This window comes from Symphodus melops (genome assembly GCF_947650265.1).
Source record: "Symphodus melops genome assembly, chromosome: 8".
NCBI lineage: Eukaryota > Metazoa > Chordata > Actinopteri > Labriformes > Labridae > Symphodus > Symphodus melops.
This window is the reverse complement of record NC_136698.1, coordinates 26,654,971-26,911,344: the sequence shown is the minus strand read 5'-3', so window position 1 is coordinate 26,911,344 and position 256,374 is coordinate 26,654,971. Positions and strand designations below refer to the sequence as shown.

Below are 256,374 nucleotides of genomic sequence, written 5' to 3'. Positions count from 1 at the left end.
CTTTTCTTCTCCCGTTTGTTTAATGTGATTTAAAGACAACCGACTGTTTCTGCTGTTGTTGTAACGTTGGCCATTAATATGATCTACTATGTTATATGAGTATTAGAGCCGTTTGTAATTAGATGAGCATGTGAGGTTTGAGCTGAATGTTTCACAGTCTAAGAGGTGAGTAGTTCTCCCCCCCCTCCCTCTGTGAACCCCAACCCTGACTCAAACAGGAAGTGCTTATTCACTCAGAAGGTGTACATTTACAGAAACCCCCCTCTTGCACCCCAAGTGGAGATTTTTGCACAACACTCAGGCCGAGTCTTCACAGAGAGCTTTCACAATAGCAGCAACAACAGGAACAGAGATCCTGTAGGAGTCATACATGACATATTTCTGTTTTTATACCACACAGCATTAGATGATTTATTCACCACTCAAAAAGCATTTCATTTGAGTCCTTTGGCAACAAACAAAGAAAAGATGGATGACTGCAGATGATGAAACACGACAAACAAATCAGCAGAAAATGAAAATAAATTCCACTTTAAGATGGAGACGTTAGGCAGGACATTATCTGTGACAGACACTGGAACACCTGAGGGAGGGCAGCACCCGGTTAATGTGTGAATATCAAGACAACGACAAAGAAGTAAACATAAAACACATAACTGAGGTGAAGAATAGAAAGTAGAGAAACTCTGGATAAAGCAGGGACGTGTTGGAGGGCTCAGTGCATGTGTGAAAGGGCCTTAATGTAGAGGACGACAACACAGCTGCAGTTACAGCTTATCACCACCAGGAGCACCAAAGAGAATAACGCTGAGACCTTCACGATTATTCTGTTAAAACTGACCGGAAAAATCGACTGAAATCGACAACAACGCAAAAAGAGCATCAGGAAGAAGGATTACTGCTTTTTTGATTTAGTAACTGCTGCTTGTCTCTGCAGCAAAACTATTATTTACATTTATTTAATTATAAGCATTTAGAACCAAAAACAACAACACGACTTACTCATTTACCTCACAGAGTTCAGAAAAGATCAGATATACTGTTTGTCCACAGGGGGCGCCAAAATCCACACAGACTGGTCGCTCCCAGCAGGAGGTTTCATTTATTTTTTGTAATAATTCCAATGTGTTGATTGATTAATAAAATGTTTGTTTTTAATGTAGTACCACATTAATTCACTGTGTCCACTTGTCTGTTACAAGGTCGACGGGCACTTAGCATGAGACATTTTAAATATAGTAACTGTAACATGTTTATTAAGTCTATGCGCGAGAATTATTTAAAAAAAAAAATTTATTTATTTTTATTATGGTGATCAATTATGATCATTGGACCAGACAGAGGAATACATTTAATTTAAATCTTTATGGGTATTATTAGCGCTCTGCTAAGTCTTGACATGGTTAGCAGCCCTGATGTTCTCGATGCAGAGAAGGTTCTTTATGAATCTGTCAGTCTTCGGAGGAGGAAATGATGTTCTGCCTTGAGTTGGCCCCCCTCGCTCCACGCTTCATTAAAGTTAACCCCGGCAGTGAGGCTGGCCTGCAGCCACGCCGCTCCTCCAGCTCCTCATCAGCACCGAGCCGCCGGTTTAACACACCCAGCAGCACACACACACACACTGAGGGACACACACTGAGAGACACACACTGAGAGACGCACACTCAGAGACACACACTCAGAGACACACACTCAGAGACACACACTGAGAGACACACACTCAGAGACACACACTGAGAGACACACACACTGAGAGACACACACTGAGAGACACACACTCAGAGACACACACTGAGAGACACACACTCAGAGACACACACTGAGAGACACACACTCAGAGACACACACTGAGAGACACACACTGAGAGACACACACTCAGAGACACACACTGAGAGACACACACTCAGAGACACACACTCAGAGATACATACAGAGACAGACACACTGAGAGACACACACTCAGAGACACACACTCAGAGACACACACAGATACACACACTGAGATACACACACTGAGAGACACACACTCAGAGACACACACTCAGAGACACACACTGAGAGACACACACTGAGATACACACACTCAGAGACACACACTCAGAGACACACACTGAGAGACACACACTGAGAGACACACACTGAGAGACACACACTGAGAGACACACACTGAGAGACACACACTGAGATACACACACTCAGAGACACACACTGAGATACACACACTCAGAGACACACACTGAGAGACACACACTGAGAGACACACACTGAGATACACTCAGATACACACTCAGACACACTCAGGGCTGCCGTGCACATGATCACGTGTGTGTGTGTGTGTGTGTGTGTGTGTGTGTGTGTGTGTGTGTGTGTGTGTGTGTGTGTGTGTGTGTGTGTGTGTGTGTGTGTGTGTGTGTGTGTGTGTGTGTGTGTGTGTGTGTGTGTGCGTGCGTGTGAGCGTGTGATTGGAAGCTGTCTCCCCTCACTGATCTGACTCACACCTGTTGTGACTGTAATGGCTTTGGAAGCGCCGCCATCATCGTAGTGTTTCATAAATCAAACAGCGTGCGTCTCTTTGAGTCAGGACGCTCCGAGTGAGCCGACACACTTTCACCTCCGCTGACGGACTTCACAAAGCTCTCACAGCTGTGTCTGCTCATGATACCACAACCTTTACAATCAGACATATTGGGAAGAATTCAAAGTCCATAGCACCCAATACTGGATCAATAGTTTTTGTAGTCATCAATCATTTCAGACAAACTCCTGCACACTGTTTAAATTATTGCTTCTACTTCCTGTATTCTTTGTGTGCAGAGGTTTGCATGTCATTGTTGACGCTGTGTCTCCTTGTTGTCGAGTTTGAAGTTTGAAAGCAGCTTCACACAAAATGTCTAAAATGATCAAATAAAGCAGATTTGAAATGTTTGTCCGTGATCGTCTTCACTGTGACATCATCACTTCCTGGTAAACAACAAAACAGTCCTCGTGAGCGTGACTTCACTGAAGCTGCTGGAGGGAATATCTCCAGATTCAGCACGCAGCCCGTGGACTCAAAATGAAATGAATACATTTTACAGTTTGCTTTAACCTCGTTCAGGTAAACAGGAAGTGTAAGAAACGCCTGCAGGGAGATTTAGTCTCTGCTGCAGAGTGAATGGTGAATAATCTCCCTCAGTGTGCATGTTGAATCACCACCTGTTGGCTCCACGAAGGGGCTGCTTTATTTGCATGTACACGTTGAACTTGTGCACCTGAATGTCCACAGATATATATCGATGCCCCCCGGGGACAAATAAAGTTTTTTGAATTGAATTGAATGTATTGCCATTCAACGAAAAATAAAATCAAGATATGAGTGTTGGTCCGTATCGCCGTCGCTCCGCTCACGGGAGAAGCAGAGGTAGTTCCACTCACACAGATAGAATTTAAATAGTTCAATTCAACTAAACAAATGTGGCCGATTCGTCGTATCAAGAAGACGTCTTTACTCCAGTTCGTCCCTGAACATGCCCACGCTCCTTCTCGCCTGTGAGTCCTTTTTTTTTTTGTTGAAAACAAAGTTTGTTTCTGCAACAAACCAGCAGCTCCTCCGGCTCCACCATATGTTGCACAAAAAGTGGGTTATTGCAGCAACGTTTTAATTACGTCTCCTGACAGTACAAGTGTGATTAAACAGTAGCGGAGCGTTGTGCGGGATGTGGAGGATTCTATTAAGCTGTTTGCAAACATGGAACAGGCTTAACGTTTGAGAGATGTGCTCTGAGTGTGTGTGTGTGTGTGTGTGTGTGTGTGCACAGACAGTGCAAACAGGTGCAGAGAGAGAGAGCGTTATGATACATGCAGCGCTCTTACCTAACGTGCTCTGTGTGTATCCTGAAGGCCTGGCAAACCTCTGAATACATCAACATGCCCGTGAAACACATGCAGAGCACACTCTTCATATTTAATATGTGGATGCACGGCAGGCTTGTTGACAAGCAGCAATATTTTTCACTCCAATGTGGAAAATCTTTTTTGTTTAAACTTGATGAATCGTGACCTCTTAATGGAAGCAAACTATAAAACGTGTACTGAGTGGAAACATTTGGATTCACATTTTGAATCAGTGTTTGGCTTTGATCCTTCGTCTTGGGTTTCCTTTTACTTCTCTCTCTCTCTCCGAGGTTTGGCTCCAGCTGTTTATCCTCAGTGTTTCTCTTTCATACCAGCCTGAGTCCAGTTTGATCGTCCATTAGAGCTGTGTGTGTGTGTGTGTGTGTGTGTTTTTTTGTAACGCCAGGCGAGCCTTCATTTTAAACCTTCATTGCTGGTCTGCAGGTCAAAGTTTCTGCTGAGGCGCTGCACCTCCCAGATGTGGTTTGTGAAAAAAAAAAAAAAAGAAAAAAGAAAGATGTTCTTGGACAGATCTGAACGTTACACCCAAGAGTTTGAGCCGTCCCTGGAGACTTAGTTTCATGGAGAATGGGTCGGGTTCAGGCTCAGGTTGCTTTATTTGTTGCTGTGGGTAGATGAGCGTTGCAGTGACATCCATTACCACACACAGATGATGAAACAGATGTTTCAAGACAACACATTAAAGAGAAGGAGAGCTATTTAAAACATGCTAATGTGTCGACTTTAACGTGTCAGTTATGATTAATTAATAACAAAAAAAAGTTACATTTTAATCACAGCGCTGAACTGTTTGTCATTGCTAGCTTATCGCTAGCTTCATGCTAGCTTTTTGCTAGCTTCGCACTAGCTTATCGCTAGCTTAGCGTTAGCGCTAGCTTTGTGCTAGCTTCGCGCTAGCTTCTCCACAAATAGAAACAAGAATTGTTTACAGCCTAAACTCGACTAAATGACTGTCTTCAGGACCAAAATGAGTAATTCATCGTCTGATAAACTTATAAATTCACTCTCTAAATTGATCGCTCTGGACTGTAGACCCCTATTAGTGGTAGAAGATAAGGGGTTAGAAAATGTGCTACAGATAGCAACGTGTGATCCAACTTTCCAGCAGCTGTGCAGAAAAACTATTTCAAACAAGATCCAACAGCTTTATGAAACTGAGAAGCAAATAACACTGCATGCATGTATTCATTAATCCACCAAAATCCATTTAGACTGAGAAGTGTTGCTGTTTAGGGCAAATATTGTGATGCACTTAAAATGCAATTAATTTCAATTAATTAATCAGAAAGCCCTGAGTTAATTCGTTAAACATTTTTAATGAAGTCCCAGCCCTAGTTTCAAACATTTACTGTATGAAAGTTTCTGTCCCATAACGATGCAGACAGAATCTAAAAATCACGACTTGAGTCTCTTTTTCTGTCATTAGTTGCAGCTGAAGGATTTTGTGTTTTCAGGCTCTTTCTCTGTGTTACACAGGAAGGCGTTACTGATTGATAAAACGATTATGATATAATACACATTACACTTCCACTGGGACAGAACTAGAAAAAAAAACACTCCAATGAAGTCATCTATTGGCGAAGTTTGCTGTTGTTCTCTGACATCAGATGTGCTTGATGAAAAACAACATCTTGTAAATGACATTAAACTCAACTTATATGTCAGCGTCTCAGTTTCAGTTTGACCTCGAGCTTTTGTTTCACATAATAATGTTGTGTGTTTGTTTCAGTTTGTGATTGTTAGTTTATTTAAAGTTTACTCAATGTGGACATAAGAATTACACTGGTTATGTCCACATTCCTACTAACTACATTAGTTTATCCATTCGGAGGGGAATAATGTCCAAAGCTGTGTCCTGTGTTGAGACACACCATGGCTCAGTCCTTCACTGAAGTCATGTGACCGTGCTCGACTTTTTAAAACTGCTAAACTTGGATTTTAAGATCTATTGTTGAGGTTTCTGCGATTCGTAAATTTAGTTTGAAAAGGAGAATAACACAAAGCACACTGAGGAGTGTGTGTGTGTGTGTGTGTGTGTGTGTGTGTGTGTGTGCGCACTTTCAGCAGGTTGGAGTTTGTGCCTCACATCTGGGACACAAACTCTCCTCTTTGTCCGCGATGGAGAAGTTGGACAGAAAAACAAAAAGTGACGCTGATCTCCCTCAGGAGACCGAGAGAAAACAGCTCAGTCGTGGCACTGTGTGTGTGTGTGTGTGTGTGTGTGTGTGTGTGTGTGTATTTGGGTGTGTGTGTTTAGGGTTCAGTGAGCAGTGTTAGAGTGCACCCTAGTGACCATGGGAGGAACTGCATCATAGAAATGGAGTCAAACTGAACAGACAGCAGATGGATCCTCGTCTTCTCTAAACACATTTACTGACACTTGATGAAGTGAATCATTATCACACAGCTTTTATAACCCCTTATTAAACCAAAAAGAAAAAAGCCTGAAACATTCTTGTTTTTATTAAAAGAGGAAGCCTGTGACAAAAACCAGATGTTCTTGCCAAGAGAAATATGTTAGCGCTTACACAATATTTTCTCAAGAATTGTTTTTGAGCCTCGGATTCTTTGTCGCAATATTCAGTAATACTACAAAAACTGCGTCCACTGCCAGAAAGCAATCAAGTTGTCCATCCAGCTCATGTGTGTATGGACTCCACACACACATACACACACACACACACACACACACACACACACACACACACACACAGCTGAGAGTGCCCACCAGCGTCAGGCGACATTCCTCAGGCTGTTTTTGAAGTGTTGTGGCGTTTCCCACGTCGCCTGAACATAACATGAAGAAGCAGAGATACAGAACATCATCTCCAGGTGTGTGTGTGTGTGTGTGTGTGTGTGTGTGTCTATGTTTTCCTCCTCAGTGTGTGTTTGGTGCATCTTTATGTGTCTGGCTGTGCACATGTGTTTATGTGCTCTGCTTGTAACTCGAACCCAGCGTGTCGCTCCGAGGAACGACACAGATGTTCAGATGTTTCTCCGTGGAAAAAAAAAATAAAAACAAACACAACAGAGGCCGTTTTCTCCAGGAGAAGGCTGAAGGACTTTTCAAAATAAGAGCTGGAGCCCTTTCTCTGTGTCTTGTTCAGATCCCTGCAGGTTCTGTTCAGCAGGATGTTTTGTACCTGTGTTCGTATTTATCGGTGTCCGTGAGAGCCTCGACCTCGTTCTTGTTTTTATGTGTGTTTGTTCTCGTGTCTGGGGCATCCATTAGCCGGGTGGAGCTTAGGCGAGGGGCTTTTATGATGATGACTCCTTTAGACTGGGAGAGATCTGAAGACCTGAAAAAAGGGAGGGAGGGAAAGGAGGGAACGTGGTGGAAGCAGGACGCTCCCCGCCGCCACACAGGAACACATGAAAGATTTACCTCAGCGTATGTTAAAGGCCGAGAATTTGTCTTTTAGCTTAACACTGTAAAGACGATAAGGTCTGTTATTGAACCCGAATCAGGCGTCAGTTGTGTCCGGGGCTGATGGCGGGAGATGGATGTGACCGATCGGAGCAGAGGGGAAGCAAAAAGGCGGTTTAGAGCTGTGAAATTGAAGAGGATCAAAGTGTCAGCGGGTAGAGGGGAAGCAAAAAGGCGGTTTAGAGCTGTGAAATTGAAGAGGATCAAAGTGTCAGCGGGTCATAAATAAATCCTGATCCCTCTCTGTGGATGCACAGAGTGTATGTTTAATAACTTCCACCGGTCAGAACGGCTCGCTCCGACCTCAGGAGGTGAGGTGATGAGTAAAAAGACTCGGAGGAAATCGACGATGATGGACGAAGAGTCAGACAATTCATGACGGGTTTTTTTTCCCCCCTTTATGTCAATAATTGGACGTATAAAAAGTTGAACTCAATGAGTGGGAAAAAAAATCCTCGAGTATGAAGCAGCATCGATGATTGTTTCCTGCTGCACTCACACATCCTGTCTACCTGTCTGAGCTCCTCCTCTGACACACCCACCCTCACAAACCTTCCTCTCATTACTCATCACTTGTTTGGCTCAAGGGTCATGTGTACTCGGAGCATTATGAGGATGTCAGTTGATGTTTGTATCGTGGCCTCGATGAACTCAGAGCCGAACCATCAGACGCATCGTTGTGTTCGTGTAACGTCTTAAATCTCTTGAACCAACAAAAATCAGGAGAAGGACTTTCCGTGTCTTTTCCATCTCAGGAACAAAACACTGATTGTAACATGAAAACACTGGCGGGGGTTATTCATGATAACCTGGGAGCTGCTTCATTGAACCTCTATTGGCCGGCACATTCCCAGAGATCTCTGTGTGTGTGTGTGTGTGTGTGTTTGCTGCAGTGTTGGAGAGCAGCAGGTCTATGAGCATGTTTCCTCTGGGCCACATGTGCTGTAATGAGAAGTCCAGGTGCAGATTTTCACCCTGAGGGAGGAAGTCCTTGTTTACTCAGAGTGAAGCTTGTTTCTGACTCCGCCTCCTCTTCAGGCTGTCTGACCCCGGCACACTGCGGCCGCTCAAGTTGCAACCTTTGAAAGCATTCGACCACGTTACCACCATGTTATTGAGATGTGATGTTCACACTGACACAGAAACGCAGGACACGAGTGAGATTTGTCTTCACATGAATCATTTTCAATTTACAAAACTTTGAATATTTCACAACAAGAGTCATAAAAAAAAATCTATTCTGTCACAAATCTTTAGTCAGACAACCTGCAGCATCTTTATTCAACACACTGTTTAAACACTTCTGAGTCTTTTTATCTTTTTTTTTTTTTTTTTAAATATTTGTCTCAGCCAGAATCTGTCATTTTCTGCATTTCATGACCAGTGAGGTGACAGATATTTTAATTGATGGCTTCAGTTTGAATCTGCTCATGTGACTTCTTCTTCACACCTCAGACATGTGAGAGCCTTTTAGCTTATAATATCTGAACCACACAGGTGGATGAATTACATCAAAATAGACCAATGATGAAACCTTTTGAATTTGAAGTTAAACACTGATGTGGTTGTGTCAGCATTTCAAACAGTTTGGCTAACTAACACGAACAGTTTTATTTGTTTTTTAATCAAAAAGGTTCTGATGAAATATTGTTAAAAAATGGTGCAAAAAAAGAAAACGGATAAAAAATAAAATGAAATTCTGCATCCGGGAATCGGAGGGTCGCCGGTTCAAGTCCAGATGCGGACCAAAATATGGAATTTGGTCTGGTAGCTGGAGAGGTGCGAGACCACTTCACGAGCACTGCCGAAGTGCCCTTGAGCAAGGCAGTGGGGCCAGCTGCCGCACTCTGACATCTCTCCATTAATGCATGTCCACACAGGTCCTGCTTGTGCACGAGTGTGATTCAGGCCTGTGTGTGTCTCTACAGTAACAGAGTGAGAACCAGAGAAAGAAGCCAAACACATGAAGTGAGACCAAGAGCACCAAAGATGTGTGATGACATCATAAAGACACCCAAGAAAGAAAAAGCAGTAACATTACTTAAAGGTCAAAACAAGAAAGCAGTTGAGAGCAATAAAACAGGTCGATATTCATGTTAATAATATGATAATAATTACTAATAAAGTGACCATAATGTGTATTAAATCATTGACATTCAACACACACACACACACACACACACACACACACACACACACACACACACACACACTCATGTAGTTGAGTCATAATAAGATGGAGCTTTGTGCTGATCTGACCAGCAGAGGGCGCTCTGTTTGTTCCTCTTACAGCGAGTTTACTGAAGGTGCACTTTCACAGCTGTCCTATAGGGGGCAGAATAACACTACTTTAGCCTACAGTGAGACCATACTTATTTAAGTGGATCAGTCCAAGCAGAAAACGTTTTCAATGATACACACACAAGCACAAACAATAACTAATAATAATAATAATAATAACTGGACACAATAGTCATTAATTTGACTTTATTTGACTTTTAATCAAAATATATCTGAGATCATTCAGTGAGATCTGAGGTGATCTTTTGGAGATTCTTTCTTCTGGGAATGTAAAACAATCTCCACTAAAGCTTAAACATAGTGTGTGGATGTTATAAAAACATTATAAATAGATAAACAGATGTTTAACATTTTCCCCAAAATAAATCTGAGAATCAATAAAGGATTTTTGTCTGAGTGTGAGCTCTGCTCATGATTATCTCACTGTGTGCAGCGGCTGACACCAGGTCTAAGGAATGAATCTATTGAGGAGTGATGAAAACTGTCCCCCGACACACACACACACACACACACACACACACACACACACACACACACACACACATTCACACTGCTTAATCATGCACATGCACACAACCGCAGCGTATCGTACCTAATTGAAAAACACTCTCTGTCCTGCCAGGGCTTGGCACACACACACACACACACACACACACACTCAGTCATCGCAGTGTTTATGACATTCTTCACATGCATGCAGCTATGATGAGGTAGAAAGACTGTGCAGGGTCAGCTGGGTTCACTCAGTGACCGACTGATGAAATGTGTTTCTGCTCGTTTGGATCGGTGGAGTTATCTTTGAACGTTTAATGAAGCCGTATTATTTTAATAAATATGAAACATTACAACGCCTGTGAAGAATTACAATATATGAAAGACCTAATATTGAATTTACGACCTCATGAGCTGCTATTCATGTTATCACAGGGATTAGAATTACCACACTTGTGGTTGCCGGTTCTATTCCCCAACAGGGTTTTTGCGTGTTACAGGAGGAAGACATCTTTTTACCAGTTTATCTTAAAGGGGCGGAGCTCCATCTGATAGGAGGAGCATCTGGAAGACTTTCTCTGACAGAGTTGTCTTTGTAATACGTCCCAGTATATCTCTAAATGATTATTGATTTGCTTTGCAGCTGTGTGTCTGTTGCCTGCTTGTTTGTGAGCTGTTTGATGTCGGTATCATCTTTTTTTTAAATCATCGACTCATATCTTGGGCATTTATCTTAAAATCGTTTTTCAGAATCAGCCTTTTTTTTCAGAGATAATCAGCATTGATCACCACTTGATCGTTAACTTGCATTAAGCTACGATTGGCTGAGAATATGATCCATTTAAAAAATCAAAATCAAAACAAGATGTCAACGGTCACACATAGTGTCAATGTCCACAAACCAGTTCATGTTGTTTATGCACGTCGTGTTTACAGTCTACGTACGGGATGATATTTTGGATCATCTATAAATACATCTGCGGGGGGGCGGTCCTTGGACGTCCCTCTCTCTCTTCAATGTGGCCTTGTGGCTCGAAAGGTTTTAGTAAAAAAAAAAAAAACAGGTAACATTTTATGTCTGAAACGTCTCGAATATAAAATCTGACTGTTTGCAGACGTGACGTCACTGGATAGTTTCAGACTTACATAAGAGTTTATGAATAAAGAGGCGTAAGGGTTTTTTTTTTTCTTCTTCTTCATTGCATAACATATTCATGGCCAGCTGCCTGATAAAATACTCTCGGCCTTTTTAAATGCTAATAAAGTTAACTTCAAATTAAAGATCTCTTATTCCATGTACGAGGACGCCACATCCACTGACATGTTTCAATGCACATAGAAACAAAGAACGGCCCTGAGACTTTATGAGCTGCTCTGTGCTTACTCAGTGCAGCCCATTCAGAGTTTGAGAAGGTATCTTGTTGCCATGCCAACCACGTTCTTACCCACGGAAACATAAATCCTACAGACTGGTCAGATAAGCACCTTGTGACCCGCCGTATGAACTCAGTCACCCAAAAAACACACCAGAGCAAGTGTGTGTTTCTGAGCTGTGGAGTTTAAAGGTCGTTTTAGCTGCTAATGTAAAATATTTGTGTTTTTTTTTTTTTTTTTTCAATTATAAAAAACTTTCTTTACGATTGTTGTAAAGCAGATTTAATTGACTGTTTGAAATAAAATGGTCGACATGACAGCCCCCCACTCCAAACATTCGGAGCCTCTCTCACTGACTGGCTGCTTGGCAGCTCATAAGCTCCGCCTCCTCCATGTTAAGATAAGATAATCCTTTATTCATCATATAAACGGAGAAATTCAAAGTGTTACAGCAGCAGAGCAGAAGAAAAATCACACGGATAAAAAATATTAAAATATGCATCAAAAATATTTTTTAAAAAGAGCCAGTAACTGTCTGTATAAACACTAGCATGCACACAGTGCATATAAGGATGGACAGGACGTCTTTTATTTTGAAATAATGCATTAACTGAGCCACAGGAAGCAGAACTTATGTATTGAAAAAGTGGGAAAAAAAGGGAACAGTAATAAAAGTAAAATGTTATTTTTTGCACACAGAGTTTGAACTTTTGTTTTAGCTAACGTTAGCGTGATAACACTGAACTGACCACGTGGTCATTTCAGAATAAAGGTTCTGTGCCACACTGAACGAACAGGGAAGGTGTCTCTGTTGTTGTGATTTTAGTTGGATGGACGCTCGGACAGCTGCAGGCTCTTCTGTACTTACATCATCACACAGAGAGATTCTGGGAAGAGTCACTTTATTAACCAAAGAGTCTCCATGGTAACGACATTCAGACCATCAGTTTGTTTAAGATGAAGAGACAGTGTGTGATTGAGCCATCAGCATGCATGAGTTTTGTATTTAACCAATCAATCAGCTGCAGAGTGTTTTCAGCAGATGTGTGGATAAACACCTGGCGCTCCACTGGGACCACTTATGTAACTACTGGGATATTAATGAGCCAAGAAGAGCTGAGACGCTGTATACACAGTCAGCCAGACAGATAATACACACTGCTACACACACACACACACACACACACACACGTCCCCCCCTGCCCTCCCATGTGAGGGGGGGCTCATGTTGCTTTGCGTGCAGAGTCATAATTTAGTCTCTGTGGCTTTCTCTTTGACACCATTGAAACTATAGTACACACACACACACACACACACACACACACACACACAGAGGAACAACGTGGAATTCAGAGAGTTTGATGGTCCAGCTCTTAGAGCCGACCATGAATCATCTGAAGTCCTTTTTCAAAGTAAAAAAGATAAAAAAATGAAATTGGACTCCTGTGCAAGAAATAACTCGGATAAACGTCATGTTTTCACTTTTCAAAAAGTCTGTGAAAGCCACAGTAAAGGTCAAGGTTAGTTTGTCTCAACTTTATTTTGAAACCCTCTGCTACCTGCATAGGTGTCAGGTGTGTGTGTGTGTGTGTCAACAGAAACAGGGCTTAAGAGACCTCACAGAGGAGACTCCATAGAGCGCAGTGTTTCAGCCTGTCGTCCTTCTTCACAGCGTTGTGCGTCTGACTTTAGAAACACACCACTCGCCATCAAACGTAATCACAGATACAGAACTTTTAAAACAACAGTTTTATCCCGTCTGTAACTTAGATAAGCACGAAGTTTACACGCGCTGCAAATAGCCTCAGAAAAGACGAGTTCACGACGGCACAGGAACTGTTATGGGCAGTTTAGATCCAGACTGCTTTAACGTGTTTGTTTGAACAGATTCATTTTAAAATGTCCTAACTTCAATTTTTTTCCTTCAACATCAAGCAGTAAAGACGTTGAAGCCACGTTTACATCCTGCAATGACACTACAGCACACAACACAACACCAACGGTATCAACCTGACATGCAGCCATTACATTTATCAACGTGTTTTCATCCATCATCTTTGTGCCGCCAGTTAAAGGGATACTTCACCCATTTGCATGAAGCTGTGTATCATTAGAAACATGGTAGCAGTGTTGAATGGTCGTGAGTCCAGCCCTCATTTTGCCCTGAGACGAGAAAAATATTTTTCTTTGCCTGGAAGTTTTCTTCATGTGATGCAATATGACGCTTTTTGCATCACATGAAGAAAAGTATCCCTTTAATAACAGGACTGACGTATACAGACAATCAGTCACACTCGCATTCACACCTACAGGCCACTTAAAGTCACCAGTTAACCTACAGAGGATGTGTCATTGTGTCATGTAAACAGAGGCGATGTCACTGCAGCACCGTGCAGCACGTTGGGTCACACTCAACAGAGTGTTCAGAGGATTGTGTAAGAGAGAAGGTGATCTTCTAAAATCTTCCTTTTTTTAAATCAAGCTTTTTTCCATTCTGTCTCTTCTGGGTTTTTTTTTTTTTCCCACATGTGAAACAGCCAATAGACAATTAAGCTGGACTTTATATCTGCCTGTAACTTTGTCAAACTTGGTGTGAAGTCGAGGTTAACGGATTTAACTGCTGCATACTTTACCACTCATCTTTCAAAACTATGAGTACTTCCAACACGCCGAGCGTTTAAAAAAAAAAAGGAGCAAATGTTGTGATTATAACGTTGAAGATTTCAGAGCATCCCGTCTTAAAAAGTTTCCCAAGTGTTGTTTGAAAGCAGCTTTGTGAAACATTCACATTTAGTTGAATTAAAGGTCCCATATTATGAACTTTTTGGTGTTCATATATCTGATTTATGTGTCTACTGAAGAAAGATCACTAATGTTGTCATGTCCTGTCGCTCCATGCACGCTCACCAGGGTCCCCACATGTGCCAAGTCTGATCTGATTGGTCAGCTGATCTGCTCTCCCGTAATTGGTCAGCTTTTGTTCTCATATTTGTCCCGACCCTTTTTACCATATTAGGAATGCTACAGTCAGTCCGAGGGGAGCTTGTGTTTGCTGCAACGAGCCAATGAGCTCGGATCAGTGACATCATGGGTTTTGTGATGTCACAAACCCATTTTCAACGAGGGAGGGGCCAGGGAAGCGTTACATGCAGCTAGTGCTAACAGGAGGACGTAAGAGAAGACTTTGAATTTGTGCACATAGATGTGTCTAAACATGCACAAGACACCTGGAAAACACACGAAGAAAATAAAACCAGGAAAAGAAGAATATGGGACCTTTAAAACACCCAAACTACTTTGTTAGGTTTAGTTCAAAGGTCACGATGTGTGTACTTTATTCGGTGTCCTCTACAGTCCTTTAGTTTTCCCTGTGACTGTCACAGAGCATTTTACAAAATCACTCTCATCAGGCTGTCGTGTTATCAAGGAGTCTCGAAGTCAGACGAGGAAATTACGAAATGCCAGTCTCTAATTGAGCAGATCATTACTCTGTGATTTAAGGCTCTGTCACCACCTTCTTATCTTTGCCCACACACACACACACAGTCTGCTCCAGGAGCCACATATAGAAACACACATGTGTGTTCTCTCATTCTTGTTAGTCATTCATTAGAGCTGCACCCTCACAGGCAGAAACTCCCTTTGGCTGCATGGAGGTGTTTCCCCGTCTGTGGGTGAGTCCCACACGCCTGCTGTTTGATCTGCTCGCACACCGAACAACATCTGAGGGTCTTTATGTCACGCCACCGTGCAGCCCACATGATCATCAGCTAACACAACCAGCATGCAGAAGTGAGACCACTCAGGAGACACTGTTTCACATGCATAACCTTCTGTCCTGCTCTGATGCACCCCCTGTGGTCTGTGTGACCATGAAATGCCCCCCCAGTGTGCGATTAATCACATCCAGGGCGGCACACTCCTTTACAGTTTTTCATGTCTTTTAGTCTCTGATGAAGCATTTATTTGGGGCGGCAGTAGCTCAGTCTGTAGGGACTTGGGTTGGGAACCGGAGGGTCGCCGGTTCAAGTCCCGGCACGGACCAAGTCCGGAAACTGGTCTGGTAACTGGAGAGGTGCCAGTCCATTTCCTGAGCACTGCCGAGGTGCCCCTGAGCAAGGCACCGAACCCCAAAACTGCTCTGGAGCGCTCGCTGTGGGCAGCCCCCTCACTCTGAGACCTCTCCATTAATGCATGTCACTAGAACCCTGTTTGTGCATGAGTGTGTATCTCGGCCTATGTGTGTGTTAGACAGAGTGTAAAAAAACTGAATTTCCCCTCGTGGGATTAATAAAGTGTAAATTATTATTATTATTATTATTTAGCCCCACGTTGTCTTATAGAGCTGGGTGACACAGCCTAATATTAAATCTCAGGTATTAGCAGAGGTTATTAGGCTCCTGTTGCTTTGTGCATTTGTAATGCCTGATCTGTGTTGCTGCCTTTTGTTTTCTCAGTGTTTAGATGGAGAGATACTTCATTGATCCTGAGGGAAATTCAAGGCAGCAGTACACAAGACATGCATGACACGAAACATTTGTTGCAATAAAACGACCAACCATGCGCATCAACCCAAAACCAAAATCCGGTTTTTACAGCAGACAGCGGGTTGGTTTGCAGACGCTACAGAATCACTGCAGACCATGCATGTTGCTATGCTTTTCATTTTAAAGTCGGTGAAGTGCGAGCTAGTTGAAGCATGAAGTGAAGAGAACACAGAAAAAGTCTAAAATGGAGAACAATGACAAGGCTAAACACGGGAGCACAGTGTCAGGGTGGAAAAGTCATGAAACAGAGCTGCTGCAGCCACTACCAGTGGGCGGGACCCAAAAGTGGGCGGGACCCAAAAGTGGGTGGGACCCAAAATGTTTGTTTGCTTTCGTTTCTTTGATCCAGTAAAATGTTTGTGCCCTCAAAAGGCCAGAATGCCCAACATTTCATTGATAAATGTGATTGAAATTTTGGTCGCAATTTATGTAGTATGTGGAGGGGTCCTGAGATGAGACCAGTCCAGAACCGCTGGTTTCGACCTGTTGGATTTGACCAGCATGAGATATTAAGATATTGCGTTATTGATCCCCTGATAAAAATCTGAGTTATTATTTCTATACGACTGAGGAGCCTGTTCAGAAACATAATATTCCCCTTCTTTTAGTGATACATAGCACACTCCACTTTGTTATAATTCACGTTTTTTTTTTTTTTTTTTTTCGTGAAAGTCTTGCATTACTTTAAACATTTAAAGCTGGTAAAGTGATACGTTAAAAATCTAAAACCTTCTGTCTTCTAAACCATGAATTCATAAAACTGATAAATCACCAGAGCAAATCAGGTCTGTCTGAAGAATACTAAGAAGGCCTGAGGTGTGTGTGTGTGTGTGTGTGTGTGTGTGTGTGTGTGTGTACATGAGTATAGAGAGCATTGTTCTGCACTTCCTAAAGCATCTTTGAAGCAGGCCAGATTAACAGGTCATGTGTTTTCTCTCAATCCGGTCACTCCAGAGAGGATTAAGGTTGAACAGCACAACTCAGGCGACTGTAGTCACAACTTTTCCTGTTCGGCATTTTCTCAGCGAAACCTGTCATTTGTCCTCAGTGAGGTCACAGTTGCTTCCAGTACCTTTGGCACCAGTTGGCCTGTCTTGTTGTGCACTTTAGTCCAGAGTTAACATCATGAAAGTGTTTCATGAGAAGAATTAAAGAGGCTTTCGTTCAGGCGAGAGAGCCAGCGATTCCTCTCATTTAGTGCCAGCTCTCATAAGAAAGAGATCAAAAATAAAATGTTGTACTCGTTGGTTAAACACTTTGCCAACTCATTCATCATGTCACTCCTTTAAACTGTAATATTCACTTAAGGAAAAGTCTTCACACATGTTCAGCTGTGAACAGCTTGTCATGATGAGAATCAGTCCAGTGGAGTGTTTTGTTGTCGTTGGCTCGAGGTGTCCTCCCCCAGGTGTGCAGAAGCTTCTCTCTCCACTCAGTAAATGAGTCAATAATACGTCATTAGTTGATTAGCATGTGAAAAAAGGGGATTTTAAAAGCACTTGAGTGTGCGCGTTTCTTCTTGCTCCTGTGAATCACTTCCTCCTCGTGCATCCAGGAACACAAACTGAGAGCATGAGGTGAGAAATATTAATGAGGCCAAAAATGTGTGCATGCTTGAGCACGATACAAACATTTCAAAACGTGACGCGCTATTAATAATATCCACACCTGTTCTGATACCATGGTTACAAAGAAAAGAAGTCCGACCAGTTGGTTCCTAAAAAGTGTCGACAAGCTTCACGACCTGAGGCGAGCGTCACAGTTGAGGACTTTAGGTTCACGTCATACGTTATTTGTTGCACAATGACCAAACCCTCCCACAGTTTCACCCCCTGTCCCCCTTTTTTCATATTTTCCTATCGCTTGTGTTTCTCTTTTTTTTATTGTTCTCATATGTTTCAATCTCCTCCGCTGATGTGAACCCGTCTTACATCCTCTGTCCTCTTGGTCTCAGTCCTGGGTTCCTTTGTTGCACGAGTCATTGTTTGATGTTCAGGTTCTGATGTTGGTCGGGTTTTTGTTTTGGGTTCTTTCACTGTTGGGGTCTTGTTGTTGTTGTTGTTGTTGTTGTTGTTGTTGTTGTTGTTGTTGTTGTTGGTTGGGTGTGTCATCAATGGTTGCCTTCGTGTCGTAGTTTTTTGTTGTGGTTTGGGTTATTCTGCTTTGTTTTTATGTTTGCCTTTAAATATTTAAAAACACTTTAACCTTTTTTTTTAAAGTGCTACACAAATAATGTTATAATTATTAATAATCATAATTATAATAATAACATTAACAAAGAGTAGAGACTTACTCTTTGTCTGCAGGTTAATAATAATAATAATAGTTTAATTATTTGTAATGCTTTAATTTATGTTAACAGTCTATAGTTGCACACATTTTATAAAATGTTTAAATCATTACAAAATTATTTAAAGATGTTAAAGATATCATAATATTATAAAACATCTACAAACAAAAAATCATGAAATAGAAATTGCTTTCACAGCTTTTATTGTCCTTTGTTTCTTGTAATGTTTAGAAAATGTTCTGAAGTAATCTTAGGATGCACTGGAAGATTGAATTCGATGAAATGTAATTTTATTTTATTTTATTTTTTTATTTTTTGCTTGCATTTAATGACAGACAGAAGACATAAGTCGGGGCAGAGGGGAAAGGTGGGGGGAACTCTAACAGGAAGGGAGCAGAAAATAAAATAAGGTCAACAGGTCAGGGTTGGTAAGGAAGGGGAAAGGTTTGGCCACTTTGGCTCTTTTTAACCCTGACTCAAAAAGACAAAGGTAAGAGGTTGAGGTTTGGGGAGGTTAGGAGGTAGAATGAAGGAGGTTTGGGGGGGGGGGACAGGTGTGGGAGGAGGGCTGAAGAGTCTCGCTACAGGCGGCCTGAGGTTGGAGAGGTGGTTTCTTTGTCTCTTTTAAAAAGACCTAGAAACTTTTTCTTCAGAGACTTCTTCTTCTTTTTCTGAACCTCCTTCACCTGACATTCAAGGTTCTGTAGTTTTTCCATCAGGCCATCTGCTGACTTGCAATTCTCTTCATCCTCCTCCTCGAGCGTCTGCTTAAAGATGTTGACAGACTCCAGGAGACAGGCTTTCTCTTTCTGCCAATGCAGCTGCTGACTTTTTAGCTCGTCTTGTGCCTGGTTCAAGGATGCTTTTATCTCCAGGGATTCTTCAACAAGCTGTGACCTGGAATCCTCCCACTGATAATTCTCCTCTTCCAGGTTCTTTGTGGCCTTTGTTAGGGCCTCATGTATCCTATTGATTTCTTGTCTGTGTCCATCCAGTAGTTCAGACCTTTCCTTCTCCCAGTCTTGTTTCTGCCCTTTTTGGCACTCTTGGGCTTGGATCAGATCAGTCTTCATTCTGAGAGTTTCCTCCTCATGTTCAGCTAGGAGACGGGACTTGTCCTCCTCCCACTGGTGTTTGAGGTTCTCAGTGTTCTCTTGAGACATTTCCAGTTTAGTCTGATTCTTACGACGTTCATCCCTCTGAGCAACAAGGAGCTGAAACTTTTCTTTCTCAAATGAACACTTGTCGTTCATCAGGTTCTTTTGGGCCTCTTTCAGTTTCTCCTCCATCCTGCAGGTTTTCTGTTTTTGTTCGTCTACAAGACGGGATCTTTCCTTGTCCCACTGCAGTTTCTGCTGCTTCAGGTCCTCTTGGGCCTGGATCAGAGCAGCCTTTATGCTGCAGGTTTCCTCCTGTTGCACCAACAGAAGACAGGACCGTTCCTTCTCCCATTGGTTCCTCTTTTTCTCCAGGTCTTCATGGGCCTCTTTGAGTGCGGCCTTTAGGGTGCAGGTTTCATTTGTTACCTCAGTCAAGGGACGGGACGTTTCATCCTCCAACTGGCTGGTTTTCTTCTCCAGGTCTTCATGGGCCTGGTTGGGTGCAGAGTTGATGGAAGAGGACCAGTGGTCGTTTGCCCACTTTTGCGCCTTGCATAATTCACCATGCAATCTGTGGAGTTCTCCCAGGAGATTGTTCCTTTCCTGTCCCCACAGGCTAGCAGCCTGGGACACACCAACCTTCAGTCTGGAGTTCTCCTCGATTTGCTGGGCGAGACACTCTTCTGTCTTTAAACGCTTCTCCCTTTCAGTTTCAAGAGCGTTCTTCAGCTTCCCTACTTCCATGACTGCTTCTCTTGCTGTGGCCTGCTTGACTGAAACCTCAGCAAGCAGTAGAGCCATGTTAGAGGTCAACTTGGCTTCCTGATCTTCATGCATTTGTTTTAACTGCTCTGCAGGGATCTGAATTGGGGCTTGGTCAGTCACATTAGTGATAATCTCAAGCATATTTAAAGTTGTCACATCATTGGACTGCTGTGACTCGTCTGCTGCACCTACAGACTGTGGCTCTTTAGGGGTCTCTGCAGGCTGTGGATCAGACTTGTCTTCAGTCAGGATCATGTGTGTCTCTACAGGTTCTGGTTGAAGAGTCTCTGCAGGTTGTGGATCATGCTTGTCTTCAGTCAGGATGATGTGTGTCTCTTTGGGTTCTGGTTGAGGAGTCTCTGCAGGTTGTGGATCAGACTTGTCTTCAGTCAGGATCATGTGTGTCTCTACGGGTTCTGGTTGAAGAGTCTCTGCAGGTTGTGGATCATGCTTGTCTTCAGTCTGGATCATGTGTGTCTCTACAGGTTCTGATTGAAGAGACACTGCAGGCTGTGGTGTTTGAGTCACTGCAGTGTCATCATTCCCACCCAGGACATTTCCCTCCTTCTGTTGAGTTGTCCCTTTTGATGGCTCCCTCTGCAAAGAAGGAAACTCTGATATGTTCATTGTGTTAGCCTTCTTTTGAAGAGGCTTCACGAGTAGTGAAAGAGACTGTTCATCATCTGACAAGTCCTCGTCAATAAATCCGTAGAACTTCTTTTCTTCCTGGTTGCTGAGGACTGGGCCCTCTTGATTCCAGGAGCAGAAGACGACGTTCTTCTTCACCTTGTTTTTGCCTTTTTTGGCGTTCTTCTTCACAATTCTCTCCATTTATAAATACTTGTGTAATGCTAAGCTCACTGTTTGTGTGTCTGATTGTCTGGCTCTCCTGGCTGGACTGAAAGAATAGTTCTGATTCTGAGGTTATATACCTTCTTCTTCAAAGACGTCTGATGACATCATATGACATCATACATCAAAGACATCAAAGACATCAAAGGCGATGGAATCAATCAATGATTCCACCAGTATGATGCTGAGTATGATGCTGTGTTTTTATTTGAATTCTGAAGTTGAAAATTCCAAGTCCCCGGTCCGATACATCATCAGAAACGCTTCCTAAAGTCAGAATTCCATCTCGGAAACTCTTTAAGCTCTAGACTGGGCGTCTCTGCTGAGGCTGGTTCCCCTGCGACCCAGCCCGGGGTAAGTGGTAGAAAATGGATGAAACTGTATAAAATATCCTGATGGAGGACATTTATATATATATATATATATATATATATATATATATATATATATATATATATATATTTATGTATCTTATTTTGCAAACATATAGAACATTTATTGACAACCTTCATCACGCACACTGCTACTTAGGGGCTGTTAGCCTGATGAAGGTCTGGTATGAAAACATTGCTAATAAACGTTTATTTGTAAGTTAAACTGAGAAGTCTCTGTCTCTGCACTCGTCCTATTGAACCTTCTTTTAATAAAAACAAAGTCCTTAAAGTGAAGCATTAAATCAACAGTTACCAGATTATTTGTCCAAAAGATTCACTATTGGGCTTCAATAAAAGCCAAGATACCAAACAATATTATTAAATATTGATAAATATCCTGACCATGAGCCCAAACCAGGACATGTACCTGTGTCTAAATGCATTTTTAAATACCGACAAACTATGTTTTTGGCTCTGGCCCATGGACTAAATGAAGCTGTAAATTTTGTTATTCCCAAACCCATAGGCTAGCCTAAATTCTTTCAATTTTTAATCTCTAAACTATAAGACCAGGACCCAGATACATACAAAAACCAGGACCCAGATACATACAAAGACCAGGACCCAGATACACAAAGACCAGGACCCAGATACAAACAAAGACCAGGACCCAGATACACAAAGACCAGGACCCAGCTACATACAAAGACCAGGACCCAGATACACACAAAGACCAGGACCCAGCTACATACAAAGACCAGGACCCAGATACACACAAAGACCAGGACCCAGCTACATACAAAGACCAGGACCCAGCTACATACAAAGACCAGGACCCAGCTACACACAAAGACCAGGACCCAGCTACATACAAAGACCAGGACCCAGCCTTTACCAAACACTTAATAAACAGTTACAGAGCTAAATTGTAAATACATGTATTGGTAGATCATTTTGACTTGGTCATGTTAGAACTAGCTCCACGCCGTGTTCGCATTCCTGCTGTAAAATCTTCCAAGTGACCTTCAGAGTCCAGAAAATGAAGGAACATTTACGTTTAGAGTAGATTTCCTATCTTTGCTGATCTCGTGTTTAAGAACCTGGTCTACAGATAATTCATCTTGTTCAGGAGAGTCTCCTCGTGCTACATGTTCACTCAACTGTTCTTGTTGCAGAAATATAAAATAAATATTTGCACATTATGAAATGTGAATCTATGGCAGAAATATCAAATATAAATAATGCACAGTATAAATTAAACTATAGCAGAAATATTAAAGGGATTTTATCCCTGCTAGTTGTTCGAGGTCGTCGTCATCCTTCGTGTCATTTCCTGTATAAACTTAACATGTGCACCTTCCACTGCACATGTCCACTCTCAGCAGAACAGCACAATGACATCGTCAGAGAGAGGTTGTCAGGTCTGAAGCTATACTGCGGTGTTTTTTACAAGTGGTCAAACAGACACAGCAGTGAAAACTTCTAGAAACATGTTCTTCAATAAGATCAAATGACACAGAAAAAATAATGGAAATAAGAATGTGGATATCTGCTGTTTTGGATTTGTTGGTGAATCGAGAGCAGATTCTTTTGTATTCGTCGAGAAGTCAAAACAAAACGTCGGCTTGCATGTCCCTTTATGTGCGTATTTCATTAGCACAGGTGTGCCTCTCTTATGTCAGCTTCATCCTAGATCCACGTGGAAATTACTTCTCCACCCCCCCCCCCCCTGACCTACAAATGACATGGTTGCCGTGGAGACGGCTAGCATCATGTAAGGAGAAAGCATGACAGACGTTCTGGCTCGGGCTCTCATCTTTCATCCTGAGACAGAGAAACATTCCTCACAGGATAAAAACTCTGTTTGTCTCTCGGCTGCTGAAAATCCTGTTCTCTCGTTCTCTCTCAGACCAGAATAGACTCCTTTTTTTTTTTTTTTTTTTTTTTTTAAGTTTTAAAATAAACCTGGATATTTTTAAGCAGTCTCCTTGTCTACATTCCTCTGATAAGTACACAGCGATTAGTTGTGATGGTGTTTTTTTTTCGGGCAGATGTTGAGGGGTTTGTTGCAGTGTTTGGAGGGTTGTTGAGGAAACGGACTTATTTTTATTTCTGAGTTTATTCGGGGTTTATTTCCTGTTAAGACAACCGTGTGGCGTTGGTAACGGATACACATGTTGTCCGTCTTTTACATTTCTTTGCTTTGCCTAAGATATGTTTAAATCGTTTATTCAAATTTGTCAAAACAATAAATCCTCAACATTCATTAAAATAAATGATTCCAATAAATTATAATATTATTCAACAGGTGGATCGGGACCAGTACCGGTCCGTCGTGGTGAAGAAGGAGCTGAGCCTTAAGGCAGCAGCGACTTCATGTACAAGAAATTTGTCTTGGGTGTGAAAGATAGAAAAACAAGGGTAAAATCTACCATCATGCATTGCGGTTTTTTGAGGGGGAGAGTGGCGTTTGACTCAGCTGCTCTCAGACGGAGGAGACGAGTGACCGGCGAGAACTCAGAAACACAATAAAGCTCATTTTTTTCTTTTGAATAAAATCTTTGATCAGTTTGGATGAAGAGTAAATATTAACGTCAGTGACGGCAGTTTGTCCTGACGATGACGATGACAGACACGAGATGAAACGAGAGTCTGTGAGCGTGAAGAAATGAAATAATATGACATTCAATATTTGATATTTCTTTATTATATGTTAATGTTTTTCGTGAACATAAACTCAGTATTATAGAAGTTTTCACTGAAATTCATGCCGTTATTTTCCGTTGTTATTGATCACGTTTCAGTGACGTCACTGTCTAAATAATCCATTAAACATCAAACTCACTATACAGTGAGAAGGGAATTTAATGTAGGGACTTTAATTGTCCTTCAATTATGTAAATATGACAAGTATTGATACACTTCATGAGACTTTATTAACTACATGAAACTGTAGCTTGTTAGCATCACAGGATTTTATGACGACAGAACCGTTGTTAGCTTCTGCAGTCCTTTGCATGCTTTATATGTAATCTCTGGTTTTATCCTCGGCGCCACATTCCTCCAAGCCTCTCTTTGTTTGTATTTTCCACCTTCCGAGCGTCGCGGGTTACACTCGCACCCTCTCAGAAAACTATTGCTCACCTCCGGCTCTGTGAGATTCAATTAAGAAAACTCTCAATCAGCTCTTTGCTTCCTGTTCTCGCCGGTCTCTTTATCAGGACTTAAGCTCCACTTTGTCTGCCTCATGTCTCTCTGAGCGGCGCACCGATGACTCAGTCTCGAGCATGATGGAGAATAACCGAGGATGGCATTTAGGCTGCGCTGAGTCATCGTTTCCCATCAGTTCGACAAAAGCTGTAATTATTTAAAACTGGAAGACATCTCGGTGAATATTAGATAACTTTTACTGTGGAGATTATTTTTAAGCACCGGAATTCATCTGGCATACTTGCGTGAGAGTCATAGCGTGTGGTGGGTGGGATGGTGGTGGCGTTAAATGATTTGAATTCAGACGCAGGTGTTCAGCCTCACAGCCAGGCTGGATGCTCCGGGATCAGCACCTGGTCCCTCTCCTCCTCCAGGATCTGCAGTCGAGCCTAGATCAACATCCAAACCACAGACTGCCTAAACGCGGGGGGGGGGGGGCAGCAGTGCTCTGTATGCTTTGGCAACAAGTCAACCTGCTCTCACGACACACATGCAAGGACTCCGAACAGATTTACGCGTCCCCTCTACCTGCAGTCCTGCAAAAGTAGCACAAAGGAAATTACATATGCATATTTGGAAAACATCCACATTTTTTAGCAGCATTTTTTGGACGTCATATTTGAGCATTTTCTTGTGTTGTTGAGAGACAAATGCTTCGACAAACATCAGTTATTTGTTTTGCAGGGTGCCTTTCTCCTGTGCGGGTTGTCTGCAGAGATAAGACCCACATCTCTTCAAGTCTTCACGCTCAAATCCGTTAAAAATACCTTCCTCTTTTCTTTTTTTTTTCCACCTCTCAACCAGAGCAGCTCAGGGGGGACCAGAGCCTTTACATTCCTCCAGACAGAAACTCAAAACAAAGACTCACCGCAGATAAATTTGATATCGTCCATACGAGGACAAAAAGGACCAACCAGAGAACAAATAACAGAGATTAAGTCAAGCTGCTCGCTGTTGGTTATCTAACTTGTCTGACATTGGTTGATTCCTTTACATTTAAATGTGCCAAATAAAACAAACTCCGAGTGTTTATGCAGGTCACATTGCAGCGCAGTCAATGTGTATCTTTCTCTACAGTCAGAAAAGGAGGGTTAAGAATCACATATCTTCTGCTATATCCAATCAATTCTCAGTATTTCACAGTCTGTGTATCCGTGTGCATGGAGGCAGATTTGTACCACATGCCGTGCGAGTGTTAGATCTTATCTCCAGCGCTTACATATAACTCATATACATGTGTCGGCCTCGGCTTTCCTTCTGAAGCTCCCCTGGATAACAAGTGAGCTCATTCGCTCTTATATAAGAGCATTAATTGAGTTTCCGGGTCTTGGCGGTGACCCCAGGGTGGCAGAAGTCATGCAGAACCCTTTGAGTTGAGCCTAATTACTCAAATCAAAGCTGGAGTGCCTGAAAATCGAGCCAGCTGTTACTGAGAGGGATTAGAAGTGTAGTCTGAGTGAGGTCTGGGGAGGAGAGTTCTTTTAAAGTCTTATGAAGACCTCTGTGTTCAGAAGGACGATTTCCTGTCGATATTCGAAACATGTCAGTCTCTCCCCACATCCTTCTCAGCTCAACCTTTAATTGTTGCATCAGTTATTGTTAGTTTTGTTTGTTTTTTTAAATTTGGTATGTTTGGTATCATGGGTTTTTATAATAATAATAATAATAATAATAATAATAATAATAATACATTTTATTTGTAGGCGCTTTTACAAGAGCTCAAAGGCACTTTACATGTAAAACTCACAATGTACAGTTAAAAACAGAAAAAAAACTGTATAAGACAGAAAAACAGAAAGAAAAGAAGGGAAAGAAGAAGTTTATGTATTAAAAGCTAATTTAAAAAATGAATGATGAATTCATAATCTTATTTATTTCATAATCCAGTCAGTGCAGTTATTGAACACAGATTTAGCATGACACATGATCAAATGTTGACAGCCACAGGTGAGGCGTCATCATGTCTATGTACAGATTTTACATACATACTTTAAATGTTTCACTCTTTGTTTCATTGCAGCCATTTTCTAAAATCCAAAAAGTTTATTTTATTTCTCATGAATGTGCACTCAGCAGCCCGTCTTGACAGAAAAATAACAGAAATGTAGAATTTTTTGCAAATTTCTTTGAAAAAAAAGAAAAACAGAAATATCACATGGTCACAAGTATTCTGCTGTTTTTTTAAGAAGGATTTTAACGTCAAGATGGATCTGTACAGATTCAGGGTCAGATCAGTTCGCAGGTCCAGAGAGACTCGTGAGAGACTCTGATGCTGAATATTGGACACACTTTGAAAAAAAAAAAAAAATTAATGTCTCTTTAAAACTAATATAAAGTCATATAGTAAAAATAAAATGTTTGTTCTGTATAATGGCAGCTTTTTGTGGGATCAGTGTTTTATGAGTTAAGATGAGCAGAGTGTGAATAAACTTATAGGCTATATAACACACAATGAAAAGGTTTTAATCCAAGTTGAATCATATTGGATTTCCTGGAATCCATCCTGTATCCATCCTTCAGAGGGAATCGGGATAATCCAGATATTTTGGATCAAAGGTTTCCAAAGCCTGCTCAACGTTTGACCAAAAGTTTCTGAAGGTTTTGATCAGGATCAAAGTAGAAAACTGGGTTATGAGATCTAATCGGATATCAGAGCGCTTTGGATTCTTCTGAGCAACTCGTTTTTAAGATTTGATCAAATGTGATTGAGGAAATCAAACCAGTTACTTCTGAACATCTGAGACTTTCCTTCAGCTCAGCCGGGTCAGACATGAAAACTCTCCAACCTTCTCAACTCTTACAGCCTTATCAGAGAAACATGTTTTAGCTGCTCCATAATGTGGTGGATGGATGGATGGATGGATGGATGGATGGACGGACGGATGGATGGATGGATGGATTAATGGATGATTGATTGATGGATGGATGGATGGACGGACGGACGGACGGATGGATGGATGGATTAATGGATGATTGATTGATGGATGGATGGATGGACGGATTGATGGATGGATGGACGGACGGACGGACGGATGGATGGATGGATTAATGGATGATTGATTGATGGATGGATGGATGGACGGATTGATGGATGGACGGACGGACGGACGGACGGATTGATGGATGGATGGATGGATGGATGGATGGATGGACGGATGGATGGATGGATGGATGGATGGATGGATGGATGGACGGACGGACGGACGGATGGATGGATGGATTAATGGATGATTGATTGATGGATGGATGGATGGACGGATTGATGGATGGATGGACGGACGGACGGACGGATGGATGGATGGATTAATGGATGATTGATTGATGGATGGACGGATGGACGGATTGATGGATGGACGGACGGACGGACGGACGGATTGATGGATGGATGGATGGATGGATGGATGGATGGACGGATGGATGGATGGATGGATTGATGGATGGATGGATGGATGGATTGATGGATGGATGATGGATGGATGGATGGATGGATTGATGGATGGATGATGGATGGATGGATGGATGGACGGATGGATGGATGGACGGATGGATGGATGGATGGATTGATGGATGGATGGATGGATGGATTGATGGATGGATGATGGATGGATGGATGGATTGATGGATTGATGGACGGACGGATGGATGATTGATTGATGGATGGATGGACGGATTGATGGATTGATGGATGGATGGATGGATGGATGGATGGATTAATGGATGATTGATTGATGGATGGATGGATGGACGGATGGATGGATTGATTGATTGATGGATGGATGGATTCATGGATGATTGATTGATGGATGGATGGATTAATTGATGGATGGACAGATTGATGGATGGATGGATGGATTGATTGATTGATTGATGGATGAATGGATGGACGGACGGACGGATGGATGGATTGATGGATGGATGGATTGATTGATTGATTGATGGATGAATGGATGGATGGATGGACGGATTGATGGATTAATGGATGATTGATTGATGGATAGATGGATGGATGTATGTATGGACAAAAAGTTCTTAAGTTTCAGGACATTCACAGCGTCACATTGGTGTCCCTCATATATTACACTCCCTCATTCATATATTTCATATATAAAATCATTTGGGAAAGACACATTTGTTTGTTGGCCTCTCTCCATGAGCCCACAGAGCCCTTCGATCAAGAGTTCTGATTGGTCAGTGGCCAGAACAGGATGCTGTGTTCAGAATAAGTTACCATGATGGACGCCCTGGGTTAACCAAGAAGGGACACCTCTGCTTTAGTTGAGAGAAGGAACAACGTTGGTCATATAAAGCAATGAATCTGAGAAATCCACAGATTGTTTCTCTGTGTTAACACTCTGACATCACGACAATCCTTTCCAGCATCCTAACAAGCTCATCTGAGAAGATGAGTGTTGTCAAACTGAAGACATTGTGAGCCTGTTAGCAAGTTGTAATTAGCCTTTAGCATAAAACACTGCTGCTCCTGAGCAGGGCATCAAAAGGCTGCTGGCATGGTGGCAGGATCACAGTCTTTATTATCACAGCTGGCCTTTGTTGGATTCATAAATATTCATTCACGGTTTCTACACAGTGCTGGATGTTTTGGTGTGACTCATATGTGCTGTGCATGACCTTTATCATGTTTATATTGCTGCAGATCTTTTTCCTAACTATGAGATTATGTTGCCAAACATCCACCGGGACATTAATGTTCAATAATGTGCATTGTCCCTAACAAATTCAAAAATACAGCTCAGTGTAAAAAAGGCTTTAAAACCCTGTTATATCACAGGCTTATCTGGCTGCAGTAGCTTAATCTTCTTATCTCAGCAGCACCCAGTTCGAAACCTCAAAAAGAAGAAAGAGTATAAAATAAGAATATACGTTAAACAGCTGTGATTGGTTGAGTTCTTGTCGTCAGTTAAAGGCCTTTTCCCAGAGGTGACTCGAGTGCACACATTCGATACTCAGGAGGAAGTACAGAAACTTTAGTCTGGGAACAAGAGAAGTACTGATTCATCTTCTGTGTTTAACAGAATAACCAGAGAGTTAAATTAATTATTATTAATATCCTGACCTGTGATGTTGGTAAAACGTAAAGCTGAAGCTGTCTGGTGTCCGTTGACTTGCTGTAGCTCCGGTTAACAGACCTCCTCTTCAATTAACTAATTAGTATCGACATTTTATTTTTAACTCGACTGTTTTTATCTCAACTTGTATCAGTTTCTTCAAATGTGTCTATTGTTTTTATTATTTTCTTGTGAAATGTCGAAACGTACCGTACCTCAGTAAAGTAGCACACAGTTAGTGGATCGCATCTCGTCGGATCAGCAGGATGTGGATCTTTAAAATGGAGATAAAGTTGTATGTTTACTGTTTCAGGTTAAACTTGTAGGTGCAGGGCACGGACATTAAAGATGTCAAAAAGTGACTCTATAGATAAATTAAGTGTTTTCTTTGATTTCATTTTCTTTAATATAGTCAGAATTTAAATGTGTTTACCTGGCGGGGTAATTAGTTGACTGGTTACATCCCTTAAATGAATGAATAAACATTCACTGTCCAGTGAGCTCTCGCTTGAGTCTCGTCAACACACAACAGAAGGAAGGGAATGAAGATGAGTCTTCAGATGTGTTTTTAGATAAAAGTGGTCGAGAGAATCGGTCGGTTTATTCCTGACGAACTGCAAACTGAAGATTTGGTAAGTGATGTCTGTCAGCGCTGGGCTTCAGCAACATGAGCTTCTTAGAGTCGTTCTCCGCACACAGAACTGGTCCTGCTCAGTGATGCAGTCAGTCTACCTGAAGAACATGAGAAAAAAATCTGTCACCAATCTTTTGATCGAAGTTCCCCGAGAAATCTGAATGTCTAGATAGATAGATAGATGCCCCTATGTGACTAAGAGTAAATATAATTACAAGTTAAACCTGTGCAGTTAGCATTAGCATTAGACTAAATGCTAAATGTGAACCAAAGTTTTCCACTGTTGAACGTTTAAACATCGACGGCTGGAAAGTGCTCAGCAACCTGCTGCTCCTCGCACGTCTGAGTATGGCGTTTGACTTTCCTCCACAATATATTTACACCGGACTTTTGCCATAATAATAATAATCATATCATGCTTTTGATGTTGTGTATTTGAAAATTAAAACTCCAAATAAAGTGAAACCCTTTGACGGCTTTGAACAGTGAAGTATTTTTACTTCACAGCGCCGCCTCGAAGAAGAAGCTTTGTTCAAACGTTTTCCGTCTTTTCTCCTCCGTCAGCGTCTTGTTAGCAGAAGGCAGATACATTCCTGAGGGGTGTGTGTGTGTGTGTGTGTGGGGGGGGGGGGGGGGGGTTCAGGTGACATTCAGCCTTCTTTGCCTGCTGCTCTGTAAACTGTCAGCCTCTGGCTTTATCCACTTTCTCTCTGTTTACTCCACTTTCAGATTCTTATGCAACCTCCCACTCTGCCTCTCTTTTATCTCCCTCTCTGTCGTCCTGAGTTCATTGCACAGAGAGTCTCTGCTGCCCAGTGCACATCTTCTAAACAGACTTCACATTCGCTTTTCATTAGACAGCAGGTTTTCTGCTGAAATAAAGGCGCTCTTGTCCTCTCGCTGCCAAGCGTTCACCTTCATAATTGCTTTCAGTGCACACCCAGCTGAGACAATTACCTCCTTTCTGCAGATACACAGCTTTTTGTGCACGTTAAGCTTTCTCTACAGTCTGTTTTAAATAACTGCGGCGCTCTTAAAATGCTAATGTGATTCCAGTGTACTCACATTTTCACCTGTGTGCACAAGTGTTCAAAGCTTGACGTTCTCTTATGTTGTGTGTTTGTGTGTTTTCAGGATGTGCCAACCCTGAGGAGCTGACCATAGAGCGAGCCCACTCCACCATGGAGAGGATGTTTGAGACCCTCAGAGGCCTGAGTCACACCAGAGACCACCTGAAGCAGCTGCGCTCCATCTACACGGCCAGCGACGGAGTTCACCAGGTGTGAGACACAAAAAACATCACAGCGCCATTTTTTCAGTTTTCAAAACTGGATTAGAAATACTGTGCATGTTGAATGCATGTGATGCACGAGGGTTGCATATAGTGTTCTTGCCATCCTTTTTTTCTTTTTGTGGTCAAGACGTGTTTCGCTTTCTTATTAACAGGCCGTACACACCTCGGATCACTTTTTTAACACAGCTGAAGATTCAACAAAACCTTTTTGACAGGTTTTAAAGACACGTGTCGGTCAATCAGCCCAAGGGGCCTCTGGAGTCCTGCAGGGGAACTTCAGAGCTTTTAATAAAAGTATACAAAACTCCTCAAATACAATTTAAAAAAAAAAAAAAAAAAAAAAGTTTGATAAACCATTTTAGAGTCTAATTAACCACATTGCAGAAAAACTATTTCAAACAAGATCCAACAGCTTCATGAAACTGAGACGCATTGTATGTAAACATTTTTAATCAAGTCCCACCTGTCACGTTCGGAAGTACGAAAACAGGGGAGGAGGACCCAAGTGCAGAAATATTTATTAAACAAAAAGGCAAAAACAAAACTTACTCAAAAAACGTCTCGAAACACGAGTGACAAAAAACACAAGAAAAACCAAAAACCACGATGAGAAACACGGAGCAGGGAGATGAACCACATACCAGGACAACGACAACGAACTGACAGAGGACTGAGGAAAAACACAGAGACCTAATAGACACGGGGTAATCAGACACAGGTGAGACTAACGAGACAGGTGAGGAACATCAGGGTCATCAGACAGGAGGGAAACACAAGGAACAAAGAACACAAGAACACTGAGGACCAGTACAAAGTAAAACCTGACACTGACTTCACCTAAAACCAGATCTACAAAATAAAACAGGAAACACTAAAGACTTAAAACACAACACAGGAAATAAACTAACAGGTAACAGAGGAGGACACACTGAAGACTAAAATAAACAACCAACACAGGAGGGAAACCAGAGAGGCAGGAAAACACAGTGACACGGAAAAACACGAGGGAATAAATAAAACCGAACTCAAAACTCTGAAATACAACCTACTGTACTCACACCTCTGGCATGAGCTCAAAGACCTCTGTACATGCACATGTAACTAGTTTCCAGAAGGTCAGCCCTTATTTTCTAAGGCTCTCTAACTGTCTACAGGTCTCCTTTAAACATCACACATGTTTTTCTCTCCTCACAGGTTAGGTACATTATGCTATATAAGTTTTAAGTCTAATGCTAATGCTAACTGCACAGGTTTAACCTGTAATTATGTTTACTCTTAGTCACATAGGGGCTGCTAAATCTTGTCTGGGGGATTATTGTATACAGAGGGGAGGGGGGACAGCAGGTGTGTCCTGCCTGTCTGTATACTGCTACTGGATGCCCTGAATTTCCCTCGGGATCAATAAAGTATCCATCCATCCATCCATCCATCCATCCATCCATCCATCCATCCATCCATCCATCCATCCATCCATCCATCCATCCATCCATCCATCCATCCATCCATCCATCCATCCATCCATCCATCCATCCATCCATCCATCCATCCATCCATCCATCCATCCATCCATCCATCCATCCATCCATCCATCCATCCATCCATCCATCCATCCATCCATCCATCCATCCATCCATCCATCCATCCATCCATCCATCCATCCATCCATCCATCCATCCCAATCCATGACACCACCCCTGGTTCAAACTCGTCTAAGTCTGACGTGACACATGTCTGTTTTAACCCACAGCTGAAGACTGTCACTTCCTTTATAACATTCATGATGCAAATCCTTTTTTTATTTTTTTTGTCGTTGCCGTGTTCCCCAAGTCCATCGTTTCTACTTTGACCTTAAACTTGGTCTCACACACAAAAGAGGCAGAATATTAGATGAACATTTTCCCTCACTTACTCTCTGCTTCTGTCAGGTTTTATTCACTGGTTTTCTACATCGTAGCTTTGATGGGAACTCTGGCTCTGATTTAGCGGGGACACCTTTGGCCCTTACTTCTTTTGTCCCCGCTGAGTTTTGCGTCACGGCGGCAGACAGGACGAGTTCACTGTGAAAGCCAATTCACAAACAGTTTCTTGGAGCTTATGTAACTCAGGAGAGCCTCTGTGTGTATCTGCGAGCTTTGTCCCCATCAAAAGGCTCTTACCTTTTCTCATAGGCAGCCTCACCGCAGATGTCCTTCGCTCTGATTGGGCGGCTCTTTCAGAGAGTTATTGGTCAGGAGCGTAAAAGGTTACTCGATAGGTTTGAGGCGCCGTTTGCCCTTTACTTTACTTTGGAGGTTGTTTTTATTTTCTCCAACAAATACAGAAACATTATGAAAGAAAGTGGGGGGAAAAAAAGAGAGAAAGAAATATTCTTGTAATGAGCTTCAACAAAAGCTTCCTCGCCGCCGTCTCTGATGTCTCTGTCTGTCTCTTGTGTTGACGGCTGCTTTTGTGTTTCTCAGCCTCGGCGAAGTCTTTCATCAAATCACAAAGCTGCGAACATCCAGAGAGCCGAGGCTGCACTCATAGAACAATTCAAATGAATAAAAGTGTCAATTAAATGGAATTCTGATTGGTTGCTGATCATAATCCATAATCCATAATCCAGGTTTAGGAGCAGCATGAATCACATGTTTAATCCTGGCAGTGTAGATGCATGCATGGTCAGCTGCTCTGTGACTCACTCACATCAACACCACTGATGACAGTCAAAGACAACGTTTGCTGCTGTTTTTATTCACCTTGTAGCGCTGTGAGCATCTGTTGTTGTGACCGCTCACGTCTCCGTCTCAGCCCGCTCGTATCTGCACTCACTTAATGTTGTCTCACTAACTACAGTTCATCTTCATCCACTCCGAGCGTCTGCACCTTCAGCTGAGCTGTGAATAAAAACACAGGATCAGTTCATCAAAGTGAGAAAGAAGGAATCTCCGAAATGATGCTTTTTATTCTTCTGCTGATTTGACACTGAACCACAAGTTGGCACTTTGGACTCAGAGTGAACAAAAGTCCAGATAACGTGCTAATCTGGATCTTTAGAGGAGGCTGCAGTTCTACTTCCTGTTTGAAAACAGAACATGAACACACACACACGTGCTGATTAAACATTCGGCCGTTCGTTGGCTCATTAAAGAGACTTAAATGAGTCTGACTTCATTTTAACTCAGGTGAAATTATTTCTGAAGACATTCCAGTCCGTTCTGTGCTCTGCTCCGTGTGTGTGTGTGTGTGTGTGTGTGTGTGTGTGTGCATGTGTGTGTGCGTGTGTGTGTGTGTGTGTGTGTGTGCGCGTGTGTGTGTGTGTGTGTGTGTGTGTGCGTGTGTGTGTGTGTGTGTGTGCGTGCGTGCGTGCGTGTGTGCGTGTGCGTGTGCGTGTGTGTGTGTGTGTGTGCGCGTGTGTGTGTGTGTGTGTGTGTGTGTGCGTGTGTGTGTGTGTGTGTGTGCGTGCGTGCGTGCGTGTGTGCGTGTGCGTGTGCGTGTGCGTGTGTGTGTGTGTGTGTGTGTGTGTGCGTGTGTGTTTGATGCTAAAGTGAGCGAGTTGTTTTTGGAAAATAAATTAGTGCAGCCAAAAAAAAAAAAAAAAAAAAAATTCAGTGTGAAAAGTGATATCCTGCTCACATGTTTGGATGTGTGTGTGTGTGTGTGTGTGTGTGTGCGTGTGTGTGCAGGTGGATTTCTTCGCTGTGGCATTATCGTGTGACTGATTATGTTGTTTTCATCCCGTGGGTGTTTGTTGTGCTGAATAAATCTGTTAGCTTTTTTTTTTTTTTTGTATTTAGCAGATGAGATTGGTGTGTGTGTCACTGTTGTGTTTACACCTGCGATGCGTGTGGGTGGGTGTGTGTGTGTGTGTGTGTGTGTGTGTGTGTGTGTGTGTGTGTGTGTGTGTGCGGGAGTGCAGCCAGAGGTGAATCACTAATGTGTTTACTCCAGGCCTGGTTTGTGCAGGCTGACCCACGCAGCAGAGTGGAGTTGATTTAGGTAAATGTTAGCTTATATAATTCAGGATTTACACAACCATGGACGGCAGGATTTCCCCCGGTGTGTTTCCTCTGCTGCTCCGGGATCAGAGGAGCTTAATGAAACATACAGTGAGCGGATACCTGCAGGCACAAACACCTGGATGCATTAGCATTGAGAATCGATCGCGTGTATTTAACGCTGATAAAAACAGATAAAAGGTTACGTCCCTTACTCGCTCGCGTCCTGCTCGACAGCCTCCATGTTTCATGTCAAATGTTGAGGAGGGAACGTTTCCAGTGTTCCTGCAGCTGGACTATTTTAAGACTTTGGCTATTCCGAGCACTCGGATACAGCTGAGGCCGCTCTCCAGGTCCAGGTCTTTATTGTTCTATGAGACGGCCCAGAAAGAATCAAGTGTGTTTGGGGTTGCTGATCTGGAGCTTTGAGGTTTATAACGGGTACATTATGTTCCGCTTATCTGGGCAGGAACGAGTGAGGATGAGGAGCTGGTTCTTCTTTCATAAATCACATTGAAAGGTGTTTATTACGTTTTAGTGCCTTACCAAGGACGGCGTCTTCTCATTGAGCGCTATTATTCCTTAACTAGCAAAAAGGAGAAGACTTGTTGGGGCTGTGAAAGGCAGACACCTGATGACTAATGTGCAGGGAGCCGGCTGTTGTTGACTGTTCTGCAGAAGCAGGTTATGTCACTTTGGGGGCGGCAGCAGCTCGGTCCGTTGGGACTCGGATTGGGAACCGGAGGGTCAGATTTGTTCATGTCTCTAAATGAACAAAGAGAGAACCACCGTTTTCCCCCCTCGGGGATTAATAAAGTATGAAAAACAAAAACAATAACATGAGGTGAAAACTGGAGGAAGATGATGGTTTTGCATCATCACACTTCACAATCAGCTTTTCAAAAATAAGCTCAAGAGTGGCTGAGCTTCTGATATTTACATACAGCTGTATCAAACATCAGCAGCGTCCTGTATTGCAAAGTTTTGTTGTGGATGGTCCAATAGACTCGCTCCATTGTGTCCAATCATTTCTTTAAATCCTCTCTTCTTTACAAATGATCACCGTTCTGGATATCCCGTCCACTGAACCGCTCCGACCAAACTCTGTGATTCAATCCTGAAAATGTTGGCTGGACTCTCCCAGACTGTGTGTGTCTGCTGTGAGGGTTCGACATGTTGTTGACTGTAATAACTCCGCCTGAAGAACGACTGACGTGGTCGTCTCCTCTTCGGGGTTTCTGTCCCCGAATCCAGCAGCTACACGTCCGATGTGTCCTTGGGAAAGATACTTAACCTGAATTTGTAGGCAGCGTATTAAGCCCTAAACGCCTGAATGTGTTTCAGAAAAAAACAAAATTTACACGTGTTCCTGCTTTCAAGTAGATACGAACGTAAGCTGAGAAAGTTTATTTTAAAACAGCACATAAATACATATTACATAAAAATAGCACATCTAACAGATGTTGCTCCTATGACAAATTAAAGCTTGTTAAAGGTTCCTCGTAATGTATTGAAAGTGCATCAATCAACCTGCAGTGGAGGAAAACGTGGATCGACTCGGAGCGGAAACGCTTTGATGCAAATTCGCGACATCAGGCATCAAGGGGTTAAAGAGTTTCTTCTGATGATCCTCGACCATCAGGGTGTGAATGTGAGGTGTAAAAGCACTTCAGACTAGAACCGTGCGATACAAGCTCAAGTCCATTTAGCATCGTGTTGAATCGCCGTCCGTGGAGACGTTTTTACCTGCATGGCTAAAAAAAACTGTCTGAATGATCCGCAGACTTCAAGCAAAAACAACAGTGCTGTTTTTAGTAACAATCAGCACTTCTGTTCAAACTCCTCTGAGCGAAGTGACTCATGAGTCCGAGGCCCTTTTGGTCAAAGTGAGCTGTTTATAACGCACGCCTTCATCCATTCACACAAACAAGCAGAGACTAAAACAAGAGCTCTCCAACACCTCTTTGTTCATATTAATACTCCGAGTTCAACAGCTGTCACTTTATAAAATTAAGTGTGGTTATTTTGTTGCCTGTGACTTCCTGTGGAGTTTAACCGTGTGTGTGTGTGTGTGTGTGTGTGTTTTTCTTAAGGCCACCTATCGTCCATTCCTGCGGCAAATCTTAGAAGAAGTCTTCCATCCAGACAGACACGAGTGTCCGGACATCGAGCACATGTCCGGCGGCCTCACAGACCTGCTAAAGACCGGCTTCAGTATGTTCATGAAGGTCAGGCACTGCCCACACACACACACACACACACACACACTCAGAATCAAACACGTTTGTGTGGAATGAGGTCAACACTGTCACTTCCTCCACACGCGCTCTATATCCACGACCTGCTGTGGATGATAAAGAGCCTCCATGCCTTAACTGACTGCTTAAACTTGACCCGGTTTGAACGTTTGATGTAAACAAACGAAGTCACTCGTAGATCGAAGAACCTCTCGTCTGTTTTTAGTTCATCGTTAAAAAGACGATTTTAAAGGTTCTGCTATAAAACAAAAAGCTCTGATCTGTTATAGAAACATTGTTGATGTGTTATCAGACAAACAGTCTCCACATGATGTTTCCACGCCAACTGGTTCTTTTCATTTCACATTTAGTAGGCACAGTTTGCTTCACTTCATGCCCCCGTGTAGTATGTGTGTGTTACCAGAGAGGCTCATTTACCGCATGTTTGTTGGGATTGGATTTGTAGGATCCAAACTAAAGCCCTGTTTCCACCCAGCAGTCCGGTACGGATCGGTACAGTTTGGTACGATTAAGCCTGATCCCTTTTGCGTTTCCACCTGTGCCCTATTTGGTAGGCGGCGTGTAAGCCGGATGACGATAGCCGCTACGTAATAGCATCACATGATAGCAGCTACTCGCTAACAGCTAACCGCTAACCGCTAACTAATAAATTCAAAACAAAGGAAAAAAACGCTACACAAACAAAACCAACAAAGAAGACATCCAGCAGTTCATCTCCTCTGTCACTGTCATGTGACTCTTTATTACAAGAACTCAACCCAGCTGTGTTTCAGAGAAGGCTGTGAGCGGCGAGGACAAATACACACGTAAACAATCAGCTGTGTTACAGTCAATGGTTTAAACACGGCGGAGTTTTGTTTGCCACACAGGAAGTGACGTTTCTTTCGACCAATCAGCGGACTGCAGTGTTTAGCTCCACCTTTTCGGGTCGGCTCGACATTCTTGGCACCCCGACGGAAGGCTCCCAAAAAGTGGGACGGTACGGATCGGTTATTTGGGAATCTTTCCCGGGATCAGTCTATGGAAACGCCGCAAAATGTGCGCCGTACCGAGACGAACCGAGCCGGACCGCTCGGTGGAAACGAGGCTTTATAAAGCTTACTCGAAGATCGATAAGGACAGAGATTTACACTCGCTCTTATCTGTATGCTAAATCTATGCTAGCTATCTGTCCTAGCATTGGGACTTTCCCATTAGGCAAGGCAGGTTTAATTCTAGTGTCCATCTCAGCGAGAATGGCGTTTCAAAGCGCTTCGCCATGTGACCAATCATCAGGCCTCCTTGATGGCCGACAGTGTGACTGGTTTGAAACTGTCTCCCAGCAACAAAAGCCAGTTCAGCGCTGGGCCTCGGCAGCTCAGTGTTTCTGGAAGCTCTCACGCTCCTGTAAAAGTCTGTCAGATATTTCCTCTCTACACACTGACCCGGGAGGGAACGCTCCCAAAGACACACAGCGCTGAGAGACATGGCGTCCTCCTGAGAGTCATCGTACTCTCAGATGGATCTTTGAAACAACACATTGAAGCCTTAAATGTTGCATCAGAAATCTGCTTTAAAGAGTCTCGTTTAGTCCTCAGATATCCACCAACAAGAAACACATCGATTCATATTATTTAAAATCATATTTCAATGCAGTTTAAATGCAGTTGGAAGTCGAGGAAATAAAAGAAGTTGGCACTTATTACACCCTCTGTATAGTTACTGGTCTGCTCGATGGACAGTTGAGTCAGTCGATCATCAGTTTGGCTCTTCTTGTTGTCTTCTGAAGTTCAAGTTTTTGTGCGTCACAGGGAGACACAAAGACATGGATTTGAGGCTTTTATTAATATTTTGAGCCGAGTGGTTTTCCTGTGCAGTCTCTGCGGGCAACATATATCCACCGCAGAGCAGATCACTATCCTCGCTCTGATTCTCCCACATCTGGACCTGCTTAAACTCATGATTACCCGAGGGAACGAGCTGCACTCGTTGTGTAACCGTGGCCTGGTTTTTCACAAATTAAGATTTATTTTTTTGCCCCGAAAGCACAAAGTCAGACAGACTGTAAACCTGGATGTGTAGCGCTCTATAGGAGCGGAGTTGTAAACCCTTTATGCTATAAAACTGAGCAGTAAAAGTCCTATTTTTAAGCACACAGCTCCTTGTGTGCTGTTTCATTAAACTCTCTGGACCTGCTTTGGACTTCAACAGTCTGTGACCAGGCTGAGTGTGTTTGTGTCTCCTGTCCCATATTCAGTCTCTGTTTCCACTGAGCCACACGTATTCAGGACGTCTGACTTCTGCACCGACAGAATCGTTTAAACCAAGACAAGTTGAGGCCAAGTATTAAACAGTTTGCAGGTCTCGAATTCTTACCGAGTACATTCTTTAAGTGCGAACAAACAAAATACCTTGCATGGTTCGTTAAAAACAAATAAATTCAGTCTAGGTTCATTTTATAGTTTTTGTCTGCCAATTGAAGTTTTGTAATGCAGCTGAATCAGCTCAATCGTGAGCCGCCACATATATTAAATAATCACCAACAGAACAAACTGCAGATTTGAGTTGTGATTACTTGTTGTTCATAGATGGATGGATGGATGGATGGATGGATGGATGGATGGATGATGGATGGATGATGGATGGATGGATGGATGGATGATGGATGGATGGATGGATGATGGATAGATAGATGGATGGATGATGGATGGATGGATGGATAGATGGATGGATGGATGGATGATGGATGGATGGATGGATGGATGGATGGATGGATGGATGGATGGATGGATGGATGGATGATGGATGGATGGATGGATAGATGGATGGATGGATGGATGGATGATGGATGGATGGATGGATGATGGATAGATAGATGGATGGATGATGGATGGATGGATGGATAGATGGATGGATGGATGGATGGATGGATGGATGGATGGATGGATGGATGGATGGATGGATGGATGGATGGATGGATGGATGGATGGATAGATAGATAGATAGATAGATAGATAGATAGATAGATAGATAGATAGATAGATAGATAGATAGATAGATAGATAGATAGATAGACTGAAAAGACACAAGATCACTGAGGGCAATCAAAAGGGGGAGGGAATAACAGAAAGGGGCAAGAACTACAAAACAGGAAACACTAAAGACCAAACTTGGAGATAAAAAAACAACATGCAGCGCAGAGAAAAGGTAGAAGGAGATATGAAATCCAAACTCTGAAATAAACAAGAACAAATCGTGACATGGTGGTTAAATGTGAAGAATCTGCGTGAAGGTTAATGAAGGTCAACAGGAAGTGTGAGGTCACAAAGTGAGATTAATGTAGAAGAAAAAGGACTGATCATGAGGTGATACAAAAAAAATGTAATTTATAAAATGATATAAACATTCAGTGTGTGATGAAGCAGCTCTAACGTCTGCTCCAGTTATAAACCTCCGCTGTGAACGACCTCCAACCAAAGACAAAGGAAGCGCACTGATTCTCTGACCTCGACGTTTTTTTTGTTTTTTTTTATCGAGTGTTAGAAACCCGGAGAAATGTTTTATCATCAAGTCGAGTCATGATGTTTTGATTCGTCTCGCTTACACTCCGCAGCACATTTCTCCCCTCATGTCTACACGCCTCCTTCAGCCCGTCCTCCTCGCCTGTCCCATGGTCGAACACATGGCGTGTAGTGTGCGTCTGGGTCTCTCACACACGCAGCAGGTGCCGCTCCAGCTCGCACATGGAGCCCGCTTGAGTCTGTGATGAAGAGCCGGAGGAATCCGTCTGCAGATAATAAATAAAACATGAGTGGAGTAAAGCAAAAATAAAAATATTGTTCTCACTTTTTTTTTTTTTTTTTTTGTGTGTGTGTCTTTATATGACTAAACACATGTTGAATCATCCTTGACATGCTTCCTCACAGCCTGCCGGGTCTTCACGTGTACTGCCACCCTCGCCTTAGGTCCGCCCCCCTGCAGCTCTGATTGCTGGGTTCACATTCAAAGGCTGAATACAAGCCTTGAAAGTCCCTCGCCGAACCAATAGCAGACATCCATTGTTCCCCAGCAGCCAATCCCACGTTTCCCTGCTGTTCAAAATTCACACCTTCGCAGGTTTTCGCCGTGCTGATGTCGGAGTCTGAGGAAGAGCGTGTGCGTGTCCACGTGTCGGCTGTCATATGATAAGACCCCAACATTAACCTTTGATTGTGTGAGCAGGGAGCTAACCGCACTCCCATCAGCATCAGCACAACGGACAAGCCGAGCAGTGACTCAGCACCCACACACACACACACACACACACACACACACACACACAGAGAGAGAGGCACAGATAATAATATGGAGAGGAAATGATTAAGTGTTCCCTGCACCAAGTCGATGGAGAGGGTTGTTTATCAAAGTCTGAGCTATAATAAGAGACACCTCAGATTGGCCTAAAAATACTCTGACCAATCACAATCTCCTGTCCTGACTCCAGGTGAGCCGTCCTCATCCCAGCGATAACCCGCTGCTCTTCCTCTTCCTGGTGGGCGGAGTCACGCCCTCTGAGCTTCGACTCATCAGAGAAGTCGTAACCACGCACAAACCAGGGACTCAGGTGGGTAAAGATGTTTTTTAACTGGGTTACTTGTAGAGTTCGACTCCTTTCAGATCATTTCTTCAGTTATTTTAGTTTTGATTGGCTCCATATTAAAGAGGAGACAAACAGCGCCCCCTGTGCTCTAAATGAACCATCTGTGCTTTGATTAGAATATAACATGAATCCAGCAGCAGAGGACGTTTGTGACCCTGTAGAAACCAGCTCTCTCTGAACGCTCTGTTTTGGTGTTACTGTCTCTTTAAATGCAATAAGCCCCGCCCCACATGTCACAAGTTGAGAAAAACATTAAAGAGAGGATATTTTCTCCGTGTGGTAAGAGCTCAAACAGAGGACTGGATGGAGTTATTTCACATGTTTTGTCCCTTTTGAAGAAAGATCCCTGAATGCACTGGTTGCTGGTTTGACCATTAAACCTCTGAAAAAAAAGTTGTGTAAAAGAAATGGGAGGTTTTCATAATTAAGACTAAAGCTGAGCCTGTACTAATGAGAGAAAAAGACAGCGTCTCTCTCTCTCTCTCTCTCTCTCTCTCTCTCTCTCTCTCTCTCTCTCTCTCTCTCTCTCTCTCTCTCTCTCTCTCTCTCTCTCTCTCTCTCTCTCTCTCTCTCTCTGCTTACTCAAACTAAAACAAAAGGATGGCACATTGAATTCAGTATTTATGAGAGATGCAACACGCCAGTAAAAACACAACTCCACCTCTGCATGACAGTAAAATCTAAGATGTGTTAAAGTCTGTTAATAAAACTTTGACATTGTTATGATATAAGCAGGAGCTGAAATCAGTCTGGAGCCATGAGTCAGCATGAAGGCAGGGTTAGACCTGCTCCTTCTCTTCTCACTCTTTAGGCTCAGTTCTATGTGAAAACATTTGTCCACATTTATATGTGATGGCGACTGAACGTGAATTGTTAAATAACATATAAAAAAGTAGATCCGTAGTGTATTGATACGTTAACCGAGAGCAGAGCGAACAGCCCAATCTAACTGTGTGACCATTTTGAACTGGGTGGTGATAAGTGTTCCTAGCTGCAGGGAGGTGAAGCGATACAGATGAGGAGTGCTTCTGGCACATTTAGGTGACCCTGAGGGGGGGGGGGGTCGGGGGGTTTGAACAGCCCCCCCCGTCAGACACATTTCACACTGGGTGAATGGACTGACCTACATTTACAGGTGGTTCAGATCACCATCTGATCATCACATGAATTAACAGGCACCATGAGGTGTATTATCTGTTTGTGTGAGTACTTGTTACACACACAGTCTGCACATGCAGATGAGTGTGTGTGTGTGTGGGGGGGGGGGGGGGGGGGGTTGTCTTAATAAAAGGCTTTGAGGCAATGAAAGGCCAGGATAAAAGTCTTCCATCTGTAATCAGGAGAACTGCATAGAGTGAAGCTTATACAATAACACGCTGGCCCACACACACACACACACACACTGACCTCAGCTCACACTGTCTAACGTCCACACACACACACACACACACACACAGATCACACACACACAGATCACACTGTAGAAAAGGCATGACAGTCGCCGTCTGTGGAAACTCTGCTCTGCTTTCGGGGGGTAAAATCCTCCTGCAGCCTTTCCCGACGCCGCCGCCACCAAAAACAAAACCTTCTGCCAAGTTTAGATGCCGACCCGAAGTTAAGGCAACACTCTGCAGAAAACAGAGCTGCCTTGTTATACAACATAAGAGGACTGAGGGGGGGTTTCATTTTAGCTGGAGAGCTAACTCGAAAAGAGCGAGCATCTGCAGCTACATTTTCATGGAGAGAAAATCCTGCAGGATTTTCTGCACGTGTCAGAAAGTGAAGCAGGAAATCCTGCAGAGTGAATCAAATACTCAAACTCATCAGGATGTCTTTGGTTTTTGGTTCACACACACGAGCCTTGTTGATTCCGGCGTGCTCATTCCTCACCCTGATGCTACGTCTGCTTCATTTACAGGTGTGAGGTTACACACCGCCCGCCTGTTTTAACCTCACTGACTCTGTGTTGTGCTCCGCTCCAGGTGCTGGTTTTATCCACCAGATTACTGCGGCCGACCGATATCGCCGAGCTGCTCTTCGCCTCGCCAAAAAGCCACGCTTGATATCGGCGTCTGAACGGCGGCCAACACGTGGAAGCGCACGCGCAGGCTCACGTGGAAGCACACGCATACCACAAAAAACCGTTTTCTGTGCGCCTCAGCAGGTGTGAATGTCAAATCAGTAATGAGATTCAGCGCACAAAGGAGGGAAACATTCCTGTCGTGTTTATGTGAGTTTGATTAAATTCTGAAGTGTTAAAATGTAAAAGTGGGTTTATTTTTAGGCGAGTGGAGAGAAATTGTAGAGACAGACGGAATCCTTCGACTTCTGCCAAACAGAAATCTGTGAGAAGAATACGAGTTTTGTTTGCATCAAATGTCAATACAATAAAATCAATTATTCCTCAGAGAGTGTTTTTAAGTTGTTGGGTTTTTTTTAACAACTTTACTTATAATTTTTCCAAAGCAAAATGAACAGAACAACGACATTTGTTAGATATTTCTTACAAAAGTTGTGCCCCCTCCCACTCCAGGTGGCATCCCCACAGACACGTCCACTTAAGCACTCACATAGCCGACAGGCAAACAATACATCAAAAGAAGGGAAACACACACCTAAACGAAAACTAAAAAACAATAAAAATTAAATAAATGCACAACATAAGACTCAAAATATATACAAAGAATCAAACTAAATATAATGGGCATAACACCAACATTTCTGACACAGAAAATAATAGAATTTCCAACAGTCAGCATTTTGGTATTGAGAGCAATAGGACTGCAGTCATAGTGAGGGAGAGAAATAAAAATGAATCAATAAGCAAACACAGGCAGACTCTTGATATAAGTTATGAACTGTGACCAGGCTCTCATATTTATCCTTAAATCCTTGTATTGCATACCTAATTTTTTTCCAGGGCCAGTCCCAACATTACTTCTCTAATCCAATGAACAAAGGCAGGAGGGTTCTTCCCCTTCCAGTTCAGTAGTATCAGACGACGGGCGTGCAACGATGCAAAGGCAATTGCATTTTTTGTGGAGGCGAGATAGTTTTAGCTCATCCCTAACTACACCGAAGATGGCTATCAAAGGGTCAGGCTGCAGTGTTTTGCCAGGTATGGCTGAGAGCGATTGGAAGACTGAGGTCCAGAAACCACACAGAGAGGGACACGACCAAAACATGTGCCCCAAAGAAACAGGGGAATATTGACATCTAGGACAGTTCGGTGTGACATTGGAATAAAGTTTTGACAGTCTGTCATTAGAGTAATGCAACCTGTGGACAACCTTAAACTGGATCAGACCATGTCTAATACAGAGAGAAGATGTGTGTATACGCTGTATGGTGTTTTCCCAAACGTCTTCTGGTATTATATCTCCAATGTCCCCCTCCCACGCTACCTTGATTTTAGGGATGGTGCAAAAAGATGATTAAACGGAGAGAAGCTACATATATTTGTCAAATTAAAATGTTTTCTGAACTGACCCCAGATCTTAATAGAGTTTTGGACCACTAAATTACAGATCCGATCAGGTGTTTTAAAGTTTTATTTGTCACATCACATCAAAGGCTGCATCTCATCATACAAATCAGTCAAATCAAACGATCTCCATCCAGACGAGAACTACACTTCCCCAGTTCTTCCTGTTTTCACAGTAAGGTCTCTGATTGGTGGAGCCCGGCGTTACCATGGCGACGTTAACCACGTCAGGAAGTTCCGCTGCTTGCTGCTACCGCTGACGTTTTATGAAAGTTGAACAAACTACAGCGTGTGATAACTACACTACACAACTACATAACAATTTTATTAACAATATAAAATCTATAAAGCAGATTAAAAGATGAAGCGTGGTAAAAAAAAAAAAACATGGACGCTCGCAGCAATGGGGTTTTTTTTTCCGTAGCTGATGTTTAATTATCAGAAGCGAGTTGCACAAAGCTCCTTTGTACTTCATGTTGTAATAAGCCAATAACAGCTGCACACATCTGGAGTGATATTACATCAGTGATGCATTTCACTGAGTCAGGCCTGTGTAATTAATGATGTTTATTATTTGTATAATTATTAAAAATAAATGAAAAATATCTCCTAAGTTTAAAAACCGTTTGTTATCATGACTGACTGTTTTTGTGCCCTGTTGTTAGTTTAGACACATTTTAACAGATCTGCACGTTTCTTCATGAACCCATGTTTATGTTTCAGCCAGCTCGCAGCCTCGCTCAGTTCAGAACCAGAACATTTCTGAATCAACATCAACCTGCTTTCATGATTCTGTTCTGAACCTCCGCAGACTCTCGTGTCATATTACTGAGGTTGCATTGTGGACTTTTCCTTATTGGGAGACTTCTCCTCTCACTTTGATCACACAGCTTTACGCTTGCAAGCAAACTAATGTCACTACATTGTGAGAAAAAAAAAAACACGGCCGCCTGCCCTCTTGCTTGTTAGTCGGTTCCACCCGGCTGTGTTAAAAGCCCGGCGTGTGTGTGTGTGTGTGTGTGTGTGTGTGTGTGTGTGTGTGTGTGTGTGTGTGTGTGTGAACTCATTAAAAGAGAAAGTGTGCTCTGCAGACGGCGGCGTGCTGTTGTGCTGCGGATAATACGTGCACTCTGTTAGAGAGCATTCACACCTCCACACGTCGTATGGACAGAGGAGCAGAATAATTAACACCCGGATTCACACCGTCTGCCTGGGCCGACAATCTGCTCACACCTAACACACACACACACACACACACACACACACACACACACACACAAACTCTCAAACTCTCAAACTCTCAAGCTCTAAAGAGCTCAGTCATTTCTCCACCTGCACACACCTGAGTCCACAGAGAATAACTCCAACATGGAGAGACTGAAAGCATTTCACTGAGTTCTCTGTTTTGTCCTCCGTCGTCTTTGTCCTTCTTCGTCTTTGTCCTTCTTCCAGTGACGCAGAAAAAACAACCCAAGAGCCTTTAAATGAACCTTTAGGAAGGCAAGGAGGCTTTTTGGATCTGTGAGGGAGGGTGCAAAGAGGAATCCTTGAAAGAGAGATTATTAAAAAAGCAGTTCAGTAAAAGAGGAGTGACACACAAAAAGAAAATATATATTCAACATCAACATCTCGGCTTTAAAGATGTGACTTCTTTCATGAAGGAGAACGATGACTTAAACACGGTGTAACTTTGGCAGTAAGCCGTCTTTTTCTGGTTTGACTTTTTTTTTGGTCATCATTGTAATGAATCGAACTGGAAACTGTCCAAACAGATTACAGAACATACGGTTTGAAAAGGTTCAGTATTTTCTCACCACTCCCTAAATTTCTTTATGATCCGAGGGGGATGACAAACTCTAACTCTGTTCTTCTATATACTATATAAGTTTTAAGTCTAATGCTAATGCTAACTGCACAGGTTTAACCTGTAATTATGTTTACTCTTAGTCACATAGGGGCTCCTAAATCTTGTTTGGGGGATTATTGTATACAGAGGGGAGGGGGGGGCAGCGGGTGTGTATTGTAACTAATGTCTTGTGTCCTGCCTGTCTGTATACTGATACAGGATGCCTTGAATTTCCCTCGGGATCAATAAAGTATCTATCTATCTTCTGCTGTGATAAATGTTGAAGAGCTGATCTCTCCTGACACCGACACAGGATATTCAGCTTTCACTGATTAGGCTCCGGGTTGTCAATAAACACAGGCCTCTGCAAGCTTTATTAGAAAAGTGCTTAATGTGATTTTCTCTGAATGTTCTTGGAGCTTCCAATTCTCTGAAGAATTCCTATTAAAAAAATAATAATAATAAAAAAAAGAGTCGACTGGCTTTTTTTGTTTGTTTTTGTTTTATAGGTTTTCTGGGGTCAGAGACTGTGCGACTGTGCTGCAGAGTCATGCTTCTGTTTCCAATCTGATTCATGCCGTTCTGTTATCGAAGCTTTCGTTATGACACATGATGGATTAAAGGGTCAGACCGCCTTTTTATCTGACTCATCAGCCGAGACTTCACATGGACGTTTTATCAGAATGTCACTGAAATGATCGACCACAGACGACACGTTTACATTCATCATCATTTTATTGTGAACAAAAATAAATAAGAATATGACCTTTGGATTAAATCCTCTTTAAAGTGCATCAGTGATCAACTGCCACATGCTACAGACTGCGTGTTCTCCCCTTATTCTGGATGGAACACGCAGACTCAGTACCTCCATTCAACTGACTGACGCACTGAGTAACGCCAGTGTTGAGTGGCGCCGTGCATGCTGAATAAAGAACGACACAATGGCAGCTAAAAATACGCAGCAAAGTCCTCGTGCGCTGCGGTTGCTGGGAGAGTGACAGTTTGTGATTTTAAGCTCACACAGGCCGAGCTTCAGCACCTCCACAGGTGTCGTTTCTCCGTCTGACCCTCCTCTCTCTCGCGAGTCGACCTGCAGGTTAGACGGCACGTAGGTCATCGGCCTCCACTTTCACACTCGTCCTCCTCAGACAGATCGCTGCAGGACGTCAGTGGAGAAAGTCTCCTCTGTCGTTTTTCCTTCACTGCTTCCAGCCTCTCTGGACCACGTTCAGATTCTCCTCCTCCTCACACGGAGGTGACAGTCCGGACCTTGGCCGACAGCGCCTGCTTGAACCGCCTCTTCAGGTCCTGCATGTTTGGAGACTTGGGTCGAGGGATGAGAGGGGAGCGTCGCTTCTCTGTGGCGGCAGAGTTTGCGTTCGAGGAGGAGGCGGGAGGGGGAGGCTGCTTGGCGAGCGTGCAGCACAGTCGGTGGAAAGCGTGGTGCACCTGGCTGTAGTCCTCGCTGGCAGACACTTCGTAGAAAGAGCAGCCGAGCGTCCCCGCCAGCAGGGGGCCTTGCTCCGAGTCAACCCGCCTCAGGTGCAGCAAGTCAGACTTGTTGGCGAGCAGGATGACGGGGGGCATGTTGGCGCCGCCCGCACGGACCACCAGCTGATGCAACTGTTCGATCAGATCGAAGCTGCCTCTGTCGGTCACGGAGTAAACCAGCACCACGGCGTCCGCCCACTGGATCGAGCAGGTGACATGATCAGGGAGGCTGACGCAGTTATCCGTCATCTGAGGAGAGAGAGAGAGAGAGAGACTGATTAAAACCAAACAAATCAAATAAGGTGGAGATGAATCCATGAGTCATTTAGTCACTGGACTTGGTGAGTTTGCCAAAATGTTTCCACACGTTTTAACTCTATAATCTGTTATTTAAATAGAGTAAATAAACATCATCATATTTTAACTAAAAGCTTCTGCACAAATATCCAAGAAATGACCCGACATGAACAACGTGAAGAATTGTTGGTACTTTATCAAAACAGATATGGACATTGTCTGAATGTGGAGGAGTGTCCATATAAACTTTTTCTGCCTGAGACTAAACATTTCACCAGGATCCAGACCCGATTAAACGCTCCCTGAGTCTGTGTGTGTGTGTGTGTGTGTGTGTGTGCGCTCTTCAGTGCTGACTGATGCAGACTGCAGCTCTCAGGTTTCTCCTCCTGAAAGCTGAGGTGTGGGTGACAGAGGAGTCTGGACCAGGACTCTGGTCTCAGACATCCATTAGTCTAAACGGGAGATTAGACAGCCAGACTGAAGGGCTGAGTTCAGGAGCGCGCGCGCACACACACACACACACACACACACGTCAGTGGGTTTGAACTCTGTCCAAGTCAGGAGAGGCTCAAACAGCCTGACTGTGAACTGTGTTGGATTATCCTTGATGTATAAGCTAATTTTAAGGTGTAACTCTGGGAATATAAAACTATATGATGGTTGAAAAACAATCTTACCTCGACACCAGGAGTATCCTGGACCTGAATGGTCACCTGCTCCGAGTCCACCTGGACCTCTCTGGAGTACAGATTACCTTCACACACAGAAGACAAACAATACTTTTAATACCAAGTCGTAGATATATTTTTCTCTCTTTCATTTAAAAAGGCTTAATTTAGTCGATCTGCTCCATTTACTCACCAGCGTTTCTCTCATAATCTCCGATGAATCGCCTCGTCAGGAATCTCACCACGAGCGCTAAAAAAAAGACAAAGGATGACATTTAGACCTTGTTGAGACAGGATGAAACAACCATTAAATCCATCTAACACCACCTAGATGATTTTACAATCACAGGGGCTTTCTTACCTGTTTTGCCCACTCCGCTGCCTCCAATCACAGCCATTTTAATGACCCGGTTGAGCGCAGAATATTCCGGTGTCGGGCACTCCGCGATGGTCGTCATGTTCTGGATGAGACGCATTTTGTTTCCTTCCAATAAGATGCAGAAAAGAGAAAAAAAGTCTTCAAAGTAATAATCCTATCACAGCCCCGGAGATGTCTGTGTAGAGAGCAGATAGACGGGGAAGTCCAGGTGAGGAGACCAGAAGCTGCAGCTCACTGACTGAATGCTGCAGGAGAGGCGCGCACAGCGGCTTTTATAGCGAGCGAGCGACGGACACCTCTGATTGGACGCTGAGAATCCCCCCTTCCTCGTGCGCCCCCGCCTACACGTGGATGTGAAGGCAATACACACACACACACACACACACACACACACAGAGGAAAAGCTGCTGCAACAGGTGGGACTTCCAACTGGGCGTCCTGAAAACACACAGTCTCTGTCAGAGCCTGTGTGGAAGAAAACGGGAAGATTTGATGAGTTAAAGAATTAATTCTAATGTTCAGGTTATCTTATGTAGATACAGATATCATTCAGCAGCTACTTTATTATAATCATGATCATTTGTAAAAAAAAAAAAAAAAAAAAAGTAAAATAAATAATAATCATAATAATTTGTAAAAAAAAAAAAAAAATAAGAATCATAATAATCATAATCATTTGTAAAAAAAAAAAAAAAAAAGTCATAACAAATGATGAATTCTTACATTTATGATTTATGTGTTCTTGCATCTTGGCACTAACACCGAGGGTCCAACTTGACTCTGACTAATGGTATAAAAACATGTAAAAACTATGGAAGCCTTAAGCACATATAACACACCCCCACATTTATTTTTTATTTAGTTTCCCCCGTGACAAGATAGAAAATTAAACCCACTTATTTTTTACTATTCAATATTTCTCTAAAATCCCCCAAAAACTACAAATCGTGCTGCTTCTTCTTCTTCTTCTTCTTTCTTTCTCAACACTTTTCTGTTCTGATGGGACGATGTTGATCCTGCAGCCAGTAACCTGTTCAGGCATGCCTCTACATCTGTGAAGTGTCCACACAGGGGGTTAATGACTGCTGATGTTCAAATGCACACCCCCCCCCCCCCACACACACACACACACACAAACAGTATTCATTCTCTCAGTGAGCTCTTTCTCCACCATGACACAAATTTTTACAATAGAATCGCAACAGAGCAGGTTTCTATTTTCAACTGCTTCACAAAAACACGATTGTTCTGTTTCACGTGCCAAACACTTTAACACCTGCCTTGTCTCTTTGTCCCATTTTTGCTCCCTCTCTCTCTCTATCTCTCTCTCTCTTTTCTCTCTCTCTCTCTCCCTCTCTCGTCTGTCACTGGTGCTCATGTGCTCGGAGGTATTTTGGCGTGGAGTCTCTCTGTGATTACCCTCTGGTATGTATCTTTGATAAGAGGGTTGATGACAGGCAGCTGAGCTGAAATATGAAATTAGTGCTCAGGATTCGTGAGCTTGGTTTTAAGGTGTGCACACACACACACACACACACAAGTCACCACACCACAGGGTGTACCCCAGATGCATTATGGGAGTAAATACTGTTCAGTCTGTCATGATTTACTTTTGATTTCCTGTCTTATTTTCCCCCCCCTAGTGTTTCTATGTGGTAATGTTTCTTAGTGTTGATTGTTTCATGTTATTTTAGTGTTTCCTGTTTTATTTTGTAGTATCTTCTCCTTGTACCTTTCTGTGCCTTCTGTCTTATTTTGTAGTTTTCAGTGTTGTCTGGTTTCCTGCCTCTCCGTGTTTCCCTCCTGTCTCGATGACCCTGATTGTCCTCACCTGTCTCATTAGTCTCACCTGTGTCTGATCACCTCATGTCTATTTAGTCTCTGTGTCAGTTCACTGTTATCTGTCAGTAATCTGTAGTTTGTCTCCCTCTGCTCCTGGATTGACCGTCGTTTCCTCCGCACGACTTTCTGGACGTTTTGGATTCATTTGAGTAAGTTTTGTTTTTGCCTTTTATTTTAATAAGCTTTGTTTTCTTTGTTTTACCTCCATAGATAGATACTTTATTGATCCCGAGGGAAATTCAAGATTTGCGTCCATTTGCGTCCTCCTTCCCTGTTTTCAATCCGTGTCCGTGACACAGTCTTGAATTTCACAACATGCAAACTGGTTCCCTCAGATTCTTCTGTAGACTCTGTGTTTTTAAATGTGGACATGCTGTGCGTCCTTTATGTCTCAACGTAACGACAACGTTTCTGTTGTTTTCTTGAGATTTTCAACCATTTCATCTGAGGACACCAACGCTGGGTTTTTCTTTGGTGAATTCAACAGTTTAAAATCTTTTAATTGTACCACAAACCATTTTTGATATTTTAAACTAAATGCATTCACATCAAAGATAAGTTAACTTTGACATCTTCACAGGATCAGATAAACGAGTGGTGAAGAAGAGTGTGAAAGGGCCTTATGTATGAAGATCGTTTCGCAGTCATGTGGCGTAAACATCGGCATCCCTACGTACTCGCTTGGGGTGAATTTTCCAGAATATTTCCAGCTGTGTTCACACCTCAGGTCACTCCGTCGTTATCCTGAGAATTTACCATCGAACTGATGACAATAAAACTGATAAATGCGGGGTAAAAGAAATGTATCAGGCAGCTCACGCGTGACATTTTGTGGATATTTTCAGGAGTCTTGTCTATATTAGAAAACACTATCAGACTTCATAAGAAAGCTGATAATACATTTAATTTATAATGCATCTTTTATGGTGCTACAGAAGCATTAAAAACAAGAGCAAAGTGTCAGACACTTAAAACCAGGCAGGGTTAAAAACAGAAAACACTTTCTCACTTTGCAGAGGTTGTGAATTCTATCCAAGGACATCTCAGGCCATCGAAGTATTTTAACTTTCGTCAGCCTCTGTAGCTATAAGAGGACGCTCAATGTGCTGCAGAAAGAATAAAAATTACAGCGACACTAAACCAAAAAAAGGAGCAAGAAAAAGGACGATCTTGCAAGATTTAAAAGCCATAAAACTGTAAAAAAAAAAAAAAAAAGGGCGGAAACCAATGTATAAAAATCAGTTCAAGCTTTGTAACAGATATTTAGAAACTCCCTCCAGAGATCAAAAGGAGATCTAAATGAAAAGCTACTCGTGGTTATGAAAGGGAGACGAACAACTGCTCTTTCATTTTCTTTTATTTCAGCCTTTTGACCTACATACGGACTCCCTCACCTTTATCTTCTTGTTTTTAGTCTGATTTCATTTTGCAGTCCTTTGTCCCCTGATATTTTCACTTACCTTCAAGTGCGTTCAACATGCGTCCTTGTTCATTTGAAGTACACACGTATATTTTTCTTGCTAATTATTTTTTGCTTGTGTCCTCGTTTTAGAGAGCAGAGCGCTGCGAATGAGGCGTGACCGTTTTGTATCCTCACAAACAAAAACCGCTGCGGCATATTTGTGTCACAGAAAGATGAAAAGCATCAAGTTTGATCCTCCCTTAGCAACAAGGGGAAGAAGGCTAATGATGGCAGCTAATGGGAGGGTGATGTGTAGGTGTGCTGCAACGACAACAAAACACCAGGATTCACTTGTTTTTAAGCACAAGACGCTGCTGAAACGTCACGGCATGAATCACAGCGTGGACACGGCAACCTCAGTCGGTTAGAGAGGAAGAAATGTATCATAAAACATTTAATAATAATCCTCTGTGTTACGCCTGCAGGTTGGCACTTTCCCTCAGGGAATCTTCTGCAGGTGGATTAAAATACCTTTTGAGTCAAGGAGGGCAATTACAGCCACGACAGGGCAGAACAAGGCCTGACTTTAGGATCAGAGTGTCGCTCGCACTCAGGCGACAATAGAGGGTCAAACAGGGGGGTGGGGGGGGGGAGGGGGGGTAATCTCTGAGCCGGGGTGTTGGGTGGGGGCAATTATCTGGGAGAATTTGGGGTATTCAGTGGAAGCAGAGGAATGTGGTGGTAATTGGGATGAGGGGGCAGGTGGAGGTGTTTTCAGAAGGATGTCCTTGTTGACACATAAGCGAGGGCTGATTTCCCGAGCGGGCCTCGCCTGCTACACAGCAGCGTCACTAAAACCCCCCCCCGGGGGCCTGATCCCGCCAAAAAAGGACCGACCGCTCGTTTAGGATATCAGAGAAACTGGGACCATTTGAGAGCTGCCCTCGAGTCACGGTCGCGTGTTTCTCATTACTGATGCTTATCACTGTCATCGCTTTAGTCGCGATCTGCAGGAAAGGTGATCAGTGGGTTTAATCTGGAAGCTGCAGAAACACATGCACCGTGCACTCTCTTCAGCTGACGGCATCACTTCACACATCTTTAGCCAGATCTCTTTTATTACATGCATGTGTTTACATCTGCAGCTGCATTTACATTCCCACTCACTGGAGAGGGTTTTGGCCTGCCAGCACGAGCAACTCGAAGCCCACACAAAGGAAGGTAGGCTTTTTTTTCCTTATTGAAATGTAAACCTGCATTTACATACCTTTACATTAAGCCAACAGTAGTATGAGGGGGGGGGGGGCTGAGGTGGTGCTCTGAATGACAATAGTCCTGACTTTACCTCCTCCCGAGGAATGCCAGCTCTATATTTGTACTCATTTACAAAATGCTGTAAAATGTTTAACTCTTGACCCGCCGTGGTTCACGCCAGTCGCTCTGCTTCCTGTTTACGTTCCTCGGCCGATCTCAGACGTGACATCGGAGGAACGGTCTCATTTCTGTGACTCGACATGCGTGATGACATGTCAGAGTGCACGCAGCAGAACACAGACGTGCATTACGTGTTGGAGTAAAAACACAGAATGAGGGTGTTTACGTCTGTGTGACCGTGTGACCATCGACGTGTGTTTAAAGGTAAGACTTTAAACTCCCAGATTATCCTGTTTTTTACTCAGTGAGAAGTTGTTGTTTTTTTTAGTCTCACGTGCAAAACCTGTGAGAGAGAGAGAGAGAGAGGGAAATGTGCACGTCTGTTTGAGGTCATGCTCATGTTTTCAAGTCATGATGGAGAAAAACACTGAAGATATTCAAAACATTTTACAAGTCGGTGATAATTGCAGCATTTCTCTTGTACAGTTTTTGTTTTTCTGTCCTTCTAAAGCTCTCTACATTTATAATGGTCATAATTGCTTATAATTATGGTAATCATAATGTTTCACTCTGATCAGGAAACACACGACAGGTTCAGTTAAAGAGGAGGTAATTAACCCAAACAGCTGTCTGGACGACACAACATAATCAGAGACGGTAAATAACAGTGTTATTAGCACACATTAGCACACATTAGTAAGGCAAAACATTTATGAACCCGTCATTGACCTTTGACCCCTTCCACACACAAAACAAGCAGATTGGAAAACACAGGTTAGTGTGACGGAGTATGAAAACAACGCGTCGTGGTGTCTCACATGGGAAATAAAGCCAGAACAGCAAGGGCTTAAATTAAATTGAATATAAGGAGCAATTACAAATCCATTAAAAAAAAAAATAATAATTAAAAAAATGTAAGGAATAATAAATAAAACAAAATGTATGAAAGGTGCAATGACAGCCAGGTAGAAAACAAAACTGAGAATGTGAGATAAACATCATAATGTGATTTAGAAAAAATTTTATGTAAAAAAAAAAAGAAGCTATTTTAGAAGAATAATGTCGTGTTGACGTGTCTGTTATAATCCAAGCGTTAAAAATATTAATCACCAATCAAAAGCATTGAAATCAAATGCCTGATATGTCATGTGACTGTTTTTAAGATTGGTTTAAGATACGATGTGTCTTTATTGATCCCCGATTGGGGAAAGTCGGGCGTTACAGCAGCATAATTTAAAAAAATCAAAAAACAGGGAATTATTTTCATTTCTTTGGGAAAAACACAAAAATCCAATTTGAAATATACTCAACAAAAATATAAACGCAACACTTTTGTTTTTGCTCCCATTTGTCATGAGATGGACTCAAAGATCTAAAATTCATTCCAGATACACAATATTACCATTTCTCTCAAACATTGTTCATAAATCTGTCTAAATGTGTGATAGTGAGCACTTTTGCTTTGCTGAGACAATCCATCCCACCTCACAGGTGTGCCACATCAAGATGCTCATCAGACACCATGATTAGTGCATAGGTGTACCTTAGACTGTCCACAATAAAAGGCCACTCTGAAATGTGCAGTTTTGTCTCACAGCAAAATGCCACAGATGGCGCAAGCATTGAGGGAGCGTGCAATTGGCATGCTGACAGCAGGAATGTCAACCAGATCTGTTGCTCGGGCATTGAATGTTCATTTCTCCACCATAAGCCGTCTCCAAAGGCGTTTCAGAGAATATGGCAGTACATCCAACCGGCCTCACAACCGCAGACCACGTGTAACCACACCAGCCCAGGACCTCCACATCCAGCAGGTTCACCTCCAAGATCGTCTGAGACCAGCTACTCAGACAGCTGCTGAAACAATTGGTTTGCATAACCAAAGAATTTCTGCACAAACTGTCAGAAACCGTCTCAGGGAAGCTCAACTGCATGCTCGTCGTCCTCATCGGGGTCTTAACCTGACTCCAGATCGTCGCCGTAACAGACTTGAGTGGGCAAATGCTCACATTCGATGGCGTCTGGCACGTTGGAGAGGTGTTCTCTTCACGGATGAATCTCGGTTTACATTGTTCAGGGCAGATGGCAGACAGCGTGTGTGGCGTCGTGTGGGTGAGCGCTTTGCTGATGTCAATGTTGTGGATCGAGTGGCCCATGGTGGTGGTGGGGTTATGGTATGGGCAGGCATCTGTTATGGACGAAGAACACAGGTGCATTTTATTGATGGCATTTTGAATGCACAGAGATACCGTGATGAGATCCTGAGGCCCATTGTTGTGCCATACATCCATGAACATCACCTCATGTTTCAGCAAGATAATGCACGGCCCCATGTTGCAAGGATCTGTACACAATTCTTGGAAGCTGAAAATGTCCCAGTTCTTGCATGGCCAGCATACTCACCGGACATGTCACCCATTGAGCATGTTTGGGATGTGCTTGACCGGCGTATACGACAGCGCGTACCAGTTCCCACTAATATCCAGCAACTTCGCACAGCCATTGAAGAGGAGTGGACCAACATTCCACAGGCCACAATTGACAATCTGATAAACTCTATGCGAAGAAGATGTGTTGCACTGCATGAGGCAAATGGTGGTCACACCAGATACTGACTGGTTCTGAGTCCCCAGACCCTCAATAAAGCAAAAACTGCACATTTCAGGGTGGCCTTTTATTGTGGACAGTCTAAGGTACACCTATGCACTAATCATGGTGTCTGATGAGCATCTTGATGTGGCACACCTGTGAGGTGGGATGGATTGTCTCAGCAAAGCAAAAGTGCTCACTATCACACATTTAGACAGATTTATGAACAATGTTTGAGAGAAATGGTAATATTGTGTATCTGGAATGAATTTTAGATCTTTGAGTCCATCTCATGACAAATGGGAGCAAAAACAAAAGTGTTGCGTTTATATTTTTGTTGAGTGTATATAAATCAAAATGAGTTGTTGGGATTTGAAGTTAACCTCGCTTGGATGCATTTACAACTATTTTTCACTTTTATGGTTTAAAATATAAAGTTTGAAGGCTGCTGTTGTTTTGGATTTTCAGAAGAAATAAATCAAGAGAAAAGAAAGATATTTAGCAGCCTCTTGTCTTCAGCCTCATGATTTGTGATTGGTCTTTGTTCTGGTATCCATGGTAACAAAACCACACACATTGCTGTGTGCTGACTTTGGTCGTCGGGTTGTGATGCTCCACGGCGGTCATCATGTGTGTGATAAGGCTCTCAGGGACTCTGCTGAAGACGCTGGACTCTCTGCTTCAGATTTATGGTTTTGGGCTCTTGAATCAGACTTCCCCTCCTGGGCACAATCCGTCTCGTCTCGTCTGGTTTACGGCCCACGCCGAGCGAGCGGAGCTGGAGCTCAGGCTTCGGGCTTCAGGCTTAGACTGTGATGGTTTAGGATTGACAGACAGAAAGCTCCAGGGCTGATTCAGGAGCTCTGATCTGTGTTTGTGACGGAGCGGCTGAAACAAAGCTGAAATTTACCCGTTCACACACATACAGGACGTAGAGTGTTGTGGTTACAATAACAGTATTAACATTTAAAATAAACGTCTGATTTTCTTCAGTCTGTAGAGAACGCGTCGCCTCAGTGATAAAGACAGATTTTGTTTTTGAACCAGTTAAACATGTTTATTTCTGCTCTTCAAACAAACACTTTAATGATGATGTTTCTGGGACTTTGGAGCTGCTGCCCCCAGTGGACACTCGAGGAACTGCAGTTTTTTTTTTTTTTTTTTTGCACTACCACATCGTTTCAGCAGCTGGAGTTGCTTCTTGGTTATCACAAGCAAATTGTTGACTTTGACAACAACCCCAAAAGACAGGGAAACGTATCTACAGAATGATGAAGGGTCAGAGGTCAAATCAGGAAATTAAAATGTCTTAGTATGGTATGAAGGTAGAGACAGAAAACAAATCTGTCTCTGGCTTTAGATTACAGAAATACTGAAGGCTTTTTTAAATTATTTATTTGTATTTTATTGTTGGGGGTGGAAAAAATGCTTAAAAGAAAATTGTAACTGTAAAATCGAGGACCAGTACCGTGGTATTTATCTTGAATGATTTTTCTTTTTTCTTTTGAGAAATGTTTTTTTTTTTTTTTTTTATAAATAAATAAATACTGAAGCTTTTTTTTTTTAAATTCATTTGTATTTTATTGTTGGGGGTGGAAAAAATGCTTAAAAGAAAATGGTAACTTGTACCTCGGTATGTTATTTTGAGTGATTTTTCTTTTGAGAAATAATAATTAAAAAAAAATGTAATCTACAATTTAAAGGTAGAAAAGAACGTGTTGCATGTGCACAACAATGATCAGAGATGTAAGCCCTGTTGTTTGTCGCGAGGTGAAACAAAACGTGTTTCAGGTTGACTTCTGTCTCTTACTTTCACCCCGCTCAGCTCTGACTGTTACAGCTCGTCTGTTGTCTCTCTCTGCAGTCCTCAGCGGGACACAGTGACCTGCTCACATGTAACAAGAGCCCAGTGATGAATAGGGAAAAATCTGCTACTGAACACGTGCAGCAGCTCAGTGGGAGAGAGCTGAAAGTAAACACAGAGGAGTGGGGAATCAACGTACAAATATTTACTCTGATTTATGTTTTCAGTCAGACGTCCATCAGCGTCCTGATCCATAATCGGAGCTTGTTTTAGGCACAGATCTGTCAGTCTGCTGTCTTTAAGGCTAAATCGAGTTTTGTGTTCTGACTGACAGACGGGTTCAGTCCTGTCTCTGCCTCTCACAGGTAGATTCAAGCTGAAAGCAGGTGGATTAGACACCTGTGACAACAAACCGACAGAATTGGGAAAAAAAAGCATTAGAGAATTAGCTGTTTTAATCCGTGACCTGGATGACTTTCCCTCAGCAGACTGTGGACAGACCGATGAATGATTTAAATACGACACAGATCCTGTGATTTGATGTCAATTTTTTATTTTATTAAAAAGACTTCTGTTGTGCGGTCCAAACAAACCAACAAAAGAGGCTCTTCCACCTGTGCAGAAGCCTGTTGGGAGGTGTTAATATCTGTTTGTGTTTTTCCTTCTTTGAAAGGTGTTTTTATGAGATTAAGCCTCTTAAAGCTCTTTAATCCACTGATGAATAACTTGGCGTCTGCTTCCCTCGGCTGAGCGCTCTGACTCAGAGGAGCTTTAAGAAGTCGCACATGTGCCCTCGATGATGACACTGAGACACTTCAAATTGTTCCTGTCTTATTTTATCATGCTAAATCTTTAATCAATGAATTAATTAACCTCTTTATTATTTAGTTTGACAAAAAAAACATTCATATATGACACGCGTGTTTTTTCGTGGGTGCAAATCCCTGCAGAGTGTGTTTATCTTTTAACTGATTGTTGTGTTTTTCTTCTATGCAGATAATAATGCAATCATTTATGCATTGTGTTTTTTTTAGCTGCTGTTTTATTGCTGTTTGTTTTTTTTTATTAATACTGCAGTGAAGGCAGCTGAATGTGTGCAGCACTCAGAATCCAAGACAAGGAGACAGTGGAGGAGCATCCTGGGTGCTATGAGCATCTTTATGTTGACTTTTCCATTAAAGACCAGATAAGATATGGACATACTTGATTTATCCCCAGAAATTTAGATTTAGATTCAGGCCTTGTCCGCACGTAGCTGGGTTTTTCTAAACAACGAATATCCTGCAGAAGTTTTTAAGCACATCCATTCTGTTTCTGAATGTAAACGCAGGTCGCATAATGTGACGTAAGAACATATTTTGTCGCAGGCAGTGACGTGTCAAAACGCCAAACCCCACGGGGAGTGACGCATAAACGGAGAATTTGCAAATCTTCGCTTTGGTCGGAGGTTTTTAAAAGCTTCGTTTTCGATGCGGTAAATCTGCGTTTCCGTGTGAACGAAGAGGCCGAAAAATATCTTCGTTCAGAGGGAATGTGTGGAAATGAAAACATCGGCCTGTCTGTTGCAAATGTCTCTCAGGGTTAGTTTGGATATGCTCTCAATGAGAGACATGATGATTTGATCTTTACCCATTATTCTCTACTTCATGAGGACCGCTGCAGTGTGGACTGTTGTAAAAGAAGCAAAAAGTACTGGATTTAAAAATCCAGGGTTCGAGTGTGTGATAGTTCTTTTCTTCTTTCTCTCAGTTCGAACCAGGAAAGTCCTCCAACCCCCCCGTCAGCCTCCGCACATGCACAGAACAGAGGACGGTTTCACAGACGTCCTCATTCACATTCATTACGACAGTCTACTCTCGTGACCAAGTTACACACATTCATTCATTCATTCATACACACCCCCACACACACACACACACACACACACACACACAGTCGCTCTGCTGCGGCGTATTCTAATTAATCATGAGGCACGCTCACACACGTTTCACAGAGCAGATGAGGATTTGAGTACGTGTGAGTCAGACGCCGACTGCAGATGAAACACTTTCTGGATTCTCGAGGTCAGCTCCCCTCACGGCGCCCGTCTTTTGTGAGGGGAAGCAACAGGAAGTGACAGTGACGGAAAGCAGAGGCTGTGTGCGTTAACAGAAGTGCAAAGTGAGAACCCTGTTTGAACAGACTGTAAACAAAAAGGCAGTCATGATGAAATGTTGAGCAGACGAACGTTTTTTTTTTAATGAAATCATTTGTCATCTTGCAGCAGCGTCATGTCCGACCTCTGCAGACAGGCGAGTTTATGTTCTACAGAAGACGCCGGCAGCACGTGTTACCTTGAACGGAGCAGATAGTCCCAGAAGAGAAGTCACAAATAAAACACAGAGCGTCCTTTTATTTTCACAATAAAACACCCTGTATGTCAGTATCTTATCACATTATCAAAGTGATTTCAAAACAGGCACAAAATAAACCAAATCAGCCTCACAGAAGGAAAATAAAACATGTTGTTTGTATGTTGTTGTCTTTCTTGTATGAGCATGATCCAGCTGCTTTAGCTAGCGCCGCTTCAGAAACCGAACCGAGAGGCCAAACGACGTGAGACGGAGCAGAACCACGTTGCAGATCGAATGCGCCGCACGTGGATGCAGCAGGTTTCTTAACTTTTTAAATGCTCATTAAAGTGCGAAGAAAAAGACCTAAAACAAGCTTTTGAGACAGCAAATTTCTATTTCACTCAAAAGGAAACTTAATTGAGAATGAACAATTATTTCTTCACAATGAAAAGATTGAAAGTGTTTTCGGGGGGACTAGACTCCATCGTGACTCGTGGCGGCTTTTGTTTGTATCTGTGACTCGATCCAATAAAAAAAAGTCCAAAAGTCCAGAAATTTTTGTAGATTAATAAAAAAAATAAAAAATAGAAAAACTGTATTTCTAAACAAAAGGTCCAAAGATTAATGAGCAAGGTGACGATGACGGTCAGCATAAAATATTTCAAACACGCTTCAAGTATTCAGAGGGGTAACAAGGCCGACGCAGGATAAGATGCCCCCCTATGGAGTCCAGACACCGGAGCTGGTGGGGGGGGGGGGAATAGAGGCCGGGATGAGGAGTGGGTTTTTCTGATCCTGAATCTGGACTCTGCTGAGCTGGTTGGAGGGGACCGGAGCGGAGGTTGCACTGAAACGACAGGATGGCTGTTTTTAGCATTTAGCAGCAGCAGCAGGGTGATTGGTTGAGAGAGGCAGAGACTGGTTGGTTAATTACTTATGTGATACACGCCCGTAGTATCATTTAAATGATAATGTTGTAGCTAAATTTAAGGATGCTATTTCAGCTGCCTTTGTTTCTGTTCCATCCCCTAACCTAGTTGAAAACTCCTATAATCACTTTAGTCCCTCTCAGCTAGATCAGTTTGTAGATAGTGCGGTGGATTCACTTAGAGTTACTCTGGATTCAATCGCTCCCCTAAAACAGAAGCCAATCAAACGACAGAGATCAGCTCCATGGTACAATTTAGAAACCCGTACTCTAAAACTAACGTCACGTAAATGTGAAAGAATTTGGCGCTCCACCAAAACGATAGAATCTCGTTTAATTTGGCAAGATAGTCATAATCGATATATGAAAGCTCTACGGCAGGCCCGCACTGCCTATTACTCGTCTCTTATTGAAGAAAATAAAAACAACCCTAGATACCTCTTCAGCACTGTAGCCAGGCTGACAGAGAGTCATAGTTCATTTGAGCCATCTATTCCTTTAGCCCTTAGCAGTAATGATTTCATGAGCTTTTTTAATGATAAAATTCTAAACATTAGAGACAAAATTAGCAACTTACTACCTTTACTTAGTGCAGATTCCTCCTATATTTTCGATTTGGCAGAAACGGCTCCAAATTCTGATACTAACCTCGATTGTTTTTTTCCAATTAACCTTGCAGAACTAAATTCGATTATTTCTGCATCTAAACCGTCAACTTGTCTTTTAGATCCAATCCCAACCAAGTTGTTTAAGGAAGTCTTTCCTCTAGTTAGCAGCTCCATACTAGATATGATCAATATATCTTTAGCAGCAGGTTATGTACCCCAGTCATTTAAAGTAGCTGTAATTAAACCGCTCCTTAAAAAGCCTACTCTTGATTCAGGAACTCTAGCTAACTATAGACCTATATCTAACCTTCCTTTTATCTCCAAGATCTTAGAGAAAGTGGTAGCTAATCAGTTGTGTGATTTTCTCCACAACAACAGCTTGTTTGAGGAGTTCCAGTCGGGATTTAGAGCTTACCATAGCACTGAGACTGCACTTGTTAGAGTAACAAATGATCTTCTGTTAGCCTCAGACAGGGGACTTCTATCTGTGCTTGTCCTGTTAGATCTTAGTGCTGCTTTTGATACAATTGACCATCAGATTCTGTTACAGAGACTAGAACAATTGCTTGGAGTTACAGGGACTGCTCTAAGTTGGTTTAGATCCTATTTATCAGACAGATCTCAGTTTGTGCATGTTCATGATGAGTCCTCTTTGTACACCAAAGTTAGCCATGGAGTGCCTCAAGGATCAGTGCTTGGTCCGATTTTATTTACATTATATATGCTTCCTCTAGGTAGCATTATGAGAAAACACTCCATGAACTTTCATTGCTATGCAGACGATACTCAGCTCTACATAGCAATGAAGCCAGAAGACGCCAACCAGCTTCGTAAACTAGAAGCCTGCGTCAAGGACATCAGGACCTGGATGACCAGAAACTTCTTACTGCTCAACTCAGACAAGACTGAAGTTATAGTGATTGGTCCTAAGAACCTTAGAGAGACTTTCTCTGCCGATATGACGGCCCTTAGTAGTATTAGTGTAGCCTCTAGTACCACTGTTAGGAACCTAGGAGTTCTGTTTGATCAGGATATGTCCTTTGATTCCTACATTAAACAAATTTCAAGGACAGCTTATTTTCACCTTCGTAATATCTCTAAGATCAGGCAGATCCTGTCACAACATGATGCTGAAAAATTAGTTCATGCATTTGTTACCTCCAGGTTGGATTACTGTAATTCTATTTTAGCAGGGTGCTATGGTAAATCTCTAAAGACCCTCCAACTCGTCCAAAACGCTGCAGCTCGTGTTCTTACTAGAACTAGGAAAAGGGACCACATGACTCCTGTATTGGCTTCTCTCCATTGGCTCCCTATAAAATCTAGAATAGAATTTAAAATCCTTCTGCTCACCTACAAAGCTCTAAACGGTCAGGCACCATCGTATCTTAAAGAGTTAATTGTACCGTACTATCCATCAAGAACATTACGTTCCCAGAATGCAGTTCTGCTCGTGGTGCCTATAGTCTCTAAAAGTACTATGGGAGGTAGAGCCTTTAGTTATCAGGCTCCTTTGGAATCGTCTACCAGTCGGGGTCCGGGAGGCAGACACACTAGGTACTTTTAAGAATAGACTTCAAACTTTTCTTTTTGATAAATCTTATAGTTAGGGCTGGCTTAGGACCAGCTCATAGTTATGCTGCTATAGGCCTAGACTACCGGGGGAACTGGCACCAGGATCTCTTATCTCTCTCTCCCTCTTTCTCTCCCAGCTTTCTCACCTTATAGTAATAAGATATAATCTTTGTATTCTAACCTCTCCTTTTGAGCTCTCTTAGGTTCCTTGAGCTCTCTTAGGTTCCTTGAGCTCTCTTAGGTTCCTTGGGACTGTTGGTGAGGATGGCCTGCCCAAACAACCCCCCCCCCCCCCCTCCCCCTGAGGATGGCCTGCTTTACCTGCTTTTTGTAAACATAACAATGAGCATGGTCTTGTTACCTGCCCTTTTGTTAATGTTAACAGACAAACAGTAAGGTCCTTTACCTGCTTTTGTAAAGTGTCTTGAGATAACGCCTGTTATGAATTGACGCTATATAAATAAAGATTGATTGATTGATAGTCAGCTGATCACCCGAGCAGGCGAAAGAGGAAGTGGTAGATGAAGGAGCACCAGTCTTCCTGCTTGAACTTACACTCAGCTCCATTAGTAAAATGTTGCTGCCAAGGTAATTAATCTGATAAGAAGAAGAAGAAGAAGAAGATCTATCGAATCACTTTCTGTTTCATCCGCTGGACTCGCCCCCTGCTGGTCATTTGAAAAGCTGCAGGTTTAAGGCACTCTGCACTTAAGGCTTCACCTTTCACATTTGGATACAAAAAGTATAAATGTCTTTTTTTTTTTTTTTTAACTTCCCTGTGTGCAGGATATTGCAGAGTCAAGAAACAATAAATAAACACAAAGCAAAGTATAATGACTGATTACACATCGTCCCCACGTTGAACTGAAGTTCTCTGAAGAAGATGGATGCACGGTTAACACACCGACACACACTCTCTCCTCCTCCTCCACCCCGGGCTCTGAGGAACACATTACCTCGTCTGCAGCCAGGAGTTGTGGTGAATCTCTGCCATTAGGTTGCCACAGAGCGAGAAGAACAGCCGGGCCAAACTGCCCCGGGCGATAATAAAGGAAACATGTCGATGTACTTGAAGGGAACACACTGTACAGGGGCGGCAAAAATTGTCACCAAGCACAATGACAAAAAAAGAAGAAGTGCGTCAAACATCCTGAAGGAGACAGAACCACCGCAGCATCTTGTGCCCCCCCCCCCCACCCCCCATTACCTCCTAATGTCCACACTTCACAGACAGGAGGACATAATGTGACTGAGAATCACACTTCAAGTCCTTTCATTGGAGAGGGAGGAGGAGGATCATTTTGGGGTTACTGTGACATTTGTGTGACTGATGAGAAACATGAAACTCTTAAAATCGTTGCACTCTTTTCTAGCTCTTGGATCACATGTCCTCTTTTTTCTTCTTAATAATAATAATAATAATAATATGTTTATTTGAAAACAGGAACAGTGCACATTAATAGCATTTCTGTAAATGCGCCAGAATTAGCCAAAGGGCTCATTTTCATCTGTAGTCCCCGGACAGATGTTAAAGTCATCCTAAAAACAGGAAAAACAGACATTAAAGGCTGTATAGACATTAAGTACACATTTTTTTTATAATACACCAAAGGAGATTCATCTTTAATCTCGGATGCATCGGCTGTAAAATGATATTCAAATATCCTCCTGGAACAACTTTTCAGTGACACCTGTGCAGCCAGCGGATACCCGTGAACGACCATCAGCTGAGACGAGCGTCACTGTTTACAGTCCAGAAAGCAACTGTGTGCTCGGATCACCGTGTTCACGAGTAAATGTGGCGCCCGTCAACGGGTCTTCTGTTTGCTGAAAGAACGAAATCATGATGAAGAAATCTGACTTTCTCAGGAACGTCCTCAAGAGGAAACCAAAGCTACTGTTGTGACTCAGAATAAGTGGAACCAAACGCACGACTCAGAGACAGAATCAAAACGAAATAATTTATTAGAACAAAGAGTGACACGGTGAATAAATGTACTACATGAAATATGAGTGACACTAATGTGTAGCATAAATCTAATGTGACAGTAATGTGTACAAGAAAACTAAGGTGACTCTAAATGTGCAACAAGAATATAATGTGACTCGAAGGTGATCCAAAAGCACGCGTGAGGAAGCCAGATGAAGACGAACGAGACGACGAGGAACACGAGGTGCAGGACGGGCAGGACTGGGAACTAGCGAGAAGGAGAAAAAACACGAAGGGTCAAAAACACGACAGGGAATCAGGAATCAAGTAAATCACAGAGTACTAAATTTGCAAAGACACAGAGCGAGTACGAACCACTGAGGAAGAATAATAATCTGGCGCCGGCAGTGTGGAAGCAGCCGGTTTAAATAGTGAGTTGATTGGATTGACCACACCTGTGAAGCTCACCTGAAAACAATAATGATTAGGGATGAAGGGAGAACACAGAGGGAGTGACAGACAGGGGAAAACAAAACAAACACACGTGGGAAGACACACATGACAGCTACTCCTTAAACGGTTGTTGGAGTTTAGACTGATGGTGCGTTCAAGTACCGATTGACTCTTCCAGCACAGTATCAAGCAGATTTTAGCTCATGACATCAGATTATTGCAGATTATCTGCCTGCTCTTCATACAGGCTGTATTTCCTGCCTGATTTGTCAATATGACTTTAACTACAAACATGCCACAAACAGAAACCAGAACATTTCATTTACTTGTCGGGGATTCAGTGCCTTGGCTCAAGGGCACCTCGGCGGTACTACCAGACAAACTTCCTCCGGTTTCCAACATTTAATCAAAACTTTCCTTCAGATTTGACATTTTAATTAATTTTGGAAAACTAGCATGATTTTGAAAGCAGCGTCCTCTCTGTGCTCCCTCTGAAGCCACGCCCCCTCACTTACGTGCTCCCTCTGAAGCCACGCCCCCTCACTTACATGCTCTAGCGCCATTGGTCCAGAAGCGGATCTCAGCTCATGCTTTGAGTGTGGGCTCGTGCGTGCATGGAGTAGAGAGGCGTGTGATTGGTTTATAAAACGTGGTCAAGTGGCGACATTAGTTGATGTTTTTACGTGTTTACAAACTGCTACAGAAGTTTTGTTTTTTTTCCGTTTCTTTTTCAGAGAACCTGAGTTATTAATCTGTCAGGACCTAAAGACAATTTCAACCAAAATCTTAAAAAGTGGCTCTGGAGAAAATCACCTCCCCTGCCTTTAAGTAAAGAGGAAGAAGAATCCTGACAACAAATCCATTGATTGATTCAATGTTCATCTGAGACATAAAGAACGAACACCTCAATAAATTCACAACACATCACAGGTTTTATAATCAGAAGAAGATTATTATCCTCCTCTCCTCCTCTGTGGCAGATTCATCCGTCTGACGCAATGAAACTCAAGGTGAGCGGGCTGATTCTTCTCTCAGGAATGCTTCTTTTTTTTTTTATGAGATTTTTTTTTTTTTTTTTGATGCAGCTGCGTCAGAGAGAAGCTTAACACTCTTCACAGTAAAGAAGGAATTTAGAAAAGCCCAGCCACAGGCCTGCAATGCTTACTGTTACATGCAGGTACTGCCAGCACTGATCCACAGTTAGGAGAATTACCTTTTCACACTCGAGAAGATTTGGCGTGAGCGATGCAAACAGTTTGTACAAACGTTTTTTTTTTCACCTTTTCATCTTAATCATTTTCACTTAATCAGATGTTCTCCCTCCTGAAAGTCAGAGTCAGGCGACATGAGGAGGCAGCAGGAGAATTCACCTGGAGCGAGCGGGAGGGGGTGGTGACGTTTATTCACTATGATCTGTTCACGACCGTAGACTGTCTACGGACACGACACTTGCTTATATTTGAATTTGTTTAATTGCTTTAGTGTGCTATATTTACAATTTGCATGCAATGGACATTCATGTAAAACGTGTTTCTTTTGCATTTGTTCACAGTCAGTCGATACCAACAGACTGATTTATCCACCTCAGCTAAACATGATTTTTTCTTTTCTCCAGAAAACATGAACAGATGAAAACTTTAATTTTCCAGTGCGGACTCTGTTGCATTGAAATTGAGGATTTACTTCCCCACATGTCTATTCAAAAGAAACTCTAAACACCTGTATTTTTCTGCTCAGATGCAACCATGCAGCCGACTCCAGTCAAGTTCTTTAAAGTAAAGCGGTAAAAAAAAAAAAAAAAAAAAGCATCTGACACGCTTCATGTCGATGCTTTAAGAGGGCAGATATCAGCTTCTGTGAATTCCCTCAGCCGAGCTCTCGTGTCCTGAGCACCTGGCGGAGTGAATTAACGCGGTTCACGGGACTGGAAAGTGGGTCAGGCTCCGATGCGTTTGTGCAGCCATCTCAGCTCACATGCACAGAGAGACAATCAGATCTATTGTGATCGTCCGTGATTAGGACAAGATGTTCCTGGGCTTCCAGAAGAGAAGAAGGCCGCTCAGGAATCTGAAGCTGCTATAGAGACAAGGAAAATGTGCAGGGGTTAGGGTATATGTGCTTGTTTTGTGTGTGTGTGTGTGTGTGTGTGTGTGTGTGTGTGTGTGTGTGTGTGTGTGTGTGGTAGAGGGTTGCATGCAATTTCCCATTTTAGACCATTTAGAAGGACAGTATATATCTGCAGCACATGATCGGGTTTCATTAAATGAGCTGTAAGGAGAGTCTCTTCGTCTTTTCATTATCCAAACATATCATTATTTCTTATCGAAGTCACTGTGTGAGAAGTTCATAAAAAAAAAAAAAAAAGTAGGCCAGTGCTTTAAATAGCGTGACACTATTATCCACTAACCCTCTGACTTTCTCATCACTCTGACGATGTGACTGAACGGCTGAGTGGATGTTAGGTAAACATCATTTCAGCTGCAGCGCATCCATTTGCATTATGACTCACACAAAGGATGATGTGCTTTTGCCTAATTACACACATACATATAGAAGGACACACAGATGCAGCTTGTCTTGTGAGGGTCACTGTGTTTCACAACAACACTGCTGTTGGCGCTGATAGACTCGCAAAGGGCATCACCTGAATAGTTATTTATGCACACCTGATTTATTAAATAGTTTCCTGATACTTTTGCATAAAAAACAGAAATGGCTACGAGTACTCGACCTCGTTATTTGAGTAATGTTCCCCGACTCGCTTACCTGCACACGTGCTATTTTAAGGCTACAATTAGTTCTACTTAATTAGCCTTACATGCACAGTGTCAGCTATGAGCAGGAAAGTATAAAAGTATAAAAACCTTCACACATTAGAGTATGATAAATTGCACACGGCTTAAAGCAGCAGAGACATCACATCCTTTGCTGGCCCACTTACTGGAGTTGTGATAAAACCAAAACAGAGAAGATTGAGAAGAAAAGGTTGACTGGAGATATGTTGAGTGTTTGTACAAGTCACCATCACAGAGGACAGCAGCTACCAGAGTGTAAAGCATGTATGAGGCATGTAAGGGTTGATTTACAACAGTCTGTCACTACAACCCTCACCATGGAGTCATATGTTATCATCACTGGGGATGGACGGCTGAGCTGATGTATGGCTGACGTAAGCAGTAATCCACCTGTCACTCAAAGTGATCTGGCACCTAATTATTCACAAGTTTAGTTTTGATATAAGTTAAAATAAAAACAGAGTGTATCATCCCTGTATAGTTTAATTTGTTTAGCACACATTAAAAAAAAATAAAAAAAAATGGTGCAAGGTGAAAACGAAGCCCGACGTATAAGAGTTGAACCCCTTTCATTATTAATGACAAAGAGTTTCTGTTTACAATGCTAACAAATAAACGTTTAAAAAGGAAGGAGATAGAGTACGAACGTAATCAATGATACATGGAGAAGACCGAAAGACACACATCAAGAAAACAAGGCCAAAGCTGTTTGAGCATGTAAACATTTTCTTCAGGCTTTTCAACACCTGCCCTCTAAATTCAGAGTTTCTAAAGACATCTGCTGAGTGTGTTTTCATAAGGCATCGAGTTAGTGTGCAGACTACTTTTAAGTGGTCCAGTACATCCAAGATGTGTATGACCCCCTCTCCGTGCAAATACAGTGATGATGAGAGATCTGATCGGTGGACGCAGACGCTGTTTTTTATTTTGTGTCACAATCTGACAGCAATGGATGAATCTGCTTGTGTTGCATGGAATCACAAACACGCTCCACGTGCATCCTGCAACACGGAGAACAAACGTCCACCGTGCTGCCAATGTGTCAACAGAGGTGAGTCTGTTTAACATCCACAGAGTTCTACAGGAGACATTACCCAGCATGCCCCTGTGTTTACAGACTGAGAGGTAATGTAAATGCAAAGCACACTCCTCGTGTTTGTCTGTTTGAACAGTGTGTACCAAAAGCTAACAAGTCCCAAAGCTGCTTTCTGTTACTAATAGTTCTTCTTGCTTCCCTTCCTCGTACTGTGTGTCCTCCTCACCTCCATTAATTCAACACAGGAAGTGTTTATCCAGTCAAGTTTAATGTTCTCGGAGCGCCACAATGAAAGTTCGAGGACTGACCTAGACAACGAGGTCACGTCTGATTTGACACGTTAGAGGGGAATCCAGGACTTGTGTTCAACCTGAGTAATTAAACAATCTTTAGGTCAAATTAACTAAAGGCATTTTTCTGAAAACTTTCAGGCAAAATGCCCCTGAGATTTTATTTTAGTTTAGTCTATTAGTTTATTTGAATAAGGGACATTGTACAAAAATAAACATCAGCCTCAGAAGAGAAGAGATGCTTTGCTAGTTAGTCACACACACACACACACATTTCATAAGAGAGAAGAAGGTCATAGAACAGCGTACAGACATTATAACATCATGTGACCGTTTGTGGAGATGGCACATGAATGCTGACTGAAAATCCATTTTTAACTTTCACGGGTGTGAAGTGCAAAGGTGAGTTTAGTTGTTCACTGCTTGCTTAGGCCCCATGTCCAACAAGTATTGCCTCCCGCTGTGAGGTGCATGTGTGAATAACCAGATGCAATTGTCAAAATGGCTCCACTACACATAAGCACACAGATGGAGCGAGGAGAAGAAGAAATGGAGTCTGGTGGATGTAAAGAAAGCAACGTTTTTTAAAAATACTTTCTGTAAAGCTCTTCACTAATTTGCTTTGAGTAACCTCCTTTATGTGTTTTAATAAAATGTAATTCCACTCACAGTGTGTTTACACTTGTTCCACTACACATAGCTGATAGTTCATCTTACATAATACATGTTGTTAGCTAACGATGAACCTTTTTGTCCCCTGAAGATCTTCTTAATAATAAATGAGCCAAAAAGGCTTCGACATGCTATTGACTCAAAACAATCCAAAGATCAAGCACAAATAACCACCAGCTGTCTCTACACCCTGCAGGGGAAACAGCCACAGACCTACTTTAATGTTGTAAATGCAACCTGTGAGCTCAGGGAGATCAGCCATCTGCATAACAGTAAACACAAAGGAAGCCTTTGTCACTTCAAATGAACCACTGGGACCATTAAAACCATCAGCAGCAGCTATCACTGTACACCTGCCTTTCAAGTTTTCAATGATGTCAGGAAGAAAAGAGGAACTTTAACTATTAGTTCTGATGTTTGTTTGTTTTTTTAATAAAAAAATTATTATAAAATATACATTTATACGTTTTAATCAGTTGTGACTACAAAGATGCCTCAATATGACCTAAACATAAAGCAAACCAGGCCGACAGGAAGAAGATTCTATTTAGGTATAATTTACGCTCTCCTAATTTCTCTTCTTTTTTGTTTTTGGAGTAGTGGAAATCAGACTTGTTCAAATGCTGTAGTCATTTTTCTCTTGTTCCTCCAAGTGACACAATTTTTCGTTTTTCTGCACGTTTTATTTTGTACGGAGGCCCGAGAAGGACACACATCCATACATTTATAATAACTCTTTTCCTACGATAATGAGAACATTTTAGTCGTTTTCATGACATCTTAAGTCTGAAAAAATAACAAGTTAAAAAGTTCATTTCAGTCTTTTACTCAAAATACAGGAAAATCCCCCATTAGCAGATGAAACCTGGCGTTATTATCTTAAGATTGCAGGATTAATAGGTTGAGAACTCGAGGAACAACAACACCAGACAGAGAGAAAATGAATGGATGTATAAGGGCATGTGAGTCTTTTTTGTATGTATGCATCGGTAGATTCTTGCAAGTGACATGGAAAAAATATATAGAAACTTCTTACTGATGGTGATATTTCATAAAACTGTGAGAAATGTCAGGAAGCTGAGTTGAATAACAGATTGTAAAATGGAGGGTTGTTTTCTTTCTTTTTTTCCAGGAAACGATGCATAATTCATGTCCCTTTCTTTGCAGCAGCCTGAACCACAGGAAAGTCATCAGGGCTTTTAGTGATGCAGCCAGCCTGGTTTACAGGAAAACATAGTCTGTAGTTTATTCCCTCCATATTTGAATCTCAACATTTCCACCCACTTCTGATCTCAGTGACCGTAAAGAACGCCCTCTGAGGTTTACGCTAAAGACTTGTCTGCTCCATCCAAACATTGGAGAGAAACATCTCAGACTAAAATGAGACAGATTTTGACAGTTAACAAAAGGCATGAAAAAGCATTGTGTGTGCAGAACTGGAGCTTTTTTTAAAAATAATGTTAGTGTATGAATTTTTTTGTGCACATTATTTTCATGCACATTTCCGTCCTCAAAAGCAGTAGTAACGACAAAAAAAAAATAAATAAAATAAAATAAAAGAACAGCTGCTTCCACGGTTCCTTTCACTGTAATACAGACCGGACTAAAATAGGAAAGAAGTCTGGGAACGCTCTGTGTCGAGGGCCCACAAGCTATGACATCATGTTATTGTTCCCGCGTCAGTCAAAAGCATTTATCAAAAAATATCAGAGAAGACAGTAAACAACACATTTCTTATGGAGCATGCAAACATCTCCCATCCTCCTCAGCTTAAACTGTCATCCTCTTGTCTGTTTTTATTCATCAAAGACTTTTAATTCTCTCTCTTGTCCCGCTCCTTTTTGAAGTTCAGGTGAATTATAATTATTTGTTGTTTTCTTTTCCCTTTGACTGCATGTAAATGCTGAGGAGATAATTGCTTGAGGATTGTTGTGAAAGCACAAACAAAGCCAGGGGTGAATGAGAGCGTCCTGAGGGCCTGACTCCTGCAGAGCTCTGCAGAGAGGACGCTCACCTTTACTCCCTGGTCAAATACCTGGTGCTTATAAGTGCGAGAAAACTGCAAATGATTTAGTTTTTGAACCAATTACTTACTCTGGGAAGTTTTAGAAAATTCAAAAAGGAAGCAAATCCCACATGATGACATCTGGTTGGTATCATCAGCGTATCAACAGTTTGTGCCCAAAGGTTATTTCTCATGGAAATCTTGCATGACGACATGGACAGTCTATTTAAAGACAACTCAAAGTTGCATTGTGGGAAGGGTTTTTGATGCTTGGACCATGAGAGGGACTAAAATCTGCATATTTTCTTTTTTTTTTTTTTACAATGTTAATAAAATTTACATTCATCAATTGCAACATCACTGATTACCTGTGATAAACATAATAATATAATAATAATAATAATAATAATATATAGCATAATAATACAAACTAAATCTGGATAATATCTGCATCTGTTGCACTGATCCTATTTCTTTTTTTTTTAATTTAAAATGTGAATCTACTTTTTAAACATGCTGAGTCGCCCTTTTATTTAGATTTAATTAATGTGTTTTTTTCATGGCCAGTTAAGTTAATCAAATAAAGGGTGGTTTCACTGTATATTTGTGGTTTAAAAATGACATAAGAGAAACACTTTAAAGCATTTGAATAGAGCTTAAAAATAACAAACTATTCCTAATATTTATGAGGCAGTCAAGATGTTTGTTTGGGGATGATTTATTGTTGTTTTTGTGTGTATTGTCAATCTTTAAATAATTATCACTGAGTATTGTCTATTTTTAAATAATTATCAGGGATTTTTTTTATGTATCAGTTTATTCATTGATTAATTTCATTCATTTAATAATACAAACCTTTAGCCGACAAATCGCTATCATTGTTTGCACTACATCTCCCATGTGCCATTTCGTCAAACACTTGCAGTTGATTGGCTGCAGCTCAACTCAGCTTCACCGTTCACCTCTGTGATTGGCCATGTCATCCTGTCAATCAAACAAAGTACTTCTTTAACCAATCATGTTAGTAGTTCGCTAGAAGTGGGCGGGGGTTAATATTCTTCCTCACACATCAGTCTCGTTTCCTGGTCGTTGCTAACAACCTGCTGCCTGTAACTTCACCTGCCCGCCGTCCCCTCATGCATTGACGGCCTCCAGCGGCGGTGTTTCGGGGGGTGTGTGTGCGGGGATGCGGCCGTGTCGACGCTGCTGAGGGGCGGCCGGACTCTCAGCTCCGCGCTGGCTGCATGCTACTCCGGTTCTCTCTGCCTGCTGTCTGACGCTGGAGGGGGGGTTGCAGTGTGGCCTCCAGCCGCCGCTGCTGCTGCGATTGAACTTCATTTCTCAGCGTCGCTTTCCCCCTGAAATCATGTTTATTTATTAAAGATGGCGGCGAGAGGGACACTGTGAACTAAATGACTGTCAGAAACATCGCCTCCATTTGTAATATGGTGAGTATGAAGCCGGCTGTGTGTGTGTGTGTGTGTGTGTGTGTGCGCGCGCGCGCGCGTGCATGTGCGTGTGCGTTGCTATCGATCTGCCTGCAGCCTCCGTGTGTGTTGGAGCTGGTGTATGGGGATGTTCATGGGTGAGTCGCCTCCCCCCTGCACCCTCACACACTGTGCAAAGGGGGGGGGGGGGGGGGGGTCGGCTCTTTATTAAAAGGATGGACTATGAGCTACAAACATGGGCCTCCATCTCAAACATAGGCTGCTGCAGGATCTGGCTTCCTGTCTGTCATCTTTGACTTTATGTGTTACTGCCTGAGACTCGACACAGCGTCCACTTTGTAGAGCTGTCACCGATGATTGACAGGTGAATGAAGCCTCGCGCTGCCCGTGACAGCTTGTTGTGATTGCATAATCTGCTGCTGCAGAGAGCCACTAACAGCACAGAGACCGCGGCTTGTCCTGCATGTAGACCGGATCTAATGTCGATCAGCCTGCACACTGTGTCACCTCTGGGTGCTGCTGGGTGCATTATTGACACTGTGCATTGTATCAGATATTGAACAAGTGGTGTGTGTGTGTGTGTGTTGTGGAAATAGAGCTTTGATAAGTCAAGTTTGGATGCACGCAGTCTGAGAGGACAGTTCATTAACATCACAAACAGGTTTGACGTCCTGCTGAGACACTCAGATTATTTGAGTATAAATCAGGGCTGGGTGATTGGTCATTGTATTTCACATTAAACAAAAGGAAATAAGGCATGTATTGCCAAAGATTTTTTTTCTTAATTGATTTTAATGTAAATCATTTAAGTCTATTATTTAATCATGCCACAGTGTTATGATAATATTCATTTCAAACTGCAGGGAATGTTTGCTGCTTTTTGTCTCGTCCCTGCAGAAGATTAAAAACTGCTGCACAAAAACAACTAAAGTAATTTAGTTTGTTCAGAAAGAAGCACGCTAAACTAATCTTTCATTTGGATCTCGTTTGAACAGCAATGGATTGTGGGATGCGTAGTTCTTTCACTCCAAAACATTTTGCGGTAACTCGTCAGTTTATGGTTCCAACTTTGGGATTATCTGAGGAGTCATCGGAGGATTAGAGCGGGAACATTTAGAACCGGAGCCCCCTGAAGGAGTGCGTTGTCCCCGTCCCCGTCACCGTGTCCTTTTTGCCTGGAGATTAATTTCATGTTCTCAAAGTGAATCGATCCTTATTCGAACCACCAGCCAAAATAATTCAGTTCACTAACTTCAGGTAACAAAACTTTAAAACACCAAATATGAGCTGGCTTTGGTTCGTCATATTTTAATCTTCTGAGCAAAAGTTATCAAACTGGATTAGTCTTTGGTCTATTAATGCATCGACGTTTGATGCTCTCCCTCCTCGTTCTTTCGTTGTGTAATCGAGGTCATGCACATTATCAAGGTAAAGATGGAAATGAATTCCTTCCTGACATTAAAGTGCTAATTTACAGTTTTTGTCCTTGAAGGTGAATAATACCCTCAGTGTAAACATGACACACTTCTTCAGTCTTTAGTGAACGATCCAGATAGTTGAGTCATATGTTGGTCAAGGATGGATCTTTATTTAACTGTTTTTATTTCACCCAACAACAAAAAAACAACTTTTTTAATAGAAGTTGAGGAAGCTGAAAAAGTTTTCAACTGTCGCAAAAACAGATTCAAGTAAAAAGGAGTTAAACGTCTTTGTCTCATTTTAAATAAAAGATGCAACAAGCCGGCGTTTAAACGAGGAGCTCAGCGGTCAGAGCGTGGTGTCAGGTGTCTGCAGGCCCTCACACATGGTTTACAAAGATTTCTCTTTTATTTATTTACATTTTATATTTCTGCACAAACACACTTTTATCTGCAGTGTTTCTGTGCTGGACCTTCAGAGCATTATACAACATTATACAAAACACAGAGAGACGACAGGGAGGAGTATTTTAATAAAGAATATTGTATTTGCATGTATTAACAGCTCTGGCATTATAAACTGAATGTTTTGGTTTACTTATAGGATCTCTAAGAACTTTAAATTTATGAGTTTTAAGTCGTAGGATCCTTAAGTTTATACATCTGCTGAATCTCGACAAAAAACCTGGTTCATGATCCAAAACTAACGCGTATCGTGATACCTGTCGTATCGTGAGGCTGTGGGAAATACCCAGGCCTATAAACTATTTATTTTTCCTTTATTTAATCTTTATCTTATCATTGTTTTTCCTTCAGTTTTAAATAAAGAGTCGGAGGAAAGGGTCACTTGTTTGTCGCTCTCGTGCTGCACACGTCTCCGACTGACACAAAGTCGTGTTCCTTGACTGACAGAAATGAGGCTGAAAGTCAAAGCCTTCCTCTGAACAAAGCCGCGGTTCAGTCGTGAGAGCTTTGAGACCCTGACCGGAGATAAGTGCTCGCTCTCAGCAATCAGACGCAAAATACTCCTGACTTCTGACATGAAGCGGAACGATTAAGACCATATCATTTTTCTACTTTTACGGGGTTTTTTTCTGGCTGGAAGTTAACTTCCAGACAGAAACTGATACTTTGAAATTTGGCTTCAAGGACAATTTGCTCAATTAAAGTGTCACAAAGAGATGCCTTTAATTTTGATTTATCTCTGAGCTCCGGCTTCAATCAAAGCCTTGGCTTCTTTTTCACATTTTTTGTGGGGGGATCTTGCTTTTCGCTAGCTTCGTGCTAGCTCTAGCTTAGCGTTAGCACTAGCTTAGCGCTAGCTTTGTGCTAGCTTCTCTACAAATACAAACAAGAAGCGTTTGCAGCCTAAACTCGACTAAATGACTGTCTTCAGGGCCAAAATTAGTAATTCAACGTCTGATAAACTTATAAATTCACTCTCTAAATTGATCGCTCTGGACTGTAGACCCCTATTAGTGGTAGAAGATAAGGGGTTAGAAAATGTGCTACAGATAGCAACGTGTGATCCAACTTTCCAGCTGCTGTGCAGAAAAACTATTTCAAACAAGATCCAACAGCTTTATGAAACTGAGAAGCAAATAACACTGCATGCATTGTATTCATTCATCCACCAAAATCCATCTAGATTGAGAAGTGTTGCTGTTTAGGGCAAATATTGTGACAATTGTCTTCAATTAGTTAAACATTTTGAGTCAAGTCCAGCCCCTATTAAAGACACATCTGATGAGTTTACAGTGAGGATACTTTCTGTTTTCTGTTTTCGTCACGTTCAGCTGAAAGTCACCAGTTAACTGGGTCACTATTTAAATGGATGTCACATGACTTTCATTTACGCCAGCAGACGACTCCATGGACAACAAAACTGTATTTTTACCTGGCAGAACAAAGGAGTGTCTCGTCTACGTTAGACCTTTTATCAGATGGTTTCTTTGTGTTGTTCGTGTGACTTTACTGTACAGTGGATGGTTTGGATCCATTTGTGTGCACAATCAAACTAACTGATTGAGGTGGCAGCTTCAGAATAAGTCCTGTTGTCAGATAAATGAGATATTTATGTAAATGGAGTCTGGTGCCATTGAGGAGTGATTTCAGGCCTATCTAAAAATAAACGTGCTGCTCTTAGTTTGAGTCGGCTTGTTTTCCAAAAGGTGGACCTGACCGCCATTTTAACCTGCTTCATGACTTCCTGGATGAATCAATCTACTAAAGCAGTGACAAAAATATGTGTACATATTAAAGGAGATGGATTTATTCAGATCCACGACACTTTAATTGTCCTTTTAGACTTAAAGCTTTTGGTCTCCATATTTATCAGCATAAGATCAACAAGTGGACATCCTGCAGCAGCTCTCTTGTCTCCTCTGTATGCTGTTCCCCCTTAGATGTAAAGATAAAGGTTGACTTCACACACACACACACACACACACACACACAGGCTGAAATATACTCGTGCACAAACAGGATCCTACGGACGTGCACTAATGGAGAGATGGCAGAGTGACGGAGCTTCCTCTAGTAGGAGCTGGTGTCGGGGTGAGGGATTTGGTGCCTTGCTCAACCCAAGTCCCTACGAACTGTGTGTGTGTGTGTGTGTGTGTGTGTGTGTGTGTGTGTGTGTGTGTGTGTGTGTGTGTGTGTGTGTGTGTGTGTGTGTGTGTGTGTGTGTGTGTGTGTGTGTGTGTGTGTGTGTGTGTGTGTGTGTGTGTGTGTGTGTGTGTGTGTGTGTGTGTGTGTGTGTGTGTGTGTCAGAGTGTGAACACCTCAGGGGGTTAATACAGCACAATAAGGAAACATAAAAAGAACGGTCACTGTGTTCTGCAGCTGCTTGCTGCCAGTGTCATCCTGCACTCTCTTAGCTTTTGCTGAGTCATGCTCACCTGCTGTCATGATGAGTCAGGTGTCAATATTTTGACTTGGATATCTGTGAAGGTGAGGCCCAGCTGTAAAACGACTGGATCTCCCTTTAAAGCTTCAGCAGCCGGTTAAGGCTCAGTGGCTCGACATAGTTTGCATCATGATTTGGTTACATATCCAAAAATAATCAAATGAGGCTTTTGCACACACACACACACACACACACACACTAAATATAATGCATGTGTGTTACAAGGGATGACGTCTTTAGTTTCTGGTTTTCATGACCTTTGCTGTGTTTCTGGTCTCTCAGGGCACCAATGCCTCTGCTCTGGAGAAAGACATCGGCCCGGAGCAGTTCCCAATCAATGAACACTACTTCGGATTGGTCAATGTGAGTATCTGTTAAAACGTTCACACAATAACCCCCAAAAAAACAAACACACACACACACACTGGTTTCATCTTTCAAAACAAATCACGGCGGCGCTCGATGAGTCATGTCCTCTTCTAGAAAGTGAACGTGACAGTGATGACCGTAACAGGGATGTTCTGTTTCCCCTTAAATGGCACTTACACGAACACCTTAATGACAACACATGTGCTTATTTACCAGACGATCTGAAAGTGAATCTCTGTCCTCCTCTGCCTCGTCTTTTCCCCCCCCCTCAGTTTGGAAACACGTGTTACTGTAACTCGGTGCTCCAGGCGCTGTACTTCTGCCGGCCGTTCCGGGAGAACGTTCTGGCGTATAAAGCCCAGCAGAAGAAGAAGGAGAACCTGCTCACATGCCTGGCCGACCTCTTCCACTCCATCGCCACACAGAAGAAGAAAGTGGGCGTCATCCCACCCAAGAAGTTCATCTCACGACTCCGGAAAGAGAACGGTGAGAGTCCGAACCAGAGCTCAAGACGTTCTTAAAAACGTCAACATTTATTTTACCTTTTTAACACCTTGAATTAAGGGGGCGGGGGATGGTGGCGCAGTGGTTAGCGTGTGCGTCCCCATATATGGAGGCCATAGTCCTCAACGCAGGCGGCCCCGTGTTCGACTCCAGCCTGTGACTCCCCTCTCGCACGCCCACTCTCTCTCCCTGATTTCCATCTCCGTTGAAGGGAAGTCGATGCACATGCACCTTTTTAAAATCGAACCGCCTGTTAAAATGACGCAACCGCAAGCACTGTGATTGGTCCCCGGGGTAGCAGCGTGTTTCCAGGCACGTCCAACATTTCTGGCATCGGTTGTTCAGAAAAAAAAAAAACACGCCGGTATAATCAGCTGCTGCTCGCTGTTTATTAGCCCAGACGCCGACATGGTCTTCCCTCTTTGTCTTCTTCTTCTTATTATTTACTTATTTAATTTATTGTTTTTTATTTCACTACAATATGCCAGTGTTGTTGTACTTGTTTACATTTATAAACAATAAAAAGTTGTTGACAAAAAAAATTATCAAGATGAAAAATTGCTGAATTGACCAACAAAAAAAAACAAGGACAAATACATCCATAAAAAAGGAAAAGGATATTTTTTCAAAAACAAAACAAACGTGCGTTTCATTTCTTAATCAATAAGACGAGTAAATTATTGCAATAAATGCAGCATTTCCTGTTTTTGATAAACATAAAAATGCAGGCAAACTTCTTACAAATTGGTCCGAACTGCACTCTCCATCTTTTGCTTGAGGCAGCTTTTGGTTAAGTGTTTTTTTAGGCTTCAGTACTTCATGATGACATGAATCATACAAATAACTGAACGTTTGTCAATTCAAATCACAAGAGAAATTATTTTCTAAAAATATTTTCTAAATTAAAAAATAGTTGTAGCTTCAATGGAAGACTTTTTCAGCTTGGTATTCCTGCTCTTGTCAGAGTCGGTGGACACTGGTACACACACACACACACGTACACACACACACACGTCCATGAACAGTCCGAGGGTTCAGAGTGTGTGTCTGCAGCAGGGTTATGTGCAGTGAAGGGCAGGTGCATGTTGGTGGTAAGGTCGTTCAGACACAGAGGCTGCCTGTTCTCTGCTGTCCAGGAAGCTCTTTATGTGGATGAACAATGAGATCTCTGTTCAGACCAGGTTTGGTCAGCTTCCCCCCCCTTCCCCCCCTCCTCCTCCTCGATTCTGCACATCTCATCTTTCACAGACAAACCTGTTCTCAGAAGCAGGACAGTGAAGGTTTACAGTAATGATGATCCAAACAGACGGATGGTTGGGCCCAGTTATTGTTTGAGACTTACAAATCAAAGGTCCGGTTCACTGCTCTTCAGCTCGTCGGCCCCGTGCTAAGAACGATCCTTCCTCCAGTCCTCGTCATCTGTGACGTCAAATACCACCTCAAAAACAAGAGCAGCACTGGAGGGAATCATGTCAGATCACGTATATACCGTCTTGTTTATTATGTTATAAACTCTGCACATGCATGTTAGCAGTCAAGGGGCAGTCAAGGGGCACCGAGGCTGCAGTACCCAGTCCCTCCACCGCTCTGTGGAAAAACACGGGGAGAAGCACAGCTTTCATTTACAGGTGCACTCTGGCTGTGTAGGATGCAATCAGATTAGATGTAAATACATTTTCATAAAGGTGTCCGGATCACTGCAGTGATGAAAGTGAACAGGCAGGTTGTGATAAGGTGTGATCATATGACGCTCGCGTCCTGTAAGCTTCATTAACTGAAAAAAAAAACCAAACAAATGTAATTTCAATCTGTAATTTCTGAGTAAGTTTAGCTCGCTGTTTAAACATCAATAACTGACTAAACTAAAGGCATTTGTTTGGACTTTTTAAGTCTGTGGTAACCATGACAACCGCCGGTCCATTCGACTGAAATCGCCAGTTAACATGGCCGCTCTTTAAAGCGTAACACCGCCTGTCCTTCCCCAGTCACTAATCAGTCATCTTCATTCTTTTCTTTTTCTTTTTTTCATGCTCCCTTCAGATCTGTTCGATAACTACATGCAGCAAGACGCCCACGAGTTCCTCAACTACCTGCTGAACACGGTGGCCGACATCCTGCAGGAGGAGAAGAAGCAGGAGAAGCAGAACGGACGCCTGAAGAACAACGGCACCGCCATCGCCACGGAGACGGAGCCGGAGAACAAGACGGAGCCCACGTGGGTCCACGACATCTTCCAGGGCACGCTGACCAACGAGACGCGCTGCCTCAACTGCGAGACGGTGAGTGTCATAGGGATTTCTGTTAAAGGGCGGCGTGGAGTGTCACGCTGAGTCACCGAGCTCTCCTGAATGAAAGTCTGAAAAGAGTTCGCTGAGATGCAGATTGAGCTCCGGCCGCCCACTGGACATCAGGGCTGGCCTTTTGTCCTCACACTCAGAGGGCGAGGAGTGGGACGGTTGCCCTGAACAACCTCTGCAAACACCAACGATGCTCTGTGCCCAGACAAAAGCTCGGTTTAATAAGCGCTTTAAACAACGACTGGTAAAGTGTGTGTGTGTGACACTTTAGTGACCTGGATGTGTGTGTCTCTCCCCCGACAGGTGAGCAGCAAAGATGAGGATTTTCTGGATCTTTCTGTGGACGTGGAGCAGAACACATCGATCACACACTGTCTCAGGTAGGGCGGGTTGATTACACCTCACAGGCCAACCACATGACCACGTTCTTAAATAACCGGGCCTCCTGTGGCGTGCTCTACCCTGCAGGGACTTCAGCAACACGGAGACTCTGTGCAGTGAATACAAATACTACTGTGAGACGTGCTGCAGCAAGCAGGAGGCGCAGAAACGGTCAGTGAAGCTTGTTTTTATTTATGTCCTTAGATGCAAAATAACGACATCACGAAGGAGGAAAAGATTCAGCTGATCCGAAGTGACGCTGATATCATCAAACAAAATGTCGAGCGTTCGTTCCTGCTGGGTCTGATCACTGATTCCAGGATTTAAAGAATCAGCTCGAGTGCTTTAAACACAGTCATCTCTGTGATTGGCTCTTTCACATCTGTTTCCCGGTGTGAGGAGATTAGATTATTATATGCTGCATCCATCATGATTGTGTGCGATATGTGTACCGTAAATTCCGTACTATTGAGCGCACCTGGATATAAGCCGCACCGGCTAAAAATAAGTAAATAAATGTATTTGTACATATATAAGCCGCACTTGATTATAAGCCGCAGGTGTCCACGCTATAACAAGAGCTATTTACACAGACGTAGGCTACCGGTAACATCCGCAAATACTGTAGCGTCCGTACGGACGTTAAAGGACGACGAGAGCGTTCAAATAATAACTTTTAATAACCCGATCACTGTCGGCCGTGACCACGCCGTTTACAGCAGAGAGCAACACATAACTTGCCGTAACAATCCAACTCTCTCCCCCAGCGTTCTCTCATACAGCCACTCAAAGCGTTCTCGCTGGTGCATTCACTGACTCTCCACATAATCGGAATTATGAACACATTATCAACTACTGACTTTACAACATGAACCGTTACAATACGAAGCCTAGCCGACGGTGTCTGTAACACGGCTGATGAAAAAGATGACCATAATATATTTCACAAGAAAAAGTCCATCCATTCACTGCCTCAGAATGACTTCATTACTCACTTCCTCAGTCTCTGTTGTCGCTGTCAGAGTCATCTTAACGTGCAGCAGCTCTGTTAGCTTCTTTGACAGCCAGGTCAATCGCCTTTAACTTGAAAGCTACATCATATGTATTTCTCCGTGTGTTTTCCATCATGAGGGTGCGTGCATGAAGCGCAAAATGACTGATATTAAGATCCGACGTGACGAAGTCAAATGTTTTTGCGGCACAAGCTCATTGTCCCCCATAAAAAATCCATGCATTAGCCGCACCGGAGTAGAAGCCGCAGTGCTCGAAGTGTGAGAAAAAAGTAGCGGCTTATAGTCCGGAATTTACGGTAGTTCATCAGTTGGTAATATACACACACTTTTGTGTTGTCTGTTTTCCTGCTCACCTCACGTCGACACTAGACTTATGACCTAAACCGTGGAGTGAAGAGTCTGAACGCATTTCTTCTTCTTCTTCTTCTTCTACTCCTCCTCCTCGTAAAATAAAAAGCAGTTTGCACTCGCAGCTTAGGCTGAACGATTTTTGGGAAAATTGAATTGTGATTTTTCTAGCAGAAATTGCAGAAATTTCGATTTTTGTCACGATTTTCTTCAAATCAAGCTTGTGCAATGTTCTCAATGTACAGTAACGTTTACAAACATGACAGGAAATTACATCATACCAGTTAAAACTTTAAATGCCAGTTAACTCTAAATTAATAAACTGAAAACTAAAGTTAAGAATTGATTTCAGATTTATTTATTAAGAAGAAACACACAGACGGTGTGATGTTCTTGGCTTTAGTGTCAGTTTGACAGAAATCTGGTCGTAAGTTGATATATTTTGGGCCTTTGGGGTTGCCAGGTGACTTAGTTCACAGAAGTTATGCAACAAGAGAAGCCAACAATGTCTCTATATTTTCTTCTAGCCATACGGCCGAAACATTTGTCTGTGAGTGTCATTTCATGTTCAGGTCTTGCATTGTATCTCTTGAGTATGTTTAATAAGTTTACAAAGTGAGATAACAACAATTGACACATTCGCGATGCTAGCTGCTAGCATTCCTATTCAAATTCTCATAGACGTTAGCATCAAGCTAGCGGATTTTTCGGTTGTTTAGCATATTATGAGATGAATAACTTATGCTTTGATATCTGTTTAGTTTTTACAGTGCTTCCTTTATTAAAGACTGGAAAAAGAAACTTCAGCTTCTTTATTGGAGGAAAACTGTGAGCTATCTGTCGAGTTGTGTGTCAGGCTAAAGAAGTCACGCGCGCACGCAGCATAGACTGTAACGGCTCCTGGGTCAGTCGGCAAAACCGTTGGCGATCACGTGATCGTGTTTTCTGAAATCAATTGTTCAGCCTTACTCGCAGCTATTTAAGGAAAAAGTTTTTTGTTTTGTTTTTAAATCGTAAATTGTTCTTGTATCAACGACTCACCTGCATGGTGAGTCATCGTTACACCTGGACAGCAGGCGGTTTACAGGACGTGGCGTGGGACGGCCTCAGCTTCCGGGTTGCTCTGAGCGTGTTTTCCCTCTCTCGGCAGGATGCGCGTGAAGAAGCTGCCCATGATCCTGGCTCTCCACCTGAAGAGGTTCAAGTACATGGAGCAGCTGCATCGCTACACCAAGCTGTCCTATCGAGTGGTTTTCCCCCTCGAGCTGCGACTGTTCAACACGTCGGGAGACGCCGTCAACTTAGATCGCATGTATGATCTAGTGGCTGTGGTGGTGCACTGTGGCAGGTATTTTTATTTATTTATTTATTTAAAGTGTGTTTGATCTGTGCATAGCATGCACATTGGACAAACTAGATTAGCACATGTGCAGGCGGCTTGAAAGAAAAAAAATAAAACACAACAAATAAAATAAGAAATAAATGCATAATAAAGAGCAAACAGCAACATGATCAAGCAATTATCCATTTAAGAGCGATTCATGTGAGCACTGTTGTTTTCTCATTTTAGATTGGCAGGAACAGTAGGGTTAGGCTGTCTGTCTGTCCCAATGCATGTAAATATAAACGTATAAATACATATAAACAAGAGTTCAAGATACTAAAACACAAGCAGCAGATTTAGTGAAAGATTTGTGGAACAGCAACAAACAACATCCGCTATGTGACACTCCCCCTCCGTGACTCCGTCAGCAGTCACACTCGCAGCTCCATCCAGGCGTAGGGTAGAAATACAGCAGCAGGCTTTGGGACAAACTTCACTATCTCAGGCGGAAACAGGAAGTGTGTGTTACCATGGTTACCGGCATCCTGGGGGAACGGCTTATTATTAATGTACGTAATACATTCTGTAAAAATCTTTATGCAGATTATTTTTCTCTAGTAAATTTACATTAACTTGGACTTATAGCAAAGCGATCAGATGGAGCCCACATTCTTTATTGTAATTTATAATTTAATTAATAATGTTTAATTAGTTTATTATAATATCAAAGAACAGGTTGTCGTCAATGAAAGCAGACAAGGAGACTATAAATGAACATCACAGCTGCAAAACGTTTACTTTTTTGTTGTAGCCGAAATCAAGTTTTACAAAGAAATCAAAAGTAGAACAATGATAAATAAATAAATTAATAAGAGTGAGAAGTTGTCTGCACCTTATTTTAATATTCTTTAGTTTTGTAACAGTCCCTTTAAATATGAAACACAATGAAATAAATAGGTGAACAGAAGGAAGAAAAGAAGAGGAGGCTTTTATTTGATCCTTTAAAACAATAAACATGTGAAGTTGTTAACGTCTGTATGATCATATTAAATGTCCATCTTAGTTGGAGCAGTGTTTTGGTTTGTACGAAGACTAACACACGAAACTTACTTTTGTATAGGTCACTCCTTACGTGACTAGCGGACGCAATAGGCGTTACACGTGATCATCGCTGGCGGAGGGTTTTATGGTCCACTACCACTCCCCGCTAAGTGGTTTGAGACGGACTTAATATGGCGAGCCCTCCGCGTGGACGCGCAGACGGAGGGGTTGTGGGTCGGGCTAGGGTTTGAAAAAGACCCATAGAATGGAGTTAAATAATCTTCTGTTTCAGGGGGGGTTAATCAAATGAAGAGTAACTGATCTCAGCCGTGGAACTGGAACTCTCTGTACTCACACTTTTAGAATCACCTATTCGTTGTCACCTGATGTATCTTTACATCAATATTTATTGCAGATTGTTTTTTACCCGTGCCCTGATGTTCTTCTGTAGGATTATGTAACATCTGCACCACAAAGACTGACTGTCTGTGTCTCCTCAGTGGTCCAAACAGAGGTCATTACATCACCATTGTGAAGAGTCACGGCTTCTGGCTGCTGTTTGATGACGACATCGTGGAGGTGCGTCACATGTGATTGTGTCGTCGTCTTCGTCTGTGTTGGCAGCGTCTCCTCACACAGCCTCTCTCTCTCTCTCTCTCTCTCTCTCTCTCTCTCTCTCCTGTTCTGTGCAGAAAATTGACGCCCAGGCCATCGAGGAGTTTTACGGGCTTACCTCAGACATCTCCAAGAACTCCGAGTCAGGATACATCCTCTTTTACCAGTCCAGGGAGTGAGCGAGCGAGCGAGCCGTAACAGAGACACAGGAGAAGACTGAAATGTTTTTGTTTTTTTTTAAACCTTCAGCCTAACCGACTCCTGCCATTTTTCATCTCATCCTGAAGTATGTGCCAACCCTCTGACTCTGGATCCCTCTGAGTTTACCTCTCTCTGTCTCTCTCTCTCTCTCTCTCTCTCTCTCTCTCTCTGTGTAATTTGCTTCTTGCCTTTCAGTCACCTGCATCTGGACTGCACTTTAAAAACAAAAGCAAAAATGCTCAACAGCATGACAGAAACACAAAGAAGTCTTCACTGGCTTTGTGCATACGTGTGTGTGTGTGTGTGTGTGTGTGTGTGTGAATCCTGCAGACGAGTCTGGTGCACATGCAGACTTTTGTACGATATCATTCAGATGTATATACTGTCTCCTCCCCTCTTATATCTCCTCTCAGTAGGGCTATCTCCCCGTCACCATCCCCTCTCCTTTGTTGTGCTCCTGGTCCTGAAGGACGCGTGGGAGGTGAATGAGGTTGGAGACAAACACTGTAAAAAAACAAACAAACTCAGAGTTAGATTTTAATGTCGTTTTGGAGCAATATGTGAGCACTGATGGAGGAGAAGCAACACGCTGAGCTTCAGTTCATCAGCTGTGACCACAAGAAATCCAACTTTATACAACGCTCAAACACTACTGTCAAAGGATCCTTTAAATCAGCTTCAATCTGAATCCTACAAACTATTTATTCTATGTATTTATTACTCTTATTTCTCATTCTGATAATGAAGTCTTGTGTGTGTTGTTCGGCTCGTTTGAGAGCGTTATATGTTGAAGGTTGAAGGTGTCGACTTGTTTGGATACTGTTTCGATACCACGTGTTTTATAATGTTGATATTTTTATCTCTATCAGCAGTGAAAGAATCCACTGTTGGAGTTTATCCAACTTTTTTTTTTTTTTTTTTAATTAAAAAAAGAAGAAATTAATTGGTTGTCTAGGACTTCCAGTTTTGTTGAAGCGGTAACAGAGCAGATTTTTTTTTGTACTCCAGTTATATTGAAGTTTAAAGTTCCTGTGTTGTGACACCTGGGGATGTAATGATGAATCGTGAGGCAGTTAAAAAATCGATTCAGACGTGTCAAAGGTGCAGAAAACGCTACTCTGAAAAAAATCATATAATTTAATATGGTCAGCGTCAGGCGGTTTTGTTGTAACGGGCAGGCGTTACCGTGGCAACCGCAAAGCCAAACCACACCGTCAAGCAGGGTTGCAGCCCACGCTCGCCCCAAACGAGTTTAAGAACCAAAGCGATGACGAAGTGCTTTGAATTCTAACTCATCGTAACTTCTCTTCAGTCTCATTTTGTGGAATAAATCGTGAACGTATCGTATCGGCTGTTGAGGGAATCGTTACGTCCCTTGTGACAACCCTAGTTTTGACCTAAAATGTGATTTTTTTTTTTAATTATTTATTGGTCAGATTGAATCTAAAACCACATTAAAGATAGGAGACATTGTTATAAATCACTGTTTGTGTAACTTTAGTCGGATTAAAATACTCAAACTATGGCTCTAAAGCTATTTCCTCTTTATGAAGGATGTTTATTTAAGTTTTGGTATTTTTTTTTATCATGATCATTAAAATAAATGAGATAATGTTGTTTTAAAACACGTGGTATCCAAAGGTGTTAAAAAACGACAGCGACAGCTTTACCGTAGAGGGCATGGTGTATGAAATACACAGTCTGATGAAAAACGGCTGATAAAATAAGTCTGGAATTATTTTTCAGTTTGCATGTTTCCTAAAAAAAAAAAAAGAAAGAGTTGAGCCGGGTGAAGTGAGACGCAGCTCAGACCTCCCTGATCTTCTGATCCACATTTAAAGAAAAACTGTGCAATAAGAGGTGACGTGATCCAACGTGGATTTCCCAGTGAAACTAATAAGATATAATATAAAAAAATAACGTGTTTCTTTCCCAGTGACGAGTGTTGTGAATTGTATTCTCCTGATTTTTAAAATCCTCCCCTTTAAAACCAACGACAACAATTTAAAACCACTTTTTTCCTTTTTTTTTTTTTTTTACATTTCTGTGTTGAACTTTCTTTCATTTGAATTCATCTCAGACTTTGATGATGTATACATTGTGTCATACGGTTTGTACCCCACCTTAAGCTTCTGTGTTCATTCATGCAGCATCCTTTTGTCCTGTAGGAGTTTGGAGTCTTGAGCTCGCGTCCTTTTAGAGTAGTCGTTCTCGTGACAGACATTCCTGTTTTGCTGCGGCATCTGATTATTTACTGTATAGTTTAGAGATGGGGTGAATCCATTAACTCAGAGTGTGTGTGTGTGTGTGTGTGTCTGTTCAGGAGGGGCAGAATTTTCTTTTTTTTTGTTTAGTTTGTTACTGGGTGAAGTCACGAGGAAAATGTGCCAAACTGGAGTCCTCACTGACCTTTGCAGCGGTCTTTAACAGAACATTATTTTCTTTATAAAGATACAACTGTACATATATATTATGTAGAAGAAGAAAAAAAACACACTACTGGAAATAGGAGCATATTTTTTTAAAGCAAAGATCTTAACATGTAAAAACACTCAAAGATTTTAGCGGATCGTTAATGAAAGCCTTTTCAGAAACACGTGTATCTGTCGTCTTGTTTATCGATCTGGGTTTCACTGAGCCCGGTTCGAACGGTAGCAGGATTAGTCATTTGAGACCTTTAGGCGGGGGAACAGGAAGGAGACTTTTAAGCTGATCTTCCATTAACACTTATGCACTCTCTCCCTCACTGACGCGCTCAGCTGTTGCACTTGGTCTCATTTATCGAGCGGCGATCGATTTCTACCTGAGAGCTCAGGTGTGAGAGTCCTGCAGGAGGTGAGATCTGATCGAGCCTGCGGGGAGGGGGGGAAAAACAAAAACTGAAAGTGCACTTTATTAGTGATGAGCTTCGACGCTTTAAAAATGAAGAACCACATTTTAACACACTCATTTTGAGTTTTTGTCTTCTGTTCAATAAAATGACTATCGACTGCATGACTGGAGTGAGTGTCTTTGTTCTCATCGTTGCTTCCTGTAATTTAGACTGAAGATGAACCCAAGACGTGAATGTTTGACACGATGGCGATACTTCCTGACTCCTGGCCAATGGGTGACTTGTCAGTCGGCCTGTGTAATACATCAGTGCATCTCAACAATCTGATGTATTTTAGTTTTTTACACATTCTAGTAGTCAAGTGAGTCCTTCCTACTTTAGAGATCTCTGATTTCCAAAACTGAACATCAACAGATTGCTATAAATAAAGTCAATTCATATGCAGACAGAGATTTACACCAGATTCTCATTATCTTGGGATAAAAAAAAAACCGTTGGATTTCCAGCGATTAACTTCTTTCAGCTGAGATCTTGTTTTATGTTTCATATTTCAGAATAATAAAAATCTGCTTTTCTTACTGAAAACGGGTAAAATAAACTTTTCCAAAGATGACAAACCTCGTGTTGTCACGTGAACAGGATCATTTTCTAGCATCTATAGAAAGAAAAAAAAAATCTTTGAAAGGTCAGGTGACCAAATGTCAGTGCAGTTATCACATCACTTGTAATATTTAAATTTGTCATCAAGCAACCACCAAATGATTTTAAATTCCTGCTAAGCTAATGACGTATCATCAGCCTCAGTTGTTTTTGTTTACGTTAGCTAATTAGCAACAATTAGCAATGAAACTTATTCAAGGTGGTACATGTTGTAAACCTCTTTGCATTTGCACGTTAGCTTGCAGTCTTGATTATTTCTAATATTTTCTAAATCTTAAAGCGAAATTAGAGAAAAGCCTTTCTTTAAAAAATATTTTGGTTTTCACAAAAAAAAAAAAATCGACACGACTTTACAGGTGAGCAGCTTTTTGTCCTCTCAGTGACCTTGACAGCTCATCTAATCCAGAAAATATTACAAAAAATATCAATTAAATTACAAAAGGATGTCAGTAGTATCATGAGTGTTAGTGGGTGGGTGTGTGTGTGTGTGTGTGTGTGGGCCACAGGGTCACAACCTTCATCCTCCTCCTCCTCCTCCTCCTCCTCCTCCTCTCCAGCTCTCCGTGAGGCAGAATAACTAAACAAACTTAAAAAAGTCTTAGTCACAGAAACAATCCTGCTGTTGTCTCACGTCAGCCGCTCCACCCTGCAGAGCTTTGACGGACACCCTGGAATCACAAATTATTTTAATTAATCTGTAATTATAATAATCATCTGAACAATCAGCTCTGACACATCAGCTAAACAACAGCACTAGACTGTTATTATTGCATGTAAGATACAGTAACAGTATTTGAACTACATCACATTTCTTAAAGATATGTGGGAGTCAATAATTAGCCTTGGTCATCTTTAATTATAGTTTATAATATTTTAGATATTTTATTCTAAATGTATAACACCTCTCTGAACAGAAGCTGTAATTATAACCAGGAATCTGAATAGCTAAATTATCCATTAGTTAAAGCAAAATATTTCAACTGGAAAATTAGTTTTAATGAAGATTTGTTCCATGTTGTTTTTAAGGGTTTAATAACCACAATAACATTATTCATGACTTTTATTTTTTAATGACTAGCTGAGCGAAGCATTAAGTATTTCCTGTGTTGTTCTGATGGCTGTAAAGGCCGGTTCAGGAAGCACAAGCCTGCTCCATTCAGCATACCTCCGTTTTTATTTACTCAGATTTCAGATAATTTATGAAAAATACTTTAAATGACAAATAGAAAAAGGAAAAAGACGGAGCAGAAGTGGTGTGAGTGGGAATTGGTGGATCTGAAGGTTTCCTAGTGTGAACCTGTTGACTGGTACGATCAGAAGCACAACACAAGTGGAAGGGAGGGTGAAGTATTTTTTTCCTTAATTCCCTTAAAGATTATGAAATGAAGCCACAGTGAAACCCATCAGGGGGTCTCTGACATGATTTTACCTCTCATTCTGTTTCTATGAAAAGATCCTGCGCTCTTCTCAGAATCACTTTGTCTCCCGTGGAGACCGGGTGTGTACACCACAAACTCACACACACACACACACACACACACACACACACACACACACACACACACACACACACACACACACACACACACAGTCATTGTTGTGATCCAGCGAAACAAAGTGTCACGGATATCGTCACATTTTGAAGGACGCTCAACTTCTTCCCGGAAACTTTCGATGTGAAATGTGTCAGCGATGTGAGGTAACAGTGAACAAAAAATGAGATGATGTGAATCAGTGTTATTTCTGCCCCACTTCTAGGAAACAACAAAACCAGCAGACGTTCAAATCTGATCTATATATCATCTAAAGAAAATACATTTTGAAGAAGATGTTTCTAGAATATCATTTCGACCGTTTAACATAAATGGTTTTTAAAGAACGAACGTCTTGAACCTTCTCTCAAGACACAAACAGGAAGATTTTCCAGTCAGGGTCACCTAAGTTAGATTCCTGTAGAGATTGTTTCCCATCATGCTTCTGGGAATTACAAACAATTGGACAGAAACTTTTGTGTTTTTGGAGTTAACAGTATCAGCAGTGGTTGAAGATACCTGAACACCCTAAACACACCCGACCTTCTGCTTTCACACTAAAATGATCACAATGTATTTTTTCTGTTTTTCATTAAATATTTTTTAATCACATAAGTATGGTAGCAGGTTGACGGCTTCAGCCACAGTAATCAGCAATTAAGCGAGTTAAGTGAGTGACTTCTGGGTCTTGACATTTGTCATCAGAATTGATTTCTTTATTATTGGCTGCATGTAGTAAATTCTAATCGTCATGACGATTGTTGCAACCAATCAGTTTCGTCCTCTCAAGCTCTGAAGAGGAGTCGACGAAGTTGTAAGTTGTGCAGACAGAGACGGTGAAGGTCCAGCGTTAATCCATGAATCACAAACTGTTCTAGAGATGGCAGAAATGAAGATGAAGTTTTTGCAGTTTATGTAAAGATAAAGGAAGATCAAATGCTGTTGCCACGGTAACGGGACTAGCACGTTTGAAGCTTCTTTTTCTACCTGTGTTTGTGAGGACATGGATTAGTTGTTGACATCGCCTCCTTTTATATAAAACAAGACAACAACAAAAAATAGGTAGGATTGATTTGATTTTTATTTTTTTTTTTTCTAAATGTCAGAAAGACTAATTCATTCATAAAGTTTAATGAATTATTCACAATCACACCCCAAAAATATGTTCAAAAAACAGGAAGCAAACAAAGAAAAAGCAAGAAAAGCAAATAGACATTTTGAAATTCTTAATGACAATAAAACCACTTAAAGTTCTGAAGTGTATACTTTATATTTCATGTTGTCTTTTGAATCTAATTATTCTATTTATTGTTTTCACTCTTTCGGGTTTTTAGGCTGAGAATCTAAAATAGGACCAGATTAATAATCAAGTACAGGAAGTGTTTGTAGTTCAGACAGCAGACTGACGTATCAACTCTCAGCACCTAAAACTGCAACATATCCTGTGGACTATTTTCATCCTGTTCTGCTTTAAAAAAAAAACCCAAAAATATCAGACACATTCCCATCTCATTATTTGCAGGTAATGTCGCCTCAGCCACAGATAACCCTCTCTAATTATAGTGCGTGCTCTAAAAATAGAAGTGTGATGTAAATTTCTCAGCAGAGTCTCAGAGAGAGAGACGATGTGACTTCCAGATACTGGACTTACATGTGCCAAGAAGACAACCCACCACGAGCCCTGTTTGGTCCACACAGTTCAGCCGAAATATCTCAAAAGACACTTTGTTACATAAGTTCCCACATTGAACTCGCAATAATATGTCAGAGCCGAGCAGATGGAAGCAAGGGAAGGAGCTGACCTTTAGTTTTCAGACTAACACAGCAGAACAAATGTCACAGTTCCAGTTAATGTTTACGACGAAAAGTAGTTTATAGTTGTTGTTGTTGTTGTAAACTGCAGATGTATGACTTCATCCAGTAGAAACTGGGTCAGTTAAGTAAGTCAAGGAGGAGCACCTGATGCCCCCCTTACACAGTTTGAGTCACTTTCAAGTAAACACTTTTCTCTTCTGTCGTCCATTGATCCAGTTTTCTGACACGTCTCTGACTGTGTGCTGACATAAATGTGTCAGCAGGAGATTATACCGCTGTACTGCGATCCACCCCCAGATACAAATTAAACAATGAACATTACCTTGAATCTACCGGGTGAGTTAGTTTGAATCCTTGACGAATGTTATTGTCATGTTTTCCTGTAAGGCAACGAACGTGTCAGCTTGAATCTACCTGGAGAAAAACTCCACTAACATCATCACACAGTTTCATGAGTTCAGTCTGAAAGTCTTGTAAACTGGCTGCTGTAAACATGCGAGGACTTCCAGATAACTTTGCTCTCTCAGAGTGGCGCTCCAATGAGTCACACTCTCAGGAGCAATCAAATTCAGAGAGGGACACAAATAGCTCCTACTCAATCCAAAAAACACCGAGTGGGTCTTTTGGGAAATCTGCTCTTACAGTAACTCGAAGAAGCACAACGGAAAAGCTCCCCACTTCAATTAACGTTTGTTGTTTCGTTTATTTGGCTGTTACCAAGGCATCAAACATATTTCACCGACACATATGAACTAAATTAAAAAGCCTTAACCATTTTTTATATACTGTATATATGTATATATACTGTGAGTGTGACTAATATATTATTTTTTTTGATAACCGCCAGTGTTTACTTTCAGTTTTCTTTTATTGACAGTGATTCATTAAAATCCTGTAAACAGCAGGGTGTTCCTCAGGGTTCGATTCTGGGACCACTTCTTCTTCTTTTTTTTTTTTTTTTTTTTGGACAGTGTTCGTCTTCTTTGCCACTTTTTGACACGTTTCCTTGCAACACATCTTCTAAGACAGAAGTCTTGTGATATCCAATTTATACAGCAATTCTAGAGCGACGCTTGAAACACAGATGTTTTATTTGGACATTTTCAGACTTCAAACCTGCAGTGGTCATATTTATGATGTTTGCACTTACAATAAAGAGACGAGATGTATTTTTAGATTTTTTGCTAAACTGTAGAGAATCTTCTTCCTTCTTTGCAGCTTTAGTAATTAGTAATATTAGTAATACATTTAAAAATCATGCATCCGTTGTACTGATATTTCTGTGGGACAAACAAGTAGAGAGAAGACGATGGAAGATTTTTTTTTTCTCAGACGGAAAATGTCTCCAGTGAATAAAAATAAAATGTATTAAAAAAAAAATTACAAAGAATCCGTGTTGTGCTAAAAATAACTGCATTGGGAGAGAGAGAGAGAGAGAGAGAGAGAGAGAGAGAGAGAGAGTTGTCCTTGAGTCGGCCATGACTTTACACTTGTTCACCTCCTGCTTTGAAGGATGCCCAGAATGAGACTGCTGATAACAGAGTTATTTTCAATGAGCTTTTTGTTACCTTGTATGAAAATGTGTTTTATGCATAAAAATACTCCAGTAAAATGCAACATGTCAGCAATGTGCAGAATTGTGAAGATAGACTCAGCTCTGCTTATTATTTATGTCAACATATTTGTATCAAACAAGACAGGCTGGGTTTGCAGATAAACTGACTTCTCTTACTTCTGTGATTCTTGGACATAAAGTCAGTATCTCTTTCAATAAGCCATTTAATTCTTTCTTTTTAAGTCACATTTGAGTTACTGCACATGAGTTACCTTCAAGCACCAAATTGTCTCCTGATCCATTTCCTTTATTTCAACCCACAGTTTTGACTCTGACTTACTGATGTGATCACCGTCGCTTTGATGTGTTACATCAGTTATTTTTTGTGCCTCTTCTTTGGGGAGTTGACTGTTAGGTAACACAGAAGAGACAGCGAGTGCCCCACACAGAGGCCTCTGTTAGTTCAGGGCCCCGGGGGTGAACACATGTTCATATATCACAGGAGATCAGCTGGAGAATGTTTTGTCCAACCGGGACAGTTATAAAGTTCTCGGTAACTGGGACCTTCAAGACCTCCTCCTCATAAATAAAAGTTCTCCTCAAAAAAAAAATATCTTGTTTTGACACTAATCCTGACCTTTACTGTTGGAGCTAAATGCCAACATTTAACAGAATACATGTCACTTTAAAACAATAGTTTCAAAGTCTCTCTGATAGTACAATAAACAGGGAGAATATAGCATGTTTGACTCTATGTCCACAGACTGCTCATACCATGATGAGAGATTCTCTTTCCACATGTGAAGCTTAGCGGAGGGGCAGAAGAGGATGCTGCCAGAGAAGAACAGAGAGAGAGAAAGAAGCTTGTGACAGATTGTGATGTAGGAGGCTATTATCAGGCTGTATCGTTAGTGGTGTCATGTCTCATGTTAAGTTACCCAAGTTATGTCTCACGTTTGCATGCAAATCAATCAATCAATAAATCCGTCTTACACCAAAAAGTTGTCTCTCCAACAGGCTGAAGACATAGTAAAGGTAATTCTGCACAGTGTGACTGAGCCTGGTCCGTCGGTCTTTGGTTTCTACACCAGCGCCCTCTGCTGGTCAACAGATGCACTTTGTCTGTGAGGGGGGGGGACTCAGCAGCATTATGGTTTACAACAGTGCAGTTACACTCAAAGATATGAGGTAGGCGCCAAATTGAATGACACTTTAAAAGTCCTTTCTTGATCAACATCTTAAGAAAATTAATAATTTGTGACAGAAAGATCTGGACTCCAGTGTTTAATACTTTAAATATCCCGTCTGTTTTTTTTTATGCATTCTTATATTTTTTATCTGTTTACTTTTGTTAGTTTTATTAAATTTTCTTACATGCATATCTACAATTGCCACCATGATAAATTCATTTGTAAAATTCACCTCTATTTTTCTCAGCACTTTGACACTAGATTATTCAGTTGTCCTGTACTACACTGTTTTTGATGAGTGCTACTTGGATAAAGGTTTATCATAATTTATGGAGTGATACTAAATGTAAGTCGTGCATTTGTTGAACGTTTATTTATTAAGGCTATAATGTCAGATTTTTATCTTCTATATTTCTGCCACATTACACTTAAATATTGTAAATACTATAGATTGTAAAGTACTCCATTAATCTTTTGTAGAGTGAAAACATCTTTATCTGTAGCATGCAAGGCTGCAACTGCTCATTCAGTCATTTATCATCTCTGTTGATTCAGTGAAAACATTTTAATGCTTCTTCAGATTCTGGATGAACCCGAGTTAACTACAGTGTTTGGCTGCCATCTAGTGGTGAATTTAGAGTATCAATTCACCACATGGGTGTTTATTGGGATTTCTGCATACAGGTTGTGACTTAAAATAAAATTATAATCAATATGATAATATAACAGAATTTTTACTCTACAAAAAAATGAACTAAAAAAAGTCAAAATATTACTGGTTGATAAATGGGTCGTGTTACTGGTATCATGTTGTTTTAATTGTCCTGTTCCACCTTAATTTAATTATTTATATATATATAATAATTTTATTGTAATTTTATAAGTATATTAAATTACTTTTGTCAGTGAAAGCATGATTTGCGTTGGTTTTCCTTCATCTGGACTGAGATACAAAAGTAAAAAAAAAAAAAAAAAAAGTCTCATGCATGTAGTACATTGTGGTATTTCCAGTTTAACTGTGCGACTGTAAAGATTGCTGCAACAACAGAGGCAACACCACAGCGACAAAGTTTCCATGTATTCAATAGATGTTCATGTTATTCCAACTGAGGTACTTTCTCTGTTTCTTTTTTTTTCTTTAATTCTCATGTTTTTCCTCCCTCCCAGTTCAGGGGTGGGAGTGGGATTTATTGAGAATCGAGACTATAGTTGTACATGAGATTGGACGCCAGGTTTGATCGCCTGTTTCCGTGAGAGAATCAAATCTGCACTGAGTGAAATGAGCCCCGGTGGAGCAGTAACCCTCCAAGCTCACACCTGCAGCCCCGGCACTCTGCCCTGCTGCTGCTCTGTGATGTAAATGGAGGACTGTTTTACACATTAATCACTTCATCCAGATGTGTTTTTATAAGGAGCATTCCAGCGACCCCCCCCCCCCCCCCCCCCTACCCTCGTTTGAGGACAGGTTCAGTTCAGCACAGCACAGGGCCCCGCCTGACAAAGTAAAGCATGTACTTACAGCACAGACATCTCCACCAGCAGGCAGCTCCAAATGCGTCTGACACGCAGGTGATCTCGACAAAAAGAAAATGTCACGATGTCCTCTGAGGCTTTAAACGAAGTGTTAAAAAACGACTTTCAGGGAAAATCACCTCACAACGTGTTCTGCTGTTTGAAGCTTATGAAAGTCAGGACACATAATTACCAGGCCAGGATCTGGATCTGCTCTTCACTGACCACTTCCTTTGATTTTATGAGGGAAAATGTTTGTGATTGGACACACCTGCAGGTTTTATCTGCACCTTAACTGATCCCTGAGACATGAATCCCTTTGGCCCCCTTTCAAACCCAGGATACAAGAAGTGCTTGCAATATCACCCACTGGTTGTTGGCTTTTTTTAAAACCCTAATTTATTTATATAGAGACAAACAACACAAATAAGAAGGCAGACTTAGCATGGAAATAATCAAAGTCCCCTGCTGTTTCTGCGACTGGTCCAGTTCTCTTCCTGCTTTAGCAAAGGCTGCTCATCCTCCGAGTCTTTTCTGTGTCAAAGAATCATTAAGTCTGAACTTTTTTGTCTGAGGTTTGGTGGTTCAGGTTTAAATCATTCTCTTGTAATTGCTTGGACTCGTTTTTTTTAAAGCCTTGAGTTTACATTTCAGCTTTTGTCATCTTGGATTTTCAGAACTAGAAATGACCCGCGGTGTGAGCATGGTGAAAAAACACAAATTCACCACCTTTTGTAAGAACCCGAAGAAGTAAATCATTTGTCTTATAAATATTATTAATCTTGCGTTGATGGTCCAGATGTGCAGAGAGCAGGAAACAGTCTGCACAAATGTCTGCACTGGGAACAACGGCGTCCAAACTCTGAGTCGTATTTCATCATTTGAAACGAGATTCGTCACGCAGAGAGGAAAGAAGGGAAGTATCAGAGTGCGCTATCTCTGGCACACGATTCGGTCACTTGATGTGTGATCTCACTGGAGCTGAGATCAGCAGTCACGCCTGTTTGTTCCTCAGTCAGCAGCCTGCAGCCAGCCCGGGATGTGACCTCAGCGCTCGTTACTGTGCCAAGGAAATCACCCATGGGTGCTCAAAGAGGGTGGGGTTGGGTTTGTGCATGTGGTGTGCTTACAGTTATTCACACACAACATTGTGCTGGTGTGCGCAGCCACATTCATTCATTCATGTCTTTCTTCTCTGTCTCCGTTTGTCCCTCCTGTCATAAATTGCGAGTTCCTCCTGCGAAAAAACCTGCATCCTGCTCCTCGGCTCCAGATGTGTTTAACGGCCTCTCTGAGCCACAGAGAGCATCTCTTTTCGACCTGCACTGACTTGTTATTGACCCCACTGTTGAAGGGTAATTCAATCAAAGACAAGACCCAAAAATCACTGCAGAGATTGGACGCTAACTGAGGCTGAACTAAACGCAGAATTCTGTCGAGTCTAATCAGATTTGGATCATCTTTTTTTTTTAAATTTCTAAATTTATAGTTTTCACCAGGTACAATCACCGTGTCAGTTTATGTTTATTTGAAAAGTACACTTCCCAGGCAGATTAAACACCTCGTGAACAATAAGCTTCAAAGGACCCTTCCTTAAAACAAGAAAATCCAGCAGCTCGGTGCACAGCCCCCCTCCTGACATCATTTTCCTTTTGTTACGTTGCTTCTATTACGATCTTAATCACAACTGTTTCTTTGTTTTTCTTTGTTTGTTTGTTGTTTTTATGCTGATATTTGACTGTCAGGCTGACAAAGTGCAGGACAACCCAGGTCACCTCGTTATCACTCTCATTACCCACATTTCCAGGACAGCACTTCTTATCTTTTGAGTCTCATTTCAGTTTTCCTATCTTGTGTCACGCGTTTCCATACTTGACTCTATTTTAATATTGTGTTTGATTTATGCCACCCTCTCCACCCTGCTCACCCGTAACTATGTCGTCATGTGCGGTGATATACAGCCCCATTATTACTCCCCCTCTGGTCTGACTGTGGGATCAGGGCGGGTCGAATCAGGCTCAAGCTCCAGGAACTCGACTCCTGCCAGCTTTTAGCACGTTAAGAAACATCCAGAGGAAACATCAACACGGTCCAGAGGCTTCGGCTCAGGCTTTGTCAACCACACTGGGAAAAAAAAAAAAAAAAAACTTGAGTTTACTTTGCAGCTCTGAGTTTGTTTAGGGTGAACTCCAGCTACTACTGTCACTCTGCTGACATCTTGTTGTTCTGCAGAAGAGTCATCATTTTGAAACCCAAAGCTAGGATGGATGCAGGTCTCCTCACTTGTTGCATGCATTGACCATTAATATTGACCTCTTTTTTCAGACCTCTTAAACATGCATTGAATAAGTTAAATCACTTCTGTGACTCAGTCAAACCTGCAAAATCCACCATAAAAAAGAAGAACACTATATTGTATTGAGTTTGTTTTATTTTCAACTCAACGTTGCTTTTGCAGGACACAAATTACAACGGTTGCAAATAGATAACAAATAGACATTTATAAAAATAAATACAAAAACTAAAAAGCATTCAAAAATGAAAAGAAGACAAAGCAGTAAAAATAAAAATATAAGGAGAGAGGAGAGTCAGGGTCAAAATCATTTTAAAGACCAGATTTAAAAACAGGCAGCCTATAAAGTGAAGTAAAGCATCACCTCCCATCATATCGTATTACAATGTAAAGCAAATTAATGGTCTTTAAATCAGTATCTCAGAACAAAAATGGCTCCTTTTCCAGTTATTGACTCTGAGTATTTATTAAAAGACTAAATAAGAAAATAGTGTTTACAATTTTTTTTTATTATTACCTTTATTATTGTATCTCCTCTGCTATGGTCTGAGCTCGACGTCACTGCAAATGAAAAAAAAAAAAAAAATGAAAAAAAATTATTAATAATAATAAAAAAATATTTTGTGTGTGTAACATAATATTTATATATATATAAATGATATATATATATTATATATAAATATAAATTATATATATATATATATATATATATATACACTCATTTTTATTTTTTATTTTTTTAACACATATATGTGCAAATAAAACTTCCAGATTTGGAAATTTAGAGTTTTCGTTTTTTGAGGAGAGAAAATATTCCATAGAGAAATGTGAACATTTTTGTAAAGCAATGATTCATTGAGTTGCTCCCTGAATGATTTTCTTTTTTTTTTGCAGACTGTGGGAAGAGTTTTGATCATGTGACTTCAGTTATTGAGAGATGCAGCATGTTAGTTATCAGGGGAGAAAAAGAGGTATGTTATGTTTGTATTTGGAGAGTGTGAGTGCAATGACAGGAAGAATTATTACATTTCTGCCCACAGCAGAGATATAAACAACCTTTTCCTCTCTCATCTCCATCCCTCCGAGGTCTGCGGTCAACCACAGCGCACCTAAGCAAACAACCGCTCCACCCCAGACTCAAAGACTCACAGAGCTGCAAATGAGCTGAGTCGGCATCTAGAGACCCCCCTCCTGGTTGTAACACGGTAGCAGGAGCTGGTCTGTGTCTCGGGAGGGGAGCCAGAACAGCGCCAGACCAGACAAGAAGCCCATTGTGTGAAAATGTGATGAGGAGGCATGGAGGAAATTTCCAAGATGAGAAATTTTGCATGTCCTTCACATTTTTCCAGACTCACAGCCAGAGAAAAGAGTTTACAAAGGATGTTTGTCAGGATGCACATGTTTCCCTCTCTTTAGGTAAAAGCATGACATGACGATGTGTCTTGAATTTGGTGCGATTCTTCTTCAGCATCGAGGATATTTGGTATTTAAAGCAGCATCATGTATGTGGGACGTTAATCACTGCAGCTGTAAAACATGCTTAAAACATGCTTCAAAGACACAGTCTACCATGAAACTGATTCTATACTGACTTTGATTGGCGTTGGACATCTAGATGTCCTCTCTTTCTATCTGTCATTTTGGGTGTCTAGTATGAAAAGCTAAATAAGGGATCAGATTTGAGAGAAACAGCAGCGTCACATGTACAGGAGAACATGAGCACAGAGACACGAGGTACTTCTTTGTCAACAGGGGGGGGGGGGTCGCCAAGTTAAATCCTCACAGGAGCTTTAACACAGAGAGCCGTATCTCATTGTCAGAGTGCAGAGGCTGTCAGAGAGTGAACTCAGAGAGGTCACTTCGGCCTGTTAGAGTTGAGTGCTAGCTCTGCACATCCCGCCTGACTTCAGACATTAGACACGGTTTAAACGGCCTGCAGTGGCGATGTGTTTGCTTGGCGGTGCAGACGGGTGCAGGAGCGAGACGAGCCTGGAGAAAAATAAGAGAGCTCATTAGAGAGCTGATGATCCTGAGACAAGTCAGTGAAGCATCATTGAGCTGCAGGCCTCTCCTCAAGGATCGCATCAACATGTAAACATGCTGCTGCACGTCACACAGTCACGTGTAGAGTTAATACACACTTCTTTAAGTCTCTCTTGTTTCTGTACTTCATACATGCAGTTGCATTTTACTGACAGAAGCACATTTTGCATTTTATAAATAGAAAAGTTCATCGTATTCAAATGTTGATGTTTTGGTTTGTCTGATCTTTCACGTATAGTTGCATCTTGTGAAGTGTTTGAAATGTTTTAACAAAGTCTCAGTTTCCTTTAACTCTTTGGTTCTTTCAAAAATGATGGAGTAACAGCGCCATCTAGTGTTACTACACATGTAGCTAAAATTTAAATTCAGGGGAATTATTTAGTCAGGCCTTTGGTGAAAAACAAAAATAAACAAAAAAAAAAATTACAATTTATAAACCCTGATCGGACCCTGAGTCTTTCAATAAAGAATTATTATTATTATTTTTTAATTATTATTATTTTTTTTATTATTATTGTTATTATTATTATTATTATTATTATTATTATCATTATGAAACATGTTTATATAAATTAGTATCTGCATGTTATTTGTCTGACTACATAAAGTAGGTATTTTATATTTGGATAAACTTTACACACACTTTATCCAAATATGATTTTTTATTTTATTTTTTGGCAAAGAAAATCAGCCATGACAGGTTTCACTGCAGTGTCGAGAAGTTTACAAAATTAAAATACACACAAAATTCAAACAGTTTGGTGATGAAGAAACTCATTTATTCTTAAAAATAACAAACATGAAAAAACACAGTGAGTCTGCTCATCACACAAAATCAAAACCATTTATCGAAGTTTAATCAATACAAGCCAATAAAGTAAAGAAGTGAAGAATATAATCGTGTTAGTGCTGAAATACATAAAAAATAACCAAACTGAATAAATACATCATCTACTGGTTCTAATCTATTAAAACATTACTAAAAAAACTGATAAGAACAGATAATGTCCTAAAAAAACAAAAAACAAACAAACAAAAAAATAGCATCCACTCAGCCAGAAAATGGACCAGCCTAAAAAAAAGACTGAACATTAATGATGGACTATAATTCATGACAATTAAATGTTTTACAATTGAATTAAAAAAAAAACAGACAACAAACGTTTAAATTTTAAATCTGTTAAATGTAATAAAACCTCAGAATATGTTTTCTCGAAGCACATTTCAGAATATAAAACAGCACCAATCAATCAATCAAAAAAAAAAACAACAAACCTCATACTTCAAATAATCATGATTGATAAAACACAAAATAACCAGTTAGCACCATACGGCCCGAAGGACTCAGATACTTCATGATAGAAACAAGAAGAGCCAGTGTGAAACATGTTTTCTCATCTATCAGACTAACAAAGTGCTACTGTGCAGGTTCGACTTTCAATTTGTTTATTCTTTAAAGATTCTGAGGGATCAGAAACGGATGGATGTTTTATCTTTGAAAAAAAAAAAAAAGAAAGATAAGTATATAGAGTAAAGTAAGTCAAGTGTTCAAAGAGCTGCCAGTCTAAACACAACAGGAACCATGAGAGGAACTCAGTCTGTTTAAATGACACTAAGCTCCACTGAACTAGTGTCTACCTGTTTACGTGTAAAAAGACCCGAGAGGGCTCAACTCATCGATATGCTCTGGATTAAATTACAATAAAGTTAACTGGCACATTTGCTAGCTTAATTTCAGGAGTACCAAAGACAGGACACTTAACACTAAAACAAAAAAAAATTCCTTTAATTTTTTTTTAAATTCCTTTGAAAGAATTTGATGTTTGTGGTTTCTTAACTGTCGTGTGTTATGTTAAAAATGTCATTCTGTTTTCCTCATGTTTCATGTTTCACGTCTTATGTTTGAGTTTTTATTTGTGTATTTACTCTGCGTCTCGTTTCAGGCTCCTCCCCCCAGCACCTGATGTGTCTCACCTGTGTCCTGTTGTCTCCACCTCCCTTCAGTGTCCCTCTGTGCCAGTTCATCTTGTAGCATTTCTAGTAGCCTTTTCTGATAGCCTCCTTATCTGACCTGTTTCATATTATAATAAACAAACTGCAAAACTGCCTTTTTGTCTCGTGAGTCATGCTTAACACACTGATGACCTGCAGTTTGTTTACTTATAACTTCATTTTAAAAAAGGTTTCTAACATCATACCAACGTGAAGCATCACAACAGGGATTCTCTAAAGGCTGTTATTCACATGTCAACATGCTACATGGATGATGAGTGTTAGAATCAAACATGTGACATGTGATACGTCTTCGTTGAATGTGAAAACAGCACCTTCAATACTGTGGGAGAAAATGTGACGGATAATAAAGTGACGTGACGATCATCAGACCGCCCTCCTGCAGTGTAAACTCAGTGTTTGAGGATGTTATTGCATTATTTGGTTGAAACATTTCATGTAAGCGAAACTTTAAATAGCACAGACTTTATTTCTCCGGCGTGAGGCGCAGCTGATTATTCTGATCCTGGTGGCTGAGTTCAGAGGAAGCTGGCTCGCAGGCGCTCAGGAGACAGACTTCGTTTGCTGTTAAATGCCTAAAAAAGAGGAAATGATGTTGGTTGTTTTACAGAAGGAAATAAACACACACACACACACACACACACACACACACACACACACACACACACAATTCAAGCTTGCATTTTTAAAAGTACATACCCTCAGGGTCATGGATGTGCATGCAAGTGGACAGAGAGAGACATCCAATTTGGAAATGACTCTAAACGTTATTCATAATTAAGTGATTTAAGAGAAAAATGTGTGTGTGTGTGTGTGTGTGTGTGTGTGTGTTTGGTTGCTCTGTCAGACATTAAAAGGACTTACAAGACTGCGAGTCGGGCTGAGAGAGCGAGAGCGCACGGGACTGATGCTCCTGCTCCGACTTCGGCTCCACTGGGGAGAAAAAAAAAAAAAAAAAATATCTCCAATGAGCACCGGAGCTTTTCTTTTCATTCATATCTACTGTCTCACACAGGCCGAGATGCATTCACGGCTTTTCATCGTGTGTGTCTGTGGGTCGCTTTAGCACGAGGTCCATGTGTTCTCCTCTCTCTGTATCTGTTACACAATCAGCCCATTAAAAGCCTTGTTACGATTTCAGGAGCTAATGACGAGTTTAGAATCAGGATTGTTGGTTTGACCAAGTTGACCTTTTTGAACTGTTGTGACTGAAGGAGAAACAATAAAATATTAATTATTACTATCATTATTATGTGAGGTTTCCTTCTCCTCCTTTGTACAGTCCATCTCTTATAGACTTTATGTACACATGTAAAAACATGACCCATGACAGTAATTAATGCAGGATGTCAGGAAGTGTTTATATGTGCAAATCTTTCTTTACATGGAAGTGTGCTCTAACATGTATGTTGTTGTTAAATCCCTGTCACATTGTCATCATGCTTTCAAAGTGTGCACCGAGCTCCAACACATCTTCCCCTTGGAGAAAAAAAAAAAAAAAAAAAAAAAAAATGTAAAGAGGAAGTACCAGAGCTCCTCTCCTGGTCACAGCCTCGCCCTTCACCAGCACAACATCTCCCTCCATCAGAGCCGGCCACACGTGGTACATGACCAGAGGAGCCGTGAACTCAGAGTCATAAGTGCGACGATACCTGACAGACACAGGAGGAGGAGGAGGGGGGGGGGGGGACACACCACAGTGTGATGAGGGGGCCATCTACTGGGAGAGGCTGCAAATAACCTCAAATATTCAATCACATGGTCCTTATGTTCAAAATATCTCCAAAAATCTTCACATAAAAAATAAATAAATAAGCGTTTGGAGGACTGAACCTGTTTTCGTTATAAAGTTCTCCATCACTTGCAAAAGCCAAGTCGAGGGGCGGGTCCAGCGTCTGCATGGCAAAGGCCACCTTGCACGTCTCTCTGATCAGAGCGCTGATGAGGACAAAGTCCACATCAGGGGGGAAAGAGATCCGAGGGTTCACGTTCATGGCATCGATCACATCCTGAGGTGGAGAGAAAAAAACCCCCCATAAAGTCCGAGCAGGTACGTCACCCTGCCTGCAGGACTGAAGCGTCGACTTACATTGACGCTGGTCTGCACGTGGTACAGGTCCAGGTTTCTGACCGTGTAGTCCACGGCTGCGTCGTCCAGAGTCTCCACGCCGAAGTGGGTCGATGACAACGTCTTCCTCGCACGCAGCTTGAACTGACGGTAAGCCAGTTTGGCTGTTTTAAAGGATTCCTGAGACATGATATCAAAGAGGTGTTTGATCAGTTACTCAACATAAAACGTAAACAACCCTGAGTCCATGAACACATCATGTGACTAGAACCTATATATATATATATAACCTATATACCTATATAAACCTTTACGAGGATATTCAACATCATTTGAAATGTTGTGGACTGTCGTCTGCTCAGCTGTGACGCTCTTCCCATTTGAGTGTGCGTCTTCCCAATTTTTTTTTTTTATTAATTGTCATGTTTATTAAGCCCAGTGCTTTTTTGTTGTTTTTTAATTCACTGCAGGTTTGCACTGTGGGTTGAAATTTCATCTGTGCTGTGTGTTACCATGGAGCATATTTGAGAAATAAAGCCTACCTAGCCTAGCCTACACCTGTATGTTGGCGGGCTCTAACCCAGCAAAAAGTCGATTCATCAAGTTTATTTTATTTATAGTCAAAAGATATCTAACAGTTAATGCACTTTTTTGAGCCACATTCAGTCGGTCTCGTTCCACTGGGCCGCTGGTAGTCTAATGTGGGTGGCCCAGGTCTCCCTGATCTCTGACTCTATCCACTGTGCCGTCTCTTTAAATAAAAGCAGAAAAGGCTCCAAAATAAACTAAAAAACAAACAGCTAATTTCAAGGAATGAAAGATTCAGTGTCTTGAAAAACTAAAATACTCAAATTTATTTTTTCCTTTTAAAATCTGGAAATAAGATTTTTATTCAGACTTGTTATGTGACCTGAGCTTGAAGAAGTGTGATTTGATATTTTTTACTATTAACAGGATGAATATGTCATCTGATTTCTTTCCAAACATGGCAGGGTTTTTTTTCTCAAATCTTCAGTAGTCACATCTGTTGTTTTATTTGCCACATCTTTGTGAGAAAGAAGAGTATTTTGTAGAAGATCAGTTGGTGTTGGGCCTTTTTTTTATGCACTACATGGAAATGAAAAATGTTGACGGCACATTTAGTTTGATCAGTCGTCACAGGCTTTCACAATAAATGTGTCATCCTACCACGACAGCGATGAAGATGATTTTCTGGACCATCTCTAAATCTGCGACGTATCGTCTCAACAGATTCTGGGCTTCGAGTCGCTCCACGGCGTACAGGTCACTGAGGCGAGAGACGAGGCGAGCGCGTCGGGACGAGTGAGTCAGCTGAGCTCTGGTGGGCGACTCGCTCCTCACCGGGCTGGAAGAACGGCTGAGCCGAGGCAGCGGGCTCGGAGAGCGGCTCCTCGCCAACCTGAGGGAGACGGAGGGAAATCTCAAACCACACCAAACGCCCTCGTCCTGCAGAGTGACGTGTGCGTGAAGCGTCTCCATGTGTGCGTCGGGTCTCACGTGTACCTGTTCTGCATCATGGCCTTCTCCGTGTTCAGGTAAGACACCTCGTCTCTCAGTAAGCGAATCTGCCGCTCGTAGTCATCGAGAGCCTCCAGCTTCCTCCTGTGACTCTCCTGCTGCTCGTGAGCTGAGCGCAAACTGAGACACAGACACACGTCACATCAGAGAGGACGAAACGAGCCCTGCATTGTGTTTAATGAACAGCGTGCACACAGTCACCCACTCTGCCTTCAGTTGTAATATTTCCTCCTCGGTGGCCAGCAGAGTCGTCACTGATTTGTTCTTCGTCTCATCCAGTTCATTCTGAGCGTCGATCAACCTGTTAAAAACCAGACACCTGTAAATGTCTCCGTTTGTTTCACGGATCTCCTTTTTGTTTAGACCGCGAGGCGAAAGGTTGCAGTTGCACACAAAAGATGCACAAAGGTCATTTATCTTAAACTACACTTTCAACATGAGCCGTGCAGGTACAGGTCGACGTCACCTGTCAAAACCACACGACGAGAAGCAACAAGAACTGTTAAAAGAAATATCATTTCATTATTAAATGATTATTAAATAGGTACGATAAATCTGAACACATTTTCTGACACACTGAAATATTGATCAGTCCTCAGATTCATCGAATGCTATTGCATTTGTGTTTCTTTGCTCTGCAGGAACACGTGATTGCTTTTCTGTTCTGTCAGACTGGAAATTAAACTCTTTGGATCTTGATTTGTGTTGAGATGAAACAGGATGAGATGATTGATGTGTTTTGACAGTTTTTGTATTTGTCAGTGTTGATCATTAGTCTGATTCTAAGCAATAAGCAGAAACTCCTAACAGCTGCACATGCATCCATTGTTTATTATTCATCATATTTTTAACTGTTTCATTCAGGGACACAGGAGTGCAGATCTTTGATTCTTGACTGGATAAAATGGTTTCTGTTGAGCCGACGGTTCAACACTCTGCATGTGCAATGTCTCTACAGTTCATCAACACGCTTCTTTGTACATATTGATTTATATCTTCTACTATTTATGCGGATTTGCTGATGAAATACATCCTACTGTCTGGGCGTTTTTGTACTTAGCTCATTTCTTAATACTCAACGCTAACAGTCTGTACTTTTCATACTCATCCCTCTTATTTCTCATCTATGTTTTTGTGTTTTCATTTTTTATTTACCTTCATATATTTTGCAGAATGTTAAAATATGTCAAAGACAGTCGGATTAAGAGAAAATGCCGAAACATCAAAGCTGCCTGCTGAGGAGAAATCGAAGGTGGGATTAAAGACGGGCACATGAGATACAGTGGAACTCACTCTGATCTGACCGAGTCCAGCTGCAGGCGAGTGGAGCACAGCTGAGTCTCCAACTTCTGAACATCACTGTCATGAGAGGCAGAGAGCTCCCTGATCCTCCGGTCCTTCTCCACAGACTCCTGATGACAACAAATCGATTTTAGAGGAAAATCAATGTAGTCGGTTAAATATGTGTAAGTCTATTGTCTCTCTGATGTAGCAGAAATACATTTTAACGGCTTTATAAATGAGACGTGGTGTGTCATGAGGCCTTCGAGCTCCTATCTTCACCTGGATGAGCTGTAAGCTGGTGTCATCAGACACCGAAGGCCTCGCCATCGAGAAACATGTGCCGAGCCATGGCAGCAGGCGTGTTTTAAGCGTGTCCACTCCAGCGTAGTGTCCACCTGAAAGGAACAATCATAAAACTGTTTCTTTGTTGAAGGTGGCTTATCTATATTTCCAGATTGTCATGAGCCTCTACCTGACCTTTGAATATTTCAACGTTTTCAGTACTGTGTGTGTTAGCTCGGTCAATACTTTAACATCAACCACATACAGTCAGGAAAGTTTGAACATTTATATTTCCAAAGTGGTTTACATGATGCGTGCTCTTAGAACTAATTCAAAATACCCATCTCACAGTCCTTACCAAGTCATTACAATTGTTTTGGTTTTACCTTCAGCAGCTGCGAGGTTGAGGATGGCGAACAGCTGGCCTTGAATCTTGGCTGTGAGTTCAATCAGCTCACAACATCTGTTTAGATTCTGGTCACAGGAAATCACCTGGTGAACCAAACGCAAAATCACGCTAAGACCAAACAGATCTGACTGCAACCTCTAAAGTCTGAGGTCTGCTGGAAATGACAAACAGTGATTGGTCATAGGCCTGCTAAGATTCAAGACTTGTGTTTGTATCATGGACTTGAAGGATTATTTTTGTTTTTTGTTTTTTTACACATTAGTATAGAAAAACTTAAAGAACATTTAAGACATGGGGGGCCTTTCTATTCATAAAAAAATATTCAATACACAAATGGAGACATTTTAGCTACAGATGTCTGATGTATTTTTTAAAAACTAAATAAAGCTTTTTAAAATGAATGACCTCCTTAAAAGTTTTTTTTTTTTTTTAAATATGAAAGCTATATCTTCTTGTGTTTTGCCATCGTAAAACATAATAATAAACAAAGAGGTATAAAATAACTACTACAGCGTACTGCAACAACAAAGAGAGCTAAATAGAACAAATTGACCAAAATAAATAAAACGTTTTCATACATTTGTAAAAGATAAGAAACAAGAACAGGCTATAACACTCAGGAACCCATAAACAATCTAAGTTGTGTTAACTTTAAAAGAAAGAAAAAAAAACGTTCGGCCACTGCAACCGGATGTTTCCGGTGAAGCCGGAAGTAACAGGACGTGAACCATCTCTTCGGCGAAATAAAAGAAAAAAAAAGAAAGTCCAACCGTTGCCATGACGACCGGCGTCCATAGCAACCAAACTCTACAAGGGGGGAATCAAATGGTTGCTAAATTGAAAGCGCATTCCTTCGCTGTCATGTTTTAAATTCTTACAAACACCAAACAAAAAAAAAAGTTTAAAACGGTCTCATGTTTGATCAAAAATAAAAGTGTTGAGGAAAAATGTCAAACATTTACGGGAAAGGAGGCCTATAGGCCAAAGAAAACAATTCATCATTTGTGTTCTTTTTTTGTACAATATGTGCAACACTTGAACTTAGCATGCACGTGCTGCCTACTTATTAACAAGATCACCTACTTACCTGGGGCAGGTAGGTAGAGAGAGAGTGTCTAAGGCTGCAGAGATGAAGTGCTCTGGTCAGATTTAGGTCTCTCATTACTTATTAATGAACTTACATGATAGTCTTTGTGCCAGCTCTCCAGCTTGTCCTGCAACACGCTGAATGAAGACGTGTTGGCCAATCTCCTCAGAGTTTCCGCCATGTCTAACACGATTGCTATGATAACCTGTTGAGTTTAAAGAAGAGCAGGAGGAGCACAGCCAGCTTCCTGTGAGGAGGAGGAGGAGGGGGCTGCTGCAGTAAAAATACTCTCCTCTCTTACGACGGAGATGCAAAAGCAGCAGTTGCAGTTAGTTGTAGCAACCAAGTGAGGAGACGAGCAACCGACCCTGAAGGTGTTTCACAGGAATGAATAAACACGAGCTGCCGCAGTCAGACCTCTGCAGGTTCGGCTCTCCGGTCATGTAAACAAGACAGTAATGTCATCCTGTCAAACGACACCAAAGGTCTGCAGAGTACAAACCTGAGGCTCAGTAACAGATGCTGATATTTCTGCTGAACTGGCTGTTTTGGACCAAATGCAATTAATACAACAGACATTGATACGATTAATTAAGCATAAAGTGTACAATCATATTTCATACGAATAGTTTAACGTATGTAAGATAGAGCAAGAAGATTAATCAATAAATAAAGCCAGCATGATTTTTTATAGCGATTGAAACATTTTGGAATAAAAAATGTGAATAAACAAATCAAATCAAATTTAAAAAAAAAACAAGGCTTCAAAAATGGATTATAATTTAATCATTATATTGTAAGTGGAGACTAACGTTTCAATAGAAAATGAAGGATAATTAAAACTACAACAGGTAAAGAGTGCAGGTGTAGAAAGGGTTAAAGCATTCAAAACAACACAAAAAGTTAAAAAAAAATAAAGGATATAAGTAAAGAAATAAATAAAGATCAAGTGTGAAAGAGAAAAACAATTAAAAAAACCCCATTAAAATCAAAAGGCTAACAGAAAACATCACCATAACAAAATTGTAAAAATAATAAATTATAAAAGGTAAAATGCAAACAACAAGTAAAGTGTCCACTAGTACTAATTATTAAGCATAACAAAATAATTATTATTGCCTAATTATTAGTAGTAGGCTAGTAGAAGAAGAAGCAGTAGAAGGTTAGTGTCGAACATATAAATGACAATGTAAAGTTAATATTGCTAATTCCTTAGTTTGCTGTTCAATCAGGTGTATTCATGCAGTCAGTGAGTTATTATGTGGCGATGAATATTATATAATGACTGTAATTTTACTTTTTATTTTTTTCAAGACATAAACCTCTTTATTTTAAGTGTTTGGTTGTGGTCAGCTTGGCAGTTTCTCTCTGGAAAATATGAATGGACATGTTTTTCTATTTTGGGTTTCTTCTGTCATTGGCTGGTTGAACTTGGACTATACCATAATTCATTACCATAGAAACGTTTTCACTTTGAGGAAGCTTTATAAGCATATACATCGATATATATTTACCGTATTAAGTTAATTGTTGTCGCTTTATTTTCAATATGTTTGGTATTTATGAACAAGTGTCGTACTGTAGTATCGCTAACGTCAGGACACAGAGGACACCCCTCCCATGAGTGAAAGTGGTACAGTCCAGTCGCTCTGCTTGCAGGAGAGGGAGGGTCAACATGGCGTCTGAACAGGTCCGTTATCTCCAATATTTGTTGTTTTTCTTGTGTTTGACTCCGGTTTTTCCACTCAGATGTTTGCTAAGAGAGTATTAAAATGTGTCCTGAATAATATGATGTGATGTATGTTTGTTGTTGTTGTTGTTGTTGTTGTCGTCGTCAGTGCAATAAACACTGGCCTCTTCTTCTGCGTTATTCTAGGAGCATTATGTGGAGGTTAAAAATGCATTTAATGTAGACTATCTGATGTTTGACAGCAACATTACTTTGCTCCATTAAGAGCATGTGAGTTTTCAGACAGCAAGAGAAACGAGTTTAAAGCTGTTTTTTTCTGCCAAAATGTGTGCAGTTTATTTTTAGTTCTGGCCACAGACAGGCAGTCTCAGGGTGTTTAACTGAGATGCATACCAACACACAGAGCTGCAGGGACCCTGAACGCATCATACCAACACATAGAGCTGCAGGGACCCTGAACGTATCATACCAACACAGAGAGCTGCAGGGACCCTGAACGCATCATACCAACACACAGAGCTGCATGGACCCTGAACGCATCATACCAACACACAGAGCTGCATGGACCCTGAACGCATCATACCAACACAGAGAGCTGCATGGACCCTGAACGCATCATACCAACACACAGAGCTGCATGGACCCTGAACGCATCATACCAACACACAGAGCTGCAGGGACCCTGAACGTATCATACCAACACAGAGAGCTGCAGGGACCCTGAACATATCACTTCATCATCATTACTGGACAATGTAAATATAGGTCAGATTGAATAGAAAAAACAGTTTTACAGCCAGTACAGAATAGTACAGAATATATGTTCATATACATAGAATGACGTCAGGGTTTTTAGAAATGTAAAGATGTCTTAAAGGGGACATATTATCCCTCTTTTTTCACCTTTTTAAACATTCCTCCTGTGCTCTAAATGAAACATCTGTGTGTCTGAGCTTTGGTCCAAATATAACATGAATCAAGCAGCAGAGGAGGTTTGTGACTCTGTAGAAACCAGCGCTCTATGAATGCTCTGTTTTGGTGTGTGTGTCTCTTTAAATGCCATGAGCCCCGCCCCCTGAGTATTCCCAGTAGACATTACTCCTCTGTAGAGAGAATAAAAATGGCAGACCTGATCAAAAGTTTTACTCTATGCTGCAGGTGGAGTCCATGGGTGGAGATACCAGGGGAGGGGAGGGGGTTTTCTTACCAGAATCCAACTTGTGATGTCACAAATAGAGAACATTTTAAACAGAGCATTTTTATCTGTGTTGTAAGAGTCATGCAGACCACAAACAAATGACTGGGTAGATGTATTTCAAATTCTGTTAGTCAATGGACACTCAGGTTACCCACACAATGATCCAAAATTCTGTAAAAGTGGATTTTTCATAATATGTCCCCTTTAAAAAAAAAGATACATGGAGCTAGATGGATAAAAAAACCCCAGAAGGATCCTCAAAGAAATAGAAATCACAAGAAACCCTGTCCTAATGAACCCTTTAACATTTTAGAAATCCTAAAGTAGGGTTGCACAATAAATAAAAGCAGTTATCACAGTGTGAGCCTTTGTAATGTTTGTTTAAAAACAAGAAACGACCCGACACTGGGGAACCCAGGACTTCGACTTTTTGTTGCTGTGATATTGAACCAAAACATTATTTGATTTATACTAGTTTCACATCAAAGTTTCAAATTCAGGTAATATGACAACGCTACTCATTTAAAAAAAAAAAAAAGAAGAAGTGATGTAGTGTCGATTTTATTCTCAGTGTTTGCTTTGCCTTCCAGGAGAGTTCAAATGGGCCGGTGAAGAAGTCCATGCGAGAGAAGGCGATAGAAAGACGCAGTATCAACAAGGAACATAACAGTAACTTCCGAGCAGGTTATATACCCATAGAAGAAGAACGTCTCCACAAGACAGGGCTCAGAGGACGCAAGGGGAACATGGCTGTCTTCATCGTCGTCCTCCTCTTCCTCCTGGCTTTAATTAATCTCATTGTGAGTTGAGACCTAAATGGATCCTCTTAATGACTTTAAAGTACCGCTAAGCACTCACGCATGTTGTTGATCCTTCTGTTGCTCAGATAACGTTGGTGATCTGGACGGTGATACGGATCGGTCCAAATGGCTGCGACAGCATGGAGTTCTTTGACAACGGTCTGCTGCGATTCAAGCAGAAGGCAGACATGGGCATCGTTCACCCGCTGCACAAGAGCACAGTGGGAGGACGGAAAGACCAGGACCTGGTCATTGTGGGCAACAACAATCCAGTGAGAAACATTTCCACTGAAAGCAAACGTGTATGAAATGATCGAATGTGTGCAAAACAAAAAAAACACCTTCTGTCCTTTCAGGTCGTGTTCCAACAGGGCTCCACTAAGCTGAGCGTCGAGAAGGACAAGACGTCCGTGGTCAGCGATGTGGGCATATCCTTCACAGACCCTCGCACACAGAACACCTTCTTCAGCACAGACTTTGAAAACCACGAGTTCAACCTGCCCAAAGGAGTCAAAGTTCTCAGCGTGAAGAAGGCGTCCACAGAGCGGGTGTGTATGACGCTTAAATCAGCAGCCACGATTCAGAGGGAGCTGCAGCAGGATCCAATCAGGAGAATTCACCGCAGTCAGCGGGAGAAGGGGGGACAGTGTTTAAAGGGATACTTCACCCATTTACATGAAGCTGTGTATCATTAGAAACATGGTAGTAGTGTTGAATGGTCGTGAGTCCAGCCCTCATTTTGCCCTGAGATGAGAAACATGTGTTTTTCTTTTCTTGAAAGTTTTCTTCATGTGATGCAAAAAGCGTCATATTGCATCACATGAAGAAAACTTTCAGGCATGACCATGTTTCTAATAACACAGCTTCATGCAAATGGTTGAAGTATCCCTTTAAGCTTCAACAGGCTTGTTGTGTTTACTGTCGTGTATGAGTCCTAATTGTGTTGTTTTGTTTTAGTTATTTGAAATCTTTTTGATCTGTATTTTCTCTGTACAGCACTTTGACCTGAAAGCGCTTCACAAATGAATTTATTATTTTGCGATTTCAGCAGATGTAATAAATCTGCTGCTTTCTGATTTTTATACTTTTTTGTTGACTCTGTCAAACTACACAAAGCATTAATACTGTATAACAACAAATATGCTAATTAGCGTCATGCAGCGGACTCTGTTGCAAAGTCCACCACTTCCAAATCATTCATTATATGTATCCTTTAGTAAATATGAAATTCTATCTTATGACATCTTGCTGATCTGGATGCTAAAATTTCACACGTAGCAAATTTCGGTTGTTGTGTTTGGTGTCAATTTTGATGATTAAAACTCTAGGGACCAAATCATCCATCTTAACGTCAGAAAAAAAGTGTCTGTTTACTGATGAGTGACCCGACTGCAGAACAGATTGAAAGTGTTTGTACCTGTTTTTTCTGAATTCCCTGCGCATGCTATGAATGTTAATAACAATGTGATTGTGCTCCTGATGTTAGATCACGAGCAGTGCAGCTTCTGACCTGAACATTAAAGGAGACGGGAAGGCCATCATTCGTGGAAATGAGGGCGTCAACATCATGGGCCGGACTGTGGAGTTCAAAATGGGAGGAGGCATCGAGCTCAGGGCTGTGAGTACGGATAAAGCAAAACAAACCAGAGCCAGATAATGTAGAGAATCTGAAAGTGCAGGCTCACAGAGGTCAGAGGTTAATGCACAGTGCAGGTCTGTACACGGGCTAATAGTTAAAATCAGGAAATGGTCAGACATGAGAGAAAGCTGGAACTCAAGCGAACACACAACAAACTGACAACATGAGGGACAACACACAGGGATTAGGACGGGGAAGCACGAGGCTGGAAAAAACCAAGAAGACAGAGACAAGAGTGAGTACAAAATAAAACAAGACAACAAACAAAGACATAGCTTTAAGTAAGTCGACGGACCCTGTCATGCACGTGTGCTGCAGACTGGTACAACGTGCACCAAGCGTTGTCCTCTTCAAGGCTTCTCCAATATTTCCATAAATACAGCCTGAAGGAAGCTGAGAGATGAATTCAGAGTTTAACAACATGTTTTGACTTTCTCTTAAACTGCTCGTCATTTCACTGACCAGTCCGAGCTCATGAAAAGTTCACTTGTCTTTTTCCAGAACAAAAAGGTATTTAGGTTAAAGACTTGAAACCTGAAATCGGCAAACGATTAAATCTGTGTTGCAGCTCTAGATGGATGAATTCTGGATTTTTCCTCTTCTCCTCAGGAAAACAGCATCGTCCTCAACGGCTCCGTCATGTTCAACGCCACTCGTATCCCCAACTCTGCAGGAGACGTGTATTTCGATGAAGGCATGGAGAGGTACAAACTGTGCATGTGTGCAGACGGGACTCTGTTCCGTGTGCAGGTGAAATATCCCAACATGGGCTGCCAGACTTCAGACAACCCGTGCAGGAAAACTGTGTAAGGAGCGCTCTGCTGTCACACGTCTTCACGAGGTCGGATTCAACTTTCAACTCATTTAGAATCTTCATCATGACTTGCACATGATCATAATAATATTAATACCTCTGTAGCTCACCTGACTGGATTTTCTGTTACAGATTATTATTACCACTTGGCCAAAGACATTAGATACTTGTGAGTGCCGAAATATTTTTATTTTATTGTTGCCAACTTTATCCAAAACGCCATCTCACTGTAAAACACTCCTTTATTTAAGACTATACTGTGGTTCAGACCAGAGGCCGGGTTTTATTTCTCTCTCTTCTCCTGATGCACCACGATGCACCAGACTTCAAATTCAGTGCTTTAAACATGTTCACATTCACTGGACGAATATTACAACTGACTTACATTTTAAATGATTACCGGTAATTACTCATTTTTAAACACATCAAGCTGGGGGGTTCTCAACTGGTGGGTCAGGATCCTGAAAGTGGGCCCTGGGAGGCGTTTTAAATGTGCCTGAAGAGAAAAAAAAGAAAAGTCTAAAAATCCCGTTTGTTTTTTTTATTTCTTTGTTCTGTGATATATATTTTTTTTTATACCAAAACTGCTCAGTTTATTTCATAAAACAAATCTCAATGGGGATTTCTTATTAAGGAGTTGTTGTTGGGTCCTGAGGCGACACCAGTTTAGAACCACTGAATATTCAACAGCGTGTAAACATGAGAACTTTTTTATTTTTTGTTTATTTCCAGCTGAAACGTTCTCCACACGAGACGATCTCAGATCTGATGTTTGGTGTTTAAAGAGAAGGGATCGATAGTTCGCCTTACCGTCCAGTATTATTAACTTGAAACACGACTTGCAGCAGGTCGTATGAAGACTTGTATTTTCTGTTCGTTGATCAGGCAGCTGTTTGAGATTTTCTTTATTACAGTCACTGACGAGCTCACGCCCCGATATGATGATGTTTTATGGAAGCTGTAAAATATGATGAGGTACATTTGAAGCTCATGTCAAAGTAAAGACGGTCTGGTTCTCATGCACGTGCCGACAGATTTAAAGGGATGATGAAGAATATAATATATATGAATATTCTAATTTTGTTGCCAAAACTTCTTTTTTTTTTGTAAGCAAATATTGTAAAAGAAGAGTGTGTGCACTACAGATGAATGCAAATCTCTGTCATTGTTTGTTTAATGGATATCAGGAACGTTTTCAACGTAGCTTTGTTTGAAATATTTGACTGGTTTGACTTGTGTGCAATATATTATAAAAGATTTGATTTTCATTCTGCCTCCGGTTGTCTCGTCTTGTTTATTATTAAGTGCTGATGTTGAGAAAGTATTGGTTCTCTTTGTTGCTGATAATCAGGGACCGGTTCCAGGAGAAGAAGATGAGAAGTTTCTGAATTTTGAGAATGAAGTTCAAAACTGAAGTTTTAAACGCCAATTAAATCTGATTTCTTTTCCATTCTCCAATAATGCAAATACATGTAACATTTAATGATCTATAATCTGTTTTACATCACGTTTATGATTAACTAAATGAACTTTAAAAATAAAAAAACTGTAAAATGGAGCCAACCTGTTATTGCTGTGAAACTTGTTATCGTTGGTTTCAGAGACTCCAGCGTAGATTTAAAACCATAAAAGAATCAGTTCCTCATCACACTCGGGTTTATGATGGAAGGGAATGTGCAGGCGGGGTCGGGGGGGGGGGGGGGGCAGGATCGAAGTTATCTATCACACATTATGAGGAAACAATGACTGTAAGACATTAACCGGACATGTAAATGATTGAATGTGTGGCAGTACGGCGTCTTTGGGACGGTGCATGTAAAGCTCGACGCTGCAGAAACGCACCTCAGACTTTGATCAGAAGAAACAGAGAGACAGTCCTGAGAGCTCGCTGAGTGTGAGCTAATATTCACAAGTCACAAGACAAACAGGTGAGTTTGATCATTTCACCTTGCATACTGCTCATTAGGGATTTATTTAATTTGGTTGATGTGATTAGGACGGGGAAATGTTTTTTTAATAGCTGCCAACAGGTGCAAAGTGTATTTACTGCAGTGCTTCAACTTCAAAACAATTATGAGTCAAATGAATCTGAGCTAAAATTTAATACTTGACATTTATTTATTAGCAACGCTGCACTTTCAGGTAATTAATACAAAACATAAAACAACTTAGAATTGTAAATAGACTATGATAGATGAAGCTGCTGGACAGCTAAGAAGTGTAAAGTTGTGAAAGATATCAAGATTTACAGTACATGCTTTGAACTGGAGTCTGAGGACATGTTTTATTACTCATTGTCTTTTATAATTTTAATTTCTGTTAATTGTCTGTATGTTGTGAGTCTGACTGTGTAATGTTTGCTGCCTCTTGGCCAGGACTCCCTTGAAAAAGAGGTTTTTAATCTCAATGGGATTTTTTCCTGGATAAATAAAGGTTAAATAAAAAGGACTGAAAAATAAAATAAAATAAATATATGTATATATATATATATATATATATATATATATATATATATATATATATACAGTCAATATTGAAGTCTTGACATTGTGTGGGTAGGAGTTTTCGTGTTGGAATATCTCTTTCATTCAGATCTATATTTTTGGTATTCAGGTGTTTTGATTGAATTTGAAGCCTCCTGGAAACACTTTGGTGTTTTCAGTGTTACAGGTCCAAACAAAAACATTTTCAAAATGTGATACAGATTGTTTTCAAAGGGATCATGTGTGACGAAGTTCATCATATTAATATCTGGGTGGGGAACATCCGTGTCATACTGGTCTAAATGTCTCCACCTGTTTCCATAACAGAACAACACAAATACAAGTTCAAGTTAATTATTTATTTTTAATCATTAAAAGTTGCAGGCAGCCTCCTGCACAACATTTCATTTGCACAATGGCAATGTTTCATGTTTAGCAAAATGTTGACACATAGGTGTTTGCTTCCTTTTATTGACTGATTGTTCTTTGCACCTGTCTTATGCAGTTGTTTTTTAAAGCTTTTAGGTATTTTTAGATATCGTCATCTTTAGAATAATGGAAATGTACTGTTTTTAAAACAAGTGGTATAAACTCAAAAGGATGTGCAGCTTTCATAAGTCATGTCTTAAAGGGATATTTCAACCATTTACATGAAGCTGTGTATCATTAGAAACATGGTAGTAGTGTTGAATGGTCGGGAGTCCAGCCCTCATTTTGCCCTGAGACGAGAAAAATGTGTTTTTCTTTGCTTGAAAGTTTTCTTCATGTGATGCAAAAATCGTCATACTGCAATAATGACGTCTCCTGCTGTGTTTCCCCTCAGCTGAGCTTGTGATGGCAGTGGCACAGGTGCTGCTTTTGGCTGCTGTGCTGCTCCATCGCTCCGCAGCCGTACCTGCCTGTCCCGAGTCCTGCACCTGTCAGAACCCTGCTCTGCTCAACTGCTCCTCCTCCGGACTCACTGTGGTGCCGCAGCACATCCCAGACTCTGTCACCGAGCTGGACCTGTCCGAGAACCTCCTCGACTCTGTCAGGATGGGCCGGCGACAGAGCCGCCTGAGGAATGTTTGGCTGGGGAACAGTCGGATCACACACCTGTCTCTCTGCCTTGAGAGGAGCCCGGGAGGCCGTTATGTCACAGGTAGAAAGCGGAGGTGTGTGCCCTGGGCCCCCACCCTGCAGCTGTTATCTGTGGAGAGGAATCAGCTTGAGCAACTCCCACATGGTGAGTCACTGTGATATGGTCACACACACACACACACACACACATATAAAACACTGCTGTAGCACACCAACAGAGCCATAAACATTCCTGACGGTGACCTCAGCACAAAGACATCGCAACCATCATAATTAAACAAACCAGACATACAGTCTCTAACCTCAAATATCACATCGATAGATAATCATCTATCAGTACATGAAATACAGCTGACTCATAATCATCAGACATAATCAATAAATCAAACGTTTCAAACATTCAGATCATTTATTTCCGTGAAAGAGCAGAACGAACGATGAAACATGACTTCATACAAACTCGACCCTCACTCTGTTTTTTTTAAAACATGGATTTACATGTAGACTCTTTACTGTGCTGGTCAGGACTCTTAAAAGTCTTATTTTATCAGTCGACTGTCTTTTATATAAACGTATGGAATGAACATTCTTGGTCTCTGCTGATTTTTAAAAGCTCTCCATGCTGACGTTTGCACTTATTAATCATTAATAAAAAGCCCTCTGTTCTCAGGTGTTTTCATGTTGTTGCTGATAAGACCTGCTCAGTTAGGAGTTGTGCAAAGTTGCACTAACATTAACTTGTTGTCAGCGTGTGTTTAAAGGATGACTGAATGGGTACACCTCGAGGACACTGACCACCAATTCACATCTTTGTGTCATGAATCCAAATATTAAAAATCACTCCTGAATTTTAAAATGACACTCGAGTGACGCTGAAGAAGTTTTATCTTCAAACTTCAACTAAAGAGTCTGAAATCCTGGAGCCTTCATGCTCTTCAAACATGATATAAACACCGTGTTGCTTCTTCCACTGCTGTGACTCCATTGTTATGTTATTGGATGATTTTTGTTCATGCATACAGGAGTGTCAGGGTGGAGTTATTTTACTTACTGCTTTGATACCAATATGTTGGGCAAGACATGGAGTTTATGGATCTATCAATACAGACACAGGGTATGATTATATTATTTATAAATTAAGTTGCATATACGTTTCTCCTCTCACTGTTCGAGTGTATTTTCATTGAATATATGTTTTTATTTCCCAAATGACTCGTTCAGTTTTGTCATTTTTTGACATCGTTCATCAGGCTGTTCATAAAAGTGCCTGTTTGACCTTTGACCCCTGCAGATTTTCACTTTTCATAGACTGATTTTGTTATTTCTTACCTGGAAAGAATTTCATCACGTACGTTGTGTGTGTATTTCCATCCAGCTAAAGAGATATAGAGATATGGCATTAGGTCCATATCGCCCAGTTGGAATATGTGTCTGACACATCCGTGCACGTTACTGCTCTCCTCTGTTGGTAAAATCTTAGTCTAGAGCAGGGGTGTCCAAAGTTTTTCTCTTGCGGGCCAAAATCGTCGCGTTAGAATCGCTCACGGGCCACAGAGGTTTATTTTTGTTTGGTTTTTTTAAATATTGGAAGGAACTTTTTGTATTTTGACCACTTCAAAAAATAATGTAAATACACTAACTAATTGCAGTGGGAAACTGTTGTGTTCTAATTTTTTGGAAAGAATAGTCAGGCTTTTATAGGTCTCCCTCGCTAACATGAAAAAGAAAAAAAAAGAATGAAATATGCCATCTGATGAGGCCTGGGGCCTAAATCTTCTGATTCTTCGATTTGAAGTCAAGGGCCACAAAAAATCCACTCAAGGGCCACAAATGGCCCCCGGGCCGCACTTTGGACACCACTGGGTCTAGAGAGTAAGTCGTTGATATGGCTGCCTCAAAGATTTGCTTGAATTATGTGCTGAGTGACTTTCAATCACGTCCTGTGTGACGAGCCGTAGAATTTCAAACTCCTAAAAAAATATAATCACATCGACTAATTCTACAGATTATAACAATGTTCAATCAATACAGTGTGCACACTATGACTGGGTGTCTTATAATGAGTGACAGAGCACGCCCTGTGAGTTCTAAGGCCACACGGTTATATAAAGGTGCAACGTCTGGGTGTGGACTTTATGGAAGCGGGCCGCGCCCATAGTTGCAATTTTTCAATGATATCTGAAGTTCATCATGTTGTTATCTGGACTTAAAACTGCACGTGTTCTTGCATTTCATCTTCTAATCTCGCTCTTTCAAACTTCTCATCTGTTTCGCTTTTTTTTCTCAACCCTCCTTCATTGTTGTTTTCTTTTTCCTCTCCTGATTGTAAATTTTAAAGTTGAGCGCAAAGTCACACACATCGCTTCACATCGCTTCTTCTTTTAAGTAGCTGCTGCTTTACAACTTTTCCCTTTTGTTAAACACAAGAGCAAAGCAAGATAACAAATGTCATTTTGTTGTGGTAATGTGCCGTTTGCCCACATTATCTCAAGGAAACTGATAACTCGAGATAAGTGAAGACAATCCCAAGAACTTGACTTTCTTTTCTCCAGACCTCTTTAAATCGGAGGACTTGACGGTGACTTTCTTATCTGAGTAATCAGAAGATTTCAGTTTCAGGACCACTCTCATGACTGTGTGGGAAGGAATAAATGAACAGCCTGTCGTAGACCTTTATTGAATCAGTCTGGTATGTCGATCGACAACAAGTATTCTTTGAAATTTAACTTTCAGGTTGAACGTTGGTTGTGTGATTCTTAAACAAAATGTGATCATATAATTCACCGTGGTCTGCAAGCTGAGCAATATGAACAATATTAAGAACAAATTTACATCAATCAATGTCAATAAATCATCAGTGAAGAGTGAATTTTAAATGTTTCTGCTGTTCAGAGGGTTTTACACACTCGCCTGAAAGTTTGGAAACTATCTGTCTAAACGATGATGACCCTGTTCACCCTCCAGCTAGTCACTGCTTTTATTGATATTTCAGAGGTTTAAGGACAGGGTCAAACATACAGCACAACTTTTAAAGCTATCGTCCTGCTTCGTGTTATCTCTTAAGAATTCACTCGGCTTCGTCAAACTTCTGCGTGTTTTGAAGAAAGGCTCCACACTGTGGTTCTTTTAAAAAGGCATGTGTGGACAGAACCCCTTTACTTAGTGAGAGCTGTGTTGACAGTCATACACTTCTCTCCTGTTTGGTATTCTGCTCACAGAAACCTCAGAGCCTCTCTAATGAAGCGCAGACTCACAGTGCCTCACTCCAGCCCAGAAGACTCGGGGAGATTGTCTCAGGCGAGTGGAAAAAGGGAGCAGGGGAGACGGAGAACCACAGAACAATTCTTAGCCCTTAATTAGTCATATTGGGGGGATTACTGACAGTGAATATAACCTGGAAGAATTTGGATTCATAAACTAGGGGAGGGTTTATTGATTTGAGCATTTTACACAATCTTGAAGTCTATAGAGACAGAAAAAGTGTTTGCATTACTGGATTTGAACTTAACACTGTAAGCCTTGCAGTGCTGCGAATAAATTCCTTCACAGCTAAACAAAAACAAGTTTTCAGCTTGTAAATCTGAGTAAGGAGGGTAAATAAGACTGACCGCTTTTATTGTCTATAAAAGCCTGTGACATAAAAATTTCTTGCTCTTGTTAGAAGCTACTCCATTATGGCTGCGACTGAGAGCTCATTATGTTTTTCTTTCTTTCTTTCTTTCAGGGCTGCAGAGCTGTGAATCCTTACAGGTTCTGCAGCTCTCCTTCAACAGAATCTCAACCCTGCGACCGCAAGACTTCGACAACCTTCGAAAGCTGAAAGAGCTCGACCTAAAACATAACCTCATCACAAGTCTCCATCCACAGACGTTCAAGGGTTTAGCCCAGCTCCAGGTAACACCGATTGTTCAAGCAAAGAGTTATCAGACCATGCACTCATTGATGCCACATGTTGTTCATTTTCATACAAGTATCCCTAAATTAAACTTTAATGCAATGGGTAATATTACTTTAAAAAAAGTAACATGCAACTCTGCAGCCTAATAAAAGGAAAAGCAGATGTGCTAACCTTTACATTTTTTTATTATGCTACCTATCTGACAGGGAACTAAGCAAAGGGCATATAGAATGAGGACCGGATTAGTCATTGAGAACAATATAACACAAGCTTGTGAACTTACATTTCACCATTAAGTTGCTCTTGTCCCTTTGTGCAGAAATTCAACACACTGGGAATATTTAAACAAAAAAAGAAAAGGCTGTCCTCTCTGCAATCTCGCTATTTTGAATTAGCTGGCTACAAATGCACATCGACACAACTGTGCCGATAGTTTCACCTTCTGCAGGTAGACAGCTACCTGCCCAGACGTTAGACAGAAACAGAGACGGTGTGGGATTTTCTGTTTGCTACGAAAAATAGTTATAAAGGATAACAAATGCGTGATAACTAACTAACTAACAAAAAGTAACCCAAGTAACCGGACGGACATTACTGGAGAATATTCGGATCAATGGTTTATCAATTCTTTTACATATCTAAAATCCGTTTTATGTGCATATTCTGTCCCCCTCAAAGGTCCTTGATCTGAGCTTCAACATGTTGACTAGCCTTCATCCGTCAATGTACCTTTCTCTGCACAACATTGGTGCAAATGTAAAACTGGCTGGGAACAGCTGGAAGTGTGATTGCAGTATGCGCAGTTTAAGAAGGCAGATGGGCTATGATGGCAGCAGAGGCCCGCATGCTTGGAGCGTCGTGTGCGCTTCCCCCTCCAAACTCTCAGGAAAGGATCTGCTACATTTGGAGGAAGATGACCTAAACTGTTTCGCAGCTGAGAACAGTCCAGAGCGCCATCAATCTGTGACAGTCTTCAGTGGTTCTGAGATATTACTCTCTTGCTCCGCACAAGGTAACAGTAAACGAGCTATAAATATTTAGTATGTACTGCATACAACAACTCATGCATTATTGTATCACTCTAAATGCATATTAATGGTTTCATAACTGCAGATTTGATGGGACGGACGCCCAGTGGTCAAGCATCCGTGAACCAACCTGAGGCGGGTCTTCTCATCAAGGACATCACAGAAAGGGATACAGGACTATATGTGTGTGTTTCTGAAGAACAGGAAGATGTGGCTGTTTTCAACCTCCAAATCAGCAAAGTAGGAGGTGCACAAAGAAAAGCTCGAAGTCTACCTGGAAACAGTGGTCAAGCAATCTCACAAGGCATCTCAAATAGAATAGGCAACGAAAGGAATCAGAGAGCGACCTCCTCTCAATTGGCTCTTGCTGTGTGTTTGTCTATTTTATTCACATTTCTGGTTGCCTTTATCCTTGGGGTCCTGGCAAGACCATGTATAGATGTTCTTTTAAAAAGGATCTGCAAAAAGAAAAGCTCCACAGCCACAAACACTGTCTCAACTGTAGAACAAAGCCAATATGACAATGAGGCCTACAGCGAAATAGAGGAAAGAGAGGTGAGCGGTACTCACAGGGAAAGGAGAGTCACATTCAGCAATGTAGAAGACGGGAATGTGCAGTATTATGATACTGTAGCTAAAGGTGACCAAGAGAGCATTAATGATGATGTGTTTGCATGTGGAACAATTGAAGGAATGAAAAATAGAGCTCGAGATTCAGGAAGTGAAAACAGCTCTCAACAGAGTCCAGAAGATAACCAGGGAGACAGAAGAAATCTGTCAGACACTACCGGAGTAATCATGGAGAGGAGGCACTCGTCTTCCTCAGATTCTTCACTATCTGACAGAGAATATAATCAAAACCAAATAACCCAGCAAAACCAAACCAGACCCAAGTCTCCACAGCTGGTACAGGACTCTGTCCAGCAGAGTGCCAATATATCGACAGCTGGAGAGGCTAAAGTGTCACACATTTCCATTGAGAGCATGCGTGAAGAAACTGGATTTTTCTCTGAGCCTTTTGAAAGTTGGTCACCACACCCAGATCACACAAACAGAACAGACCCTGATAACTGGCAGGAAAATGAAGAACAATTTGAGTTCAGCGATTCTGCTCGAAGCACCCCTTCAAGGTCCAACGTTATACAGAAGAGGAATGATACATCAAGCTCCAGCTCATACTTAAGTGAGAATGAGACGACACATTACACTGTTAACTCAGACCAAGACGAGCATATCCATGTAATAGATGTAAACAGGCCCTCGGTGGGAATCAATCATGGTCAGCCTGGATTAGGAAAAGCACACTCCTTTTCCTCTTCTTCGAGTGAAAGTGAAGGTGAGGACTACAAAACAATACAAGGGACGCATAAAGGAGTGGGGAAGGTGGAGTCTGTTGCTTTATCTGAAAATCGAAGTAGCAGTGCGGTTACAGGAGAATTGGTAAAAGTTAAACCCATTCCGCATACAAGGCAAGTGCCCAGTGTAGGTGTAGCACTATCACCAGCTGCAGCTTATTCCTCCTCCTCAAGCAGTGAGAGTGAAGAAGAAAACAAGGACCTACAAGTGAAACATAAGCATGGGGAGAGCCAAATGACAAAGCTTCGGTTTCAAGAATCTCAAATGGAAGGCAATGCTCTGGAAAAACAGAGGCCTCTCTGTGAGGACATAGAGTCACGTTGGCCTGTCCTTAATCTTGAGGATACATCAAGTACCAGGACTGGTCTAGATTTCAAAGTAAAATCTGCTGACTCTGATTCTTCATCTAGTAGTGATAATGAGGATACACCTGGAAAAGTGGTCATTTCTGACCTTGCAATTCAGAAACCTCAAACAGATAGTCGTGTTCCAGACGCAAGCTGGCCAACCCTAGATCTCAGGCATGTCCCTAAAGTCAAGAGGCGTCTAGATATCAAAGTACCAACACCAGCCTCTTCCAGTAGCAACAGTGAAGATGAAACAAGCAACCACATCAAAAAACAATGGCAACAACAGGCAGAGACCGCAATGGTTCCAATAACTACATCTCAAAATGAAAGTCATGGCCAAGGAACACAGTGGTCCATCAAAAAGCCATCACCAGCATCTGATTCTTCATCGAGCAGTGACAGTGAGGATGACACAACAAAATACATTGAGAGGCCTGGGAAAGTCTTGCTTCCAGAACTTGCAATTCAGAAACCTCAAACAGATAGTCGTGTTCCAGACGCAAGCTGGCCAACCCTGGATCTCAGGCATATCCCTAAAGTCAAGAGGCGTCTAGATATCAAAGTACCAACACCAGCCTCTGATTCTTCATCTAGCAGTGACAGTGAGGATGAATCAACAAGCTACACCAAGAAAAAAGTGCAACAACAGACAGAGATGGCCAATTATCCTGTAACAACAACTCAAACTGTGATTCTTGGCCAAGGAACACAGTGGCCTGTCAAAGCACCATCACCAGCTTCTCATTCTTCTTCTACAAGTAGTGACAGTGAGGATGAAAAAGCCATCCATAGAGAGAGGCCTGGGAAAGTAGTGCTTCCAGAACTTGCAATTCAGAAACCTCAAACAGATAGTCGTGTTCCAGATGCAAGCTGGCCAATCCTAGATCTCAGGCATATCCCTAAAGTCAAGAGGCGTCTAGATATCAGAGCACCAACACCAGCCTCTGATTCTTCATCTAGCAGTGACAATGAATCAACAAACTACATCAAGAAAAAATTGCAACAACAGACAGAGATGGAAATAACAAATTCTCAAAATGTAAGTCAGGACCAAGGAACACGGTGGCCTGTCAAAGCAACATCACCAGCTTCTGATTCTTCATCTAGTAGTGACAGTGAGGATGAAAAAGCCATCCATAGAGAGAGGCCTGGGGAAGTGGTAATTTCTGCAATTCAGAAACCTCAAACAGATAGTCGTGTTCCAGATGCAAGCTGGCCAACCCTGGATCTCAGGCATATCCCTAAAGTCAAGAGGCGTCTAGATATCAAGGCAAAAACACCGGCCTCTGATTCTTCATCTAGCAGTGAGAGTGAAAATGAATCAACAAACCGAACCAAGAAAAAAGTACAGCAACAGACAGAGATGGCCGAGTATCCTATAACAATAACTCAAACTGTGATTCATGGCCAAGGAACACAGTGGCCTGTCAAATCACCATCACCAGCTTCTGATTCTTCTTCGAGCAGTGAGAGCGAGGATGAATCTACCAAAAACATAAAGAAACAGGAGCAGCAAACCAACATGGCAAAGCTTCCAATTAAAGAATCTCAAACTGCTCTTCTTGACCCAGAAACACAGTGGCCTCTCCTCGATCTTGAGTATACTACACACACCAAGAGGCGTCTCGATTTCAAAGCAAAATTACCTGCCTTTGATACTTCTTTCAGTAGTGACAGTGAGGATGACACAACAAAATACATTGAGAGGCCTGGGAAAGTCTTGCTTCCAGAACTTGCAATTCAGAAACCTCAAACAGATAGTCGTGTTCCAGATGCAAGCTGGCCTACCCTAGATCTCATGCATATTCCTAAAGTCAAGAGGCGTCTAGATATCAAAGCAAAAACACCAGCCTCTGATTCTTCATCTAGCAGTGACAGTGAAAATGAATCAACAAACCAAATCAAGAAAAAATTGCAACAACAGACAGAGATGGAAATAACAAATTCTCAAAATGTAAGTCAGGACCAAGGAACACGGTGGCCTATCAAAGCAACATCGCCAGCTTCTGATTCTTCTTCTAGTAGTGACAGTGAGGATGAAAAAGCCATCCATAGAGAGAGGCCTGGGGAAGTGGTCATTTCTGCAATTCAGAAACCTCAAACAGGTGTTCCAGATGCAAGCTGGCCTACCCTGGATCTCAGGCATATCCCTAAAGTCAAGAGGCGTCTAGATATCAAAGCTCCAACACCAGCTTCTGATTCTTCATCTAGCAGTGAGAGCGAGGATGAATCTACCAAACACATAAAGAAACAGGAGCAGCAAACCAACATGGCAAAGCTTCCAATTAAAGAATCTCAAACTGCTCTTCTTGACCCAGAAACACAGTGGCCTCTCCTCGATCTTGAGCGTACTACACACATCAAGAGGCGTCTCGACTTCAAAGCAAAATCAACTGCCTTTGATACTTCTTCTAGTAGTGACAGTGAAGATGACACAACAAAATACATTGAGAGGCCTGGGAAAGTCTTGCTTCCAGAACTTGCAATTCAGAAACCTCAAACAGATAGTCGTGTTCCAGATGCAAGCTGGCCTACCCTTGATCTAATGCATATTCCTAAAGTCAAGAGGCGTCTAGATATCAAAGCACCAAGACCAGCTTCTGATTCGTCCTCCAATAGTGACAGTGATTATGAATCAACAAGCTACATCAAGAAAAAATTGCAACAACAGACAGAGATGGAAATAACAAATTCTCAAAATGTAAGTCAGGACCAAGGAACACGGTGGCCTGTCAAAGCAACATCACCAGCTTCTGATTCTTCATCTAGTAGTGACAGTGAGGATGAAAAAGCCATCCATAGAGAGAGGCCTGGGGAAGTGGTCATTTCTGCAATTCAGAAACCTCAAGCAGATAGTCGTGTTCCAGACGCAAGCTGGCCAACCCTAGATCTCAGGCATATCCCTAAAGTCAAGAGGCGTCTAGATATCAAAGCTCCAATACCAGCTTCTGATTTGTCCTCCAATAGTGACAGTGAATATGAATCACCAAGCTACATCAAGAAAAAAGTGCAACAACAGACAGAGATGGAAATAACAAATTCTCAAAATGTAAGTCAGGACCAAGGAACACGGTGGCCTGTCAAAGCAACATCACCAGCTTCTGATTCTTCATCTAGTAGTGACAGTGAGGATGAAAAAGCCATCCATAGAGAGAGGCCTGGGGAAGTGGTCATTTCTGCAATTCAGAAACCTCAAGCAGATAGTCGTGTTCCAGACGCAAGCTGGCCAACCCTAGATCTCAGGCATATCCCTAAAGTCAAGAGGCGTCTAGATATCAAAGCTCCAACACCAGCTTCTGATTCTTCATCTAGCAGTGACAATGAATATGAATCAACAACCCAAATCAAGAAAAAAGTGCAACAACAGACAGAGATGGAAAGGGTTCAAATAACATTATCTCAAAATGTAAGTCAGGACCAAGGAACACAGTGGCCTGTCAAAGCGACACCACCAGCTTCTCATTCTTCGACTAGCAGTGAGAGTGAGGATGAATCTACTAAACATATAAAGAAACAGAAACAGCAAACAAACATGGCAAAGCTTCCAATTAAAGAATCTCAAACTGCTCTTCTTGAACCAGAAACACAGTGGCCTCTAATTGATCTTGAGTATACTACACACACCAAGAAGCGTCTTGATTTCAAGGCAAAATCACCTGCCTTTGACATTTCTTATAGTAGTGACAGTGAGGATGACACAACAAAATTCATTGAGAGGCCTGGGAAAATCTTGCTTCCAGAACTTGCAATTCAGAAACCTCAAACTGATAGTCGTGTTCCAGATGCAAGCTGGCCTACCCTAGATCTCATGCATATTCCTAAAGTCAAGAGGCGTCTAGATATCAAAGCAAAAACACCAGGCCATGATTCTTCATCTAGCAGTGACAGTGAATATGAATCAACAAACCAAATCAAGAAAAAAGTACAGCAACAGACAGAAATGGAAATAACAAATTCTCAAAATGTAAGTCAGGACCAAGGAACACGGTGGCCTGTCAAAGCAACATCACCAGCTTCTGATTCTTCATCTAGTAGTGACAGTGAGGATGAAAAAGCCATCCATAGAGAGAGGCCTGGGGAAGTGGTAATTTCTGCAATTCAGAAACCTCAAACAGATAGTCGTGTTCCAGATGCAAGCTGGCCAACCCTAGATCTCATGCATATTCCTAAAGTCAAGAGGCGTCTAGATATCAAAGCAACATCACCAGCTTCTGATTCTTCATCTAGCAGTGACAGTGAAGTTGAAAAAGCCATTCATAGAGAGAGGCCTGGGGAAGTGGTAATTTCTGACCTTGCAATTCAGAAACCTCACACAGATAGTCCTGTGCCAGATGCAAGCTGGCCAACCCTAGATCTCATGCATATTCCTAAAGTCAAGAGGCGTCTAGATATCAACGCTCCAACACCAGCTTCTGATTCTTCATCTAGCAGTGACAGTGAGAGTGAAACTATGCCAGTAGTAGTAGCAACTGCAATATCCAAGACCACAGAAAAGTATTTAATTCAATCTCCCCAGTCCCCAGAAAAAACGAGTGGAAACATCAGCACAATGCCAGTAATAAACCCAGAACTTGAGTCACGTTGGGCCACAATGACTCTTGGTGTCTCCCGCTTTAGAAAGCACCTGGATGTCAGGTCACATGCACATGGAGCATCAAAGATTCCTTCATCACCTCCACCTGTTTCTTCTGCTTCATTCTCCAGTGGTGAAAGTGGGGATGAGGGTCGAAGCAGCAGAACACGGCAAAAGAGAAGAGGAACTGGAATGCAAGGAAAAATACTTACAGAATCAACTTCAAAAGTTGAAATGACACCAGTGACTGCATCTCTAAGTTTGAAGAGTCAAGATAGAAGCGTTGGCACAGTAGAGTTTAATGAGAGAAAGGAAAGACCATTACAAAGCCAAACATCGTCAAGCAGTGACAGTGAGAATGATATGGTAGACCACAGTGTACCCGACCTGAGCCTTGGTGTCCCACGTGTTAAGAGGCGTCTGAATGTAAAGGCAACCTTTCCAGAGCCAAGGGAGTCACTGTCTTCCAGCAGCAATACTGAAGTGACAGGATACACCGCAACACAAAGCAGACAAGTATTCAATATTCCTCAATATAGAGATACTGACTCTCTGATCACTTACAAACGTTCCATATTCCATGCCACATCACCACCAAGTAGTCCACCCCCCTTAAGCGTACAAACTATGTATGATACAAAACAAAGATATTCTGAAAATGCACAAAAAGTTCCATCTTATAGTGTCGAAGACAGAAGTGCATCTGTTGCTTCAAAGAAATCTCTTAGCAAGAGCTTTGATGATTTATTAAATAAGATGGTTGGGAACTCCAAACGCATAACAGAACTGCCACCAGAATTAAGGTGGACTGGTGTCGGCCGTCAGATGCCTGAGAGACGTCTGGATGTAAGCGTTTCTTCTCCACCTGCGGAGCCAAAACTTCCACCACCTGACTCCTCCAGCAGTGAAAGTGATGATGAAATTAAACAAAACCAGAAACCGGATATAACAGAACATAAATACTCATCATTTAGTGCTGGTACTGTTTCTTCTTCTTCCACTCGTACCTTTGACACTGTTGACAACTCATCAATCAGCACAAATGAGATTGTGTGGGGTGCTTCTGAGAACAGGCAAAGGAAAGGCCTCAGTGCCCTGAAAGCCATTTCCGCAGAGAGACAAAATTGGGACATAAGACAAGAAAAGTCAGAAAACAGTGCTTCATCTCTATTTGATGACTATGGTCCAAACAGTGAAACCAGCTTTCACTATCGTAGGACTGAGAACACCAAGCCACTATCCACAATACCCCATACACAACAAGTACATCTTTCATCCGCTTCAGTAGATGACGGAGGAGCTACAGACTGGATGTATGGGATTCCCAGCTATAAGAGGCATGGCATAGGAAATAATGAACCACCCCAAGAAACTCCACCTCCAATTCCAGCAACGCCACCACCATCAGATGAAGCCTTAGGGCTTACATGGAGATCACGACCAAACAGCTGGAAAGAGCGGTCCGATGGGACCAGATACTCTTTGCCAAAGAGCAGAAACACAGAGGAAACTAAGTCCTCCTCACTTGCATCAGAAAACCTGGAAGTCCTTTTGGACTTTTCGAACAATCCCATTACAAAAGTCTGATAAGGAAGTTGCTTCATAAACTGCTGTCATACAACAGTGTTTTAATTTGGTCAGTAAAGTACAGAAATTTAGTGTATTGTTTTCTATTTCATAGATATAAAGCTTTAAATAATTTGTAAATACTTGTAATTTTTTTAGAGCAGTAAGTTGGAAACCAGGGGGTCGCCGGTTTAATTCCGGAAATTGGCCGAGGTGCCCTAGAGCAAGGTACCAAACCCCAAAAAGTGCTCTGGAGCACTCGCTGTGGGCATTCCCCTCACTCTGAGACCTCTCCATTAATGTACAGGATCCTGTTTGTTCATGTGTGTGTCCATGTTCATTAGATAGATACAAGTGTGCATCTATCGATTGCATTTCTGAGAAAATAGTGCTGTTAATGCTGTATGCTGAAAAAGATGGCGTGTTGCTGCTAATGCAGAGTCTGTAAAACTGGAACACTATGAAACAATCTGAATAATCTCGGAAGGACGTTGAATATACTATTAAAAGACGGCATTGCAATTCTAATGCTGCATAATGAAAAACTGTATTACTATAGATGGTGTATCAAAGATATTGAACATATTCTTATTAACAGACAGTAAGCTTTATGTCTTTATGTGGAATAAAAACAATGAAGAGCTTTTCTTTGTAGCAAGAAGTAAACACTTATTAGGTACTTCAGGTGTTTTTGTATCTTGTTTAACTTTAAACCCACATATAAGCCAGTAAGTTAATAAACCCTTTTATTTATGTATATAGACATAGGTTATAGTGAAAACAGACATAGACACGAACACAGTTTACATACATATATACAGTTGGGACAAGGTTGTTCATCCTCCTGCATTGTAGTGGGAGCATACTAAAACATAGATCTCTACACAGTATTTGGTAAACAATCCGCGACTACTTCAATCTCGGAGGTGATGCTGATGGTTGAGGCTTTGTAATGAAAATAGAGGCTTTAATAGTCACAGCTGCTGTGGATTTTAATGGCATGAAAGTCTGTGTTTTATTTTCAGAACAAATGTGTTGTATGCGTGTCATGACAGTGTGTTGGAAAAAGTTGCAAAACAAGTTATGTACTTCTCATAAATAAAATAAGAGTCTGTATTCTGACTACAGGGTTACCGTTTGTGTAAATGGTGAAAATGCAGGAGGGAACTCCCGTTCCACCGTGAGGTTACAGGCGTGTTCTAGGTCTTAATAAACACAATCATGTTGTCCCTCAGAGTTAGCGTAACATGATTGTGAATATCAAATCAAACACAAAAAACACTTGCACAATTCTCTGTACAAAACAAAAACACATTTGAAAAATGTTTTCAAAAAATCTCATCCATTCACAAAAGGCTCCGTTGGAGCGTGCATGCAAATATTAAATCTGACAATTCAGCATCACACCACAGCCAAAGACAAAAATTTATACATGTGTTACAAGAACATTATACTAGGCGAAAAGATCAGCATAGCATCATCATACAGCTCCAAACTGTCAGTGTCCAATGATTCGTTTAGATCCTATGGGTGGTACAAATGCAATGTTTTCAGCAAACCTACCTTTCTACTCAAGCTTCAAGGACCTCGTCCTGAGAGGGTCACTGGTCTTCAATTGCAGTTATTTTAACACTGTCAGTGTTGGGAGAGATGCTACAATAAGAGACCTGAAACTAACTGTGGACTAAAGACAAAACAGATGCCACATATCAAGACAAAATGGACACCAGCTAGTTCTATGTCAACTTATAACACAGCCCAAACAGTCTGAATTCATCCTGAAATATTCCCTGACCACTCAGTGTGTCTGTGTGTGTGCGTGAATGTGAATGTCGGTCTGTGTGTGTGTGTGTGTGTGTAGAAGAATGTGTTCTCACACATGTATTTACATTTGGGTTTGTTGGAGTGTGTGGGACACACAAAGTGACTTCCATGTTTTGAGGCACAGTAATACTCTTACCGACACAACGTAGAAACATTAACTGGTCATCAGACCAATGAATGCACTAGGGGCTCTCCGCTGTACTGTAATAAGAGTTATTAAGCAGCAATGCAGATTTGTTTGGTGTTATGAGGTCTGAGGCCTTTGTAGAGGGGGGGGGAGGGGGGGTTAGCAAACTGTTAGCATTAGCTAGAGCAAAACAGCAGGAGGGAACATAAACTGGGAAATAATAACTGGCACAAAACGAAAGTAAACCGCACAGGCATCGGAAACCTGCATCCGACCGTTTGACACAGTGTGCTTCTTGAAGAACTCCCAACTCAAAATATGACAAACGTAAGTGCCACCTGTCCAGAAAAGCTCAAGTTTAAGTTCATTGCACAGGTATATCATATTTTCATGTGTCCAAGGTCAAAGTGACCCTGTTTAAGACTCAGACACAAAGCATGAATGGTCACTTCTGTCGGTTTCTCTGTGCTGAAGATAAGGACCGAGGAGTGGATCTCCTCCACGTTACCATTCTGCTCCTTTCATCCATGTATGATACCATGTTATCCTAACACAGACAGCAATATGACATGTCACAGTGAGAAAGAGCAATGCCGCCTGGGATTGCTGCAAGCTTGCCCACTATGCAACTTCAGTAGGGGACATTACTCCACAATGGCAGCCCTCCGCCTCCACGCTCTGGGGCAGCATGCACTCAGGCTGCAAACCCAGTGCACCCCACCCTGACCCCACCCACAGCCTCAACCCCCTCCTCCACCAGGAAGCCCCCCCACAGTCACTGCTTTACCGATGTTGTAATGTTTACTTATTGGTTGTCGTTTCTCATAGTTGTTGTTGTCACAGTTGTATTTTTCCACTTTGCTCTGCACCTATGACATCTGCCTTTCCTTGTACCATTCCACAAACTCGTCCAACAAAACTGGCCCTGATGAAAGAAGAGGACAAAGAATGAGGCATTCTGTTCATGGGACATTTACAAAAAGATCCCATTCATAGGTAGCTGTGCGTTTACTCACAGGCACCATCTTCGTCATAGTTACTGAGGTCCAGGTTGATTGTCCTGCTGAACTCTAAAACATTGCACCATTGGTCTTTGTTGATGACTTTGTACTTGGATTGCTGCGGAAGAGGAAATACGTTTGATGCATTATGACAACACAGCGACCTTATAATTGGAACAACTACGACATCTCAAACAACAATATACTGAAGTACTCAATTCAATTAAAAGATCACACGTTCCTCAGAGGCTTATCTTTAAAATATATTCACAATCAAAAGGTTCCCCTTCCTGAAACAAAACAGACATTTATACACTTTGACTGGGTCAAAAGACATCAACAGAGCTAAGCAGGGAGTTCACTATAAAGTACATCAGTCATATCATCTTAAACAGGACAAACCTGATTATCAATTTATCATCCTTAAAAGTAACTGTGCATTAACAAACAGCTCGGATTACTTTGGAGGAAAATGTGGAGACGTTGCTCGCTTACCTCTAGAAACTGATTAAACACAGGAAAAAGAGGCCACGTCTTTCCCAGAAGAAGTCCCAGCATGCACTTGGCTGTGTTCAGGTCCAGACTCCTCTGATCCTTTTCCTGTCCAATCAAAACAGCCGAAGCTCAATGACGTCACACACGCGCAAAAAAAAAAAAAAAAAAAAAATGTCCACCACACTTTAAACATTATCATTATGACCAAAATAAGCACACTGCACAAACTAGGCTGAAGTTCTGAATTCCATGCTGCCACATGCTACATACGACACTGTTACCACATGCTTTGTGTCAGTTTTAACTCAAGCGTCCTCCTGAGAGAGCCGCCTCAAACTTTAACAGTATTACTGACCCTCTAAACATGAGCGTGGGCTTGAATGTGACATGACAGGGTGCACTCGGCACGTCCATGTGCGTTTACCTGGAAGCTTTGCATCACTCACCCGAGCAAAATCAAAGGCATATCTATAAATGAGCTTAAAACTGGTGCTGTCGTTAAGGACAGATCTCAGGTATTCAAGCGAGTTTCTCAGCCTCTCCGTGGAGTCGCACCTGACAACGAGAGAGAAGTGCTTAAAGACAAAACTCTCAAAATGACTGAAGACAGCAAAGAAAAAACAAACAACCAATCAGGATCATTAAAAAGGATTGTGACGAAGGCTAAAAGTGAAGCAACATACTGCAGTGAGCCCATTCCTCTCAGCCACTCCTGGAGGGTAAAATAGCCCATACTCTGAGCATCCAGCTTCCAGGCAAGAACCAGCATGACCACCTGGGCACAAACAACAACAACCGTTAAAACTACAGATAACACCAAAGCTTGATTAGAGAACAGGAACAATTATAGATTCAGATTGAGCCTGATGGGTCAAGTATTTCCTGATAAAGACACGTGAGATGTGCAACAGTCTCTGCTGTGGGTTTAAAATGGATAAATGAGACAAACATTTGCAGGTGTGGGGTCAAAAACACTGCATATACCAGCATACTGTAAATCAGTTAGAACAACGAGCTCCTCAAAAAAAAAAAGGGGGCGGGGGCAGTGAAAGCAGCCCCCACTGTCACCTTTCAATGTAAACTAATAGAAACACGCCCATGTGTTTTTCCAATACGTGGTCTGAACACACATCCAGTGTCTTTGGATGTGATAAAACCCGTCCTGTAATATTATGCATGCATGCATGATTTAAGTGTGACTAGCTCAATAACGTTGGTCGGCTAGCTGCACAGTCAGCAATGACAGGAGCAAAGGTTCCCAAACTTTTCAGCGAGCGACCCCCAAATAAAGGTGCCAGAGGCTGGGGACCCCCCCCCCCCCACTGTCCCTGGAGGTGGTGAGGGTATGTAATGTGTTGCACAGCCACACACACACACACACACATATATTTCTTTCAATAAAGGGGGTCAACTTTACAACTTAAAAAAATAAAATAAAAAATGTTTAAATGGAAGACATCTCGCACCCCCCGTCCCCCAAATCTTGGGCTTGTGACCCACTGGGGGTCCTGACCCCACTTTGGGAACCACTGGCCCAGAGTACAGTACCTGGGGTCCACATAAAATAAATTAAAAAAAACAACAAAAAAACCCACCATTATAGATATGTGAAAGTGTATGTAGTGTGCAAGGTAAAGTTACATAAAACCATACTGTAGGTTTCAGGAAACTGGTGTTTGCTTTGGGTCGTACAAACTGGACTTTTATTTTTGTTTGGTTTTTTATTCCTGATATACAATTCTTAAATCTATGTTAAATAACAGGTGCTTTTAAGAAGCAAAAGTTTCGACGCACACTGAACACGGTACAGCCAGGTGTGCTGCAGTCTGCTTGTGTGTTTTTTTTAGGGGAAACACTTAAACTGAACATGCTGAAGATGTGAACGAACAAGAGAACCCAGAGCATTTCTGCAGCCCCTTTACTACAGTCGACCCAATTTATTGACAATAGTTTATTTTAATGGAGCAGGTGTATCAATACAATAATAAAATGACAAGTCTGATGCATGTAAAAAAAATAAAAAAATAAAAAAAAGACCGACCTCCAGAACTCCCCAAACCAAATGAGAACCAGCTTACAAATGAGACGCTCTTGAATTAAAACTAGCTCACATTAATCATCATATCATATCAGATCATATTAATCAAAATCAATTGCTTAAATTTGCTAAATGTAAGAGAGAAAATAATAAACGCAAACTCAGACTGTATGCAAACTAAAGAAATCCCTTAAATAGAGAGAAAAAAAAAAGATCAGCTTACATTCTCCGGCTCCACTCCGATGTCCTCACAGAACTTCTCCATGCCCTCCGGACCCACCACCTCATCACACCCTGTTTAACACAGACCAGTGTGAAGGCACATGAATGAAGTGACACCGTTTGTGCAGTGCTTAAAAAAATAAAATAAAAATAAAAATTACAATCACCTGCATATTCATAGAACCACTCCAAACATCTTTTACTGGAAAATGTGTCCTCTTCACGGATTTGTGTCGTCTCATGTTTTCTGAAAACACTGCAAAAAAAAGTTTTTTCAAGTCAACTTCAGCAGCAGTACACACACGTGTGTCACATGTCACACATGTAGCTGGTGACAGGCTTTACTTAAAAAAAAAGGCTTCATGCCCACATCGGTCCAGAGAACGTGTGTCACTGCGCTGCTCTGAAACAAAGCATCACACCTGTCCTGGCGACTCTTTTTCGCCGACATGTCATCTCCAGCGGAGGGTCTCCTCTTTTTCCTCGGAGGCATGGCTCTGGAGCAGCAAGCTGGGGACGGGAAGCAGACAACAAACAGACACTGATGATGCATGAAGCATGAAGAAAAAGGAGGAGCTTTCATGTATGATCACTCACCACCATGTGAGGGAATACAGCAGGGTTGATAAAGGATGTACAAGCTAATCTATTACTCACCTATGCTGCTAAAATAAATATCTTATTACTATTGATTTGTTTAAAAAAGGATTGCATGTAAAGTCATCTTTGAACTGCTTCCCTTGTGATAATAATAAGAAAGTATATTCCATGCATTAGGTGATCAGTTGTACAGAGTCTGGAGACGCTCTCTTAATTATCTCGAACTTACAAGAAGTCTCCTGAGTCTTAATATCACCTATAACCACATGATCTATAACGTGGACGATTTCCTGTCACCTGTGTGAGTTTGTCTTGAGCTGTTCTTTTTCTTTCCACTTGTTTGGTCACGTCACTGAGACTTTTATACGTGTATCACTCTTGTGTAAAAAAAAAAAAGTGATGAATATGAGGAGGGGGGAAAAAAAGTGTAAAAGGTTACGAATCAGAGAAGAAGCAGATGAATAAAATACCTGGTGGGTGGCTATCCTGTCCAACGTCTTCTGTCAAGTTCTATGGACACAGAAGAGTGAAAAGACCACACGCTTGTGATCAGGATATTCAAATCAGACACACATGTGTAAACACAACACTTAAACATGTAAAACACACTTAAAGTGCTGATGTGTATTTACCAGCCTGTGCAAGGTGTGGTGGATCTTATGGATGCTGGCCAGTGTAGTCAAGTGGGAATTCAGCTGAAAATCTGGATCAGAAGAAAAAACCCCATCGCAGATTGAAGTTAAAGAAAAGACAGAAACCTCCTGCACCGACTCCTCAGCCTGCTACCAGCACACAAGGGTACGAGAAGGTGACATCATCTTAGCACAAATATCCACCTATGATTTCAGCTTTTTGTGCGCAATCAATACATCTCCTCAGTGCCTCAAATACTTCTGCTTGGATTTCTACTCTCAGGTTTTTACGTTTCATTTAACGACTGAGGAGATCTGACACGAACCAGGGAGTGACTCTGTTCATTCCCCCACCCCCCCTTAAAGACAGGCTTAACTCTAAAATACACCATCAAGCACACTACCTCGTCGCAGGATGTCATCTGTGCATTGTCGCTGAAGAGCTGTCATTAAAAATTGATTGATTAATTGATTTTTAAGAGGCCAAAAAGCAGACGGGAGAAGAAGCTAGCTGCACACTAGCTGCATACCTAAAATAGCAGTGCAGACGCGCAACTTGCACAGAGTTTACAAAGTATCAAGAGAGTTTGGCGTATGGGAGTTGTAGTCCATTTCCTCTAAAGAGGCCGTTTTAAAATAAGCGCTGGCTGAGATTCCAAACTACAATTCCCAAGCATGATCGACACAACTCTTTCTTTCAGACCCTTCTTGCCCCCCAACGTTTTACCCCAACAGACTGGACGCATTTTGCATTGTTTTAAATAAATCTTACTTTATTAACTTGCTGGCACATTTAGCACTGAGCACGAGTTTTGCAGGAGCTGCCGTAAAGCAGTGCGTGCAGCGCTGCAGCAGTGCAATCAAACATGTTTTACTCAACTGCGTCACAATTTTCCTTCTCTGTAACAGTCCGCAGCAAGACCACAAAACTGACCTATTTAAAGAAGCCTTTACGTTTATGCCAAGTTTTTAAGTGAGACACAGGGAGCCTCCTCAGCTGGGGGGAATATAAAGATCACAACGCATCAAAAAGCCTCCTCAATCCAACCGACGTCGGCTGCATTCATAACAACACACACAGAAAAAAACAAATCAAGGAAAACCACTCGAGTGAAATCTAACCTCCCACATGACCAAAACACCTGGATTTACTCTCCCTATTCTTCCTTTGTTGTCGCCCAATACACCACAGCTTCATACAAAGAGCCGAGCATATTGCACGGAATTCACTCGTCCTCTTTAAACCTCGGAGAGAAAAGGAGGATTAAAAAAAAGTAGTAGAAGAAGAAACACGAAATGTGTGTTGCCCTCTACGGGATCCGTGAAGGGTCGCTATTAAGACGAAGAAAAAAGCCTCCAAAGCGTTTTCTACTTACTTGCCGCATCAGAGTGCATTTTTATGAAACATACAACTGTCTGTGGGAAGTCTGCAGACCGGCCAATAGGCGGGCCTTGTCAGCGTAAGCCCCGCCCACAGAACTCGATTGAACCGGAAGCCCGTCTGAGCTCCGCCCTCAATCAGCGGTGATTGGCTGTTTTAAGCGTCACATCAGGAGAAGGCGGTAGTTGAAACAAAGCCCCGCCCCTTTTATGGATGGGATTGGTTCGACTTCCCAAACAGGGCTGAGCTACCTTGCTAATTCATTGGTTTAGAGGTTTTCACCTGCACGTCACTCACTAGGAATTCCTCGTGCAAGTCCGAAAACCAGCCCACGATGCAATCCGATTGGTTAACGTTGCTTTTTATTGACCTCCCACTACCTCTGTCTGTTTGGGTTCGTTTGCTGTCAACTTAGCCGGGCGGAGATAATCATGTTTATATGAACACTATAGTTGTGGCCGAGTGTGTTTGGTCCTCGTGCATAATAATAATAATAATAATAATAATAATAATAATAATAATAATAATAATAATAATAATAATAATGATACATGCAGGCCCACATTGCTAAAACTGCATGGAAGGTAACTTTTATTAAATAGCTGCATGGGCAGCTGACTATTAATAAATAGGCTGAGTGAGAGTAGGCCTAACAATTCAACAACTTTGAAAAACATGAATTGTTGAAAAACAATAAAAATAATTTATAATAAAATTTATAAATAATTTGACAGACATGCAGGACAAACTCAAAGGCTATAGTGCTTTGTCTACAGGGGGCGCCAAAGTCAACTGAATAGAAGAGCAGCTCTAGTTATTATTTACTCAACATTAATCCACCACGAGAAAAGACTGCAAGAAAAAGGACACCCATTAATGACCGTATTTTAAACATAATTAATAAATAACAATATTTCTACAGTAGCTGTTGGTGTGTGCAGGATAAGAGCTGAGGGTGTTATCGTTGTAACTGTGGAGGCAGTAACGCACAGGTAATGAAGTACACTTTTTATTTTACACCGAGATCATAAACGACTCAAGTGTGGGTGATTACCTTTCTGATATCATTCTGATATCAAAGTGTGTTTAGTGTTTACTCCTTGAATAAAATCAACATTTGTTTAAGGCCATTGAAGACGAAGGGATTTTCGTTTGACAACTGCAAAGAGTTTAATTTGAGTCAGGCTGAGCCAAACCTCTGCAAATAGACAATATTTTAAACTTGTAAAATGCCACTAACATCATATGGAAAGCTGTATCTACTGATGAGTCAGACTTCTGCTGCCACACATGGTTGTAGTTTACAGCTAAGTACTGATTAAGTACTGATATCTTCTTTACAAAAGGCAGGTAAAGGCCCTTACTCTTTGTCTGTTAACGTTACAAAAGAACAGCTAAAAAGACTGAAGATTAATTCTTTATCTGAATGAAAACATGGTATCACAACACTAACTTTTTTTTATTTGTACTTCTACTGTATTTATAGTTCACGTGGATTATTTAGGTTCTGTCTTACTATTTAAAAATGAACCTTTTACAAAGCCTATATTTTTCTCACACATTGAACTAAACCCTGAAGTACACATTTTCTGATTCCACCTTTTTTTTGTCCTCATGATACATTAAAAAACTGGATGAAGTAAATATTATTTGAACAGCCACTCAACCTGTATTTTTGATACCATGTCTTTGGAATCTCTGTTATCTTGATGATCTATAAAATGGAAAAGAACAGACGCTTTATAAGAAAAATCACAGATCTTGAGACACTTTTTTAATCCAAAGCTGCAGCGAGCAAAAAAGAGAGGGTAGTCTGTTCAAAGTGTTTTTTTTAATCTTATAAAAAATCTATGGTAACATTCATGTCACCTCCAAACAGAGAGAACACTGCCGTGCCATTTTATTTGTGAAATAAGTCAGTGTGCAGGAGTTTGCCTCCAATTAAAAACGAGAAATTGTCTTGAATTTGGAGCCTATAATAGGACTTCTGTTTTTCTTCCTACTTTATGGTAAAAGTTACATTCTCATGTGAAATATTGTTAAATTGTCGACGTATTGCTTGGACTGACTCATGTCACACTGTTGATGTGTCACTGGATAAGTTACCTGAAATCAGTTCTTCATATCAGCTCTAACGCTGTGGTCGTGACCATGAATGAATCCATGTGAAAGTTCAGTGCAACTTCCTGTGCAGGTATTGAAAAGGTACAGAAAAAGAAACAAGTGGATTTCATTCAGCGCTGCTTCATTTGGTTATCTGATCCTTAAATATCCATGATTTCTTAGCAGTTCTATGCCTGCAGCTTTGGTTGGACATAAACTTTCCTCGCGACTCACTAAGAAGGCTGAGGACTTTAAATGTACTGAAAAAAATCTTTAAAATATGCGTTTTGTTATTTGAGAAAATTATGATATTTTTGGATTAATACTAAATACTAATTTGAGGTGCCAGTGTTTGTGTTGGTATCTGCAGTAATAAATCTTTCTGTAATGATCGTTAAAACACTCCCTGACCTTTGGATCTGTGACTCAAGAACCAACGTATTCAAACATCACCTCTCCTCTGTTGAATAAAATAAAGACTGAGCGTCTCTGAAATACTTGAAAAACATTTTGATCCAAATCTTGAGTGTAAGTCAGTAAATATGTTAAAGTATGGACGAGTACCGGTATATGCAAACAGCCTTTGGTTTTAAGGAACGAACGTTTGTACTGCATCATTACAAAATTCATTTCACTTCATGACTGAACTGTTTCACATCTTCACGCAGACTTTGTTAATTTAAATAAAAATATTTCACAAACCATGAAAATAAGAGCATATGTATGAAACTATAAACATCAGATATGAAGTTTCCTTCTGTTTAATCTCAAATGTTTAAATGCTCCAAAGACAGACCTACAATATTATGTAGTATCATTTATGGTCATATAAAATCTAATCAAATCTGTATAAAATCTTTCATACAAGACATTTAATATCATACTCTTGGTATTTAATTTTTTAGCGATTTTTTTATTTAATTCTTTCAAGTATTTGTTTCTTTTTGTTTATTCATTTTCATCGTTCTCATAGGGTGACTAACATTTAGCTCTGTATTTTTACTGTCTGCTCAGACTTTGGTATCATACTAAAATTTTTAAAAACTTTGCAGCCTTATAAAGGGCTTTATGATGACAAAATACTCTAAACTGACAGGGTGAATAAAACAAATAGAGAGACAGAATATTAAATGTTTTCGCAGTACATGTGTGAAGCACAGTTTAAAAAGCTGTTGCTGATGGAACTGATTAGATATTTGCACATGTGAATGGAAATGAACGTCTGACCTCTAGCCATACTCGCCTCACCTGAATAATGGCTTTAAATAAAGGTGTGTCACACTTTGAGGTGTGTCTTTAATCTCTCGGGACAAATAGAAGATATTTGTATGAAGAATAAAGTATAGAGAAATTTTTACATTTTTTCTTTTCCTGCACAAAATATAGTATCTTAAAAGTTGTCTTTTATTCGATGGGTTTTTTGGATTTTATTTCCGACAGCCTCTCGACAACCTTTGCCTTTTTCGACCCTGGGCGGAGTTACAAACAAAGAGCAGGGAGGAGCAATTACAACCACTACACAGCTGTATTAGTGAGGCACAGACAGAGGGGAAGTAAACGTGCCTGAGAGAGCTCTGTAATAGTTTAATGAAAGCTCGTTCACCATGACTTCTGAAACAACTAGAGAAACGTTTGCAGTGAAGACGGAGGAAGGAGCAGCAGCTCCAGCAGCTGCAGGGAAGCATGAATGGAAGGTGAGCAGCGCTACATGATTTGTTCTCAACAGCGTTATAAATACGATGACTAACTTTTTTTTTTTTGTCCCACAGTGCCCCATGGGTGATCGTCACATCCACAGAGATGATATAAGAAAGGCTTGGAAGGAGTGCCAGGATGAGAGCTTCTGGTACAGAGGTAATCTCTTCTTCGAGGTTGTTTTCTCAAAACAGACTTCACTGCAATTTGTAGAAAACAGACCAACCAACACATCTGTCATCGAGAACACGCTCCGCCTCATCTATCAAGAGCCTGTCCACTTTGTGCTGTTGTTTACATTCCTCTCTGGGACTTCGAAAAGCCCCCACCTATGAGGACACACATGCAGGCTTGTTGGAAAGTGTAAGGGGAGAACGTCTGGTTCAAGCTGCCAGCATTACCCATAGTTACTGTTCATCATTGAAAGTGAATTCAGTGACTTATTTAAACTGTCATTGATTAGATTGGGATGGGTGGAGCGAGACAAGAAACGTCCATGCCAAAATGTATAAACCTACATTTTAAAATGGACCTACCTTCTCCAACAAGTGAAACTAAACTAACAAGAGATTATTTGACAGCTATACACACCCACACAGCTCTGAAGCCACTGCAGCATGGTTAGCCACAGCACACAGGCCAGGTAACATTATACTCAGTGTTGTCTGCTTTTGACTAGCTTTGCAGGTTCATTATGTTTAAGCTTCCACCAACTTCTATTGTTTTATGTGTCAGTGTTTTGTTATCTGTAACCTCTCTCCCCGTGCTTCCACTCACTGCAGCCGTGCAGCTGCTGCATACGAGCACACAGTTATATAATCATGCAACAGCAGCAATCACTTCTTCCTGATTGAGAAGTCGGCAGCGTCTTTCAACTCAAATGAAGTGGACAGATTATTAAGTGTCACTTGTTGGGATCAAAGTTCAGTCAGATTATATTTTTCAGTTTCTCCAATTTTTTTCCCCCCTCATAACTAAAAAAAATAAATAAATGTGATGTGCGTTTTTGTTCAGACTGTTTTCTGATTTGTTTTTATTCCAGCTCTTCCTCTCTCTCTGGGAAGTATGGCTGTCACCGGCGGTCTCATCTTCAACGGTGAAGCACCAACATTCAGTCTCTGCTCTGTCATTATCTGAACGACATGCATGTAAAACAATCTTTTTTATCGTCCTGCGTGGCTCAAGTTCAACTTTGTTTTTTTTTAAAGGTGTTTGGAAATCATCAAAGAGATTTGGTCCCTTTCCAAAACTGGCAGGTGGGTAGCATACAGTTGATTGAATCATTTGAAGTTGCTAATCAGTATCTGCAGTCACTGATACTTAGAATATCCGTTTTTTTTCTGCAGTTGCTGGGATCCTTGGTTTCGCATTGGGAAAAGCATCTTACGTTGGAACTTGTCGAGCCAAGCTTCAGGAGCTGGGCCTGAAGGACGGACCAGGATTTGGGCCCTGGTCCGAGGGAGGTCGTGGACCCTGGAAATCTGGTCCTGGACACAAGTGAGCAAATCACTGAATTAAGATAAATAATCACAATTAACTACGAAGCAGTATCTGTTTAGTTGATCAAAGTTCGATAGATGTTTGAAGAGTCAAATAGAGGGAAAGCGTTGACTGATGTACTGTAATCCCTCGATGATTGACAGTTAAACCTATCAATAATATTACATTTGAACAACATAGAATCATGTTCTATATGTTTTGAACCGGACTTGTACAGTGGTACTAAAAAGGTGAAAACTACTTCATGCACACCAGGGAAAATGTGCAGCAAATTAAAAACCCATGGCCCGTGTCTGAAACCCCTTACTAACATACTGACTACTACATACTCAATAATAATATATATAATGTATTATTATAGTATAATAATATTATTACTGTATAATAATGTATACGCTGCATACAGCTCACTACCTGGACCTTTAGTATGCCCTTAGCAACATACGAAACAAAGGATCATCAGAGCTACGTAGGATTAGCTAGCATCAAGCTAGGTTCCCAGAACACAGTTCACATAACATCAGTTCATTACTAATAATCACTTTTAATATAATAAGACAATGTAAACTTACTACACTACAGTTCATTACTAATTTGTGCGTGCCACCGATGGCGAGCTCTGCCATTGGATAAGCTAAGAGCTGCAGGGTTTTGTCAGTTAAAAAATCTGGTAAATTTAGTACACATCTCAGTGTTTCTCAAATACACAAAAACTGCATTCTATGATACTATGATTTAGTACGACAAGCTCAACGTGACATCAGATTTACTATGATTCATGTGAAAGTTCAGACAGACACACTACTAATGAAAAACCTGTTGAAAAAGGCTACGAGGAGACGGTGCAGATATAAAAACCATGACAAGCTAAAAGTGCACACAGACATGGAATTTGCATCGTTTGGGAACCTTTTTTTTTTTTTTTTTTACATATGTGCACCAGTTCAGCCATTGTCTGCCACTGTAGATGTGACTGTACCAGAACACATTTTTAAATCCTGACTGCTTTGAAGTGGCAGGTTGGGAAGCCAATGGGTTTGAAGTTTTTGGTTGAAAATGCCGTTTATGAAAAGAAACTTTTGTTTGTTTAATTCTGCTATTTATTTTGGATGATGGTAACTTTGTGAAGTCTAGTAAGAGGAAAACTATCTTATATGTTGTAGTGACCGGATTTTGGTCAAACTTTTAAAACAACTAAAACACACTTCTTTAGAGTCATTATGTCCTGAACTTTCATAACTTCTTTGTGGAGGCTTTTTCATTTTATTTAATTTTTTTTATGGCGGAGGCCAACGCCAAAGTCCAATCAAAAATGTGTTGAGAGATTAGGAAATGTCATGTGATGCAACTTTATTGTTTGAATACATTCAAATGATATAATAAAATATATCATTAAGCCTTTGCATGTAACTAACCAGTATATTATCCCAACAGATCCTGCAAGGGGGACGCTTCAGCTGCACCTGCAGAACAAGCAAAAGGTAGATATGACTAAACAGTTACAGTGTGTTCAACTACTAAGCTGTTAAAAACAGACCACTAGATAAAGTTTGTAGGCACACTAGTACTCACAAACACAGCTGATCACGAGTGAAATCTACAGAACATGTTGGATCCAGTTTATATAATAAATCTTTGCACACAAAATAACCTAAATGTTCTGTTTTTATTTCAGCCTCATCGGAGATCTGAAGGACTGTGTGTCGGAGTGGATTCGTCAGTTTCACCTCCTCTGTTTATTAAATGTTATATATTCTGCATGTCATTTTTCCAAACTATTGGACATACTGTAAATAATTTTCATTAAATAAAAACAATGCACGGATTTGACAGCAGAGGGAGCTGCAATCGCTTCTGTCATAGATCTCTGAGTAAAGTTTTTACTGTTTGAACAAGCCTTACAAAAGAAAAAGAAAAACACAGTACCAGCAGTAATATATAAACATTATTTTTTAAAGTAACGTGATTTTGGTCCTTTATTGATGTCTGTTTCTCAATCAATGATAACCCCTTATAACAGGATGTTAGCAGGTGGATCAGGAGTAAACACTACTTGTTCCATGTTCAGTCTTTACTCTTTGAATAGATATCATTTATTGCGCCTCTAACTAGACTCTTATTGACTGAAGTTTTTTAAACTGAAACCAAATGCTGCAGTAGCTCTGATGCCATTTTAATCAAAAGAACTGACAATTATATCCTGTTTGGAGTTGGATTATTTTAGATGTAAGGTCTTAGCGGTCTTTCACAATTTAATGATCTTAGCAAAAGCTTGACCATTCAAAAACTGAAAGAAACGGAGAAACTTATATTAATACATTTGTGTTTATAAAATGATATAAAAGAAAACCTCTTTAAGTAAATGTGAAAAAAAATGAAAAAAACATTTTGCATCCTGCTGATCTGCTCAATAAGTCAGATGTAAATATTTTACAACAATTAAATTCAGGAGTTTTAGTTATAGTCAAAAAAGTCTCAACAATTTTGAGCATGCTTACATTGGATGTCTGATAATTATCATGCAAAGACGTTCCTGGTAAATCATTTTCTATGAGTTACAACATCCTGCCTGAAGCCTTAACTCCGTTTAAAGAGATATTTATTTATAACACAACTACAATATAATAATTGATTTTTGTAAATAAAAGGAGAAGTCAACATTTTTATAGAAAATAAGTTAAAAAAAAACTTTCAATCATGTCATTTTTTTATGAACTGCTTATTTTACTCGACTCAACATTCATAAGATGATCGTTTTTTTGTTTGTTCTCGTTCACTGCAAAGGACGATGGATGGTAGCATAGTATCATTAACAAGTTTTCTGATCTCAGAAAGTAATATTAAATGTGTTCACAAAAAGTAAAGATTTTATTTGCTAAGGATGATTATGTTATTGTTTTTATTTCTTGTAATGTAGATGCTACATTTTTTTTTCTGTCCTTAACTATTGAAGTGGAGTATATATAATTATTGAGCTGACAGTTTTTGACTTTATGTTGTTTGTGTGTTTCATTGGTTATGTCATGTGTTGTGTTGTCAACATGAATTTCATGGGTTTTATGTCATTTAATGAAATATTGTCAGTGAAGTTATGGAGACCCCAGGAAGAGAAGCTACTGTTTAACACAGAAGCTTAATAAATACATTTTAAAAACAGACAAATATTAATGAACAATAATGAAAACAAAAGTAAGTTCATATTGGTTTTAAAAAACTTACAACCTAATTTTTTGGGTCATTATTCTGAGGTATTAAAAAAAAAAAAAAAAATCATTAAGCGTGTATTTAAGTTTCTCAGTACGTCTGATACAAAGTCAATAATATGAGATGAAAAAAACCCGTAGAGCAAGTTGAATATAATTTTAGTATCTAACTCATTATTTTTTAGAAGCCAGTTTGTTAATTCAGATGTTATTTTTTATATATTATTTTTTTAAACTAAGACAATAAATGATTATTTAAAGATGAGCCATTAAGAAAATGTAACAGATGGCTACAAATACCTAATAATAATTAAAAAAAGCAGCTCATAGAAGTAAGACTTTAGCACCGTGTGTTTTACTTCTTCCCATTTATAATAGCTTTTTATCTCCATGTATTATTTTTTTTCTTCTGACTTATACTGTTTCAGCAATTACACTGTTTGTAATTATTATTTATTTTATGTCAGTTTTTATTATTATTATTATTTTATGTTTATCTTTGTCTTGTTACACGTTCGGAATAAATAAACAAATCAAATCAGTGCCCGCCTACCCGCGTTTGTTGTTTCGGTGTACGCTGGTAAAAATAAAAAGTGCACCCCCTGTGAACGTCACCAATAGCACGTCATCCAATCAACAGGTCGCTCTAACATGATTGCCATGTAACTGGTGAAATAGAAAGCCAGTAAATTCACGTGGGCGTACACAATTTTAGCCAATCATTGTTAAAGGAGGCGGGACAATCAGGCTGCCAGCCGACTTGCTTCTCTGTCAGTGAGGCTCTGGCTCGGCTCAGCTCGGGTCCACTCGGCTCCGCTCGGCTCTCTCCCAACAACCGAAACACAGACCGACGAGTAAAAAAAATCACACCACTACGCAAATCCTTCCCATGGAGGAGGGCCAGGACGTCTGCAAGCTAGCCACCTAGCTCAACTACAGGGGAGAGGGAGCGAGAAAAAGTAGTGAGTATCACCCGCTTTCGGGACATCAAAGTGTTTGACGACGCGACGGTTGGTGTTCTCGTTTAAACTAACGGCTGTCTGATTAAACTTTACCGTTTGATGTTTAGCTTCTCAACTCTGTAGCTGCAGGTTCGGTTCGGCTTCGGTAGCATGCTAAAAGAAGGAGTTTGGCTCCTGTGCTAGGACCGGAGGAGTGTTTGTTTGTTAATCGCCTCACTGACCTGAACGAGTTTAATCTTAGACACAGTTAAGATTTCATTAAGTTGTTATTAGTTGTTACGCTAGCTGGTTAGCTGCTAACGCTGCTATCACAGTTAGCGTGGTGGACGTTTTTTTTCTTCTTCTTCTTCTTCTCACAGTTGACAACAAAGCTGGGAAACAAAATCAGCTGCTTAGCTTGCTCAGCATTTAGTACAGTAAAAACACAGAGCTAAATGCTAACTAAAAGAAACGTTGAAATATTATGACTCACTCTCTGTCTCTCTCTGTTTTGGTTGTGATTTTTGTCATTGTAGTGCAAACAAGGACAGACTTAATCATAACATGAAATGAACCATGCACAAACATTAAATATTCAATAAAAACACTGTGAGGAGTTTGTAGCTGGTTATGAAACACATTGACATTATTACTGATGCCTATTTATAACCCAAAGAAACAAAAACTATTATCGCCCAGTTTGACAACTTCAAACTGCAGTAAACTGTCTAATTATAACTGTTTTTTTTTTGCATAAACCAAAAACATTTACACAAGTAAAAGACAAAATCAGAAATAAAAAGAGGAGGTTCAGGTGGATTTATTTGCATCCGTTGGTAGATTTGTTTTGCAGCCAGTGACATCCATTATGGCACAGACAAATTGGAAAAACAATGACAAAAGTGCGTAAGGCTCCAACAATCAGGGCATATAAGAGGAAGACTGTCAATCAATTAAATCAATAACGATGATTTGAGTAAGAGTAAAATAAGTGTTGGACCTAAATATAAAGATGTATATGGGCAAATATTGCCACAGCTCGTTCAGTTTATTTTGACAAAAAAAACAAACAAACAACCGGAGGGAAGAAGCTGAAAATCAATCAAGTGTGGGAATCACGATTTAAGATAGAGTTAGATATCTGATGTTACGGTCGAGCACAAAGGGACGCTGGGTAGAGCTATGACTCACATCACCGTCGACTCGACCGTTTGACACTGTGGTTAAGGGAGTTTTATTTCTTTTTAAAGAAGTTTGACCAAACCATGACACCGAAGAGAAGACCGGGTTGACTCAATAAAAGAGACCGTGTCCACAGGAAGTGAATCACAGGAGCTTTTATAAACCCAGTGTGTCTTCGCTCATCGGAGCTGTCTGAGATATGAAGTAAAGCTGCGATATTTTGCCAAAGCTTAAAAAAGAAACCAATTTTAATAGACAGGTTGGTAGAGCAGCGATTAGTCCACCACAACCATGCACACTGTCAAACAGAACAAAACACTGGCAGTTGTTACGTGCTGTATGTTTTTGTGCAGTTGGATTGAGATGTTTGGCAATTAAAAACAAAAAATAACTCAACATAGGATACCCTGAACTTTTTCTTTTTTTGATGCTGTTGTATCCAAACAGGAATCATGACAAACTAGTGAGAGAACTGTCAGCATCTGACATTCCTCTGAGGACTTGGTTCTCCTCGTCCGGAGTGAATCAGTACGTACAATGGAGGTCTTGTTCTTTTTTTCAGCAGAGATGCAGGCAGAGAGGAATCTGGTCATTCCGCTGCGTCTGGAGGTGGAGATGGCCAAACTATTTCTGAGTGACGAAAGAAAAAGTCGCTCTGTGTTCTCTCCCTCGCTGGCCCTCATGAGGGTGAACTATGCTCAGAGCAATGAGAACTATGTCGTGGATATTTGCATAAAAAAAGCTCGATCCGTGTTAACAGGACGAGCTGGAACTATCCTACAGTGTTTGTTTTTGCCTCAGTCAGTGTGTAGTAGTTTGCCTGTGTGTTTTAGGAAGGAATGACCCAACATTCAAGGGCCGAGGACCTTCATGTTTGTGTGTGGAAAAGGTATCAACATTGATAGATTTTTTTATTATTTACAAGAATCTTGTCAAATATGTTTTAGCATCGAACACGCAAAACTTTGCAAAGTAGTTCCAGCCTCAGTCTGTTAGATCATTGGCCGTCACGACAGGTTGATCCCCCTTCATCCCTGGCAGGATAAGCTTCTGATAGCAGAACTGAAGAGAACTGTATTCTCTTGTACTCGCTGGAACTAAAAAGGGAATCCCCCCCCCTCCCCAGATCGCAGATAGCCGTGTATCTCTGAGTATCTGGGGCATAATTCCAGTGAATTAGTGTGTTTGCTTTAAGCTGGTAAGACATTAATGGCATTGAAGAGCACAGGGATGAAAAACCACGCTCTGTGAATTCCCCCCCCGCTGCCCGCTGTGGCCCCTCACTAAGCTGCCCCCCCCCTGCAAGGATTAACTGTTAACTCAGCATTTCAGTAATGACTACAAAAATATCATGTCATGCAAAAATAACAACTCATTTTCAAAATGTGCATTTAATACTAAAACACTAAAACATTAGTGTTGTTCTGTCATTGCTCTACTCATTTGTATTCGAGCTTTTTTGCCTTTAATCCCATCGATTCGTACTTTTTGTTTTCTCGTCCCTGACTGGTCATTTAGAGAAACGTTGTGTCTGCACATTTATCGTGGAGGATTCAGCACCTGCCTCTGCCTCTCCTGACCTATCAGCAGTTAACCTGCTTTCACATGAGCAGCTCGAGTTGGAAATCCTGATCGGCCCTCTCCAAACTGTTTTGTCCTGATTACAGTCGTTGACCTCTTTTCCTTACCTAGACTGACCAGCTGGATCCAGGTGTGTGTGTGTGTTTGTGTGTGTGTCTGTTCATTTGCACATGGCTAAATTATTAACTACGGAAATAAAGAACTTCATACATGTGGCTGAAAATCTTGGCATGCAGTTCCAAACTGTCCTGACCTGATTCTTCTGATCCTGGCGTGGTCATCTTGTCCTTAAGCACTCAGCCGTGAGACGCACCGTTCTCACCCGTGAACTTGGATGTTTGCAAAATCCTAAAGATTTACAAAGTGAGCGAGTGAGCAGGAGTCAGTAAGCGGACGTCATGCTGTGCGCTAGCTGTTCACGTCATTATGTAAGAGTGTCGGGGTTCATGCAGAGTGACACGAGGTGCACTGTGAGGTCGTTTTGTTTTGTGCTGCTTAAATGAATCAGGAGTAATAAAACCAATCACTGTAAATCTTTAGGCACAAGTTTAACACATTAAGATAGATAGATAGATAGATAGATACTTTATTGATCCCGAGGGAAATCTGAAGCGTTATGAGATAATGTGAGGCACTGCAGAATGATAAGCAGAAGCTTTTTGGGTTTTTTTTGCACTCTAAAGCATTGAAGAGTGAACGCCGTCGCTGGCTGTTTTCATTCCGTTTGTGGGGAAATTCACACGTTTCAGTGTCGACTTCCTGTCCAAGAGCGCAGACAGTTCATGAGTTGTTTGGAAAAAATGGCTGATAAATGAGAAAATGTGATTTCTGTGTAAAGCAAAGTAAAAGTGTTAATCAGTGTTTAATCAGTTAAGTGTTTGATCATCAGAAGCTCAACACTCCCTAACACTGATTTAAACGGGGTCAGGACTTCCTTCATTGACTCCACTGAGAGTCGGCTCAGTGTGGCACACAATAAGGACTGAGTCTAGCTAGAAATAACCCATAATTGAGCCCTGCAGAGGAAGATTACCCTGGGCTTTGGGAGCCAGGGTTTGGAACATAATTGATGTTTGGGGTCTGCCTTCGCCAAAGGATCCGCCCTGTCTTGAACCTCCGTACGGCCGCAGCTGACATGCCAATATTTGTGCCGTGTTTTAATCCGGCACATCGAGGCTTCACGTTACCTGGCTGGAGTTGTCAACCCAGCTGAGTTTAAAGATAAGCTGTTGAAACTTGCAGAGCGGCGTTTGTTTCTGCACTTCCCTTCGTGGTGGGAAGAAGCCAGTCATGTTTCCGCTGCGGAGGTAGTGATTATGACGGGGCCAGGCCTGTCATTTAGTGCTGGAGGGAGCCATATATAGGCAGCTCCCTCCTTGGTCCACTGAGCTGAGCTGTAACCAGATAGTTGAGCTCAAACTGGCGTCCTACATTGTGATGGTTGACGTGTAACTGACATACACACAGAGGAGGTTTTGACAACGTTGGTTTTGATTTCCTTCCTCGTTTTTTTGTTTGTTTTTTTGAGGTAGTTAGTCTTGGAGGTTTTTTTAAGTTAAAGGTGAACTTGAAGGACACAGAAGTTCAGCAGCTGTGCAGGAAGTCGATGCGTGACGCAGAGGTGAAGTGAGACGGGACAGTCTGGCCTGTGTCGCGGTGTCACTCATTTCCTCGACACACTGGGGTTGTCAGGATACCAGCGTTTTAATCATCGATATGATGGAGGCCTGGTTTGATACTAGAAGTCCACACAGCCAGTCTTGGTTTTTGTTGTTAGACATGATGAAGTCCTGTCCTGTACACACCTGTCTCCTGACATACAGGTGTTCAGGGGCTCGGGTTGGGAACCGGAGGGTCGCCTGTCCCGATGCGCTCCAAAATATGGAAGTTGGTCTGGTAGCTTGAGAGGTGCTCAAGCACTGCCAAGGTGCCCTTGAGCAAGGCACCGAACCCCCACCAGCTCAGTGGGGGCAGCCGCTGCACTCTGACATCTCTCCATTAATGCATGTCCACAGGTCCTGCTTGGGCACGAGTGTGATTCAGGCCTGTGTGTGTCTCTCTTTCCCCCTCATAGATTATCAAAGTCTTTAAAATAAATCCAAATAAAACAGTAGCTTTTTTTATACTGTCAACATTAGAAACAGTATTAAACATAAAAAAGTCCCCAACATCTCAACATCCTTTTCCGCCTCCTCTCTGCAGCATCCTCGCTGTGTGCTGAACTTGATGTTCTGCACGGTCACGTCCAATGGAGTGAAGTTAAACATTGATCAGAGCTCACTGCTGCAGTCACCTTTGGCCCTTCTCCTGTGTCTCATTTACATCAAAATGCAGAATCAAGAGTTTAAACAGAGGAGGAAACAGACTCATTTTTAGTAGCTGTGTTTTAGCACAACAAGAGAGCTCGATGTGGAGCCGTCTGTGGCCGGGAGTCTGCGACAGGCTCCAGGATGTGCACAGGGTTCGGCTCACCCCTTTTCTGCGGTCACGCTTTTCAGTCGCCTTTTTTGGAGTCGCTGAGTTGGAACAGGAAGTCAGATGTATTATTCACAGGTCTGTCGGCGTGAGAAACAAATGGTTGCTTCTGATATGTCCTTTTTTTTCTTCTTGCGGTGTATTTGCGGTGGGTGGCATCAGTTCACATCGACTCGACTGGGCAGCAGTCATGTTTTTGTTTTGTTTTCACTTGATTATCTACGCTGACACGTTCTCACCCATCCGTCCACAGTGTCACAGTGGAAGTTCTCACACCTCAACTTCTCTCTGGCTGCTGTGACTCGGTGGCTTCTTCCTCCTTCCTTTGTTTGATACTTGAAAGTTGACTTCCTTTTGTACCTTCACGCTGAATGTGAGTTAGTTTAATATCACAGGGTAAGTTCTCAGTGCGTCTGATCTTATCGGTCGCAGGCTGCATGATGATTGTGGGACTTGCTGTGAAACTACCTGAGAGCCTTTTTAGCCGTTATGATGAAGTGGAAAGACGAATGTGCAGGCTCTGATCTCTTATCTAACTGCCTCTTGGATGGGTGTAGTGTGTAATCTTCAGATTATTACTCTGCTCAGGAGGAGGTTTTAATCCTGTCCCGGCACAGAGCAAACCAGGCAGAAGCCAACAGTAGCTCGACCTATCACTGTGTCACGACCGTATCATGAAAGAGGATGTTGTTGTGTCGTAGCACTTTATTACTAAAACACATTTCCCCTCTGTGTAATCAAATAATACTTTATTTGTTTGATGAAAAATGCAATTAGTCAAAAGTCAAAAGTGACCCTCTGAAGGCTACCAGCTGTTTCTGTGCAGACTGTGCATACGCGGATGGCCAAGTGGTTAGACCACGCCCCATGTGCGGCCTCCAAGCGGGTTCAAGTCCGATCTGTGGCTACTTCCCCCACCTTTCATTCTCCACTCTCTCTCTCCTGACTACCTGCTCTGTCCGCTGTCTCATCACATCAAGGCAAAAAGCCCAAAATGAATCCAAGAAATGTTCAGGTGAATATTGAATTCAAAACAAATCTTTGTAAATCCAAAGAAAGCCAAAAAAAAGTGATAGACTAAAAGTGATGAACTGAAATATTTTATTTTACATTTTCCAACAAAAGTAGTACACGCATTACAAATCAATTATGTATTTAATAATGTGGAGTTAAAAAAAATTTCAATAACAAGTTAACTAACACAAAAAGATTAAGAAATAGATAAAAACAGCAACCAGAAGACATAACAGGAAATGATTAACAACAAACACTCTACCCCACATCAGACAACACCAACAAACACACGTTCAACGTCATCCTTTTACATTGACTTCCTATTTGTCTGGCAGATTGATCTGAACAGATCCGGGATCAGCTGTGATCCAGTTCATCAGCAGGCTCCAGATGAACAGATCTGCATTATGTTTCATATTGACTCTGTTTTCTGCTCGGCTGTTAAAGCTGTGATTTTTGGTTCCCTCTGTTTCAGATTCCTGTGCGGTGAACTCGTGGACCCCCCCCCCCCTTCTCTCTCTGGCTCCAGCCTCCGCTCTATGGCCTTAAGGTACGTCACCCGGGTTCACTGGGCAGCGCTCCGCTGTGCGATGTGGTTTAGGTTTTACAGAATCTGCAAGCTAAGTACTGTGGGAAAGAACACGCCGTTGGACTAATCTCTCTGTTTTGTTTTGCTGAATTCTGAAAGTAGCACAGTATTTGAGTATTTTCAGACTCTTTTAGTTGCCAAACAGTTTATCCCTCTGCTTGGATTAACTTCATTTGTACTCCTTCAAACATGTTGTTGGTGCTGTCGTCATGAGGTGAAGAATGCTTCATTCAGCTCCACACAGGCCCAAGGTGTTACACATGCAAGCTTTGTTTATTTATCAGGCCGACGTTAATGCTTACATTCTGAACTTGATGAAATAGTGGCAGCTGCTTTGGCTTTTCAACACAGATTCAAAATGTTCACGAGTCATGGGAATGGAAAAGTGTGATGATTTAATTATTTTTTTTTTTTTTAAAAGGTCAGGTAGTTTAAATGTCAGGGATTGTGAAAGTAACACCTAAATAAGCCGGTGTGCTCTGATTTGACTTCACAGGAAGAATGATCAGACATTTCCATCGATCAATCGTGAACCGTTGATTCATTAAAAAAATAAAGTCTCACAATGATTAACTCCACATGATCATGTTTTTGTCTCTCCCTGATGTGACTTCACATGCCTCACTGCCTAAAGTACTCCAAGTTATGAGAACTGTCTTTCAGATTATTGAAGTTTTTGGTACTTTATCTAAGTACTGATAGGATGTGCTTTGGTAAAGTAAACATGTGCTTCCCATGCTAAGAAGAAATGGAGTGGATTGGATATACTATAACACAGCACTGTGACAGGACAGGCTTATGTTCAGTGTCTTGTTTGGAGTGATTTGTACGTCAGAGATGTATTAGGCAACCTGCTTCATGCAAGTCAGGGCTCTGAAAATGTAAACGAGTGAACGGCAGTATTGAGCTGTAGTCTGATTCTTGTTGAAGGGTCTCCAGTCTTTTTGGTGTTATGATTTCTATTTTGAGAGATGAATCATTAGTTCATGATTTATAGGCTTGAGCTTTTTTTTTTTTTTTTTTTTTAAGGCTTAAGGCCTTTTCAGATTGGATGCATGTTACTATGTTCCTGAAACAATAGTTGGGACAACAGCTACTTTTTGAGTGCGCAGTATGTTTGTATCTGTCCTCTATTCAGTAGAAAATCTTTAATCCGGGCATGTCGAGCCTTCAGGGAGTAGAGGAGCGTCTGAGAGCTGCAGCTGTAGAACGACACACACTCTTTTTAAACACACCTGGTACGCCCAAACTGACTCCGACACCGCAGCAGGTCTGTAAACTAGAGGTCAGGAAAGAGGGACGCCTTTTGTTGTGATCTGATCTGCCCTCCTATTGGACGTGCTGAGGTGACGTCACGGAGCGCTGCACCCAAGTTGAGCATGTTTTTACTTCAGTACAAGAACAGCATAGACGATGAATGGTGTATCTAAAAGGGCCTCAAGTGTTGATCAACATGCTGCTGCTGTTGTTGGTGAAGTCCTGTTTTTGGATGATTCTGACGGTCTCTGGGAGAGGACACAAAGTGATGCAGGGTCCGGTCAGGTCACATTCTTCAGAGGTGAATGTTGTGTTAGCAGCTCCTGACTGTCAGTCACAAACAGCTTCATCCTTTGTCTCATTGGTAAACTCTGTGTTTCGTGTTCCTATTTGCAGATGAATGACTCTGCTGACAAACTTTTACCATTCCCAGACGTGAAAAAAAAGAAGTGTGCTGATTACAATCTGATACTGCGTCAATCATTTATATATTATATATATATATTGATATAAAGTGATTCATTAACCGCTCAGTGTTTCCCTAACACCCAAGATGACACCCTGAACACAGAGACGTCAAAAATATCATGAGCTCACATAAAAGGACGTATTATGAGCAGATATTGAAGAGCTTGTTTTGCTGAATGTAAAACCAATAGTTATTCTTATTTCCTGAAATATTACAGCATGCATGACTTGAGACGTGAGAGATAAGGAGAGGTGGTTTTTGGATTGTCTGAGTGACCTCGTCCTCGGCCGTCAGGCTTCATGAGGCGAAAACATTCATTTTACCGTGCAAACATGGAAGCATTGATCCCCTGTGTTTCTCAGCCATACACTGAGAAACGGTGTGTTACTGCTCTATCGTAGTTCTTGGGTGGGGAAATGTTTTGAGAAATTATTGAAGATTTTGTACCTAAAGATTATTTACATCCCATATTTTGTAAAAAATAAAAAAATAAAATAAAAAATAAGAGAGAGAGAGAGAGAGAGAGCGAGGGAAAAAATTTCCAGGGTTATTCAATTCAATTAAAAACACTTTATTTGTCCCTGCGGGCAATTCAAATGCACACAGAGCAATACATGAACGACAGTGCAGCTGTACTAAAACATTTAGCCAAAGATAAAGAGTCAACAAAAGAATAAAGTGTCAAGATGTAAGTGCAAAGTTAAAGTACAAAATAATAAAGTTAGATAGAAAAGAAGGTGTGGACAGTGATCAGACTGAACTGTAGTGCAGTCAATAGGAAATACGTTTAAATATATATTTATATCTTTGTACAAGCAGGAAGTTACTAAATAATAAAATGAAGTGGTGCATAATGGAAGAACAGAGCTGTATAAACGGAGACGAATACTGAAAGTATAAAGTGTCAATGATGGATAAGATATGAGAAGTGATATCAAACAGAATAAAGTGGAGTAGTGCATGAAGACCAATATAAGCATCATAAAAAGTATGGGGGGGTTAAAGTGCAGGCAGAAGGAAAAAAACGACCCTCTGAGTTGGTGTTACTATTTATTTGTAAAACATTATTGACACTGAGCTGAATGAAGGCAGAGCAGAACACGTCTGTTTAGCATCATTGTAGCTGCGGTGACCCGTTTGTACCATTAGGGGGCAGTGTAACACTGTTGTTGATGTTCAAACTGTGAAGTAACGGTCCTGATGTTTACATACTCGGAGCAATCAAAGTGACTGTAGTCGGGTTGTGCTGACAAGTGTAAAGACCCCCCCCCCCCCCCCCCCCCCCCAGCTGACTTCTGGGCCTCAGCCCGCCAGTTTTCCTGTTTTCTTCTGCTTGAAAGTAAGAACAAGGCAGAGGCGGGAGGGACCCAGAATGGCAGAGGAACGCTGCACATTGTTCGCAGGGCTTCCTCTTCCACATTCCTGGGCTGATTGGGATCTGGGCCTCCTGTGCAGGAGTATTGTTCTAGCTCAACATCACCGCAGACCTGGCCCCAGCAAAACCACCGCTGCCTCCACCGACCATTGTGGTGCTCAGGCCCAGCGATGGCTATCTTTGCCTCATCAGTCATCCCTCTCTCTCTCTCTCTCTCTCTCTCTCTCTCTCTCTCTCTCTCTCTCTCTCTCCGTCTGTCCGTCTCTTTATTGGTCTGACTCATGGAGGGATTCTTACTGGATCTGCTGCCTCAGCCTCTTTGCATCTTCGCTCAGGCCTTCCCCCCTTAGCATCAAATGATCCTCCTCACCACGTTGAGCAAATGTTCCTCGCTTTCTCTCAGTGATGGATGGATTCTTCAGTTTGGTCCTAATGTCAACACTGTGAAACAATTTCTGAGTAAACCAAAGTCTTGTAGTTTTTTTTATTGTAGTTCGACTGCTGGCTGCAGCTCATGTTTGTAGTTTTCAGACTTGCAGACTTAGTAAAGGTTGGTGGTTGTTGTTTCATCTCCACAACAGACAGAGAAGAAACAATCAGTATCATTTAATGGAGCAAAGGAAGCGCTTATCATCAACACAGTTTGTGCTGTGACCTTTTTGCTCTCTTTCCTCTAGAGGGCAGAGTTTTAGCAAAACGGCTGTAACTTATTTATCTTTGCATTCTTCTGCTGTTGACTTTGTCCTGCAGGCGAGGTTTAATTCTAGATCAACAGAAAGACAAGTGAAGTCAAAATGAACAAACAAGAGTTTGTTTGTATACTATTTTCAGAAATCACATGGGGAGAAGAAATAGAGAGAGAATTGTGTTTTTTTTTTCTCTTTCCTCATTCAGGCTCTCGACATAGTTTGTGTAAGGAAACGGTTACATCATCTTACTGAAACTTTCACACGACGCAGAAAAGGGTGGACACAGTTCATTTTGACCTTTTTTAGACACAATGGTCTTTACCCTGAGAAACATTTTTCTCTGCAGCACGAGACCAAGAACCAACACGAGGAGGATACAAAAGCCATCATGTTACAAAGCTAACAGTTACTCAGACGTCCCCACCCAGAGCACTTACATCACTTTCGTGCAAAACGGAGAAATGTAATGCCTCCAGAAATCCACAGTCCCTTCTGAAAAAATGAAAAATAGTCAAAATGAAAAGATAAGTGTGCTGACAGGAGTCTTTCACAGATACGTCTGCGTTCATGTTTAGGATTTTACATCTCAATTCAATACAGTTAAGAATCAAAACAATAAGGAGACTTTTTTTTGTTACCACAGCAACACTACCAGTAAAGGGTTGGGGCATGCAAACTTGTGCACACTGTCAGAACAGCACACAAACATCGGAAGTGCTTTGCTACCAAAATGTAGCTGAAGTTTTCGTGCAGTTAAGACAGAGTGCAGATTTCAGATGGATTTTCTTCCTCTCCAACAAACACAACAAAACAGATTTACAAGTTTACATCATGTCTTTTTATAAAGGATTACTTTTTAACTGCTAGTTGTAGAATCTTTGTTGACTTTGTCTCACTGCTGTTCTGTGCATGACGTCAGTTTGCAGTAAATGTGCAGCTACACCTGAATATAAGTGAGTCCTTCTACCCTTTTCAGTCCTAGTGTGTGTCCGTGTCTGCTCAGGACCAGAAATGACGAAATGCAAAAGCTGTTAATTATTAATCAATAATACACACCTTGATATAATTATAGAAAAGTTGCAATAAGAGTAAAATAAGATTGTTCTTGGAGTGCTTGCCTACACAATAATGATTCTGCAGAAAAAAGCCTGAAGGCATTTTAACAGTTTATTGCACACTTGCGCTTCAGTCTCTTTTTTTGTGTGACTGTTACAGATTTGTATTGCTGTTGAGTTCTGGCTACGTTTGTGCTTGCATGGCTAATTAATTTTTGCTCTCAGACCCAGAAAAGAGCAAATGGATGATTTCTTTAGGCAGTGTGCTTTTCTAGGAGTCAGCACGCTGACGTCCCCGCTCGCTCGCTCCTCAGCTCAGGGATATTTGGAGAAGGTTTGAGTTTGCTGTAGGTACACGCTGTGCAGCCGAGCAGAGCGCAGCAGTCTGTCATCGGCCCGTTTCACACACCACATCACTTTTCTCATTCTGCTTCTCTTCATAATAGCTCAGCAGCACGAGTGAACGCCGAGAGACGGGGATGCATTTGTTGTCTGACTGATCAGGAAGCATATGTGTTTGTATATGTATGCTAACAAGCAACATCATCCCGACAATTAGATTAGAGCTATCAGTACATGCAGGCAGGCGAGTAGACTTCTTAAAGCATCTGTCAATCTTCTCCCTCCTCTCTTCGTCTCTGTCGCTGGCGAGCAACACAAGCCAGCAGGGTGTGGCCTTGTGTTGCCTCTGTTGTGATTGGCTGCTGGCCCAGGGTGGTGTTATCTCCTGTGGAACATGTTCTAGGTCCACCCCAGATAGTGCCTGGCACTCACAACATGCATAGCCCCGCCCACTCACAATTACATCACGACGCATGAAAAGTGCTGTCTGTTTTTTTTTTTTTTTTTCTGATTCACTGAGGGCAGGTAGGGCTGCGACGTCTGAAGTTTGTCACTCGCAGTGGTTAGCGACAGTAAACACTTTATCCTCTACTAGTTAGTCCAGACAAACCGCTTCAGAAAGCCTGACAGGTGCTTCACCAGATCTCAGGGCCCGCGTCCTTCTCTGTTCCCAGACAGACCTTTTAAACGTGTCGCTGATACCTGTACACAGCAGCAGGATCCAGGACTCGACTTTGTCTGCTTGCTTGTCAGTAAAGGGGCCGGATGAGGCAGACGGGGAGTTGGAGAGTGGCATGGCACTACACACCTGAGTAAAATACAGGAAAAAAAAAAAGTTGAGGAACATGGATTTTCTGAGGAGCCTGGTCCCGGGCGTCCTCTCTGGGGAGGGGGGGACCGTTGAACCTGTGGGGGTGTTGCCCAGGGACACCGGTCCACGGCTCCTCCGACTGAGGAGACTGAGCCTCCTGGCCATGGGACAGACAGTCGAGGAGGATCTGGCAGATCCGATGTCAAATCAAGGTTCTGCGGTTGACTCAACGCCGGGCCGCAGTAAACGAACCCGTTTCAAAGGTAGATCTGCAGTCTCATCAAGCAGACTGATTTTAACCCTCACATCAATCCATCTGTGCTGCTTCTTATAATTGACATTCTTATGTAAGTGTGTGTTGAGCTTTGTTAACACAAGACCAATGTTTGGCTTAACCCCCCACCCTTCATTTTTTGCAAACACACTCATGTGTACATATCCACTCTCTGTTTAAATACCGGAGCTGAACCCTTCTGAGAAGTTTGTCAGGTGCATCAGATGTTGCCGTCTAAAAAGCAAGATCTGAATATTAGATTGTTACAGCCTAAAGATCAAGCTTGACCTCTAAGATTTTATGTGAATCTGTTTTCCAGAAGCGCCCGTTGTTGGCTTGGCATTAAAATATTTTCTTTTGCAGTATTTATTTATTTCTTTTTTATGTTTTTGACCTGGACGATGGATTTTCTTTACGGTATGTCTGGATCTCGAGTTGTCTGAGAAACAATCTGAGCTGAAGTTATCTAAAGCCTCGCTGTAGAGCATCTTCAGGATTCACATTGTTGTATCTGCTGCTCAGTCGGTATTTAACTCGTCCACCAGTTCTCATGCACTGGTCGGTTTGTTTTCAACAGGAGTCGACCTCTGCGGGTGATAATAGATGATACTGAGACTAGTGATGTGAAGTTTACAGCCTGCCATACTCTCTCTCTTACTTTGCTCTGTGTGCGTTGATGCCATTAAAAGACAAACAAAGATGCAGATACATAGCTTAGAAAATGTGAGTGAAGTGTCCCCTCGACTTTGAGATGCTGCCTCCGTTTGCTAACTGTAGTGCTGATAATGTCGGAGTATGTTTTTATGCCGGCTTTATTCTGAGCTGTCTGTATCCAAAACATTGAATGAACGCTGCTCTGCCTCATCACAGGTCATCTGTGTGTCCTCTTTTAAATGTCGCAGAGTGTTTTTTGTTCCTCTGTCTTGTGAGTGTGCAACACAGCCAGTTTCTTAATCTATACACACAACTCATAATCTTTAACATCAGACGCTTTCTGCTGTTTGAATGTGCGTATAAGTGCTCTTTAATTCAAACAGCCTTTCTTCTGCTGGCAGATGATGATATGACATAGAGCACGGTCGAGATCTCCTCGAGCTAAAATGAGGATGAAATAACGATTGAACACAGCAGGTCTAACCTGAGTCCAGAGACCGACTTAGGACTCGAGGGTTAGGCGTCCCTTTTTTTTTTTTTTTTTTTTTTTTAAAGCATTGATTTTTGGAAACGTGAAGAAGAATGTAGGTTTGAATATAAGAGAAGCCTGTTAAAGGAAAGATGTTCTGTTTCTGTATTCAACAGTAATAAACGCATACTGTGAATATTATTTAACCCCCATTTAAGAGTTTTAAACAGAACTGTTCCGACAGTTTCAATCCTCTTAAGCAGATTGTGTGTATGCACACAGTTGTTAAAGGGTCAGCATTCGTGTGTATGGTATCCAATAAGGCAGTCAGCTTGTGTCTTCAGTTTCTCTGTGCAGCTTCTTTGCGGTGCTACCTGTCGGAGCACGCTTGCTCCCTGTTTACTCACGGCTAAAGCACGACTGAGCCGCCCTGCCTGCTATGCTAAGCTAACCCCAGTGCTAGCCAGAGGGGATTTCTCCTAACACCAAAAACTGTTTTCACATCTTTCCTTTTCTTCTTCCCAACTAGGAAACATCCATCATTTTAGAAAAGTCTCCTTTTTTCTTCCTGCTGCTGGTGGCAGGGGTCACCGTGGTGAGTCAGGTAATGAGAGGAGGGGGGTTGTGATTTCACAGAGGTTTCACTATAGACGTACACAGAAACACTAGGGTGGTGTTTTCATACCTTTGGATAATTAGCCCTGTGTTTAAATCAGAGCCGAGTGCCACTCCCTTGTTGCAGAACTGGCAGAGCATGAGTTGGCTTTTAAGGTGGTGCTGCTGCTTCTTTCCTTCTGTCATTAGTCTTTCTTTGCACGCCATGACATCACCCGGCCGTTCGATGTGAACAGCTGAGCTCAGAGGAAGGGTTTGATTGGGAGACTATTTGGTTAATGGGTGCAGCAGGTTTCCTGTTTGGGATCTGGGAGTGTTTGGAGCATGTGACCGAACATGAGTGTGTGCTGCTGGGATGTTGCTCTGAAGGGTCTCAACTGTCTGAAGGCTGTGCAACAAAACATCTGGAAGAACCCATCATGACGTTTCTGGTATAGATTTAAGACGACAGTAGTGAACAAATCCCAATCATAGGAAGGTTAAAAGTGGCGGCAGACTTGGTGTTCTTTTGTCCACTGTTTGAGGCATGTTTTAAAGGTTGCATATATTTGTGTGTCTCTTATTGTGAAAGGGAGAATATTCCAATATTTACTTCCTTTGACTGGCAAAGCAGATTGTGTGGGACCTCACAGTCTCCTCAGGCTGCGGCCCGGCTGGTGCCGATCCCACCGGCAGACTTTATAAAGTCCTTCAAAGGAGGAGGAGCCAGTCCGTGTAAGACTTAATATATAAAATATGCCTTTTTAAAATGAACATAATCATGGAATGCAATGCAATGGTAAAATGACTTTTTGTAAAAGACGTGTATGGCCTTTTCCAAAAGAGATTTCCAGTACAGTAGGTTATACAGTAGGAACATTGGAGCAGCTTTAATATCTGTGAAAATCAACCTTTAAAAAAAATAGTTTCTGCTTTCAGCTCTCCCACTAAATGCATTTTCACGGTGAACATCTTTAAGACAGCTCTCATTCGAAGATGTGCAGTGAGTAATGAGCTGACCTTTTCTGTACCTGAGTTTAATTCTGATTTCACCGGTGTTCTGCTCCGTCATCCTACTGGGACATCACGCGTCTGACCTGATGACGGTTTGCTGAAATGAGTCGACTTGTTTGGTTTCCAGGCAAATCTGAGCAATGAGGCGAACTGTGCGGTCATTAAGATGAAGTGGGTCTGTGGTCTGTGCGAGCAGTTATTTATAAAGATGTTTCTGATTATTCAGAGTCTCACAGCTGCCAAGCATTGAATGATGTAATGTGGCAGGAAACAATGTGTTAAAAGGTTGTCTGAATGTGCAGAGCTGGGTTCTTGATGATGACTATATACTTTATTTCAGACCCACAGGTCCATACATACAAAAAGATGATTACGAGGAGGAAGTATGAAATTGGTTCCTGACTCGAGGGAGTGTGTGCAAAAGGGGAAGCTGTGCAGGTTCAGAGTGGTGCTGCATACCCAGACTTGTGCGATGGATCTAAATGGCGTGTCCTCTGCAGCCCAGGCACCACTGGGGAGGTCAGGGATTGAATTACAGCTCTTATCGATTATTGTTCCCACCACTGCCCTTCAGAGAGAGCAGGACAGGAAATGCATCCTCCAGCCTGTGGGGCTCCTGAGAGGAGCATCTCCCCGACTCTGTCTTCAGTCACTGCTCCCCACTTTGTGAATGGAGCCGCCATAACTCGTCTTTGTTGTGCGTTTCGTTTGAGGTTATTTCATCAGTGAGTTCTTCTCTTTCCTGGAAGTCAATTATGATGATGTTTATTTCAAGTCCTCAACTTACGTCAGCGCTGGCAGACAGTAGCTCTGAGTGCTAATGTTCCCAGAGATGATGCTGTCTGTTAGTCCTCTGCATTCCTTGCACAATAAAAACCTGTTTGCAGAAAACAAAGCCGACACCGATCTTTGGATTGGATGGATTTAAACTGGTTTGTTGATTAGACGACAACTCCAATTCTGTTTGATATTAACGTGTAAACATTCAACTTTTTCCTTCCTCGGACTGTCTTCAGAGTTTGAGCTGAAAGCTTCAGCTTGATATGTGAAGATGTCAATTATAAATAATAATAATAATAATAAATAAGGAGGTCTTGCAAAGGATGGAGACAATATCGGGAGTCTGAGCAGTCATCCTGAACTGTTATTTTTAAATCTCTCATACGTGCACCTCGAGCTCAGAACTCACCGGCATCCAATGGAAAAGCAAAAGTTAGCTGATTGAAAACCTTACTAGGAAAAAAACCTAAAACGTCCTTCAATTTAAATGTAATTATTAAACAAGTTGTTGATGTAATCTGTGGCTTTGGTGTCAGTGATGAGGCGTAACGTGGAAGAACTAGAAATACTTTTTAATTGCACTATTCAATTCCACACAGATGATAGAGCGACATCAAGTCTTTAATGAGCCTCTTTGCAAGATGTAAGCCTGATTTTAAAATGAAACCTGCCTCTTTTAATGGATGACATCGTTGTATTGAAATGTTTTCTGACGACATCGTTAAAAGAAAAAGGTGTAATGACAAACAGTGGCGCAGCACTCTGAATGAATCCCTGCTCTTCTGTCACAGTTTCAGCCTGCATCAGGCCTCCACAAAGCATCTGCTTGTGTTGTGTTTGTTTGCAGTGAGCTCTGCCTCGTTTTGCATAACTTGTGTAGCCGAGGACATGTGACAGAGAGAGAGAGAGACCGAGGGCGAGAGAGAGAAATGAACACCAAACTAAAAGAAGACAAAGCGCATTTGTCTTCTGCAGCCTTCCACAGCTCTGTTCCCCTCCTGAATATTTTGTTAACAAACTTAATCCTGCGCCTGACTACAAATTACTTGAAGTCATGTGGATCTCCTTTTTTTAAGTCTCTGCAAGAGCTGACATCAACACAGGCTTAAAGTGTGTGTGTGTGTGTGTGTGTGTGTGTGCACACCGCATTGGGTGTGAAGGGTTAGCTTAACAGATAGATTAGCTGTGATTTTCGCAAACATCTGAGGTTAAACGTCAGAAAATCAGGTGGGAAAATGTCTGAACAGTCATTTTGATCTTTGAGTTCGGCTACATTACTGTTTGGTTTGTTTTGAAGATGGACATGTGGCACGAATAACTTAAAAAAAGACAATAATTCAGTGGCTATAGAAGAGGTCCGACTAGAAGTAAAAGAAGTTGTTTCATTTCTCCTCCCTCCCTTCTGTTCTCCTTCCATCCATCCTTTCCTTTCCCTCCCTGCTGCAGTCCGGGATGACGCATCAGTATTGCTGTGGAGCTTTACAGGAAGTGTTGTTTCGATAGGGCCAGAGGAGAGGCAGCACAGTAGCAACCCTGACATGCGTATGCATTGCTGAACCGCAGCCAGGGAACACTCGCAGCATTTTGATGACATCACCCACACTGTGCTCCCGCCTCCCTCCCTCCCTCCCTGCTCTCTCTCTCTCTCTCTCTCTCTCTCTCTCTCTCTCTCTCTCTCTCTCTCTCTCTCTCTCTCTCTCTCTCTCTCGCTCTCGCTCTCGCTCTCGCTCTCTCAGAGAGAAAAGAGCAGGCATCAATAAAAGAGCAAGTGCTGGCTCGGAAGAGGAGGGGCTGCCTGTGAGCGAATAGAGAGAGAGAGAGAGAGCTTTGGGGGGAGGCGGGGGGGGGGGGGGGGAGGCTGACGGTGCTTGTGGGCTAGGACTGGCACACACAAACACACAGGAAGAGGAGAGGGAATATCGCTGTGCATTGTTGAGACTTCTGTTGCGTACTGTTCTGTTGCCGTTTCTTTCCAACAAGGAGAAAAAGTTCTGCATAGTTTTACCCGTAGTCTGTCTTGGATTTCTTTCCACGCTTACAACAGGGATGAGGGACTCTGTGGATTGGCAAGTGGGCAGAAGGCGCCAGGGTGGAATACTTCTCTAACTAGCCAGGCTATGCTCTCTTTCCTCTTCTCGCAGCGCAGTTTCACTCGTCACTGACCGAGCAGGCAGAGGGGGGAATCACACTTGGTGGAGCGAACGCTTCTTTGGACTCTTTTTTCCTCAGCTGCTTCCTCGTACCGTCACTCAGGATGATGCCTTTCACTAGCACCTGTGGAGGGTAGTATTCAAGGAGCAAATGTGAGACGTACATTTTGCGAGAAGGGGTCGGCTTGTTTGGGGGGGGGTTTGTGGAATGAAAGTTGAAGGAGCTGCATAAAAAAAAAAAAAGTGTCCCGTCTGGTGAAGCCTAACTTTTTAAAGAGCCACCATGCTGAGCCTGCAGGATTCGGTCTTCTTTGAGATCAGCATCAAATCTCTGCTCAAGTCCTGGAGTAGCAGCTGTGAGTATCTTGCCATGCTTGCGTGCACGCTACATGTTTACATACCACACTTGGCGCAACAGACTTATCTGCCCCACACAGCAGCCAGCAGACCCGCTGCAGCATTGTCCATGCGTGCATGACATCCATTCCATGCGTACAGATTTCCTATCTCCTCTCTGTGTAAGGAAGAGAGTTATTAATGGAGTTGTCAGGATGAAGGATTATGTTTAGTCGGGATGCTTTGATGTGCATGCAGGTTTTGCAGCAATTAACCTGCTCCCTCGGCCGAGTGTTACCTCGTCCTCATCATTGTCCCTCTGCTCGTCCCGCACACACACTTTAAAAGAAATTACTCTGTGTGTTACTTTGAAGTGGCTAACTCCTCCCTGCTCTCCCTCACTCTTTCTGTGTTTTTTTAAAATCTTTTTCTTTTACCTTGATATCAAACAATCTGTTGTTTTCTTTGTCCTCCACAGAGACACTCAACGATGCTCATCCCTCTTTTCTCTCTCCTCCTACTTTAATACCTCTCCTCTGCGCTCCCTCCAGGGCAGCTAATGTTCCCTTTCTATTGATCTGTCTTCTGGTTTCCTCCTATTATTAGCTTCCCATACAGTCTATATTACATCAAGAATAAAAAATGTGCCGCCCTCCCACTCTCATGGAAATGTAGTGATGGACAAAGGAGGATAATGGAGTTTAGTAGGGCTGGGACGATATGCTTATACTCAGCTTCTCGGGCGCTGTCTCCATTTGTCTTGCGATTCTTAAAGGATTTGATTCGATAGTATTATTCCTATAATGTTACTTTTTTTTCTTCTTCTTTTGATTCCAAAGCCTTGTCATACATTCGTAGAGTAAAATCTCATAAGTAATATATCCAAAAACAATTCACATCATATGTCAGTCTGTCTTTGCTTGTTCTCATTTAGAAGAAAAAATAGACGATGAAAGAAAGTTTGAGAAAAAGTTTTTTTGGACAACTCAGAGCGTAGCCCCCAAAACCAAGATGTTAGCTTACTGTTGAGAGAATCAGAGATGCTAGCATGATAATAAGCTCAATTCTTTCCAAACAGCTGATTGAATAGCTGCTGATTCATCCCCATAATTTACCTGTAATCATACTGCAGTGTTTGAAAAGGGTTTGCATGTTTGGTGGCTGTTCTTTATTGGTGCCTCGTGCTTTTGAAGTCATTAATACATTAAACCAGGTTGTCAACAAAAGCCTTACATTGTACAGTGAACAGAAGTTAGAATACGATCCCTGAACATCAGCTTCACAAACATGGATAAAAGTTCCTCGTGGCCACCTTCAACTGAGTCGACTGACTAATAAAAAGCTCTGTCAGCGCCAGGCTCCTCCCACAGGCTGTTGAGTGTTATTACACGATATGCCAGATGAACCTGCAACAGCTTTATCTCTATTTTCTACATCAGCATTGTGCTGAACAGAGCTGCTTCTGAGAGATGTCTGTTCACTGTGCTTGTTTCCATCGGGGTGGTAGAGCATGGCTACAGTCCCTCATACTGATGGGTGCATATCATTTCACCATTCATTCTTTGAGTTTGGACCTGATATGGAAATCGAGGTTTTGTCTAAATATTTGCATCATGGATACAACAAGTCACTTCAGTGTTTATTTTCTAGATCTAATCTTCTTGGCTGTTCGTTTCTGTCAGATACATGAAATGTGAAAGTTACCGATTTTCGAGAAATATGACGCCATCATTACATGGAAAAGAGAATCTCACTTTAAAGAGCAATCGCCTCCTCCTCCCGAGAGTAGGAGGCGGACACACGAGCTTCAGTGTAGGTCAGGGGCCAGTCACTTATATCTGAACCAGTCTGCAGCACCAGTCTGCCCTGATGACCGGTCTCAACCGAGGGGCTTCAGAAAGTGGCCGTGTGGAGGGGGTCTTAAAAACACCCTTCCTAGTCGTGGTCAGAGAAGCCAGCTCTTCAACATGGCATGTTTCCTTCATGTCTGATAGCGTACGGTCATTTTCTGATTTCACTCAGTACATATTACACATATTGCTCCTTTAAAATAGTGTTGATTGGATGAGTGCAGCGTTTAACATAGGCATGTATCTTTGCCATTAGTACAGGACAGAACAGGGATCATGTTTCTGCTCTACAACAGAAGTCAACGTATAGAAATAGAAGAGTAATATAAAAGATCAGAGAGCAGACGCTGAAAAACCCCCACCATTTTTTTAAACTATCAAAGGAGACACTGTTCATACAAATAGAAACTTCTGCTACACATGAGGTATTTGAACCCTTGTATGATATTTATTCTGATAAAGAATTTCACATCTTTTAATCTGAAAAATATTTCTTTTTTATGAGGTTTTTGGATCATTAAGTCATAAAATAAAGTATTATTCGTCAACCTTAAAGAGCTGCTTGTTTAGTACAAAGTGTGACCATCAACGATCTGGCCTTTTTTATTAAGAAACTGAGCAGTGATTGAATTATAATGTTTCTTTGAATGAAGAATTAATGGACTTTCTTTTTCACATTGACCTTATTCTTCGTTATAAAACCTTCATGATCAGGGATTTTGTGGCCTAAATTTCTAAAAGCAATGAACACAAAAGCACAATTTTTAAAAACACCAAATTATCAATGATTTCTCTCACTGACGGCTACAAAGATGCATAACTGTATGTGACCCATCGATCTCTACCACTGGCACTGTTAACCCAAGATTCTCTCTAAAACCTCATTAACATTAAATCAGCGTCCTGCAGCAGAATGTCAATCTTTGTCTCAGCCTCTGTGTCAGAAACATTTGAAAGCTTCAAACTATTGGCTTCCTCTGCACTCATGTTCACTGCCTCATGAGACGTGGACGTCTCCTCAGGTAGAAGCACGTCTGTGTCTCATCAGGTCTAAAGCAGAGAAATAGCTTAGTGTTCGTACTCGCCCTCTTCAGAGTGTGAAACTGCGACAGCCCTGCAATAACACTCTCCTCTCATCATGGCTCTGTTTGTTCATATTGATTCTGCAACGGTGCATTATCGGTGTCTCTGTATTCTTATTGGTTTACGGTTCATAGAGACACACACACACACACACACACACACCGATGTTCTCGCCCGCTGGTATGCCGATCCCGTCTCACCCTTGTAATGTCTCTTCCCCTCCATTACGCCTTCATGACGTTCGGTCTGAAGGAGAGACATCACGGGAGGGTCAATGTCACGCTTTGGACGGCTAGTATGAATCGGGTTACTGTCAGCTTTTGTTGGTCACGCTGCTGAGACACCCAGAAGGACACCTGTGGCTTGTCATTTCTCTTTTTTTCAAACTAATCAATGACGTTCAAACCACCTTTAAAAAACGGCAATACAGGCAAGACAGTACGTATACGAACACAATGATTACATCCTATGGTGAAAAAATAAGAGTAAACTTTATCGGATGATCGACAGAAGAAGAATGTTTATTTATAGAAAACTAGTCAGCAGGTTTTCATTGGGTCTCTCTAAAACCTTCTCCATCTCACATCCATGCAGCACCCTCACTTTCCCATCAACCCCCCCCCCCCCATTGTTTACCCATGTGTTGTTCTCATGTCTCAGGATCTTTATGATATACAACTGAGATTTTTTTATCTTAACTATTCCTTTGGAAGTGATGTTGTTGAAGAAATCCACTCGCAGTAACTTGTCAGGGAGCGAGCGTGTTGAGACACAATAGCAGAATTGGTACAGCCACACCACACAAACATTAGCAGTGATTCCTTTGTTTCTCTCTACGCACACACACACACACACACACACACACACACTCAGACTCAGTGCCCTGCATTCCAGCAGTGTGTGTGTGTGTGTGTGTGTGTGTGTTTGTGCTGTTGTTTCTGGTTGTCCTGACAGGGGAAGTGAGCAGGCGTTTGGGAGTTTTATTCTGACTGTGACAAGGTGGAGTCACTGCTCTGATAGTTGTGCAATCTGTTTCTTAAGCCTGACTGCAGGCTGTTGCAGAGCAGGACTCAAAACACTTTTTCATACTGCTTTAAACATTGATTTCTATAGAAACTGTAGTTACAGTGCTGACTGTCTTCGAGGTTCCAGTTGTCTAAATCACTTGGATACCAGTGTAATCTTGGACAACACACCAGGAAATTTGTATTTGGGCTGAAGACTTGGAGAGGAAGAATAACTAAACTGTCCTCCGAGGAAATCAGAAACCAATGAAAGTTGAGAACGTGCCATGTTTCTATTCAGACAGTTTTGATTGGATGGATAGAAGTCTACCTGACTTTAAATAAGGTCTGTTAGAGAAGCTTGGTGTGCAGGATAAATCTTTACCAGCCTTTGTTCTGGATGTTGGCTGCTGTAAAGTCTGCCAGACTTTTTTGTTTGTTTCAAGTTGTTACAAAGCTAGATGTCCAGGATGTGATTTACTGGATTTTTGGATCTATCTGTTCTGTAGTCATGAGAGAGTCAAGCGTAACTAAAGTTTGACGCAGCTCGTCTTGCAGTGCGCTAAATGCAGCTGATTAGCATTTGATCAGCAGCACTTTTTAAAGGTTCTCGGGTCTTTTATTTGATTGGAAAGCTTCAGAGACAGGAAATGTTGGGAGAGAAAGTAGTGGACTAAATAGTGACAGGATGGAGAGCCTGTGTACATGGACCTCTTGCTCTACCAACTGGAAGCTCTCTGCTGTGCTTTAATGGTTTGTTTTGGCTGTGTGGACACCTCACAGGAAAACTCTGCTCATGGTAAAAATAAATAAATAAATAAAATGATGAAAAACCTTCAAAATAAAACAGGAACAAAAATAAGTATGTGGCATCTCGGCTTAGTTTTTAATGTGAACTATTAAATCAGCTCTGTCAGTGGATAATTAAAATAGAGGCTAAAAACTATTGAGTGATGAAGACTGAAGGCTTACTTTGACTTGGTTAGTAGCATGTGTCTGTGTACAACACTGCCTCCTAAGCATCACTCCCAACATGTAAGTTGACACCATTAATCTTCATATTGAGTTGAAGCGGTCGGCCTGGTGGTTTACACTGTGAACGTCTGTTTGCTTGTGTCGCTCTGTTTTTCTTTTGACATGACAAACAAAACATTCTGATTTGAATGGAGAGGAAAACCTGACCTGAGGGCCACAAGTGGGTCACTGGAGTTTCTGTTTCAGGCGAGTTGAAGCAACCATACAGTTGTTGTATTCATACAGTGGGATCAGGTTGGCATGCACTCAATAAACTTGCATATGTCGGGTAAATGGAGAAAGCGAGGGGGCGGGGCGATGCGAGGAAAGGGATGCCTTGTTTTTGTCGTTTGATGGAAGATCACGGCGTTGGGATATTCATCTGTGAGAACAAGTCCACAATCCAGCTGGGCCCGGGGTGGGAGAAAAAGAAGGATGGGGGGGGGGGAGCACATGGCACTGATTGGCTATTAAGAGCTGGCTATGTGACATCATTGGGGGTGTTGGTGAAGCACAGTAAACAAAGAGGGAAATGCTTGAAAGGCTCTCTGTGCTGCTGGACAACATGAGCACAACACGGCTCACACCGGCTTCGCTGCCTGAGCCAACGGCCCACTTTTCAACACACTGACTGTTAGCGTGAGGATTATTGAATCAGAGAGCTCAGATCTGACTTCTTGTGATTTTATTTATGTATTTTGACGGGAGTTGGAGGGGCAGATGTCAACAGTATACTGTGGAAAGCATCTTCAGTATTGAATTTGAGCTCTACTAGTTTACACTTCATGAAAAAGTTGTGTGTTATTCATTTTCAGATGGTCGTTTGTCCTACAGTATGATAGATACTTTATTGATCCCGAGGATCATTGCAGCTCGTGGCCTCTCCCGTGGAGCTCTCGCGTTCATCCGATGCAGAGGCATTAACCAGGCTTTATGCACAACAGGATGAAAGACCGTGTTGTTGCTGATAGTGAATTTAACAACTCGAGACCTACCGATTTAAATGAGGACTTTTTAAGTCATGTACTCTGCAGTTCATTATGTTATAAACTGTAAGCAGATTTATAGAGGTCTTTTTCTCGTCGTGAATAAATAAGAGGAAAGTCTTTTCAGGCCAGTATGCTTCTTACAACGGCCCTGTAGTTTTAATAACACAATTTGGTCACCTTGTAAAAAGTGGCTTTACAGTTTGGCGCTCCAATCCTGAAGGCTTCAGTAAATGTGTTTAAAGGGGATATATTACGAACAGTCCACTTTCAGTGTTTTTGAATATTTATGTGGGTAACCTGAGTGTCTGTCAACCCACAAAATTTAAAATAAATCCATCCACTCGTTTGTTTTGTGGTCTGCATAAGTCCGACCACACAGAGAAAAATGCTCCATTTCAAATTGTCTCAGTTTGTGACATCACAAGTTGGATTCTGGTAAAAAAAAGAAATCCCCTCCCCTCCTGTGGTATCTCAACCTCCAGCCTGGAGTACAACTTTAGCACAGATCTGCCATTTTTATTCTCTCTACAGAGGAGTGATGTCTTAGGGGGCGGGGTCATTACATTTAAAGAGACACACGCACCAAAACGCAGCGTTCAGAGAGAGCTGGTTTCTACAGGCTCACAAACCTCCTCTGCTGCTTCATTCATTCAGTTCTATTTGGACCAAAGCTCAGATGTTTCTTTTAGACCACAGGGGGAATGTTTGAAAAGGTGAAAATGGGTACAATATGTCCCCTTTAAACATTATCTAAAGTCTGAGCACAACAAACCTCTCTTCATTAAAGTATTTCTTCATGCTAGCATATTTGTGTAATATTAAAAAAAGCTTCATATCCGGAGTATGAATGCTTCCCTTTAGCTGAAAAACGTATGTTCTTCCTGCACTTTTTTTCCTCCTCGATTGTGTTCATTGTATCAAGAATGCACAAGTGTTTCTGTGACAACCAGGAAGAAACAGAACGAGGCTTTTCCTGGGAGGGAATGAGGTAAAGGGTCAGTCACTATTGGCTGGACTTGGAACCATTGTGAACTGGACTGGAAGTTTGTGTCCTAGCTGGAGCATAAATCTCACGAGCACTATTGAATGTTATGAAGCCTTGTGAATTCGAACAGGCAGAAACTTGGCTCAGGAAGCCGGTTCCACCTGGACAACAATGTCATCATCATCATGATGATGGTGCAGTTTTCACACTTTACTTTTTCTGTTGAACTGCAACTCATACAGATTTGGACTTTGGTGACGTTTAGTTTGTGAGTTTGTGCTAGTGTAAAGGCTTTATATAGATAGATAGATAGATAGATAGATAGATACTTTATTCATCCCGAGGGAAATTCAAGTCTATTCAAACCAGGTGATTGCACTAAGATTGAATGTGAGGTATGATAAACTACATTTATAGTAGACCTTTTGCAGCTGCTTTACAAGTTGTATTTTATATGGGTTAAAAAGCAAACTCATGCTGCTGCAGCATGATGTCGATTATTGGCCTAAAAGGGATTATTTTTATTAAAGAATCAGTGAATTTTATTCCTGCAATACAAGTCTTTTTGGTCTTGTACAAATGATGTGAATGTAGTATTCACCCTGCCTGGCATTACAAGTAGAAAGATGTCAGGGCATTATGTAAGATGTGAACACAACGTCTTCTGACAAAGCTATTGGCTCTCTGTTGGCCGTCTCCCTAAAGTCCAAACCCTCCATACTTCAAGTTTGCTCAGACTATTTGAATAGGGTGACCAAATGAGCTGAGCCACATGTAAATGTGCAGAGAGCTCAGTCCTCTGGAAGTGACCTCAGATGATTCAGGAAGCAGCTTCACTCCAGCTGTAGGAGCTCTGCAGACTCTCCGGTGTTACCTTCATCACCGTGTGTAAGTTTGTACGTCACTTCATGATCAAACAAACCGTGTTTACTGACGATACAGCGATAACGAATGCAGGAAAATGTGATGTCTTTGACTCTGAATTAGTGTAATGTGATAGTAGCTGTACAGTAGAGTTACCAGAATGTTAAACTGCGATAAGATGCCAGTAAAAATCAACAACTCAGTATTTCTTTTACTCCAGGTTGGATTATTTCTGGTTTTAATTTCTGCAAGAGAACAGTGTTTTGGTACTGACATCTTTGCAGTGCATCTTTGTGATTGAGGCGGTGCTCGTTTGAAAATCAGTTGTTTTCTTTAAAGCTCTGTGTACTTTTATGTACTACAGGTCTTCACAGTAACCCTTCATCAAACACTTTTTGCAAAAGCGTTGAAGCATCGTGTTTTTGTTTGAAGAAGCTGAACCGGGTGATTTCTCCTTCTTCTCCTCTTCTTCATTTAAAACAGCAGTGTCTGCTCTTCTTGTCAGCACTTGCGTTTCTCTTTGGCTCCGTTCTGCTCAGTTCAGTCAATTTGCCTCTTAAGGAAATGTCTCTGCTCCTGTTTGGATAAGAACTGTAGCATGACACGGCATTCTTCACCAGAGTTGTTGTTCTCATGTTGACCCCTGCTGCTTATGCGTCCCACTTGTTTTGATTTCCTAACCTTGACCCTCCGCTCTCTCTCTCCACAGCTTCTGCCCCAGTCAGCAGCAGCGTGAGTAGACGCCGTGCCCCCTCCTCGGTGACTCCACTCCTGTGGGAGAAACATCACATCGCCGCCATGTCGAGCATCACCATCGACCCCGAGCTCAAGCCGGGGGAGTTTGTCATCAAGAGTCTATTTGCTGAGTTCGCTGTGCTGGCGGAGAAGAAGATCGAGATGGTGATGGCTGAACCGCTGGTGAGTCCACGGGGGGGAGGGAGGTGGTGTCAAGAAACACAGGAAATGAAATTCAATACACGACACGTGATGTGAAGCTCTCCGCTGAGATAACCTCCTTTCTTTTGCAACTAACTGCCGTGCCTTCAGCCGCTGGAACTGACAGGTTTTTGAAGGAAACAGGAAGTGTAGGGATGTTTGAAAGGCCGGGTTGACTGTCCTCCAGTCACTTTCTCTATTCAGCTTCATTACTCTCCTTTGCATAAGGAAAGGAGAGGCCTAATAGTACCAAGTTTTTTTTTTTTCAAATCACAGCAGGTACATGCAGTGAGCTGCTCAAAACAAACAAAAAAGAAAACAGCTAAATGTCTCACTGGTTGGTTAGTTTGCAGAGAGCTGTAGACACTGCCTTATCTTAACCAATCACTTTGAATTATACAGATCATTCAGATACAGAGACGTGTAGACGGCAAGATAAAATAATAACTATAAATTATTTTGGTAAAAAACCAAGTGAAACGTGAAATACAAGATACTGAGTAAAGAAATCTGCCATCCCAACCACGTGAGGGGAGAACTAAATAGTCTGCAGAGATGGAGCACACCCCCCCCCCAAAAAATATCATGAATATGTAATTTTGCTGGTTTTTCCTCCTTCTAATATCAGATATTTGAAAACTGTTGTGAAGCTAATTTTAGCTTCTATTTGGCCTATTTCTTTTGTAACTCGCATTGCAACTCGCGTTTCTCAGCCAGCCGTGTTTGAGATGATGCTGCTTTCAGAGTGTGAGGACTTGAGACAAACACAGCAGCTTCAGACATATGAAGACCCTTCACTTTAATTCCTGTTAGAGCAGGTCTTTAATGTTTCGGCTGTGACTGAGGTTCAACATGCACTTTACCATGAACTGCAGGAGTTCAGGGAGGCAGTGGCAGCTTTTCTAAAACCGAAAATGTCTTCAATTTTATTTCTGATCTACACAGGTGGCATTTACATGAATTACTTCTCTTCTCTCTCTTGTAGCTTTATCAACAAAAAAATCAGCTTGTGTACTTCACAATCATTGTCTTTGCAAGGTTGAATCATTCTCTCCATCTCCGTCCTCTCACAGGAGAAACCCCTGTCCCGGTCCCTCCAAAGAGGGGAAGATGCACAATTTGATCAGGTCAGTACTGGTGTATTTCTGCTCTCCTCTCCTCCCTCCTGTAAACGTGTGCAGTATTTGATTCTCTCCCCCCCCCCCCCCCCCCAGCTCCACCCACTCAGTGGCCTGTCCGTCCCTCATATTTAGCTGGTGCAGAACTCTTTACAATAGGGCCGCCTGCTGCAGAATGCTTTGTTCAGCACAACACAAAGCCAACGAGGATACGGCGGTGCTATAGATCCAGCTGTCCCTTTTGTGAGTGAGGGAGAGAAAATGGGTACAGAGAGCCCAAAAGTGAGAGTGTAGAATCGCTGTGTCATCCTCGGCACTAAATCAGCATTGGGTGCTGGAGTGAATCTGCCCCGTGCCATAAGGGCAGAGGGAGCAGTTGCATAACTCTCCTGCCTCGCATCCATCATCCACCTCTCTCATCCCGCTGCACTGGACCTTACACACACACACACACACACACACACACACACACACACACACACACACACACACACACACACACACACACACACACACACACACACTCACTCATATAAACACTTAAATAGCTTATGCATACTGACCACCTTATCTCATGTTTTATGTATCGTCTGAATCAGTTCACTCCGTTCATTAGATACTAAAGTGCTGATTTCTTTTCTGTATGTACTTGGTCATACTCTTATGGGCTCAATGTTCTTATGATTATTGATGCCTTTATGCTTTAGGAACAGCGTATTGTATCTCTGTTGTTGCGTGTGAACAGAGCAGAGCAGTATGTACTATCGAGGTGCTCTATAGCTATATGATGTCATCCAACACAGCACACCCGATATAATCAATAGCCACAGTATGACACCCTTTAGGTGAGGAAACCTATGTTCAATATTCAGCCTACAAGCCGCTCAGTTGTTTAACAAACTTCCATTCATAATCATTGCTCTTCAGATGTTTTTCTTATTTTACAAGCATGTTTTAAATGAGTGTGGGTCAGGTTAACTAATAACGAGTGCATCTATTGAGGCTCAAACAAATATTATCAATACCTGTTATGATACCATGGCAACAAAAGTAGAAGGCCTACCTCCTAAACTGCAGGCAAACAGTGTGCAGGAGTTAGCTTGAAATGTGTTGATGGATTAAATCCTCTTCAAAGCGGATGAACTATCATTCATTTAAATATTGGAGAATGTAACTTCATGAACAATCCACTTTCACAGTGTTTTTATTTATTTGTGAAACCTGACTGTCTATCAACCCACAAAATCTGAAATACATCCATCCAGTCCTTTTGTTTGTCGTCTGCTTAAGTCTGACCACACAGAGAAAAATGCTCTGCTTCGAATTTCCTGAGTTTGTGACATCACAAGTTGGACTCTGGTAAATAAGTCCCTCCCCTCCCCTGGTATCTCCACCCATGGACTCCACCTCCAGACTAGAGCAAAGCTTTTGAGCAGATCTGCCATTTTTTTGTCTCTACAGAGGAGTGAACTCAGGGGGGCGGGGTCATTACATTTAAAGAGACACACACCAAAACAGAGCGTTCAGAGAGAGCGCTGGTTTCTACAGGATCACAAACCTCCTCTGCTGCTTCATTCATGTTAAATCAAAGCTCAGAAACAGATGTTTCATTTAGAGCACAGACTGTTTGAAAAGGAGGAGAACATGTCGTCTTTAAAACACGTGGTATCCATCTTGTCTTGAACAGCCTTAATGTAATGGTTGTTTATGTTGTTGTTTTCCAGTTAATAAGCTCTATGAGCTCAATAGCAGAACACTGTTTGCCCTCATTACTGCGCACACTGTTCGACTGGTACCGGCGGCAGAGTGGCACTGAAGACGAGTCTTATGAGTACAGACCTCGCTCCAGCACCAAGTCCAAAGGGTGAGAGGATCCTCTTTGTTTCTCTCCTACTCTCCTATATTTATTTATTTATTTTTCACTATCATGCACAAATACTTTTTAGTAATTACTTTTCGGTTTTAAGATGTACTTCTCTCTCTCTCGTTTTGCAGGGATGAACAGCACCGGGATAAAGATTACCTTCTGGAACGGAGGGACTTAGCCATAGATTTCATTTTTTGTTTAGTTTCTGTGGAAGTTCTCAAACAGGTGAGTTATCTGTCTGACGCTGTGACTTACAGAAACGACCAGAAGCATTCGCCTGTTGAGATGAGTCAACAGTCATGTTGAACTCAGAGAAAAGGGAAGTGAATGAACATGTGTTAGTGTTGAGATATCTGTTGATGCTAAATAAGCTCCTTTTAAAGGCTATGTAGGTAATTTTGGAAAACTAGCATGATTTTAAAAGTCGCCTCCTCTCCGTTCTCCGTATTCAATTTGTACAATTGTTGAAGTTTTCTCCAAGCTTTTTTGCTATCAATTATTTCATGTTCATCCAGGGTATCTCTTACCTTTTTAAAAAGGAGGTTTCCTCTGAATTGTCTTTGTAGTGATTTGCAGACTAAAAAAAAGATTACAGTATTGTTTAATTTATTGTTTAATAGCTTTGTACAGTTTATCTGTTTATCTTCTGTGGTCGACGAATAGATTGCAGTGCTTTTCAGTGAAGTCTACCCCCACAGGGGAACACAGTAAATAAACACAGTGGCAACAGACCAACTCTCCACTGTGTCTAAAGTAGAGTGTCCAAAGCGAGGCAGCATTCAGAAGTAAAAGCCAAACCCTGGAGACCAGAGCTAAGTTGTCCTTGGCTCTGCTCCTGTCGGGAGGGCCCTGAATGGTAGCAGCAGAGAAAGAATGAAAACTATCAATGCTTCGAATAAAACTGATGGTTCCTTGTGTACGTCACAGATTCCTCTTCATCCAGTGCCAGATGTTTTAGTACATGAAGTTCTGAACCTGGCATTCAAGCACTTTAAACACAAAGAGGGGTGAGTAAACATCAACGCACACAAACGGTGAAACAGAAAATAACACACAAGTACTGAACACTTACAGTCCACTTTAGCGTTTCAGTAGGAAGTCAGTCATTTCCTTTTTTTCTTCTTTCATTTAAATAGACCGGCTCTACTGTCATGGCACGGTGTCATGACGATGCTACTACATTCAAAATTGAGCAAATAAACATTTGCACTATTTTTAGCAGATCAAAAGCAGGATCAGCTCTTCCCCCCCCTCTTCTTTCAGGACTACTTGTGCATACTCAAGTCAACATTTTACTAACAAAACATCACAAATGCGGTTTATCAGCCGCCAGCAGCTGCACTTTGAGAAAAGGCATGACCACAGATCAGGGAGAAATAATACAAAATGTATGATACAGGTCCTTCTGTGTGGTTGAAATGAGTGACGCGTCAACATTTGATGGTCTATCAGTAACGTCATAATGACAAACTTCTCATGCACTAAATATTCCTGTTTTGGTTGTAACTTGCTGCTACATGGCTGAAAAAGGACAAATTGTAGTTATCAAATAAAACATGTTGTGTAGACGTAATCAGAATAAAACTCCTTAAGGCTGGTTCACACGGCAGGATTTTAAAATTGTCGGCCTATTTCCCAAACTTTAGAGAGTTAGTTGGAATAATCGTGGAAAGCTAGTTTGCATGAACACAATGGCTGGCTCATCAGTTTTGTGAAATAGTTCAAGTTGAACATTTATTGAATCAGTGGAGGAGAGGGCTTCAACTGTTTGTTTGTCTTGTTTTTGTTGGGCTTAAAAAAAAAACACATTCTGTTCGGGTATTTCTCAATGGAAATGTTGTTAACATGGAAAAGCAATAAAGAAAATGTAAAAAGAATCGGATCATGCGTTGAGAGATGTGTTGCAACCCGAGGTCATGGTGTCATGGCTACTCTTCATCACATCTTCAGCTGTTGACTTTTCTGCACACTTGTCACCTCTTTGTCTTAACGTGGTGTTTCATGCTTCAGGTACTGTGGCCCCAACACTGGCAATGTGCACATCATTGCAGACCTGTACGCTGAGGTCATCGGAGTCCTTACACAGTCAAAGTAAGCACGCATAGCAGGAAAACAGCTCAATGATAACCTCTTCGAGTACGACGGGAGGTCTTACAATGTCTTTGTTGGCTTCTTAATCCGTGCTCAGGTTTCAGGCAGTAAGAAAGAAGTTCATCACCGAGCTGAAGGAGCTCCGGCAGAAGGAGCAGAGTCCCTACGTAGTCCAGAGCATCATCAGCCTCATCATGGGCATGAAGTTCTTCAGGGTGAAAATGTATCCTGTGGAGGATTTTGAGGCATCTTTTCAGTTCATGCAGGTAAATTATAACTTGTTTTTTTCCTGCATGTTTGCCTGAGTGTCTGTACAGTAAGTGTGTGTGTGTGGCGTGTGTGTGTGTGTGTGTGTTTTTGCTAAATTGCAGCAGACATCTTATTTCACTGCTGCGCCTTTGTTCAGGCTCAGCAGCTCTGTGTAGCAGTGGCTCATAAAGCTCGATGAGTAACGATCAAGGGCGGGGTGTGCCAAGAAGTGTGTGTGTGTGTGTGTGTGTGTGTGTGTGCGTGCGCGTGTGTGTGTGTGTGTGTGTGTGTGTGTGTGTGTGTGTTTGTTTCCAAGTTGTGAATGGAGCATTTTTACTTGCCTTGAAGAGTGCATAAAAACACACTCACTGTTCTCCTAACATTCCCCTGATTTCCTTAATGTGTTAATGGAACTTATCCTTGTTTATGTCCGTCCCTCTGTTTCAGCACATTTCATGGCTTCTGTCCACATGAACATCTTGTTAGAGTCTGACAAGACTCTGACAAGACTAGACACATTTATATTGTTGTATAAGACACATTTTAGTTGGTCCTTTTTATGAAAGTCAACATGTTTGAATGAGTGCCTCAGTAAAGCATATTTTAGTTTCACTCATTGATTTCTTCTTTTATCAGTCAAACAGCTGCTGTTGGTTCTGCATCATACTTTCTGTCTCAGATTAGTTTTCTTTGGATAACAGCAAACGTTTGGTTGATTCAAGCTGAGGTGTAGTTTTCGTACTCGTGCAGCGCTCACAACCAACTGCACGAGGAGAGGATCACCAGTCCGTATGAGAAGTTACAGTAAACCTGGATATGTTGTGTCAATACCAGAGAGGGACATTTAAAGTCATTTTAATATTCAGGGTTGTACTCACTAAAAGGACACACTGGTTCTAAACAGCAGGCTGCTGATGCTGCAGTGCAAAACTAGAGCCAAGTTTCTCCAACACTCCTCGGCTGCTGCTCTGAGCCTTTAAGAAAAACTATCAAATCTATACTAGATTTGCAGGTTTACATGGACAACTTTAAAACAAGATGTGTAATTCTGTATCTTGTTGTGGAATTTTTTCAATAATGATTTGAAGAGCTGTGCTTAAATATTTCAGTTTAAATAAAGAACGTTTTTAGACTCTATGAAATTGGCAATTATTGTGTTTGGTGTGTTATTAACTTGGACATGAAGTCAAAGACTCAAAACTGTCAGAGTTGTTTTATGTTGCCACAGAATTTATCTCTAAGTAGTAATTTGATATTTCTTGTTTTTTCAGTAAGGGGCAGGTAAAATAAGATTGATTCTTCTCCCGGCTCCTTTATGAACATGGCTGGATTTCTTTTTTTTTCTTCTGTGAATATTATGTGTGTTGACACGTTCAGAACAAATAAAGAAAATGTTTTTTTATATTTTGACATTTGATATAAACGTGAAAATATCACCATACTAGTAATTGCCAGTTATGTGAAGAGCCTGTCTGTAGGACAGCAGGCTTCTTGTAGTTCTGAACAGTCACATAACACTCCCTAATGATAAACTGTAAGATAATATGGCTCATCCTTTCATGCCTGTCAGCATCACTTTGATAATAAGGACCAAATAAGGAGATAAGGAATTATCATTTCAGCCTCCCATTACACAGTGTCTCTATGTCCTACTGTACCCCCTCCTGACAGTTTATATTGGTTGTATGTTATTCATGTATAAAGTGCCCTTGGTGTCCTTTCTCAGGAATGTGCCCAGTATTTCCTAGAAGTCAAGGATAAAGATATAAAGCATGCTCTAGCAGGCCTCTTTGTGGAGATTCTTATCCCTGTCGCTGCTGTGAGTAACAATTTAAAGAATTTCAACAATTTCCCCTCTTCATCAATCAATCTCTGTGTGAAACTTTCAATATAAGATCCGCTGATGCTGACGACATGTTTTCATCCTCAGGCCGTGAAGAACGAAGTCAATGTGCCGTGCCTGAAGAACTTTGTGGAGATGCTGTACCAGACAACATTTGACCTGAGTTCCAGAAAGAAGCACTCTTTGGTAAAAAAAAAAAAAAAGAGATGGTCCTCCTTTTCTCTCTCTTCCTCCGCACGACTGTCAATATCAACTCTGCACCTTTATTCATTCCTGCTCCTTCCTGCATGACATCAGTGTGTCTCTCAGCTGCAGCACTCCCACTTCCTCATTTTCATCCATCCACAAAAATACTCAACTTGACTTTTAGTCTGTTTTGTTTCACAGAAGTACGCTGACTGGAGCAGCTAATGTCTGGTTCTGTCCGGTCTGTCTGTCTGTCTGTTGTGTTCGGGGCTTTTGGCCGTGTAATTTGATCACGAGTGGGGAATTACTTAATGTCCCTACAAAACATTTAGGCCTTGTTCAGACTGTAAGCCCATCAAGATTGAATTATAGAGCGTTGTTTGCAAAAAAAAAAAAAAAACCTAAAATGGACTTTTTGCAAATGTGACTTGAGTGTCTCGTGTGGATGCTCTGAGTGGTTGCAACAGAATGGTCTCTAATTGGACTCTGTGATTTGACAGCCTGATTGGTTGCACGGCGAGGTTGATCTCACTAAAAAGAGCGACCAAGCTAGGACGTAGCAACATGTTGACAACTACTGTTTGTAGGGGAGGCAGCAGCCCAAGTTGAGCTGCTGCCTCCCCATGTCGGAGTGTGAATGAGGAGCTTTTTGAAACTGATTCGGCTGCAGTCTGAACAGATCCCCTCACACTGTGTTCTCACTAACACACTGTATCTCTGGACTGTTTTTGATGCTGACTCTGTCCTCTCTGTCCCTCCAGGCTCTCTATCCGCTGGTGACATGCTTACTGTGTGTCAGTCAGAAGCAGTTCTTCCTCAACAACTGGCACATCTTCCTGCAGAACTGCCTCTCGCACCTGAAGGTACATCCAGTCTGACTCTTATCACAGCCTGTGTCCCCTTGTGCTCTGAAGTGCAGCGTGATGACCGTATTCTTACGTGTGTTGAGGCTCGACATCGCGTCTTAAGACCCGTGTTATGAAACCAATCATTTTATGTTTTAGGTGACTGTATGAAGCCCCATCAAGTTCATTACTTCTGTCTCTTTTTCCACGAGACGACTGAACCTCTGAGGGCTTAAACATGAATTATTGATTTAAAGGACTTTAGTCTGACGCTCCTCTGCTGATGAGTACTGTTTCAGCACCGTCCTGGTTCTGAAGGGTGTGCTCTGTGGTTCTGTCTTAAGGTCCTAATGTATTTCCCCCCTGCATTATCAACAACCAGATCGTGACAGGAATAGCACTTGATTTTACCGAGAGAAAACTTGATTTTAACTTCTGTAAAAAAAAATTTTTTAAAAAAAATGCACACATGAAATAAGACGATTAAACAAGCACAACTCATTTCTAATAAAATGTAATACAATCAAGTGAAGCATATTGAAAGTCAACCTCTGAAACAGCTTCATGCACTTTACGTATTGCATCTTATCTCAAGTGCTGTTTTTACTCAGGTCTGTTAATGAATCCTTGTAAACCAATTACAAACAGATCAGACCTACTTTCCTGCTCTGCCTGACCATCACGGAGCCCATTCAGTAACTCATTGATGAAATTAGCGACTGACTGGATGGCCGCCTGTCCGTTCGGCATCGATTGCCCTCTGTGGAGATTGTGTGATCATGTGCTGGATAGATTTCTGTTTGTGTCTTTGTGATTGTGATCTCCGGTGGATGTCCGTCTTTTTCAGTGATCTCTCCTTCACCCCTGTGATCGTATTTGACCTCCTTGATTTGAAAATCATAATCAATCTGTGTCCTAAGTGGTGGCTGTGATTTATTGATGGAGAGAATCTAATGGGTTTCTATTCAGGATGAAGTGTAGTGATGGTTTTTATTGGTTCAGGGCTCCTCGTGTTGATGGTTATTTTAACCCTGTGGACTTTAAGTCGAGCAGTTTGAAATCATTCACAAAGATGCTTTCATGTTCGAGCAGTTACTAACTTTAATTAACATAGCTAACTTTGAGTCTCTCGTTTTCTATTTCCCAGAATGCCTTGCTGTGAGTCACCTCTATTATGACTAACAAATGACTTTAATTTGAACACCCGGCGTGCGCTCATGTTTCATACATTAGAATAGGGATGGGCAGGTTGTCATCCTTTTGACAGGTCAGTTATATGATTAGCCTCATTATTTGCCTCAAAAAGGTACAATCATTCTCAGATTAACTTTTTTTTAATTTGATTTGATTGCAGATTAAAAGCATAAAAAGTAATAACATAATGTTCACAAACCGTTTAAAGAAAACCGGATGACTGATAGTTGTATTGTAGTTTCTTTACAACAAACTTAAAGTAAACTGAATATCTTTTTGTTTAACTTAAACTGGAGCAAGTAATGAATGTATTTATTTAAATACAAGTTGAGTTTAATGATTAAAACTCTTTATTTGTGCAAAAGAAAGAAGATTAATAAGAGACAGAAGCAGGTGAGATGACCCCTCAGGGTCTGCAAAGATTATCACAAAATCCAAGAAAATGGAGGTTCAGGCAGGAAGTAGGCAGGTTGACCGCGTTCGACTTGGAGCTAACCACCTCTCACTGGAAAGCTCGTCTGAAGTCTGAACCAGCCAACCATTGCTTCCATCTTCTCAAACAAACACACTGCTGTGTGTGGATGTGAAAGTTATACAAGACAACACCTGCTTTAAAAAAATAAAATAAATGTCACCAAATGATTTCAAATTGTGATCCATCAGAATCCTTTTGTGGATGTGGTCCATCCCTATGTTTAGCACACAGCTGTCGATGGTGCCACCTCCTACTCTGGGAAATGATTACATCTCGTTTTCAGTCATTTAACTTCATGATAGTTTTTTTTTTAAATCTAATTGATTAGAAGAAACGATCATTAGACAAATCAGTCCCAGTCAGCAATAACTGATAGTTGCAGGCCTATGTGACCATAGATGGTATTCTTACACATGATTATTGTCAGAGTAGGGAGGAGAAAAGCAGCTGTCCCATCTGACTTTGACTCACATGAAGAACGTGTTATTATTGTTAACTAAGGATGTGAATGATTGTGCCATCATCAGGCAGCTCGACTCCCACAGGGTTAAAAAGCAAACCTCCTCACTGTGACGTGTGCGTGACGTGGATCTAACCAGACTGCTGAGTGAGGCTGATCGCTGCTCGTTGGCTTTGTAGTTGAAACAGACGATCGTGATTCACTTTTGATTTTGAAATCATTTACACTCCCATCTTTGAACTTTCTTTTCCTCCTTCCTTTGTGAACTTCCTCTCCTCTGTTTACCTGTTTTTTTCTTTCTCTTCTTCTCTGATTTCAAGACCACAGCACCCCCAAATCAAACTTCGTCTTTAATTGAGTTTTTGCTCACTCGCTGTAGAAATATGCAACTCCATATCAAATACAATACGAACTGGTACTACACACTGTTTTTGACACTGCCGTACTTTTCTATAATCTCATTTATCTAAATGATCAGTAGAATCAGAGAGAGCACTGTCTTCATGTTTCTTGCGGTCGTCACGCCTCGCACGCCCCCCCGTGAACGTCGAGTCGTTTCACACTGAATGCGGTCAGAGCGGCCAGAACAGACCTCCTCTCTCACATCTCTTCGAACCCATTCATTCTTTTAAAGCGCTGAAAATTCTGAACGGCATGAAGTACTTTCAGGCTCTGCAGCCAATCGGCACTGCAGTCGGCTCGAAGACGTCCACGTTGTTAAAAAAAAAAACTGCTGGAGGTGCTGTCACGAGGGCCGTGATTGGGCAATATTGCCTCAAGAAGCATAAATCAGGTTTAAAAGGCACACATGTACTTTGTATTAACAGTGTGCATACTGATTACTAGGTAATTAAAAAACAGGAGATTTCTGTTATTGGATGCCTCCAATGTAAATGTTAGTTTCTGTGGTATCTACACAGGTATTCATACCATTAGATTTTTTTCCAATTAGAATCGAATTGAAGTTTTCAAATCTGTTACAGTGACAACCTAACTATGTAGTACCAGCATGCCACTGTGACTTTCTGCAATAAATCCACTAGTGGCATGTTTCAACAGTTCATTGTATTTGATTTTATTGATGTAGCTTCTAGTTAGTTTTCCTGTCACCTCGGCAAGTGTTAAAGATACTTCACACTGCTCTTGTTTTATGTTTAGTTCATATTTATGTTTTTTATAACCTGCATGTGTGTCCTTCCCCCCCCTCCCCACACAAACCCTACATTCTTTGTCTTCTGTCATCTGATCTTTTTCTCACACCGACTCGCTCCAGATGCCGTCTAACAACAGCATCCGAAAGCAGATTGAGACTCTGCAGGTGAGTTATCTGGCGTCAGTGACCTCTCTTCTGCTGCCGTTCTTCTAAACAATCCGGGTCCTGAACTGGACCCAGGGTCAGTCCGGTTGGGCCTCCGTCTGATTGTCTGGTGGAGCTGTGAGTTACTCTGTGTAGTGACGTTGATGCTTTAAATGGAGAACATGAGGAACATGTGAAGTGTCTGTGGCTTTGGGCTTTGGCATTCGGCTGGTTTGATTTGGTAGTATGAACATATTTCTATCAATTTAGTCAAGTCTCTATTTGTGCTCTATGTATGATGAGTACGTGCTAAATTACCGGGCATGTTTGACTTGCAGATGATTCAGCTGTGTTTAAAAGTGCAAGAACACAATGACTAACATCTGGGATCTGTTTGAAATCCTGCATCGCCAACCAAAGCAGAGAAACTCTTTACGCCATACAAGATGAATGTTAAAGGATCAACACGCTTCTTCTTCTCTGTCATTGTCTGAATTTTGAGTCACTATCAAAGCAATAATGATCGGTAAAATCCTTTCTGTGCATTCCTACTATTCAGTGGTTTGGGGTCGGAGCGATTTTAAAAAGTTCTTTGAGTCATTTCAAAGATAGTTTTATTTTGATGTGTGGGATTTTGTGTAAGTGCAGAGGGATAGTTTGACACCACAGTGCCCTCTCTCAGCTTTACATTAAGAAGGGTGATGACTGCAGATCTACCTTAATGAGTGGAATAGAGACGTCATGATGAGTCTGTGTTCGACGAGTTGTAAATGTACATTATATGTACAAGTTATGTTTTTTGTTTGTTTCATTTCACCAGATTAAGATGAATTTAATACATAATGAAGGTTCATAAACACATAGAAACCAGTGAAACCAGTAGTGCATGCAAGTGGATATACAGAAGGTCTGTGTACTGTGAGTACTTTTAAACAGAGTACACAGAAAGACACAACAGGAAGTAAAACTGAAACATATCCAAACACGTGTCTTCATGAGAGGACAGCAGATGTTTTTGAAGCATGAGTCAGGGAAGGTCAAAGGTCATCAAAAAAGGTCTAAAAAAGGACTTTCTGAATTATTTATTGTGGTAGCTTAAAAAAAAACGATCAATGAACCTCAAACTTTAAAAAACAAAAACTTTATATAGAAACTCAATCAACCAAAATGACTTCCACTTGTTGGTGTGCTGTATGTGACTGTATGACAGTGGTGATCTTAGGCAGCCATCTTTGATCTCAGAGACTACATCAGCAAGTCCTCAGTGATCCACTGTTGTGTGCCACTGGGATTTGTTTCCCATGCCGTACCATCATCATGATTATCTCCACTGTACCCTCCCAGTAAACGGATATCTGGGCCCGGCAGTGACGATCTCTGTTTTTAGGTCTCTACGATGGACAGCACCGTTTGTCAAATCCAGGGTGTTAAAGTGTTTCCACTAGGTTTTTTTGTTGACTACGTCTTGAGCTGCAGAGACATTCTGAGTAAAGAAGAGGTAATTCATTGCAAGGCTGTGCTTCTAATCCACACTTTGAAATATGTGGAGATTTGTAGTCTCGAAGTGTTTGTGAACTCAGGAGCTCTTTTGTTATATTAGAGGTCGGTAGAGGTCGGAGAAACGGCAGAAAACTCCGGTGACAACTGCTGGCTGCTGCTTTACACTGGACATCATATTTATCGTGTGCAATCAGGTCTTAAGCAAGACAAGGGGATGACAGCCACTGAAAACATTCACAAGTGTAACTTTTCTCGGAGCATGTGGACTTGAAAGTGTCCAGACTGCCGTCTCTGACTCGTTAGAAATGATGCACAAAGACTGAAACATCATGTCCTTTTCACTGAATACGATTGCCAGGTTTTCAGTTTGATCAGAGTTTCTAAGGCAAGCAACAAGCTGGTCTGTGGAGCGTCACAGGTGGGTAACCACACTGAACAACATCAGAGCGCCTCATTTTATTGTTCTGTTGACATCCACAGAACAAAGACCCCAAAATGTCCCGTGTAGCGCTGGAGTCGCTCTACAGACTGCTGTGGGTTTATATCATCAGGATCAAGTGTGAGAGCAACACTGTCACACAGAGGTCAGTTCCATTAACGCACACATGAACACGAAACCCTTTTGCAGTGACTACAAAGCAGAAGGCTGCGTGGTCGTTGTGATGCAGCGCTGATACGTTTTAAGATAAACTCCCCTTTTTCCTCCTCTAGTCGACTACTCAGCATCGTTTCAGCACTTTTCCCCAAAGGCTCCCGCAGCGTCGTGCCCCGGGACACGCCCCTCAACATCTTCGTCAAGATCATCCAGTTCATAGCTCAGGTAAGCACATGCAACGAAGTCACACACTTGAATTCCACAGCTGATTTAAATGTACTTACTGCATTGTTGTTGTTGTTGTTGTTTACAGGAAAGACTGGACTTTGCTATGAAGGAGATCATCTATGACCTCCTGTGTGTGGGCAAGTCTCACAAAACCTTTGCCATCAACCCAGAGGTAAAGTATAATAAACACATTATAATCATTTATGGGACCACTTGTGCAATAACATGTCCATCCTTATATGCACTGTGGGCATGATAGTGTTCATGCAGTTTATACAGACTGACATCTTGAAGTTACTGGCTCTTTTTAAATATTTTTATTTAATCTCATTTTGCACTGTGTGATTTTTTTTCCCTGCTATCCTGCTTTGCTTATATCTTAAGTAGAGATGAGAGTCATAGCTCTAATGTACAGTAGGGATGTCACAAGCTACGTAATTTGTTGATTTTATTTTCCAGATATTCCTCGCACACAGTCTAAGTTGCATAAATGTTGGCAACTTTTCAGTGCTGAATAAAATACCTGACGTTTATTTATTTGAAAGCTTTGGTACTTTGCTACTTGACATCGTCTAAATAAAGGAGATTGTTTTTTTAAATGTTGGAGCGGGTTGTTTTTATGGATCCTTTCTGATCCTTTCGTTTTTCTTTTTTTTTTTTGCACTTCCAGCGGATGAACATCGGTTTGCGGGCGTTTCTGGTGATTGCTGACAGCCTACAGCAGAAAGATGGCGAGCCTCCGATGCCTACGACAGGGATCATCATGCCTTCTGGTAACACGCTGCGTGTCAAAAAGATCTTCCTTAACACCACCCTCACTGATGAAGAAGCAAAGGTCATAGGTAGGTTCCTCAGCAGCGTTCAGGGGATAAAACATCAAGAAAGAGTTTTTGGAACTGTGTTCTCTTTATTGTATTGTTTTTTCCTGGTGTAATTATTCTGCTGGGTTTTTTTACAGGCATGTCTATTTACTACCCACAAGTAAGAAAGGCCTTAGATAACATCCTGCGACACCTGGATAAGGAAGTGGGACGCTCCATGAGCATGACGAACGTGCAGATGTCCAACAAAGAGCCTGAGGACATGATCACGTACGCCACTATGACCCTGAATCACACCTTTTGTTCTCCGTACGCTCGACCTTTTGTAGGTTTCTCATCCGCTTTTTGTGCTTCAGGGGAGAGAGGAAGCCAAAGATCGATCTGTTCCGTACGTGTGTGGCCGCCATCCCAAGGCTGATACCCGATGGCATGAGCAGACAGGACCTAATAGAGCTTCTGGCAAAGTATTTCACCCTTCCACTCAGCAGATATGTCCCACACACATTTCCACACCTTCAGAAACGTCTCTCTTGATCTCCAGGTTGACCATCCACATGGACGAGGAGCTCCGGGGCCTCGCCTTCACCACCCTCCAGGCCCTGATGGTGGATTTCCCAGAGTGGCGGGAGGACGTTCTCTCAGGCTTCGTGTACTTTATTGTCAGGGAGGTGACCGATGTTCACCCGACACTGTTGGACAACGCCGTCAAGATGTTGCTGCAGCTCATCAGCCAGTGGAGGCAGGCGGTTCAGAGCAGCAATAAAAGCCACGACGTGCAGGTTGGTCAAGAACCTTTCAGATCCACTGAATCTTTTTTTGTGTTATTTAGGACATCCCTCTAAAAATCTGTGAATTAAATCCTCACTTGAAAGGCTTCAGGTCATTGCATCTTTTTCACTCATGAAATTGCTGCACTAATATATATTTTTTGGGCATCAACATTGTACAAAGAACACTGCAGGAGAAACAACCTGCAATCAATCAAAATGACCTTTCAGTGTTTTTACCTGGAGTTGAATTATCCACACACACTCCTCTTCCACCAATAAAAACCAGTCCAGTATATAACACTGTGAAAGCTGTCTACAAAGTTTTGCTGGGAGCTAAAACATACACGATAATAAAGACCAGTAAAAACTGTGAATTAAGCAAAATGTGTCTCTCTTAAAACATCTTCTGCAGGCTCATTAATCGAGCTTAATAACTCTCCTGGACTTATTGAGTAGTTTAAAAGGACTGGAAGAGGATTTAAAGAAGGAGAGGACTTGCTAAAAGTATATTAAAGCTTGTCTTTAAAAAAACAACAACCTTAATTTACATCTTGCAGGTAAAACATGTTCCTCATGTAGAGTTACAGACATGATGGTCAAAGCATCTTATTAGGGAGCCATAATGTGATTTGACAGACTGAATTGGGTTAGTATGAAATGTATTACAGTACCTACAGTTTGTTTGTTTTTTTTTTCAAACAGGGCTCCAGCAGTGGTCACTCTCTGTCCCTGGACCGCACTCATCCCTTAGGCGTGCTGCATGTGGTGGAGGGTCTAGCTCTGGTGGTGCTTTGTAGCTGTCGTCCCGCCACACGAAGGCTGGCTGTCAACATCCTGAAGGAGGTCCGAGCGTTGCACACTGCGCTGGGCATCGGCAAGGTCATAACTTCAAAATGAAAAAACAAGCACAAATAACAACCTTCTCAGTTATTTCTCTTCTGACGTTCATTGTCCTCCACCTTTCAGGGAGATGAGGAATTGGCCATCGATGTTATGGACAGATTAAGTGCATCCGTGTTGGAGAGCTTTATTCACCTCACAGGAGCTGACCAGGTACGTCTCAGAGTGGGCCATGACAGGCGGGAGAGGAGACCCAGCCGCTGGGTTGAGGACTAAAGCTTTAGAAGAGGGCGTGCTAACTAACCACTAGGCCACGACCCGTACATACCTCTTCATTTACAGACTGTTGAGCTCGAACAAATACTGAGTGTCGACCTGTGTCTCTCTGTAGACCAACCTGCTCTACTGTCCCAGTGGGATTGATCTTCAGACGCTGGCTGAGTGGAGCTCGTCACCTATCAGCCACCAGTTTGATGTGGTGAGCCCGTCGCACATCTGGGTGTTTGCCCACGTCACTCAGGGTCAGGACCCCTGGGTCATCAGCTTCTCCAGCTACCTGCGGCAGGAGAACCTGCTCAAACATTGCCCGACTGCACTCAACTACGCCTGGATGTTTGCCTACACGCGCCTGCAGCTGCTGTCTCCACAAGTCGACATCAAGTAAGTTTGCCTCTCCGTCTCTGTGTCCTGTGTTTGCACATGTTTGAAACTGTATCCTGCCATTATGGCTGTGTTTACTGTCGGCTGTCTTTGAAATTTGCCATGTTATGATGTTATTGAGATGACGTTATGTGATCGGTCTGCGAACTGGAGCCTCGCTTTGTCTGAATTCTAATCCTAGCTTTTTGTAAACTTTCACGTCGTACAAAGCGCATACTTCGGACATGAGAGGGAAAAAAAAGCTGAACGTTTTGACCACTTCTCCTAATTTGGTAAATTGCGACCAGCTGGAGCAGTATCACCAGGGTTGACGTGAAAGATTCTAAACTTTTTGATCCTGATACGTAATCTCTCTCTTGGACACAATAAATAACCCAGGTGTGAAAAAAGTAGTTCGGAGGCAGCTACCTGTTCTCAGGGTCACACTTCAGTGTTGTTCTGCTTTTTGATATCTTGTGTTTAATCTCTTGTCCCTTCCTTCCTGTCCTCCTCCAGCAGCCCCATCAATGCCAAGAAAGTGAACAGTCTGAACAGCAGCGACTCCTATGTCGGCCTTTGGAGGAACTACCTGATCCTCTGCTGCAGCTCAGCCTCCTCCTCCCCCTCCATGTGCTCCTCATCCTCCACCTCTGGCTCCGTCCGCTGCTCCCCGCCCGAGACGCTGGCGTCCACGCCGGACAGCGGCTACAGTTATGATTCGAAGGTCAGCCTCACCTGCAGTGGCCAGAGTAAAATAGAAACGCTATAATGCGAAGTCCTGAGCTTGAAAGTGGCAGAAAAATAGCAGAAATAAAATGTGCTAACTTTCTGTGTGAGATGGTAACATCCGATGTTTGACGCCGTCACAGATTGTTGGCACTCCGTCCCCCTCCTCCCTGTTCAAACACATCGTTCCCATGATGCGCTCTGAGAGCATGGACATCACAGAGTCTCTTGTGTTGGGGCTTGGCAGGACCAACCCCGTGGCCTTCAGGTAAACAGCACTCAGCCTGATCCGTCACACAAACCACCTCTGTGCACCTTCTAAAACTGTGTTTGATTTTTCAACATGAAACAACGTCTCCGTTCTTCAGAGAGTTACTCGAGGAGCTAAATCCCATCATAAAAGAAGCTCTCGAAAGAAGACCTGAAGTAAGTGCAGTTCAAATCTTCTGACAGAGTTCTGTGGGGGTTTTTTTACAGAAGAGTTAAAATTCCTGCTGTTTTTAAATCTGCAGAACATGAAGCGGCGCAGGCGTCGTGACATCCTCAGGGTCCAGCTGGTCCGGATTTTTGAGCTGCTGGCTGACGCTGGTGTCATCAGTCAGATGTATGTGATCCAGAACAAAGTTTGAGCGCATCATCGGAGTGGTTCATTTCTTTTCTTAAGATAACCTTTTGTTTGTCCTTCTCCTCCACGACAGAGCCAGTGGAGGATTAGATGGAGAGAGTCACTCTCTGAACAGCACGTTGCTCGAGTACGTTGATCTGACCAGGCAGCTGCTCGAGGCTGAAAATGACAAGGACTCTGACACACTGAAGGACATTCGCTGTCACTTCAGTGCTCTGGTGGCCAACATCATTCAGAACGTCCCAGGTATGAGTTCGTCATTCGCTGACTCGTTTCAGTCAGTTACTCGATTTTTATATGTAAAGTTTAATGTCCTCCATATTGACTTGTTGTTTTCAGTGCATCAAAGGAGGACCATCTTCCCCCAGCAGTCGCTGAGACACAGTCTGTTCATGCTGTTCAGTCACTGGGCCGGTCCTTTTAGCATCATGTTCACGCCCCTGGACCGCTACAGCGACAGAAACATGCAGATCAACCGCCACCAGTACTGTGCACTAAAGGTACACACAATCACAAGTAACGACACACTGTGTGCATGCGTACAATATGATCTGATGGCTGACGTCTTCCTCTCTGCTTCAGGCCATGTCTGCAGTGTTGTGCTGTGGACCTGTGGCTGACAATGTCGGCCTGTCCTCCGATGGCTACCTCTACAAGTGGCTCGACAACATCCTGGATTCTCAGGACAAGAAGGTGACGGGAAAGATTATCTGGCTTGTCTGGCTGGAGGATTCGTTTTAGTTCTGGTTATTAGAGACGTGAACGAGCACTGTCACAAATTGTTTAAAGTGATAAAAAAGAAAGGTATCATCTCCATAGCTAAATCCGATTTATTAATCACTTAAAGCAGTGGTGTCCAAACTTTTTTTCTTGCGGGCCAAAATTGTTGCTTTGGAATCGCTCACGGGCCACAGGGTTTTTTTGTTTGTTTTTTTTAAATATTGGAAGGAACTTTTTGTATTTTGACCTCTTCAAAAAATAATGTAAATACACAATAACTAATTGCAGTGGGAAACTGTTGTGTTCTAATTTTTTGGAAAGAATAGTCAGGCTTTTATAGGTCTCCCTCGCTAACATGAAAAAGAAAAAAAGAATGAAATATGCCATCTGATGAGGCCTGGGGCCAAAATCTTCTGATTCTTCAATTTGAAGTCAAGGGCCACAAAAAATCCACTCAAGGGCCACAAATGGCCCCCGGGCCGCACTTTGGACACCCCTGACTTAAAGGTTTGATATATGAGCTTACACACAGAGGACACTTCCCCATGTTTGTCATCAAATCTTTATAAGGTCACAAATATGTCCCGTACCAGGTATTCTGTGTTTCAGTGTAATGATGGCAAATTAACACAAGAATACTTTACCGTTACGTCAACCTCCATTATATTGTTTTTATAAGGAGCAGCTGGTTCAGTCAGGCTGCACAGCATGTTGTACTGAGGTCTAAAGGTATGCACAGATTAAACGTGTTGCAGTAGCGCTGCCCAGTGGAGATCTGAAGTACTGCAAGAGTGCCGAGTTTTCATACAGAAAGAAAGTGCAAAACAATGGAAGCATTTATGAACAGAAATAACTCATATTTTTCTACATCCTGATGTCTCGCTTGTTAGAGAATTTATTTTAAAGAGCCCTCATCAATAAGCTTTTTAGACCACATCACAAACGTTTTTAACGCTCATTGTTTCTAAGACTTTGTGTCCTTGGATTGTGTAATGACTGTTTTGAGAAGTGAGCCCATATTTCTTACAGCTGCTGCGTGATCTCTTGCAGGTTCACCAGCTGGGTTGTGAGGCAGTGATGCTGCTGCTGGAGCTGAATCCGGACCAGAGCAACCTCATGTTTTGGGCCGTGGACCGCTGCTACACGGGCTCACGGCGCGTGGCTGCAGGCTGCTTCAGGGCCATCGCCAACGTCTTTCACAACAGGTGCGACGCATGCAAAGATTCAGCTAGCCACTGCAGGTTTGTCTGTTCCTTCAGAGTCATCAATTGTGACCTAAATACTGCCTGGGCTCTCCGTTTCCAATCAGGGATTACCAGTTTGACACTGTGGTGCTGCTGAACTTGATTCTGTTCAAGGCGGCTGATTCGTCCAGGGACATCTATGAGGCGGCCATGCAGCTGTTACAGGTCAGAAATTCAGTTTTTATACTTAAATGTAACCATGACACAGCTGCTTTTTTACTGATTACAGTATATTGATTTTTTGTGTGTGTGTGTGTTTATGAAACGTGTAGATCCTGGAGCCTAAGCTCTTCCGTTACGCCCACAAACTGGAGATCCTGCGAACAGACGGTATCCTGACCCCTCCCTCGCCGCTGCCACACCTCTACTCCGTGTCTTACTACCAGCTGTCCGAGGAGCTCGCAAGAACTTACCCCGAGCTCACTCTGCCCATCTTCTCAGGTGTGTTACAGCTCCCGTTGCTATAGAAACGGGCTGAAATATGCAGCAAGTCAAAAGTCTTGATTTAACGTGCAGGGATCTTTATCAGTGTATGCTTGGATTGTACATGATGAGATACGTTCACATAAGCTTGGACAGAAGGGATCACATGTCACAAATCTTCATAATAATGCAGCCTGCAGGCATTAGACTAACAGTGAAACCATTTTACTCACAGAAACACACAATGCTCCAGTTACATGATGAATCTGAGCTCTGTTTAAAAATGGAAAACTCTTCTTTACGTCTCGTCTTGCAGACAGACTTGATTATTGCGATTAAATGAAAACAAAATCAGTTTATTTTGGATTCATGGCCCGGGTTGCCCTGCTGAGGCTGTTTTTTTGGGGGTTTTTTTTTACAGTCTATGTTTTTTATTTTTTTTATTTTGTGCATTCAATAATCCATTTTTAAATTTTTATTACATTACTAGTTTACTGGACCCTGCTCACCTTACACTTTACACCGTTTACAGTATTCTTGTCTATATTTTATATTTTGTACAGTCAAATAACTATTTTTTTATTTTTTACATTATGTTCTTTTTTACTGTATCTATGTGTGTTGCTAAATTGAGTGTTTATTGTTGTTGCATGGCCTTGATGAACATTTTTTACATTTCACTGCATCTGTATGAGCATGTGACAAATAATGGTCCTGAATCTTGATTCTCAATAAAAGTTGTTGTAGGATATCATTAGACAGGCAGGTGGCGCTCCCTCAGAGATGAGCCCACGCTACCTGACAGGTCATCACGCTGGGCTCGGGTCAGCCTTTTAGAAGCAGTTTGTCTCGAGTGAGACTAGAAATGTTTATTAACCGATCTCTTCAGACGCTTTGTACCGGTTCCCTGTCGGCCCGTTCCTTGACTTTAAATGTTGTAGACTCAGCTTGAACTAACACATTCCCTCTTTCTGTCCCTGCTCCAGAGGTAAGCCAGCGTATCCAGACAGCACATCCTGGTGGTCGTCAGGTCATGTTACACTACCTCCTGCCGTGGATGAATAACGTGGAGCTCGTCGACTTCAAACCGGCTGCACGTCGCCCGGAGGACTGCGGCAGTGGCGAGGAGGACGAGGATGCGCACGAGCGGGAGATCATGATGGTCAACAGCAGGAGGTGGCTCCGTGGAGAGGGCTGGGGCTCGCCGCGTGCAACAACCATGGTGCTCAACAATCTCATGTTCATGACTGCAAAGGTGAGACACAAGATGCAACGCGTCACATCGAAGTGGGAAGAATCGCTTCGGAACTGTTAAAGGTGAAACTGATTTTTTATTTCTACAGTACGGGGATGAGTTTGCCTGGTCGGAGATTGAGAATGTATGGACCACATTAGCAGACAGCTGGCCAAAGAACCTCAAAATCATTCTGCACTTCCTCATCAGTATGTCGGGAGTCAGCAGTGACCCCAGCCTCTTGCCCTACGTAAGTCACACCATCTTTATGTCATGCACTGAATTCAAATGTGCTCCTCATGTTATCTGACCGGACTCGGTGTGTGTGTGTCCTCAGGTGAAACGAGTGGTCGTTTACCTGGGCAGAGATAAGACTATGCAGTTGCTGGAGGAGTTGATGTGTGAGCTGGAGTTGACGGATCCTGTCAGCTCGGCGGTCACTCACATGGACAACCCCCCTTATTACCGCATCTCCTCCAGTTACAAGATCCCCTCAGTCACCTCAGGTAAATGATTCAGCCATCATTCCAACACTAAACGTTGTGTATTAAATGTTGGATTCTCACAGTTTTTTTTTAACCTCTGCTCTTTCAGGAACAACCTCCAGCAGCAATACCATGGTGCCAGGAAACGAAGGTCATCATGACGGCAAGATCAAAGACTCCAACATGGAGGACAGGTACGAGCTGAAATGCATCTCAGTACTCATATTTCACACTAGACACCAGAGGTTGACTGATGGAACAGATCTTTCCCTTCCCTTTGCTCACCCAAAAACTGTGTTTTCACCTAAACAGAGCAAGCACAGTTTATTCAGCCTAAGAATAGTAGTCGCCTACTTATGTCAAAACTATCAGTGTCTTTTGCAGGTTCATTGTAAACTCAGTAGTCGAGCTTGGAGCTGTCGCTTTGTGCCAAAAAAAAAAAAAAAAAAGTGTGTATTTCTCAAATGCATTCTTGGGTTGTTATTGAAAAGAAATTCTTGCACTTCATCCAAAACGCTGCGAGCCACAAAATGTGCCTGCTGTGTGTAGATTCCAGTATTGCAGCTACTATAAGCACGACACATATCTTAAAGTTTATTGAGTCAGAGTTTTGCTTGTTGCCTCCACTTCCTGACTCGTGTGAGGAATAGCTTGAATAAGAACAGCTTCTTTATTATCTATTTGGATTAAGTCACAGCTCTTTAAATTGTATTTGGATGAGAATTTAGCTCTTGACTTTTGCACATCTGTTCTGCAGTTACACCCACCTGGATATCTACAGCGGTCTGAACAGTAACCTGAACCGCCAGCACCACCGTCTGGAGTCTCGTTACAGCAGCAGCTCTGGAGGATCCTACGAGGAAGAAAAGAGTGAGAACATCTAACCTTTTCAAGCACTCAACAATCACTGTTCACATTTCGTTTCTGTTAACCTTTCTCCCTTCTTCAGGTGACTCCATGCCGCTTTATGCTAACTGGCGTTTGAAAGTGATGGATCACAACCGGCCGGAGCCTCTTCCCTTCCCCCCCACAGGAGGCTGCTGGTCTCCTCTGGTGGACTACCTGCCAGAAACAAACACACCTGCTGTACCTCTCCACAGGTGCAACATGCATCACATTCTCATCTCCTTTTGCTCCCTACTGTTGAGTCATCTGCTCAAGGAATTTAATTGTCTTCTTCTTTTTTTTTTAAAGATGCAACATTGCCGTCATCCTGCTTACAGACCTCATTGTTGACCATGGTGTCAAAGTGGAGTGGAGTGCCTACCTGCACCTGTTGCTACATGCAATTTTTATAGGTAGATGAACATATTCAGAGTTCAGAAAATACAGGAAGAGGAGGTGGGTTTAATTGATGTCTCATACTTCTCTCCCTCGGTTTATTTTTTGCAGGTTTTGATCACCAGCACCCAGAAGTCTACGAGCACTGCAAACGTCTCCTCCTTCATCTGCTGGTTGTTCAGGGAGCGAACAGTAACGTCCAGTCTGTGGCCATGGTGCTTCTGCGGAACAGAGACTACAATGAGCCCAGGGTCCTGACTGTGAAGCCTGCAGTTCCAGAGTTCAACCTCACAGGTCAGTTCTGCTTTTAGAGCTCAGAGAGAGAGAGAGAGAGAGAGAGAACTACCGGGTCTGAAGCAGACTTCCTGCAGTCAGCGATTGATCCTTTTTACATAAACATGTTTAAATCCATCTGAAATAAAAACTGTAGCGGCTACAGCCTTCATTCCCTGTGCGTGTCTCGGCATCATGCTCTATGTTCTTTGTGCAATTTTTACACGACTTTGCATGCAACGTATATAAACTGCAAGCTCACAAGCAGCAGGGGGCGGCAGTGAGCAGGGGAAGGAAAAAAAAAAGAAGGAAAACCAAAGAAGGGAAAAATATTTTGCAACACCATCAGACCATCAATTTACAATTAGAGGTTTACATTTAAAAATGAAGAAGTTGAAAAGGACTAGATGTTTGCAATACCAAAGCGGAACACTTGGTGGCAGCAACATTCAAAATAAGATGTTCTTATTCAAGTATTTCTTCAGAGGCCATGAAACTTGACGTCTTTCATTTGTTCCTCCAGGAGTTCAGGAGTTGTTGCCAGACTGTCAACCATCTCCGATGACCGACTCTGGCCTGAGTTCCAGCTCCACCTCGTCCAGTATTAGTCTCGGGGCGGGGGGGACTGCCCTGTCGCACCTCTCCCCCTCGCTCCTCAGTGAGGTCGATGCCACCGCTGAACAGGACGAGAAGGTCAAAGCACTCATCGAGTTCATCACCTCGAGGTGAGAAGACAGAACCGCTTACAGGAACTTATCCAAACCTGTTCATTATATAACGCTTTACATCTTTTAGATATGTCTACACATCCATGCAACATTTAACTGAAACACTATTTGCTTTCATGCTTCCAGCTGTGTCTGACAGGACTGGGTATTTTTACATTGCATGGTTTTGATTTGGGGGTGTTGCAGTGTTGTGTAATAGCATGCTTTCAACAAGTCCCACTGGCTGATGTGAAGATGTGTTTTGTTTTTTTTCCCCCTCTTAGAAAGCGAGGTCCGCTCTGGAACCACGAGGACGTGTCACCCAAGAATCCCAACATAAAGAGCGCTGACCAGCTGAGTGTCTTCGTCAGACATGTAGTGACCGTCTTCAAACAATCCCCGTCAGGTTGGTTTTTTTTCTTTTCTTTTTTTACTGATCTCAGTTTGACTTTACAGCCATGTTTTAAATGTGATAATCTTTACCTGTATGTTCATCCCTGCAGGTTTCCAGCTGGAGTCATTGCTGAGTGAGGTAGCGTTACAGACGGCTCTGTCGTGCTCTTCTCGTCACTACGCTGGTCGCTCGTTCCAGATTTTCAGGGCGCTCAAACAACCTCTGACTCCAGCGTTACTGTCTGACATCCTGTCTCGGTTGGTGGAGACTGTGGGGGACCCCGGGGAGGAGGCTCAGGTCAGAGCCCTGGATTCATTTGTCACTTAACTGAAATATTGAACATGCATTTTTTTTTCTTTAACACTTTAAAGAAGATATTCAGCTGGCATTGGACTCATCGGTTTTGTTGTAACAAATTTACCATGGTTGTTTCTTCCTCAGGGCTTCGTCATTGAACTTCTCCTGACACTTGAGTCGGGCATTGACACTCTGGCAGACACTGTCAAAAACTATGACCTCCTCACTGCCTTAGCTCAGTAAGTCCAGCTACTTAAATCTTCCTCTTTATTCTATCATGTTCGACTCCCACCACAACTTCCACATAGTCTGTGTTACGCTTGCCAGCAGCGCTCACACACGCTCTGTGCCCTGTTACAAACACTCACTTAGTCTATTTTTGCTCGGCCATCTGCGAGCATGCGTCAAGCTAAACAGAGTAGATTGACCCAGGCTGGAAGGCATTCAAGAAAACGCACAAAGCATCAAAATAAAACAGAATCAGCGAACAGACCATTCAACCACAATCTACCTTCAATGCATATTTCATCTAAAAAATGTCCTTAATTTATTTGCAGAACTTCTAGCCGAGATCACTTGCTTGGTCTAAAGTTTGCTGCGAACAGGAAGAGCACAGGCCAGCTGAACATGAACAGCGGCGGTCTGTTCCATCACGCACACACCCGCAGCAACTCTCTCCGCGCCAGCCTGATGGGCGAGCGAAAAGGAGACCGACGAAGGAGTAACACCCTGGATATAGCAGACAGACTCAGTGGTAGCCACGGGAACCTGGCACGCACGCGAAGCTTATCAGCATTAGGCGGTGGAGGGGGTCCAGGAGGGGAAGCCATCCCCCCCGTGGACCCATCGAATCTGATGGCCACCGTGTTCTGGATCGCCGCCTCGCTGCTGGAGTCGGACTACGAGTTTGAGTACCTGCTGGCTCTGCGGCTGCTGAACAAGCTGCTGGGTCAGCTGCCTCTGGACCGCCCGGACAGCAGGGAGCGTCTGGAGAAGGTTCAGGCCAAGCTGAAGTGGTACAGCTTCCCCGGCCTGCTGCAGCTCTTCCTGAAGGGCTTCACCTCTGCTTCTACTCAGGAGCTCACCATCCACCTGCTCAGCAAGCTGATCAGCGTGTCCAGACACACACTGATTGACCCCTCACAAGTGGCAGGTAAGTGTGCAGGACTGAGGAAGTGCCTACAGCTGACTTCATCATAGAATCAACTTTTTTTTAAATGTTCCTTTTAAAGGAAAAAAACAGAACTTTTAAAAGTCTGTCGTTAAACAAAAAATCTCTCTTTTAGTCGTTTCTCTTTTTTTCAAATATCACACTCGCATTTCAGACTTGTTGTCTCCAGTAGATGTCGCCCTTGAGCTCCTAGCATAGAACCAAAACAAACAGTTGAGTGACACCTCAGCCACACTGAATCCTCCGCTCTCCTCCAGCGACACGCCTCCAACTCTTCTCCCCTCGCGTTTGCACAAAGGAGCTATCAAATCAGAACGCACATTAATTGAGCACTAAGCACAAGTGGCAGACTCGGGCTGTTATGTTAGCATGCTAACGGTAGCGCTCTTTGCGTAAATGTACACTGATTGGTCATGATCTAAAAACGCTTACTTGACATTGAAATAAGCAGTGCAGTCTGTTATTCTTCATTTCTCTAGTTCCTCACTTCAACATCTTTTATAGACGAGGGGAGGAGCCGGCCCTGCTGTCACGTCTTCAGTGAACACGGCTCAGAAAACGTCACAGCCAGCGTGACTCCGGGTGTCACACTCATTGTAGACAGTCCTGATATTTATGGAGGATGTTCTGGGTTTATGTCGCACCTCCTGCCTGTAACAGGTCGTTGGCTGGCTCAAGTCTTACACTGGAACCATTCCCAAACTTTACTGTTGCACCCCTCAATAATTAACATGGCAAACTTTAAACCACAAGCATTATACCTTCATAGATGTGTCCTTCCTCTTATTCGAGACTAGTTTAATAACAATCATGTAAGTCCCAGTTTTGTTCATCTTTTTGCATCTCTGCTGTCAGTTGTATGAATCATTTAGCTAACTTAGCTCTGTCCATCTTTCTGTTCATGCGTGCAGGTTTTCCTCTGAACATCCTCTGCCTCCTGCCACATCTCATCCAGCACTTTGACAGCCCCACTCCTTTCTGTAAGGAGACGGCTGATAAAATAGCCAAGGTGTGTGCAGAGGAGAAGTCTGCCACACTCTCCAACCTGGCTCACATGATGAGTCTGTACAGCACGCACAGCTACTCCCGTGACTGCACCAACTGGATCAAGGTGGTCTGTTGCTACGTCCATGATGCCTTCGCTGAGATCACTTTAAACCTGGTCACTTACCTGGCTGAGGTGCGTAGGACGTTACATTAAACTTGTTGCATGTTGAAAAAAAAAAAAAAAAACACAGAAATAACAAATTTCTGCACTTTTTCTCTCAGTTGCTGGAGAAGGGCCTTCCCAGCATGCAACAGTCCCTGCTGCAGATCATCTACAGCCTGCTGAGTCACATCGACCTCTCGGCAGCCCCCGTCAAACAGTTTAACCTGGAGATCATGAAAATCATCGGGAAATACGTTCAGGTGAGCCTTTGCCACACTTCTGGTGCAGCTTATTGCGTGCAAAATGTTTTACTGTTTCACATATTTAAAACTGGAAATGTTGCTTACAAGAGGAATGTCAGTGTAAGACGTTCAAATGGCAATAAAAACAACAAAACAAGAAAAGACAGAAAATAAAACGTCTCAAACTAAACAGGATTGTTCATAAGCATGAAACAATTAAAATCAAGTTTTGTAGTGTTTGGATCAAATCAGAACGTTTTGTTTTATATATTCGATGACAGCGATATAAACCCAAAGACACATCTATCACCATCTACATTCAGGCATATAACTACAAAACAAACCTACATTTCCCCTCATTTTACCAACCAAAACTAAAATAAATGCTCCTCAAATACTCAGTATATATACAAAATAATCAATATTTTCTTATCTGTTGTAAGGCACGACTACATTTCTGATGCAATTTGTCAAAACTAAATATGTTCATAGTTATCAAGCACACATAGAAGCTAAGCAGAGTCCTGTTTTAGAGAAATGCTGCTCATTTGTTTTGCATAGGAAGTGTTGTGTATTTTTGAATGATCCAGTTTTTTTATTGACAGTCGATTTACAAGCCTCAGTGCATATGCAGATCAGTTCTCCATCCTGCTGAATATCATCCGTCTAAGAGAGTCCCCTCTGTTTATGTGACACAGACCGGACAGTTTGGATCAAATGTTCTAATCAGTGCTGTCACGTGTTAAATGTTCTTTTTCCTTGTACTTACAGCCACCATAAAGTAACTACAGGAGTAGAGTTGGGCTGTTGTATTGGTAACAAGCGTTAATATTTACGGCCTGATGTATGTCTTGGACGATCCAGTCCATAAATAGCAGCACAGGGTCGGGTTCAGAGGCCTTTTTGATGCAGCTCTGGCTCTTTATTGAAGCCTTTCACCATGCTGACCTACACACAGCTGCGTTAACGTTCCTGCCTCAGGCCACTTCTCTGCCGGCTCAGTGCAAGAGCTGCATTTTGTAGAAGGCATTCAGCTGGTGTGTATACATTAGACCCTGCGTGTGCACTGGTGTGCACTGGGAGTTATATGTCCTAGGCATCCTTTTCATGTTTTCCATACATTTACACGGGCCGTACTTTGAATAAAGGGCTACAAGAACTCGAGTGCCTTCAGAGACTGAGTCCACAGCTGATGTGTGTAAAGGGGAGGGGGGAGGGGGGAGGGGGGGGTTGGCCTTCTGAGGGGAAATATGTCCACTCACATTCATGCTTTCACTAGAAACACCTACACAGTCGTATCTCACAATGGATTCATTTATGTTTCTCTGCTTGTTTTTCTCAGAGCCCTCATTGGAAGGAGGCCCAAAACATTCTGAAGCTGGTTGTGTCTCGCTCTGCCAGCCTGGTCGTTCCAGACGACGTGCAGCGCTCCTACAGCACTGAATCATGTGGCTCTCCAGAAATCGCCTTCACGCGCATATTTAACAACTCTTCCAAGGAGTTGCCTGGAAAAACTCTGGACTTCCACTTTGACATCTCAGAGGTCCGTCTTTTCTTTCTCCAGTTAACCAGCTCACACTGCTTTGCCTTCACCGTGAGATAATGCTTCATTTTCATTGTTAACCGGCATCGTGTGACTCCGCAGACGCCAATCATTGGGCATAAATATGGCGACCAGCGTACTCCAGCAGGCAGGAATGGGAAGCCACAGGTCATTGCTGTGACTCGGAGTACCTCCTCCACATCATCCGGCTCGAACTCCAACGGGCTCGTCCCAGTCAGCTGGAAAAGGCCTCAACTCTCCCAGGTACTGACTCACACCGAAGCAACAAAATTAAGTAGAACCCAGGTTTTTACTTTTTTTAATGTTTTCTGGGTCTAAATTTGATTGTAAAGTTACTTAAAGCAAGAGATCAGATTGCTTCAGCTGCCAGATGTGAAGCAGCTGCAGCGTAACCTTGGAGCTACTTTGACGTGTCCTATCAAAGTATGACAGGCCCAGACTTTAATGTTAAGTGTCATGGATTAAAAGCTTCTTTCTAACACAGAAACAGCAGTTATATCAAACATCCATTAGTCATAGAATTAAACGCGTTTCATCTTACAAAACTTTAGAATTACTCGTCTACTGTCGCCTTCATCCTTGATTTTTTTTTTTTCTGTGTTATTGTGTAGTTAATAAATATTGTGTTAGAGCTCGATTATTTGAAACAAATAAAATTCTTAAATTTGAACGATTATGTTGGTCCCCCATTTCAAAACTTGCATATACTGTAGTGTCACAATGCTGGATGTCCATACTAAATGTGGACATGAGACATGGGTTTTCCAGGCTGGCAACAAATATGGATAAGAGGATAATTAATGCATCAGGGAGCAAACACGGTACCTTTAAGCTGTGTTTGTGTACATTTTATTTTCCACTGTAGAAACACAAGTTGTCAGCTCTTAGAGTAACGCTCTCCACTTCTCTTTATTGCACTGTAACTCTCTCACTCTGTACAGGAAGTACAACACTCACTGTTCTTGCTGTGTTCTCGTTTCAGAGAAGAACCAGGGAGAGGCTGATGAATGTGCTGTCGCTTTGTGGCCCAGAGTCTGGCATTCCCAAAAATCCATCTGTAAGACTCCTCTCCTACTCTAAAGCGTCAGATAAGGTCTCTGTAAATCCACTGATGAATACACTGCATGTTGTGACTCACTGTGTGGGGGATGTTGTTCATTAGATGTTTGTTTGAAGACATTTCTTTATGCTTATACAACAGTTGTCTTTAACAATGGGACAACTGAGAGGCTCTGTTTTGTTTTTTTTGCATGCCAGGTGGTATTTTCATCCAGTGAGGATCTTGACTCAGCGGACCAGCAGACCAGTCTCATTCCCACAGTGGAGGAGGTGGTCAGAGAGGAGGAGGTGCAGGGAGAAGATGCGGGCAGTGAGCAACAGTTTGGTGTCTTCAAAGACTTTGACTTCTTAGATGTGGAGCTGGAGGATGCCGAGGTGAGAAATGACACACGCACACGCAGAAGATAATATATGAGGATGAATGTGGAAAAGCTCGTTGTTGATACTGATTGTTAAAGTTTCAGACACTTTTTCAAAACCACCTCTGCTCTTTAAATGAGCTACAGCATCAAAAAAAGTTTAGAAGCTACATATATTACATAAGATGTGTGAGGAATTCATCCATCAACAATTGCAGACGTACTCCTGCTCAAGTTTTACCTGCCGTTTTAGATCATTGAAAACCAGAAATTGACAACTGTTGGTTAACTTTGATTTTTGTTACTTTGATTTTTACTAGTAGGTCCTTCCATGCCACGTGGTCCAATGCTCTCCAACCCACCTTCTCAGAATTTACTAGGCCAACACCAATTTCATTTTTGAAATCCTTGTGAAAATTTAGATGGGTATTTTCATTTTCAGCCCTACAAAGCACATAGATACTGAGTAAATCCTAAAAACACCAGTTCATTGTTAGTGGGAGGGGGGTCTACTGTATTTCAGGAACTATACCACCTACAGAGCTACAACTGTGCACTTGTTCATTTCAGTGAAGTACCAACTTGTTTATCAAATTTCATCAAAATGTGAGATGGAGAGGTGGGGCAGATTTCTAACATTGGACCACTTGTGTCATAAGAAGAATCTCAACATTCTGGTATCCAATCACAACTCAGCTACTCGCACAAAGCATCAGTTAACATCTCACACCCTGAAAGATTTCAGTGCTCAGTTCTCATACTTCCCGTCTATAGTTGTGTTGTCCAATATTAACAGCATTTGTTGTCTTGTTTGTTTCTTGTCCCGACTGTTGTAACAGAAACATGTGTCTGTGTGTAGTTACTGTCTTATGTCTACTAACACACGTATTCCTTCTCTTCTCTTGCCTCAAGGAGTTGCAGGTAAGTGTGTGGGCCACAAAGCTTCTTAGAGACGCTTTCCTCTGTCTCGTGTTGTCGGAGTAAAGGGCTGTAGTGCGCTGTGCTTGAAAATGGTTGTTACTGTGGTTGTGAAGTTCCTTCTTCATAGTTTTAGAACATCACGTACAAACACCCACTCGTGTGTTTAGTGTCGTTTTGTGGATTGTTTGTGTACGTTGTCTCGTGCTTGTGTTCACTTCTTCCTCTCGCTGCGGTGCAAAGCGTCTCACTGCGGTTGTCTTGGTCGTCCTCCAGGGGGAGAGCATGGACAACTTCAACTGGGGGGTGCGGCGCCGCTCCCTCGAGAGCATGGACAAAGGGGACACGCCGTCTTTGCAGGAGTGCCAGTTCACCGGCAGCACGCCGAGCCTCAACCTCACCAACCACGAGGACACGGACGAATCATCTGAGGAGGAGGTACTGAGTGCTAGCCAGATTCTCACCCGCTCTGGCCTTGTAAGTTTCACTCCAATCAGGGTCCCCCCCCTCCTCAAATCCGCCCCACCATGCTGCTCACACAGCCCGCTGGCATGGTGTGCGTGTGTGTGTGTGCGTTCTGAGCTGGAGCTGCTGCAGGTGTGGACAGGGGCTAGATGCTTGCTTCTTCGCTGGTGGTAGATTCTCTTCAGCCCCTCTTCCTCTGACTGCTAAAATTAATGCTGTTGTCATTTCTTATATTTCCACAAGTACAGTTCAGGAAAGTCACCCCCCCCCAAAAAAAAAATTTTTTTTAAATTGTTGGACATTATCCCCAAACAAAGCCTTTAAGTATTGACTTTAGGAAAAAAGAAAAAGTAGAAAATAAAGTTTTTCATCATTAAGATTTGATTCAGTTGTGAAAATGAAGTCAACATTCAGAATAACAGCATGTTCCTTTTCCCTTTTCACAAGTTTGGCTGCTCGTCTCTACTTCTTCTCTTTGCTTTGGTTTGCTTTGCAGCAGAATTTTTTAACATTACAGCCGTTAACATTGATGCTTAACCTCAGTCTAATGTTGACGTATCTCTTCTTCTGCTCTTTGATCTTGGCCGTGCACGGTGAGAGAATGAGCTTTCGCCTCTACTGGAAAGTCTGTAGTGATAAAAAAAAAAAAAAAAAGTAATGTTCTCTTTAACACTGGACAACATAAGCATGCAGCACTGTTTGTGCTGAAGCAGAATTGTAGAAGAATGAAGTAAAAGATTGTATTCATGTTGGCATGATTTCACTTTTTGCCTAATTTGAAATGAATCGAGTTGAATGGACGACTAAAATGACTCAGCACGCTCTGCTTGATGCAAAGACATTCTTCATGTTACTGTTTTGTTCAACTGTAATAAAAAAGAGAGACTGCTGAATCCACATAAAGATGAAACTAGTGCAAGAATAAGTCATGTTGGAGTAAATTCAGTATCACAAGCATCAGGTGGCCAAATAATAAATAAACAAACATTTGAAAGAAAAAACAATCCCTCAGCCATTTTAAGAAATCCCCTTGGTTGAACTTGATTCCACTCTGTGTTCAAATAAAACCAGGTGAGGTGACGTTGTTTTTCTCATTGTGTCTTTGCTTTCTTGCAGCACAGATGCTAACCTGTGCTAACGTTATCTCTATTCAGCTGAACAGTGACTCCGCCACCGACGACACAGCGTCCAACCACGTGGACTCTCTGCAGCAGTCTCAGGAGTCGTCCAGCAGCGCCCTGACCGAGGAGGCAACCAGCCTGCCGTCCCTTCCCTCCCTCCCCCGTCTGGATAGCCCAGTTTTGGAGATGGCCCACTCAGACAGCACCAGCAGCCAGCTGCCTGAGGTGGGATCAATCGGGAGCAGAAATAAACTGTGGTGCTCGGGTGCTTTCTAGCTTGCCTTTTTTTCCCCTTTTCCATTCAGCCTTTCTCTGCTTATGTTGTTGTTCTTCTTCTGTGGCTTTCCTGTGTAGACAGAAGGTCAGGGCTACCTTCGGGGAGTTGTAGATTAGGGGGTAACAGTTCTGGTTCTGTAACTGTCTGCCTGTTGTCGGGGGAAGACCACGTGTGCTCCTCTTGCTTCTTCTAACTCCGCCTCCCAGCACTTGCTCTAACGCTTTGCTCTGGTCGTGGTTACCGAAGTCTCGCCCTCTTTTTTTAATGCTCTGTGTGTTTATAGGGTGGCATGTACGTCTCAGCTTGCTTGCTATGTGATTTAGGGGGGAAATGAAAACAAAACGCTCACCTCAGGTTAGCTGTTACTGCTCACCTCCAATAACACAGCATCTGACCCTTCCAACTAAATCCTCCATTAAACACTTGTGAAATGGACACCAGCTGTTTAACCCTCGGCAGACGCATGTGTGAGTATACGTCCACAACAAGTGATGCATCCAAGCCAATTAAACCTCTTTTTAATTTTCCACTGTATAAATATGCAGAAGCATGTCTTCTACTTCCACTGACATTTAACACTTGTACTAACAATGGGGAGTTTATTATGTCGTCTGGATTTGAACTCACTTTGAACTCATCTGACAGATTTCAAAATGCCCATTTAATGAATCTGAAAATGTGGGATACAGTCTTAATCCATCCTGACTGCTGTATTGTCGATGAGTCACATACCTGTTATATTTATTTAAATGTCAAACAGTCATCTTGGATTTAGAAATGTCCCATGTCAGGGTGAAATTCAGTTACAGAGCATCTGTTTTTGTCTCAGTTGCTAACAGGGCTTTAGGTTATTACGATTCCATCATGAAAGGTTAAAACTGTCTTCACTTCACTCACAGTCACTCTTGGTTATACAGTCAGTTAATGAAGTTGTTGGTTGCTTTGAGATGAGACCTGATCTTTATCTGAGCCTTCATCGCTCTGTGTGCAGTCTGGACACGGATCTGCCATCGTCTGGTGGCTCCTTCTCTGACTCGGATTGTAAGCTTGTATGCATGTACTGTACAGTCAAAGGTCATTTTCCCCAAATCCACCTTTTAAGATGTTGGTCTAAATAGTTTTTAGGTCCTGACAGTAATTAATAACTCAGGTTCTCTAAAAAAGAAACAAAAAACTCAAAGCATGAGCTGAAATCTGCTTCTGGACCAATGGTGCTCGTGCATGTAAGTGAGGGGGCGTGGCTTTAGAGGGAGCGCAGGAGGGAGAGCGGGAGGGTGAAGACGTAAAATAGAGAGGATGCTACTTTCAAGATCATGCTAGTTAAAAAAAAAAAAAAAAAAAAAAAAAAAAAAGACTGACCCTGGATTTACAGAAAAGTTTCCTGAGATGACCGCTGATGGGTTTAAGGATTCCATTACAACAAAAATAACTATTTATAGAGGACTTTTAAAAATCAAAGTTTTTAAAATGCATTACAAAGGCAGTGAAATAAAACTTTAAAAAGACAAATTATTTTTACAGGAAAACCCGGAAGAATCTAGAAAGCCTTGCTGTTAGCAGCTGTGAGCAAACGTGCAGTGAAAAGTAACGGAGCTGTGTCGTTCATACAGCGGCCGTTGACAACAAACTGTTGTCATGGAGACAGGACGGACGTGCATGGCTTTTCTGCACGCTTCATGCACACACTCCCGAGCGCGCAGCCAGCGCTTTTCTGCTAACAAAAAAAACCGCCAGGTGGACACAAGGTCAAACCCAGCAGTTAAGAACCACTCTCATAGTAAAGCAGCTGAGGTTAGCATCTCCTGCTAAATGATAAAAACAGGATTTTAAATATGATATTTAAACTGGTGTATCAATCCCCAGCTATGCAGAGCATTATGGAGTTAAACAAAATAACCAGCATCAATAGAAAGCAGCATTAGCGTTAGCACCTATCAAAGCCTGAGGAATTTTCTCCCAGCTTTTTTCCTCTACACGCAGAATTGATGTAACTTTCGAGCAACTCGTTCCAGCTGACTCTCTGAAGATCACCCCAAGGACATCTCCCCCATCCCAGCCCGGCCCCGGCCCCCGGCTCTTAGTGTAATGAGCCCCAGATAAAACCATCAATACTCTTACTCATTCCCTCCCACGATGGCCACGACCACTTCTAAAAGCTTTCTGTAATATAGCGGCTGTCTCTATGATGTACTGGCGGCTTGCCATGCTCGGTTTTCCCCGATGCATTAGACTTTTAAATAAAAACAGAAGACAGCGCAGAGACGGGGAGTCTAATTAAGACCACTCTGTTTTTCCCCATCGACATCCCCTCCTTCCGCTACATCAACATGGCTACATGCAGAATTTATGTGTGTTTCTCTGTGCGAGTCGGACACAGTGGCTGTTTACATATTGTTTGTTAAATGTTAATTACAGCTGTTTTGTAATTTGTTAAAGCACTAAAACCCTCTGTCACTTTAGTGTTGTTCATAAATCAGAGCGTGTACAGTACATCTCATTCATCTGTTCGCCTGTCAGCTTCACAGTGCTGCCACTGTTTTATTAGCGTGACGCTCCGGGCTTTTTAACGTCATCTCAGTGATTGATTAGCAACGACTTCTGTTTTATTGATTCTTCTTTATTTCTAAAAATTTCTCATGAGTGACATTAGCTCTCACAGGAAGACATAGAAAGGCACATTGAGGGAAGTGGAGACGGTAAAAAAAAGTGCTGATGGAGAGTCCCTCTTGTCTAATTGAAACTGTCATGTGACCGTAAGTGGAGGTTATGGCGGTTTTAATTCAACCTGTTATCGAGATTCAGAATGGAAACGGTGTGCTCAGATTGATTTTAAGATTGAGTGCTGTAATAACAGCGCGGGGACGTGTTGAGGGGAAAAAAGGAATTGTAATGTTTTTATGTAATTGATCTGTTAACCTGCTCCTGAGCGCCCCCCTCTGGCTCATCTTACAGGACGGCGTGAGCATGACGGCAGCAGATGAACTGAGCAGCAGCGTTAGTGAGGACACAGGGTTTTGCAGCGCCCCCCCTCTGCCCTCTGACCCCCAGGAGCTGTGTGACCTTCCAGACTCACAGGACCCTCAGGAACCCCAGGAGATCCAGGACCCTCACGAAGACCTGCAGCCTGCCCCCCCTCCCCCGCCGGCCATAGACACTCCACCGGGGTCCCTCTCGGAGGACGACCCCCAAACCGTCCTGCCCCTGACTCTGCCGCTGCCAGCGCCATGTGAGACAAAGGCAGACGTGGATCCGGACCCGGACAGCACCTGTGGCTCGGTGTGGGAGGAAGACGTGACTCAGGCGCTGAAGGAGCTCGATGAGCGCTGTGAGGAAGAGGAGGCCGACTTCTCTGGCATGTCCAGGTAAGGAGACCCCCACACATCTGGAGGAATCTGAGAAGTAGTCTTAGTCTTTTAACACTTGATGTGTTTAAATGAAGAGTCGAGTCAAACTAAAGTCAGAGCTCGTTCCAGTCGTCTCGTTTGTGCCCCAGCTTATGAGCAGTGAGGGGAAAATCCACTCGTACTGGTATTTCCAAAGCAAAGCAAGCAGCCACCTGGTTGTCACAACTTAACAGCTTCGTACATTTTTGTCTGACACAACACAAACTGTGTCTCCTCATCTGTGAAACATGTTCTGCTCGAGGATTCACCGCGTCGTCACCTTCGTCCCTTTTTTTTTTTTTTTTTTTTCCTCCATCCTGGCTTTTATTGGTATTTATTTATACTGGTGAACTGCAGGGACTGTGGTGCGAGCTCTGATTGTAGTGAATACAAGCATTAATAAATCACACATCAACATTATCCAGGTGTGTTCACTTTCAGATGGACTCAAATGTTTACATGTGTTTTGAAAGTTCAGTTTAAAGTCAGACTAACACAATACATTGACTTTTTTAACACCATATTAATATACTGACTGACTGATATGTTAACGCTGAAGGAATCACATGACATGATGAGGAGTTTATGCTAGTATTGTTGTGCACATCTGCTTTCAGCCTGTTGATGAGTCAGACATGTTTGTTTCCCACAGTGTCGGGCCGAGTGCACATGATAGGATTAAGATTTATAAAGTTCACTTGTAGAAGATGGACTGAAAGAAAGCTTCATCAGATTTATAACCATTTTATATTATAAACACAAATACCTGATGTCTCAAAAAACTACACTCATGGCTTCTGTATGCTTGATTGGTGTTCATGTGGTCAAATCTGAGGAGGTGGATGAATCTTGCTTTTACATTTAAAAACACATGATGGAGATAAGTGTGAAATTAAATTCATAACAATGTTGTATCTGGTGTTTCTGCTGGCTGTTCCATCGCTAACATCAGACGTGATGAATTTTTACAGAAGTGATAAAAAGCTGTAAATAGCTCCAGGCTACTTTGAATTTTAATATATATGTCAAAGCTCCTCTGGTGTTGAAGCAGCCTGAAAGAAAAGAAGTGAAGTCAGATGAATTATGGCCGAAATAGAAAATGTGTCACATGGTAGATTAGTTAGTCACTCGTTTTAAAAATGTCACTGAATCACAAGAGGAGACTCTGTCAGCTCAGCCCGTGATCGATGGATTGGGATTTATTAATCTCACTGATTGTTTGCCTGGAAGTTAAGTAATCAATATCACAGCAGCACATTGAGGTAACCAATGTCTTCTCATAACTATAATATTATTATTATGTTTTTTTATTGTGATAAAAGTCTCGTCGGGGTGAAACGAAGGTTTGGCGTTTTGCCTCTTATGGATGCGTGTGGCTTTCTGAGATGGCACGATGAGTAATGCGTGTCTTGGCGTGGCTCCCGTGTGGGCTGGACCCACGACGGAGGGCCAGGGTGGGCTGGCAGTGGTCCACATTCAAACAGTCCCTCTTCAAGGTGGGCCAATTGTGCTTCCAGTAAAGTCACAGTTTGTGACTGCACTGAAGCAATGCTGATCCGTGCACCATACATCTGTGTACTACTCAAGGTCTCCACTCAGCTCCGCCACACATGATTTATAGGCATGCGTTTGAAGAGCTCGTACTCGGAGTGAAAACAGGTCACTAAGCAGTGTAGTGATTTTCTCTGTGCCAGGATTTATGTGAGTGGGCAAAGAGAGGAGGATAAAAAAAAACAACTCCTGTCAGGTCTGGAGCTGCCTTTGATGTGCAGAACAGAGTGTGTGTGTGTGTGTGTGTGTGTGTGTGTGTGTGGATGCCAGGCTCACAGAGAGCTCTCTGCGGTCCTGTGTGGGATTGGAGTGCAGTGCGCTAGTGCTGTTAGCAGTTGCAGCGCAGCCGAGTTACAGGCGAGGGGAGAGAGCGAGGGAAAGAGAAGCGATAGTTGGGGTGAGGATGAGGACAGAGACTGTGTCCGCTGCAGCGCTCGGCAGCGCAGGCTTTAGATACTTATATTCTGTCTGCTTCTTCAGGCTGTTTGGTCCGACGGGCCTGTGAGTATCTGTGTGTGTGTGTGTGTGGGAGAGAGAGAGAGAGAGAGAGAAAGGGAGGTGTTTGAATGATGCTAATATGCTAATAGCTGAAATGTTGTTGTTATGCTACAGCACTGCAGTAGATTACAGCTCTCAAAATACTGCAGCAGAATGTGCAGTGAGGCAGGCAGAGATCGAGCGATGGGAGGTTGTTTACTCGCAGATTTGAGAGAGTGTGTGTGTGTGTGTGTGTGTGTGTTTACATTTGTCCTTCAGTGTAGACTGGGGGAGTGTGGAACATGTCAGATTGTAGCTCATTGGCCCCCGTGTGTGTTTCAGTCAAGATGAAGGTGACGCAGACTGCTTCCCAGAGATCCAGGCCTCTCCGCCCCCTTCGCCCTTCCTCTCTGCCATCCTGGCAGCGTTCCAGCCCGTTGCCTATGACAATGAGGAAGATGCTTGGCGTTGCCATGTCAACCAGATGTTGTCAGACACCGATGGTTCCTCTGCTGTTTACACGTTCCACGTGTTCTCCAGACTCTTTCAGGTAAATGCCTTCTCCGTTTTTTTTTGGGTTTTTTTTCTCTTTTTAGTTGCTGTTCCTGTAACGCCGTTTACGAGTCCTCGCTCTCATTTTTCCTCTTTGTCTCCTTCAGAGCATTCAGACCAAATTTGGCTCCATTACACATTCGTCTGTTTGCTTTCTCGGGGAGAAGCTCCAGCGAATGGGTAACCAGTTCCTCAGCTCCCTGGAAGTCATGACGTCCCGCTCGCAGTGTCCGACGGTGCTGCTGGACGCAGAGACGGTGAGAGAGCGGTGCACGGCTGTCTGCAGCTGACAATATGATCAAAAATGACTTTTCACTCAAAACCAAAGTGACGTGCCAACAAAATGTTATGAAACCATGATATGAAAATACTGGACTGTTCGAACCCTGCAGTAATTACATACTGGTACAAACACTAATACACATACACTGGTACATAACTCTTTAAACACATTCCCCTGCTCCTGTCTTATTGTGGTTTTAAAGATCATTTACAGATATTTTTACATTTCAAACTTAACTTTATTTTGTAAGTTCATAAATCCAGAGCCTGTTGTTAGATTGTAGGGATTTTTCCGAAGCGACTAATTTTCTTTGTGTGTTAAACAGAAAACAGAATAAAATAATTATACTGACAAATGTTAGCAGCCCTCCTTTTCATCTCAGTTTTCAAAATAGTCAAAGTTATCTTTATTGTCAATTTTTCAACATGTGTAGAAAGATTTCAAAAAATATAAAACAAAAATATAAAAGCTAAAAATACAGATTTACAAACATTTCAAGATGCTGTGCAAAGATTTGCATTTCCGAAAAACAACAACAGCAGCAACAACAAAACTGCGTGGACTTGTATCAACTACAAATAAATAAATATAAGGCTCTAACTTAGCCAATGAAATAATGAATATTAGTTTAGTATTGTAGGAGTCCGACTGCCTATTTGTGCTGCTCCTACGAGAGGCTTCGTGTCTGCTGTGCTTGTTTCCATCAGGGTCGTAGAGCCACAATAACAGGCCCATTAATCAGCCGCTCTGTGGCTACAGCACTGGCTAGCAGGCGCTATCTGCATTCTAGCTTCAGCATGCTGTTTGATGGGCATCCAGGGACGACATCTAAATATATAAATATTCACTTTCACCAATTTTCTTTTCTGGTGCTGGTGATGAGGCAACATAGTGAGTCTTCTTAGTGATGACAAAATAACTCAAATACACTCGGGATGCTAAGGATGCTTCACTTTGGGAAATAAAGGTTTGCCATTTTTTTGGGCCTGGCTCACCATGTTAAGACTCTCCACCCACAAAATCAGCAAAGTGTTCCAACATTTGTCTTTCATGATCGGATCAGATGGATGTGAGCGTTGCATATTCAGTGATATGTGGGTCCTACTGTGGATATTTTCCTGTGGTGGGCTCTGTGCGTGTCAGGTCTAATTTCTGTGCTGTCCTGTCTTCTTGTAGCTGGTCTCTTGTGGACTGTTGGAGACTCTGAAGTTTAGCGTGCTGGAGTTGCAGGAACACCTGGACACCTACAACGCGAAGAGAGAAGCAGCAGAGCTCGTAAGTCCTCGCACTGACTTCCACCGTTTCTGCTTCAGCATCCTCTCTGAACCTGTTCTCTCTCGGGACGGATCGCAAGGCGTCCGGTGCAATTCTAAAGACTGCATCACCTGCAGTTAAAGCCGCTGTGTCAGTGTGTGCGTACAGTATGTGCAGAAGCAGGAGACGTTACGGGACTTCCTAATAACGGCTTCTCATGTCAAACTGAGATGGCTTTAGGAAGTGTGTTTAAATTGCCCCTTTATCCATCTGCCATCGCACCATAGAAGACCTAAAGGACATGAAGACAAATAGCTGATGTTGTGCAAGATAAGCCCCGGTCTGTCTCATCAGCAGGGCAGACATTAAATCAGTGTTTGGTATGAGTAGATTTAGCAGCCGTTAGTGTCTGCATCACTGGTGACATCCTCAGCTGAGGGGATAAAAATAACCCTCCGTGCTCCTAAATCAGTTATGGAGGTCCAAGCAGGAGGAGCAGAGAGAGGAGGGGGAGGGGGACGAAGAGAAGAGATGAGATTGCAGAGGCTTCTGGGATGCAGGAGCCCTAATTGAATGAGACGGCAATGGTCCCTGGAGGCCTAGATACCATACCACGCTACGGAGCAGGCCTTCTTTAATTTGCTAAGTACAATAGCCTTATTAAATCTCCTCCCCAACCAACCTTTATGATGTACGCACGCACATGTAGATCCATTCAAAGACAGGAGAGAGAAAAAAAAAGTCTTGTATTGCACAAGTTACTGATCTTCCTCTCCCTCCTTTAACCCTTTGTTGTTGTTGTTGGTTTCTTTTCTCTCCTGTCCCTTTAACTCTGCAGTGGCTGGAAAACTGCAGGAAAACCTTTGGAGACAAAGACAGCGGGCAGCAGCCAAACACGCACGCACAGGTAGGAATGAGCGTACTTGATGGAGGAGACGGTTTTCTGTCATCTGAAACACAGTCACTGAGGGATTCATGGTTGGATTTTGTTCCCAGCAGGTGTTACGTTGAGTTATCTTATTTCTAAAGACTTCCCGTCTTGATTCTCAGCCTCACACGTGAGCGAACTAAAAGTTAATTATGAGTGTGACATACACTTGTTCATTGGACAATGTGCTCGATCATTTATTGGTGGCTTTAATAAAAACCTTTTGTTTTATTACATGGTTAAGTTTAATGGTTATGTTCACCAGTAAATAATTGGCAACCTAGAAAACAGAACTCAGGGAGTAGTTTGTCTTCGTGTTTACAAGATAATCGGGCTGATTTTGGACTTGATTCCCTCCATCGACCAAAGTCAGCAAAGGCCTGACTCTCTGTAGATCTTTACCAGATTCTCCTTTGGTGTTGGGTGTGATCCCTGATCTTATCGGAAGTTCAGTATTTACGATCAGAAATCCTGTTGTGAGGGGAGAACACCGAGGACGGCCGACAGCCAATAGGGAAGCAAGCTGACTGTAGCAGGAAGCACAACAAACGTTACCATGGCGACAACGGCAATCAGGAAGCATGAAGTTAAATGGACATCAAACCACAATCCAACTTTTATCTTATTTTACTTTGCGGTATTTTATTACTTTTATTCAACTTTTTTACTGGATTGTGACTTGTTGTAAAGCACTTTGGTTCGCTGAGAGGATTGTTGTAAAGGGCTGCATAAATAAAGTACATTTACATTTACTGACGAGGAAAAAGAGTTTGACCCAAATGTTTACCGCAACAGATCTACCAGCTTACTGACACATTTAGTTTGTTTACTTGCCTGACCGTGTGAGATTTACACGTAGTAATAATCGAGTCGATCGTCTCGTTTCTCACCACACGCTACAGTATGAAATCTGAAATGTTCATCGGTCATGATCGTTTTAATATGTGGGATCTCTCACATTTTTTAAAAAACTTCTACAATTTTAAAAATGGTTTAATAGTAGCATAGTCCTGACACCATTATTGTATTTTTGATATTTCTATTGACCAGTCGTAGGCAGAGGGATCCGTCTGTCGATTAAACCTGAGAGTGACGCTGAATGAGCTTTTCTTTAGTTTTTACCTGACAGGACGTGAACACACTAACTCTAACTCGCTGCTCAGGTGCAGCACAGCTAACAGCATGTAAACTCACTTTGACATGTCACACGGGTCCTGTTAGCTGTTAGCATGATTCTTACTCTGTCACACCACATTGTCTGTCAGTGACCCGGTAGCTTGAGCCCATATTTTGGTTCCGGTAGTAAATGTATTAAACAAGTTGACCTATTGATGACTTAAAGGATCAGCTGATGTTTTTTCATTATTTCTCTTAAAGTCATACACTGCTTGTTTTTAATGTTTTGGTATTCTCTCCATTCTATACAACTTGAGTTAAAGCCTTTCCTGTCACTGGGTCTTCACTTTCTTTACATATAAAAACGTGTGTGGATTCAGTCATGTAAGGCAAAAGCAGGTAACAAGAAGACATTTTTAAATCCTGTCATAAATTATTTATATTTGTATGCAGCAGTGGAATCACATTTAGATGTTTTTATTAGTTGCGTAGTAAAAGACAGATGCACAGGTTTTCTCTTTCTAACCAGCCTCTGCATGCTCTCTCACTCCGTGTCCTTAAACTGATGATATCTGGACTCCACTTCCTGCACACATCTGTGGATGGCGCGCTCACAGCTTCCCTCTGTGTTTTTAATTTCCACCCACAGAAAAGCAAAGGCTCAGAATAAAACCCTGATGTTTTACTCTTCTCCGTGCTGCTGCAGCCTCTACCACATCCTTTCTCTCCGTCTCTCTCCACTCGCTGTTGTTCCGCCTCCTCAGAATAAAGGATGACGTGGGCTCACGTGTGTTTGGGCGCTCAGCCCTCCCTGAATGTGTCTCATGCTGCCGTGTTCAAGCTCACTAATTCTTGGTCTTTCTCTCCTTCTGTTTTGTTTGTTGTTGTTGTTTTTTTGTTTTTTTTTGTGTGACCTGCTCACCTTCTTGCTTAGCAAATGGAAAAACTAGCAGTAAGTGGTTCTCATATTATGGACTCTTAACAATCATGAAATCTGGTCAAAACACCGATCATCTCACTCCTGTCTGCGCTGTAACCATCCTCGCCCACGTCTGTCTCTCTGCCTCGATCGGTCATGTAACCCAGCCTGGCTCTCCCATCCACCCAATCATGATTTACTCTTATCCCGTAATGCAATATGTCTTTTTTCTGTTGCTACATTTAGCACTGTAATCAGTGTTTGAACTACTTTAGGCTGCACACTGTTTCTGTCTGCAGATAGCTGAGGACGTCTGTTTCAGTAGAGGACAGCGGAGAAATCATATTGCTGTCAGGATAACAGCTTTTATTTTGCATGCGTGTTATTTCCATTATCTGTTTTGTTCGACCATTTTTCTCCCTCCACATTCTCCTGGATTAGACTCGTCTAATAACTCCTTTGGGCTTCATCCAGTCTGAATAAAATTGGTCCCAGTAGAGAGCGTCACAGGAGCTGCTGACGAATAATTTTCTAATAAAGATCTCATGATTAATTCTTCTAGTGGTAGACTCACCTCTCACTCCAAAGCCCCACAAGCAGAGACGCTCTAGGTCATGTTAACCCTTTCATCTCCTCCCACGTCTCTAACCCAGGATACCCATCGGTCTAATCATGTGATCATCAGAGTGATGTCAGTGCAGGTGGTGTTATTATTGTGCCGGCTTGTGACCGTATTAATGTTTGTGTTTGTGTCTCTGTAGGAGCTGGAGTTGTGTCGCAGGCTCTATAAGTTGCACTTTCAGCTGCTGTTGCTCTTCCAGGCCTACTGTAAGCTCATCAGCAGGGTGGACACCATCAAGAGAGAGGCCGAGGTGAGACCGTTTGACAATCAGCTGAATGTGCGTGACTAAACCTGTCTGAATATTTTATTTACATTCACTTTGAGTTCCCGATCCACGACAGGCGATGTGACAGTAAGCTAACACTGAGAGGCCAGCAGACAACAGCTGAGTCTCAATGCAGTGGTAGCATCCTGTGTAGCCCGCTCGAGCCCGTCTGAAATGAGACAGGCTATTTGTGTCTCTCAGTCTCCACTCACTGTTTCATTTCTACTAAAATGTAATTAAATAATGCATCACACTAAACCGCTGCAATGGCCACATCTAACGTCCCGCTATAAAGTAATATATGAATGTACCTCTTGATCTCTTGTAAACACAGCTCATTGCTGAATTAAACATCTCTAAGTTCTGCAGTTGAGACACAAGTGTCTCAGTCGTCTAAGTTCACATGAGAACAATCGATGGACAGTATTTTTCCACTATAACAACATATGTAGCACATACTGTGTCCCATATTGCACAAGAGCTGCAAAAACAGCCTGAGAGATAAAAAACCAAGTAAAGGGAATATGAAAAACATTCAGGGACACTATTGCACAGCCTTATAAAAATGATTCAACCTGGAAACAGGACGGGGTTTTTTTAAGGCGGTTGAGTCTCTATTGGGTGACTCTATGTCGTCTGCCAGAAGGTAGAAGCTCACACTGTGAGATGCGTTCTGTCTGAGGACAGACTGCTCACATATTGTCTGCAGAGAGAGGTTATCTGTCCTCCCCATCACCTTCATGCCAGGCGAGAAAGCTTAGATTTGAAATGAACAGAGGAATCCAAGGATACTCTCCAACACGGCCTGATATGTCCAGGTTAACGTGAGTTATCAGGATATGATCAGGTTTAATGTGAGTTATCAGGATATGATCAGGTTTAATGTGAGTTATCAGGATATGATCAGGTTTAATGTGAGTTATCAGGATATGATCAGGTTTAATGTGAGTTATCAGGATATGATCAGGTTTAATGTGAGTTATCAGGATATGATCAGGTTTAATGTGAGTTATCAGGATATGATCAGGTTTAATGTGAGTTATCAGGATATGATCAGGTTTAATGTGAGTTATCAGGATATGATCAGGTTTAATGTGAGTTATCAGGATATGATCAGGTTTAATGTGAGTTATCAGGATATGATCAGGTTTAATGTGAGTTATCAGGATATGATCAGGTTTAATGTGAGTTATCAGGATATGATCAGGTTTAATGTGAGTTATCAGGATATGATCAGGTTTAATGTGGGTTATCAGGATATGATCAGGTTTAATGTGAGTTATCAGGATATGATCAGGTTAATGTGAGTTAGAGAAGTGAAGTAGATTGATTTTTAAGAAGAGTTGAATGTTTGTTGACATGGATCCAACTCAAGAATGTTTTCTTTTTTTAGCAGAGTATAAACAGTCAATAAAAATCAAATAATTTCCAAATCCATGTTTGTGTAAAATAATTTCTTTATTTTGAGACGAGCTGTGTCGTGAGCCTGTCTCACCCCGTCAGGATTTGTTTCCATCCAGCCCTGATTTAAAGATGACTTGCAGTTTGTGTTCATCACGTCTAACATCCGATGTCTGACACATCCATGGAGCTGAACATGAACACACAGTTTACTTATCACCATCAGAGAGACTTTATTGATCTACATTGTTGTTTCCCACCGCTCGCCTTTCAGTCGCACATGCAGGCTTATCATCGGTGACATCAGGAGCGGGAGGCGATACAAGCTCTGCTGTTTTCTTAGTAGTCTCACTCTTCGTAATATTGAGACGCTGTGGCTGCCTCTATCTCTCCCATCGTCTCTGTCAGAGAATCAAGAACGGACAAATTACATTACGCTGTAAGAGCAGCGTTTCCTCCAGATTGCTGTCTCACTGTCTCTCTTCCCAGCCCTTTAATTTCAAAAGTTTAAAAGCTTCTTCTCCACAATAAACAACAAAACAGCACATGACATGAAAAACGCAGAGTTCTATTTTAACACACAGCATTTTAACTACTAAACATTAAAAGCAGTAATGATGTGTCCTGCGTCTAATTAAGCTTTAATCAGATTAAAATGGAAGCGTGTCTCATATCGAGTGATGGGGTCGGCTGCTGCTGTAAATCTCATCCGTTTATGTTGTTCACGTGTGGTGCCATGTCTCTGTCTCTGTAAGGTGACCAACATGTCTGAAGAACTCAGCATCCTGGAGAGCTGTCTGAAGGAGGCAGAAACAGGAAATGATGGTCAGGAGGATGTGTGCATGTCAGACGCGGCGCAGACCAACACGGAGACGGCGATTCAATCACTGATAGAAAGCCTGAGAGCCAGAGACTTCAGCTCTGCCCTCTCTCAGGTCAAAATCTTCAGGTGAGATCAACAACGTTTCACAGACACAAACATTAATAAAGCAAGAAAACATGTCAACAAATGTGCAAGTTAACTTTAGTAAAACAAGGAGGTCATTTATGAAGAGTGAATGGAAGTTAACAGGTTGTTTAATGTGTTTTTAATTTGTCATCACATGCAGAGCATTGCAATTTAATACTGATTAATTTACATAGTTTGGATGAAAAGCCAGAGCATTTTAATCAGGAGCTTTTTAATGATCTACTTTTAGACAAATCATCTTTTTTGGGTTTTTTTTTTACAATGACTTCTCCTTAAAAAAAAAAACCTGCTGTAATGATACAAAGAAAATGCTACTGACCATATCATTCTTTTAAAGGTAGACTTTACACTTTTCCTTGATATCAAAAAGCTGCTGTGACGTGTCAGATTCTGATTAGTTGATTAGTTTGAACAATGAAACACTCAACATGCAGAATAAACAAAGTGTTCTGCCTGGTTGCATGCACTCGGCTCACCCGCCTTTATCCGCAGGTCTTTGTGGCCCGACGACATCTTCGGCAACGAGACGGACGACGCGGTCCAGACCCTCCTGCACATCTACTTCCGTCACCAGACGCTGGGTCAGACGGGCTGCCTGGCCGTGGTCGGCCCCAGCAGGGACCTTTCTCAGGCCAGCACCCGCCTCATGGAGCTCAACCTGCAGATCCGAGAGGCTCTGAGCCAGGCTCAGGCCTGCCAGAGCCACGGCACCATGGTCAGCACGGGACTGTGAAGCTGTGGCGCTGCAGGCTGCAGACCTGGACTAGACTGGACACAAATACCCCCCCTTGCTCTACACAGACCTCACCTCAGCTGTAGAGAGAGGGTCGACGGTGAGGGGCGTCAGAGGAGGACGAGAAAGACTCCACCTACAGTATAAAGGGCTAAAGGATGTGTGGGAATAACTGTGACTCTTCACATATATTATAACATGTATGAATGCTTAAAGCTAACATCTTTTCCCAGACGAAGCCAACCTGCAAAATTCAGTTGCAATAAGTCATGTGGTGGTGTGTTTGGAAAAGAAGAAGAGAGGACGCCGTGTTTTGGGTTTTTTTCCTTTTTTTTTTTCTTTTTTTTTGGTTTTTGCTGGATCTGACCTGATGGGTCCATCGCATTGAGCAGCGGTCTCCTCGGGTCCTGGGCTGACGCTTGTTTAAGACCAGTCCAGAGGTGGTGTCGATTTGTTTGAGGATTCATAAGCAAAACAGAGGAGAAAAAAAAAACCTTGTTTAAAAAAAAAAGAAAAAAAAAGTTTTGAAAAAGCATGCTTGAAAGAGAAGAAGCACTGCAAGAATATTTTTTTGAGAAATGTATTTTTTATTAGAGCTAACATCCTAGGTTGTAAATGTTAGGATATTTAACACGTAACCCTGTGGGAAGCCTTCAGGGAGTGTAAAAAGAGAAATATATCTGTTTATTGATCTGCTTTGAGAGGAGAGTCCCTTCAACAGGTCTTCACGCAAATCTCACTCTTTAACCAAATAAGTAGCTGCCTTTAGACTGTGTGAAATATATTGGATATTCTGGTATATACGCTCACACACATGCATATAATTGCACATGAGTGCAGACTGGCTACAAATCATTATGGAAACATAACTTATTTTACTCTGTATATATTTTAGAAAATGTATAGTGTAAAACCAGTATTTTTTCCCCTTGTACTTTTGTGTAATGCACTGTTCATCCGGGTAGGATGTCTGTATAAAGCTAACGAGATGAGAGAAAGCGAAGACCAGGTCTGACTCTTCAACGATCCGCTCCACCTTTTTCACTCAAATCACTCAAACTTCTACATTTCCCCCAAAGCTGCCTCAGCTGCTGCTGCTTGTGGTCTTGCGTAAGCCGGGTCAGGGTCTGCGTGTGGGAGAGATCTGATGGAGCACGCCGTCTCCCGTTGGACCACAACGCTCCACCCGAGCCGAGCCGAGCCGTATGCATTCCCTCTCTCTCCACTGTGATCTTTGTCTCTGCTTACATGAAGGGTAGAACGAGGTTTGTGTTGATCACTTTGCCAGACAGTGTCCCCCGTCTCATCGACGCTTCGCCCTACTTGCTGCTGTGACTGCAGGACATGAACCTTGGATCTAAAAACGCTTTCTGGAAACTCGTCATGGCACATTGTAACAGTCACTGTACTCATTCCTCAGAGCTTTTTCCCCCCCTGCTTGTCTGGTACATTTGAATGCTGTTCTTTATTTAATGAATATATTATTTTACCTGGAAGAGGTTTTAATGTAGAGGTGCATTATACATTTTTTCTCTTCACTCACATACCAGCCTTCTCTCTGGATAAATAAAAGCCTAATCATACAGAACGAGCTCCGTCTCATGTTGAAATCATTTTTAGTATCTAAACTCTGGTTTTGGATTTTCAGATTAAAAGGAAGCAGCAGTAGACCCGATGAATGCCAGGCGACTTTACAAGAGCAGAACACGTTTAAATTGTAATTGCACCCAAAATGTCATCCTGGGCCTGACTGAACAGTTTAAATTAAAACGTTTTAGATGCTTCAGCTGTGAAAAGGAGTGAAATAAATCCTGACAATTCATCAAGTATTTTTTACTTCTTGTGAGAGAATGATTCTACTGGATGAGTTCACTTTAATATCACTCACAGCTAGCAGTCTGTTCTGCTCTCTGAATGTTAAATCCTACGATAAAGGCCGAGACACATCCAGAGTGTGTTCACACATTTGTATTTAATAGCTACAGACACTGACTGGTCCGGTTCTAAACAGGACTGAAGTGGATTTTGACAGAAACTTTAAATACAGTCCAACTGATCCTTCAACACAGGTTCTAAGAAAAACAAAAATTCATGTTTAAACTATTGTTTGTGGAACACGTCCTCGTATTTGGTCCTTGAACTGGAATAAAGTCAAAAATAATTAAATTATGTTTTATCTTGAGCGTTTCCTGCACTTGAACTCATCCTGAGGACACTGATGATAAAAGGCCACAGAGCTTGAATAGATCCCAGTGAACGTCCCTCCATGCGAGTCAGTGAGAGGAAAAAACACTGGACCACTGTGAGTGAAAGAAACACTTCAGTAGAGTGCACAATAGTCATTTATTACACTGTTCGATGTGTGGCGCTTACCAATAAATGTCATCAACACAAAACCGGCATGAAATAAAGTTTTAAACATCAAATATCGATTTAGCATCCACAATGCTTTCTGTAAATATTGCGTCACGGGGGTTTGAGATTCCGCGCCCGTCCAGCATCTGGACTGATGTGCAACAGGTTCAAGGTCAGCCGTGACGTCACCTAGATGATGTATTTGAAGCTGAACGTGCTGTCACAGGAGAGCCGCTTGCCTTTGCATCTGCCGCACAGGTCCTGTCTGTGGGGCCGTTTGGGGTCCACGTGGCGCTGCGTTATTGCGCAGGAACAGCGCGCTTTGTTGCAGGTCTAAGATATTTTTTTAAAAAAAGGTCATAGGTCATCCTCACACAAGCAGCTGTAGATTATGGAGCAGGTTAGAAAGGCGCTTACGTGACACGTGATGTCCTCAACACGATAGGGGTTGAATTCTTTTTGGCATTTTCTGCAGAACTGTTTGAAGTAGACCTGCAACAAAACAGTTTACTTTGACTTTAGAGGGTACGAAATGACTCAGTCAGATTACACATCTCTAATTTATGAACCCATCCCAAAGGTTGGAGGTGAAGCAAGAAGTATAAAGTGAAAAGCAGTTTATTTTATGATTAATAAAGATCCTCTCCATCTTTAACAGACTAACTCCTGAGAAGATGCTGTTAAACTTTCGGTCCTTGTTTCAATACGATATCTCACTTGTAATTGTAAAATGACTTCACCATAACAACCAAAACATGGGGGCAATCAATCAAATGGCTCACCTTGTTCGTGCCCTGAACGCACCACACGTAGGCACTCTCCCAACGCAGGTTGCACTTTCGGCAGTGATAATATCCATATTTCTGTTCCAGAAACTAGAGAGGGGAAAGAAGGGAAGATGTCAGTGGGCGTCTGCTCCACCCTCAAACACAAAGTTATAATTAACACAATCCTGATGAGATGAAGCCTCACTTCAACCCAACCATGACTCATTACTGGAGTTTGGGACATGTGAACTAACCAGGCCATCATATTCATCATTTCATTGACTTCCCCAAATCATATTGGTGATGAGCTTGTTATTAGGCAATAATCACATAGTCAGCCTGACCTCTAGCTTTATAGCTTCTCTAGGGACCAGTTCATTAAGGTTTACACAAATAAAATGGATTTTATAACGAAATGTCACAAGGCAAGTCTGATTTAATAGAGAATTTAAACGCAATTAAAAAAAATGATTACCTAGTCACCAGACAATTATGGCACTGCAAAGCATTTTACAGTTATCCCAGCCTACTTGCTAGATCAGTCGTTCAGTTTTGTTCATCTTTAATTAAAATGTAATATTACCTTAACAGTTTATGGATATTACTGCTTTGTTTTTCTTATGTTGAATGTTCAGTCAGACTTTCTAAAGGTTTTTGTGACTGTAAGACCTAATTACAGGTTTTTATAGTCACATTGATTTTGGGTCTTAATTTGAGCTGGATGGATAAACTTCATTACTCAAGTAGCCTACCTGGAGTATATACTTTATAGGCTACTTGAGGGAAAGTCAAGTTTAGTGGGAGGGCAGCAGATAGAGAGATTAGGAATGTGGTAGGTTGAATAATAAAACAATTACGTACTGTGATAAAGAATTTTCAAAAAGTTACATCATAGATTTTAAAAAATTAAAAACTAAAAAATACACATTTTAAGTTCACAGCAGCTCATCAACTTGAAATTTCCCTCGGGATCAATAAAGTATTTATCTATCTATCTATCTATCTATCTATCTATCTATCTATCAAGTTCACATGTAACTTACCTGAAAGCGCACGCGCACATTGCCCTTTGACCCATCCGTGTTGGTAGTTGGCTGCACATTTTCGCCCTCCACCTGTTTGGTCTTTAACTTCTTACTCTGGTCGGAGAGCTTCTCGGGCTTCCCTTCCTCACCTGCCCGGTTGTCCTTGCTCTTCTTCCCGGTTGGCTCCGGCGGCTCACCGGCCGGCTCTTCGCTCTCCACATCGCCACATGAAGCTTCTTTATTGTTGTTGTTTTCATCGACCAGGAAGGATGTGACGCTCCTGTAAGCGATGGGTGAATACACAGCGAGGGTCCGGGGGTACCGCACACCGGCCGATGCCTTGGGGCTTCCGAGCGTCGCGGCCTCCTCCGGCCGCCTACTGCGCCAGATGTCCCGCTTCATGGCGAGGAGGGTCCTCGGGCCGATGGAGCATTGCACCGAGGCGTCTTTCTTTGGGTTCACCTGCACAGCCACATCTTTAGTGTTGGCTTTCCGAAGCCTCGGGGTGAGTTTGGGGTTGATCTGTGATAAGATGGATTTGAGTTGCGCGCGCTGGTGGTTGTTGAAGGCGTCTGAAGAGTCTCCACAGTGGGAGAGGTAACTTTTATACTTCCACCCGGCGTCTTTTGTCCGGGGGTATCTGGCCGTGTAAGGGTTGTAAGATGAATAGAAATAGCTGTCGACTGGCTCGTCACCATACGTTGCCATTTTGTTCAACCAGCCATGCCTGCAAGCTGTCGCTATTTAAGTAGATTGGCTGATGCGCGCGCGCCATTACGCATGATTGTGGTCAGGTGTGGGGTAGGCTACCTGCTTTCCTCTCCTTCCCCCAAAGTAACACACACGTGACAACGATGCACGTTCTAGCTCAGTTTTACACACTTTATTCTCTTGATATATTTGTTTGTAATATACACATATTGTACAGTTTAGACTCTTAATTCTGTCTACGGAGCACAGATTGTGGATTAGCACAGCACTGGATCATGTGATATGTTTGTCTTATAGTCTCTCCCTTATGCACATATATACATTTCTTTCACTCTTAGGGCTCAGGCTACTTTGAAAGGTTTGCCATAATCTTCTGGACACAACCTCTCAAAATAACCAACAACGACAAACCAGTAATTGGTCCCCAATTGGTGCGTGTCCCTGAAAGTCTCTCTCTCTCACACACACACACACACACACACACACACACACACACACACACACACACACACACACACACACGCACACAGTGAACGTGTCAGTCTTCTTCAGGGATGAAGGTGAGAGTCGCTCTGACGGTAACACAGCGATGCATTAAAACGTGATGATTCGTCATGATAAGAGACGTTCCGATACATTTCTTTCCCTCCTTTAATCACCAGATATGATAATAGTACATCAATCTATGAATAAATAACAGTCCTGTATGTTTCTCTCTCTGTCATGTGTCTGCAAAGAGCAGAGCTGAGCGACACTGCTTTCATTCTGTAATGTTTTAACAGCTTATTTACCAAGTTGGCTCACTTTAACAACAGCTCAGTTACTCTTCAGTCCTTCTTCACACACATAATAAAACATCCAGAGGATTGATAAGCTCGTCTGCTGCGTCGTCTTCAGGTCTGGATGAGTGAAGGAGTCATGCATGTCTTCCTCTTTCCACAGCTAATAAATGATACAGACATGATGCATTAACAGGTGAAGTGCAGAGTTCTTATGGTGCAGTTATCAGAACAGCTCTTATTAAGATTTTTGAATGTCTTTGTCCATCCTAATGAAGGAAGCTCATGACACAAGCAGCTTTTTTTTTTTTTTTTTTTTTAGCAGTCAGGTTGCAGACAAGCATATCTGTGATTCCCTTTATAGTCCCGTGATTCACGGGTGAGCCCACATGGAGGTCTCATCCCGGACTTGTACGACGTGTACATTAAACAGGGGTTGGATCAGGAGGACAGGGGTCCAACATGATGGTGTTTGGGTCGCTTACTGTCACAGCGCCATAAGACGAGTCAAAGTCCTCGTCCTCAAACCTCTGATATGTGATGTCTGTGTCCTCGTTGTTCCTCGTGGGGTCTGGTTTGTGGAGGACGTTCTTCCTGTACATCCTGTAGGCCAGGATGAAGATGCCTGCCTCGGACGCTTGGAACAGAGCGTACAGCAGGGGGAACATGTACATGCCTCCCATCAGCTGAGGGGGGAAGGCCAGCTTCAGGATGGCGGTGCACAGCTGCACATTCTGGCACCCGGTTTCCAGAGAGACGGCCCTGCAGCAGTTTGGAGGCAGTTCGAAGAGGACGGCCAGGCCGTAGCCCGCCGCGTAGCCACAGAGAGGCATCAGGAGGGCCACCACGTAGACGGAGGGCGGGATGGTGGACAAGAGCTCGGGTCCCAGCATCGCTCCGGTGAGGATGAAGAGCATCACCAGAGTGATCAGCAGAGACCACAAAGACGCCTTGAAAAACACAGAATCAAGATGCATCAGATGCTTTGTTCAGTTTTGAGTTCAGGCGTGAGGAAAAGCTTGTGGGGGGAAAAAATCTTTAAATGTTTGGAAGTATCAAAATGTCCGGAATAATCCAGGAATAAATAACGGTCATTATCAAGATTAAAATTGGAACTTCAACTTTTCTCAAAATGCAAAAAGAAAAAGAAAATCTCTCCTCAGAATATTTTTTTAATTAATTAATAATTAACCTGAACCATTCCCTTGTAATCATCTTAACTCCAACTTTAATACAAACGTGCAAAATATAAAAGAAACCCTCCTCGTTTTTCCAAATGACTCTTTCAAGGAGAAATCATTTAATTTGTTCTGTGGAAAACTGGATTTCGATCCAAAGAACAACTTTGACTTGACTTTCACGTGGCACTGAAATCCACATCAGAACATCTATCTCACTTCACGTCTCTGTCTATTGTCACTGATGTGACTCTCCCTCCAGTGATGCTTTTATCAGAAATTAAAAGGGAGGAGCTCTTCCGGACACAGAGCCTCTGATGTCACTTTTACTGCGGTCAGCATTTGTGTCAGGCAAACCAAATTACGCAGTGCGCTTTTTGCGCAAAGGTTCTCCTTCTGCAGAATGTACTTATATGTTCTCTCATGACAACTCTGAATAAGGTTACTGTTACCTGAGGCATGTTTTGGAATGGTGACTTTGTGAAAGTGCTCTTAATTTACCTTTAAAACAATATCCGCCACACGCGAGTAGCGATACCTCAGCATCACTCCTAAACCAATAGGGATGAGAGTGCTGCAGAGGGTCAGGATGATGGCCCCGAAGGGCATGAGGTTCACCACAGGTGTGTTGATCCAGGCCCGGCTGTAGATCCACAGGCACAGCGGCATCAGCACGAGTGCCAGCAGGGTGGACGATATGGTCATGATGATGCTGAAAGTGGAGAGCAAAGACGTTATCTCCGTGTAAAATGGATGTTGGACACGTGAGACTGTTTTGGTAAACTTTGACCTTAGCTCTCTTTGACATGAGAAAAAGGATTTGTCGTTAAGCTATCTGTTAAGTTTTATTTTCGTGTTGTCAAAGTTCACCGAGATTTCCGCGCGTAATATTACGCGCAAAACTCCGATAAACGTTTTACACGTTTGATTCATTATTCTCTAGTTTATTTCTATAAATGAGTGACTTCTATACCTTAGATTCATCTCTCCGTGCACCAACAGGGACATGATGTTTGATAAGTTTCCTCCCGGGCAGCAACCACACAGGAGCACAGCCATGGCCGCCACATCATCCAGAGAGAAGGCTAAAGCCAAGAGAAAGGCCACCAAAGGCATGATCACAAACTGACACACGAGAGCCAGCAGGACCCCGATGGGTCTGCGGATACTTTCACCAAGCTGGCTCACGTCCACAGTGCAGCCCAGTCCCAGCATAGTAAAGCAAAGAACGAGTCCCACGAACACATTGATTCCGTGACTGAGGGGGGAATCCCAAAAGGCGGGCACCAGGTGCGGGGATTCCGTCGGCGGAGCGGCCATGAACTCAGCTCCACGGTCAGTCCTGAATGGAAAGAAGGCACCAGTGCCCAGTAATCCAACCACGGCAGTGTCCTCAGGAGAATCCACAACATGCTTTAAAGTGTCCGATAAGATTAAGTCTTTTAAACCAACGCTTCGTGCGTCGCCACCCAAAAGGTTCGAGTTATTCATGGCGCAACAGGAGGGCAGAAACTTGTGCGTAAAACAGAGTCCTGTCGTGGCGCGCTGTCACTAATATAAAGCAGCGGAGGGTTCAGTGGACGGAGGATGAGGTGGTGCCATGACACTGACAGTCTTAAGGAGATTCACAGAGTCAGACTGGTGCCACCGATTGGCTCCCCTGTTAGACGCACATCGCCGGAGGGAGTCTGCACACAGTCTGAAGCTTCAGTGAGAGCGGCTGGGCCAATCAATAACGCACAGGCTGCCCTTTTATGGCGCGCTCCGCTCCATATAAGGGAAATGTCTCAACAATATCCATCAAATTATTGCATATCGACAGATTTCCATTTGTGAAATTAAGCTCGATTGATGCTTCTTCAAGTTTTCTGTAGACTTTATAAACTCATCAGTTCAGCTAAATGACGGTTGAGTCTCTTTTCATGAAATGTGCACTTTGTCATTGAGTCCTCATGAATCTATAATGTGCAGCCTGGTTTAATACATGTTTTTTTTTGTATAGTTAAAAATCATTATTAAGCATCCTCTCAAAGCCCCAGCTGCTGCTGCTGTGGATCAAAAGGACTTTACAGAAGATGCCAGAAGTAAAACATGAAGGTGACTCATCCTTTGTTTTATTCTGAAGCTGCTCAGGATGAATTCAATCTGTATAATTGTTCTCATCATCAATCAATCAATCAATCAATCTTTATTTATATAGCGTCAATTCATAACAGGCGTTATCTCAAGACACTTTACAAAAGCAGGTAAAGGACCTTACTGTTTGTCTGTTAACATTAACAAAAGGGCAGGTAACAAGACCATGCTCATTGTTATGTTTACAAAAAGCAGGTAAAGGACCTTACTTATGGCTATGTTACAAGAGCCCAGCTTAATCCGTCATGGCGTGGCAAGAAAAAACTTCCTTTTAACAGGCAGAAATCTTCAGCAGACCCGGGCTCATGACGGAACAGCCATCTGCTAAACTGTGCTGGGCTTGAAAATGGGATGGGGGAGATGGGACAAGATGCAGAAAGAAGAATAGGATGGGATCATGACAGCACTGTGTTAAAAGTGCTCTCTGTGTTTGTGTCTGTCACATAATGAGATGAGCTTAATGGATGTGTGTATGTGACACACAGAATGACTGCTCTGACGTCACTCGTCTTCAGGGCACTGAGGCCGGAGTGGGACGGGACGGGACGGGACTGGGACGGGACGGTCTTGCAGCAGTCGGTGACTCAGGCTTTCTTCTGTCTCCTCCCCTTCCTGGAGACTCTCTGTGTGTCCCCCATTAACCGACGGGTGACTCCAGGTACGTGATGCTTCCGTGGACTGTGTGGAGAATACTGAATGAGCCACCTTCCCCTTAAAAGCTGTAAAAAAGTGGTCACTGGTTTCACATGCATAACAGATATTTAGCTGTACTCAATTAATTTGTATAAACTTGTAAAAACTTAAAGTTTTCTGCTTCTACCAAGAAAGCAGCAACAAAACATGAGGCCAGAATCAGAGTCTTCAGCAGGTAACATGTTACAGCTTTTTGATAAAGTCACAACCTCAAATCAAATAAGTATTTGTTAAACAAAACAACATATCCATTTAAATAATTAATTTGTAATGTCCAGAGTTAAAAAAAAAAAAAAAAATGAAAGAAGAAAATGCTGATTTTTAGCTGCTTCAATTTGAATGTTTCTTTTCTTTGTAAAATGTTGAAGCAAACAGCATAGGCCTGTAGTGAACCCTAGTGAATGAAATATCCTATATATATATATATATATATATATATATATATATATATATATATATGCAGATTAATCAATAGTGTAAGTAATTGCTGCAGCCCTACTACACTGCTGTTTTATCGTCATACATATTTTGGACGAAAGGTTTCTGTCATCTGTCAATAAAAACCTCGATGTTGATGTAGTGAAATATGCAGAGGATACAAAGACTGCAGGAAGAGAAAAAAAAAGGTTTCAGCTTTTATTTGAAATGTGAATTGTACACCAGGCAACTGAATGTCATGTTTGTGGATATAAAAAAAAGTTCAATAACAAAAACCTTTCACACAAAAGGTGTGGCACGTCTTTTTGCAACATTCGCTGTAGCTTCCCACCGAATCCCACAGAGGCACCTCTCTCTTTAATAAATAGTTTCATTTACAGAATAAAGAGCAATCAGTTATAAATATGAAGGCGCATTTTAAACTTTTTTTTTTTTTTCTTAAAGCAATTATAAATGTTTTGATTTCATTTACAAAAACACAAACAGGCAAGCAAATCAATCAAGCAGATAGAAAAAAATTGCAGAAAAATAATATTATTGGCAAAAGCAAGAAATGGCACAAACGATGAAGAAACAAACAAACGTGATGTTCAAACTCAAGTGAAATTTAAATTATAGGCACTAGTTTCATTACAGCCACCACAGCAAAGATCAGCACATTCTTCCCCGAACACTGACACACCTTTTGATTCTGAGCACGGGAGGTAAAACAGGAGCAAAACTCAACTGAACCAGCATCTTATTCAAGACTTCTTTTTTTCCCCTCTCCTGTCGCGAATGATGCACACGGACGTAAATCTGTGTTGGGAGTTTAATGAATCACGTGAAGATTCTCTGGGTGTCACTGGCTGAACATGAAGAACATGTTTCGCGATGATGCTTTTTGTTTTGATCTTGATTTGACTTCGGTTCAGTCGTCAGCTGAAGATCAGACTTCACGTCGGAGGAGTTGTAACTACAAATCCAGAATCATTGATCAGTGAAGCCAGAGCTAGCTTCTCTTTTAACCTGGATAACGCTGCACAAAATGAACCTGGGAAAAAAAAAAAAAAAAGTTGATAGTTTTGGATTGAACGTGTCACCCGCTCACAGATGAGTCCGTTCATGTTATTCTCTACGGTGCAGATCCTCATCGACGTGACGAGTCACATGTGCAAGCTTGTCGTACGATAACTCTGTGACGCCACAGAATGAAGCCTTGCAGTTACAGCTGGTTTGCATGCATCATTGTGAGGTCACCTGCATCGTTGTAAGGTCACCTGCATCATTGTGAGGTCACCTGCATGCATTAAGCTCACGATGCAGGGAATCTGACCCTCCCCTGTTTGCTCCTGCTAGAGAACCGCAGATCATTCAGACCCTGAAAACTGAAGAATAAACAGCGACACCATTTCTTGCCACGTACATGAACGATTGATGTGCTTGAAGCTACAATGCAGGGTTTATAAATGTACCAAATAAATACTTTTTACTTTGGATTTGGCCAAAAATCAAATGAGATTTAACTTTATTAGTAAAGGGACCATTTACAATATTAAATTTGATGTATTGCACCAGAGTGAGCTCCGAGCTCGTCCCTCTTTCTTTAACTAGAGGGCAGAGTCGGGCGTAAATGCTCGAGTGTGTGTTTCCATACTAATCTTTTCAAACGACAGATTTAAAAAGGAGGAAAGTTGAGTTAATTGGTCACCACCTCTCGGACACTTCTCATCTGAGCGAGGCTCGAGGTTTTATCCAGCGAGCTAACGCAAAGAAAGCCTGACGATGCTCTTACCTTGTAGTACACCTCTCTGTATTAGCACTTTAAATGGAACAAGTATTATCTTGGCAGACTGGAGTAAAAGTCAGGCTTTGGCCGATCCGTCAATAAATCAAGTCCTGATTTTACACTACAAAGAAAAAAAGGCTTTGGAGAGTTAGCTTGCAGTTGAGGTTCAAAATGTTAAAAAAAAAACTGAAATCTCTAAACAAAATACTGATATGGATGTTTTGACGTACATTTCTTTAAATAATTTGAATAAATAATTTCCTTAACAAACTTGTGCATACATTCTGGCTGATTTCACGATAGGAAAGATTTTTTCTTTTTGTTTGTTTTAAACATGGTTACCCCACACGGAGGTGCTTTCACCGTCGCGACACATCAACAACTCTCTGAACATCACGGGACAGTCACCTGCACAGCATAGAGATCGCTCGCCTGCAATCTGTTCAACACAGAGCATAAAGAGAGAAATTTCAACCTGAGGGAGGCGATGACAGAAGAAAAAGAAGGGGGGGGGGGGGTCTGCGATGAAACATGGACTGTCTGACGGAGGATTGCTGTCAAACGAAGGCAGGTGACGTGTTCTCTGCTGGAGCCGGGTTGGTTTCTTTGGCATCTTTTGGTCTGCACTACATGCCTGACCCCGATCCAGAGCCAGACCCCGAAGAGGAACACCATTGGGGAGGGGGGGGGGGGGGGGGGGGGGGGGCGACACCATCCTCTCTTTATAAAGTCTCCATGTTTTTTGGAACATAGGTTCTCTCTCTCTTTCTTCACTGTCAAAGTTTGTGTAGGAAGATAAAGTGCCATGTTGAAATGTCCGCTTCCTTACGTTGATCGTTTGATTAGGGCGCCCCCTGCTGGCTCCTCTCAGTAACAACCTTCTCTCCAGTTGTCTCCTGTGGCGCTGTAGCTCCGAGGAGCAGGAAGTGATCTGTGAAAACAAAAACAAACCCAGGATCAAACGATGACAAGTCGCAGGAACTTTCTCTCTGATTAAATTCACTTTAAACTTTATGATATCTTTTCTATATAGTTCAATTCTGCTCTTTTCAATGTATTTTCGTTTGTTGACATGCTACATTGAAGTTAATATCTTAACATAGTGTTTCAGACGCTGGAGAGGAACGACGTCTGAGCACGCATCAGGAGCTTCACACGGAGAGCTCTGCTGATCCACACCGCTACACGTCTGCAGTTCAGGTTTGAACGGGTCGGTGGAGTTCGTACCTGCGCACAGGCTGGGCCAGCTTGCTGCGGGGCAGAGGGATCCCCCCTCCCGCGTTAGCACTGGGGCGGGGCAGGCCGCTGCGTGGTTGAGCCAGGGAGCGGGTGGGCGTGGAGGTGGCAGAGTTGGGGTTGGACGTTGCCTTTACAGGCTGCCTCAGGGCCAGCGGGGACGGGGTGGCCGGAGTCCGCAGCTTGCTGGGAGAAGGGACTGAAGACGGGCGGAAGCAGAAACACAGTCAGGATCATGTTAGAGCGCCTCCACAGGTACAAAGCTCTCACAGGTGTGTGGAGATCTACAATGAAGGTATGATCTACTGCATAGAGATGTGAGGAATATACAGTATGATGCGTCTCCTCATACTGTATACCAAACATCTGTCACACATGGAAACATACAGCGTTTATTTTACTAATTCACAAATGGAGTCAAACCTTGTTAGGATGCACGATTAGAAGAAGAAGAAGCTACGAAATAAACGTTCTAAAAAATGAACAAAGGAGTCTGATGAACTGAGTCTGTGGAGGTGATACAAACAGAAAAAAAAGCACAAACTAGTGAAAACTAGAAAACACGGCATCAAAAACGACCACGGCGAGGAACCACAATCACAATCTCAGTGAATACTCACTGAAATCACCTTCTTCTCCAAAGCAACAGGAGAGCGGGACTAGACACAGACGGAGACAACAGAGACACACAGGCCTTCATTTAAACACAGCCACGCCTCTTTAACCACCATGAGAAACTAATGCTACTGGATGCAGCGTGTAAAGTGTCGTAGCGTTTGGATTATCTCTGAACATGTTTACACAAAAAAAAAGCGGCAAACAGATTTCATCATTAAAACTGCTGACTGTGAAGTTTTCAGAATCAACAGGGAAAAAGACACATCAGTCAACAGGGTGCAATTTGATAAAAACACAGTAGACAATATGAATTTGTACAATAATGATATGTGCTGTTCGAGCAGTTCTTCAGTCATGTGACGTCTCCTGTGGTTCAGATTAAGAAAAAAAAAAAACATTTTCGTTCTGTAAAACTGGAGTGAATGAAGTAGAACATCCGGGTATTTTTTTTTACAGCATCTTCTGTATAACTGAATCCAAATTAAAATGATAATCAAGCGAAGAAAAAAAAACTCCCATAAAATCGATCGCGACGTGATTCTGAATGTCAAACACAAACACACTGATGTGACAGGTTTTTTTTTGGTTTTTTTGCGGGCATGATTAATTTGACGCCAACACAATCCTCACACGCGTCGTCAACTTTCCCTTTTTGAATTTTGATCTTAAATTGTCATCGTGGTTTTGAAACAAGCTCATCTCCTTTCCATCGTGTCTTGAGAAATAGAAAACTAAAACTGCGCTCCCAATATGTAACGTCCTCGCCTCCACGTGCGTCAGTCACCTACAGGCTAACATTGTGCGCGTGTCTGTGTGTGTGTGAGTTTGAGCTCACAGCCTCCCGCTGGGTCAGGAGGAAGCCGTTACCTCGCAGGGCTGTTGGGCTTTGGAGGTGCTGTTTGGGTTTCGGGGAGGAGCGAGAAGGGGTCGAGTATCTCGGGAGTTGAGCTGCTGCTGGAAAAACGGACATTTAGCACGGAGGTCAGAATTCATTCTGTCTCATGGAGGAGGGGAAAACAGGCGAGGAAGCCTGCAATGCAGTTTGAGGCCACTAGGGGGCTCTGGAGCTTCTTTCTTTGAGAAGAAGAAGGAGAGGAAGAAGGAGCTGTCAGAGCAGAGTGTCAGTGCTGCTGTCAGCTGAGAAGGCTCATTCAGTAACGCATGCTCAACGGCAAAGTCAGGAAGAGAGGCGGGAATCAAAGTGTCTCACATGCCGAGTGCAGCCAAAAGCTCGGGGAGAGTGAACATCCAGTAAGCTCGTCATAAAGACAGTAAACATGTGTAAATAAGCGTCAGAGGGATGTTTGTGGCAGCTGAATCCGCCCTTTGACTCGTGTCCTCTCTTACTCGTCTTCCACAGGAGGAGGGATTAGCTCCTGGATTAACAACCACACCATTATCTTCATCTCCTATTACAGGATTACATCAAATGGATACTCTTAACTCACAGAGGTACCAGTCTAAGCTCCTAAAGACCATAAGACCATCACTGTTAGTGTCACTGAGGTGCTTTGGACCTGACGTGTGGCTGCTGGCGTCGTGCAGCGAGTGACAGTAAGACGTGAAGGAGAAGGGTGCGTGTGAATAATGAGAGGAATTATTCTAAAGTGATCAAAGACGGAGAGGACACGACAGAAGCAGCTCGGTCCTCCTCGTGTTGTCGCTGCAGCCAGAAGAATTCAAAAAGGATTCCCCGCTCGCACGGTGAAACGAGAGACGACGGAGCCGGTCGTGTTTCTGAAGGTTCGAGTGAAGTCGGAAAGCAAAAACAAAGACTCGAAGGGGGGGCGGGGAGGTCCGTGTGTTCTGTTGCTGTACTCACTCGTGGACTGGTTCTGGTGTCGAGGAGAGCCTCCGTTTGGCACTTGCAGGTTGGATTCGCAGCTGCGGCTGTTCTTCACGGGCTCTGGACCCTGAGCCGCCGCCGCCGCCACCGAGGAGCGCGTGAGGTTGGGAAGACTACGACGCAGCTTCTCTGCAACAGGAACAAAAGTATGAAGCCAATGAGCATGTGCAGAATAAAGTGGATAATCCTGATTTACATTAAGCCGGTATAAAACGCTGGATGACCTCTGACCCTGTCGTTGACTTCTCACCGTTAGATTTAGGTTTATTTAAAAATTGCATCGCTCACTTTTTAGATGATTTCAGCCAATTAAGATGAGTCCTGCTGGTTTGTGGGTTTAAAGATTTATATTTTTCTCAACTTATTTTACCTTCATTCTTCACCACATTCGTCTGCAGGTCGTGGCCCTGTCCCTGCAGCGAGTGGCGAGGCTGCTGCAGGCGGCTGATGATGGGCTGAGGCGAGCCCCGGCTGTGGCTGTAGTCGATGGAGCGGGCCGGGGAGCGGGAGCGGGGCGAGTTCCTGGGGGAGGCGCGGGGAGAGTGTCGAGGGGAGGGGCTGAAGCGGTTGGAGGGGAGGTGGAAGGCCGGGTGCACCGCCTCCTCTTCGTCCTCCAAGCTGTGTGCGTCCAGCTCCTGGTCGCTGAACGTGCTGCGCCGCAGGGAGTGACAGGAAGAGCCTGAGCTCCGTCTGGATGCCGTGGCAGCGTAATCCTGTCTCAGACCTGAGCAACAACAATCACGCAGTGAGGTTAAAAAACGCCGCTCGCTTCCACAGTAATACAGCTCAGTGCGTGCAGGTACGTACTCTCTTCCTGCATGCGTGCAAGTATCTGGACGTCAGTGACATCATTGAGTTTGTAGGTCGTCGAGGAGCCGACTGAGTCCTCGTCCATCTCCGAGGTGCTCAACTCGCTGTCCACTGACGACTGAGGGCTCACCGCCGGAGGATTCCTCTCTGCCGCAGAGTTTCGCTGGTGCACTTGAAAGAAAAACATTTGTTTATACTTTACAAATTCAACGATAAAAAAAAAGATTTTGAGAGACGTAAAGAAAAAGAGCAGTACCTGTGTTTACAGGCATGAGCTGCTGTCTGACGATGGGCACTCTGCTGGGGGTGGAGGAGGGGGAGTTAAAGCCGCTGCTGTAGGGGCTGTTGGCTGCGTTCGTGCTGTAAGGACTTCCATAACCTTGCTGGTTGTAAGGACTTCCGTACAGGCTCCGTCGCTTGTTGGCTGTCGAGTAAAAAAAACAAACAAATCAGGTCACAAAACATCAGGAAATATAACCAATGAGTTACAAATTAACATGTTTCTATCCTTAAAAATCTAAATGCACCAACAGAGCTCTGAAGGGAGTCGATGATGTTATCTTACTTTGAAACTTTGGCCACAAACCTTTAGCATTACATGTACATGCATAGATTATAGAAGCCTTTATTGTTTCCCTTTGGGTGGAAGTCATGTGGGCATTACCAGAGACCATGCACAGAAAGTGACATTTAACCTGCACTTGTTTCACACAGATGTATAAACAGAACTATTTATGGATCAATGATGTTGCATCAACACAAAGCTGTGGCTGCTGCTGTCAGAAACCTTCCCCATGAGAGGTCGTCATTCACTCATTTGAATGCAGATGTTCGACCAACACATCTGTGGAAGTCTTCTTCTGTGACGCACAGGAGTCCCGTGATTCCTCGGTGCAACGTTAGACATGCTTTACTTTGGCTTCCAGAGCTGACTAAACATTAGACTGTCCCAATTTTGGTCATCTGAAATTCTTTAACTCCATAAAAAAAAAAAAAAAAATGGTGGCTGTAGTAAAGGCTTGTGTTGGAAAAAACAACAACAAAGAGCTGGCATGCTTCAGTGTTACACGTCCACAGCAGCAAGTTCACAGACTTCCTCTAACACACAACAGCAGCACTGTGTAGCTGCACAGTGTGCTGACAGTCTGCTCGAGTCTCTCAGAGCATATGCAGAGTGAGAGCCTGATGCAGAGGAACTTCCTACATCATCACTGAACAATGCACGCCATTCAGTCCGTACACACACACACACACTCAACACAGCACAATGCTATTCTCTATGAAAGCTAGCAAGCATCAGTCAGAGTCTCTTCTCAGTCCTGGACTCAGACTGTGGACACGCTGCTTGTTCACTCATCTCTGTTTCTTCTGTTCGGTGTTTACACAGCTGGATGTTGGTGGCTGGAAAGGAGCAGCTCCTCCCTTTCCCTCTCCTCCTGCATTATTTAGGAAATACCATCGTGTCCACTCTGCTGCTCTCCCTGTGGATCATCTACTGAGGAATGTCAACAGCACTGCGATGTTCAACAAACAACGGAACGAAACACCGGTGTCAAGAATGTGCATGAAGGCTGAATCATCTGAAGTGTCCGTGCACCGTGAAGCTCAAGACGGATAATCAGACAAAACTCTTCTTTGGTATACTTTTCTCTCCTTCTCACTACGTCACATTCACACACTGTACTGCCCCACAGTGCAAATCATCCACCCACACACACACACACAAGCGTGCATTCACACACACACCCCATGTGCAGCAGCAGGAGCAATCAGTGTCTTATCCGAGGAAATTTAGACAACGACTGCAGGAGCTGGGGATCGAACCCCTGACCTTCTTGCAGACAAAGCAGACCACATGGCAATTTATACTGTAATTAAACAATACGAGTACTACTTAATATTGTATAGAAGAAAAAAAAAAGCATGAAAGTTCACACTTGTGCAACCAAATCCTAAAAGTCAAACGTCCTGAGAAGGTCGTGGCTGTTTAATCATGAGACTGGGCAGTAATCCTCAGTGTGCGTCGGTAAACTCAAACTAAATCCTTTTGTGAAACTAGTGTTTGTTTGTTCTCTCCTCGAGAGTCGACAACAGCAGACTGAAGGTGTGCTGTTACTGTGGCCGGGAACAAGTCTCAGTCAGTGATCTGAGTGATGGTCAACATGTCACCAGAAAGAGACGCTATCTGATCTGAAGGGATTTGATCAGTCCCCAAACGAGACGGTCCTAAAATACCGCAGGAAGTAAGAGAGCGATAACACCATCACTCTTCTTCTCCCCGCTCTTTTTGATGCCACTGATTTACTGTGGTTTGAAACTGTACGACGGGATTTTCCACTTTAGCTTCGGAAATTAAAGTTCAGGGCCGTTTCAACAAGCTAAAAAAAAAAAAAAAAAGCTGAAAAGTAAGTCGGAGCATAGAGGCCTGGTATTAAATTTACGCCTGCAGGGCTTGAATGGTGCGAAGGGAATGGAAGAAGACAACGCTCATAAAGAGAAGAAGAAGCTTTAAGCAGCTTGAGGCAGATCACAAGAGAGGAGCAAACAGAGGAGCTTCTGTAAACAGGGGAGAAGGTAACTAACTAAAATGTTTGTTTTTAAACAGGAGTTAAAAAAAAAAAGGTCAGTCATGTGACTTTGGGTCTCTCGGGTCCTGTGTGCAGGACAGCTGTCACAACAACACAGTGGAAACAAACGCTTGAGTTGGGTTCAACACGTGTCGGGACTGTTTCTCAGTCTGACTCAACGCTCAGCCGTCTCCTCCCTGTTTGGAGTTACATAACCGAGGCGCGTCACCTTGGGAGGTTTAAGTTTAACCGGCGTGCGCTCTGGTCACCTGACTGGCACGCTTCAAGTTCACGTTCATAAAAAGATGTAACGAAATATGAAGAATAAACAAAGTCAACAAAAATATGTAAAAAGAAAAGTGATTCAAATCTAAAGCAATAACTGTATTTAAATCATGTGAACTAGTCTACATTTAAATTGTATTGATTGATGTAATGATGTAATAAAGACTGGACAGGAAGTGCAGTTTATTGATCCAGTAAAAGCAGTTAGATTATAAGCTTTATAATATAAATACATATGTCACTTAAAAAAAGTGAAATATAAAGAAATACATGAATGTATTTTGTATTGTGCTTTTTTTTTTTGCACATTTATTTTCTTATTCTTTGGCTGATTTATTTTTTTTTCCGTGGCGCTTAAATCTCTCGATTCATTCCGCCTTAAATCCGCCATGAATCAAATGTGCAAATTCCTTTGACACAAAGTGAAGAGACACCGTGGCTGCAGGGTTTTCCGTGATATTACAAACTGGGTGTGAAAGAGAGTAGCCCGGGGCCACGAAGGTGTGTCTGCACTGAGGCTTGAGAAAAAGCTCCTTTCAAAATAAAATAACGTCTTTCACAAAGAAAAAAAGAAAAAAATCAGATATTTCGTTTACTTAATGAAAATGTTTCAACCACATGTCCAGTTGGTCATACGACTCATCGGAAGTTTTCTGTTGTCCCGTCTCCGTGTGAGAGCATCAGAGCGTCATGCAGGGAGTGACGGCAGGTTTTGGAGGATGACGTTTTTGTCCTTCCAGTCCGACCACACCTTCAGTGATGAGATCAGAACCATCACATTTAATCCTCGCCGAGTTTCTCGCTCCTGCTATTAGTCGGCTACAAGACTGACTAACGTCTTAAAGGTTATCTTAGGCCACATTCACTGAAGTTTTTTTTTTTTTACCCCGCATGGTGATCATAACGAAGACAAAATTGAGTCATTCAGAAATCTGAAATCTTCAATGAGACTTCTCCTCAGTTCATGATGAAACTTTAAACTGCTCTGACAGCAGAATTAATATATTATTAATATTTATATAAGACCGCAGTCAACAGATATCGTCTCTCTTGAATGACTTCCTCGTTCGTCCCCTCCAGAAGATTAGATCCTAATTCTCCCAGTGAACGACCTTCAGCAGCCGACTGCTCAACACGATCCGTCACATGGGCATACCGCTGTACCAACGCAAACGACCCCGGCTCAGTTTAGCTGCCAGGATTGAGGCCGGGCGTCCTCACTGAGGGAATGACTATAATTAGTCCAAAGCTCAGATAGCAGACACAGACGAAGCACAAAGACTAAAAAACAAAGAAGAGCCAGGTCCTTATTCTGTACATTAAATCGCAGCAGATTCTCCTTTTACTTTTCCAAAGAGGTCGTGTAAAGGTCAAGTTATCGATGTAGTGACGTGATATTTTATACTGCAGCTCAAAGTTCTTAGAGGGCGTGTTTTTCTACGATGCCTAAACCTCCTTAATATAAAACACTGAACACGGAATGACGGGGAAACGACCTGCAACATGTGGGAGTAGTTCCAGGTCCTACTGATGAAAAAGAAATCAATATTTTAAGATAACTCACACCAGGCAGTGTGTGTGTGTGTGTGTGTGTGTGTGTGTGTGTGTGTGTGTGTCTGTCCTCCCCTCATTATAAAACCATTAGAGTATACTCTGAGGGCTCCAAGTCCACTTTAAAAACTTGAGCGACTGTTGTCACGTTATCGTACATCCCTTCATTATTTATCATCCTTCAAAATAAAACACTGTGAGATTGCTGAGACTTTCTGAATCTCAAAGTAGCGAAACATAAACAACATTATTTACAGATGTTTTATAGAAACTGGCACCATTCCTGCCTTAACCTTCAGTGGATTTAATAAAAGAGGGAATGGATCTTATTTTGAAGGAGCCCATGACGAGCTTCAAATCGAGCGTTTCTTCCCCACACACACGACGTTAGATGTAACAATGAGGCTTTATGATGTGCACGTCTCCGAGTGTTCTGACACTCATTCCAATGTGCAAACACGCACACACATGATGCTCTCCTATAAGCCCTCTCAGCTGTCATTAGATAAACACTGTGCAGCACACAGTGTTGTCTTCTTAGTCGAAGGCCTGTCCTTAGTAACTGTCTGCATGCTGACCAGCACTTCAACGTTAAGCTTCTCTTTGTTTTATAACTGGATATTAAGGATAAACTTTATTGATCCCCAATGGGGAAAAAAGCTAAAAAAAACAAACAAACAGGAAATATAAACAGCATCAATAGCAACAAAAAACAAGTTTACATTAAGATCTAATGAGATCCCAACTGAGTCTATTCAATAACTAGTAATTTAACTCCAGCACTAAATGGAGTCAAACTACCAACTCGTCCGTGTATGCGGGCATTAATGATTGACCGACCACACACGCGCACACACACCTCATCTTTTCTTTAGAATAAGGGAAGCTGTATGATAAATGATACACCCGTCTGTAACTGGTTGGTAATTATTTGCAGTGGTTGTAAAAGCGGTTGAAGAAAATCATGATTACAACATTGATTCTTTTTTTTTTTTTGGTACAAAAATCAATGAAAGAAAAATGTTTGATTATTAAAGAAGCTCAGTCCCATTAACTTCAACTCTTTGCAATAAGAATAATAATCCTAATGTTTTGTGCATATCAGATTAAACTCTCTGACTGCTTCAGGTGTTCGAGATGAAACTCAAACAGAGATCATCTTTGACAAAGAATAAAACACTTCATACACGTCATGTGACTAGCAGCTCTACCTCCTGCTTGTTGAGGCTGTTTACCTTTGACCTCATCCACAGGAGGGTCATGGGACTGAGTAAAGGTCAACGTTCAGGTTTTTAGCGGCTCCAGGACCGAACAGGTGTGACCGCTCGTTCTATTTTGGTGCAGTTAGGAAACCAAGCGGTCGCACAGTCTTAAGCTGAAGCCGAGTCAGATGCTTGAACTCTGACCTGACGTGATTTCATTTAGGATTTGCACTATTTTAAAAATCCCTATATTAGCATATTATCACATGTGCAACAGTTATCAACTCTTTGTGCTGGAATCGGATTATTTTAACGCAGGCAGATCCTTATAAAAGGTGCTAAAAATAGTCTCATTTAATAATAGAAATAAACTAGAATTGTCCTCGTGATGAAAATGACCTTGACCTGAAAAGACTATTGTTTAAACTAAATGAACTGTGAGAGGTTAACACACCGTCTGTCTTACTAAAAGGACCTCTGCTATCACGTCTTTGTACTTTCATATTGATAACGTGACAGTGTCAAATTAGTGTCCCAACCTGTGAATGTACACTGTGTGAGTGTGTGAGTGTGTGTGTGTGTGTGTGTGTGTGTCACAGCTTGGTTAATATCTGAATAGAAGCCTGTTCATGATTGTTTTGGGCGTTTCCCTTTTCCTGTTGATGCTTTCATTGAGACTGCATGCGTCATGTTTAGGGCCGAGGTGTTTACCTGACAGGGTGAGATCCAGCCTGTGGATGAGCGAGCGCTTGGCTGACTCCATCTCAGGACTCGGGTTGTCAAGAGCTTGGCGGCACCAAACAATCGGGCTCAAGTTTTTCTGCAGAGGACTGTCCAGTTTGGCCTCATAGAGCCTGTAAAAGAAAAACAGCGCACACAATTAACGTCATAAACAGCGTGTTCATAAAGAAATGCAATCATGGCACAGGAGGAGTCTGGAGAGATGACGGCTCATATGGGACGTGAGCTCCCAGAGGAAATGAGATCGAGGGGATTACAAGTGTTTGGTTTTATATAAGAAAGGCTGCGAAGACAAGGACGGATGAAGCAGACGGGGTTTGCTAAAAATTAATATTTGGTTTGACTTAGATGCTTTTTTTATATTTAATATTTGATTTGTTTCATTCATTATTCAAGACGCTACCACCTGTTCAGAATGTGCACAGCGATGACACGGCAGGACGTATAAACACAGATCGTTCTGAGTATAAAACAACGTCTCTGAGGAACAGTTTGGCGCCTTGAGAACAGCATCAATGTCTCTTTGATTTGATTATATAAGTGTCTGAACTCTGCCTGCGGGATGTGACATGTCCTCCTCAACGTGTGTGGAGTCTTTTTAATGCCAACATGCAGGATTTAAAATCTACCTGGAAGAGTTTAATGGAGTTCAGGTGTAATGAGTAAAGCAAAAATCTAGCAAAAATTATTTTTACACTCAACAAACCACTTTGGCCTCATGGATGAGGGGTGTAAATCAGGGGTCTCCAACCTTTATTTATCTCAGAGCTACTTGGACAAAATGAAAGTGACCAAGAGCGACTTGCATCACATGCATTTATTTACACATCAGCTGAAATAAGCTTCTGTTTGTTCATTTGTGAAATTGCAATACGCCAATGCAAATCAATTGTCCACTGTAGATGGACACTCAGAAAGGTATGCACAGCTGCAGAACTAACTTCCAGGCTACACTGTAATATAATAACAATATAATAAGGTCATGAATTACTGAATCTGCCACTTTTTTTTTGTCTGTGTAAAAGTAATAAATGAAAATGTGAGTTTCTTGTTTGAGTGGGAAAAAGAAAGTGAGGAGTTTCTACTTAGCAGAGAAATCTGAGTCAGCAGCTGTCAGCTCTGTTGGAAGCCTTTCATGATGAGAGCAACAAACATTAAGAGGCAAAGACCGTTTAAAGAGCGGAAATCAGGGACTGCCCATTTTCTGTGTTTATCAACACTGCGACCATCACAGCACACACAGTATATCTACTGCTGACTGATAAACCACGCAACAATGACAGCTGTCAGGTCCACATGCAGCAGCTGACCAGTCACCTATCCAAAGGTGGAGCGCTGCTGCAGCTTTTTTTTTCAGATCCACTTTCAAGCTAATTCAGGGATTACAGGAGTCTATGACGGGAGCTGGCGGGAGCTACGCAGTAATCCCAGATATCAATCTGATCCAGAGAGCTGACAAACAGCCAGGGCATAATGAGACTAGCTCTGTTAGGCATGAGTGAGCAATGTCTGAAAGTAGTGTGATGTGGTCGGCTCAGTCGCTGGCATCGCTTCACCGCTGCAAGTACAAGAGGAGAAGATGCTGCTTTAAGCTGGCTTTCTACCAAAGAGGAGCCGCGTGCGTAGTTTAAGGAACTCATATTATTAAAGTGCACCAGGAGGTGCGCCCTAATGTAGCTTATTATAGTGTCCTTATCCTGGAAATGGCCAATTTAACAACCGTTCCTGCAAGACACAAAGGGGAGGAAAATAATCTGTGGACAGCCCATGATTACGTTCATGTCAAGTCAGTGGCTTTTTCTCTACAATCCAATCCAAAGCTATCCGGTTTCCTACGCTCCTTTCAGAGCCTCCGTTAACCCAACCAGCTCGCCAACATGTCTGACATCGGCCGTGTAACTCTGCTCAGTGTGCGACTGCCTTCTCCAGGGATTTCCTTGGGTAAGGATGCGCGAGAGAGGGAGAGAGAGAGAGAGAGATTTAGACAGCAGCACAAATCCAATCATACTCGGGAGTTTCAGGGATTACACTTCTAAAGTGTGTCTATGCAAAGCCACATAACCCTAAAAACCTGAACTGCTCAGCGCGAGAGGAAATAATACCAACACAATGTGCTGGGAGAGGATTAAAAAAACAGGAGTATGTTGAACATGTGGGCTGTGAGGATGACTGTGATAACAAAGAGAGCATCATGATGTCATCCTGTCCTCAGGAAACTCCATATGACCCTTTTTTCTTTTATTGATGAGCTCTGTTTGTTGACACACAGCATCTATTCCTGCATGATGAGAGGATTTCAAACGCCTTTTTTTTCTCACTTCGCTGCAGAGCACTTTGTGGATGTTTGCCAACTTTTCTGCTAATGGGAATTCAGAGGGAAGGAATATAACCATGGCTACATCTCCCACATGATGACTGCTGGGCAGGACTTTCAGTTTCTTTTCTTTTTTTTTTGACTGCACACACTGTGGTCTCCTGCCATCACTGCCAGGACAAGCCAAGCAAATCTGCCACATCACACGGGCAAGCAAAAATGCTTCAACAGATGATCGGTGGGGGGGGATTCAGGGTTTGGACAGCTGAGAGTTGGAGTTTTAAAGGCCTGCTGGCAAGACTGTAGGAATACATGACATAATAGACAGAGATTTGCGATGACAAAGCGTGTCTGTTATGATCATTCAGTCCGAGGAGAGGCTTGGCATCGCCCACATGACCTGCCGGACAGCATCATTCAGCCAGCGAAGCTCCTTCCTCCTTTGTAACTGAGTTGAAAGGTTGTTTAAAATTAGGGAAAGCACGTTTTAAATTTAGAGGATAAGGTATTTAAACATTAAGTCTGTAAAAGGGAAAACTTGAAGAATGAGGATGTGTCGTAGTAGTCACTTCCTACATTTAAACGATAGCTAAAAAGGTTAGCTTGGGGTTAAGATGCAGTGATTTGGGTTGGAGTTAAAGTATGGCCATTAATGTTTTCAAAGAGCTTTAAACCCTGTTTTTGTTTCTTGTTTTGTTTTTTTTTAAATCAATTTTTGCTCTTGTACATGAGCCTTGTATTTTAAACGTCTTCTATGGAAGTATTTCATGTAAAAGGGTTAACTTTCAGGCATTATTCTTCTCAGTATTTTCAAATATTTAATCCCTGTGTATTACACACAAAAAAACGTTGTCTACAACTTTTCATTCAGAAGTACGGGTACCTGGAAGGAACCAACTTCATTCAGTCACTTTTAAGTCCTGTAGAAGACCTGAATGAAAATGTCATAAATAAATGACTTGTGTGTTTGAGGGGGTCCAAGAGAACCAGACAGGCCAAACACTTCTCCACAAAGGACGACTACTGTTACTTCACACAAGCTACCAACTGTGATTCTTTATACCAGGCGTCATGGCTGATCATTAAAGGGGACATATTATAAAAAATCCACTTTCACAGTGTTTTTGAAGATTTATTTCTGTAACCTGAGTGTCTATCGACACACAAAATCTGAAATACATCCATCCAGTTCTTTGTTTGTGATCTGTTTGAGTCTTACAACACAGAGGAAAATGCTCTGCTTCGAATTTCCTGAGTTTGTGACATCACAAGTTGGACTCTGGTAAGAAAATCCCCTCCCCTCCCCTGGTATCTCCACCCATGGACTTCACCTTCAGACCAGAGTAAAACTTTTTTACAGCTCTGCCATTTTTATTGTCTTTACAGAGGAGTGAATTCTACTTGGATAACTCAGGGGGCGGGGCTAATCACATTTAAAGAGACACACACCAAAACAGAGCGTTGAGAGAGAGCTGGTTTCTACAGGGTCACAAACATTCCTCTGGTGCTTCATTCATGTTATGTTTGGACCAAAGCTCAGAAACACAGATGTTTCATTTAGAGCAAAGAGGGGCTGTTAAAAAAGTGAAAAAAGGGGGTATAATATGTCCCCCTTTAAAGCAGCTGTGCTCAGTCAATGAACAGATTTGATGACACAGACGAGTCAGGGAAGGCAAAACAAGTCTGTCACTCACCAGCTGTCTTCGTCTTCATGGAGACAATCCATGTCCTCAAGGTCTAAGATTTCCACTTCGTCTAAGATCGAGGTTTCCCCTTCATCGTGAAATCCCCCCCCTGTGCTGTCCGAGTAAAGTGAGTTCATACTCGGCATGGAGGGAGAGGCCGATGCCCCTTCGTACTCGTACGCCTTCCTGAAGCTGACGCCGTCATAGGACAGTCTGGGGCTCAAACAGCGGTTGTTCTCTAGCAGCCCACCGTAGCAGCCGCCCGTTCCGCCGAACCCCACCCCAGGGAAGCCGGCCAGACCGGCTGTAGACAGGGACGTGGACTCGTACCCGGCGCTGAGTGGTCTGTGGTTCCCTGACATAGCTCCGGATGAGGACAACATCGTAGACCGGCTTCGGAGCTGCTCGTTCTGCTGTTCGAGTTTCTTCACCAAGTCCTGGAGCTTCCGCACCTCCAAGTCCGCGTTGATGTTTGAGTTGATATCCTCCATAACGGCTCCTCGCGAGCGCCCCAACGGATATATGCGGCGGTCTGTGACGTTTCTAGACGTTTCTCTGGACGTTTGTACTAACTTCACTTTAATCTACGTGTTCAAAGAAGACACTTGAGTGTTCACCCGAATTAAAAAGATCAACATCGTCATCTTCTCCGGTTTACCGTGCTCACGGGCAGGGTTGAGGCCATTTTTCATAACACTCGTCACCAACTGTGAAAGACCAACAGGCGGCGGAGTGGACACGTCATCGCGTTCGAGGTCGGGAGCGAGCACGTAACCAACACCTATTTCCACGTGCACCTTCCCTCCCCAAAAAAATCGTAAAAAAAAAAGGAAAACAAAAAACATCTCTGTCTCAGTTAAATCCCTTTGTTGTCATACACCCCCCTGTGTTACTAATTCTCTTACACTTCACGATTTGAAATTAAAAAATCAAATAAATATCGAACATTTTATTATTCTTAAAACTCATCCACCAAGATCATTTCTTAAGTTAGTCTTCCTCTCCAACTTCTACAAAATATTGCTGATGACTTCTATTTTTTCGTGTATATATTCTTTTTATTTCCTTTATTTTTTGCATCATGACTTGCTTTAATGGTTTCACATAAGTATTATTTTTTGTTTTCATCT

At 42.1% G+C, this 256,374-nt stretch overlaps 11 protein-coding genes and 4 long non-coding RNA genes across 42 annotated transcripts in view; 5 read left to right on the top strand and 10 right to left on the bottom strand.

Moving 5' to 3' along the window:
- The window catches only part of scfd2 (sec1 family domain containing 2), a 112,901-nt gene extending 68,018 nt beyond the window's left edge, over positions 1–44,883 (top strand). For both annotated transcript variants that reach the window (XM_079350806.1, XM_079350805.1), the window contains 4 exons: positions 31,462–31,607; positions 37,692–37,826; positions 42,319–42,438; positions 44,457–44,883. In XM_079350806.1, coding sequence (XP_079206932.1) covers positions 31,462–31,607; positions 37,692–37,826; positions 42,319–42,438; positions 44,457–44,537 — 482 coding nt within the window. In that variant the 3' untranslated portion in view covers positions 44,538–44,883. The remainder of the gene's footprint in view (positions 1–31,461; positions 31,608–37,691; positions 37,827–42,318; positions 42,439–44,456) is intronic.
- Positions 44,884–48,520: 3,637 nt separating this feature from the next.
- Positions 48,521–50,825, bottom strand: rasl11b (RAS-like, family 11, member B). The gene is made up of 4 exons (XM_079350519.1): positions 50,625–50,825; positions 50,457–50,513; positions 50,273–50,349; positions 48,521–49,547 (listed from the first exon to the last, which is right to left on the bottom strand). The coding sequence occupies exons 1-4, from the start codon at positions 50,737–50,739 to the stop codon at positions 49,053–49,055; spliced, it is 744 nt and encodes a 247-aa protein (XP_079206645.1). The 5' UTR covers positions 50,740–50,825; the 3' UTR covers positions 48,521–49,052.
- A 24,709-nt stretch (positions 50,826–75,534) lies between these two features.
- usp46 (ubiquitin specific peptidase 46) lies at positions 75,535–91,139 on the top strand. Of its 6 annotated transcripts, none has more exons than XR_013779731.1 (10): positions 75,535–75,726; positions 80,335–80,415; positions 80,694–80,907; positions 82,966–83,204; positions 83,526–83,602; positions 83,691–83,774; positions 86,115–86,312; positions 87,830–87,908; positions 88,022–88,230; positions 90,500–91,139. XR_013779731.1 is itself a non-coding variant. In XM_079350829.1 (9 exons), exons 1-9 carry the CDS (start codon positions 75,691–75,693, stop codon positions 88,121–88,123), a joined length of 1,110 nt encoding a protein of 369 aa, XP_079206955.1. In that variant the 5' UTR covers positions 75,535–75,690; the 3' UTR covers positions 88,124–89,084. The 6 variants fall into 6 exon arrangements, 2 of the variants coding, with proteins under 2 accessions (XP_079206955.1, XP_079206956.1); XR_013779732.1 differs by having other exon boundaries at positions 88,022–88,635; XR_013779733.1 differs by lacking the exon at positions 90,500–91,139 and adding an exon at positions 88,341–89,084.
- LOC306828393 lies at positions 82,326–86,104 on the bottom strand. 3 transcript variants are annotated; one of them, XR_013779735.1, is made up of 4 exons: positions 86,006–86,104; positions 84,970–85,095; positions 83,498–83,559; positions 82,326–82,510 (listed from the first exon to the last, which is right to left on the bottom strand). It is a non-coding gene; the product is annotated as an uncharacterized lncRNA (long non-coding RNA). The 3 variants fall into 3 exon arrangements; XR_013779736.1 differs by lacking the exon at positions 83,498–83,559 and having other exon boundaries at positions 82,326–82,512; XR_013779737.1 differs by lacking the exon at positions 84,970–85,095.
- Positions 88,169–90,506, bottom strand: LOC306828395. Its single transcript, XR_013779739.1, has 2 exons — positions 89,448–90,506; positions 88,169–89,381 (listed from the first exon to the last, which is right to left on the bottom strand). It is a non-coding gene; the product is annotated as an uncharacterized lncRNA (long non-coding RNA).
- A 14,901-nt stretch (positions 91,140–106,040) lies between the features above and the next one.
- Positions 106,041–112,516, bottom strand: spata18 (spermatogenesis associated 18). The gene is made up of 12 exons (XM_079350818.1): positions 112,355–112,516; positions 111,151–111,256; positions 110,762–110,877; positions 110,492–110,610; positions 109,404–109,499; positions 109,184–109,318; positions 108,848–109,079; positions 107,681–107,839; positions 107,425–107,600; positions 107,120–107,243; positions 106,456–106,524; positions 106,041–106,166 (listed from the first exon to the last, which is right to left on the bottom strand). Exons 1-12 carry the CDS (start codon positions 112,439–112,441, stop codon positions 106,110–106,112), a joined length of 1,476 nt encoding a protein of 491 aa, XP_079206944.1. The 5' UTR covers positions 112,442–112,516; the 3' UTR covers positions 106,041–106,109.
- Positions 112,517–113,843: 1,327 nt separating this feature from the next.
- sgcb (sarcoglycan, beta (dystrophin-associated glycoprotein)) lies at positions 113,844–119,674 on the top strand. Its single transcript, XM_079350897.1, has 6 exons — positions 113,844–113,950; positions 115,739–115,948; positions 116,035–116,220; positions 116,305–116,496; positions 117,435–117,566; positions 118,197–119,674. Exons 1-6 carry the CDS (start codon positions 113,936–113,938, stop codon positions 118,395–118,397), a joined length of 936 nt encoding a protein of 311 aa, XP_079207023.1. The 5' UTR covers positions 113,844–113,935; the 3' UTR covers positions 118,398–119,674.
- Positions 119,675–135,464: 15,790 nt separating this feature from the next.
- Positions 135,465–143,148, bottom strand: dcun1d4 (DCN1, defective in cullin neddylation 1, domain containing 4). 5 transcript variants are annotated; one of them, XM_079350835.1, is made up of 11 exons: positions 143,051–143,148; positions 141,675–141,745; positions 141,513–141,552; positions 140,865–140,952; positions 140,610–140,698; positions 140,444–140,514; positions 138,866–138,957; positions 138,629–138,737; positions 138,183–138,287; positions 137,703–137,805; positions 135,465–137,611 (listed from the first exon to the last, which is right to left on the bottom strand). In XM_079350835.1, exons 1-11 carry the CDS (start codon positions 143,067–143,069, stop codon positions 137,556–137,558), a joined length of 843 nt encoding a protein of 280 aa, XP_079206961.1. In that variant the 5' UTR covers positions 143,070–143,148; the 3' UTR covers positions 135,465–137,555. The 5 variants fall into 5 exon arrangements, with proteins under 5 accessions (XP_079206961.1, XP_079206960.1, XP_079206962.1 ...); XM_079350834.1 differs by lacking the exon at positions 143,051–143,148 and adding an exon at positions 142,797–143,005; XM_079350836.1 differs by lacking the exon at positions 143,051–143,148 and adding an exon at positions 142,817–143,005.
- A 3,555-nt stretch (positions 143,149–146,703) lies between these two features.
- Positions 146,704–150,314, top strand: ociad2 (OCIA domain containing 2). The gene is made up of 7 exons (XM_079349984.1): positions 146,704–146,852; positions 146,928–147,012; positions 147,896–147,949; positions 148,062–148,109; positions 148,200–148,350; positions 149,788–149,834; positions 150,029–150,314. Exons 1-7 carry the CDS (start codon positions 146,763–146,765, stop codon positions 150,043–150,045), a joined length of 492 nt encoding a protein of 163 aa, XP_079206110.1. The 5' UTR covers positions 146,704–146,762; the 3' UTR covers positions 150,046–150,314.
- Positions 150,315–152,220: 1,906 nt separating this feature from the next.
- Positions 152,221–229,542, top strand: fryl (furry homolog, like). 11 transcript variants are annotated; one of them, XM_079350738.1, is made up of 62 exons: positions 152,221–152,518; positions 159,225–159,299; positions 180,106–180,314; positions 181,406–181,459; positions 183,175–183,314; positions 183,446–183,542; positions 184,245–184,324; positions 185,328–185,408; positions 185,506–185,674; positions 187,384–187,476; positions 187,588–187,686; positions 188,448–188,549; positions 191,934–191,978; positions 193,938–194,041; positions 194,169–194,277; positions 194,366–194,452; positions 194,951–195,122; positions 195,239–195,371; positions 195,458–195,565; positions 195,643–195,880; positions 196,574–196,750; positions 196,838–196,924; positions 197,103–197,371; positions 197,867–198,074; positions 198,220–198,344; positions 198,445–198,502; positions 198,589–198,680; positions 198,775–199,201; positions 199,284–199,394; positions 200,472–200,626; positions 200,731–200,830; positions 200,938–201,106; positions 202,075–202,343; positions 202,432–202,572; positions 202,660–202,828; positions 202,917–203,001; positions 203,565–203,677; positions 203,757–203,907; positions 204,002–204,105; positions 204,200–204,382; positions 204,885–205,086; positions 205,353–205,474; positions 205,572–205,759; positions 205,904–205,998; positions 206,317–206,912; positions 207,842–208,110; positions 208,200–208,340; positions 209,665–209,865; positions 209,968–210,129; positions 210,869–210,979; positions 211,144–211,320; positions 212,499–212,699; positions 213,842–214,033; positions 217,038–217,447; positions 219,839–220,046; positions 220,156–220,305; positions 221,508–221,606; positions 222,424–222,492; positions 224,564–224,581; positions 225,310–225,420; positions 227,592–227,785; positions 228,299–229,542. In XM_079350738.1, the coding sequence occupies exons 3-62, from the start codon at positions 180,195–180,197 to the stop codon at positions 228,537–228,539; spliced, it is 9,381 nt and encodes a 3,126-aa protein (XP_079206864.1). In that variant the 5' UTR covers positions 152,221–152,518; positions 159,225–159,299; positions 180,106–180,194; the 3' UTR covers positions 228,540–229,542. The 11 variants fall into 11 exon arrangements, with proteins under 11 accessions (XP_079206864.1, XP_079206859.1, XP_079206860.1 ...); XM_079350739.1 differs by lacking the exons at positions 152,221–152,518; positions 159,225–159,299 and adding an exon at positions 171,000–171,627 and having other exon boundaries at positions 198,775–198,947; positions 199,041–199,201; positions 210,869–210,943; positions 212,499–212,660; XM_079350737.1 differs by lacking the exons at positions 152,221–152,518; positions 159,225–159,299 and adding an exon at positions 171,000–171,627 and having other exon boundaries at positions 198,775–198,947; positions 199,041–199,201; positions 210,869–210,943.
- Positions 175,991–176,994, bottom strand: LOC306828396. The gene is made up of 2 exons (XR_013779740.1): positions 176,489–176,994; positions 175,991–176,440 (listed from the first exon to the last, which is right to left on the bottom strand). It is a non-coding gene; the product is annotated as an uncharacterized lncRNA (long non-coding RNA).
- LOC306828394 lies at positions 184,335–185,301 on the bottom strand. Its single transcript, XR_013779738.1, has 3 exons — positions 184,959–185,301; positions 184,753–184,901; positions 184,335–184,722 (listed from the first exon to the last, which is right to left on the bottom strand). It is a non-coding gene; the product is annotated as an uncharacterized lncRNA (long non-coding RNA).
- A 1,330-nt stretch (positions 229,543–230,872) lies between the features above and the next one.
- zar1 (zygote arrest 1) lies at positions 230,873–233,431 on the bottom strand. The gene is made up of 4 exons (XM_079350509.1): positions 232,705–233,431; positions 231,677–231,769; positions 231,312–231,386; positions 230,873–231,227 (listed from the first exon to the last, which is right to left on the bottom strand). The coding sequence occupies exons 1-4, from the start codon at positions 233,392–233,394 to the stop codon at positions 231,084–231,086; spliced, it is 1,002 nt and encodes a 333-aa protein (XP_079206635.1). The 5' UTR covers positions 233,395–233,431; the 3' UTR covers positions 230,873–231,083.
- A 1,129-nt stretch (positions 233,432–234,560) lies between these two features.
- Positions 234,561–237,061, bottom strand: slc10a4 (solute carrier family 10 member 4). Its single transcript, XM_079350886.1, has 3 exons — positions 236,328–237,061; positions 235,856–236,066; positions 234,561–235,126 (listed from the first exon to the last, which is right to left on the bottom strand). The coding sequence occupies exons 1-3, from the start codon at positions 236,843–236,845 to the stop codon at positions 234,602–234,604; spliced, it is 1,254 nt and encodes a 417-aa protein (XP_079207012.1). The 5' UTR covers positions 236,846–237,061; the 3' UTR covers positions 234,561–234,601.
- A 1,744-nt stretch (positions 237,062–238,805) lies between these two features.
- slain2 (SLAIN motif family, member 2) lies at positions 238,806–256,043 on the bottom strand. 6 transcript variants are annotated; one of them, XM_079350807.1, is made up of 10 exons: positions 255,254–256,043; positions 251,216–251,358; positions 245,156–245,323; positions 244,897–245,070; positions 244,460–244,813; positions 244,066–244,218; positions 243,111–243,197; positions 242,246–242,284; positions 241,617–241,824; positions 238,806–241,320 (listed from the first exon to the last, which is right to left on the bottom strand). In XM_079350807.1, the coding sequence occupies exons 1-10, from the start codon at positions 255,733–255,735 to the stop codon at positions 241,257–241,259; spliced, it is 1,872 nt and encodes a 623-aa protein (XP_079206933.1). In that variant the 5' UTR covers positions 255,736–256,043; the 3' UTR covers positions 238,806–241,256. The 6 variants fall into 6 exon arrangements, with proteins under 6 accessions (XP_079206933.1, XP_079206934.1, XP_079206935.1 ...); XM_079350808.1 differs by having other exon boundaries at positions 243,111–243,194; XM_079350809.1 differs by lacking the exon at positions 242,246–242,284 and having other exon boundaries at positions 255,254–256,042.
- Positions 256,044–256,374: the final 331 nt, after the last annotated feature.

Excerpts from the sequence above, each read along its gene's own strand:
- rasl11b (XM_079350519.1), bottom strand. The coding sequence starts at position 50,739 with ATGCGTCTCATCCAGAACATGACGACCATCGCGGAGTGCCCGACACCG. Across the intron at positions 50,514-50,624 it reads CAGCGGAGTGGGCAAAACAG|CGCTCGTGGTGAGATTCCTG; the intron begins GTAAGAAAGCCC and ends TCTTTTTTTTAG. Across the intron at positions 49,548-50,272 it reads AGGATACTCCTGGTGTCGAG|ATGACGGATAACTGCGTCAG; the intron begins GTAAGATTGTTT and ends CTCTCTCCTCAG.
- usp46 (XM_079350829.1), top strand. The coding sequence starts at position 75,691 with ATGACTGTCAGAAACATCGCCTCCATTTGTAATATG. Across the intron at positions 75,727-80,334 it reads TCGCCTCCATTTGTAATATG|GGCACCAATGCCTCTGCTCT; the intron begins GTGAGTATGAAG and ends CTGGTCTCTCAG. Across the intron at positions 83,775-86,114 it reads AAGCAGGAGGCGCAGAAACG|GATGCGCGTGAAGAAGCTGC; the intron begins GTCAGTGAAGCT and ends CTCTCTCGGCAG.
- spata18 (XM_079350818.1), bottom strand. The coding sequence starts at position 112,441 with ATGGCGGAAACTCTGAGGAGATTGGCCAACACGTCTTCATTCAGCGTG. Across the intron at positions 107,840-108,847 it reads TCATCTTCATCGCTGTCGTG|GAATCCTTTAAAACAGCCAA; the intron begins GTAGGATGACAC and ends ATCATGTCTCAG. Across the intron at positions 106,525-107,119 it reads TGACCAGGAGAGGAGCTCTG|TGGAGCCGAAGTCGGAGCAG; the intron begins GTACTTCCTCTT and ends TTTTCTCCCCAG.
- sgcb (XM_079350897.1), top strand. Across the intron at positions 116,221-116,304 it reads TTGTGGGCAACAACAATCCA|GTCGTGTTCCAACAGGGCTC; the intron begins GTGAGAAACATT and ends CTGTCCTTTCAG. Across the intron at positions 116,497-117,434 it reads AGAAGGCGTCCACAGAGCGG|ATCACGAGCAGTGCAGCTTC; the intron begins GTGTGTATGACG and ends TCCTGATGTTAG.
- dcun1d4 (XM_079350834.1), bottom strand. The coding sequence starts at position 142,872 with ATGAAGCTGTGGTGTATTGGGCGACAACAAAGGAAGAATAGGGAGAGT. Across the intron at positions 140,953-141,512 it reads ACAGGATAGCCACCCACCAG|CTTGCTGCTCCAGAGCCATG; the intron begins GTATTTTATTCA and ends TCCCGTCCCCAG. Across the intron at positions 140,515-140,609 it reads GTGGTTCTATGAATATGCAG|GGTGTGATGAGGTGGTGGGT; the intron begins GTGATTGTAATT and ends TGTGTTAAACAG.
- ociad2 (XM_079349984.1), top strand. The coding sequence starts at position 146,763 with ATGACTTCTGAAACAACTAGAGAAACGTTTGCAGTGAAGACGGAGGAA. Across the intron at positions 147,013-147,895 it reads TGAGAGCTTCTGGTACAGAG|CTCTTCCTCTCTCTCTGGGA; the intron begins GTAATCTCTTCT and ends TTTTTATTCCAG. Across the intron at positions 148,110-148,199 it reads TCCCTTTCCAAAACTGGCAG|TTGCTGGGATCCTTGGTTTC; the intron begins GTGGGTAGCATA and ends TTTTTTCTGCAG.
- fryl (XM_079350729.1), top strand. The coding sequence starts at position 171,555 with ATGCTGAGCCTGCAGGATTCGGTCTTCTTTGAGATCAGCATCAAATCT. Across the intron at positions 183,315-183,445 it reads TCCAGCACCAAGTCCAAAGG|GGATGAACAGCACCGGGATA; the intron begins GTGAGAGGATCC and ends CTCGTTTTGCAG. Across the intron at positions 202,344-202,431 it reads TCATGTTCATGACTGCAAAG|TACGGGGATGAGTTTGCCTG; the intron begins GTGAGACACAAG and ends TTATTTCTACAG.
- zar1 (XM_079350509.1), bottom strand. The coding sequence starts at position 233,394 with ATGGCAACGTATGGTGACGAGCCAGTCGACAGCTATTTCTATTCATCT. Across the intron at positions 231,770-232,704 it reads ATGTGCGCGTGCGCTTTCAG|TTTCTGGAACAGAAATATGG; the intron begins GTAAGTTACATG and ends TCCCCTCTCTAG. Across the intron at positions 231,228-231,311 it reads TTGAGGACATCACGTGTCAC|ACCTGCAACAAAGCGCGCTG; the intron begins GTAAGCGCCTTT and ends AAAATATCTTAG.
- slc10a4 (XM_079350886.1), bottom strand. The coding sequence starts at position 236,845 with ATGAATAACTCGAACCTTTTGGGTGGCGACGCACGAAGCGTTGGTTTA. Across the intron at positions 236,067-236,327 it reads CACGGAGAGATGAATCTAAG|CATCATCATGACCATATCGT; the intron begins GTATAGAAGTCA and ends CTCCACTTTCAG. Across the intron at positions 235,127-235,855 it reads TGGCGGATATTGTTTTAAAG|GCGTCTTTGTGGTCTCTGCT; the intron begins GTAAATTAAGAG and ends GTGTTTTTCAAG.
- slain2 (XM_079350807.1), bottom strand. The coding sequence starts at position 255,735 with ATGGAGGATATCAACTCAAACATCAACGCGGACTTGGAGGTGCGGAAG. Across the intron at positions 242,285-243,110 it reads AAGCCCAACAGCCCTGCGAG|TCCCGCTCTCCTGTTGCTTT; the intron begins GTAACGGCTTCC and ends GTCTGTGTCTAG. Across the intron at positions 241,825-242,245 it reads TGGAGAAGAAGGTGATTTCA|TCCCTTCTCCCAGCAAGCTG; the intron begins GTGAGTATTCAC and ends GCCCGTCTTCAG.